The following is a 271,160-nucleotide window of genomic DNA, read 5'->3' on the forward strand; positions in this document are numbered from 1 at the left end:
ATGCAGTTCCCACAGCCCAGAAGGTGTTGGGGAAGCAAGGAGCAGGGGAGCGTGGTTAAGAGAGCGGACACGGTGGTTATAAAAAGCTCACAGACCTTAAAGTTCAGAAAGAGCCACTGCTGAATGTGATCTGCAAACCGTGGACCGGAGAGGCCGAGCCCTCTTAAGTGTGATGGGATAAAGCGACGCGACACGACTAGGGTGAAAGCAGTCGGCGTCTCTTCAGCTGCGATCTGGTGTCAGGGGAGGAGTTCACAGGAGGACCTTGCTGAGCCAGGATGGCTTTGCCTGGCACCACGTGTGGCAGTGCCATGGCCGGGTGACTTGGCAGCAAGTTACTAGCCTGTAACTGCCATGCTGATGCTCCATAATTGAGTCGCTGTGCAAGAAAGGGGGGCATGCAGCCGCTTGCAGTACTTGGGAAGCACTAAAATGAACCTATTAATAACATTATTATTATTACTATTACAGACTCAGGCTGGAGTTGGTGTAAGGGGAAGATCAGCGCTTCTGGGGAAAAGATTCACCCTGGGGAAAAGATTCACCACCCCCATCCCGAATGGCGTGGGGTTTTCTGTGGGAGATGATTGACCAGATCATGTGTGTGGCAATGTGGGATGCTCAGATTGCCGTGACGTAGAAAAGGGCACAAGATGAAGTTGCAACACATTTTCTTCCAGCAGAGTGAAAAACGCTTCCTGTCTTTCTAAGTTTAAGAAAAAAAAAAAAAAATAAAGGAGGAAGGAAAAATCGGATTATTCTCAGCAGTCTGCTGTCCCGCATGTCCTACATGATTCGCCTTTGCTGCTGACTGCTTTTTAGAGACTGATTTATCTTATCTAAGAATAAAATGGGGATTTACGCGCTGGTGCAAACTCTGATTTTCCTTTCAGAGGAACTATCATCATTCAGATAATCTCCTCCTCTCAGCTTATTTTTCCTAGAAAAACAGTATTGGCTGATGTAACCCAGCCTCACCCGTTCATCTTTTTCCATGTGGCACTCGAGGGCTCCAACTCCATTCTCTGTTTCTTCCGACAGAGCATGGCATGCTGTACTTAGGGGAGGTTTTAGGTTCTCAGCAGTCCTGTACTCATTGATTTGGAAGCAGGAAAAGCCACTTTGAAACGTGTTGGCAAATGCTACTCGCGTGCGTTCCCTGAGGTAGAGCAAGTTGGGTTCTAAACCTAAAGGTAGCACTTTAGTTGCTTTTTTTTCCTCCTATATTGGAGCGAGACTGTATCAGGGCTACAAGACAGCTGCACTTACGCTCCATCTCCTGTGGCTGTTGCAGATGGGGAAGCCCACGTCCCAAGCAGCTGATGTGCCTCAGGTCCTTGTGATGAACGCACGAGGAACCTGAGCCTTCTCCAAACTTTTCTTTGAGAAGACTCTTCCTTTTGTCTGCGCAGCCCATGGGCAGTTCTCCTCTGTGCTTGTGCTGCCTGCAACTTCTCTGCCAGAAAAACTGCCCAATTTTTGCCAACTTTTGTCCTACGGCTTCCCCATTTCCTGTTGCCGGACACGGAGGTCATGTTCTCCCAGTCCTTGTCCCGTCTTGGAGCCTCTACCGTTAGGCCTTCTCTGTGGGGACAGAAGAGGAGCTTCCCCATTGCACATTAACTGCCAGCCATGGGTACCCTGGATAGGACTTTGAAATGCTGTTGTCTGATAACTTGCAGTAATTAAGATATCCAGAAACAACCTTTCTCTCTCAATGTTATCACGGAGGTGTGAGACATGTATGTAATGGGGTATGCTCAACACCTGGAGGAAAAGCTGGGCCATCTGCAAGGAGGCAAAGGGCAGGAGATAGGAACCAGCTGAGACACAAGAATATTTACTTAAAAGTTTTTATTGAAATATTAGTGTTCTCCCTCCTGTAGGTAAAAAGGAGAAGAGGCAAAGCTGAACTGTGCAGCATCCACACACAAAGCTCTTGCACAATGAGGGAAATCAGGTGAAACATAATGGAAGAGGCCCTTGGTGGAGGACGTGGACTCATGGTGACAGAACGATAGCGGTTGGAGTGAGCTGCGGAGGAGAGAGGAGAATGTTCTCCCTACGTAGTCATTGCAGGTCGTTCCAGGAGAAACAGGGTTTGCTACTCAGGCAATGGCCAAAGTCAGGCGTGGTAGAAGCCTTAAGATCTGAAGTTGTGCATGTTTTGGTGGTCTCGTGGCTTCTGCCAGTGAAAGGGGGCATAATCAAACCGATGGATCAGCTGCAGCGCCGGCAGAGGCCGCCTCATTCAGACTGGACAGTCATTCTTCCTTTTGAGCAGCCCGTTGTGTGGAAGAGGAAGGATTATGACTGATGCAGTGGGTGGACCTCGCGCTGGAGGAGTAAGACGTGGGACACATGCTGGGACACCATAAATAGTCACCCATGGGTGATGCCTCCAGGAGAGGGCTCATCCAAGGGTGAACGCTGCTGGCTCTGCGTGGCATTGCTCCCAGGTAAGCCGGGAAGGCGGGAGGACGGGTTCCCTGGGCTTTGCTTGCATCCGCTTGCTTCTGGCCATGGCGATGTGCTGGCAGGCAGAGAGTCTGTCTTTCCAGTGTTCTAACAGAGGCTGGTTCAGCTGCACTTTTGCTTTACCTCCCCTGACAGAGGGGTTTGTCTGTCTGTATTGGCTGAGGCAGAAGAAAGCAGCTAATGGAAACTTGCTTCTTGCTTGAGGAGAGCGTTGGGGGGACAGCAAGCCATGGAGAGCTTCCTGGGGGAGGAGATGTCCTGCCTTCCCAGGACAGAGGTGGATGGGAAGGAGAGTCCTTGGGGAGGTTAAGGGCAGACTTGCAGATCACAAAAGCCTCTGGCTGGTGAGAGCAGCCCACACTGTGAGCTCCAGAGGAGCAAGAGCTATACTGGAAGGTCCTCCAAAGCGGGGAGGTGGGACTTGGCACCCCCCTCAGCTCATGGCTCTGAGGGGACAACCACACGCAATCACTGGACTGCAGATGGGACCACAGTGAGGGCGAGAGGCCCTAGAATCTCTATAACCAAGGCAGGGAGGATAGCCAGCAGAGGGGAGGTGGAGCTCCAGGATGGGTGGAGCTGGTGGTCCACCTTGGGCTTCTTGGCTTGCATCCTCTCCACACAGCAGGGTATTGCAGCCCTGTTCCTGCACGCTTAGCCTTCCCTGGCCCCCAGCAGCCTGGTAGGGCTGGTCTCCAGCAGGTCGCAGGGACGCAAAGCCCCATTGGGCTGGTGGCCCCTGTCCCCTCGAGCCGTGCAGGGACTGGAGTCGCTCCTGCCCCATGCCGAGTGTGAGGGGGCTGAGGCAGCTTTTCCCACGGAAACAACCACGCGGCGCCTCTTCGCTTCTACTTCTGCAAATCCAGAGCAGAGTGAGCCCGAAATAAACTGGCCAGCGTGAGACGCAGCCCGATTCAGGGAGCTTCTGCGAAACCAGGCTGCAAGCCACCAGGAAAGGGGAAAATCCACAAAAACACCCTGAAGCAAAAATGAAGGCAGGGCAGGAGGAAGCTGGGAAGCCGGAAGCCGGGACAACAGCAAACCAAGCTGCTTTCAGCGGTCCCAGAGCAACTGCTGCATGTCCCCCTTCTTGCAGATGCAGAAGAGGGATAGCTAATTTTTGACAAGGTGTCACCTGGAGACGGGCAGGCACTTTCTAGGTGAATAAAATATAAATAAATATAATAAATACCAGCAGAGCTGGATGGCTCGCGCAAGGATAGGTGATAACCTTTGCTTTATCAACTTTAATTGGTGTCAGCATATTCAGACCTATGGTAGGACTAGTGAGCGATGGGGATGGAGTTCCTGTTCCCTTTGATTGGAGACTGATGGGCTTTCACAAGTCCTTGTCTGAGGGTTTCTCCCCTTTCCTGGCTCCCTCTGGCTCGTTGTGAGCACTCAAAGTCAAACCGAGCCGTGGCGGTCGGTCTCCTTCCCGCAGTAGGATTTTGGAGGAGCCCACGCTGTGGGTCACAGAGGTTTCAAGGCTCAGTGTGAGACCTGCCGTTGTCCTAAACTCCCTTCCCTGTTTGGCAAAGAAATATTAGCAGGTCTGAAGTTGAGCTTCTCCTTCTATGATAAAATAACCTCAAGAAAACCGTTCAGCGGCAGTAGATCAGTATTAACATTGAATTTATTTTTAATATTAATTAGATGGTGTGGGGAAAAATAGGATTTCAACTGGAAATTGCTCTTGAGTAAGGGCGATGCTGGTGGGGCAGGCTGGGACCCAAAACTGGGAACCAGCAAACTCCCATCCACCCGCGGCTGTGCGATGGGCTCGGGGTGGGGGCGTCGTGGGGCCAAAGGCAGCCCCTTCCTCTCCTCCTCTTCCTCCCCATCCCACGCAGGGCGGCCATGTGCGTGGGGAAGTGCAGCCGCATCGTGGGTCCCTGCCTGCTGGCGCTGGGCACGCTCTCTATGGCAGCCAACATCCTCCTGCTCTTCCCCGGTGGGGCATCCAAGTACCTGGCGGAGGGGCACATCAGCAAACACGCCAAGCTCATGCCGGGTGTCTGGGGAGGCGGCATCACTGTGAGTACCGTGGTTCGCACCGCATCCTCCCTCGCGTGTCTGTGGAGCAGGGGTAAGGGATATGGAGCAGGTGCCTCCCCTTCGTCCCCCAGCTGCTTTTCCCTTCCCGCAGGTGCTGCTGGCAGCGGCCCACATCACGGCGGTGGGGTGGCGATGCGCTGGCTGCTCTGACTGCGGCACCCGTTGCAACGTAAGGCGGGGCGCCGGGACCCCTGTGCCAAAGCAGTCCCAAGCGGCGGGTGGTGGGATGTGGCGGGTGGCCCCACGGGTGGGACGCGGCAGGTTAGCACCTCTCCCACAGCCCCATGGTGGGATGTGTTGGGTGTCCCCTCTTCTGTGGCGGGTTGTGGCGAGTTGTGGCAGGGTGTCCCCTCTCCCATGTTGGCTCATGGCAGGGTTCCACTCTGCCGTGGCCCTGTGGTGGGACATGTCACGGATCCCCCTCTCCCATGGCCCCACGGTGGGATGTGGCAGGGTGTCCCCTCTCCCGTGGCCCCACTGGAGAGGATGGCAGAGCCCTGGCACAGGCTGCCCAGAGAGGTGGTGGAGTCTCCATCTCTGGAGACATTCCAAACCCGCCTGGATGCGTTCCTGTGCAACCTGCGCTGGGTGACCCTGCTGTGGCAGGGGGGTTGGACTGGATTATCTCCAGAGGTCCCTTCCAACCCTATGATTCTATGGTGGGATGCTGCGCGGTGCCGCGTCCCTGGAGGACAGCCCATGTGTTGCTGCATGGGCTCTGCCCCACCGGGCTGTGCGTGGCAGCTCCCTGCCCACTTCCTCCCAGCTCGAAACAACCCAGCACTGGCTCCATCCTCAGCCTCGGCTCCCCAGGGCTGGAGCCCTTTGGGGTGAAGGGGAGGGGAGTTATGCCCCCTTAACCAAACTCCGTTGATAACGCCCAGCGGTGTTTTGGAGCCCGCCTGATGTTCGGTCCCTCCCTGGGTGCTGCCCACAGGCTTTCATCTCTGCTGTGCTCTCCAAGCTGGCGCTCCTGGGCGCAGCCGCCTGCTTCGTCCTTTCTGGGGTGGGTTTGACCAACGGACCCCTCTGCTTCTACAACGCCTCTGAGCATGGCACCCTCTGGGGCTACCCCTTCCTGGATGCCAGGTGAGGCAGTGGGGTTGAGCCGCTAGTGCCGCCTCGTCGTCTTATTGCTAATTAAGTTGGGATTATTTACGGTGGGTGGGCTTGGTGGGCTTGCTGATGGTGATGGAAGAGTCTGGTAGCTCCAGAAGTCCTCACCTTCTACAGCTTTCTATGTGGTGCTTCCCATCACTCTGCTGACCCTTGGAATGAAGGACAGGGTGTCTGGGGCACATCCCCACGGAGGAAAGCAATGCGATTTCTGACCTGCTGCAGGTCATTTTGCATCTCCTCCTCTCCCTGTTGCGCAGGACAGAGAACTACGTGCACAATCGCACCTGGAGCATCTGCCTGGAGCCAGCAGGCATCGTGGCCTGGAACGCCGTCCTCTTCTCCCTCCTGCTGCTCATCAGCGCCGCTGAGATGGTGCTGGCCTCCCTCCAGATCCTCAACGGCTGCCTCGGCTGCCTCTGCGGCTTTTGCGAGGGGAAGTAGGGACCTGCTACTGTGCCAGGAGGCTGGCACTTGGAGGAGGCATCATCCCCGCGTGTACCTTGGCCAGTGGCAAGTGCCGTGGCGGGGATACGGCACAAGCTGTGATACCAGCCCGGTGCAAGACAGATTCCCCCATGGGGGAAAGAGACCCCAGCCCGCACGAGACGTCGAAGCCATGTGTGTGGGGTCAGCGTGCAAAGGGCTGCCTCCGTGCAGAGCCCTATGCCCAGGTGGTATGTCTTCCTCCACCCTGGAGCAGATGCCCCACCTTTGGGCTGGCAGCCACGGGGGGTTGTAAACCAGCCCGGTGAGCGATGGCGGTGGGGACCTGGCTCCTGGCATCCTAGCACTGAGCCCAACGGCTTCCCTGTCCGCTCCTTATTAGCCTCCACCTGCCAAAGTTCAAAACGTGACGTGGTGGTTTTTGTAGAAATAAGAGTTGGACCGTTAACCTATTTTCGTTAATTAATCTGCTTTTATGGCAGCTTGTGGTGGAGTTTGTCTCCTGCGTGGGGCAGGAGCCAGGCCAGGCTCTGGCTGGGAGACTTTGGATAGACTTGAGCTGAGGGAGGTAGTGCTGGAAACGCGGTGTAGTCCTGCACACGCAGGCATGCGGCAGATGTTAGGAGCAGCCGCTCATCCCCACTGGTCCAGGACCCACTGCACTCGCCGGGGGTGATGCCAGGTCCAGCATGTCCGCCATCCCCGCCCCCTCGTCCCCTAAACCTCTCCGGGGACCCCACATGGGTACAGACCTGAACTTGCCTGTGCTGCGAGGATGTTTGCCCCGCAACTGACGAGGTTACGAGGAAAATAGCCATGTCCAAAGTAGTTTAAAAAAAAGGCAGTCAGCCAGATTAAACAGTAACCGGGCGATTTTGGAGAAACCGTTGAGAAAAAGAGGAAGTGGCTCGAACAGGATCGTTAAAAAAGCAGCATAAATATTTATGACCATGGGAGGGAAACTGGTGGAGCAGGGTGGTAGCACCAGGTATGGCACAGCCGGAGCGTCATGTTCCCCCCACCCAGCCCGGGCTGCCCCCAGATGCCTTCTCTCCTGCAGTGCTGTTGCTGCCCCCTCTTATGTATGTCATGGGGTGGCTTGTGTGCTGGGAAAGGAGCCTGGGCCTGGGCTGGTGGCACAAGCCTCCGTGCCCAACCAACTATATAATTAAAAAAATAGCAATAAAAAAAAGAGAGAAAGTCCAGTTTTGAGATGGTAGCGCATGCCTTCTCTGTGGTGTGGCTGTGCTGGCCGGTGGCAGGACCCCAGGCTGTGAGTGTCCCGGCGCCCTGGGGTCCGGCACTGGGTGATCAGGGAGAGCCAACCTGGGGGGAGGCACTAGGAGATGAAGCAGCTACTTCGCCCCCACTTTCTGCGGTGTCGGGGGCCGCTGTCCTGCCGGGACACAGTGGCTGTCAGGGGGATGTTCTGGAGCACATCGTGCAGTGTGAACATGCTAAAAGAGATCTGCTCGTAGGGTGACCGTGTCCCGTTCTCGTAGAGGCAGGCAAAAGCGATGGCTGGGCCACCAGAGATGGTGGCCTCGTTGTAGGGCAGCTCCATGTAAGCCAGGTCTGAGTAAGCACTTGGGCCCTCATAGATGACCCACGGCTCGGTCCAGCTCTCCACGTTCCTGGGGAAGGTGCTCAGGTGAACCCCCATGTTGACCCGTGACATGGAGCTGGTGGGGTGGGAGTAGAGGACCCATGTCGGTGCTTGGAAGAAGGGAACGGGGTTAGTGGGTGCTGCAGGATCCCCTTGGACCAGGGTGCCACTGCGGGCATGGCTGAGACGCCCCGGGGTAAGACAGCCCTCTTTGGGCTCAGCTGGCTCGTGGTGGCTGCTGGTGGCCACTGCAGGCAGCTCATCACTGGCTGCCTGCAAGGTGGACACGGACCGAAGCCCTGGCAGCATCCTAGGGAGCAGCCGGCGAGCTGAGCCCCGGAGGGACAGCACAGAGTCCCAGGGGGCAGCAGGGACATACACGAATGGTGCGGGGAAGCCAACAACGCTGCCGTGACAGCCATGGGGGGGCTCAACCAACCGCTGGACCAGCTGCCCCCTGTGGAAAACAGCCCCATCGTCCGTGCTCAGCGCCTGGACCCTGAAGCCCAAGGGACTGCGTGCGTTGCAGTAGAGGACGTTGGAGCCATCCTCCTCGTCCACTGAGACCAGCTGGCACTCGCCCGTCTGCAGGTTGGGAATGAACTCCCCGAAGCGCCAGCGCTGGCCGTGGTCGTCGCTGTAGAAGGCGAAGGAGTGAGGGGTGGTTTTGCAGAGCTGCCCGAAGCACTCCTTGCAGTCGATGTGGTAGCTGTAGGCGGGCACCAGCAGCCGCCCGGACCGCAGCTGGATCCCGTGCCCGGGGCCCAGCGCGAACGTCGCCCAGTCTGGGAAGCAGAGATGGGATGGAGGTGAAGAGTGGCCTCCATCGTACCCCTGCCGTGCCCAACGTGGAAGGGTGTCCAGAGCATCCCCCCAGCCTAGCCAAGCAAGGTGATGGGGTGGGAGGGCAGCAAGTTGTCCTCACACATGGTCCTACCCATAGCTACACGGCTTCTCCATCGCCTCCACCCCCATGCAAGTGATAGAGATACTCTCCCCATCCCCACTCTCCTTCGCTTGGGGTCCTCTTCCACCCCATCTCTTTGATGCTCGTGGGTGTCCTACCCCCGAGGTCACCTCCGGCCACAGCATGGGTGGCTCCAGGAGGCCAAAACACAAGTGCACCCTCCTGCTGGCTGTCCTCCCCCCTCCTCACCCCTCTCTGGTGGGCTACCTTTGATGGCCCCGCCAATGACCTGCTGCGTCAGGTCTGTGGCCGTGCTCCAGCTCAGGCCCTGGTCGGTGCTGGTGACGCAGCAGAGGCGGGTGACGTTTTGGCCAGTGACGATCTGGTAGGCTTCAGGAGTTCTGCCCAAGACCGTGATGAAGAAAAGGAAGAGGGTGCCGGTGAACTCATCGTAGAGCGGGCAGGGGTTCATCGACCGGTGGTGCTGCAGCGTTGCTGTCTCCAGCACACGCATGTCTTCCCACTGCCCAGGGAGGAGAAGAGGATGGAGGTGGGGGTGAGGACCATCCCACTTCACCCACCCCCTACCTCACCTCCCTGCGCAGGTGCCTCCTGGAGCTCAGCTGTGACACGCACAAGCCATGGAGGACAACTACTTGGCTGTCTCCGTGCCCCCAACCCCAGGTGCATCCCTCGTCCCACCTCCACGTAGCTCCCGTAGACGGTGCCACGGCGCAGCACCAGCAGGTTGGCGTGGGCATCGTCAGCGCTCAGCCGCTCCTCCGCGAAAGCCAGCAGCTTGGCCACGCAGGGCAGGTAAAGCAGGGCGGGCACGCGGTAGGTGACACCATTGGACTCCTTCTCGAAGAGCACGGTCCGGGCAGGGAAATGCCGGGAGCCCATGGCATCTGCAGCAGAAAGATGCAGCCCTTGCCACGGTGGGTTGGTGAAGGGGGAGAACCAGTTGCTGGCCGGGAGCTGGGTTGTCCTGGAGGGGTCTGGGTTTTAACCTGGTGGGCTTGGGTTTGGGGAACATCCCTCCCCCCACCCTGGAGCACAGGCTGGAGGACAGGCAGTGTTGGAGTTGAGAGGGGCTGAATGTGTGACAAGTCACCACTGCTAACACGGGACAGGATTTTGGGTAACACCAAAGAGGCTGACCCGAAATAAAACTACATAAAATTAAATTGATCTTCAAGATGCTCTTCAAAAAGGGTTTCTGGTAAATCACGGCCAGCCGGCAAAGGGCAGGGTGAGACCTGGGGTTCCCTGCTCCCATCACCGACCAAGCACTGGGGGTGGGGGGCAGAGCTCATCTCCTCATGGACAAGACCCTGGGCCCAGCCCAGGGTCCTCAGAGGGGGGTCAGGGACCATTTTGTCCTGCGGTTCTGGTCCCTCCAGTGCAGCGGACCCAGCCGGCTCCTCATTTCATAGACTCATAGAATTGCCCAGGTTGGGGGGGACCTTTCAGATCCTCGAGTCCAACCATCAACCCAACTCTGACAAAACCCATCACTAACCCATATCTCTAAGCACTGTGTCTGCCCGGCTTTTAAATACCTCCAGGGATGGTGCCTCAACCACCTCCCTGGGCAGCCTGTTCCAATGCTTAGTAACCCTTTCAGTGAAGAAATTTTTCCTAATATTCATCCTAAACCTCCCCTGGCGCAACTCGAGGCCGTTTCCTCTTGTCCTATCACCTGTTCTGTGGGAGAAGAGACCGACCCCCCCCGGCTACAACCTCCTTTCAGGGGGCTGTAGGGACCGAGATCTCCCCATGGAAAAAGCAAAGGAACTCACTGGGTCGTGCTCAGCTGGGGGGGGGGGTCCTCGCTGTCCCTCGCCCCCACCATGGGGTAACGCCAGCCCCCGCAGCCACCGTCTTTCTGCAGAGCCCGTCACCTCGCTGCTTCACTGCCACCCCCCGCCCCTCACAGGGTCCCCCCACCGATGGGTCACGGGGCTCCCACAGCGGCGGCGGCTGGGAAAAAGCCCTGAGTCAGCAGTGCTGGGCGGCACAAAGGCAGCGTTACCAGCCCGGGCAGAGCCAGGGGCCCTGCCGATGCCAAGCTGCCGCCTTGGACCCCCCTCAGAGGGGAGGCAAACGGAGCTGGGGGGGGAGGGGGGGTAGTGTTTGCACTCCTGCCTCAGTTTCCCCCCTCCTGCATGCTGGGCGAGGCCAGACCTCCCTGCCCAGGTGCTGTAACCCACGTTCACCATGGTCCATCCCAGCCGTGAGCTCCCCAGCCTGAGGGCTGCAGTCCGGAGGGTCCCAGCCTTCCCAGGACCACCCCCCCCGCACACAAGTCAGCTGTTAAGAAATTGTTTTTACGCTTATATTCCATCCTTGGCACCAATTTAGTTAAAGGGGTGTGACAAAATTCATACGGCAAGTCATGGATCAGAAGCTCCAAGGTGAAAGCCCAGGCTCTGGCTACAGAATTGGCCGGGAAAGGCCCCCGGGGATTGCCCAGGCTGAACATGGGCGGCCGCTGTGGCTAGTTACAAACGCCTCCTCAGCCTGGTTAATTTTAGCCAGGGTTACTGGAGCAGAAAACCATGACGGTGCCGTTAATCTCCGTGTTGCCCATCACATGGAACCATGACGGTGCGGTTAATCTCTCTGTGTTGCCCGTCACATGGGTTGAGGAGCAGCACAGGTTGCAGTGCAGGAGGTTAACCCTTGCCTCGGCTGGCTCCCCTGGCTCCCCGCTGGCTTTAAACGCAGCTGAGGAAAAGCCCAGCTCCGCTGCCCTCTGACAGCACCTCTCCCGCTTCCTGGGCTGGGATGCTGCTGGGCTGCATCACCCCCCAAGGCGAAGCCACGAGCCAAGCGACTCTGGATCCATCATCCCAGTCACACCATTTGGTCCCCGACCAGCGTGAGCAGGGAGACATTGACTAAGCATTGAAATACTGCACCTCTGGGGACGGCCGGTGCAACGGCAACCAGCCATGGGCAATCATTAACAGCAGTGACGCCAAAGACGTTGGGCTTGGCACTGCCGTCCTTCTAACGAACCTTCCCAGCACCGGAGCAGCAGCACGGAGCTGGCAAATGAGCAAAGAAGGACCAGGCAGGTTTAATTACCTCCTTCAATAAAAAGGTTGTGCCCTAAATGAGCAGCGGCTGTGCCTCCCTCCGCCCCTCTCCTAATCAGTGTTGAAGAGTTTGGCCAACGCAGCAAGAAGTGGGGTGCAACAAAGCCTCTACTGAGAGCGGGCTTCAGGGATGCTGAACCCAAGGGACCATCCACGCCTCCAGAATAGGGACCTTCGCCCAAGAGGGAGGGGTGAAACCACAAAACAGGCCGTCCCCAGGGCGCACCAAACGGTCCCAAGTGGTGCAGAGGCCCCCCCACACCTCAACCAACCCAGGTCATGTAGTCCAGCCTCGGTTGGACTAGATGACCTTTCAAGGCCCCTTCCAACCCAACGCATTCTCTGATTCTATGACACACGAGAGGGACATCTCATGTGCCGGTGGGAAAAGGCCGCCAGCCAGCGCGGACGGCTTTGGGTACGATACTTGGGACTCCCACTCAAAAAGCAGCCCTGGCATGGCACAGCACTTAGACATCGTCGAGCGCAGACGCTGCTGGGCGGGAGACCCGACATCTCTCCTCCTCCTCCGAGTGCTGTGTCCCCTCATCGTGGTCTGCTTCTTGTTCCCCTCCTCCTCCTTTCTTTTCCCCTAAATGCTAAAAATCAGGACTTGCTCTAGCGAGCTGTGACGAGCCTGGGCATAAGGACAGCTATTAAATGAAGTCAAATGCAAACAAAATGATTAAGCTCATGATTAATGATTAAGAGGCAGTTAAAAGCCTGCCCAGCACTCAGCAGCAGCAGGCTGTCCCCGCCTGGGAGCGAGGAAGAGGGATCACGCAGGATCCAGCCAACGCAGAGCCTTCGGCTCAAGGTCCCCAAAAAGGGACCCACCACCAGCTTGGTGGCCTTGAACACAGACTCTCCCCCCAGCCCCTCCTGTGCAAGAGTCCTGTGGGCCAGCCACATGCCCGACACGGGGTGACGCAAAGTGGTGGGAAACACCAGTGGGTTGTCACGTGTCCTAGTTGGGAGTTGGGAGCTGCATCTTCTCCTGGAAACTGGTTCAGGCCAAGGGCAAGCCTAACTGCTTCCTCTTCTTGTGCGGGTGTTGAACAGCATAAAGATGGGACATGTACTGGAGCTCTGGCATAACCATCTTCTGGCAGGTTCTCAGAGTCCTGTTGTCCAAGTCTTGTTTGAGGTTGTACCCAAGGATGTTTGCGGCCCCTGACTGGTAAGGCAGGAGAGCTTTGTTGTTGATGTGATCCTTCCCCACTGCCTCCTGGTTCAAAAGACAGATCTCCATGAGCTCCTTCTGTCTCCTTCGCAGGTGATTCACCTCATTCTCCAGCTCCTTGAGTCCTATGGTTTCCTCAATTCTCCTCCAGAAGCTCTGGTTGAAGTGCAGGTAGAGCTCCCAGTCCAGCGAGCACCACGCTTTTACCCGTTCCTTGCTTTCTGGAGTCAAGGTCTGGACAGTGTCCTGGCTTCTGGAATTGAGCTTAAAGTAAATCACATCATCCAGATCCCAGCACAAAGTGTGCTTCAAGAGGATCATGGACTCATCAAAGTAGTCTGCTATTAAGATCAGGTGGAAATTCTGTTCAATCTCCTTCAAGACCGTCTGGATGTACTTTTTGTTGTCCTCTGCGTTGTTATCATAGCCAAAGTCAAACCACATGATATTGCGGGCATAGATGTTTTGCTTGTAATTTGCCGGGTGGTAATACTTCGTGGGTGACGCTAGGTACTCATTCACGTCCTTGGAGAACTTGAAGGCAGGGACATCGTCCTTGTAGTAGACGTAGGAAGACTCCAGCAGAAGAATGGGGTTCCTCAGGATGGAGAAGTAGAAGGTATTCGCTGCCATCACCTTTTGCACCTATTTGCAGGGAGGAAGAAGAGAGGCTGTTAGTCCGGAGGCACTTGCTTGTTCAACCAGGCTTCTCCACAGGTGTCGCGGCTCTTTCTTACCTCCGAAGGGTTAAACCGCAGGTGGTTGCACATGATGTTGTAGTTTTGTCCTATGGTTTGAAATTCCTCCACAAATTGGGCCTGGAAGGTCTCTGGGTAGCCCAGGTGTAAGAGCTCATTGGCTGGGAGGGCGACGGTGAGGTTGTACCTCTCTGCGAACCTGAACATGATGTTCAGGATGGTGCTGCTGGCAGTCTTGTGGGTCTTGAGGAACATGACGTTAGTCTTGGCACGGCATGGCAGCAGCTCCTCGTGGCTCTCCGAGATTCTGCAGGAAGGCAAAAGATGAGGAAAAAAGCCTCTCCAGTGCCGTACCCCATTTCTGAGACCTGGCAAAGCCAAACCTGAGCAGATGTCTCCTAGCAAGGCACCAACCCAACCAAGCCCCATCCCTCAGGCGTAGATGTCGGACAGTTTTCTGCTTCTCCAGGTCCTCAATTACCCAAAGGCTTTGGCTTGATGCCCTTTTTTCTTTTCCCATATGGCTGATTTTGCCCAAAAGAGCTGCACTTTGACTAATTTGATCCCTTGCCTGACCAAATGTGGATCTAGGACCTATCTTTGGGCTGCTGCCCTTCCAGGATTAGCTTAAACCTCATGAGAGTGAAATCAAGTGTCACAGGTCAGCTCCTTGCTGCCCTGGGCAGACGAAGTCATGCAACCTTGATTCTGCTTCACTTACACATTATTTTTGTTCTTCATGTGGAAGAATCCCGACAGGAAGACGAGTCCCAGGCAAAGACTGAAAACAATGAGACATTTGATATTCCTGGAAAGAAAGAGGAGTTTCAGTGGATTTTTACATGATAGTCCTTCCCGGAACGCGAACCACCAAGCTTTGCATGTTGTCCCTGGAAATTTTTACCAGTGGGAGCGCAATTTTGTGGCTCCGTGGTGCCAGCCACGTTTGGCTCCCCCAGCTGGGTCAGGCATTCAAGGCTGGACAGTGAGAAACTGCGCTTTCACTATCACTCTCCTAATTTTGGCCTGTAGCAAGACACAGCCTGGTTCAGACAGAGCCTGTTAAACTCTCCCGACAGCCTTCCGCTCTGCTGCCTTTTATTTTGCTTTTCTTTCAGGTTTCTGGGGGTTTAAAGCTTATTCACTGTTCAAAGTTCTAGTTCATTCACTAGAAAATGAGCCCTTTGTAGGGTTATAAGGAGTCCCTCGGTAAGAAATCTGAGCAGCTCCTGCAATCACATCAATCACATCACTGCAGAAGATAGGGATCTTAAAGAACACTAAACTGCATTTTTTTCAACAGATTTTTCAATACAGAAAACTGATTGATAACCCAATAGCATCCGTAAGGGACTAATTATGCCCTACTTTCAAACAAGAGGACTGCTTCCCCACTGCGACGTCTCCTCCTCCCAGCCCAGCTCTCGTGCTCAGCCTCACCCAGGTCTCCCTTTCATCAGATCATAGAATCATTTAGGTTGGAAAAGACCCTTGGGATCATCGAGTCCAACCATCAACCCCACTCTACAAAGTTCTCCCCTACACCATATCCTCCTCACCTTGGCCAGACTAAACTTCCTGAGCTCAGAGGCAGCTTTTCGGACCATGGAATCATATAATCATCTAGGTTGGAAGGGACCTTTAAGATCACCGAGCCCAACCATTAACCTAACACTACCAAAACCACCACTAAACCACGTCCCTCAGCACCACGCACCTCCTCCACCCGTGTTTCACCTGGATAATGATGAGGGGTGGGTCTTTTAAGCACTAACACGGCAATCAACATTTATCATCACCAGCGCATTCTAGCTGGGACACAGACAGGATCTTTTGAAAGTTTGATGCCCACCAGACAGGACCATTTCATCACCAAGCTTGATCTGACTTCTCTGATCTTAAGAACTTTTTAAACTCTGTGTGAATTCTGAGTTTTCATCTGCCATTTCCAAAATGCAGCAGATCGGGCTTGAGCTTTAAAGTTGTTTTGAGAAGATATGGTCCCATCCCATCTCAGCATGGCATGATCACACTTGTGGTTCCCACTCTCCCAAGGGAGCATGGAAGGCTCCAAACCTGCCCAATCTGAGGGCTGATGGGGGCAAGTGGCTTGCTGCAGGCTGCATCTGGTGGTCCTTCCCACTGCCGTTCTGGCTAAGGGGTCCTCACACCTGATCCTGTTGCACAGGGTGGTGGCTTTCATAGCCTCCAGCTTGTACCATGTGGAAGACACTGAATTGCTCCTTCCAGTTAGCCTTATGAGAGTGCAACCACCAGCTTTACCTGGCATGGGCTACAGCCTCCCACTGACTGACAAACTGAGCTGTGGCAGCCTGGATCCATCCATGGCAAAATGGAGAGAGGATGGGAGCAAAGTCCAAGAGAACATGAAGACCTACCCATAAAAACAAAGCCATCGTGGGGAGCTACAAACTGAATGCAAACGCAGCGGAAGCGTGGAGACAGGCGGCGAAGTTACAACACCATGATGGCACTGCAGAAAACTGTTTGGCTTTGCTCGCCACGCAAACCTGCCCCAAACCACTTTTGCTTCAAGCTTTGCTTGGCACAACAACGCTTTCCTTATCCAACGGCACCCCAGCCAAAGTGGGAAATCCTCAGGAAGGGCAGAAGAGCCCTTCCCAAAGCCGGGGAAGACCCTCAGCCACAGCTGGTACCAACCTCTGATATGAATTTGCAGCACAGCGTCTGCATGAAGAGTTTCAAAGCACAGCTTTGGTCCCAGGCCTGTTAAGGGGGTGGGGGTGAGATAACCAAAGTTCCTTTGATCGCTCAATGTATGTAAGTAGTGATGAGACAGGAGAAGAAATGCAGAGGGACCCACAGGCAGCAAGCAGGCTCACGTCTGTCAAACGCAGCCCCTGCCTATTTTCTTGGTCTCGCATTGGAGAAGTTTGTGGAGGACTGTCTCCCGTGGGAGGGACCCCACTCTGGAGCCAGGGAAGAGTGTGAGGAGTCCTCCCACGAGGAGGAAGGAGCGGCAGAGAACGTGTAATGAACTGACCACAACCCCCATTCCCCATCCCCCTGCACTGCTCGGGGGGAGGAGGGAGAGGATTCGGCAGTGAAGTCAAACCTGGGAAGAAGGAGGGGTGGGGGGGAAGGTGTTTTAAGATTCAGTTTTCATTTTCAGTTTGATTGGTAATAAATTAATTTCCCCAAGTTGAGACTATTTACCCACGACGGTAACGGGTGAGTCATCTCTCCTTGTCTTTATCTCGACCCACCAACCTTTCATTGTATTTTCTCTCCCCATCCAGCTGAGGAGGGGAGCGAGAGAGGCTTTGGTGGGCACCTGACGTCCAGCCAGGGTCAACCCACCACAGCCCAACACCAACCACCACAGCAAGGTTCAAGAGAGAAAGCCACAATTCCAGTGTTGCAGAAAGTTACCTAAGCACACAAGACACACAACCAGCCCGGGAGCCATTTGAGGGAGCACTTGGGAGCTGATCCCTAAGACACAGAATTCTTCTAGAAAGCTAAAAATCTTGTGAAACTGTCAGCAGGGCTGGTGCCGGAGGTTCGACTTTCCCTTCCAACCCGTGCTGTGCCGTGTCCCAGCTGAGAAGAAAACACGGAAAATCCCCTCTCAGGTCGTACTTAGAGGTGCTGCTACAGGATGGTTTAAGGCTTGGGACAACCTTTGTGTTGACTTGGCTTAATCTGAAAATAACAGACCTGTGTGTTGACCTAACAAGGTGCTTTCAAATTAAAAGACCTGGAATACAGGAAAGAAACGCTCACGGCAAAATTAATCTCTACCCTGGAGCAAGCTGTAACTCTATAGGTTATTAACAATTTACAGGGATTACCTGAATCAGGCCTTTCTATAATTCCGTACCCGCAGCCTTCACCTCCCTCCCCCCTTACCTTGACGTGCTCCCAGGGCTTTTCATGCTGCCAGTTCGCAAATATCTCCGTTGCAAATCGACCCCAATACTCCTTCCGTCTACGGGCTCCTCCGGCTCTTAGCGGGCGCATCTCTATTTCTAGCATCCCGTCGTTGCTATAAATGTCTGGGACAGGTGATCACAAAGGGAGTGGCCAGGTGTTCCCAGAAGTGGGTGGAAATTAGTAAGCCATGAAAAGCACTGATACGGCATGGCATTAACACGGGTGAAAGAGCTGCCTCGGGAGACAGGTTTTGCAACAGTTTTGCAGGGAACTAAGGATTTAGCACGGATTCCCTTTCTCTTCTGGCAGTGGGAGGGAGGCCTGGGGGGTTCCCAGCAGGATCCAGGCTGGAGGAAGGCATCATTGGCCCCTTCGTCACCCTGCACATGGTCACATCACTTCTTCAGTGCCCCGTCCCTGCCCACCGCCTGGTGCCATGGTCAGTGCCTGCCGTGCCTTTCCTCCTGCTTCTTGCTTCGTGGTTTTGGACTACAATTCTCTGCCAGACACACTTGGGAATAGGAAATTAGGGACAACGGCAAAACAGGAACGGTGTTCACCTATTGCAAATTGCCCTTAAACAGTTAGACTTCAAACTCTTTTTCCAGTGAAAATGCAATTATTGTAGCTGGAGGTTAAGAGCTCAGAGACTCAGGGCTTTGGGAGAGACTGCTCCTGCCCCTGAATAGATGTTATTTTATGGTTTGTCCACAAAGTGACTTTCTGGTGTTATTAACAATGATGACAACTTGCATCACACCGGGATTTGAGCTTCAGCCAAGGCTCCTGTATGCCAGCACTTCACAAACTGGGTTTGATGGCTGCAAATTGCCTTAGGAGAGCAGGATTTGTCCTGCAGGTCTGGAGGTGGGGTGCTCTCCTGGCTCCCCACGCCAGGGATGAAGTTGATGGTCTCCTCATTTGGGCAACAAAAAGCTTACTCACGTCTCCCAGCCTGGAACAGGGGATTAAGCTGTTGCTTTTGGTCTTTTATGGCCATACCGTGCGCCTCCTGACGTGGTCCCCTTCCCTCCCCACCCACAGCGCCGCCTTTCTAAACCTTCTATGCTGATGGCCCAACCTGCCACACCAAGAGCCAAGTCCTCAGCGTTTTGGTAGCCTTCACCTACGTCACTAAGCCTTCAGAGTGCCCAAATACACTGCATTTCTTTTTAAATCACAGCTTTCTCAGGCCAGCCCCAACTCCAGTGCTTATCAAGATTCAGAGATTAATAAGGTATAGGGTTGCTCTCCTTGAGTTTCTTGGTAGAATGTGAGACAATGTGCTGTTTTATGACGAATTTCTAGGGTTACTCTTGGCACAGTGTCAGTTGCTGCTGGCAGGTGGGTCATGTTTGACAGATTTCTTCCTCCTGTTACATTATACACGTCAGCTGTGCGATTTCTTGCTCAGAAGCTGGTAGAGCCCATGAGTCACAAAAGAACATTTTTTTAAGCTTTTACAATTGATTCATTGCTCTCTCCTGGGGTGTTGTACATGAATCGTCAGGTTTGGTTACGCAGAAAAATATGGTGCCGTGCAGAAATACCTGTCTTCGTATGAGGCTGGACTGCTCTGAGACTGGACGCAATGAAGGTCAGCCAGCTGACGCAGAATTAGTTAGCTGGGCAGGATGCTGAATTAATAGCTGCACAGTAACTCCGCTTCAAGTGCCCACTTGCTTAGGGGAGAGTGTTGTGCGTCAGCCCCCGTGGGCAGCTCGGCCCCAGGCAGCCGCTCGCTCACGCCCCCGCAGCAGGATGGGAGGAGAATCGGAAGGGTAAAAGTGCAAAAAAACTTGCAGGTTGAGATAAAGACAGTTTCATGGGTAAAGCAAAAGCTGCACGCGCCAAGCAAAGCAAAAGGAATTCGATCACTACATCCCATTGCAGGCAGGCGTTCAGCCATCCCCAGGAAAGCAGGGTTCCATCACAAGTAACAGTGACTTGGGAAGACAGATGCTGCAACTCTGAACACCCCCCTTCCTCCTCCTTCCCCCAGCTCTTATTGCTGAGCACAGCGCCATACAGTGTGGGACATCCCTAAGTCAGCTGGGGTCAGTTGTCCCAGCTGCGTCCCCTCCCAGCTTCTTGCATAACCCCAGCCTGCTCACTGGTGAGGCAGGGTGAGAAGCAGAAGTGACCCTGACGCTGTGCAAGCACTGCTCAGCAACAGCTACAACATCCCTGTGCCATCAACACTGCTCACAGATCCAAAACACAGTGCCATACTAGCTACTACGAAGAAATTAACTCTGTCCCACCCAAAACCAGTAGAGAGAGCCAAGTGCTTCCTCACTGTGCCAGAAGACCACTGCTTCAAAGCGTCGAGCTCCACATTGTTCTAATATTTAAGTCTGTCCCAGAAAAAAAATAGTATTTTGGATAAGAAATTCCTAAAATGATTATAAAAATACCACCCCACTCCCCCATATATGTACCCACCCTGTCTCTCCCTTCTATATACAACAGTGAACCAAAATTTGAAAGCATCACTGAGAACGTGGAAGAGAATAATAATACTAGTGTTTAAGGTCTATGAAAGATACTAAAAAAATAACCCTGTGATAACTCCTCCCTTCTATTCCCTTAGGGTAACTGCTCTATTGTTTAGCTGAAATGGTAAACTTACATTGAGCTTAAGGATCTTCATTTGTAAAGATGATGGCTTTAGCTGTGCCAGAAATTCCCTGGCCACAGCACTAGGTTATCTGCCAGCCCCAATTCCCTCCCTAGCACTCACTCCATATGTAGCTGAAAAAAAAAAACAAAACAGTATGGAAGGTTCTGCTTCCCAAAAAGAACCATTCACATGTAAAGCCTGTATTTTAAACAATTATGGTCAGTGGTTTGGGGGGTGGGGGGAAGAGAAAGAACAGCGTAGGAAAAAGGCAGAGAATATAAACAGCCCGATCCGGAAAGAACGTGCTGCATCAGCTTAACTTGGCAAAAAGCAAATCCTGTATATTTCTTCTCTAACAACATCATGGACTTTCCATATTTTTTGCATCACCTGATGCACAAGCAGCAGAGGCTGACTGCGTTTCACATTCTGTCTTCTCTTTAGCCATGGTGGCATTGTTCACTCTGCTTAACCCCAGAAGCCCTCTCTGAGCGATCAGCTCCTCTCTGAGTGATCCTGAGGAACAAAGGGAGAGGTGGGTGGGAAGTGCACTGAGAGCAGAGGGAAAAAGAGCACTGACGGGAAGAGACCAAAGGGCAGGCCTAGATATTGGCACCACAAGTTGCCAAACACATGGAGGTATTTCTGTTAAAAGCATCTGTGCAGCCAAGTTGAGAGTTGTGACCTTAGAATTGTATCGTGAAGGGTGTCGCAACACAGTGTTGAGCATAAGCCGTCATCCTTAGTGTAGAGATGCTGTTCTGAATAAAAACAGAAGAAAAAAAGACTTTATAGGATAATTTTCTTCCAAGAAAAAGGCTCTGGATGGAACATCTATTTCACTGCACTATTTCACTGCAAAGTAGCTAGTGGAGAAGATAGCTACTGCATAAGACAACCACCTCTCCTCATCTCATGGAGTCCAGTGATGCCTCCCAAACCTGTAGACCTGAGGAAAAACCATTGATCACCACCCTCCAAGCACAGCCTGTGAGCCAGTTTCCTACCCCGTCTCGCAGACCGCCCAGCCCGTCTGTGTCCTGCCAGCTGGTCCAGGAGAAGGCTGTGGGAAACAGTGTTGAACACTTTACTGACATCAGGCAAACAACATGCACTGCTCTCCCATGTTGACAGAAAATGTTATTTCGTTGTAAAAGGCAGTCAAGTTAGTGACACGATTTACCTTTGGCACGTCCCTGTTGCCTTTTACCAATCACATGTTTCATTTGGATACATCAGAGCCTGGGTTAACAGTGACACATACTGGTAAATACAGATGTGACTAGCAAACACTGAGCGGACCAGAAGATGACTCATTAGCAGATGGCTTGGTCTGCCCTCTGGTAACAGAAGGGTGACAATGTGTTTTTGTACACCAAACTGTAAATGATAATCCCTCCCATCATCTCAAAACAGACAGACTACAGCAAAAAAACCCCCCATCTTAGAATAGAACAGTCCAGTTGGAAGGGACCTACGATGATCATCCAGTCAAACTGTCTGACCACTTCAGGCCTGATCAGAAGTTAAAGCACACTACCAAGGGCATTGTCCAAATGCCTCTTAAACACTGACAGGCTTGGGGCATGGACCACTTCTCTAGGAAGCCTGTTCCAGTGCCTGACCACCCTCTTGGTAAAGAAATGCTTCCTAATGTCCAGTCTAAACCTCCCCTGGCACAGCTTTGAACCATTCCCACGTGTCCTGTCACTGGATCCCAGGGAGAAGAGAGCAGCACCTCCCTCTCCATATTCCTCTCCTTGGGAAGCTGTAGAGAGCAATGAGGTTTCCCCTCAGCCTCCTTTTCTCCAAGCTAGACAAACCCAAAGTCCTCAGCCGCTCCTCACAGGACATGCCCTCCAGCCCTTCACCAGCTTTGTTGCCCTCCTCTGGGTGTGTTCAAGGACCTTCACATCCTTCTTAAACGGTGGGGCGCAGAGCTGCACACAGCGCTCAAGGTGAGGCCGCACCAACATGGAGCGCGGCGGGATAATCCCCTCTCTTGACCGACAGGTTGTGCTGTGCTTGATGCGCCCCAGGATGCGGTTTGCCCCTCTTGGCTGCCAGGGCACACTGCTGGCTTCTACAGAGCCTGCTGCCCACCAGCACCCCAGGTCCCTTTCTGCAGGGCTGCTCTCCAGCCACTCCTCTCCCAATTTATACTTGTGCCCAGTGTTAATTCTGTCCCAAGTGCAGAAGGCAACACTGGGACTTGTGAAATGTCATGCCATTGGCGACTGCCCAATGCTCCAATCTATCCAGATTCCCCCTGCAAGGCCTCTTGTCCCTCAAGACAGTCAACAGCACTTCTCAGTTTGGTATCGTGAGCAAAACTGCTAATGGTGCATTCAACTGCTGCATCCAGATCACTGACAAAAATACTGAATGGCTCTGTCCCCAGGACTGAGCCCTGAGGAACACCGCTGGTGACCTGTCACCAGCCAGATGTAGCTCCATTCACTACAACCCCTTGAGACCTGCCATCCAGCCAGTTCTCTACCCAGCGTACCACGGACCTGCTCATCTCACAGTTGGACTTGTCCAGCAGGATGCTGTGAGGGACAGTAGCAAAAGCCTTACTAAAATCTTTACTAAAATACACTCAAACTGAAGCAACAGAGACAGTGCCTGGGATTTATGGATGATCAAGCAAGATCCCGAGTCCAAAGGATCGTTCCATAATAATCAGTGACTCCTAAGAAGTATAAAAGAGCCATCCAAACAAGTGTCCCTGGCCAGACCATATGGACATGCAGCACAGGTGACACAAGCTTGAGACAGCAGACAAAAGTGATGAGAGAATGTACATGAGTACATGAATGTACATGAAAATCAGTCTACTTTAAAAATAAGATCACACTCCCCTTCCATTAGGTCTTGCGCTGACTTCTGATACTTTCCTACACGATCATGTTCTTTCTCTCGTCCTCCTGCTTGAGTAAGCCTATTTTTTTTTATGCATCTTTCATCATCGGGGATCCCTCCGAATGCCCAACAGGCTGATTTTATTTTCCTACTTTTATTTTCCCGATTATTGACAGATCTTCCAAGCTGCTTTTGAGTTAACAGCTGCCTTTACTGTTCTGTGGCCTCACCAACTCAGGCAGGGCACTGGATGTGGGCACCAGTCTGCCCACTGGCCAGGGAGCCTCAGAACCACCTCCACCAGGTTAAGGGGGCACCTTGGGAAAATAAATTAGCACTCCTACGCACAGAAATCTCTTTTGCCTTAATGCACCACATGCACAGCCCAGAGAAAACTCTGGGTGATTTTAACATCGTTGTCATTATCTCCACTCAGGCTAATCTAGTTTGCTGGTTGCAATGGATACAGAGTTTACAGAAATCATTAGGATAATGGCTCTTACCCTCTGCAAGAGCAAATCAGGAAGACAAGGAAGACTGGAAGACAAAGAAGCAGGAAATAACTGCCAGACAGATGTCATGAGATCCCCTCCTTCAGCCTGGCTGCTGTTATTTCCCCTCCAGTTGATGCTACTCAGAAGTAGTATCCGGGACTGCAAAGCTGTACCTGCATGATGTAGGTGGGACAACACTGGTGCCTGTGGGAACAGCCTGCAGGTAGCATCACTAAAAAACCCACAACCTGATACTGTTGTGGGCATTTGGACAAGCATATTACATCAAAACACGTGAGGAAGAGCAACGTTTTCACTTGGACGTGGCAGTATAGCCTCCACAGGTTCTTCTCCTGTGCCTCCGACGCTTCACTTGCACACCCCAAGCGAGAAAATGCCTCCTCTGGCTGGTGTCACTTCACTAATAAATCAGAGCAAACCAAGGGGAAAGAGAGCTGGAAAATCCACGCACAGTGTCTGCACACTTGGTTTTATAGGAAATAGGAAACCCACATGGTCAAACTCATCTTCAGAAAGAGCAGGCACCCCTGAAAAGAGGAACCACGTTCCTCTACTTGTTCCATCACACTAAAGAAATAAACCAGAGAGCATTCCCCGTGCTTGCTTGATCCATCAGTTTGTTTATGGCTAAAGTGCAGTTACTGAGCTAGAGATGCCACCCTCACGTGATGGTATCTGTTCACTTCTCAGTGCATGTTGCTCTCAGGAACCGGAGGGCAGCATCTTGTATGGATTGAGGATCCCTTTAGGGTCTAACATGGCTTTGAAACGCTGCATGAGAAAGACTGCCTCACTGGGTTTGCTGTACTGAATGAACTGCTTTTTCTTGAAGCCCAGTCCGTGCTCCGCACTGATACTGCCATGGTATCTTGCAGTCCACTCATACACAAACGGCTCAATGGCATCCAGCAGGGAATGGCTATAGGAGTCCGCTGTGATGTTCAAGTGCAAGTTTCCATCTCCTGGAAGAAAACATTGCAAAGGTGAGTCTGTAAGAAAAACTCAGCGGCGCTACAATAAAGACTTATTACTGTCTCCTCCACATACTCAAACAAAGGTGCCTTTGTTAGTCTCCAAACTGCAAAACAGAACAAGTTCGCTGTCCTTCTACAAACATCAAACCTCTCCATGCACAAATAATTCAAATACGATCTTTGTTCTTCCATCCTTTCAGTCCAATAGTTGAAGAAGTTTTCTGAGTTAAGCTACTTTCAAATTCCCACTCTTGTGATTTTAAAATTCAAACAACTGTGCTGCATTAATTGTCTCACTACCGAGATGGCCTGGCAATGACTTTTCCAATGCTATTTCATAACGATCATAAGATTTTAATATGGCCCTTCATCACTTCATCTCTCCCTATTATGTTTGTGCAACGTTCTAAATGCACTTTGGCACTGTCTCAACAGAAACAAAGCAAGCAGAACATTTTTTCCTTTCGCCACTTGTGTGTGATGGTATTTGATTAAGCACATCTTGCTGGGTATTCAGAAGGCAGAGCGCGTAAACACAAATTACTCATTCTCACTCCAGAACCTCCTCCTGCATCTCAGCAAACTCTCACAGTACACAGTTCAATCCTCAATAATAAGTGCTAACAGAGGCAGCCTTTGTTATGCAGACTCGTCTTTCCATGTCTTTCAAATCAAGCGTGCTGAAGCATGTTCTGTTCTTTTTTTTTTTTTATTATTTTTAAACAGAACAGCTCTGGTAAGCTACCAGTTTACCTGTATGTAAAATCAAATTAGTTTCAAAGCATTCTGACACGTGTACTGGGGCCTTTCTGTGCATTATCTTTATCACTCTCTTTTGGAGGGTTAGTGGCTCAGACACAATTGATTTCCAATATGATCAATCACTTCGGACAAGAGTGTTTATTTATCAAATGTTTCTAAGTACGTTAGTCGAATTGATGGTCCAATTAAACAACCTACATACTTAAAACAGAAATTACAGAGCAAGAAGATATAAATGATGAGTTCAGTGGCTGACTGGCTAGCAACCTGCCATTAATATATGCAATACAGTCTGAAAGCAGTGAAATTCAGACACAAAGAACCTTATGCATTCTCCTCTTCTGACGGCTCTCGGCTATTTAGTCTATGCCTCTCACTACTCTAAAAACAATCTTTAAAACTACTAAGAAGTTGCACAGCAAAACCCAGAGCACAAAAGCGCAATTACCTCCTTTCCCAGCATCTACACTTACCCAAGTGGCCATAGCCCACCACGTTTTTGGCATTGTGGCCCAGCCGAGCCCTGGTGTCAGTCACAAGATCATACAGCTTTCCCACAGGCAGGGAGATGTCATATTTGTAGACATAGCCATCGTGAGTGAGGGCCTCTGTGATCCTCTCCCGCAGGCTCCACAGCATCTGATGAATCAAAGGAAATCAAATAAACCAAGCGTCTCTTGGGTTCCATGCTTTATTGCACAGAGGGAAAAAGAGCCTTGATTCTTTGCATATAACATTAACTTCTGATTTCCCCCGATATCCTCTCCCTCTCGGAAGCTAGTTATAACGCTTTCTTGGTAGCATCGCACAGTAAAGCAATACACCAACTCTTCAAGCTTAACAGTGTCCCAGACAGAAAGAACACAGGCATGGGCATTCTCCCCAAATCTGTTTTGTGTTTCCCAAGAAGTGGGGATGTGCCTCCTCCAGTTTAGTACTGCAAGGCTTGGTTTGGGAACTGGGGTTGGAAGAAACATGGCTCGGTGGAAGAGACTCGTATTCACTGGGCAGACACGAATCACTTTCCTCCTCACTGACACACTGTGTCTGTCTTGTTCCGCGAGACCATAGTCCCTGGCTCTAACACACTGTCACGCTGGCCTACAGGACTTTGCTCACTCCTGGCCTGGCTGACAACTGCGCTTCTGGTTTCGACGGTTTTCAGGCAGTTTGGGTCCTACCCCTGCAACTACTAAAAGATGTAATTCATTATTCTGATCTTCTTATGAGAGAAAACATCCACTGAAACCCCGAATACTCAGGCTTTCTGGGAAGAATCATCAGTGGTAAGTATTCTCTCTTAGCATTCTTACTCAATATGACAAATACGCTACCAGATCACCCAAGGACTTTTATACCAAAGATCAGTCTGAACATATCCCTATTGAAAATACAAATCCAAGTAAAGAATCATGTCAAAGTGATTTGTGCAAGAGCAAACGATGACTTGCCTTTATTTTCTTATCATCCGTTGCCACAGTTCCATCAGTGACCAAACCAGAAGTCATGGCCTGTTCTAAGAAGTTGTTCAATTTTTCTTCATCATGGGTTGAGCTGGAGCCGGAAGTTTCAATTAAAACATAAAAAGGGCTGCCTGAAAGTGAGGGAAAAATGAATAAGCAGATGCTCTGGGGTAAAGGCACAGGAATTTAGTGCAGGTTCTGGAGCTTTTCCCAAGCCTGGCACATTTCATGAGGTTGCTCTACTGCCCAGATTCTCTGGTGCCATGTGGAAGGGCAGCTCAAGTGGCAATCTTTTATCTGTAAGGCACTTCACATACATGCTCTATTCTTTACCTAGCCACCACTTTTCAGAAAACTAGCAGTTCTGCGGGAACAAGTAGAAGTAAAAAGTCTTACCTTTAAAGACTTCCACCAAATGTGTTTGAAATTGAATACTAGGTATAAAAATGATGGAATAAAAATGAGGAATGCCCACACAGAATCACAGAATGGCAGAGGCTGGAAGGGGCCTTTGGAGATCATCTAGTCCAACCCCCTGCCAAAGCAGGGTCACACAAAGCAGGCTGCACAGGAACACATCCAAGCGGGTTTTGAATATCTCCAGAGAAGGAGACTCCACAACCTCTGGGCAGCCTGTTCCAGGGCTCTGGCACCCCCAAAGGAAAGAAGTTTTTCCTCATGTTGAGAGAGAATTTCCTGTGTTCTAGCTTGTGCTCATTGCCCCTCGTGCCGTCACCTGGCACCACTGAAAAGAGTCTGGCCCCATCCTCTTGACACCCACCCTTCAGATTATTTATAAGCATTGATGAGATCCCCTCTCAGTCTTCTCTCCTCCAGGCTAAACAGATCCAGGTCTCTCAGCCTTTCCTCATAAGAGTGATGCTCCAATCCCCTGATCATCTTTGTAGGCTCCGCTGGACTCTCCAGCAGTTCCCGGTCCTTCTTGAACTGGGGTGCCCAGAACTGGACACAGTGCTCCAGCTGCGGCCTCACCAGGGTAGAGTAGAGGGGGAGGATGACCTCCCTCCACCCGCTCGCCACGCTCTTCTTAATGTGCCCCAGGAGACCATGGGCCACCTTGGCCACAAGGGCACATTGCTGGCTCCTGGGCAACTTGTTGTCCACCAGGACTCCCAGGTCTCTCTCTGCAGAGCCGCCTTCCAGCAGGTCAACCCCTAACCTGTACTGGTGTATGGGGTTATTCAGCCTCAAGTGCAGGACCCTACATTTGCTCTTGTTGAACTTCATTACTTCCTCTCCGCTCAACTCTCCAGCCTGTCTAGGTCTCTCTGAATGGCAGCACAGCCTTCTGGTGTGTCAGCCACCCCTCCCAGTTTTGTGTCATCGGCAAACATACTGAGGGTACACTCTGTCCCCTCATCCATCATTGATTAATATATTGAACAAGACCGGACCCGGTACCGACACCTGGGGAACACCGCTAGTTACAGGCCTCCAACTGGACTCTGCGCTGCTGATCACAACCCTCTTAGCTCTGCCATTCAGCCAGTTCTCTATCCACCCCACTGTCCACTCATCCAACCCACGCTGCCTGAGCTTACCTATGAGGATGTTATGGGAGACTGCCAAAAGCCTCACTGAAGTCAAGGTAGACAACATCCACTGCCCTCCCCTGATCCACCCAGCCAGTCATTCCATCATAGAAGGGATCAGATTGGTCAAGCATGATTTCCCCTTGGTGAATAACATGCTGATTGACATGTATATCTACAAAGATATATAGAGTTATAGATAAAACTAGGCTAAAAATCCCTAAGCAGTGCAATGCCTCTTTCTAATGGCACAAATGACGCTGGTACCTGCCACTGGGCTGGACAGCTTGAGATGTTTCTCAACCAATTCCATGCACTTCTCATCCATGAACTCATAGGCAGACAGGATCTCTCCCAGCATGGCTCTGCAGGTTGTAAATGTTTCCAGAACCTTAGTGAAACTCTGACACCCTTCAGAAGGAACACAGAGAGGAATCAGGAACAAAATCCACCCCCAAAAACCTTGTAAAAAGTTTTAAAAAGTCTACCAGGCTTCAAGTCATCTCTCCCATCTCCAGAAAACGTAAACTGCTACCCTGTGTGGATTAGATCAGCAGTTCCTCTAACAGTTTGAGATGGGGAAGGTTTCAGAGCGGAACAGCAGGAGGATATGGCAATTAGTCTTTGCTGTGGCAAGGACCTCTTGAACACTCTAAGAGAGTTCATACCAAAATGTCTACCCCACTCTCAGTTCTCAGCACAGGCAAGAAGGCAACCCAAGAGAAATTTAAAGGCCACTCTGAGAGTCCAGGCAAATTCTGGACTGAACTGCGCATACTCCATAGGTCTGTCGGCACTTGGAGTCTACTCTTCCCCTCCTGACAGTTTAGGTCTCTGCTCTCAAGGCCACCGCTGATACAAGCAAGCTGTCTGAAAAGTCCCTGCTGGCCTTGGAGGGAGAAAAAAAAACAGACTCAGTGAAGGCTCCCCACAAGCAACTCTGCTAAAAAGCAGACTCAGAAACACCTTTCAAGCAGCTGTGCCTGGCCAGGTAGCCTGCTGATCCAGACCCTCACCTGTAGACTTGACTTCCCAGCCTTGCCTTGTCACTACAGACTCACGCAGCGACCACTGGATTGTGGCCGCCTCTGCCTACTGTCACCAGACTCGTCCTGCTCAGCTTTCTCAGGTACTGTCAGACCAGGCCCTCGTCAGTGAGGGCACTGCCCTGCCTGCTTCTTCATCCTCCTATTCCTATTCCTTTCCCAGCCTCTGAATTCAGGTGTGAAATTATTAACTCCTACCTAGGAATGCCAGATTCACAGCCTTAGGTTTCTGAGGACACAGTATGGAGACAGCAGTGATAACTCCCAAGGTCCCCTCAGATCCGATGAAAAGTTGCTTCAAGTCATAGCCAGTGTTATCTTTGCGCAGAGACGCCAAGCAGTCCATAACTGAGCCATCAGCCAGCACCTGTGGAAATACAGAGACCTGGTTAACGCACCTACATGGAAATCTGCTGTCATAAGCTTGTCTACTACCAAGCTGACAAAAAGCTGCCACTAGCCTTGAGTAAAGGACACCAGCTGCAGCCTGTTCCCACAGTTCCTCCATTCCCAGCTCTTCCTGCCCTCTGAATCCTACCTGAGTCTTCCCTCAAACTTTTCTGCCTTTTTTTTTTTTTTTACGGTGCTGTTTGCACATGTTCCAGTAGGACGAGTAATAATGGAAGATGGAGTTTGCTCCACTATTCTTAGCAGTGGTGGAAAACATCAGATGCTCTTTGCAGCCCCAGTTCCCATTATTCAATAGAAACAAGGAAACTATTTGAAACAGTGAACACAGCTAACCAGAATGAAGTAAGCTCTTCACCACTTGAGCCTTAAATCAAGGCTGAATGTCTCTAAGACATGTTATTAAAGGCTGTTTAGATGCTAGAGTCAAAAGCCCTCCTTTCTGGGCCTACACAATAAAACCAAACCAGGCTTTTGTTACCTACCCAATTTATTTCCTGTTAGCTCTCGGCTCCCAAGCCCTGAAATCTTACAGAAACAGCCTCTACATGCAGAGACACAGGCCTGTAGGACAGAAGCAGGCTAAGGAACAGAAAAGACTCTAGGAGAAAGCCAGCAGCCAAATTAACGCAAAGCGGATGGCTCTATTAAAAGTTGAGTGAGCAGCCATGAGATAAGAGTGCTGCAGGATGGGTTCAGCAGAGCGCTCCAGAGACCCACTGCTCCACAGAGGAACCAACCTCATGCAGGTAACTTGGAATCACTAAATCTCTCCCTACCTTCTTTTCACTTCTCTGGATTAGAAAACCACCTAATATCACTTCCGTCAGCAAGGACGGAGGTAGAAGCTGGAAACTACAGTAGCAATAACAGATGCTACATCCACGAAGACATTTGTTGTCCCTTCTCAAAAGGGCCAAACAAGAAAAATTTAAGAGTGGAAGCCTGGAGAGACACTTGTCTGCATAATGGGTAGCTAAGGGCTAGAACAGCAGGAAATGGTAAGAAGCAGAGGGTTAGGTACAGAAGGGAACTGCCAGGTACTCGCCTTACCACTTCCAGTCCTAGCACTGTCCCTCGGAGAGAGCCGTATCTCAAGAGCCGTAAGCCTCCAGCATTTGTGGCCACATTACCGCCGATGTGACAGCTACCTTTCGCTCCCAAGTCAAGTGGCATGATAAACCCCTGCTCCTCCAAGTACTCGTTGAGTTTCTCTAAGATGCAGCCAGCTTGGCACACAAGGATTCCTGAAACATAAATGTCCTGCTACAAGCTGATGCCCACGAAGACGGTGCCTCCTCAAGAGACAGGGTAAGTACAAGCAGACACAACCACCTCTTCCTCCACAACTTTCTGGGATTGAATTTAAATACACAAGCAGTCTGCACATGCTACCGGGCATTGTCCTACACCTCCTCAAGCCAAGGGGAGCTCTACCATTGCCTTAACATCCGGTCATCCACAACTCTGGACAAGTAAAACAGCAAAGTGAAGTATATCTCTGCCTGTCATTCTCCCCGTCTCTGTTTTAAGAGCTGAAATACTCAAACCAGCCTAATTCCTAACTCTCCAAATCCAAACAACCTGTAAGTTTTCCCCATCCCACTACTAGTGTTGTTATCAGGTGCCTTCTTCAACACTCATTCTGCTCCACCTGCTGAGTTTCTCATTTAATTTATGAACAGGTAATAGGATGTCCATGTTTCTCTTATCTCTTTCTTCTTCCTTCTGCCACCAGATGTATTTTTACATCTGCTGCTTTTATAACCTAAGGATTACATCAGCAGCAGGAGCCTGGATGAAACACACCTTTGATGCCCTTTACGATGCTGCTGGGCTGAACCTTACTGATCCCACAGTTATCGCCTCCCGGGAAAATGGCTGGTTTAGGGCCTGGGGCTCATTTCTGTGCCTCACATCTCTACAATATTTACCAGACACCTTGTCAAAGCTGATGATCTGGTTCATGAGAACAGTGGAGAGAATGATCTCATCAAAGACAGGAACGCTGCCTCCAACAAGGCCTGTGTTACCCCCCTGTGGGTTCACTGCCAGGTTCCTCTCATGGCAGTACCTGGAAGAAAAAAGGTTTCTGAAGTCTTATGCATTTTAAGGCAACAATCCATTGCCTTAAATATAATAATCCAATAAGTCTATCTATCTGAAGAGTTTCACCTCCACATGAAAGTCTACTGTTGCAAGAGTGCTCAACAATCCTTAAAATTAAGCAGCATCTAGCCTAAAGATGGAAGTACCTTTCAGCCTTGAAAAATGTCACCTCTCTATGTGAAAACATTCTTAATTGGGAACCTGTAGGCTTTTTTAGATAAGCAACACTGCCTATCTAGTGGCAGATAAGCCACTGCTAGGCACATAGCATACCTCCAGACTAGCAACGACATGCAGTGTCTCCCATCCTGGGAGCAGCTGGAACAAAAGCTACATCAGGAAACACGGACAGTCCAAGGACAGTGGGGATATAAAGAGCAGAAGGGAGAGCTGAAGTCACCAGAGCTCAACCACAAGACATGCAGCCAAGAAGAAAACAGCTTCAGCAATTCCAGTGCTTGAGCAACCAATGCCTGAACACCTAGATGTTCCCTTCATCTGCCGGACCCTGCCAGAATAAACCTGCGTTTCCTCACCACAAAGCCCAGCAGAAAAGGTGCACGTTACCTGAGAACCTGAGACACCTCTACTGTTGTCTGCGGCTTCAACATCAGCTTGCTAGAGCCTGCAATGAAAGCAAGGGACTCTCAAGGCAAGTTGTGGGCTCCACAGAGGTCGGAAAGAAAAAGATGGTAAAGCACGATGTCCAAAATAACACCACTCCCTCCACTCTGAGGCAGAGGCATTTTAACCACTTTTAAACCAAACATTTTTAATACTGGGCTTTCCCTTAATGCACTGGAAAAGCTTTGTCTGTATACATAGACTTGGTTGCCAGTGGGGGCAATGCGAAATGTTTTATATTCTCATGAAATCTTTGACAAAACAGAAAAATCACACCACTTGTTTTCTGAGGTTCAACCAAAACTTCAGGTACTGTTAACTGAAAAAATCTGTTTCAGGAAAAAACTAAGTTAACAGGGATTTGTGGTTTGGGCCCGACTGGCCACTGAGATTAGAGATTTATTTTTTTAATGAAAACCTGAAAGAGTACCAGAAACCAGGTAACTCTCAAACGAATATTTGCTATGAGGAAAACTTATTTTGCCTGGTCTGTAAAGACATGGTCTGCTATAGACAGAGAGATTTTCTGTGGCAGACTTTTCATTCTGGTGCCTTAACGGAAGCAGAGCGGAGGCTTTACCAAAACTGAAAAATAAACAAGCTCACTCACCTCGGACTGATTTAAGCCAGTCCACATTAAATGGTTTCAGTTCCTCTGGATTTGTGATGACTCTACCTGGCATTATGCCCTCAAAGAAAGCCACGTCTCTGTCAGACAGATGGGAGAAGGGCAGGCGCTGCACTCTGTAACGCTCACTAGTCAGCATGACCTCCTGGAAGCTGCAGGAGGCTGCGTGGAACGCTCTCCTCCCCTGAGGCCTCACACCCCGCGGCCTGGAAACCACACTCGTGGGCACACCTGGTGGTTTCCTCTGCTGGAGCGTCCCCGAGGCATAATTCATGCTCTGCTGTGTCAAAGTCCTCCTGTGGAAGCTCGTCAGCCATCTTAGCTGAGCCCAGTGACTCCACACAGAGCGGTGGGGGGCCGCAGAGGAAATCCCCATCCTCACCCTGGAAAGCAGAGGCCTAGCTCATGTGCGAGCTCCCCTCCTCACCACCCCGGCTCTGGGGAGGGGGGGGCCTCTCCCGGAGGACGCAGCTTGTGAGGAGCCGGAATCAAGCCTCTGCCCGTGTGACAGCCACCCGCCAGGCGGTACAGCAAGAGGGCGGGGGGACACCCGTCGCGTAGCGCCTCACACAGACGCTCTCCCTTCCGCCGTGACCAACCACCCGCCAAATCCCAGCCGATCCAAGGCAGCCTCACCCGCCCCTCACGGGAGGGCTAACCCAGCCCGCCCGCCCACGCTTCTGAGCCCTGCAGCCCCACGCCCATCCCGCTGGAGGCAGCAATGGCGGCCGGACCCGCAGGGGGCGGGGGCGCTCTGCCACCGCGCATGCGCGCAGCGCCCGCGGGCAGCAGCGCCGCCTGGCGGCGGGAGGCCGCCGCAGCGCCCCCCCCGCGGCACCGCGCGGGTCCTAGCGCCCGCCCACCCCCACCGGGGGTCAGCCACCCCACCCCCACCCCAAGCGCTCCTGCGCCACAGCAACACGCTCTCCTACATCTTTGTTCCCAAAAATACTTTATTTATAACAATATATCCATTATCTATAACATGATCCAAAAATACAGATATACATTTTTACTTTACATTCCTTTTCTTGTTTTTTTTTTGCAATAAAAAGATTTATATTCTCTTCCATTTACAAAGGGAACATAGCTCTAATTCCTTTAAAAAATAGAAGAATCGGGTTAAAGTCGTTTCCCCTCCAGTTTGGACATGCTGCAGTAAAGCTAAACCCCGCAGGGTCTTTGGACAATCTTTAGTGGAACATTCCTTGGCGTGTGTCACAGTCTTGTTCACCCTTCTCCAGAAAAGCATATTTAACACTGTACATTCAAAATCCAGGAGAAAGATTTAAATCCTTTAGTAAGCAAAAAAATGAAGGCTACTGGTATTTTTGGCTATAAAAGAGTTTAAAAAACCCGATCTCTGAAGCCAGGTGTAAGCGGCCAAGAGATGCTGGGAGCCCCCGGCGCTGGTGTGTCCCAGGGGGGACAGTTTATTGCTGGTATCAGGCGTCAGATGTCCTGAGGCGTTACAGACAATACGTCGTAAATAAGAGGAGTACGTTGTACCTCACAATGCTCACGAGTCCTAGTGAACGATCTTTTCCTTCAGAAGGCTGATGCTAACTTTCAGAGCTAATTTTTCTTTTTGCCTTGCTGGTTAAAATGGAAAACGTCTGCTCTTCCGAGCCCCAGAACGCACCTGCTAACAACAGGCTCCAGAGAGGAGCAGTGGAACTGGGAGACTGTTTCCAATCAAATGCTTAATCTGTGGTGATAACACGAAGAGAGCCTCAGGAAAAGAGGAAAAAAAGGAAAAAGAGAGCGCTGTACATAATACCATTGGATGGAAGGGGAAAATAAACCCTGGAAGGGCATTGTGCTACACTTCAGTTGGCAGCTGCACTCCCACATCACCCCAGCGCAGCAGGTCAGCGAGGTACCTGGTGACCGGGTAACAGGCTGGCTCATGAGGTATCACAAATAGATTTACCCTCAAAGAAAGAGGCTCTATTTCCATGTTCAGGTTTGTGCGACTGTGCTTTTCCTCCCCCTTCCCTCCAGCGATCTGCTTTTAATTTGTCTGCTGTGCTTTGCGGGTGCTATTACAATGGCAACAACGACAAATGCGTATAATCTTGTAAACAGGACTGTGGAAACTTCATATACGACACGCGGAGTGATACAATGGCACGAAGACACGTGCAACATCACACTTTAAATTAAAGGACTCTGGAGAGAGCTTTTTTTTTTTTTTTGCCTTCCCCCATAGCAGACGCAATAAATCAAAACATTCACGGAAAAGCTGAGTATCAAGGTTTCTTCTATGTCAGCCTTGACACACCTGCAGCACCTACAAAGCCAAACTAAGCAAAGTGGGGAAGGAAAATTGGCAAGGGCTGTGTTCTACTTTCTTTCATTGCAAAACATGAGTAAGAGGATCAGCGTAACAGGGGAAAAAAAAGAAAAAAAAAAAAAGACTTTTTTCTTTTGGAAACAGGTGCCAAAATCTGACCGTTAGTAGTTTTGGTTTTTCTTTTTTTTTTTTTTTTTTTTTTTTCTCCTTCTGTGCTGTTTATTCAGATTGCTTTTACAGCAGAACAAAAGCTTATCTGGAAGTCTCTTACTGCCTTCCCAGCAGTCTATACCAAGAGCTCCTGCACAATGGGAATGCAAAGTAGTACCCAGCCCTGCCATCAACACCCACCAGGGATCACAGCCACGGAAGTTCATGAACTCTGGTGCCTGCTGCTGCAGGGGGGGATGGTTTGGGGCTATATTTTTCCCCTCCACCAGCAAAGCCACCTTTCCCCATATCTTTTATTGTAGGTGGGTAAGCCCCATAATACAGGAGATATTAAGACAAGAGTTGTCTCTGCTCTTCCCTCAACTTCTGCATCCACTATACCTCAGAGGAAGGAAAAAACAGGAAGACTTTTCGTTTTCCTGCTCCTGATTTCCTTCTCTTCCTTCCTTCCCTGCAGAAACTGACGCTGTGATGGCAGCAAGGATTCACATTCATAATCTGAAAAGCAGCTTAAAGAGGTCAAGAACATGCAAATTGTGCCCCCACTTAAAAAAGACAAGAAGTCATTTTAAAACATTCCTGCTGAATGGCCTTCTTCAATACCAGTGCTTCAGAGCAAATGCTACACAAACCCATGACAGGAAGGTACACATCATCCTTACTGAGCCTCCTCTTAAAGCTCGTTTTCCTGATTTACCCAGGTGCAACCCAGGCAAACACAAGTAAAAAAAGTCAGGCCTTCATCTTATTTCATGAATAAATCCGACCTTCTATCTCTGTGAGAATACTGTAGGTTTCATCTTCACAGTAATGTGCTTAAAGGATCTTCAGAGAAATGGAAACAGCCAGGAAAGGTAACGACCTCTCCCAATATTACTCTCACTAAGAAACACTGCAGGACAATTCCTTTGCTATTTAAAGGTTTTTCTCCCCAAAGAGACAAACCTTTTCTAGAAGGAGGTGAAAAATCTAATGTTAAGGTTCACGTGAATGGGGGCGAGAGCAAGTAAAATAAAGGCAGTGCAAAGGCAGACAGAAGAAATTCCCCGGAAGAGAAGGCAGGATCATGCCTCTCCCCATCCCCACCCTGTCAGAACTAATCACGGTACTTGGCTTTGAGGATGCAGACACTGGAAACAGGCTTCCCCGTTCCTTTCTGTCCTACAAAACTGCACAACAAATGGTCTTCACACCTAAACAATGGAGCCTAGCAGAGAAAATTCCTTCTCCTCTGCCACACCAAGCTCCAGGCCTAAACTATTTCCATGGTGGCGATGCACCACGCTGAAGATACAGGTATTTCTTTCTCCTGCAATGCCTTTCACAGACTCCTATAAAGTAGCAGAGGCTAAGGCTACTGGCTGCCTTAGCACTTCATAGTAACACCGATTTCAGTGCTGTCCAAGTGTAACATAAATAAAACCCCTGCGGCAAAGGGATTTGGGACTCCCTCCCAAAGTCATTTTGTTATGAAAGCACAGGAATTACAAGTGGCCACTGGACAATTAAATATCACACCAGAAAAAGAAGGAGGGTAGGTGAAACAAAAAAAAAAAAAAATCAAAGATAATATTGCAACATGAATGAATATATTAAATTCTTCTTGCCTCAGAGGATATATTCCCCTCTACTCCTTACTTCTTTTTTTTTCTCTCCTGAACACAACGAGGACAAAACCTACAGGGAAAGAGAGGCAGTAATTAGTTCCTGAAGTACTACCACATAGCCCAAAACCTCTTTGTATTATCTATTATTATCATTTTATTATTTGAGTGGGTGGCAAGGTGGTTTAAAAGCAGCCAATTTAAGTAACTGCGACAGTTTTCATGACACACAGGAAGCCTGGGCAAATAGGAAAGGAACTGTACCAACTGCCGAGAGCACTAGAAGGCTTTCAGGGCTCATCACAGCTGTGATTCACCTTATTTCATTCAACCTAGAAGCTACTCCAAGTAACTCCTCCAAGTTTGCCACACAAGCTTCCTCTACAGGCAAAATAAGAGAGATATGTTCCTCCAATTCATTCCTTCCTCTCCCTCCAATGATTGCAGTTCTCTTTCACTTAAGCCTGTAGGCATCGTGTTAATTAGATGACAGCAGTCCATTAAACAGAAACTAAGCACAGAACAAGCCTGCGATTCTGTCCAAGATGAGCACATACACAAGTAAAACCTAGAGCAGCCTTCAAACTTTGCTTACAGAAGTGAAAAAAATAAATATGGGTCTCTTCTCAATTTTAAAACGCAGCCACAACTACATCTCAGGTTTGCTGTATTGTCGTGTAACATGTACACCTTTTCACAGGCCTCAGATCAAAACCCTGCTGTTTAGCATGCAATTTTGCACATGCCCAGGTCCTTGCTTTGCTCTCATCAGAATCTAAGGCTCCTGTGAAGGCAGACTTCAGGAAGAAGGTTCCCCTTGTACCTCCTACCTCGACACAAACAGTATCCCAAACCCTCTGATGACAAGAGCAAAGCTCCTCTGTCAGGAAGGGTCACAACGAGGTTTTAATTCTTATTGTGATTCTTGTTGAGGCAAATTGTAGCCTGATAAAAGCCAAAAAGCTGGATGTTGTCATACTTACCATTTCCCTTTTGGTTTGGTGGTGAGGTCCACACAAGCAAAGTGGAACCACTCAATTGGGCACTGCAAAACAAGAAAGGAAAAACCCAGAGGAGAAGCTTAGTGCTTCACAAACGTTACTTTCATTTTGTAGGATCTAATTGAGCTCACCCCCTCCTTCTTTTTTCACAGTGTTGTGATGTAGCAAACATCTGAAAATAAACCCTCCCCAGTGCTTACATCTGGATTGTCACAGCCAATCATCTCTCCATAGGACACCTGGTGACACAAGCAGTAGGTAGGTTCGTTGGGGTCCACTGGCATGTCCAGGACATCCGAGGGATGCACTGACAGGATGGTATCAGCAAACTCAGATCTGTAGACAAGGACAGAATACTTTCCAGTTGCGCCAACACCATGTTTCCAAGATCTAAATACCACTTGGGAAAATTAGTTTTTAACAATTATCTTCTCTAAAACACACTGACCCTTCTTTAGATTACAGTATTACACACTATCCAATAATTAAAATAGTAAGGTAGGTTGGATCAAACACGAGCTTGACTATAAAGGATTAAGAGAATGATTTGTACATGCTGTCACTGCAGTAACAAAATTAACGTACAGCTCACTCACTCCTGCTTGTGGACAGAAGAATCTGATTACTCCCCCCCCAACCTATTTCATTATACATTCTTTTCTCCTTGTCACGTGTGAGTGAACCCTGTTGCTCCGACGGGATGTACCGACAAGCCAGTAACAGTCAATGGAAACTGTTTTTATTTTTCTGCCCCTCCATTTAGCCAACTGAAAATATTAGGATTAACAGAGCCCCTTTAATATAAATAATATCACAGAAAGGGGACAGGCTTTCTTCCTTGCTTCACAAAACTAAACTAGAATATTCAGGACTATCTAGGATGCAGTTCTTTGAAAACAACCCTCAAAATTCTCCAAGATTTCTAGAACGGTACAACATCAGTTTTTGTCCTGATGGGCAAGTGTTTCTTTTCACAACCAAACCCACCAGCAACTGCTAAAAATAGCCGCATGACAAAAGTCAGAGCTATTTTTTCCCAGCTTGCCAACAGCAACAGACACTGATCTTGTCCTTCCAGTCAGAGGGCAATTCCAAGCATGCTGAGTTTCCACATGCCAACCAAGGAGTTAATTAACAAAGCTGACTTGTCCTAAGCAGGACACTAATGAAATGGCAGAAGATCAGAACACTCTAACACCGCTCACCATCCAGACAGGAGTCATAAATAGGGTAACATGAGCTTGCGGAAAATTTGCGAAGGGTCAAGCCAAAGTCACTGGAGCTGTGACTGGGTATGCCTTACCCTCCTTTGAGTTTCTTTTTCTTTGGTGTATCTTCTTCAGATGTTCGCCTGCCTCGACCGCGAGAGCCTCTTTTGTCTTTCTGACTTCGTCCCTCTATAAAGGGAAAAACCCCATTGTTTCAACCTATTTGAATACCACAAACATACCTAGATGTTCATCTTTCGATGCATGTTTTGAGATCCTTATTTCATATATAATTGAATACGAATGCTGACTCTTTTTATGCCACAAATACGCCAAACTGGCAAGTAGTACCAGTGAGCACCAAACCCTTGCGTTGGCAGTTCTGGCAATTAAATCATTGCAGTACAACATTAGCCCATATCGTTGCATAAGATATAAACAGCATCACATTTGATTAGACATGCTGTAATGTTTTTGTTTGGTTGGTTTTTTTGGTTTTTTTTTTTTTTTTAAATCTCAGACTATTTTTAAACATTCATCCAGTTAATTGGTTACTCAATAACTAGCATAACTTTTCTCTCCACATCCCTGATCTTACCCCTTATTTCAGAGTTCAAAGGCAGAGAGCCGTGCTGCTGTTAACCATGCTCAAATTTCACCGTAACCCTACCAAATTTCCAGTATACATTACTGGTACCTTCCTCTAACTCCCCATTTTTTCCTGCTGTTCTCAGTTTGATTAGTATTCAAATCCTGGTAAAAGGAGGAAAATAGGCAAATCTCCTCTCCTCAAGAAGAGCTTAGAACTTACTCAGTAACAGATCAAGCCTGAAACTGTTACACGCAAGAGCTGTAACAACATCAGTTCAGTTTTGTCACAGCTAGTTCCCCCTCGCCCAGTGGGAACCAGTAACCATGGGCCACCTCAGGACAATCTGGCAAGCAGAGACAGTATGTTAGATCCCAGCACTAGGGTGGGGTTTTTTATCTGTTTATTGCTCACCAGAACACTGTAACTATTTGAAGAGCATTAAAAACAAATAGAGAAGTACACGATGGTGTACTTCGTCCAGAAATAAGAGCCTACTTTATATTTTAGCCTTTCTAGTTAGATACACTCGGTGCTGGAAAAGGCTGTCAAGCGTGTAAAATTTACGCACTTTTCAGGCTTCGCGATCCAGGGTTTTCAAAGTCACTGCCTTCCAGTTTATCTTTCAGATCTGCTTCAAACCGCGCCAAGTCTGCATCCAGCCGGCGGATATGCTTATCCACCTGCACGGAAGAGGAAACCACAAACTGAATTAAAAAAAAAATATATATAAAAATCCACAAACGAAAACAGGAAGGTCTAATAACTTGGCTGTTATCGGCATGAACAGGGGTATACTACTCCAAAGCAAGGCATGAAAGGGGTACCAAACTGCAAAAAAGGGAAATGGCACACACAAAGGGAATTAAGGCAGAGAGAAAAAGAAAACAGGCAAAAGCGAGACGACCCAGTCCCTCAACAAACAAAGAGAAAGGAAGGAAAAGGGAGGTAGCATAAAGGAGAGTCAAAACAACTCAGATTAACAGTTTGCAGAACAAAACAAGACTGTGAGAGACATTAAAAATGATTGTTTTCTCCCTGTAATTTTCAAAATATGTTTTTCAACTATTGTCCGTGAAATGCATTGAGCAAATCAGTCTATTTTCTCTGGTATTCCACTGGCACACTATTCAAAGAAATTTAGTCATAAATACAGGCTTCTGCTATCTCCACTATCAAGTCTATACATGTGAAATAAGTACCTTGTACTACCCTGGTTTCAATAACGTAGCTTACAGGACAGAGATGCAGCAAAGGTGTTTTAAGCCACCACTCCCAAACTGTGTACTGCAATACCTCGTCCTCAAATTTGTTATCTAGAAACACTTTTCAGTTCCTGAGAAATAATTTCCTTTGCTGCAGTATTTGATGGCAATAAAACATACTGCAGCTGCAGATGTAGCAGAACCCAAAGCATCTCTAGAAACTGGACAAAACACACTAAGTAGAGTCGAAAGGATTTCCCTCACTCAAGTTTTATCTAGGGGATAAAATACGCAGAGCTAAGAATCATTCAAGGGAGAGCTAAATGGACACAGGAGTAGGGGCAAAAGAAGAAAAAAGTGGAAAGCTGCATCTTAAGAAATTATATTTTCCCACCAGGCCCATCGAGGAAAGTTTGATGTCCAATATACAACCAGAACGGTGCGGCTGACGGGTCTGCTTTCTTCTGTCACTTGGAAACCAAGGCAATTGAGCAGATTTCCTACCATTCCTCCAGAATATAGTATTGAAGTTGACTTGAAAAACATTGCTTACAACTAAGACCAGCCCTAAATAAATTATCAGGTGACAGGTGAGCTGCTGGGGAGGAGGAAGCGGGGTAAATTTGCTGGTATTATTATACAAAGGAGAAGTGTACTACCAGTCAAGCAATGTCCAAGCAAGATAAACTCATTTAACTCTTCACTAGAAGAGAAGACAACTTGACACAAAACCCGATAACACAAGAGGAGGCTTTTGGAGGATAACAACAGTAAGAAAAATAAGCTTAAAGATTAATAATTTGTTTCAGTAAGACATTTAAGCAAAAACATAAATACGTCAGGGAAAACAGACCCTGTGGAAATGTATTCCATGTCTACCAGCAGCCCCATTCCAGAGTACGGCTGTTTTTAATAAAAATCTCACCATCTCATACGTCTGCATGGCCAGCTGAACTTTATCATCGCTGTACTCTTTACATTTGCTGTAGGCACTCTGGATTTTCTTCAGGTGTTCCACTCGCTCCTCAGGTAACATGTTCTTCACTGATTCGATGTATTCTGCTGCAAGACTGTCAATTTCTGCTTTCTTATCTGAAAAGCAAAGTACATACGCGTGAGAAAGCTGCCTGCCAAAGCGAGTATTTTCTTTTTCTACCTCTCTACGGTATTTAGAAGATCCCTGCTGACAGTTTTTTGACTTCTACCACTTCCTTAATGTATTTACCTGGTTTAAAAAAAAAAAAAAAAAAGTAAAGGTATTCTCTCTTCAACATTTGTGGTGGGATTCTGATTTTTCGCGTTTTATAGTTAATTCAGAGGGCTCGGGGTTAAGATCAGAAACTGAACCGAGGGGTTCACAAGCTTCAATCTCTTTTTCCACATGCAGAAAATTGCATTTGCTACCGTTTACTGTTCTAACAGTTCAAATCGAACCGGTAATGCGCAACCACATAGCAACACAAGCCTGAAAAAAAGGCAAAAAACGGGTCTTGCAAGACACACAGCAACGGACAACCCCGCAGATGTAGCGACAGGCGGGAGTCGGGCCAGCCGCGGGGCGACCGGGTACAGCGGCCACACAAACCCCCATTAACTGCTGGAAAATCCCCTCACGTCCTGCGAGCTGGAGCCCTCACGGAAAGGAAACAACCGCTGCAGCGGGGTCCGGAGGGGAGACGCCTCCTCCCCGCCGGCCCCAGCCCACCGGGACGACCCCCGCACACCTACACCCACCTTCCGTGCGCTGGTCCAGCTCCCGCATCAGCTGGAAGTTCCGCTGCAGCTCGCAGGGCAGGTTCTCGATGCCTGCAACAGAAAGGCCCAGCCATTCCACCGCCCCTTCTCCTCACGGCGGGGCCCTGCCCGCCGCCCATCGCCTCACCGCTGCCCGTCGCACCCTGATGACGCAAAACGGCGGCGGCGACGCATGATGACGCGCCGCGGCACCGCCCCCCCGCCCAGCCCGTGGCGCAGTTCTAATTCCCGCCGCCGCCGCTGTCCGCCCCGGTGGCCGCAGCCACCGCCTCCCCCCCTCCGCCCCGCCGCCGCCCCCCGCCCCCGCGGGCCCGGCGCTCACTGTCCAGGTAGTGCTCCAGGTACATGGCGGTCGCCATCTTGCGGCCCGCACCCCGCCGCCGCCGCCGCCGCCGCCGCCGCTTCCCGCCGCGTGCCGGGCCCGCATGACAAGGGCCGCGGCCCCGGCTTCATCGCATATTCATGTTCCGCCCTCCGCCCATTGGTCGCCGGGGACGCTCCTGCTGCATATTCATGAGGGGCGAGGGGCGGGGCCTCCCTTCCCGCCTCGCTGCCTGTCCGGAGGACCTCGGCGTCTCGCTGCTCTGCCGCCGCCTAGAGCGGCCGCCTCGGCGCTCGCCGGGATTGGCCGGCCGATGGCGGAAGGGGTGGGGCGGGCGGAGCGCGCGCGGTGATGGCGGGCCGGCGCGGCGCCCTGATCGTGCTGGAGGGGGTGGACCGGGCCGGGAAGAGCACACAGGGCGGGCGGCTGGTGGAGGCGCTGCGGGCCGACGGCCACCGCGCAGACCTCCTGCGCTTCCCGGGTACGGGGCCTGCCGACGCCCGGAGGAGCTGGTTTGGGGTGGGGGGGCGCGTACAGCGGGAGTCCCGCTAGGCCGCGGCCGGGGTGCCGCCGGGGGTGTGGGGGGGCCAACAGGGCTGTGGTGGCACGTCCGGCCCCACACCTCCTCCCGGCCCGTGATAGATAGACAGACCGACCTCCTCCCCCCGGGACAGAGAGATAGACAGATCTCCTCCCACCCGGGACAGACAGACACCCCTAACCCATCGACAGAGCAACCTCCCACCCGTGACAGACAGACCGATCTCCCCCACCTCCGGGACAGAGAGATGGGCCCCTCCCCGGGTGGGCCGACCTCCTCCCAGCCGTGACAGACATACAAACCCCGGACAGATTGATGTCCCCCCGCGGGAGCGGGAGGGTGGACGCGCTTTTGGCGGGAGCGGCTCAGGGCAGTTTTTGCTCCTCCCCCTCTTTCTTACAGAGAGAACAACGGAGATCGGGCGGCTGATCAGCTCCTACCTGCTGAAGGAGAAGAACCTGGAGGACCACACCATTCACCTGCTCTTCTCTGCTAATCGCTGGGAACATGTGTAACGATCATCTTCGTTAAGTTGTAAAAGAAAAATGTGTGGCGTTGCGTTCTCCCTCAGGTTTTAGCTTGCAGTGGTACAGTAGGTATGAGAGTACGATCCTGTTTAGCAAGGGAAATATGGCTGTAAGTAATGTCTTGAGGACTCTTACAGCTTTGGATTTAATCTTGGATCAAATCCCACAGTTTGTTTTTTTTTAAATCATTAGGTACGATATTTCAAACCCCTGCACCGTACTGGATTCAAGAATTAGGGAGCTGAGACTGTAGCAGCCTAGACTGTGAATTTTCTGTCCTGAATGAAGAGACCTTGCTTTGCAAGGAAGTCTGTGTGAGTGACAGAGGGGTTAAGGAATCGTGTACGAACTTCCCCTCTAGCTGAAGGCTGCATTCAGCTGTAAGTTGCTGTCGTTGCTTTTGGCCCAACTGAGTCCTCTGTGTGGAGTTAGGGAAATCAGTGTCAGCTGTTGTTTTTACCTGGAAACCTGTACTGCAAAATGTTTTTCCATTTTTAAAAAACAAAAAAAGCATTGCTGATTCTGCTGTAGTGGTGGTGCCAAGCAAACTGGGAAAGTGGAAGGCAGATGAGTGAGCTGTAATAAGAAATGTCAATGTCGTGAATAAAGGGCACTTTTCTCTTTCCAAGGCAGAGTTTATCACAAGTCTACTGCACCATGTAAAAAGGGAAAAGGACTAAGCTGTTCATGGCTGAATATAGTTCAGTTGTGATCTTGCCTGTAAGCTGTGGAGCTGCCGAGGCAGTGGAGCTGTGCCCGGCACTGGGGCACCTTGAAATTGGGTGTCTTGAAAGCGTATTTGCTTAATGTCTGTTAGAGGACAGAATACAAATAGCTATTTATCCACAATCCACACTGCTAATGATCACTGTTAATAAAGTTAACAGAGAAGTCCCTTGTGAGATGTCTTTTAGATGAACTCCTTTAATTTGTATCACTATAAAGGAGTGTAACTGTTATTTTTTTTATATTTTTTTTCTCCCACGTGGTTTTCAGACCGTTGATGAAAGAGAAACTACATCAAGGGATCACGCTGGTGGTTGACAGATACGCCTTTTCTGGAGCGGCCTTCACAAGTGCCAAAGAGGTGAGTGAGACCTACGGCAGCCCCTGCACTCTCTGTATTTGGAGAAACAGCTCCAATTAGAAGCCCGATACAGATATTGGTGTGCATAGCCCAGGCTTCTCCTCTGGTGAAATGAGGATTGAAACTGAGGGGTGCAAGTTCCAGCCCAGGTATTGACTGGGTCTGTTTGCCCTCCCCAGAGAGAGCAGAGAAAATAATTGGGTTATTTTTTGTAAATCTGGACAGGCTCCTTGCTGCGTGGAAGCTGGCCCATGTGACTCTAGTGAATGATTATGTGACTTTGAGATTCTCCACGCTTGCTCTGGCTGCTGGCCCATAAATTTGCAATGAATAACAGAACCACATATGATGGAAGGGATCTGTGGAAGTCGCGAAGCTTAACCTCCTGCTCAAGAGTAGGTCTAACATCGGGCAGGCTGCTCGGGGTCACATCCAGCTAAGGTCTGGATATATCTGGGGATGTAGAACCACAGCCTTTCTGGGCTCTTCTTTCAGTGTTTGCTTACCCTCATGGTAAAAATTATTTTCTTCATTTAGCCTGAATTTCTCACATTCCCACCTGTGCCTTTTGGCCTGTCTGTTTGCCTTCAAGACAAGTCAGCTCTGTTAGCCTCCTTCTACGTCTTTCATGGTTTAACCCCAGCTGGCAACTAAGCACCATGCAGCTGCTCACTCACTCCTCCCACAGTGGGATGGGGGGAAGACAGAAGAGTAAAAGTGAGAAAACTCGTGGGTTGAGATAAAGACAGTTTAATAAGTAAAGCAAAAGCCATGCGCGCAAGCAAAGCAAAATAAGGAATTCACTCACTGCTTCCCATCAGCAGCAGGTGCTCAGCCATCTCCAGGAAAACAGGGCTCCATCATGTGTAACTGTTACTTGGGAAGACAGAAGGCATCGCTCCAAATGTCCCCACCTTCCTTCTTCCCCCAGCTTTATGTACTGAGCTTGATGTCACATGGCATGGAATACCCCTTTGGTCAGTTGGGGTCAGCTGTCCTGGCTGTGTCCCCTCCCAACTTCTTGTGCTCCCCCAGCCTGCTCGCTGGTGGGGCAGTGTGAGGAGTAGAAAAGGCCTTGACTCTGTCTGAGCACTGCTCAGCCATAATGAAAACATCTCTGCTAGCCACATACTAGCTACTGTGAAGAAAATTAACTCTATTCCATCCAGAATCAACACAGGGTCATTCTACACAGCTATAAGATCCTCTTGAGTCGTGTGCTGTCCTGGAAGATCAGCCAGCTCTTTGCTTTCCATGTGAGTTTCCCAGGGCGTTCTGCTAAGAGCTCCCTAATAAACAAAAATCTGCTCTCCTGAAGTCCACGCTAGCAATTCTGTTTATCTTGTTGACTCCTCTCCAGATTTTAAGCCACCGTCTCATGTTCGCTGCAGCCAGGACTGCACTTGACCTTCACATCTTCATCCAGTTCTTTCTAGCTTGTGAGTAACAAATGCAGCAGGGCTCTTCCCCTCACTGGCTATCCATCACCGTGGTGAGAATTTCTTCAGCATGCTCCAGAAATCTGGATTGCTTGTGCCCAGCAGATGGGCAGGTGGTTGAGATCCTCCATGAGTACCTGGTCCTACAGTTGTGATCCTTCTTCCAGCTGCCTGAAGAAGGTTCATAAACATCCTCTCTTCAACCAGGCAGCCTGTAGCAGGCCCCATCTCAACATCACAGGCACCACTGTGCCCCAGTTGTGCTGCTTTCAGGTAAGCTTCCATTATCCTATCATCCCCCAGACATTTTTTCCTGGGCTCCCATCTTCAGTTTTCTACACGTTGCAAACCTTCCCCTGACCTACCTGGTTTAACACTGTCTTCTCTGATTTATCAAGCCTGTTTGCATAGACACTCTTGTCCCACTTCACCAGATGTATCCCATCCCTGCTCAGTATCCGTTGATCCTCAAAGAGCATCCTGTGGTCATAGAAGCTGAAGTCCTGCCTGCCACACCAGCTGAGGGTTGACCTACAATCATTCCTGCCTAAGCCTTTCCCCCTCTTCCTGGAAGGATTAAGGAGATCCCGGAGCTCTGCCCTGCACTCTCACCTCCAGAGCCCTGCAGTCACTCTTGATACTTTAAGATCACCTTGAAAGTATCACTGGTGGCCACGTGGATGAGCAGTAAGGAGTAATAGAGGGTTGGACAAGCCTCAGTGGTCTTTCCACAACATCGTGGATTCACGTGCCCCGATGGAAGGGTTCAAATCGGTCAACAAGATCCAATAGTTGGAAAGCTTTGTCTCTTGTGTCTGGGCTGAAATTCCTGGGTAGGCTGAGAAAGCGTCGGGTAGGTATTTGAAAAGAGTCTCCATGCGCCCAGAAAGATCCACACTAAAGCTGCGTGGTGTTTGTGTTTGGGAGCAGCTTTTGTTTGGTTGTCTTTTTTTTTTTTGACTGATCACAGTTTTGGTCTGATAACAGTTGTATGGAGACTCAAAATATAGCTTGGTATTTAGCTCTGATGGGCTCTGCAGAAGAGATGTTAAAATCTTTAGCTCTGTCTGACTTAAGTGAGCACGAGAGGAGCCCAGCACCTAACAAAATTACCGGGCCTGAATTCCCACGTGATAAGCTGGGGTATCACCTTTTCAGCCTGTAGCCTGTGCTTAGTGTTTCTGGTTGCATCTCCTCTCTTCTCTGTCTGTTCCTTCCCCACCTGGCTCTCTAGCTGACTTACTTCTACCCCTTCTTCACATTCCTTTCTTTCACCTCAAACTCTGTTGTCTTTGTTTGGGACAGAACTTCTGCCTGGACTGGTGCAAACAGCCTGATGTTGGACTCCCAAAGCCGGATCTGATTCTGTTTCTTCAGTTAAGTCCGGAAGCAGCAGCAGAACGAGGGAACTTTGGAAATGAACGTTATGAGAACAGCTCCTTCCAAGAGAAAGTTCTACAGTCCTTCTATCATCTGATGAAGGACAAGACGTTAAACTGGAAGGTGAGGCAATAACCCTAATGGGCCTGTCACAGACCAGGGTGGGGGTGTCTCATGACAGTGCCCATTGCATCCCTGTGTTCCCCTTTCCTGCTTCTGGTCAGGGGGACACGTTGGTCGTCGGCCAAGCGCACTGTGCCCTGTGGCAGAGAGGACACTGCTCTGTTCTGGGACACCCTACGGGGCCCTGTTGGGGTGAGGGGAAGGTTTTTTTTGTTGGTTGGTTGTCTTTGCAAAAGAGCTTTCTGGAAATCATTCTCTTTCTTAAAGACAAACTGACAAAGCTGGGTAAAGCAGCAGGAGGCACCCATGCTCTTCCCTGCCTCTGTTTGCTTGGAGTCTTGGAGCGTTTGCCAAGGAGTCTGGAATCCCTGAAGATTTTTGGGATCCTCCTGCAGCTTGTGTCTCCCTTAGTGATGGTCACCTTCCTTCTCATGTGGCCAGTTTATGTCAGTGTTTGCTGTCTTACTGTTCGTGCTGCTGTATGGCTTTGCTGCCTTATTCATCCCTTGGAGCTGTTTGCAGAGGGCTGCACAGTCAGCAGCCTTATCCCAGAAGAGGAAGCGTTCCCCATTTATCTGGTGTGTAGATCACCCAGGATGAGGTTTTCTAGTGTGGGCATCCTTCTTAACATATCTTTGACACTGTCCCGCACAACATCCTTTTCTCTAAATTGGAGAGACGTGGGTTTGACTGATGGACCACTCAGTGGAGAAGGAACTGGCTGGATGTTCGCACTCAAAGAGTTGCGGTCAAGGGCTTGATGTCCAAGTGGAGACCAGTGACGAGTGGTGTCCCTCAGGGGTCTGTGCTGGGACCAGTGCTGTTTAACATCTTAGGCGACATGGGCAGCGGGATGGAGTGCACCCTCAGCAAGTTTGCTGGCGACCTGTGTGGAGCAGTTGACACACTGCAGGGATGGGATATGCCATCCAGAGGGACCTGGACAGGCTGGGGAGGAGGGCCCACACAAACCTCATGAAGCTCAACCAGGCCAAGTGCAAGGTCCTGTACGTGGGTCGGGACAATCCCAAGCACAAATCCAGGCTGGGCGGAGAAGGAGAGCAGCCCTGAGGAGAAGGACTTGGGGGTGTTGGTGGATGAGAAGCTCAACATGCGCTGGCAGCCCAGAAAGCCCCCACATCCTGGGCTGCATCCCCAGCAGCGTGGGCAGCAGGGCGAGGGGGGGGATTCTGCCCCTCTGCTCTGCTCGGGGGAGACCCCCCTGCAGTGCTGCCTCTAGCTCTGGGACACCAAGAGCAGAAGGACACGGAGCTGTTGGAGCGGGGCCAGAGGAGGCCCCGGAGATGCTGGGAGGGCTGGAGCCCCTCTGCTGTGAGGACAGGCTGAGAGAGCTGGGGGGGTTCAGCCTGGAGAAGAGAAGGCTCCGGGGAGACCTTCCAGCCCTTTCCAGTCCCTAAAGGGGCTCCAGGAGAGCTGGGGAGGGACTCTGGATCAGGGAGGGGAGCCATGGGACGAGGGGGAACGGTTTTAGACTGGAAGAGGGGAGATTTAGATGAGATGTGAGGAAGCAATTCTTTGCTGTGAGTGTGATGAGCCCCTGGCCCAGGTTGCCCAGAGAAGCTGTGGCTGCCCCATCCCTGGAGGGGTTCCAGGTCAGATTAGAGGGGGCTTGGAGCAACCTGGGCTGGTGGGAGGTGTCCCTGCCCAGGGTGGGGGGGTGGAACTAGATGAGCTTTAAGGTCTTTTCCAACCCAAACTGTTCTGTGCTTCCGTGATCTCCATCACCCTGTCAGTGCCCAATCATAAGATATGGGCAGCATCTTTTGTTTTAATCTGTAGCATTCACACAGACATAGGAAGACACAGATTGTGGGTAAATTACTAATCACCAGAAGCTGAGATGTATGTAGATTTGCCAAATAATCAGACTGCGTTAAGATATACTTAATTCCTCGTAGCCTATTTCAGGTAAACGTGATTCTGTAACATGAAAGAGTTTTTCTGTACTCTGAAGGACCTAAATGTACAACAGTCACCAAACTAGGACTTTTATTCCAGTAAAAGTTATTCTAGAAAATTGCCTTTTCTACCTCACAATGACTGGAAAAAATAGGCTGACAGAAAACACAAACCACAACACAAAACCCAAAAAGAATTAATTTAACAAAAATAAATATGCTGTCATATGAGGCATTATGGAACTCGTGTATAGTCTGTAAAGTACATATTTTTTTTTTCAGTGATTCCATCAGGGGAACATATTTCTCTTATTCCCTGTCTTTTGTTATTTGTTTTCTATGAAAAAAAACTTGAAAGGAGTTTTATTCAACACATCTGTTGAAAATACCCTGAAGTCCACAACTGTCAAACATTGCCTGAAGAACTGCTTAGTCCAGGGCATGAAAGGCAGCTTGGTACCGTCGGTTATGCAGATAAAGGGAACTCAGCAAGCTGCCTGAGACTGTCGCCTGGGCACAAAGGTGGGGCGCTGGCTGTGCTGTAACGAAAAGGCTGCCATTTCATCGTGAAGTCTGTTCATTGCCTGTCCTCACAGCCTGCGCTGTCTCAGCACCGCTGCGTGGGCCAGTCCTGCACAGGTGACTGTGGTAAAGCTGCACCTCTTTACATCTTACCCCCCAACGCCTTTCTTCGCCCTGGTCGCTCCTGCAGCCACCCGGCAGTGATGCTGCTGTTCTTTAAATAGCATCACACCAGCACTGTAAAGCAACACCACCTTTTACTGCAGCGTTTAAAAATACGCCAACAAATCTGAACCTGGAACATCACAGGATGGATTTTTAGAGGTTCCTGTTCATGGGTGGAGTTTATTTTGAAGAACCACCGAAGGATGAATACACTGACGTTTCTGGGACGCTACAGTACAGGATGAAGAACGTTTACCCGCCTTTATGTCTGATGCCCCAAAGACCATCAGCAAACAACATACAGCAGCAGCAGCTTCTTCTGTTTCCCTTGGCCCAGCCCCACATCTATTATGAAATGTCTATTCCTAAATAAAATAGATTTTTCCAATTCCTATCCAGAAGCAGTGCACAGGAGATGTAATTAGCTCGTTTCACTGCTCATGAATAGTAACATTACTGAGTAATGGGGGGAGCAGATATGACAACAAAGTGACTTCTCATTTGGTGGTGTTAATTGAGGAACATGTTTCTGTATTTTTTTCTCTCGGAAACAGACAATGGATGCTTCAAAGAGTGTAGAAGACTTACACAGAGAAATCAAGTCCGTCGCAGAGGAAACCATGCAGGAGGTTCAGAATAAACCTTTGGGAGAACTCTGGAAATAAAACTTCATGCAGGTTATTCTTTTATACCCAAGGGAAAACTCACCTTTTGGACCTTCCTTGCTTGGGCAACTCCCCTACGTCACCTTCCGGTACTACAGCTTAGATCCCGTGTATTGGGATCCGTCAGCATGGTGCTGATGTCCTCATCGTTTTACCTGCTTCTCCCCTGCATAGCCCCTGCTGTATTTTATACATGAACATGCGATGTGCGTGTAACAAGTTCCATATAAAAACCTCCCTAGCTCAAGTAGGAGCTCTAGCCGCAGCCCTGCAGTGCACGGCTCCCCCTGGACTGGGACAGCAGCAACAGGCAGGCAAAGGCATTCCCAGTTTGGGGGAACTGCTGTGTTTTAGATTCTGCTGTCTCTCTAGTGAATGCATCCCCTGTGCCGAAACCAGTTTGTAGAGGACTTGCTAATAAAGTCTTTTAACCGTTTTGCACAGGGCATTTTTTTCTTTATTTGCAGTATGATCACTTATCTTCTAGAAGGATATAAGGGAGGTGAAGGTGCTGCGTTCAGGCGCTAAATCCAGGGAGAGCCGTTTGCTAGAGCTGTGGAATGAAGGGAGAGATGAATTCAAGTCTGCTTCTCAGCTGCTCGGCGAGAACGATAAGGAAACTCCTATGAGCAGGAAAGAGTCTGAAATGGATGTATTAGCTCATAGCAAGGCCAGTTCGAAGGGTGAGTGGCACGCACATTATTTTAGACTGGTCAAGTTACTCCTGTGGCCAAGATCAGAGGAATTGTCACCTGTGACTCCTACCCAGACCTCAGCGCTATTTAAACAGCCCATCGCAGGCTGCCGAAGCAGATCAGCGATGAATTCATCATAAGTCATCATTAATGACCAGTAAACTACAATAAACTGGAATGTTAAATTGAATCGTTTGCAAGGTGCACTGAGATATGGGGATGACCAAGAAGAGCTAATGTCTCTATCTGCTGGACAGTTAAATCACCTTCTAGCAGTATGGACTGGACTGATCTCCAGGCTGGCTAATACAGAGATTAAATCCTGCTCTAACTCGGAGAGAGGTGGATTGAACTGATCCACTAGCAGGGAGAAGGTGGTAAATGTTTAAAACAAAATTGCTCATACAAACATCAGCCGAAATGGAAAAAGCTGCTGCCTTCACTCTGCAGCTGCACAGCTCCTTGGTAGCAGAAACACTCCTCGTGAAGGATGCGAGCACCTGTAACGCTGAATCAGGCCCTGTCAGCAACACTGGAAGACGACAAACAAAAGGAGCCTCAAAGTTCAAGCACGGAGTCCAGCCCTTGCACAGCAAATACAAAAAATGGTCATTGAAATGACTACACTTCTGTAACATTTGCTACTGCAGAGCTGAGGTTTAAAAGGCTAGCTGGAAAGTGATGCTATGAAAAGCTATCGGTTAGCTAGCTAAACAGCAGGCAAACAGTCTTGAAGGAAACAAGTTTCACTTTCCACCTGCCAATGCCAAAAGTTTTGAGCCTCTGCTTGGCTCTTTCCCCGCAACCTCAAAAGCACACATGGCAGAGACTCGCCAAAAAAGCACATCCAGTCTTGCAAGAGCTTACGCTGTTTTAGAAGCGGAGAGAGGCTGTGCTGCCTAAAATTCAAGTAGCAGAATTGTTACGGAAGTGTTTTTAACTTCTCTGCCCCAAGCAGCCAGCCCCTCTTCTCTCGGGTACACCAAAAGGAAGGTAAAGTCACCCTTCCACGTAGTTCGACTTTTGCTCCCATCTGCCTTCGCTGCCCTAACAGGATCAGAACTGCAATCATTTTGACAGCATTCGCAACCGCGCCGCAGGGTTACTCAATACCACCCCCCCCCCCACCTTCACGTGCAAGAACATTAGGCCAGGCAAAGGTTTTAGATCTGTTTATTCAGATACAAATTGAAAGCAGATGAATGGAGCACAGCCCCACTTCCTCTGCTGCCTCTTCCCCTAACTACAAGGGAGAAGAGGAGAAGCAGGCAGAAAGCAGCAAATAATAATTTAGTGACAGAAGCACTGTGGTTCCCAGTTCAAACCTCTGCTTTTGGATAGCCTAGGGACAGTTAGAGCATCAGTAGGTCAGTCACGGGGGAAATAGGTCATTTCTAGCCAGCTGTCACCGTCCTTGGGCATAAAAGCATCAACTGACAGGTTCCAATCCTAAATGTACAAAACAAAGCCTTGTAAACAGGTTTGCAATCTGCAGCATGCACTAAGGAAACTACTTCAGCAACTACTATTGCAGTTTGCATTAAGACCTTTCTCTGAATTCTGTGTGCAGAAGGGCCCTAGGCAGAGCTATCATCTTAAAGTAGCTAAAATTTCCAGTATAATTGGACCTTCTCAAGGCATTCTCTCTTCACTGCCCTCTTGGGGATGATCACACAAAATGGGTTTCTCTGGGTTAGCTCCTACGGTGCCTTTGTGCATACTCTGCAGGGAGAGGGAGCTGGCAGAGGACAAAAGGAAAAAGGAAAGGTGCTGACAGCTGGGAAGCCTACTTGGCCTTCAGGCACCTTTTCTGATTTGGAAAGGGAATGTCTAACAGGAGTAATTGGAGAAACTGCAGAACAACCCACTGAGAATACCTTGAAGACTTTTATAGCTCACGTTTTTGGTACCAACAGGATTAATTCCCTAGCTGCTATGCCAGCACACGGGCCCAGGAACAAGAAGGCACACGACTGGCAGATCTCAGCTGTCCTGTTTTGCCTCTCCCAGCTGTGGACTTCTTTTTTTTTTCCCCAGGGCTGTGGAATCCAATTCTCTGCTTGAAGCAGCTTTCCTGAAGATAACTTGCTGTAGGGGTTAATCTGTTGTAGAAGCACAATGCTTTATCGACTCACCGAGCAAGAACACACACATTTTCTATTCTTCCATTCTTTCTGCTGTTATGTAAACCGAGATTGAGACATTCCTCCCCAGCGTCATGGGTCTGCTCCACTTTCCCAGCGAGCATTTTGCTTACTGAATTACCAGTCACTTTTAAGTTCCCTCAACTCTCTTTTCATAGGATGTGAGCAGGAGAGGGGTACTGCACCTGCGAGGATGTGCTGTGTACTGCAAAGCATAAACAGGAGTTGTATGGTAGGAAGCCCGGCCACCTGCGCTCCCGGGGCTTCACAGCTGTCTCGTTGGGACTCATCTGCTGTTCATTTGCTTTGTGAGCTGCAGTCCAAGTTGGCCAGTGATAAGAGAAGCTGCTAAAGGAATTAACTGTACATTTCACCTGCTAAATGACGGGTGGCTCTATTTAAGCTTCAGAGGGGAGTCCCCATGTAAGGATTTAGCGCTCTAACGATTTCTATGCCTCCCCCAGAAGGCCAACTGACCTGCTGATGTAACAGATAGGCTTTGAACTCCTAAGCACCACTGCATCCACTTCCAGCAACTGTTTTCTGCTGAGAAATTCCGACTCCAGCCAGTAAGGCTGTTAACACCCACTTGGTTCTTCATCCCAACGCAGACAATGCGCGCTCCGCTCAGAGGCTGCACAGAATGCCAGGATGGACAAGAGGCGGGGATGGCAGCAAGCACCTATGAAAACCGGTAGCCCCAGGCTCTCGAAGGAGCTTCCCTCCCCCCCTTCTCCCCACACATAACACAAATTTGCAGAGTCAGTTTCTTATTTGTTTTCAAAGGGATAGGATTTCGAAGTCTTCATCTTCCGAGTCAAAGAACCTTTCCAATCTGTCGGCATCGGAGGAGTCTGCAAGAGAAAGAGAAAGCATGACCTCCGTGGGACGTACTGACTGCTCAGTGTCAGTGAGACCAGCAGCTGGAGGGCAGCAGAACCAGAGTGTCATGGGCCCATAATTTCCAAGATACTCCGTGACACACCTGAGTGAAGGCTCTGAGAAGGGATGAGAAGTAGCACACAGCAGTAGCACAGAAAATGCACTGGAGACAATTAATACGGTGCGCAGAAGGTGCATCACGTTTCACAGACCCCGAACACAGCCCTGGTGCAGAGCAATTCTGTGCTGCGACGTGTTTTGTATGACCTTCCTGGGCTGCAGCTCTGTATTAGCAGAAGACAGTTCTGCTTCAAGAGGCCCAAAATAGGAGAACTGACCGAGGTCTGGGCTAATATCCGTGAAGATTTCTGGCCCAATTAAGCAACACAGGAACATTCCCCCCGCTGTGTATTAGAGACTTGTTTTCTGCTATAGTTGCCTTTGATCCAACGACTGGGGAACGTAATGACACAACATGCACTCTCCCAAAACCAATTAGTACAGTCCCATTTTGTGAGGAAAGATAATGTACTTGATCCCTCCTGTCCATCCTTCCAACTCTGTGATGAGGAGGGAGCACATACCTAAAGGGGAAGCAACTTTACCACAGGGGAAATTCAGGTGAGAACGTATGGGCAAACTGGGGAAGTAAAGGAGAAACCTACATTATCTCAGGCTTCAAGAAAGCATACACTGGACTCGGCAGAGCAGCCAGCCAGAAGCTAAACAGCGATAACTGACGGCTGGGGACAGAGGAGAAGCACATGGACACAAGGCTGCAGGGCCCCCTGAACATTTTGTGACAAGCTTTTAATTCCATAGTAGTGCGTGCAAATGCCTAGTGTCACTGTTCTCGATCAAACCGCAGTGCCCATGGGTCCTGGCAGCACAACTTCCAGAGGTGCTCCTCAGAGGAGCAGCCCCCTTCACTTCCGTAACACAGCAGAGAACCCAACTCCCTGAGGAAAACTGAAAACGAGAGGCTGGACATTGATAAGAGTCTGATTAATCCTTCTTGTGAGGGGTAGGACTGTAAGAGAAACAGAACAGCCACAGCAGATGGGAGAGGCTCTGCAATCTAGGGAAGAGGGAGAAGAACAAGTAGCGCACTACAAAAACATTTTTAAGAGTAAGAAAGGTAGCACTTAGGGACAATTTAATACAGGCCAAGATCAACTGACAGTTTAAGGTAGTCGAGCATTCTTACAGAAAAGGGCAGTGAGATAAGGAAGTCTTTGAAAGCTGATGCTAAGGGAGAGAGAAAGAGATAGCAAGGAAGCACAGGGTGCAGGGCGCAAGTGACGGGACATAGTCCAATGCCTGGCAACAGGATAAGTTTGTCCACGCGTATTCACTCCTCTTGGCAGAAGCTGTCAATGGCTCTTTATCTCCTGCAATGTTTCTGCACATTATTAACGTGATAAGCAGAGCCTGACAGCCAAGATACCGCCCAGCACTTGTTCCTTTTTGCATTGGTAGTGGCATATGCACAGAGAAGGAGTGCCTTACACTGGAACCAAGTTCGAACAGCACTGTCCTTGACCATTTTCATTACCCAGAAACTCAGTTTTCAACCTTTTCAATGGACCCTTTTGATTCCTCCAAGCATCCTTTTACAAGTCATAGATTCACATTGCTGTGATGGCCCACAAACTGGAGTTTCTTCCTCTCAGTCACCACCACCAATCACAGACTCATTCTAAAAAATCATCCTGAGATCACAGAATGTGTTGGGTTGGAAGGGACCTTTAAAGTTCATCTAGTCCAACCCCCCTGCAGTAAGCAGGGACATCTCCAACTAGATCAGGTTGCTCAGAGCCTCATCAAGCCTGGCCTTGAATGTCTCCAGGGATGGGGCCTCCACCACCTCTCTGGGCAACCCGGGCCAGTGTCTCACCACCCTCAGTGTAAAGAACTTCTTCCTAATGTCTCATCTAAACCTGCCCTGCTCTAGTTTAAAACCATTGCCCCTCGTCCTGTCGCTACATGCCCTTGCAAACAGCCCCTCCCCAGCTTTCTTGTAGGCCCCCTTCAGGTACTGGAAGGCCGCTGTAAGGCCTCCCCGGAGCCTTCTCTTCTCCAGGCTGAACAACCCCAACTCTCCCAGTCTGTCCTCACAGCAGAGTGGCTCCAGCCCTCTGATCATCTTTGTGGCCCTCCTCTGGACCCACTGCAACAGGTCCATGTCCTTCTTGTGCTGACGGCTCCAGAGCTGGACGCAGTACTCTGTGTTATGGGATCTGTGAACCACTAGTCGAAAGCCAAAGAACTAGATCAATTGCCCTAAGAGCTCCACATCAAACTGCTGGGGAAAAACGAACATACTAGAAGTCACTGTGCAATTCCACACCATTTCTAGAAAACCAAAGGGACCGGCTCACCCGTTAGCTCTGCCTCCTCCCTGCATGGCCTCACCTGGTGTAAGATTGAGGACATCCGGGTTGGAGAAATGCGACGGCTGGCGTTCGACCAGTTCGAACATCGGCAGCGCTCCTCTTACCAGGGACAGCTGTGGAGCAAGAGTAGAGCCGTGAGAACCAACAACTCTGTACTCATGGTGCTCTGGGTCTTTAAGGGGTGATAACGATCTGTTGAGACTTCATTGCAGTTGAAAAAATGTTTCTCAAATCTTTGACTCGCATCATCAGCAGAATTGCGGAGCTATGCTCTTTTTGGTTTTTTAATAAACTACTTTCATATGCTTTAAAATGAGATCAGGCTGCAGAGAACGTGCTCTCTGTGCAGCAGTTTGAAACAAGACAATACCCTATATTCCTTTCCTGGTGATATAAACACAAACCTTTTTGATTTGCTGGCACCAATCGTTAAAGTCCTCCTCCGTGTTGCAGAAAAAGCCCTGTAAAAAAAGAACTTCTCTTTATGTATTGTAGATTGATCATTTCAGTCTTAAAGCCTTGTATTAATACCAAGCAACAGGACCAGGACTGCGAGCAGTTACACCGCCTAACTGCCTTGCTTTTAAACTGTGTCTTACGCTGCCCTGTTAAACTGAACGCTCCCCATATGTTTGATGTGACCAGACCATCCAAGCGCTGGAAGCATCAATGTAATCGTCTGCTCTACTGCAGAAGGAAAACTGGGCAGAAACCAACCCACATGGAAACAAAGGGCAGGCATCTCAGGCACAACAGAAAACAAGCCACACCGAATCATGCTGTGGATTTGGGAATGGATTCAGATCTGCTCATCAGAAGGCAGGACTCAAAACCCAAGCTAAACCTGAGAGAAGAACGGTGCCCCATGAAGAATGGAATTTAATTGCCATGCATGGCAGATTTCCCTGTACCAAATCGCTTCCTGCACCAAATCGCTTTGGTGCCTGTACCAAATTGCTTCCTGCACGAGGAGCTTCTGTACGAACATTACTGAAACCCACGGCAGCACCTGCCCAGAGCACAGCATGCCCGTAGAGTACCCAACCCATCACCACTGCCCTTGCCCGTTCCCCAGGGAAAAGGAGAGCTGTGAAACAGAGGGCCCACAACACCGCTCCTTCGGGTGATCAGCAACAAGCAGCAGGAACGCACCACCGCAATGGAGGGGTCGAGCTCGGCAATGCTCATTCTGCAGGGCGGGTGCTGGCAGTGGAAGCTTTCATCGGGGAGACAGCCGCTGTCATTGGGCTCCACTGCAGGCTGCGTAGTGTGGGGATCCAGGTAAATGAGTTCCTCACCTGGACAGACAGGCAAGGAGACATGAACAGGAAGAACTGTTCCAAAAAGCTGGCCTTCTCATAAGCAAAGGGTGAGATACAAAGAGGAGGAAGGGCAATGACAGAGCCAACTCTCGTAACCCCACAGAAGAACCCACGTTCTAGGGACAACTTGTTTTCAGTCACTTCCCCAAATGCTTCTCATCCAGGCAAAGAGCCAGCTGCCAGCAGAACCACGGTGCCCGCTCCACAGCAACAGCCTGGGCACAGGCACTATTTGGATACTGTTCCTGCACATGCCTTCCAGGGTCCCATGTAAGCTCAAGTCTGCCCCAGAAATCCAGAGCACAACCAGATTAAGGTCTCAGGCAGAGAGACAAAAATCACAGGGAAGGAGGAGAGTAAACAGACAACAGTTTGTAGAATTTCAGGAAGGGGACAACTAAAGCCCCTGAAGGGAAGTCAGCTCTGAGCCTTGGAGAAGGCCTCTATGTACACCTCTTTAGAGATTTAGGATTTAGACAGGATTTAGCGTTACGCAGTGGAAGTTCACAGCCTGTACCACAGCCACCATTCAAAGCTACACCATTCGGGTCCTCACAAAGATATTCACAGCAGCCTTCCACACTTCCAGCAGGAAAGAGGAACCCTGCAGCACGCACCACAGACCAAAGTGGAGAGCTGTACCGCTCCACAAGCATTTTTTAGCTGGGGGGGAGATGCTTGGAAAGTCTTTGCACTCTGGGCACTCACCTACATAGCCAATGAAGTAGTGAGCACTGTTTGGTTTCCCTCCGATCACTCCCAGGGACTGGGGCATCATGAAGCAGTGCTGGAAAAGCAATACAGAAAACACACAGCTGACAGACAGTGAGACAGCAGGTGGCAACAAAGGCAAACATCCAAAAATGCAGTGGGAAAGAAAGATGGGGACACTGAAAATCAGCAGAAACAGCCATTTCTGGAGAGAAGCTCCACCAGGAAGGCTGAGGGCTGCAACACAAGGCTTTCAAGTAACACAAAAGCAGCTCAAAAACACCTTTAACTGCTGACAGGAACAGACAGATGGACCAAAGAGAAGCAGCAGCACTACTCCAGGACTCAGTCCAGGCAAGTCCTGGCTCTGCTGCAGTCAGCGGCAAGATACTGTGGAACTGTCATCAGGTTGCAACAGTGCTCTTAGGAGGGAACGATCATTCAGGAAATAGTTTAAGTTCCTTATCCAGCTGCAGTATCCAGGCACCATCTACTGAGTTCAGGGCAAGTAACCTCGCATGAATCTGGAGCTCTTACCCATGCAGCTCAGAGCTTGCTAGCTTTAGTACACAAGACAATGTGCACCCTGTCTTGTGCGTGTACTCTGCACACCCTAAATTCAGCAGCCTCCTGATACTCCACACTGCAGCCGTCAGCCAAATTCTAGGCTCAGTCTGCAGTATAAGCTCCAGCATCAGAGCCACAGGGAGTTTGCAGCACTACGTTCATTAACGCTCAGGCTGCCACCAAGCCCAGTACAGTTGTGCTGAACAAATATTTCAGCAGGTTGGTACCATCTAAACACAAAGAGGGACTGAGATTAAGTTGTGAAGTAAGATCCTCAAAAAAAGAAACCCCGAACACCAAAAAACCACAACCCCCCAAAAGCCCCACAGATTTTCCTGACTAAAACCTGCAAGAACCCATATCCTGACCTCTGACAAGGATTGTCTCTAATCACATTTTTCTTTTGAAAATAGGACAATTATTTCTGACTATTTTTACCCCAAAATGAAATTCCAGAAATGACTTCATTCTCATCAGGGTCCTTAAGCATCAGAACACCAAGAATTCAGCTCCACGTCCCCTACCTTTAGTGTCTCAATATAGGCTTCATTGATCTCTGTGAGCCCAAGGCGGAGAGGTATCAGCAGCACCAATGGTTTCCACAGTGAGAGCCTATCTCTAACCCCCGCTTCCTCTGGGTACCCGTTATAGAGTACGTCTGACTCCACAGCAGGGCATGCTGCAGCTCCAGCACACGGGAAGTTGGACTGGCACAACCGCCCTACAGAAAGGGAACATGAGCAGAAAGCATCAGAAATAACCTCTGTTTCTAGACCTTGAGTGATTCTATTCGAGCTCTGATTAACAATTGCTATTTAGTAAATGCCTACAACACTTTAAAAAACAAAAGAAAAGCGTAACGAAGTCCAGTGCTGGGGTCATGCGATGTACGTACTCCCTGCAGGGCTTCTGGTAGGGCTCAGCATTTCATCTAAGCCGACATCAAGATTATGCCAAAGCATGCTGTACTCACAGCCACCATCTGGTGGGCTGTTAAAATGCAAATTCTTCCAGCGGTTGAGCAGCTAAGCAACAACCTGTGCCAACAAGGTTGAACGAGTTGATTAGGAGGTCAGGCAAGAGTCCTGACTTCAGAGAGCATGTAGGCAGAAAAAGAAAAATCTGGAGTACTCCAGAGGAGTTAATGGAGGAGATGAAGACAGTTGAACCAAATGAGGAAAGCATTATGGCTTAACACAGGAAATATTCACCTGTAATTGGCGCTGTAACAAGATACAAACATAGCATCTAGAGCAGTTGTAGTTTTCCTGAAGTTCACTACAGCCTTCAGAAATTTTATTGGGGATCATTCAGAAGCTACTTTAGAGACCTGAAGCAGGATGATCATTAAACTCTACAATTTCAGCATGAGCTTTTGCCTGTAAGATATGGGGCAGTAAAGCTCCTCGGGGCATACGCGTGACATGAGCGCTATGCATCCTCATTCTACAGGTCTGACAAACACACAGCCAGGCTGTAACGCAACCAGGTCATGTAAATTCTGGTACAGAAACATCTCCAAGCCTACCTGTCTCACTGGCCAATTTCATTACTTACTGGGTGTGTGAAGAAAAAACCCAAACCCCAAAGAAACCCACAGCACTTTAATCATAAAGCCAAGACAATTAGACAAAATGCCAGAGGCTAATTTAATTAATTCCTGGCCTCAGCTGAATGCCAGGACACTCTAGCAGGTAGGACATGATGTAAACACCTTCATCACCAGCAATTTCAACAGGGTGTATACTCACTACTAAGAGCTTCAAACCCAGCTGAACCAGGAGAATGTTACACCCAAGGGAGAACAAACAGGACTTTGTTCTAAAGCCTCAGTATGAGAGACAACCTGCGCTGAAGAGTTTGCAGGTGATCCCTACGCCGTCCCTCAAGGAGAAGGTGTATGAGTGCATCTCTCATGCCCAGACATATTACAGTGACCGGAGGTCTTGAGACAATTGAAAGTCATTATTCATAGTGATTTATCCTCTTGGAACAGTCAAGATCATGGCTTTTTTTGTTGGCAGTAGCTTGCCTGTTCCGATGATCTGAAATCAGCTGCCAAGCCAGCGCTGTTGCTGCACGGGGTGTCTCTGCAGGTTTCCTCATCGGGCAAAGCAAGTGGCAGTCCCGCGCTGCAGTATGAACAGGTTTAACCCCGGTTTAAGCAGTGGGGAGCTTGGCAGAGACTAAACTCAGCCAGCCTCTTTGGCAGGCTTTGCAGCACTGTGGTGTCACAGCACAGCGGAACCTGCCTAAAGCTTCCCAGCTGGATCCAAACCATTTACTGCAAATATACTCCAACAGATCTGACACAACATCTCTCCTGCTGCGGCTGCTGTCAGGTACTGGCTTTACTGTCTTGGTTTCTCAACACCTTTCTGATGCACAGGATTCTCCAACACACAGCTAAGAGCCCCTTTCTCGTACAACAAACTGACTCAGAAGGGATAAAGATAGATGTTTTCTTCACTGCTGTAGCGAAAGGTATTTCCTACGCACCTTAGGCTGAACACTGACCAAACTTAACAAATGTGTGAAACAGCGTTAACTTCTGAATGTTTCACTATCGACACATGTTTGGGGCACAAGATATATAACGCATATCTACAGACATATAACACATGCGTCCCACTCATACAGTGACTTTCCGGCCCTGAACGGGCACATCATGATTCACATTTGAGGAAAATAAGCAAACATCCCACACGCACCTCACAAGCTGTACGGACACATTGCTTGAAGCAGTGTCAGTGCTGAACACGAGCCACACGGACAAGAGCCTGCAACGTATCCAAGCCTTGCAGTCAGCATGCTTCAGTTCTAGAAATAACATTTGCAGGCTAAAGATGAGAGATAAATCTAATTTCTGTCCTCACGCTGGCCCTTGTTTAAGCCAAGGGCATCTGCATATACCTTTACAAGACTATGTGTACCTAAGGTTAGACAGGCACTTCTCAATCAGATCCCACGTTTCTCAGCCTCTCAATTGAGACCACCTGATAAGAGATGTGACTTTGTAAAGTGACTGTCCTGCACTCTAGGGACAAATCGTCTGTTAATTGATTTTTGGCTCCGCGGCAGCCAAAGCCAGCCTAAATGGTGCCTGCCACAACCTCATCAGTAACCTTGCACCAGCTCCAGCGCTCACTGGACTGTTCTACGTGCTGTTTCAGAACACTAACCTGGCAGAAAACACTGCGTGGGTTTGTGCTGTGTAAGCACACTGCCTCACGAGTTAGTCTAAAGCAAGCGAGGGGAAGGCTTGTGTGGCCAGGACCAGGCAGGACTGCAGCAACCAGCAACGCAGGCGTTCAGCTTTGGTTACCGCAGCCTGAGCAAGCATGCTAGGGATGAGCAAGCAAGCAAGCATTGCGCAGCTGCTCAGCCTCCAGAGCCATCCTGTTGACAGGATGCACCGAAAAAAAAAAAAAAAAAAAACCAGAAAGAAAAAAAAGAAAAGAAATAACCAGTGAGCACTCCTTAAAATATGAGATTCCCTTCTTCTCTCCGCCTCCCCTGCCAATTTTGTTCATTTTCCTCTTCAGCAATCTGTTCTAGTTTTCTTATTCTGCCTAATAGCAGAGACATTCCTACCCCATTACGTGAGAGAGGAAGCAGCCATTTACTGCTCGCTACCTGTGGCCAGAAACAAGTTTGACACTACCTTCCAAGCAGCTCCCACCTACTGGCTGAAGGTCAGCAGACCTCCTCTCCAGATCCAGAGGCCACAGTGCCAAGTCAGAGGCTTTATCAGATGAAGCCAAAGTCAAACAAGGGACTTCCTTGCCCTAGAACAGCAATTCTCGTCTGGTTTTAGCATGCTGGGACACAGCTTTAATACAGAACATTTACTTCATGCTTGTTGTGTTGTACTAGCACTCTGGCTTCTTGCTGCCAGAGGATATGCCACATTCTACCTCCAGGTGATACTTACGGATTTCTTCCATCACTACTGTGTTGTCCATGGCTATATGGACTGCCAGTGAACTCCATGTATCAAAAGTCGCAAGTTTTCTATAGGAAAATTAAAAAAACAAAAAGTAAGCAAGGATTAGTTACAAGACAAAGATGGTGGTGTACTGAAGAGGAGGAACTGGATTACGAAAGAGATTGGCTTTCATCAATTGTGCTGTAAAGTACGTTTTTATACAAGTATCAGAGTTGTAGATTCTGTTGCCACCGGTTATTATGGCCAGGTTGCAAATGGGACCACACCTGGGAATTTGTCCCTCAGCAGCTACTAAGTACAAGAGCCCTGATAGAATCTCCAACTCAAATCCCATAGCTTCTGGTTACCAGAAAGTGAGACAGCACAAAAAAATTGATAATAATAAATGAAAAAAAATAAATATCACTTTTATTTTCCCTACAGTGTCTCCTGATCGCCTATACCAGATCCGGGGCTAATTCAGCATACAGTATGACCTGGGAATTGCTTTCAGGCAATCCCAGGCTATTCTAGGGAGATCCTTGCTCACCGAATCAAAGTGAGGAAAGAATGGCAACAGGAGGGAGAATGTTTCTCAAAACACAGCGTGTCCCAATTATTAAAGGCAGACCATGCTCCAGCATCGCTCTGATCCTCTGCCCAGGAACCCAGACAGCAAATATTAATGCTTTCATGCTAACGCATTAGTGACTTGATGGCTCGCTGGCAGCTTTTTGATAACAATGACACTGTTGTCAGGTCAGCAGAGGCAACTCTGAGGCTAGCAGAGATCCAAACTACAGCAACCATCATCCGCTCTGACCCTTGCTTCTGGTCTGCTGCAGAGTATTGCACTCGGTTCTAGCGGCAAGCACATTACTTGTGGGATGTGGAGAGAGATTTTTGGGGGTTGTCCTCAACTTGTAGCCTGTCTCCTCTCATGTCTTGCCAGCATCTGAATAACATAAGGGCTCGTTTCAAGCTCCTGCCCAAGCAGGTTGATAAGGTCAAGCAGGTTGCCTGCTAAAAGTGTTAAAACATACAGTTGCACTTCAGTCAATGGGCAGAAACCTGTAAGCTACGAGGTACTGCAAGCAAAATGACCCCGCTGCGGGGTTCAAAAGACATAAAGGAAAAACACAGCACTTACTTGAGCACTTGTGCGACTGTGTTTGGTCCGTACCACTGACCTATGGATTTTCCCTCTCCAACTCCCATCTGGGCTGCATCACAAGAAAAAAACCAAAATAATTTAGCGAATATTTTCACCTACGCCGTGTCCCTTCCTAATCAGAGTTTGTATTTAATAAGGAAGAAATCTCACTTGGAAACACTTTTGAGTCAGCAGAATCTACCCTTTCATGGGTATCTTAGTGTAGATGGACGAGAGAAGCATATCCTCAAGGCCTGTTAAGCAAATCCTTATCCTTTCCCCCAAAGGCAATAACACAGAAGTTCAAAAGGCAACTGCCTACAAAAGCTGTGGCTGCCCCATCTCTGGAGGTGTTCCAAGGCCAGTCTGGATGGGGCTTTGAGCAGCCTGGTCTAGTGGGAGGTGTCCCTGCCCATGGCAGGGGGGTTGGAACTAGATGATCTTTAAGGTTCCTTCCAGTCCAAACCATTCTATGATTCTATGAATGTTACCTCAGAAGAAATTTTACTTAAGAGCGTTTGATTACCAGGACCACCCCTGTAATCTGCAGTTCTGTTTGCTCAAGCTATAGGTGCCTTAACACCCCATAGGAAAAACTGGAACAGGCTGCTTCTCTTTTATTTGCCAGGGAAGTTTGTATCAAAGTGAGACCCTTCCTTAGTCCATTTGCTACTTCTCAGAATTTCTTCGCTCAATCATCTTCTCGTTTTACAAGGTCCTAGTGAGAACAGCAACAACGCGAGTTCCTCTCACCTTAGCTAGCTAGGTTACGGAAAGTGATGCTGAATATAACCTAGAGCATTAGGCAAACCTGACGGCCTTAATGGAGACAAGAAGAAAGATCCATCACAATCCATAATAAAGAGTGGTAGTTTTACATCACGTCAGAAAACAAGTATCACGTACTACCTGACACCTTCGTTGGGGTTTTTCTCTGGCTAAGCCAGTAAAACAAACACGGAGCGATGTTCTACATTCATTGAAAACCCAGAGTATCTCCACGCCTTTCAGCACTGACTCTTACCTATCTGGTGAATGGAGTAGTAGCTGTCTTTTTTGTCAATGAAGGCATTAAGAACATTGAAGTAATTATCCATCTGCCTCTTCCCTTTTATCCACCTCCAGTCTAAGAGAGAAGAGAATATATGAAATAAAACACAATATTTATTAGCAACTAGAGGCTGCAAGCTACAATTCTCTTCCATGTGCATCCATCAACTGACTCGATTTTCATGTTGCTATCTTATTACTAGGGATGTGAGGCATTCCCAACGCCAAAGGATTAATTTTAAAAGAAAACTAAGCAGTCTCAAAGCTGAGGTAAAGGAATATCACTCACAGAAAACGCCAACTGTACCTCTAGCCCACAGATGGGAAATAGTGTTACAATTTCTCATTGACTGGCACGAGCTACATATTCTGGGAAAAAACAGGTGACCTCTGTTGACAGTTATTAGTTGTTTAGCTTAAAGAAGTAAGTTTTAATCAGAATAACTTACTTAAGATTATAATATGATGTGATTTATGCTGTTTGCTTAGCCTTTAGGCCACAATAGAATTAATTTTCATTGTAATTTTTCTAGCAGCTGGTACAGTGCTGTGTTTAGTCTTTTAGTATAAGAAAAATGTTGATAACACACTGATATTTTAGTAGTGTTTTCCCCAAGTCTGGAACTTTTCAGTTCCCCATGTTCTGCCAGATAGCGCAGGTGCACAAGAAGCGTAAACCAGAACATAAGGAGGCTACAAGCCTCGGCAGAGACTGCAAATCAATGAGATAAGAGCAGTCAACAGCCAACCTGCCTGGACACAGAAGAAGAATCCAAGAAGGTTTTAGAAGACTCCAGACCAAAAATCACCACTGGACTATCAGACATGTGAACAGCACGTGAGGGGTGCGTGTAGAGATCCCAAGGGTGTAATTGCCCCTTTTTGGAGGCACCCTGCCTGGGCTGAGCTTGCTGCTGTACCTTTCAATTAAATTACTTATTTTTTTATAAAATCTGAAGCTTGGGACTCTGCTGTGGGAAGCCTAGGGTTGAGCCTGAAGCAGGAGGGAGCACACCCAAGAGTATGTGTGAGTGCGAGGAGTTGAAAGGGGCACCCATCAACTCACTGGGGTTGCCCGCTGCAAAGGGACCCTGGTGTGAGCAGTTAGAGACTCGGGTGACGTGTGCGCGACTCCTTGAACGGTGTGCAAATGCTGGGGCAGCAGCTTCTCCTCTGACAACCTCACTACAAAAATCATCCCCTACAAATTTGAAGGCCATCAACAACTGTCAAAAAACCACTCCACTATAGCTCCTTACAGACCAAGCATGGGCCAAGCACAAGAACAGAAGTATTTAGGGAGAGGAGACTACTCTCAGTAAGTGAGGGCTTTGTGACAAAACCGAACTATAAACAAGAATCAATCTAAGTTGTTTTAAACTTCAGTTATATAAAAAACCCTTAAAGAAAAATCTAGTATGCGGATTTAACCAGCATGTTACAGGGCTCTACTTCATTTTAAGGCTTGGACAACTGTATCTATGCAGAGTTGTAGACAGCGGGGAAAAACCTGCTGGTTTTCCAGTAGACTTTTCTCTCAACAGCCCTGGACTTGAGGAAACTGAAGAAAAAGACACAGAGCCCTCAGCAATTCCCAGCTGAGTTACGTGCTGCCCTTACAAGTACTGCACTTGTGGGAACACGTGGCGCTGGAAGTCAGTATGGGCTGTGCGCTGGTTTACCTCTTCCCAAATGCCTGCAAACCAAGGCCTGAGCAAAGATCATCTGGCCACACCGCAACATACAGCCCCAGCCAGTATCAGATGTGGGACCGGTTCCTCCTGTAAATGAGAACAGAAAATAAATATGTAATAAATAGTAAAACAGTACCAAGAGGGAGAAGAAATGAACGCGCTGTAAGCCTGCAGAGGTAGCAGGTTCACCCGAGAAGTCAGGCAGGGAATAAGGACTACCTTAGCTCACATACCCAAGGCTGAGGAACAAAAATGCAGTTATCAGTGTTTATTAAAAACAAACAAAGAAAGCCCTCTAAGACTGAATGAAAGGAGAAAAAAAAAAAACTTCAAACAGAAATCCAAACAATGCAAGCAGAAAGCAAGCTGAATTTCTCGGGAGCACGACAGCCCTTGAACCTAGTTGCAGGCTCCCAGCCCAATTCAGAGACACATTTCTACAGAGGTGCTTGTTACAGGTGACTCCTTGTAATCCTCATCCTAAGAAGGCAACTCATCATGTAAAACAAACCAGTCCCAAGGAATTCCCACATCATAAGCGGCTACCACTGGATGAGATTCCAGAGCGAACAACATAGTTAGGCCAAAAAAAAAATGCCAACAGTCAAAAAAAATCCACCCCAGCAACAAAAAAACCCACAACCTACATAAAATTGGAGAATAAGCTGGATATTAGCTCATGCTGGAAAGTCTGAGACAAAAGCCTCAAGGCTGGAAGTATTTCCCTGACAGAACTTGAAAAGGAAACTGCTGCTCCTCCACTGAAGCTCTGACTATTATTGCAAGCTTCATAGATAAAATATTTAGTGTGACCGGAGCAAGTGAGCTGTCTTACAAGCACGCAGTCAGCTGCGCCTTAGCACCACTGATAGAAGTAGTTTCTTTGTAATGCTGCTTTTTAATTTCAATCCCATGCAACTACTTTGCATGAAAAGCCCAGGGAGAAAAATCATCAAAGAGAACTATTTAATCACCTTCCGGATGGTCAGCAGCTATCTTCTATAATTTTGCCAGCAATTTATAACATATGCAACATCCAAAATTGGTACTGCTTTACAAAATTAGCATAAGACACTCCCCTTCCTTCTGTGCTTGCCCACTTAAATATTGTGAGCTCTTCAGAGGGTAAGTGGCCAACGATAAAAGGGATGACTGGGAAAAGAAAGACTGAAAAAGGAAAAGGTTTACTGTATGACATGCAAACTGTATCTATACTGTAAATGGGAAATGACTCAGAAAATGGGATTTCTTCCCGCCCCCACCCTCTAATAACTCGCGCAGAAACCCCAATCATAATTGTGAGCCATAGTTAAACACATGCTAACCCTTCAATTTCAAACGCATGTTTAAATATGGCTCACAAACGTGAATTTAAAGGGATTAAACTGCATCAAAGATGTCTCATAGCTTCTTAGGCAAAGGGTTTCCCAGTAGGGAAAGAACAGAACAAGCTAGAAGGACCAGCTACCAAGTCTCTTTTCCAAACCTGAGCCATTTTTCTCATCAACTGCCGGGGATGACATTGACAGCGAGGACATGGATGGGGCTTGGAATCCCATTTACCTGCTCTCAGATCTCTTCTGATATCCCTTCCAGTCAATACAGAAAACCACACCACAGAAGAGACCATGCAGAATATCTTAAGGAACCAAGACATCCTCCTTCGAGGAGGGAAATGTTCCCCATATTACAGTTCCTGTGTGTAACAGCCACTCCAGGCATTTAAAAAAAAAAACAACACACAAACAAACAAAACCCCCCACGTAGTCCAGAGCAGATGCAAAAAGGCAGTAATTTCTGTATCATATCTCTAGCTTTCATGTCTTTAATCCACCTCAAGCCCAAGACCATCATTAAATATTTCACGTTAGACTTATGTAGGACTTAATGAAGTACAAAAATCTTCTCATGTTGCTCAAAGAAAGGATACTTCTAGGTAGGCTTCCCAAACTCATTCTTGTGTCCTTTTTAAAGTCACTGTTATCCCTCATATCCAAGGGGATGAGGAATTCTCATTATCAGTCTATCCTATCAATTAAACGAAATGCATTTCAGATTCCTATAAGCGGAAATGAATTAACGTTATGCTTGTGGGGACTGTTTTATTAGGTAGAGATCACCAGATTATCTTCATTCCCAGGATACACTTAGACTCATCCACAGTACGTACCGATAGCAGGGAAGTTCTTTCTGTAGGTGAACCAAAGCCGAGAGGTCACATCCAACAGGATCTCTTCTTTCTCTGAAAATTTTTCAGTATCAAAAGGCACACATGTGAGGGTAGCACCAAACACAGCTAAATCCATCTCCCACCCACCTCCCCCAGTGACAACAGCAATCTGCTCCTCACTCGGTCTGTGTGCCCAGAGAGGCAAAATCTGGCTGAGGATCAGGGCAGTGCCGCTGTGCAGAAGAAACTTTCTTTTTTCCCCAAAAAATAGCTGCAATCAACCTAAGGAAATCATGGCCATAGGCAAATTATGAAGCAGTAAACCATTTTCCTGCCTTGTTCCCGAGCTATCCCCTTTCCTCAACCATCCTGGCCCCATGACACAAGTCACAATGATAATTTACTGCCCAAAAATATTCCAGAGCCCACAGAGATGGCCGGAGAGAGAGAAGCATGGCACTTGCAGTCTGCATGCTCTGCCAGCAAAGAGACACACACACTCTGCAGTTGCCTTGCTGCTCAGAAAGCAAAGCCCAAAACTAACGATGTCCTCTAGAGCATTAGAGCATGTTGCACCGTGCACGCAAAATACCTGTAAAAACACTGTATTTCCGGCCGAGGATCCAAACGGGTTCTTTGGTCTCAGGGAAGTCTTCATACTCGAACCTGAGAGTGTCATAGGTAAGAGTAGCTAGAAAGAGAAAGAAGAAATTACATACCTTTCGCAGCTTTTCCTTGGGTTTTAAAAAAATCATACAAAACTACAGAATCAGAGCTGCTCTGGGCCAGCACCTTGCACACCCAGAGCACCTGGCTCGAGCTGGCAAGACACGGTACGGCTGCCCCTGCGACCACCGACTCTGGAAGACACAGAGAGCTGACGCAGCCCTGGCTCACCCCCGGCTGCTCCACAAGCAGAGGAAGGCAGAGCTGTGCAGAGGTGTACCTTAGCTGTTCAGAGGCAAACCTTAGGTATATTTTACCGGTTCCCTTCACAGCATGGCATCCATCAGTGCCCAGATATCCACCTCCTCTTACAGGACTGCTACAGAACGACTCAGCAGCACAGGCTGCCCTTGGATCAGGGCAGCCTAAGCTTTCATGCAAGAGACACAGGCAATGAGGAGGGAAAAAAAAAGAAAAGAAAAAAAAAAAAAAAGGAGATTTGCATGAACCATGCTCCACTAGGTCTGTATTTGGAAATAAGGCACTTCAAAATGGTCTTGGAAGCCTGGAAATGAACCGTCTAATTTTGTAGCTGTGAACTCTTTAACAAAAATGCAAAGCAGAACTAAGCCAGACTTTTCTGCAACTCTTAAAGCTATTATTGAAAATCTCTCTCCCAGCAAATGCAATAAAATCTGCAGTAACACGACATGAGTTTAAAACAGGGCAACGGACTAAACGACCATAAGCTCCTCAGCCCCATTTTCTGTGAAAGCTACCACCCTCCACGGTGTACACCTCACTTTTGACTTCCCAGGAGTCACCTGCTGCTTTTCTCTGGTGCTGCCTACACAGCAGACCTCACCCTTCTCACACCTAGAAGACCTTCGTAGATGAGCTTTCCTCCCAATCGTTCCCTGCTTAGCTTTCCAAAGTGTCATCTGGAGCACCAGTAAATAATAACTTGGCCGATTTGCATCAATGATAGCTCTAGGAAGTCACCACAAGGTTCTGCTCCCCCTTCTTTCAGACATCTAGGATACTCCATGTTGTGCTGGGGCAAACAATCTACGCAAGACATTTTGGCCTCCTTTGGCCTTTTGCCCTGGGGCTCTCTAACCTGAAATTCCAATTCCAAATGTCGAACAAAATAAGTAAGTAGCAGCAGCAAGACACCACCCCCGAGACCAACTACTGTTTAAGCAGGAACCCTGGCAGAATAGGGATGAAAACAGGCTTCTAAATGAAATTTTCAATTCGACTCTGGTCCTAACCCTAGCCCAAAAGATTTAAAGCACGTTCCTCGTGCGAATTAGTCTATAGACTGTTTCAGGCACATTTACAATAGTGTGGGCCACTCATTTCCATCCTGTGATGTGACTTCTCAACAGCAAGCTAAAGCAAGGCAATTCTGCTTGCACAGAAAAGTACCAGCAAACTAATGCAGTCTTTTCCTTTAACAAACCTTAGCAGGGAAATTAAAAATTTCTTTACCGTATGCTAGCCAAACTTCACGAATCCCCAGCAGTCCACACCTTCTGCGTCTGTATTTAATAGCTTGGCTTACTTTTATCCCCTTCCTTGCTCAATGTTGGAGATTTCTTTCCAGGGAAGAAAGCAACGTGGTTTCTGCAGATATTTTCAAGTATGCACCACATTTGACTTTCTCCCTTAATTTTCAGAAGTTTCCCTTTGGGATGAGACATTACAAGTTTATTCTGATAGCTCAAAGGGAAGCTAGTAGGTTTTTTTTAATTCAGGGCATTACCAGAAACTATCTTAACATAAAACCTGAAGTTCTCAGGTTTTAAAGCTCCAAGGAATATTTCGTGGGTTTATTTTGTCAGTTCTTAAGCTTGCCATGCATCCAGCTCTCTGCCAAAGGAGCCTCAAATAGCTTAAATAAAATTACTGAAACAAGGATGCTACAGAGAAACTATCAAGCTATCCACCACCCCTCTTTCTCCTTCCTAGCAATGCTTCCTCGCCTTCTCAAATGTTACATCCTCTGTGGCTCCACGTTTCACAGGGCACCAGCTCCTCAGCAAGCACAGGATTTGCAACTGGCAGCTTCACGGCAAGGATCTGCTGGAGTCTTTCCCCTTCAATCAAAGGAAGGGGTCAGCAGGCGGGAGGGATTCCCAGGCTGCCCGCTGGACCAGCTGCGTATTCAGGGAATGCGGCACATGCAAACTGCATGTGCCATGACACTGCACATTCGCGAGGAGAGTCCCAGCCTTATGGTCCTGCAGCTGAATGCCTGACATCTGGGCTCCGCGCAAAGGTCCTGTAGGTTCAGCTGCGCGTCCGAAAAATGGGGTCAGACATTAGTGCGTATGTTGGTTTTATGGAAGAAAATACTTGCCACCATCTGAAAAGGCACAACCGTTAAAGGCAGAAGTTAAAGTTTCACCTTCGCAGGCAGGAAAATTCAAACGATCAATAATTTCATAATGGGAGCAACAAACTCCCCACAAGACTTGAAGCCACCAAGTGTTTCCTTTTCAAACATCTACCTTCCTGACACACTGGCACTTTTTCAAAACTGCATCCATTGTGCTATTGCCCAAGCGAGCTAAATATGAGCCAGTGGGATCCAAACAATTCAGGGAGGGGTACAAAAAGCGTCACAACTTGCCCAGGAGCCTTTCACTCCCTCTTAAAGGCAAAGGGTCTGGAAATAAATTAAACTGGAAATTCACCAAGCAGAAATCTTATCTGAAGATGCTCCCTTCGGAGCTGCAAAAGATCAGCAAATTTCTCAGGCAGCACTCCAAAACTTCACCTTCAAGAAGCCCTCAATCTATTTTAAATACTGACCTCTGAGCATCCAGGACAGCAGAGCAGCAGCCTCCGCAGAAAATCTGAGCACACATCACATACAACAGTTCAACTTCTTTCCATGCACAGCGGATTTACAGTTAAGAAGCCAAGAGTTTCAGCCCTGCAAAGCACACTCTCAGAAAGGCAGCCTCGCTTTCCAGGAGCCTTGGGCATGTGGTGAATGATGTGAGGTTAGCTGGATCTCTGCCCCATGGGCACACCTTCCACAGGGTCTGCCGTAGTGTCCCGCGCCACCTTCTCATCCCACACACTCCCTAGAAAGCTCTGATGGAAAAGACAAAGCTTTGTATGCGCCACTACAGAAAACATCTATATTATAGAACCTAGGTAAAGGTAATTCAAACTAAACCCGCATTAAATACCAGCATTAAGCCTGAGTGTTTGAATTCTCTTCCACTTCTGTACGTGTGGTTAGATTTGCTCAGTTATAAGATAACAGGCCACACCAGAAAAGCCTGCTTTGTATGAAGCGCAAGGAACCGACCCTTGACGCACCCAGCATGCGCCTGCGGTACCAGTGACTTTCAATACCAGCGTACTAAATGTGAGTACATGCAGGGTTACTGAAAAGCTCTATAGCATCATCTTGACATAGACCAAGAAAAACTGCCTCAATACACAGAATTAGGGTAAAGGGTGAAATCTTGCCTCTCTTCCTATATTCTTAAGCTGCCCAACAAAAAGTTGAGCTAAAAACATTAGCCCAACCTTTAATAAGCTCCCACATAAACAAACACAGAAGCGCAGCCAGGCATCACAGAGCAGACCCTGACCGGTGATGCCAGTTTGCAGACGTGCTGAAGGCAAGATACGTGCTCACGGCAAGTATGAAGTCCTTGACAGCCACTAACTTTACCTGCTTTACCAAAACCAAAGCCATGTGGTTTTCTATCAGCTTTGGTAAGCAAATAACAACAAGTCAAAACTTTGATGACTCGAACGGATGTATGGCATGTGATTTTCCCTGCCATTTGCACAGCAAAACAGCTGATTTTCGCTCCAGCATCAATCATCTTTCATTACAGTTTGCCTGAGCAGCTTAGATGTTTTGTTGAAAAACTTTATACAAAATACTGAAGCAGAGGTTTGGAGCATCATATGAAGGAAAACCAGGCTTTGCAATAACTCACTTCCCAAACTGCTTCTTGGGCTTCCCCCAGTCTCTAGAGAGGCCTCTCTCTCCGATACTGTAATGTTTCTCAGGGAGTGCCTGCAAGGGCTGAGACACATTTTCCCTGACTCCTTCAGCCTCCACAAAAGAATGAGAAATGCGACGGACAATCACCTCCCTCAGCTGACAGAGGGACATCACCCAGGGCAGAGCAGAAAGGAGGAAAGCTACTGGCTGTAGAATGTTTCAAAAGAGAGTCAAGAAGAGAAGGTAACTTCACTGTGTAGTAAAGCTCATTGCTGAAAAACGCCCAGAAAGCAGATAACCAAAAAACAGCCTAAAGCCTTATTTCTGGCCTTTGCAAAAGAAAGATTAAGTCTCTTCTTTCTCCTAAGCTCTTTCAAACAAAACAAAACCCGATTATCTAAGCAACAACAAGGAATTAAGAGACAGACGGGGAGGAAAGTCAGTCTACTGTAGAATGGTGCTTTTTCTTGGAGGCCCAGAGCAAACAGTTCAAAGTCTGCCCATCAGGCCCCTGACTGTCTCAGGAGCAGGGCTGGATGCCAAGGGGCTTGAGCTCTCATTGCTCCAAAGCCCAGAGAGCCCCCTCCTCTTTGCGTAGAGAAGATCCAGCCCTACTGTCTGTCACAGCGAGGTTCTCCTTCCCTTGATAAGCCTCATAACGCTTACAAAAAGGGAAAGCAAACATATCTCCCAGCTCAGGTTGTGTAAGTTCACGTGCTGGAATGCGTTTTGTTGCCAGGCACTAGAGACTGGATGCAACGATGTGCAAGGATGCACCAGGCAGAAAGTCGGGACGCTACCAACACTGATAACAGCAGCAGCTGCACCGAGAGGGCAAACAAGCCAAACAGCAGTCTGGAGGGACAGGAGCTACGGATTCCCCCCACAGACACACGCTCCCACAGCGCGGAGGAGGAACCCACACGGCACAGGAAGATGTTCGTTATTATGGAACAACACTTATCTCTGCAGAGGGTGGATGAAAGCTGTTACTACGCAAAGGCTGGGAGGAAGCAAGTCCCAGCCCAAGTGTCAACACACTCCTTTCTTTCCTCCCCCTGTACCAAAGCAAAACCTCTATCGCAAACCTCAGTAAAGGTGACGAGTGGCCACGGTGCCCTCACCCCCAGCGCGGCGAAGGCAGTGGCAGCGCCTGGGGAGCAGAACCCAGGGACACCTGCCCTGCCACCGCTTTCGTCCTCCGGGTCGCTCCCCGGACAGCCGCCAAACAGCACCGAAGAGCTTTCTTGGACGGACGGCGAGAGCCAGGCGGAGAAGGACGGGAGGGATCCCCCTCCCTACTGACAGGGCTCCGGCCTGCACCGGCGGCAACAGAGCCCCGGCTGGGCTGCCCCGACCCACTACCTTTCCCCGCTAAGGTAGGCAGCCGGGCCCCGCCGGGCCCCTCAAGGCCGGGGAGCGGTGACCGCCGGCCGGGCGGGGGCCGCACTTCACGGTGCCGGGGGAGGCCGCGCCGCTCCGGGCCGCCCGGGCCTGGGCCGCCCCGGGAAACTGTAGGCCTCCGAGGGCCGACAGGCCGGGCCACGGGCTCCTAAGGCGGCAAACAGCCACCGTGCCCCGGCCGCGGCACGGGAAGGGGCCGCCCCCGCCACCCACCTGCGTCCATGGCGGCGGCCCCGCCGAGGGCTGCGGCCGCTGCCGTCCTCGCCGACACATACGGCCCGGCGCGGCTTCAGGCGCGAGCGCGGCGCCCACCCAATGGGAGCGCCGCTAGCCGCCGGGCTCCGCGGCGGTTGGCTGCCAGCGGCGCTCATCACCGTGCGCCACGCCGCGCGGCTTCCTCCGCGCACTGGGGGCCGCCATTTTTCCGTACGGAGAGGCGGCGCAGGGAGGGGGAGAGGTACCGGGTGGGCAGCGGGGCCGGGGCTGGGGGAGGCGGCGTGGCCGAGCGTAAGGGCCCCGCTCGTTCCGCACGATGCTGGCGGGAGCGGCCCATAACACGTACGCCCGGGGAAGTTTCGACAGAAGGGCGCGACCATCGTGTCGTACGGAGCCGGCTGAGCCCCGCCCCCCTTTCCCGGGGGGGGTAACCCCCCCTGCCCCTCTCGGAGGTGCCTTTGGCGGCTCGGCTGCGGCGGACCGGGCGGCTCGTCGGGAGGCGGACGCCCTGCAGCACCCAGAAGGCAAGCGAGCGGCACCGGGAGCGATCCCCTTCCCTTCCCCACCCGCCCCACAGCATCGGCGCTGTACGGCGGCGCCTCGGTCAAAATGGCGGCGGCCGTATGGCGGCCGCCATCTTGGTTGATGGCAGCGCCGTACAGAAACCCCTTCCCCAGCGGTGGAGGGGCGGCCGGGGTGACCTGGCTCCGCCATCTTGCTGTACGGCTGGCGGCGGCCCGGGCCGGCGGGCGGGGGCCGGGGCGGGCCCGGCCGGCGGCGGCGGCGGCGGGCGGAGATGGTGATCTGCTGCGCCGCCGCCAACTGCTCCAACCGGCAGGGGAAGACGGACCAGGGCGCCGTCTCTTTCCACAGGTGAGAGCGGCCGCCCGGCCCGCTTCAGCCCCGCCGCCCCCGGCCCCCCGCAGGTGCCGCGGCCGGTCCTCCCTCATCCCCCGGCTCCGCTCCGGCCGGGCAGGGGACGGCCGCCCGCCCCCGCGGCGCTTTCCCTGCCGGGCCCCGAGCGGCAGCGGCCGCCCTTTGTTTCCCTTCGGCGCCTGCGACCGGCTCCGGGCTCCCCAACGCCCGCGGAGCTTGGCTTGGCAGCGGGGGGAGCCCCCGGCCGCCGCGGGGCCTGGGGCCCCGGCCGAGCGTGAGGCCTGGCCCCCTCCCTCCGCCGCGCCGGGGGGGGTGCTGCCATGGGGGAGCCCCCAGGACAAGGTGTCCTCATCGCCGAGGATTTGGGAGAGGCACCTCGTTCATCCCCTCTGGCTCTTCCTTCAGCCCGGGCGGTTTTACACCTTATGAAATGCACCCAGTGTTAAACATCAGCAGGGCTCCGGAGGTGGGCGACGCGCTGGCCCAGGCGGGTGTTGCGGTGCCTGTCACATCCTCATTCTTCCCCCGGGCTGCTACATTTGTCCTGGGATGGATGAGTGGCTGGATAATGGGTCGGTTGCCGATGAAAAGGGAAACGGCGCTTTTTGGTTGGGCGCTGTTGGTGAAGTGGGGCTGTGGATGGCAGGAATGAATATCGAGTGTTTCGAACCAAAGTGAAATAATTCTCAAATGAGCATAACCTGTTAAAATATAGCTTTTGTGAGAATTCCCTAAACCGAAAAGTACTAACCCTTCTGATTTCCAAAATGCGACTTATATTTTTTCATGTCTTTTTGTCTGTTTGTTTTTCAGATTCCCTCTGAAGGATTCAAAGCGTCTGATTCAGTGGCTAAAAGCTGTTCAGAGAGACAACTGGACTCCCACCAAGTATTCGTTTCTCTGCAGCGAGCATTTCACCAAAGACAGTTTTTCTAAGCGGCTGGAAGACCAGCACCGGTTGCTGAAGCCCACTGCTGTCCCTACCATCTTCCAGCTTGCAGAGGAAAAACACGACAACCTGGATTATGTCAGAAGCATAAGAAAAATAGCGAGCAAGGTGCCGCAGCAGGATGGAGAAGACCCAAGGGAAGGAGGCTGTGAGGTAGTTCAGAGGACCTCGTCTTCTGGCCAGGACTTCATGGTGATTCAAGGGACGACAGAGATGGAGGAGGTGACTTTGCAAGCGGAAATTGGATCAATGTCCGAAGAGGAAGAGAACGTCCGCAGCCAGCTAGACAGCCCTCGGAGAAGGATGTTAGGTGATAATTTGGTTGCAAAGCCTGGACCTCAGAAAAAGTCTGAGAGATCTTCTGTGGAAGACTGTCCCAAAACCACGTGGACGGGGAGTTGGGTAGCAGACAGAAGTGGCGTGTCAGTCGATGACTTCACACCTCCTGCCTCTGGTGCTTGCAAGTTCATTGGCTCCCTTCATTCTTACAGCTTCTCCTCTAAGCATGCCAGAGAGAGGCCGTCGTTCCCAAAAGAGCAGCTAGAAAGGAAAAGGCCAAAGAGAGACGTGGAACCAAGCTGCAGCAACCATCCTATGGGACACGATAAGGCCGTAGCTGAAGGCTCCCCTACTTCATCCCTCACTGCGACTCCTCAGAAACCTTCCCAGGGTTTGTCGGCATCCCCAGCAGACCTTACCCCTCAGCCTGCTGCTGAGGCTGTGGTGGGACGAAAGGGTGACACGGATGCCAACCCCATGTCAATCAACGAGGTCATCATGTCGGCCTCAGGAGCTTGCAAACTCATCGACTCCCTCCACTCGTACTGTTTCTCCTCCAGGCAGAGCAAAAGTCAGGTGTGCTGCTTGCGTGAGCAGGTAGAAAAGAAGAACGGAGAGTTGAAACTTTTGAGGCAGAGGATCAGCCGCTCTGACAGTCAAGTCAGGAAGCTGAAGGAGAAGCTAGATGAGCTGAAGAGGATCAGTTTCCCTTACTTGAACAGCCTGCTATCCCAGGACTGTGGTCAGTATCCCCAGTGGCTTTGCATTGAGGCAGAAGTCACCGTTTTCTTAGCAATAAGAGGCTGTTTAAGTTAGAGGTTGTAAAGATGTGATGGGTAAAAGGTATGAGAACGGTACGTTTTTGGAAGCAGAAGTAGTAGCTTGTGTTAGACCAACAGAGGTGACAGAATGAGGTTTTTGGGCCCATGAGCTCTTTCTGACATCCCCAGTTTCCAAGGCAATTCCTGGTGCAGAATGGGAAGTTAGGTCGTGGTGTTGCAGATAACTCTCTTGATTAATTTTTTTTTTATTTTTTTTTTCTTCCTGGATTATTTCAACTTGTTTGTTTGTGACCCAATAGCACTTGTTATGATTTACGTTCCTTTGGAGCTTGCCTGTGAATTTTTTCGGTGTGTTAATGAGCTGTCATGGGCAGCAGGTATCTGGGAAAGCTGTCGTAGTCTTCTCCAGTGATGTAAAAAGTAATTCTGATCTTAGATTTCATATAAAGCACTCATTACTTGGGATATGTGAAATCTAAGTGAGGTGGTAGCTATCAAATATGACAATGTCATGATACACCGTGAGGTCACTTTTTGTGACTGAGTGCCTGTGTTTGGTTTGATCATTTCCTCCCTCAGAAGGCAGAAGTCATCAGGAAACAGATAATAAAGTGGGAAGAGATGGAGAATGACTTATCTGTTAATTAAAAAAAAATAAATCGAGACACCTGAAAACATAGGGGAACTGGGTGAGGGATGTGGTCGGGTATAAAGGTTGTTGAATTGGGCCGTAGCCCTTTCTATTGCAAGAAAAAGAGTGCTGTAATATACAGCTGATAAAACTTTTGCACAATAACTCTAGTTGAAAAGTACAATTTGGGGGAAGAGTTTAGGAGCATCTGATGATGTTTGATGCTGAGAAAACATAGGGTTGCTTTGTGAAGGATGCGTGACTTGGGACTTTCTTGAAGAAGCCACCCGTGCGTGATTAGGTATCACGTCATGGTAATTCTCACACCCATTATGAGGTTTCTTCTCCTGAAGAAGAAAACCTCATGACTTCTTCTGAAGCCATGTAGTATTAGACGTGGTCAGAAATGTGATGCTGGCATAGAAAGACGTGTTCTTCAGACATATAGCATGGCTTACTTCCTTGCTCAAGTGCAAGAAAATAAATCCCAACAAAATTCTTGAAGGTTGATACCCAACGCGACTTTTTCCCTGTGTTTTTAATTTTCTGGAGTGTGGGAAAACTCACACTTTGATTTGGGTACAGAGGGGAAAAGAATTTTTTTTGCCCATGGGAAATGAGCATAGTCTTATTTGTACCTTCTGGTCTGTATTTTCGTATTATTTTGGTGTCAAACTAAACAAAATAACTGTCGTGGTTTGGGCTGGACTGGCCACTGGAATGACAGATGCTTTCTAACATCAGGTCGGGACAATAACTAAATACAATTTTAGAGTTCTATTCTGTCATTCATACATATATATATATATATATGTATATGAAAAAGGGGTGTCTAGCTTTGTTGGAATACCTTCAATGAGATACTAATTGCAAAAAGAGTGTCCTGAAGAATGTTTTTCTTTATTCCAGTAAGCGCTATGATTTTTCTTTTCTTTCATGAGATGGATGTTCTTATATATACGTCTTTGAGATTATGAGAATTATATATTAAGAATATCTTCAATAAGAACATAATTACATATTCTATTTTCTAAGGGAAAATGTCTTTTTTTTTTTTTTTTTAATGAATTGACTAACTTGTTACCTGCTCTGCTCTCTGGAGATCAATATGTGAAAATGAATCATTTCGGTGTTTTTAACTTGGTGCGATGAGAAGTTCTTAGGGAACCTTTTGGCTGCTGACTTTTTTTAAAGGGTTTGTTGGTGGCTGGCTGGATTTTTTTTGTTTGTTTTTCCTTTTTAGCTTAATCTTGGTGCTCTTCTGCCTTGCACTGCTTTTTCTGTGCTCATAGTAACAGTTCGTGGCGGTCAAAATACCTGATTAAGTGCAGCTGACTGCTGCTGGGAGGAATCTGGTACATGCCTAAACGCTAAGTTTTACTGTAATACAAAGCTGAATTGAAGAAAGACTTTTTGGTATTCATAAAAATACAGTCAGGTAACATATTAGGTTAATAATACTTATAGTCTTTGTTAGTAGCTACGTTTTAGCTGTCATAAATCATCTGCTGCGTAGTTGAGGCGATGTTATTAGCTGTAAACCTGAGCCTGCATATTTTTTTCTTCTAAAGGCAGTGCCTTGGGGATGGGGAGCGTAAGTAAAGTAACCGACTGGACTGACCGTGCAGGTTGTTACGTGTCTGCATCCCAACTCCACACGCTGTGGGACCTCTCTTTGCCGCTGCCTGACGTTCAGCCGCTTCCAGAAAACAGCGAGCAGAAAAATGAGTTTAGGCCCGCACCCATTAAGCAGATCTTCGTTTTGCTACTAGTTCTCAACTGATCTTTTCCTCCACTGAGACAAATAAATTTCTGCTGGCTGTACCCAAACTACAACCAGCTGGAAAGAGCAGGTTTCTGCAGAACTGCTGCACAAGCAGTCCTTGCCAGCCACACTTGAGGATTGGTGACTCAGTCTGGGTGAGTTTGGCTCACAGCGTGCTCGAACTGTCACGGTGCGCTCAAGCGGTGTTTCTCAACCTGTCTTAACAGGGGCATCGACTAACTGGTTTCAGGAGGAGCTCTAGGCTGCTTCCTGCACAGCTGCCACAGTGACCTTTTCCATGCTAAACTTTTGAATTTGCTCACTTGTTTGGTAGGAAGATGTTCCCTTCTGTTTTGTGGGCCGCTTCTGAGGTCCGTGGACCAAAGGTTGAGGAATACTTCCAGCAGAGGAGCACAGTTAGGCATGGTGTACCAGGCGGAAGGAGGTTAGAAGCATCTTCTGGAGAACAACAGGATGAACTGGGAGAAATGTACTGGGAACAGCCTTGAGTTGCGCCAGGGGAGGTTTAGATTGGTTATTAGGAAAAATTTCTTCACCAAAAGGGTTATTAAGCGTTGGAACAGGCTGCCCAGGGAAGTGGTTGAGGCACCATCCCTGGAGGTATCTAAAAGATGGGTGGACATAGTGCTTAGAGATATAGTTTAGTGATGGTTTTTGTCAGAGTTAGGTTGATGGTTGGACTATAGATGATCTGAAAGCTCCCTTCCAACCTAGGCGATTCTATGACATGGTTAGTAGTGGTTTTGGCAGTGTTGAGTTGATGGTTGGACTCAATAATCTTAAAGGTCCCTTCCAACCTAGACGATTCTATGATATTATGGAGAGCCAGCAAGCAAATATGGATCCAGCGCCCTGAGGAAGGGGAGACTATCCTGACAGTGCTTTCCTATGACACACAAGTTACTATCTGACCATGTTGTTCTGCCTGAAGGTTTCTCAGCTCTGCTGCATCGTACTCCCCCAGTGCTAGCGCAGAGAGGAGATCTGAGATGCTCCTTTCACAAGATCACCTCATCGTAACAGGCTCCAGTTTGCTCCTTTTATAAAACTACATCTCCCAGCAGGCACTGGGATAACTCTCTTACCTAATCATGAGATCACTTCCCTTATAGCCATCTTATCAACCCTGCGCAAAACGCTTTCTGGTGAGCAAAGGTGGTTAGAGAGCTAGACCAAGCAATAGAAAAATAACTGCAAACTATGGCCGGCAGTGGAGCAAATGCAGGTATGATTCAATGTGATTGAAGTATCTGTATTTATTAGAGAGGTAAAGCTGTTAAAATTCAGCCACTGGAGCATGTGTGGAGCCTCTTCCAAACTCCATGTCTGTTCCCATGAAGGTCATCTTAAAGGCAGGAGAGTTTGCAAAGTGGGTCCAGGTGGAAAATGATTAGAGTTTTGCTAAGAATCTGTAGGAAATCGTATTTCCTTCCAGCATAGATTTGTTTTTCAATATTTGTACAAAGCCAGCGTAGAAGTGCCATTGTTTATAATACTTTTTATGTGCAGATGAAACACAGTTGATGAATTTTGGGGACAAGCAGGAGGACTCAGAACATTAAATGTCTGGTTTTGTGCTGAGATGGAGTCCTGATGCCTGATCTGTGAGGCCTGAGGTGGTGTTTCCCATCAGGGTGACAACAGGTTTGTGTTGTAGCAAAATCGTATTCCTCAGTGGCAGTGAGAAGAGAAGTGGGGCTGTGCGAGGATGCGAGATGCTGTACTTTCATCTGTCCGAGCAGGACTTGAACAGCAACGTGTCCCTGTCTGGTTTAGCTTCAAAATGAAACGCCTAGAATGGGTCACAGAGATATTTTGTCAGAAAAAATGCCTCTACCAGGGCAGGCACCGCTGTCCTAGCAGCTGCACGTTAACTGGGAGCTAGGGATGCGTCCATTGAAGACAATTGCTAGAATTTCTTTTGCAGAGGTAGCTTCCTACAGGCACTCTCTTAAGAAAATAATGCCTGTGTTTCCAAAGTAGAATAAGGATTTTGGAAGAAAAATGCTTTTATTCTGGAATGGCAGGTGTTGCCTGTGATTGGTTTGTTTTTTACCCGGTCTTGTCTGGGGTGTGAACGGCCGGGGTCAATAAAGTGGGTGTTACAAAGAACGAGGGAGCTATAAAGTAAGGTAGAGGTGAGATAAGGTGTAGGAATATGTGTGCATAGGTTAAGAGCGGCGCTGGATCTGTGGCAGAATGCATCACAAGAGAGGCCAGGCGAGGCTTCGCAGCGCCTGCGGCCCGAGCACGTGCTGCCCTGCGGCAGGTGGGGTGTCACCTGCCTTCTGCTCCGCATGGGAGCCTGCACCGGCTGGATATGCAGCGAGTTCGGGATGTGGTTGATCAGGGAGATGGTTCTTTCACTGCCCCCACGGAGAAAAAGGCGGTTGGAAAGGGAGTAAACAAGACTTCTTGCTCTGCTGTTGCTTTTTTATTTTTCGGTCTTGTTTTTTTTGTAAGAGCCTACACAGCTTGTGCATTAAGCATTTAATTCTGCAGTGAGTCGGCAATGACTCACAATAAAAACTAGCTTGCAACTAGGAAGTGATGAAAACGCTAACTAAGGTAAACTTGAGAGAAAGTAAAACACATTGAGGTAAGCTCAGGTAGGATGGTTGGGTTTCTCATAATAGTGTATAATTTTAAAAATGCTTTATCTGTATTTTGTAGTGCAGGAGAGCTCTGGCAGTGACTGCAGACGCTGGAGCGTTTTGAAACAGAGTCAGTAACACATTGGTGCTTTGTCATGAAATTAATTACTAAGATAGGCCATAAGATGAGAATTTGTGAATATAACCGCATTCCCAGCTTTTTGGAGCAGAGATGGAGCTAGAGCATGCCAGTGCTAGGAACGCTTTACTGGTTTACTGGGGGGAGCATCAGCAAAGTGCATAAAGGGGTGTAAAACTCAGGGATGGGCAGCAGAGTACAAAGCCACCTTCTGTACTTAAATGTGGAAAAGTGCACTGAACAAGGCTGCTCCTTAATTACCAGAACTTTGATGATGATGATTTTAAATCCAGTAAGTGACTCAGCTGAAGAAAGGACTGCAGGAGGCTGCCCAGCTGTTGCTGTAGACCCTGCACTTCGAACACTGAGAAGATGTTGTGTGAGTCGGTTTGTTTTTCGTTTTGCTGATAAAGCTGTGTAGGAATTTGTGCCAGCGTAGCTTTCTGTGCCAGGGTTCCCACTTGAGAGCCATGCTGGCTGAGGCCTGTGTAGACATGGCCCGAGGGGGTTGTCCAGCCACTTTGTCTGGTTTGTCTCATGGCAGGGAGAGCGTGCCGGCTCTTGCTGCAGAGCGTGGACAGCCAATTACAGTCTGATTTTTGTTACAGTGCAGGGAGGGATTTGACTTCTAACCCCTCTGTGAATGAGAAAGATGTGGAAACAGTCCATCCACTAGTTCAGAGGCATGAAGTGGGGTGAGATAATGAAACAGAGCTGACTCGTGTGCCCAGGACACAGCAGTTTTGGCCTGAGTGGCTTCCTGAAGAAAAGAGTTGTAAATGATCAGGTTGCTTACACGCCTGTGGCTTTTGTCTCCCAAGCTGTTGCAACTTGTGAGCGTCGTGGCTGATTTCAGCTGGATTTTGTAGAGAAACAGAGGTCTTGAAGATGCTGGTCCCTAACGGCTTCAAGAAACTATCATCTGGTAGGGAAAAGAGACTCCAGGAATGCCCTTGTTAAGAAAGAGTCTGTAGTGTCAGCTTCTGTGATGCTAGATAAAAGAGAAACTCTGCGTGTGGATGCAAGAGAACCAGGATTAAGAGGATCCCATCTGAGTCTGAAGCTTTAAACATGCGGAAGGGTGGCCAGTGTCTCTTGTGCTGCAAGTTCTCAGACATGGTTTGTATTCTTGATATCATCACCCACTTACTTTTTAAGCCATAGTAGCAGGTTGTTTGTAAAAGTGATATGCGAAGAGTTTATTTAGATCTTTAAATAGGGAAGTACACGCTCCTTCATTGGTGAAATTCCTATTGACGGTGACTGCATCTATAAAACTGTTTGAAATAAAGCAGCTTTGCAGACAAAGATATTTTCTTCTTTAGACTCTTGCTTTTTATTGCCTCAATAGTCTTTCATTTACCCACGCCAACCACAACATAAGAAGTAAATTTCTTTTCAAATCACCACTTTTTCTCTGATGGACTCAATCAGGCTCTCTCCTGTCTGTCTCCTCACTCTTGCTTTTCCAGTCTTTCAGCTCAGCCCTCTGGCACAGAAGGCTGCCAGGGAAAAAATAAAGGACTTAGTCCACTAGTCAGAGACCAGTACCGAAGAAGAGCACTGCATAGGATGTGATCACTGTTCTGCGTTTCACTGAGTCTCTGGTCCTTGTTCCCACCAGCGTTTCTGTTGCTCTTGGCTTTTCCAAGCGACATAAGAACTAAAAAAAACTCATGTTGGTTTTGCTGCCATCCAGGTAGTTTAGAAAAATAATAATGGTCGCTTGGCCATATTCTTTACCCGAATGCTGTAGACGTCAGGATATACAGTTACATCTTTACTTTTCAGCTAGCTAAAAGTCCAGCTCTTTGGATGTGAGACTAGCTTGCCCGGTCAGGCATCTCCGGCCAGGCTGGACGCTGCACGGCAAGGCAGTGGGGTCAAGCTGTGGGTGCTGGAAACAATTGGTTGGCTTCTCTTGGTTTATAACCGAGTCTAAAGAATGGAAATGGCTAAAGCCATTTTCTCCCATCTGTCACTTTGATGTTTTTCCCCGAAATGCTGCAAGGTTTGTAAGCAGAAAAAAAAAATAATGAAGTGTGCTATTACAAGCACTCTGGTGACAGAAAGCATCCTGCTCCTAGGCTTTGTTGCCACCTCCTGACCCAGGAGAGGGCAGCAGCAGCCGAGGCTGCAGTCTCTTCCAGCCTTTCCAAAGCTTTGCTCTTCCCTTCCACGGTGGGAGTTTGAGCCTGCAAAAAGCTTGGAAAGAAATGCAGTAGCAAGTAAAAGGCAAATACCAGTTGGATGGGGTAGCAATACTCTCCTTACTCGCAAAACCACATGCTCTCAACATGAAAGCAAAAAAGGGAAACTAGTTCTAAACAAGCAATGTAGAAGTATGGGGGTTCGTGTAGCAATAATTTTGGACTTTTGTTACTGGTCATCACTGTGTTAAGGTCTTTGCCGCACCAGAAAATAACGTTCTGTTGCTTTTGTTACTCACGGTACCGGTGGAAGGTAAGTACAATGAAATACTGTCTGGTACGCTAACACTGCTCCATGGATCGTAGGAACCTCTTAACGCTTTGGTGTGCTGGTGGTGAATGCGCAGGCTGGCTGGACAGTCTGCAAAGCCTGGCTCTGATGCTGTAGATGTTTATCACCTATTTCATAGCGAGCTCTCATGTTCTCTCCTGTTGCTTCACTTGCAAAGTAGTTCGGGATAAAGAAGAGTAATTAGCAGCATCTTGCTGACATGCAGGCTGGCTTTCTAAACCTGCTATGTGTGGGAGAATAAATAACAAAGGTGGCAATCCTTTTTTATCCGTGAAAGTTTCTGTTCCCCCTGCTTTGGTATTCCAGGTGCTTTGGCATTCCAGGTCCGTTCTTCCTCCTTGCTCAGTCTTCCTAGCCTGGTGTTTGGGACTGAGCACAGTGAAACTCGGACAGATCAAGCAAATTTTTACCCACAGCATCGCCTTTTTAGGTCATAATTTCCCCCTGTCTCTGAGTCTGTACCTTTTAGACCATCTGGACAGGTAGCTTGTTCTTGTATTAGGCGATATCAGTAGGTGTGGAAAACAACCCCCTTCAGCTCCCACCCTGCCAGTATGCGTCATTTATCCCGTGAGTGTGAGGAGGACATGCTTGAAGTATACTTGAGATATACTTGTCTGCATAACAGCTGACCTAGAGCAGTGGGCACCTCATTTCTATTGGTACTGGTCTTCCCTGAGACCACGTGGCTGCTGCGTCGCTTTCCCTGCTTACGCCTTAGGAATGGATCTGCTTTGCTGTTCATGTGGCTTTCAATTGTCTGTCTCCATTTCTCTGATTTATTTGGTTTTTTTTCAGGTCACACGCTCTGAAATCACAGCAAAATGTAAAACTGCTGTTTATCAAAGCTCTTCTAAAATGATTCGTTAAAGAAGTTTTAACTTTGTGAAACAGACCTTTGTGCTTCTTAATAAATGCAATGACAAAGGGAAGTAGCTTTCTCTTCCATTTACACTTTAATTTGCAGTTGCCCTAGTCTTTTAAAAACGTTTTACTTAGGCCAGAGCCTAAGCAGAACAGCTTCTGAACAATGCCTGTCTCTTTGTACAAGTGCAGGTCGTTGTTAACCTCTTCAAAAAAGTTACAGCCAGACTTTGATCTTGAATATGTATGCAGCCTCATTTGCTTTTTCCTCTGAAGTGAGGACTCATTTCCTTGGTCTCTGAAACAAACAGGAATGGTACATACTCAGTGCTTGAGAAAAATCAGGCCAGAGCATTAGAGATTTAGTTGGCATTTAGTGATAATTCTTTATGCTGAGATGTCGGTCTTCTCCTTCCTTGCATGCAGACGGGAGGGGGCTTTCTCTTCAGATCAGGCTACAGAGACAGGTCAGAAATGGACCACCCGGAAGAATGTTCTATGTAAGGCCAAGAGCAGGTTTGAAAACAGACTTGCTTTCTGTGACTGTTCATCGTTCCCCATCTCCCCTTGCACCTTGGAGCTGACACTGCTCTAGAGAAAGGCGTTGCTGCTGTGTTGGACCATTTCTGAGGTGTTTTGTGGTCATCTTCACCCAGCTGTAAGCAGCTCACAGCAAGCTGCAGAGCACAGATCGCTGAATTTTCTTTCTTTATTCTTCTATCTTCGTCCACAGAGACTCCCCAGCTGAATCCTGTAATGGAGCCCCTGTCCTGGATGCTGGGCACTTGGCTCTCAGACCCGCCAGGAGACGGCACCTTCCCTACAATGAAGCCCTTCCAGTACCTGGAAGAAGTGCACATCTCTCACGTGGGGCAGCCCATGCTCAACTTCTCGTAAGTCTGGGGGTTTATCGATGTTGGCAGCAGCTTTCAGATCGGAGCAGGCATGGCTTCAGTGAGATTTATTGGTTGTGTTTCTTTTCCAGTGGCAAAGTAAACAAGTTTTCACTTGCCACATGAGGCGATGTAACAATATGCGACTGCATGGTCTGACTTTTGTTTGCCTTTAAACCCTGTGATTAATTGGCATGCTCTTGCAGCATACCCAGGGCTGCACACCTGCAATCACTGCAGATTCACTAGCCCAGGAGTACAGTGCACTACTACAGAGCTTTTCACAAGTGAGTTCACACCTGTGAATTTGTGCGGTAGCACACAAGTACAGGATCAGGACTGTGGCCGTGGTGCAGCGTACACTTCTTGTGGCCCACCAGTCTTGAGGGCTATGTAATGAGAAGTAACTCAAGGTGCTGTGAATGTGACTCTAACTTGGAATAGTGAGAGTAACGTATGGTACCAAGAATGGCCTCAGCATGGACATCGCTATTGTTTGTGCAAATTCCATTCCTGCCTTTGAAAGACGAGCGATCCTTCCGCTTTAACGTGATGCGCCTTGGGTGCGTATGTTGGCCAAAAGATGTACTGTCCTCACGGCCAGAAAAAATCCCCACCGTTCTTGCTGGTGGTAGCTGTCTGATTAGAAATGAATCTTCAAGTAATAGCATAATAACTGCTATCATTCTCTGTTGTGAAACTCCCTCTTACAGATACAATAAATGAAGGAGCTATGGCATGGCTGTAAAGCTTAACCATATTAAACTGTCGTCCTCAGTCTTCACCACTGAAAAACTGAGAAAAGTTAAAGTGTTTATTTAACAAACTATATGGGGAAGGAGGCAGATACTTGCAGCCAAAGCAGTTAAGCTAATTGTTCTAAGAGAAATCAAAAAGGAATCTGGAGGAAGAGAAATGACAGGTTAGCCAGCTGATCAGTGCTGCTCCAATACCCGTTTGGGAGGGGTGAGTTGGGAAGTTGGTTGCTTTGAAAACCAGAGAAAAGAATAATTACAAGATGGCAACGCTGTGTGAAAGATGCCCTGTGTTCCTGGTGTATGCCGTTCGTGGTGACAGAGCTGCCAGCTCAGCATGTGCCATTTTTAGTCCCGTTTCCAAAAGAAACAAAGCTCTGACAGTCATGCTCTGTCTACATTCTCCCTCTTTGACTTTTGAACAGTTGCTGATTTGAGTTGCTTTTTCATTTTTTTCCTTTTTTTTTTTTTTTTTGTGCCAAGGAGGTTTACAGCTCAGAGCTGTTAAGCTCTTGGAAGCATCAGGAAAACAGGCAGTAGGCTTGAAGGACAGAGACCCTGTGCCTCCCTGGCTCCTGGAGCAGTGCCACTTGCCTGTTCGAAGGCAGTCCATGTGTCTCTTGAATACTCCAAACACTGAAAAAAGCCTGATTTAAGTTCATTCCTCCTTTGATTCTAGATAATCCCACCATGAGCCACGACTCTGTAGGGTGCCTGGCTTTACTAGCTGCACAGCACAGAGGCTGAGATGCTAGACAGTCCTTCGCAGGGATGCAGCCCTGCATCACCGATAGAAAGTCATTCCTGGTTCTTCCTATAACCATATGGTTAAACAGAGACATGCTTTATATAGAGACGGAGCCAACAGGAGGAGTAATTTGTGTATTTGTACCCAGAGGTACAAATGGCTCCCCCGTTAGGGAGCCAGAAGCAGCTGCAAGGCACCAACTGCATGCCTTAGCTGTGTGCCCCCTTCCTTGTCTCCACTCCTTTGAAGCCCACAGGTTTCTTGTGCCACGTGCTGCACTTTGTGCAGCTGGTCGTCTAGGAAATGTTGACTCTGTGTATTTCCTTATATTTTACTTCCCATAGGAGACGCTTGCTTGGGGCTTTTCAGCTCTCAGTGCTTCTTTAATAAGTGCTCCATCTTGCCACATGCGAGCGCCTGGACAAACCCCTTGGTCAAGCTCTTGAACATTTATCCCATTACGGTTGGGGTGGCAGGTGACGATACAGCACGTTCCCAGTCCCAGGACAGGTCACGGTGGCCAAGGGGACTGGTGTTGGGCACCGTTTGCAGTAGGCACATCCCAGTTGCACGACAGAGGCGCGTATAGAAACTGCTGTCGCGTGAGGAAGTTCTGGGTGCAGATTTAGCAGCAGCAGCTCCGAGGTTGCCTCTGTCTCCTTTCTTGTAGAAGGCTGCAGAGTGGGAAATTCTATGAAAAACATCATGAATAAAAAGGGATTAGTCTAGAATAAAGAAACACCAATAGGATAGTTCACTGCATTATGTAAATACCTAGCTTGTTGTTGTGTTTAAACTGCTGTTTAATTCAGTTACCTGTGTAGGCTCGTGTCGTGCTTTGGCCTCGAGATGGCAACGAAGAACCACGTGCCGCTCTCTCGAGCTTTCCCAATATGGGAAAGAATCGGAAGAAAAAGGCAAAACTCGTGGGTTGAGACAAAGGCAATGTAACAGAACAGCAAAAGGAATGAGAAAACAACAACAATAACATGGACAGAGGAATATACAAACACGGTTACGGAACCACCACTCACTGACCAGAGCCAGGATGCCCCAGCCTGCTCCAAGCAAGACTTCCTGCCCCCGCCAGCTTGGAGTGGGCTTGGCTCACATGGGATGGAATACCTGTGGCCCTGCCGGAGCCTGGAGAGAATTAACCCTATCCCCACCGGAACCAGGACAACTTGGGAATGCTGCAGCACTAGCATAATATATGAACATGTGTGATGTATATAATCAGCCACATCATGGGTGATCCAACATAAAACTCTAAGGCCTCATGAAGAATAAATAAGAATCTGCACGGGTTTTTTTTCCTTTTTGAAGAGGGTGGTGGGAGAAATAAGTCTGTTCTGTTACTGCCTGCAGCAGGTAATATAGAAAAAACCCAAACTTGCCAGGTTTAAAACATAATAAAGATAATATTGTAATGCCAGGTATTTATTTGAGACAAGGAAGTATTTGAAACAAAGTATGGCTTCAACATCTGTGAAATGTCTGACTTCCCGAGGGAGTTTCTGAGCTAGGTCTTAGAAAGACCCAGGAGCTGTGAAAACTATGAATCTCGAACTTAAATAACTAACTCCAGCTCTAAGAAATAGCTGTGCCTGTGAAGTAACCATATTTTTACACGTTTATGTCTCCAACCATGAAGCGTTGTCAGTCTTTTACTCTTCAAATAACATTGTAGGCATTCATGTGGTTAAATAAAATACCATGTCCTCTGAGATGAAAGCAGGCCAAACACTGTATTTTCAGTGCAACAAACAGCAGCTTTTGTGTTCTGATTTCCCCTCAGGTTCAACGCCTTCCATCCGGACACCAGGAAGCCCATGCACCGAGAATGTGGATTCATCCGCCTCAAACCTGACACTAATAAGGTGGCCTTCATCAGTGCCCAGAACACAGGTACACACCTGATACCCACACTGGGGAAGAGAAGAGGTCCTTCCCCTGCTGTGCTATTTCATCACTTCTCCAGAAAACTATTGCATCTCTCACAGTTTCATTTAATTTATTTTCGCTGTCCAGCAGTGCCTCTCTTTGGCGCTGAACCCACAGTGAAAACGAATTAATAAATGAGCTTGTGTCAAAAGCAAAAGTTTCTAGGACTGGCTATGTGGCTTTGCACAGACAGTGTGGCTTTTTAGCTTTCTGCGACAGGAAAGGACTGCAAGTCAAAATACCACTCATGCAGGAGACTCCAGGGGTATCCTTTCCTCAGATGATATGTTGGTATTTACAGATGTAGCTTTGTAAATCAGAAGAACCCCTGCCTCTGTAACAAGAATTGCAGTCTGAGCCTTAATGATGGCAGGTGACATTCTTGATGCCTTCATAGCATCCTAGGGGTCTTTTTTTGTGGGGAGATAAGGGGAGCCTGTACAGATAAGATGCTTCTTTCTCACTGCTCCGCTGAGTTGGCCACAGTTGACTCTGTGGCAGAAATAAAGAGGTGCATGCCTTGGTTCATGAGCTCCTGGCTCTAGAGTCCTCCTTCTCTTGCTGTTGTCATATTTGGCCAGCTGCTCCTCCTAAGCAGGGTCACGTTTAACATCCCACTTCAGCTGTTGTTACCGATGTCAACACTTGCTGTATTTGATTCCGTGGGGCAGCACAGAGCTTGTGGGGCTGTGGTGGTTTTAAACCCCCTTTGCAGCCTCTCCATCCAGGAGTGTTTGGTGTGACCCATACAGCGGGTTCCCTGTTAGAGGAACACAGGCTGTGGCACTACTGAGAGCATCCGCAGCACTGTAGCAGGGGAGCTTCTCTCCTACTGTTCCCTTAACAGCCTTGGAGCACAATCTTGGTGCAGTCTTTTTTCTTAGCTCCTAAACCAGGAGAATCTCCCTGCTGTCTGGATGTAGTGCCTTGGCACTTGTTACACACCTTGCAGGGACTGAGCGAGGGAGAACCACATCTAAATTGTTATAAGTGAAAGAGTGTTAAAACCCCGTTAATGCTTAAATTTGCATCTAAAACTCCAGAGCAGGTGCTGAAGGGAGAACTGCCAGTTGCAACGCGATACTCATCCCACACGGTATGAGTGAGTCTATCTGGCTAGATTTTTCTAAGCAGCATTACGTGCCTGAGGTTGCGTGGATTTGCAGTTGTTGATATGTGCTAAGTCAAATCAAACCATTCTTCAGGGAGAGTGGTGGTGTATTACATAGCCTAATAACTGTGACATCGTTAAGTAACCTTTGTAGCCTGATTATATATGACCTTGCTTCCCACTAGGTCTGGTGGAGGTGGAGGAAGGGGAGGTGAATGGACAAGAACTGTCTATAGCTTCTCACTCCATAGCCAGGATCTCCTTTGCCAAGAAGCCCCATGTAGAGCAGGTGAGTGCACACGCTGTGAGCAATTCATATAGTATTGCTAGCCCCAGAAGGTGTCTAGTTGAGAGGATAGGTTGATTAACATGCTTTAATTACAGATTGCCATCAGGAGTTATTGGAAATATTGCGTGGCATCGTAGCTTATCCTTTCCGTAACAACCTTCAGAAGATATTTCATACATTACAAGACCCAGAGAGATCATTAAGATAGGAACTGATGTGCCGAATCAGACCAGCCAACCCAGAATCCTGTCTCCAGCAGTGGCCAGTAGCAGGTCCTTGGGAAAGAGAGTAGGAAAGTCTTGTCCAAATACCCTTGTACAGCAGTGTTGTTACTTCTTAATGCTGGTCTTCTGGATTAATTACAGTATGAGGGTGCACACATAAGGTATGTCCAGTGTTGGGCCTCATCGGGATATTTTAGGAATGAGCTCGAGCTCCACCTCATTTTTGCAGATCTTGCTTACTTTTCATGACGTTCACAAGTTGCTACGGGCTCTGTTGCCATCTGTGGCTGCTTGGCAGGGCTGGCGCTTGCTGTCAGCACCACTCTTGGTTGCCTGCTTCTAGGGTTTTGACCTTTTTTGGGGTGGTGGCAGTTTGTTGTTGACACAGCTGGATGGGGTACAGCCAGCTGTAAGTAAGATGGCACTGCTGGAGTTAGTGTGGCATACTGAGGTCACTGCTGGAATCCTAGCTGTCACAGAGGAAGTTGTTTTGGCTGACTAGCAGCTGAGAAAAGACAGCAAGGTTGGACAAGCTCTCACAAGGAGTAGGTGCTGGCATGTTCTTGTGCCTGTTTTGTTTTCACATGTGAACCAAGTGAGTGACCGCAGTTTTTGAAAGGTGGCAAGTGAGGTGTGGCTCTTGGGAGAGAAGACACTGCTTTGATTGCAGCAAATACAGCATTGTCTTATTTTGGACTTCAAGGCTTGGATTTTTGCAACCTAGTTTTTATGTGCTATAAAACCGACCCATAGATAACTGAGAGCGCAAGCTTGTGGAGGTGCAGCCGGTGTCATAAGTGTGCTCCCTAAATTCACTAACGTGCCAAAAAATTGTATGTGCCTACACAGTGTCCTAACTCTGGAAAGGCAGTCCTAACTCCCCTGCCTTCAGCTGCATGTTTTAAGTTGTTGGGTTTCTCCTTTCCCAGGAGCAATTGTATTGCCTCCTTGCTGTATCAGGAGAAATAAAGCGATTAAGTGCTATGGATATTGCCAAGGCAGTGGAGCTCTTAATTAAAAGCATTTAAATAAAATGGACCACCATCTCAGAGTCACTGCCTGAAATGTGAGCAGATAGACTGGTGGGAGGAGAGGGGGAAAGCAACAGAAAGCCAGTGAACATCTTACTGGTTGAGGGCTCCAAGGCTGGCTTTGGCTGGAGGCTGGAAGAGGGAAGCTCCTGAGCTGAATGTCCGTGGTCACCTGGCAGCTGAGGGCAGTTCAGGCCCAGGTACTGGTCACAGTATGTGGGAGGTCCTTGCTGGTGAAGGAACATGTGGAAAGAGAGGGTATGGCAGGTAACCAGCTCCCAACGCGTTTTCTCCTTCACCAAGAACAGTGTAAATTACCCATGGAAATTAAGAGACTACAAGTGTCGTGAGAAGGGCACGTGTGCTGCTGCTTTAGTTGCTTATTTTGAGAAAACTTCACCACAATGTTGTGTTCCCGCCAAAAAGTGCTTCGGGATGGCTGTGGCTCAGCTGAGCCATAATTCAGGCAGGAGGACCTATTCCCTGGGCCAGGGCTGTGTGGCAGGCGCTCGCTGGCATGGCCGTGCTGCGGTGTGGGGAGCTCCTTGCGCGGACAGAGAGGAGCAGTCCCTGGGGGTCTGTCCCTGCTAGAGGCGATGCTGACGCGACGTAAGGCACAACTGCAGCCTGGACTCTTCCTCCCTCACTGAGGAGCGAGTGGCTCTCGGCTTCCGCCCTGCGTGTATACATAAGAGATGCTCTGCAGGGAGCGGAGGAGCACTCTTAGACCGGCTTTGTTTCCAAACACCCTGCTCACGTTCCCCTGTGAGAGTCTGGAGAACAGGCACGTTTTCAAGTATTTTTAGACCTCAGGACTGTTCTGGCAGTGTGTGGGTACTGAGGGAACTGGCTGATAAGCCTGCAAGGCTGCTGTGTTACCTTTGAAAGGTGATGGGAGATCAGCGGAGTTTCCTGATGGCTGGAGAAACATGGCACGTGGGTCACCCATCTTCAGAAAGTGTCTGAATGCCAACCTGGAGTCCTACAAGCCGGTCAGCGTCCCTTCAGCCCCTGGAGATTTCTGCACGTGTAAAGAAGGTGGTTGGGCACAGGCAGTATGGTTTTACCATGGGTAAATGGCATCTGGCTGACCTGTTTATCTTCTGTGATAAAATGACTAGGTTCGTGGATGAGGGGAGAGCAGTGGATGCCTCTTACGTTGAATTCAGCAATTTCCCATGGCCCTTTCCCAGTGCTTCGCGTTTCCTCTCCTGTGTGGGAAGTCACAATCTCCCTGTGCATCTCGGGTTTACACAGAGCTTTCCCTCCCACGGTACCATCAGCCAGCCTTTGACTGAAGCTGGCTTTTAAGAGAAAATCACCTTCTTCTTTTTTAGCCCAGTTCACTTAATTTCCTCCTTTTGGCAGGAGGACCTACCGTGGCCCAGTCCAAAAAAAATGAACCGTTCAGAAACCCTGAGCAAAGATCAGACATCGTGAGATAATTTCTTGTTAAAGACGAGTGTCTCTTGTATTCCTTTTAATTGCCTTTTCCTGCTTGGAGTATTTGAGGAACGCTGTCGTGCATTACAAAGAAAGCCCCATCTGATCATTAATCTAAATGTTGTTTGTGTATGACCCTGTTCCTGCTGTTGCCCCCATGAAGGTCAGAGCAGCGGCATATCCTCCCCAGCCCTGGGTAGCTTCGCTCTTGGGTGGCAATAACCTGAAAGGAGGACGTGTTGGATGTTGGCATTAAGGGCACACTGCTGGTGGGGGAACGGATGTGGGAACGGAGAGGACGCTGTCTCGGAGCACGCAGACTGGAGATAGCTCATGGACATGACCTTCACTGGAAATCAATGCATTTGTAAAAGCCTCTGCGTTTTAGGAATTTCTAAATGGGGCTGGTTTAAGTGACTGCAAATTACTCGTGCTTGCAGGTTATCCTGCTGCCCCAGGACTTTGTTTCTGTTCACCCTTGGGATTGTGTTCGGTACGGGAAGCAGCAAGTGGCCACCGGGCAGTATAAGGAGCTCTTCTGGATGACTTGGAGCCAATCTGTGCTGAAATGACACCAAGGGCCGAAGTGCTGGGTTCGTGGGTCCGTGCCAAGCTGCCTCCTTACAGCAGCGCTCACCGGGGAGCTGCCGTGCCCTGGTGTCATCCACAAGGTTACGTCGCCCTTTCCCTGCTGGGCCGGGCAGCTGGAGTGCCACCCTCCAGAGCGTTATTCTGGGACAGGAGCTGAGGTTCAAAAAGGATGGTCCCACTTCTCTCCTTTATTTCGGTGAACAGCTAGGAGCAGGCCAACAGCCTGGGGTGGACACTGGACACTGAGCCACTCCCTCCTCTGGTTTGGAAGCTGCTGAAGCCTGGGTTCAGGCGTCTGCTTGCATGGGTCCCAAGTGGTTCAGCTCCACAGGGCAACCCCAAATTGCCTCTCCTGAGGTTTGGTGCAGCACAGGCAGTCTTGCAGCCTGCCCGGGTGGAGAGATGGGGACAGTGTCGCCTGTTGAGCCCTCTCGATGGATGGCGTTGCTCTTCCCCTGCGCTGAAGCCCCGCCTGGCTGCAGGTACAAGCCAGGGCTCGGCAGGCTCCAGTATGCCCGTGTAGTGTGAGCACCGCCTTAGTCTGGCGCGGCGTGGTGACCTGCTGAAGGCTGCCTTGGGGGCATCATCCAGCGCAGAGCATCTCCCTGAGCCACCAGCCAGGAGCTGCTCTTCTGGTGGAGGGATGTCAGTAGTGCCAGGATGCTGCGTTGCTCTGTGGATAACGGTCTTGGGGCATGGAAGTGGTATTTTGGGAAGGGCTACCTTCTTTAGGAGAGAAAAGTTCTCCTTGTTTACTCTGATGGCTGTAGTGAGCGTATCCTTCCATCTGTGGCGTGTTGACAGCAAACACAAGGATGGCAAAGGGAAAGTAGAAGGCGCAGGTAAGGAATTTAACCTGTGGATGCTGTCTGCTTGATTTCTTTATTTCTTTTCTCCCCCTCTTTTTAGATTACCAGAAAATTCAGGCTCAATTCCGATGGGAAACTCGAACAAACTGTCTCGATGGCAACCACTACGCAGCCCATGACTCAGCACCTCCACATTACCTACAAAAAGGTGACACCCTGACGCCAGGAGGGCCGGGTCTCCCCGCCGAGGGCGAGGAGCAGGGCGTCCTGCACCGAGAGCAGCTCGGGAGTATGGCATGGCAGACCCCGAAGCTGGCTGCCTGCACTTGCCCCAAGGGCCAGGGGGCTGCCCGTCCTGTTGAGAATGTTACTCAGATGTTTCTGTAATGGTATATTAAAAAAAAAAAAAAATAAAAAGCTTTTATTTTTATGGCTGTGTCTTTGGGCATGATTGCGGAGTGGTCCGCGCGTCCCTCTGCTTTGGCAGTGGTTACAGAGGGGGTTTTTTATGCCTGTTCCTCAGTAAGATGTTGGGTTGTGGATCCGACCTCCTGGACCCTTCTCTGCAACTTGACTAATGCCGTGGAAGCAGCAGGATCTCAGGGATGGATTTGCACTGCAGGGACAGACCCTGAGGACTCCCGCTCCTGCCTAATGAAACTTGGCTTAAATATTTGGAGAGAGTGCCTACATCTTGCTGTGGGAGGGAGAGAACTGTCGCAGGACCCGATCCTGATGGTGCCATCCAGCTGACTCAAAAGGACTTGGGGCAGTTCTGGGTGTCAGGACCAGACCTGCAGAATATCACAAGAGTTTGGGTGACAACTTGAGCCAACAGGCAGCAAGAGAAACCATGAACGGTAGGAATCAATTTCAGCAGTTTGTTTTTCTAACTCTTCCTTCGTAGAGAATGGGGCCATTCTCCGCAGGCCCAAGGCGTGGGACAAGGCTTGGAACCGAGCCACCATTTCCAGGACCGGTGCTGGGGATGCGCGGGAAGCACCTGGTTTCTTCTGCACTGGTTTGCTCACCCCTGTGGAGATACGCCCCTGGCCCTGCCCGGGGAAAGGGCTGGTGGCCACGGTGCCTCCACCACAGCTGCCCAGTGCTGGACTGTCTCCACTGAGCAAGAAGCATCGCTTCAGGAAAGGCCCTTGGAAGGGAGGAGTCCTTCACCGGAACTCCTTAGAGAAACTGGCCCAAACCATGCCTTTGGGGCGTGGGGAGAGGACTCGGGAAGGACCCTCTTCTCCCAGCAGACCAGGGTATGTGTCCTCCCTTGCTCTGCAGCGAGCTTCCTCCTTAGCTTGGGACAACTTCCAGCACCCACAGCAGCAGTGGCCACACCAGGACAGCACAAGGATGGCTTCTGGGAAGACCAAACCCCGGCAGGAGAGGGATCTCCCACGGAGTCACAGAATCACAGCGTGGCTGGGGTTGGAAGGGCCCTCTGGAGATCATCTAGTCCAACACCCTGCCAGAGCAGGGTCACCCACAGCAGGTTGCACAGGAACGCGTCCAGGCGGGTTTGGAATGTCTCCAGAGATGGAGACTCCACTACCTCTGGGCAGCCTGTGCCAGGGCTCTGCCACCCTCAAAGGAAAGAAGTTTTTCCTCATGTTGAGATGGAACGTGTTCAGATGGGCACTGCTGGGAGAGACCCAGAGCAAGGAGCTGATCCCGGCGGAGGCTCCATGGCCCTGGCAGGAGGTTTGCTGCTCTTGGCAGGAAAAAGCTTTCTGGTTCAGAGACATCAGTCTGGCTGAATTCAACCTGGGGCGTGGGACGTGTGTGCGGGCATGGCCCCCGGAGAGCGGCCGTCGTCCTTCGTGCTCTTCCCTCCTTCCTCCCGCTGTCTCAAATGGATGTTCACTTGCCTGGGTTTGCTCTGCATTTTAGCCGGGCTTTTCGGAGGCGCAGCGGGAAGCGCCCCAGCACGCTGGCTCCACGTGGCTCCCGCCGGGCCACCGTGGTTTTGGCGTATGCAAAAGCGAAATAAAAGCCCCGGTCTCCAGAGAGCTAGCCAGCCGAGAGCGGATGAACGTTCACATTAATGTGTAATTAATGTGCCATGCTGGCTTCAGTTCTTTTGGCAGCGCGGAGTTAATTACAACTGAACTGTAAAGCATTGCACATGGATTTTATTTGCTGCCATATTAGTGGCATCTGTTCTCCTGGCAAAATGTCTCAGCTGTTTGCTCTTGTTCAAGGAAACGAGAAGAACTCGTTGCATCGGTGGCCCATGTTGAGTTACATGCTCGGGCTGGAAAAGCGAGCTAAAGGCCGTGATCGCGCCACCGCGTTGCCCTTTGGACCCTAGTTGTTGGTTTGATGCAGCATGGTGCGGGGCACAGGGCTTCACCTGGAGGACACGCCTGCTCTTGAGAACCAGCATCTCCCTTCCAGCCATCTCCCGGCACTGCCCCCTGACCCTTTACAGTCTTCTCTAGCAAGACCGATCGGGGATGGCCGGAGCCCGGTGCTGCAGGACCCTCGGCTCGCGCCAGGCTGCCCTCCCTGGGACTGCCCACTGTGCTGGCCACTAAGCCACATCGCTCGCCGCTGCAGCGTCTCCTGCCTTGGCTGCCTTCCTGGCCTGGCTTTGCTGCTCAGCGCATTTCCCCAGGAAAAGGAACGCTGGTTTTGTTGAGCGAATTTTGCGGCAAATACAAGTTAAGCGGCTGCGAATCCGGTGGAGAAGCCGCTTCATTCAGGGCATAGAGCATAACGGGAAGGAGGAGCATCCGAAAGGGGGAGGTGGGAAGCACCAGCTGAAAGGTGTGACGTTGAGGTTCCTCGCCAGGGGCTTGTGTCACAAAAATTCGCGCCTGGCCCGTGCTGACCAAGGCGAGAGGCTGGGGTGCAAAGCAGGGAATTACAGGGGGTAAATATTTATTCGTGTGCATGAGGTGTCCCAGCCAAATCGGGGCACCGGAATGTGGTTTTACATGAGGTTCTCACACCCTTCAAACAGTCAGGTACAACATAACTCGACTAATCGCTAACGCCCCCGCTACCAATTGCGGATCACAGTAAAACTTCGCAAAGCTCCTCTATTTCCGCAGTGTTTCTGCCACTTGGCTATTGACCCGGGCGTCCCTGGAGTCAAGTCTTGCTCGAGTTACCGATCTGTGATGCCAGACAACGCTGGGAGGGTTTCAAAGACATGTCAGAAGGGCCGGGATGCTGGTGTTATGATTGTCCCCGCGATAAAGCTGTGCTTTATCCTTCATAAGATAAACGATATCCTTCATAAGACAGCTCTAAGCTTCCCAGAAGTAAGAAGTCCTTCTTTCCAGGGCCGGGCTGTCCTTTAGCTTGTGTTATTTAAGCCTGAACAATACCAAAGTCTCCAGTAAAATTCCACTACCTCATCGCATCACAGCGATATATAACTAATCCATATATTTTCTATATGTGTAAATAAAGTTAATACACTTTCAGACTTTATAGCCTTTATAGACTGATGGAAATTGATAGTTAGGGAAGAGATTTTTCATCACGCTTTGCCAAGCCTCCACCAAGAGCCGCTGGGCTGCCTTTCCTCTCCGGCAGCATCCGTGTGCTGGGCTCCGGCTGTCCCCCGAGCATCCCCCGCTCGTGACACCCGCCCGGAGGGGCTGTCCCCGCGTGGGGCTGGCGGCAGCGGGAGGCCGGGGGCTGCGGGTGGAAATCGGGAGCGTGACTCAGCCAACTCGAGCAAACTCGGGGCTTTGCCTGGGCGCTGCGGTGTCTCGGCAGGCACCGCTTCCGCAGCCTGATTTGCTGGGAGGCAGCCAGCCGCCCTGCCATCTCCTCCTCTCTGCAGGCAGCTTGCAGGCGCCTCTGCCCGATTCTCCGCTCATCGCCTGTGTCCCCAGCGACAAAATGACCCGCCGGAGGAGAAGGACACGGGGCTGAATCCCTATGACGGGCACGGAGCAGAGGAGCTGGTGATGCGGCTGGAGGATGCTGCGGGGAAGGTACGGGCAGCCTCGCCGGGGGTCGTGCTGGTGGAGGGGCAGGGGGTGGGCACGGGTCACCCCTGTCCCAACCTGCACAGCCGAGGTGACCTGAGCCCCGGGGCGAGGGTCCTTGTGCTGTAGCCCCCCCTCCTGCGGTGCCTGCTGCCGGAGCAGCTCTGCCCTTGGCTCCGGAGCCCTTAAGGACGGATATTCTGGGTGTTTGATCAGCTCTTCACCCCGGGGTGCCCATGGAGGACCCGGTGTGAGAGCCCTTCCTGCATGGGCTGCATACCCCCACCAGCCTGCCTGCCCAGGGGGGCCAGGGACAAGAATCAAGGCTGTGTTTGACCTTATTTAGCCAGCTCTTTCTCAAGCAGTTAGATCCGCCGTGGGTTGCGCTGATGCAGACAGTTGGCCTGTCAAAAATCTGCCTCCTAAGGTCAGGTCGGTGGGGCTGCATACGGCCCAGAGGGAGCCCGGCAAGGATGATCTTAAAGGTCTTTTCCAACCTAAACGATTCTATGAGACTGCCCGAAAGGCTTTTCCTCGCTGCTCCCTGCCTGCAGCAGCGCTGAGCCGGGCGGAAGGAGCTGTGAAGGTGATACAGTGGTAGCCATGATCTTGCTTGTCCCCCCTCCAAGGGCTCCCCACCCTTGGGTGCGATGCAGAGTTTGGCTTGCACAAAGGCAGCCAAAATCCTCCTTAAACGCATCCCTGCTGACCCCACCGGCGCCTTACCTGGGTTCTTCCTCTGTCACCTAATCACCGCTCCCCTGGGAGGACACCGGTCCCCCTGGGGCTCCTTTTCCACCCCTGCTCCAGCAGCAATCCCGGCTCAGCAGTTCAGGAGTTCAGCAACGGGGGCTGTAAGCGTTTGGGAGGGCTCGGGAGTTTTGCAGCCCCCGCTCTGCAGAGTGCTGGGGTGCACCTCGCTTCTAGCGCTGGGATCTCCGGGGACCTTCGCAGGGGGCACAAGACCCCCCCTGCAGGGGAGTGCCCCGTCTCCGCAGCCGGCGCGTTGGTTGCAGGGCCGTGCTTGGGAGACCTGGTTTCTGCTCTGCCTGCTGCCAGAAATATCCCGGGTGCCTGCGGCAGAAGCAAGCCAGGATTGCTGCGGGCTGGTGGACGGCCAGGCAGCGGAGCAGGTGGGCCAGCAGCTGTGCTGGCGCGCGGTGGGGTCAATTTTCGGAGGCTGACAGGCTCCCTGGGGCACACTGGGATGGTTCACCACCCGTGTGGCCCCTGTGTCAGGACCATGGCGAGGGTCCGGCAGGTTTCCTGTGGACCTCTCTCCATCCAGGGAATGATGGACAGGACAGCTTTACATCCATGGGTATCCTTCTTCTTTTCTGCTGTGCTCAGGATGGAGATGTTCAGGACCTCCCAGCCTAGGAACAGGAGAGAGGAGGCCAAGCGGGGCAAGACGCAGCAGCCATGGCCGGCGTACCAAGGTGCTACCCTCTGAAGTGATCAAAGTGTGCCCCGAGAGAGGAGACGATCCCACCACGCACCCCAAGAAGATGAGCGACTTCGAGGTGGTCCCCAACCTCCAGCAGAGCAGCAGCAGCGTCTCGAAGAGCAGGCGGAAGGCACATTTCCCCGCTGGCAGCAATGAAAAGGCAAGTTCAGGAGGTGCTGGAAGAGGGGGCAGTTGGCCACACATGACGGAAGAGCATTAATGAGTTATCCAGTGACTCATTGACAGGACCGTTGATAACAGATCACTTTAGGCTTAGGGATAGACAGAAAACCCCCAGACATCTGAGGTACCTGTCCAGCATTCCTATCTCCTCTCCTTGGAGTACACCTGGCTTTGTCTTTGCAGATAGTGATGGAGCTTTCTTCCTTCTCATCAAGAGAAGCACATAGATATGCTCCAAGCACTGGGGGGTTCTGGCCCCTGGCATAACTTCTGGCCTTTTGCAGAAACCCTGACCCATTGCTGCTTTTTCTGCTCCCTCAGGAAAATCTCATCTCGTGGATTCCTGAAAACATCCGGAAGAAAGAGTGCACCTACTTTGTTGAAAGCTCCCGGACATCAGATTCTGGGTAAGTCAGTCCGTCCCTCATTCCCCTCCCCTGCCAGGAAAGCAGAAGGGGTGTTTGGTGACAAAGCTACAGCACCAGAAAATCCCGCCTTTCTGTCAAGGGGGCTGGTGCCAATGGGATTCACAAATTCCTTTTGGACTCGTTCTTCACCCTGCTGCGTGTCACCGCATGGCTGATAGCCCGTGTCCCAGGGAGGAACCTTTCCCATGCTTTTGCATGCAGTCATTTCCATCCAGGCCTTATCCAGAGCAACCGAATTTGCTAAATTTGGCTAAATTTCCCCCCAGGCGGTGCCTTTGTTTCTGCACAAGTTCTGAGCTGGAGGACAAGCTGGGTGGGCGATGCTGGTGCCTGTCTTAAGGAGAACGCCAACACCTCCTGCCTGGGCTGAGGCAGGAGGGCCAGCTGGGCCTTTGCCTCTTGGGTTTCGATTGTTTGGGGCAAAGTTGGTGGCGTGTGTTTCAGGAGGATTGTGTGCGAGTGCGGCTACCTCAGGGAACAGCACCTGGAGGATGCTGCCAAACCTCCCATCTTCCTGGGGAAGGAGTGGGACCCCAGCAGGCACATCCAGGAAATGCCGACAGATGCCTTCGGTGACATCCACTTCACGGGCCTGGGGCAGAAGACGGGGAAGGTGATCCGTTTTTCCCACCTGTGGTGCATGGGGAGCCAGTGTTCAGGTCCTGCTGTGGCAGATGAAATGGGAGTATTTCCCTCCCGAATGAGAGGAGGTTAGGAAAGCATGGAAATGCCCCAAAGGCAACACTGACCCAAGTAGAGAAGGGGAGGTGGGACAGGATCCCTCGTCTCTCCCAGCCCTGTACCTAGTCCCTTTCTGAAACCACAAACATGATCTTCATGCTGCGAGGCCCACGCTTCAAGGAGTGGCTGTTCCCTGTCCTCATCCTTAGGTTCGTCTCGGGAATGCTTGGTCCCAGGGAAGCGAATGGGAGGAGGCTCATGCCCAAAGACTTGGGGAGGACTCTGTTGCGAAATGGCGTGGGAAGACCCTGGGTCTTTGCTGGGACAGGAGAAATTGTGGCGGAGATGCCTTGTTACCCTGACCCTGTTGTTTTTACCCAATACTCCCTATTTTGCAGTATGTGCGCGTCTCCTCAGATACCCCTCCACGGGTCATCTACCACCTCATGACACAGTACTGGGGCCTCGATGCACCCAACCTGCTCATCTCAGTCACCGGAGGAGCCAAAAACTTCATCATGAAGCCAAGACTGAAGAACATCTTCCGGCAAGGGCTTGTCAAAGTGGCCCAGACCACTGGTAAGAGATGCAGAGGCTCTCCCTGCGATTGCAGCGGGAGAGGGGCTTATCATCTGGCCATGCCAGGTTCAGTCAGTTGGGCTGCAGTGGAGATGCCAAGCTGGCCCAGGAGGCCTGTAGGTCCGTGTCTGGACTACCACCACCAGGGATGAACTGCTGTTGCTCAATTGCACCAAACAGTTTCATAGGGAGCTGGACTGAGAGGTGCAACGCTGTGCTGAAAAAGGCACCTCCTGTGCTACCAGGGCTTGATGTAGTTCCCAGGGAAGACATCTTCTGGGTGATGGAGCATCTCCGAGGACCCGGAGTTCCTGTAGCCAGATAGGGGGATGCTAGGAGACTGCTGGGAGCAGAACCTCTCCCTTCACAAGCCCCTCTCTGACCGCCAGGGGCCTGGATCATCACAGGGGGGTCCCACGCTGGTGTGATGAAACAGGTGGGAGAAGCAGTGCGAGACTTCATCCTGAGCGGCAGCCACAAGGAGGGCAAGATTGTCACCATTGGCATAGCCACCTGGGGGACCGTGTACAACCGAGAGAGCCTCATCTGCCCCATGGTGAGCCAGGCAGAGTTGGAGATGCGTTTGCTTTGCCTACGCCTGGACTGCTGGGGAAGTCGTGCCAAGGACCGTGGTGGGAACGGGTCCTTCAAAACGTGTTTGTGGCTGGCAGCCCTGGTAAAACCCAGCTGCACCAGGAGTGATGGTCCCGGGCTGATGTTTGCTGAGAAGCCTCTCTACCCTACCCAGTGTCTTGCGTAGGTGCTGCGCTTCTCCTGGGAGGACCCTTGTGGGTGTGAGGGCAGGTGGAGCAGAGACAGAGGAGCATGGGGCAAGGCTGACGTGAGGACTGCAGGGGGCAAGGGACAGCTGTTTGGCCAGACTGTCCCCACGTGCTAGCCTGTTCCTGTCCCACATGCTGGTTGCTCTGGGCATCTGGTGCTCCTCTCCAGCCCTGCCAGGCTTTTCCCAGAGTCTCTCCTCCTGCACCTTACAGGGTGGCTTTCCAGCTGAGTACGTATTGGATGAGGAGAACCAAGGCAGCCTGTCATGCCTGGACAGCAATCACTCCCACTTCATCCTGGTGGACGATGGCACCCACGGGAGGTACGGGGTGGAAATCACCCTGAGGACCAGACTGGAGAAGTTCATTTCAGAGCAGACCAAGGTGAAAGGAGGTAATGGCAATGCATAGCCAGGCCTGAGGCAGGGGAGGGCACAAAGTGGGATGGGACATCCCTTGGTAAGGGGTGCCCATCTGGCCTCTGGTGAGAGGGGAGGCTGTGTGGCTTCCCTGGAGGATCCAAGCAAGGTGTTTGAGAGGACTCTCATGATAAATGTGGAACCTGGTTCCTCAGTGACACAAATCAAAGAACCTTTCTCTGCCAGCTGCTTGGCTTATGGGGTCACCAAAGGGGCCCCCAAACCCTGTGATGCTGAGCTGATCAGGGAGGGTCATTTCTCCCAAAGGGCCAGACCTCCAAGGGGGCTTCCAGGTGGTGTCTTCTCGCTGTGCAAATGATCTTCTATTCCAACACATGTACACACGTGCTCCAGCAGCATGACTGCCAGGAGATCATCTCCCATCTCTCCTGGAGCCTGGCATGTCAGGGGCAGTGCTCCCACTTTGCCTTTCACACCCCACCGCTCAGAGAGGACCGCATTCAGCTGCATGGGAGGGGACTGCCCCACAGGGAGGTGACCCTGGGCTCTGCTTCCCCGCAGGCGTCGCCATCAAGATCCCCATCGTGTGCGTGGTGCTGGAAGGAGGCCCCGGGACACTCGACGTAAGGAGCTGCTCCTGCTCGCTCCCAGCAGAGCTGAGAGGAGGTGGTGGTGGGAGGGAGCAGCTCCTTGCCCGGGGTGCTGCTCTTCGGTGTTGGTGCGAGCGTGGTGCCGCACTAGGTGAAATGCAGCCGGACTGGATGGCTGCGGAGCAGCAGGGAGTGCTGGGGAGCTGCCTGGGTCTCAGGCTCGGAGAGGGTCTGCTGGCCTCTGGGTGGGCTTAGGACCAGCCTCTCTGCTCTGTTGCAGACCATCTACAACGCCATCACCAACGGGACCCCCTGTGTGATTGTGGAAGGGTCTGGGCGTGTGGCCGATGTCATCGCGCAGGTGGCCAACCTGCCTGTGTCCAAGATAACCATTGCATTGATCCAGAAGAAGCTGAGTGTGTTCTTCCACGACACCTATGAGCTCTTCACTGAGAGCAAGCTGGTGGAGTGGACCAAGAAGGTGAGCCTTGTACAGGCAGACAGCTCCACTCACAGAGCTTGTGGAGATCAAAGGGGTCCCCAGGGGTCCTTGCGTGAAGGCAAGGCTCCCAGCGTGAAGTTTAAAGCTCATCTTCCACCAACCATCCATCACCCCCAACCATGTTCTGCATTGTCCTGGTGGCACCCCAAGGGCTCAAGCTCTGCTCCTCCACTGCCCGCTCCCTTTGGGCAGAGAGGTACCATTTGGGACCAGCCCCACCTGGGCTGGGACACACAGTGCAGGGAGTCTGCAGGCAACCCAAGAGGAGAGAGCAATTGCCCCACGCAGGACAGGAGTCTGCAGGAAGCGGCAGGGAGGAGATGCTGCTGCTGATTCCTTGCCCATGGCTCTCCTTGTAGATCCAAGACATAGTGCGGAGCCGTCAGCTCCTGACCATTTTCAGAGAGGGCAAATATGGCCAGCAGGACGTGGATGTGGCCATCCTCCAGGCCTTGTTCAAAGGTGAGGGGTGCGGAGCTGCTTGGGAGGATGGGGCAAGGCGAATGGGGTGGGGGTCACAAGTCACCTCCTGCAGCTGCTTGACTTATGGGGTCACCAAAGGAGTCCCCAGACCTTGTGATGCTGAACTAACTGTGGAGAGATGTTTCTCCCAAAGGGTCAGACCTCCAGGGAGGCTTCCAGGTGGTATCTTCTTGTGCGTAACAGACCCTCTATTCTAACACATGCACTTTGCATGCAGCATCCCGAAACCAGGACCATTTTGGCCATGAGAACTGGGACCATCAGCTGAAGTTAGCTGTGGCCTGGAACAGGGTGGATATTGCTCGCAGTGAGATCTTCACGGACGACCATGAGTGGAAGGTAAGGGACTACCTGTGCTTCTTGTCCGGTCAGGCTTACAGCTTGTCAGGTCCCACTTGAGGGCTGCGGGTATTGAGGGCACTGTTCACCTTGGCTGGGCCTAGGCAGAGTTTTTGAGGACATTTCTCCTGGACCCTAAACTCCTACCACATTCCCAGGGGCTCTTAGTCTGTCCTGCCTTCCAAAAGCGCACTCAAACATCCAAAGCAGAGGTGAGCACACCCTGCAATTCGTTGCTTGTTAAGGTCCTATTTGGCTTATAGTTGTTTACAAAGGTGATCGATTGCTATTTTGTTCAAAACTGGTGTCTTTTAAAGACAATCCACCAACCTAGGGCCAAAAATACTCCTTGCCAGTTCTGCCTTGTGGTTGCTGCTCATGCCATCGTGTCAAATGGCAAGTTGTCCCTAAACTCATCTCACCCAGTCTGGTACTTCCCTGCTCAAACTTTACTACGGAGTGGGGCAGAGGGCAGCACAAGCCAGCTCTGCCATCCCACGCCCGATCCAAGTGTCGAAAAGTCGAAGCTGAGCCGGGTTCTCTGTCCTTCCTGCTGGGGCTGTGGGACTTAAAAGGGATTTTTCCTATTTCGTTCGACAGTTTGGATTCCCCCAGCTCACATGCCTTTTGCGAGGCCAGGGAGGGGCTGGTGGGAACAAGGATGCCAAAGAGGAAATATTTGGTGGTGTGAAAATGCACAGCCTGAACAAGTTCTACACTTTTGTAGGGAAGGGAGGATGAGGCAGGCTCTCAGATTAGCTGATGCCGGGCAGGGCTGTTACAAGGCGCTGCAGCCCTGGACCAATGTGTCAGAAGGTCAGCAGGCACCTTCCTGCCGGGACAGACACGTAGCCCCTTGCCCACAGGCTTTGTTTTAATTTCTGAGCACACGTAAAGGTTGCCTTAGAAAGGAAAACCCCACAACAGCTGACCTGGGCGACCATCGGGAGCAGCCAGTCTCCCCATGGCTGAGATCCAGGTGGCAGCACCATGATCCTTCAGCTGAAGAGCTGTGCACAGAGAACAAGCCTATGAGGTCCTGTTCATTTGTATGGTGCATCCTCGTGAGCTGGGGAAAGAGGGTCTACCCTCTACCCTACCCCATCCCTCCACCCAGCAGCCAAGGCAGCGGAGGGCTTCACTGCCAGAGGAGAGGGCATACTAACCCAGAAGTGTGTCCTGGGGGAATGTCCCACAAGTACCAGTACCTCCCAGCTGCTCTGTCACACCCAGAAACTCCTTGTGTGCTCAGGGATAAAATCTTTCCCCCATCTGAGTGAGGAGCATGGTGGCGCCCTGCTCCGAGGCCATGGAGCCCCTTACCTCTGCCTCTGGCCTGCCAGCCCACAGATCTCCACCCCATGATGGCAGCTGCCCTGATCTCCAACAAGCCAGAGTTTGTGAAGCTGTTCCTGGAGCAGGGAGTGCGTCTCAAGGAGTTTGTCACCTGGGACACCCTGGTTTACCTCTACGACAACATGGCCCCATCCTGCCTCTTCCACAGCAAGCTGCAGAAGGTCCTTCTGGAGGAGAGAGAGCACACAGCTGGCTCTAAAATGCCAAGAATCCAACTGCATCATGTCTCCCAGGTGCTGCGGGAGCTGCTGGGCTGCTCCACGCAGCCTCTCTACCCCAAGCCCAAGCACACGGAGCGGCCCCGGCTCTCCATCCCCGTCCCACACATCAAGCTGAATGTACGCATCTCCAGGTTATGTGGTGGCAAGGTTGCATTAGGAAGGGGGACGCTGGCTCAGGGAACCATCCTGGAGGTTGCAGCTGGGCCTCTGTTCTCTTGCCTGCTCAAGAATCCCACTTAAACTCCCTTAAAGCCATGTCCGAGTCATCTGCCTCACATTCAAGGTGCAGCTCCCACCCTCCTACACCCACAACACCACGTGGCTGCGTGACTCCAGTGGGCAGGACCCAGTGGGGTGGGTGCACTGGGCAGAATGGGCATGTGGGGCTGAGGGACATGGTTTAGTGGTGGTTTTGGCAGTGTGAGGTTGATGGTTGGACTCGATGATCTGAAAGGTCCCTTCCAACCTAGACGATTCTATGATTCTATGATCCTGGCCCTATAAAAAGTGGTGTTTCCAGGATGAGTCCAGTCTTGGTCACCCCAATATCTGCAGCAGAGGCCCTTCTGTGGGTGGTGGAAGCAGGCACCCAGGGTTCAGGGGTGGCTTTGTGCTGAGGGGCTGTCTGCCTTCTGCAGCCTCTTGGCAGGGGGGAACAGCTCTGACCATTGCACGCCTTGCAGGTTCAGGGGTCAAGTCTCCGGTCCCTCTACAAGCGCTCTGCCGGCCGAGTCATCTTCACCATGGACCCAGTCCGCGACCTGCTTATCTGGGCTGTGGTCCAGAACCGCAAGGAGCTGGCAGAAATCATCTGGGCCCAGGTATCACAGCCCAGAGCTGTCGGTCCCGGCTGAGAGGCTCAGATGGAGCCAAACCTCCCAGCCCCAAGAGGAAAGATTGCACCTGCTGGCATTTGGGACAGCAGGCGAGTTGGCGCGTGGCGGCACCTGAGCCTGACCCCCAGCCAAAAGGGAGCCAGGTAGTGAGCCTGGGTGAACCTGATGGTCATCCCCAGACACACACTACGATGCCAGATCCCTCCCTTCCCAGCCAAAACGAACGCTGCGGGCAGAGGTGACATGCTGGGCCAGAAGTCTGCTCTTCCTTGCAAAGGCTGAGAGAGGGCTCAGCACACCGCGGGCGGGACACAGGGGCACGGCAGCTGGGGTGGAGAAGGCTTCCACCCATAAACAGCATCCCCAGGCCAAGAGGCAGGGTGGCTGGCGGCACGGTGAGCGTGCCGTGCAGAGCCATGGAGTCACACTGTCCCATCACCCATGGCTTCCCATGGGGAGCAGGGGTGTCCCCGGATTCCCCGTGGCGGTGTGTCACCCAGCGGGGAGCACAGCTCGGCCCTTGTCATGGCAAGCTGTTCGTCCTGAGCAGCGGTCTCCTCGGGGCAGACTCCCTCCTTCCCTCTCTCCCATGGGAGCTGTGGAGGGCCTGGCAGGACTGCTGGGACTTGCAGGACAGGGCGCAGAGCCCCACGCTCTCTCTGGCCTCTTCTGCTCCAGAGCCAGGACTGCATGGTGACCGCGCTGGCCTGCAGCAAAATCCTGAAGGAGCTTGCCAAGGAGGAGGAAGACACTGACACCACCGATGACATGCTGGCCCTGGCCGAGCAGTACGAGCAGAAGGCGATCGGTGAGCAGGAGTGGGACCAGCAACTCAGCACTGCTCTGACGCCCTGTGGGGCCGGGTGGCTTTGTCCTGGAGGTGTCTGGGGGTGCTGGGTGGCATGGATGGTACCAAACGGGGATCCCCTCCTCACAGTCGGGGTCGTGGTGCGGCGGGGACTGTGCCTGGGTGGTGGTGGGAGCGCAGAGGGTGCCGCTGCGTGGTGTGATGTCCAGCTCCTGCTGCGAAGGGTGATCCTGCGGGCACCTTGCTGAGCACCCCAGAGCTCAGCCTGGAATGCCTGGTCCCTGCCTGGCCAGGTGTGTTCACAGACTGCTACCGCAAGGATGAAGAGAGAGCCCAGAAGCTCCTCACCCGTGTCTCTGAGGCCTGGGGGAAGACAACCTGTCTGCAGTTGGCATTGGAGGCCAAGAACATGAATTTTGTGTCCCATGGAGGTGTCCAGGTGGGCTCCCAGCAGTGGTGCTTGGAGGGGAAGAACCCAAATGTCCCGTGCCCCAGATCCAGGGTTCCTTGTTGGCAGCGGTGGGGCACTGCCCTGCAGGCCCATTCTGATGGAGGGCGCTTCTGTAACCACTGCTCCTCTTCCTCCCTCCTCACAGGCCTTTCTAACCAAAGTCTGGTGGGGGAAGATGTGCGTGGACAATGGGCTTTGGCGGGTGATTGCCTGCATGCTCTTCTTCCCACTTCTCTACACCAGCCTCATCACCTTCAGGTACTTCTTGCAGCTGGGGCATGCGTACACCAAGGCTGGCTGGGAGAAGCTGCCGTGGCATTTTCCTGAGCATCTGAGCCCCACTTCCACCCCTGCTCCCCACAGGGAGAAGAGGCTGCAGCCCGCAGGCTGCCTGACGCGCCTCCGAGCCTTCTTCACGGCACCTGTTGTCATCTTCCTTATGAACATCCTCTCTTACTTCACCTTCCTCCTGCTCTTCGCCTATGTCCTAATGGTTGACTTCCAGCCGTCGCCGTCCTGGCGGGAGTACCTTGTCTACTTCTGGCTCTTCTCTCTGGTGTGCGAGGAGACCCGCCAGGTACGGGGCAGGCAGAGCAGAGGCTGGGAGAAGGTGAGAGCAGGGAGAGACACCCCTCCAGGTGTTCCTGGAAGGTCCTGTGTAGCTCACATTCCTATGCTGCTTCTCATGTCACCATCCATTCGGAGAGGTCCCAGCACAAGGGACTGCCAGATCCCCCTGTCTCTGAGGCCGGAGAATGTCCTCGGCTGCATCTGGCCTGGCCCTGGGTTCTTGCAGAAAGACATGCTGTTTTGAGCCAAAACCATCAGGAGATGGAGGGACCGCCTCCTTCCTTGGGCATTTATTCCCAGAAGCATTCCCAGGCTTTGCTTGACACCTGCTTTTTTTCACCTTTTGCTTCAACATCTCAGTGCCTTTCTCCACCCGACTAAAGACCCCCATGCCTCAGGTACCTCTCCCCATGCTCCTGCCCTGTAGAAAACCCTGTAGGCTCAGGTTAACTTGGGGTAAGCAAGAGGGTCCAGTAATGGCCAGCAGGTTCGTGTGGTCCCTGCCCTCTACAAGGCACGTGAGTATCTTACAAGGCTTTTACTGAAACACCAACCCCTCTTCTCTTCCCAACAGCTCTTGTACGATCCAGATGGGTTTGGGGTTGTGAAAATGGCTTCCCTGTACTTCAAGGACTTCTGGAATAAGCTGGATGTCTGCGCCATCCTAGTCTTTATCACAGGGCTGGCTTGCAGGTGAGTTGCAGAGTCACTTGCCATGCGCACGCTCAAGCCACTGCTGTAGGCGACAAAATTAGTGTGAGAACCGTGCAGGTTTCTTAATTGCAATTTCTTCTTCCAAAGGCCAGTGAAAATTTTTGTGGCCACGTGATTGTTTCTGACCAATTTGCCTCTGCTTTCAGCTGCTTTTAGGAGAGATGTTTTTCACGCCGCGACTCTCAGCCAGCATTCGGGGCAGCTCACCGATATTGTAGAAATGTAATGCTGTGAGATCAGAAAAAACCCCACACTGGTGGCGCTGAGATGTTTCCTTTCCTCTTTTCTGTGCCCAGGCTGATCCCGTCAACTTTATATCCCGGGCGCATCATACTGTCCCTGGCTTTTATCATTTTCTGCCTGCGACTGATGCACATTTTCACAGTCAGTAAAACGCTGGGGCCCAAGATCATCATTGTGAAGCGCATGGTGAGAGCTCCCCTCTGTCCTGCCGGGGTGATCAGCTGGAGCAGCTGGATGCCTGCATGGGGTGGATGTGCCACCCGTGTTATCCTAACCTGAAGTGGGGTTTGCTCCAGGACACAGTTTTGCTTCCCCTCTGTCTTTGCAGCTGAAGGATGTCTTCTTCTTCCTCTTCCTGCTAGCAGTGTGGGTGGTGTCCTTTGGGGTTGCCAAACAGGCCATCCTGATCCACAACGAGGAACGCGTGGAGTGGCTTTTCCGTGGGGTGGTCTACCACTCCTACCTGACCATCTTTGGCCAGATTCCCTCCTACATTGATGGTAAGGGACACCGGCCCGTGACAGCACGTGGCATGAGCAGGGTGGCTGTGACAAGGCTGAGGGGTACCAAGCTCCTGCCGCAGCCTGCCTAGCTCCTGCCTGTTGGCCCATGGAATTCCTGCACAGGGCTCCTCTCCGAGCGCAACATAAGGCTGGGAGGGAGCAATGGTGGGGCATGGGATTGGAGCCCTGCTCCGGCACGCTGGGAGCGGTGCCACCAATGCAAACCCAGGGACTGCACCTGCCCAAGCGGTCAAGAGAGCACGCTAGCAAAGGCACAGGAGGAGTCGATCCAGCTCAGTGCCACAGCTGCAAAGCTGGTGGCAGTGAGCAGAGCACCTGGGATAATCAGATGGAGGTCAAATCCCTGTCCGGTGCTACAGTCCCTTGACACTGGCCGCTTTCAGAGAGCACAACGTGGGACACCGTGAGGTTTGGCGGCAGTGGGGTCATTGCCGTGCTCTTTTGCAGGGGTCAACTTCAACATTGACCAGTGCAGCCCCAACGGGACCGACCCCTACAAGCCCAAGTGCCCAGAGACAAATGAGGACAGCAAGAAACCTATCTTCCCAGAGTGGCTGACGGTCATCTTACTGTGCCTGTACCTGCTCTTCACCAACATCCTCCTCCTCAACCTCCTCATCGCCATGTTCAAGTGAGTTTGACCTGGCCCCATGGTCCTGACAGTGAATGGAGCTGGCTTTGCTTGCAGGCTTGGCCATGGCCAGGGCACCGTACGCTGAGAAAGCGCAAGCAGGGTCCTGGGGCACATGCTGACCAGAGCACAGGGGTGCTTTGGGGGGGTTTTAGATATGGTGGAAGTAGTAGCAAGTAGTGGCCAGGGCTGATCAGGGAGCCGGGTAGGAGCCGGGGCACCATACAGACATGATGTGCTCCCTCATCCCCATGACACTGCTGACGCCTGGGCTCTGCCCCAGCTACACCTTCCAGCAGGTCCAGGAGCACACGGACCAGATCTGGAAGTTCCAGCGGCACGATCTGATTGAGGAGTACCATGGCCGCCCGCCCGCACCTCCACCCTTCATCCTCCTCAACCACCTGCAGATCCTGGTCCGGCGATGCTTGCTCCGCAGGCCATCCACCCACCACAAACAGCTCAGTGAGGACCAGCATCTTCCCTCCTGCCCATTTCCCCCTCCCCGGGGCATGGCACCGTGCACCAAGGCAGAGGATTGGTGTCTGGGCCGCGGTACTGGGCTTTGAGATGCCCAGGGATCTGACAGCATTGCCGTCCCCTTCCTCTGGCAGAAGAGAAGCTGGAGAAGAACGAAGAAGCTGCCCTCCTCTCTTGGGAGATGTACCTGAAGGAGAACTACCTGCAGCACCAGCAGTGCCAGGAGAAGCAGAACACGGAGCAGAAGATTCGAGACATTGCAGAGAGGTACCAGCACTCCTGAGACAGGGACATCCTTCTGTCCTCCAGTGTCCTGGGCAGGGAAGAGTTGGGATTAGTGCAGGGCTGGCTGCTGAGGGGGTTCCTCTCTGCACTGTCAACTAGGGTGGACGTACTGGCAGAGCTGCTGGACTTGGACCGGGTGAAGAGGACGGGGCTGGTGGAGCAGAGACTGGTCTCTCTAGAAGACCAGGTGAGGCAAAAGCTGAGCAACTGCCTAAGAAAGGTGGGGTTTTCCAGGGGCTGAGTCAACTGAACCAGAGCACAACAGAAAGCCCCTCTGAATCAATCCCCCTTCAAAGAGTTTGAGTTTCCTTGCCAAAGCAATAGCATCCAAGAGGAAAGGGCTTATGGGAAATGATCTGTTTGACTCTAAAGTGAAGAGGATGAAGGTGGGAAGTGGTGGGATGAAGCCCTGCCTCCACTGGTCACCCCAAGCAGTTAGATCTGACCTTGCTCTTCTCCTTGGCCTGAGAGGACCCTCCAGACCTTCTGGAGATGGAGGACTCTCCACCCCCTCCCCGTAAAGCACGAGCAGTGGGGTGCCCGGGAGCAGGACCAGGCCCTGGCATCCCCTCTCTGAGATGGCCGCAGCATGGCTGCCGTTTTCCACTTCCATTTCCACCTGCTTTGAGAAAATGCCTCCCTGGAGGTGGTTTTCCAAGCCGAACATCAGGGCACAGCGAGGATGGCTGCCGCCCTGGGGATGAACAGCCAGGAGCCCAGGGCAGCAGTGCCTCCTGCCAGGGCCGTATCCTGCCGTACTTGAGGAATGGAGCCCGGGGGGAGGCGGGGGTCCGGGAGGGTCCTCTCTCCTCTCCTCTCCTCTCCTCTCCTCTCCTCTCCTCCCCTCCCCTCCCCTCCCCTCCCCTCCTCTCCTCTCCTCTCCTCTCCTCTCCTCTCCTCTCCTCTCCTCTCCTCTCCTCTCCTCTCCTCTCCTCTCCTCTCCTCTCCTCTCCTCTCCTCTCCTCTCCTCTCCTCTCCTCTCCTCTCCTCTCCTCTCCTCCTCTCCCACACAGGTCCATCAGACTGCCCAGGCCCTGAGGTGGATAATGCAGGCGCTGCAGGACAATGGCTTTAGCTCGAGCGAGGACGTGCCACCTGTGGGTAAGCGGAGCCCGTCCCCACCCCAGCAGCACCAGGGAAACCCGGGGCGCCATGCTGGCATGGGCAGCCCTTTGCACCCCTCTGTCAAGCAGCAAGGCAGAGGGTCCTTTGGCCCGGGGACGTCTGGGGGCCCTGCAAGGCCGTCCAGCCCCACCTGCGGCCATTCCCACCCTCCACTCCAGAGCCCTCCCTGCAGCATAGCTGAAGCTTTCCACTGCAGCATCCCCGGGGGACAAGTCCTGTCCCTCTGGGGTCTGTCAGAAGGGATGCTGGGGGCCGGGTCCTCAGGGGACATCGTCATCCCCATGGAGAGACCCAGCCAGCACCCTCAGCAGAGCCCTGGTCTGCAGCACCGGGCTCAAGATCCTGCTTTGCGGGGCCTCGCTGTCCGTGTCTGCCTCACAGGCTCCAGCAAAGCCTCGGAGACGAAGGAGGTTGACCTGGAGGGGAAAGCCGAGGAGAGCCGGCCCCCGTACCACGTGCTTGCCCGAAACCTCCTGTACCCAGGGTCTCACACCCTCCGCTTCCCTGTGCCGGATGAGAAGGTGCCCTGGGAGGTAGGAGCTGCAACCCTGGGCAGCAGGGCTGGGAGGCGGGGGCATGGGGCAGACCCACCAGTGGTGGGAAGAGGAACAGACCCATCCTTGCACCCATGTCACACTTGAGAGCTCCTGTTCTCCCCAGCCCTGGGACAAGTGGCTTCCTGGAGCAGCTGCTCCGAGGCCATCCCAGGGACAAGCAGAGGTGAATGGGCATCATTCCTGCTGGGATCTGCAGCGCTAGGGATGCCTGGGGGTGCTCAGTTGGGAGACAGAGGGTACAACCACCTGCCTCTGCATTTCCTGAATTGCGGCTGGCTCAGGGGCAGGGACAGGTCCTGGCACTGGCACTGGCTTCCACTGGAGCAGGAATGAGAGGCACCAGCCCCCCAGCTCTGCCCCAGAGCAGAGCCCGGAACCCTACGTGCCTTGCAGGATGATGCCACGAGCCGGGCAGAGGAAGGGACTGGGGTAGAAAAAGTCCCCAGGGGTCCCAGTCCCTGCCTGCCACGAGAGCAGGGACGCAAGGGTGACCTGACATGGCCACGTGCTCTGCAGGTGGACTTCCCGCTCTATGATCCTCCTGCCTACTCGGCCGACCACAAGGACATGGCTGTGCAGGACCCGTTCAGCCCGTGAGTGTCCCCCCCGCGGCTCCCCGTTCCCCTGCCCCTTCCCCTGGGCGGCACAGCCAGCCCTCCCTGCCGGGCTGCCTCCCGCCCCCAGCTCCTTGGAGTCTCTCCTGAAGATCAACTACAACACCATGGATGGGCTGATCGACCGGCAGAGCTTCCACGGCCTCTATGCCGTGCAGGATGGGCTGCCGCTGTGAGTGCATCCGCCATGGGGGCGGACGGGCTCTGTGGGAGCTGGGGCGCCCGGCTGTAGGCAAAGCACGGGGGAGGTGGAGAATCCGGGGGAGCCTGGGTGCATCCATCCTCTTCCCGCTTCCCTAGGGCTAATGGTGGGGCAGGGATAATGGGATAATCCTCAGGGCTGTTCCCCCCCGGCAAAAAAAACCCTGCACCCCAGAAGAGGTGCAGTGCAGTGGTGGGAGATTTGGGGAAGTGGTATAGGGCTTTGATAGGCGTGACAGGGTGCACAGAGGGACCCTGGTGCCATCCCAGCCCGCTCGCTCTCTCCCCATCAGGAACCCCATGGGCAGGACGGGGCTGCGAGGCCGTGGGAGGCTGCACTGCTTTGGGCCCAACCATGCCCTGCACCCCATTGTGACCCGGTGAGCGCGAGGGGACAGAGAGGTGTCCTTGCTCCAGGACAGGGCTAGGGAAGCGGAATGGAAAAGTGGGCACGAAGCCATCTCAGAGACACTGGGACCTGGCAAAACCCACTGCTGCCCATTCAACCGCTGCTGGGCCGGTGTGGGGGGGGCTGAGTCCAGCTGCAGCGTAACAGGGGCCTCTCTCACAGCTGGAGGAGGAATTTGGATGGGTCCATCATAAGGAAGAGCCTGAAGAAGATGCTGGAAGTCCTAGTGGCCCAGTACCCGCTGTCAGATGTCTGGGCTCTGCCTGGGGTAAGAGCCGGTGGAAACAGCTGGCGCTGAAGGGTCTGGGGAGGTGGGGACCAGCTGATGGCTGGATGCCCTGCAGAAAAGGGAGAAACACAAGATGGGTGCCACAGCCTTGTCCAAGGAGGTACCTCTGCTCCTCCTGCAGAGCATTCGAGTGTGGGGCTGTGCTGCCAGGAGTGCTGGGGTGGTCCCATCACATACCCCCACCCACCCTGACCGCCGCTTCTCCCTCCTCCTCCTCCATGGCTTCAGTTCTCACACATCCTTCATGACATAAGCTGTTGGCATAGCCTCCTTCAACAGAGCTCCAGATGTTGAATCAGGCAAACTCAGACACGTGCTTGGGGCACAGCTGAGGCCTTCTGGGAGAAGAGGGAGGGCTTGCTCCCCCCCCCAGAGCTTGTGGCGTGTTCTGCAGTGGTGGCAACCACCCGATGGCCAAGCTGGTGGCAGCGAGGGAGGCTGGGCTGATGGCAGGCCCCACGGCTGACATCTGCTTTGGCGCAGGGGTCACTGGAGCCGGGTGAGACACTGCCACTGAAGCTCAAGTGGATCCTGCGCCGGGAGTTCTGGCCCCAGTTCCAGAACTTGCTGAAACAAGGCACTGAGGTGGGGGACATGCGGGTGTCACAGCGGTACAGGGGTGTGGGGGCATCACCCCAGTACAGGGGCATGTAGGCGTCACAGCAGTACAGCTACACGGGGGCATCGCCACAGTACCTGTGGACATCACGGCAGCATAGGGGCAGGTGGGTGTCCCCAGTGCACAGGGGCAGGCTGCATCACCGCCCCCACTGGGGAGGAATGGCTGGGGGAGGTGGAGACATGGCCTCGCACCGCACAGGGGTCTGTGGGGCAGCCCGGGGACCCCGGGGGTGGGCTGCACACACCGGCGTCTGTGCCTGCTGCGATTGCTCTCCAGGCAGCAGTGGGAACAGGGTGCTGGTCTCCAGGGGGGCAGAGGAGCTGTGGGGTGATGTCCTACCACCCCCAGGGCCTCTCGGTGCCCACAAGGAGGTGGTGAGGGCTCTGCCGATGTGGCATTTCTTCACTCTGCACAGGTACACAAGGGGTACCTTGATGACCCCCGCAACACGGATAATGCCTGGGTCGAGACGGTGGCCGTCAGTGTCCACTTCGACAACCAGAACGATGTGGAGATGAAGCGGCTGAATTCGGTATGGGCCCCTCGCCTCCACAGCTCCCTGACCCGGCTCTCAGCGGGCGTGGGGCAGGGGAGCCAGTTCTCCAGACCCAGATCTCATCCTCATCAAGAAGTAGGCTCCTCCAGCTTCATGCACTGGAGGAAGAACATGGGGTGGCATGCAACGGGGGCTCCAGAAAGAAAGGGCAGGAGGCTGGGGACTGGAGGTGCTGTTGAGCATGGCTGGCACGTCCCCACGCCAGCAGCATGTACGTGATGTCTCTGGTCCCCTTCCAGTTCCTCCAAGGCTGCGACCCGGAGCTGTGCGTCCGCTGGCAGGTGCTGGACAAGAGGATCCCCCTGCACGCCAACCACAAGGAGCTCCTGCGCAAGGTCTCAACTCTCCTCGGCGCCTATTACTGAGTCCTCAAGCACAGGCCAAGGGCTCCTGCTGCCCCAGACCAGGTTCGGGTTGGGACCTGCAGCTCTACCACAGCTCACCTGTGAGACCATGGGGAGCTACTGGAGACTAGGTACTGTGGTTGCCTCTGTGAATGTACATTGCAGGTCTCTGGGAGGAAAACTGTCCCCTCTCCAGCAGCCGGGGGCAGGGGCTGCCTGGGCAGTGCCTATGTGGCATCCTGGTCACCTGAGCCACCAAGCTCAGCCCCAGCTTCTCCCTCGGTGCTTCCACATCAGCCACAGCACTTGAAATTGGGGCAAGCAGAGCCCCAGGGCTGCTCCTGCAAGTTGTTCCTTCTCTCAGCTCCCACCTGCTCTTTGCTTTGGTGTGGGCACTGGGGACTTGCCAACCCCAGCTACCCCTCCACCCAGCGCATCCACTGGGCACCTCTGCTTCCCTGCTCCCACTGCCACAGCTCCCAGAGGATTGCTCTGGAGAAGGCTTGGGCTCTTTTGCACCTAAAGCTCCTGACCGCCCTGCAAGTCGCTCCTGTGGCAGCTGTTCCCATATCTCTGGTTGCCTCCAAGCCAACAACATGGTCCTGAGCTGTGATCCAGCACTTTGGAAGGTGTGAGCAGCTCTTGGCTTGTGTACCTATGGTTTCATAGGTCCGCACTGGTCCACGCCCCACGTCCCGTACTGATATGTGATCCTGCGTGTGTATGCTGAGCACCATCTTGTAGCCGAACCCCTTCCCGCTGTCTGAGCCAAGTCACCGGCTAAGTGTCACCTGCCTGTCCCATCCCCTTGTGCACATGGACGGAAAGGGGCAGCTTGCTGGGACCCAGGTGATCCGTGCTCTGTGGTCCCTTGGGCAGGTAGGGACAGGAAAGAGGACATCAGCATGGCCATCCCAGACATTTCTACTCTTAAGGGGTCCTTCACTCCCCTTTTCTGTTGCCTGCCATGGGGAGAACAATGGAGACATTTCCATTATTCCTGGGACTGCTCAGGGAGGGATGTTGGTTCCCTCACCCTCTCCCGATGGATCCGACACTGGCCAGCCAGGGCTGTTCTTCCCACACCCGTGGCCATCACAGCACAACTGCAGTTTCACCAGTGATGCACTGGGGGCTTGGTGACGGGGCCGGGGGGGGGGGGTTGGGGGGGTGGGGGTATTCCCACTGGCAATTTAGTCAACCCAGCTCAATAAACTACGTATTCAATAACCAAAAGCTGGTGGTCTGTCGCGGCTGTTTCACCAGGGGCCGTTCCTGGAGGCCATGCTTGGCGCGCACTTCCAGGATGAGCCCTGTTTGAGCGTTCCCACCCCCAAACTCACTTTGCTTGCAGACTCACCCCACCCCCCCCCAACCCCCCCCCACCCCCCCCCACCCAGTGCTGCCTGCAGAGATGATTTGACGCGTTCGGAGTCGATGTCAGGAGCTGCTGGAAAGCAAGGCGGTGGCACGGTACCTCCTCCCACCGCTCTTGGCCTGCTGGGCGGCTGCTCGTGGTCTCCCATCGCTGCCGGGAGCCAGGCGGGGGGGGGGGGGGGGGCACGGCTTGAGGGGGTGGTGGGGGGGTGGGGGAAGGGGTTGATCCTGCCTTACGCCAGCTTCTAGACCCGCAGCCCCGCACCGGCGAGCAGCAACCGCCGCCCGAGAAGAATTGCTGAAACCCGATTAGCATCCCTCAACCACGGCACAAAAGGGGCTCGCCCGCAGCCCCCGCGGCTCTGCTGCCCGGCCCTCCCCGGCCGCCTCCTTGTCCGGACAAACCCCCCCCCCCCCCGCCCCGGCGCTGCCACAGCCCCGGTCCCGCCCCGGCCACCCCCGCCCCCGCCCCGCCCGGTGCCTCCGAGGCGGATCCCGCCCGTCCCGGCTTCCCGGCGGCAGCAACAGGTGGGGACGGCGCCGGGGCCGCGGCGGAGCCCTGTCGCGGCCGAGCCGAACCGCAGCGCAGCCGGTAAGGGACCCCCCCCGGGACGGCGTGGCGGTTGGTGGTGGTGGTGGGGGGCGGTTCTGCGGCCGGAGCCCCCGCTTCCCCAAGCCCCTCGCCCGGGAAGGTCCGGCTCCCCGGCTCCCCGGCAGGGTGTGAGGGCGGGTCGGGGGTGGGCATCACCCCCCGCCCCCGGGGCTGCGGCCCCTCGGAGCCCTTCCAGGGGCGGGAGCAGGCTCGGGCAAGCGGTGGGAACCAGCACCGCAAAGTACATCCTTCCTCCCCCCGGAGAGACTGGGCTGGCAGACCCCGGGCAGCATTTGGAGGGCGAAAGGGATTCCCCGGCAGCATGACTTCATCTCTCCTGGAAGAGTCCCACACCCCTGGGCAGGTCCATTGGCAGCATCCCTCAGGTAGGAGCATCCCCTGGGTGGTACTCCGAGGATGCTCCTGCCTGAGAGATGCTGGTACTTAAAGGATGGTATTAGCAGGGGGAGGCCATTATCAGAAGGATGCTGATATCAGAGGGATAATGACTCGATGCCCAGCTGGTCTCCTAATGAGATCACCGTGGACAATTTCGCTGCCAGGGTCCCAACCCCCAACTTTTCCCTCCATGGGGATCTCTTCCCCCCAGCCTGACCAGGGCAGCAGGAGAGGAGTGAGTAGTACCACGGGGCAGAGGAAAGAAGGTCCACCTGTTTCACCTCCTGCCTCATCCCCAGCAGGGCTGGGGTGGCCCTTGGAGTTCCCAGATCACCCCCTCTACTGTGATAGTCGGTGGCTCCTCTCTTAAGCTCCAGCTCCTGGAGTCAGGCTATTAAACCATACTCTTTGCTTACTTTAAAAAAAGAAGTCACCTCCAAACCCCTGCTTTGGCAAAACCCTTGGAAACGTGACTTGTACCAGCTCGTGGACCAGATGGGGAAAGCAAAAGAACCCCACATCTTGTTATTTAAAAACCCGGTGGTGATTAAGCCAGTCTGATGATCCGGGGAGTCTGAATCATCATTTTTTTTTTTTTTTTCCACGCTTAAGGTTGGTGAGATAGGAATTTGCTGCTGCTGTTTTCCAGCAGCAAATCACTGCATCCCTCGTGGAAATTGGCAGCAGGCTGGGGCAGAGGCTCCCGGGCCGCGCATGTCTTGGCACCCCCATCCTGCAGCACCCTTTGCCTGCCTGGGTGGGCTGTGCCGAGACTGGGACGGTGGGGGGAGGACGGGATTTTAATCTCTGCAGCTCTATGTCCAGGTATAATTTATCTTAAGCCAAATTAAGATGCCCTGGAAAAGATGGTAACCAGTATCATTCCATCCTTTTTGCTGGGCTCCTGAGCCCAGCCTCTCACCGCTTTGCCAGGGCACGTTACATGTGAGCGGCGTTCCGGGAAATAATGCCGTGTCATATCCCCTCCACCCACCGCCTTCCTCCAGCAATGGGAGAGGCATCGCAGGAGCACAGAGGAGCCACCCTGCTGCCCAGGAGCTGCTGCGGCCACCGGGGAATCGCCAGCAGCCATGCCGAGCTGGCTGGGTGCAAGATGAGCCTCACGACCACGCCGGCAGCCAGCGTCGCCCAGGCTTTCTTCTGCCTCTTGCTGTGCATCCCCTGGGGCAGCTCCTGCCCCCCGAGCTGCCAGTGCACGGAGCGGGCAGGGGCGAAGGCTGTCCTCTGCAGCTCCCGGCACTTGGAGGAGATCCCCAAGGACATCCCCAAAGACGCGGTGTTCCTCAAGCTGGACACTAACAGCATCACCAGGATCCCCAGCAATGCTTTCAGGCACCTCTCCCACCTGGAGGAACTCGATCTCTCCAGGAATGCCATTGAGAAGATCGACAGGGCGGCTTTCAAAGGAGTGGCTGCCGGGCTGCGTACCCTTGACCTCTCCAGCAACCGCATCCGCAGCATCCCCAAGGAGGCCTTGCTGGCGCTCAATGCCAAGCTCCGGCTGGCCAACAACCCCTGGCACTGCGAGTGCGCCTTGCAGGAGGTGCTGTGGGAGGCGCGGCTGGACCCTGACTCCGTCCAGGACATCACCTGCCACACAGCCCCACGCGAGGAGTACGTGGGCAAGCCGCTGCTGCAGGTCCTGGATGCCGGTGTCAACTTCTGCAGCGTGCGCCAGAGGACCACGGATGTGGCCATGTTCATCACCATGTTCGGCTGGTTCACCATGGTCATTGTCTACGTGATCTGCTACGTCCGGCACAACCGCGAGGACACCTGCAAGCACGTGGATTACCTGAAGTCACTGCCGAGCACCCAGGGCCACGCAGAGACCACCAGCACTGCCCTGTAGCACAGGATTCCGGTGCCCTGTTCCCAGATGTTTTGCAGGGAGCCGGTGGCAACCTGATGGGCTTCAAAGCTTCTCTGTGGGATTTTCCAGTGCTTGCTCTGGTCCTGCAAATGAGTGCCACTGACTTGGTCCCTCCCCAGCAATGCTGGACTGGATGTGAGCAAACAACATGGGGGAGGGAGGCCGGGGACACCTCACGCAGCCCTGCTTATGGAGCCAAGGTTCCTGGGGAGGAACCCCCCCCACGCAGACCCCTTCTCCCCTGCCAGGGCTGGGTTTGCAGGGAAAGAAGCCCCAACCATATGCTCGCAGCCCACGTGGTTTGGAGAGAACGAGCCCCTGGGGAGGCAGATGAAGGTGGGGGCTCTGGTGGGGACGAGAGGTCCCTGGAGCTTGGGGTGCAGAGGGATGGGTCGCTCTGTGCAGCGGGGTCACCTCGTCCGGGCTCCACTGAGGGACATCGGCCCCAGCCCCTGCGCAGCATCTCGGTGGCCTGCGCCTGCCACCAGCAACCCGGGGGTGATCTCCCAAACTTTGGATTTCTCAATAAATCCCCGCATGTAGGAAAAAGCCCTCAGGGTTTGCACTGCTCTGGGAGCCAGCCGGGCATCCAGGGAGGGCGGTGGTGCTCGAGGGGGCTGCGCTTGTCCTAATTCAATCTCTCCCAAAGCAGACAAGCCTAAATTCAATGTACCAGCTTGACTCCCATTAGATTACACCTCCTCCATCCTGACCCCAGCCTGCCTCGAGCAGGGGCCAGCTGGCCAAATGGTGCCTCTGCGTCTTTGTCTGGTGTATCTCGCTTCACCTTGCCCTTCCTCAGGGCATAATTAGAGATGCTGCTCATGGCTCGGCACGATGGAAGCAAATCGAGTTCTGCCGCCTTTCGCAAGCAAGAAATGGTCCTTCCCGGCAGAGCCAGCTGCAGCCGTGGCTGGGCTGGGGGAGAAGGGAGGTCTGCAGGGGCTGCCTGCGGTGGCTCTCACAGTCCTGGGCCCCGGGTGGCTCAGGCCATGCCCCCCCTCCACTCCCCCCAGCCCCTTCTTGGGGGGCTGGCACCTCCTGTGGGCTCCCCAGTGCCAGGGGAAACCCAGCAGGAAACCTGGGGCCGGGGAAGGCTGAGCGATGCTCTGGGGCAGTGGGGAGAGGCAGAGGGTCCTGGGCACCCTCACCCCAGCACCCCGCTATGCTCAGGACCACCTCATCCTCACAGGCCACCTATGACCAAGGCCACAGCCTCATCTCGCTTGGGGGTGGCTTGTTGAGTGGAGGGAGGCATCTGCCACGGCAGAGCAGCTCAGGCACCCGCAGCTCGCACGTGGGACGAAGGCTGGGTGCACACAGTTTATTAGAGCTCTGGTTAAGCAAAAGAGTCCCCCAGACAAAGGCGAGGAAAAGAAAAGAGGCCCCAGTTTCACCTGGAGAAGCCTGGAGTATTTCCCATGCCCATGGTAGCTGGATTGGTCCCAATGCACAGCAGGTTTGCTTGGGAGTTGCTAACCTCATGCGAAGGGGTGCAAGGACCCGCATCACTGCGTTTACACATCTATGGGTTTGTATAATATACACACGTCACTCGGCAAGGACAACCACAACTGGCCACGGCGGAGTGGGAGGGTAGGCAGGCAGGCACCTGCGGCAGCGGGATGGGGTGGCGAGGCCACCAACGATGGACACGAAGCACGGCATGCAATGTCGAACCAGGTGGCTCCTCAACAGCATCACAGCCCCAGGCGCCGGGCAGCCAGAGCCAAGCCCAAAGCCCCCCTTTTCCCCAATTTCTCACATGCCATTTTCTCCCTGCTGCGACGCACCCACCCTGGCAGCACACACTCCGCTCAGTCTCTTTCTTCCCTGGCTTTACACAAGATCTGGATGCAACCAACAGCATGTCTGGGTCCCTCCAGCTGGAGTCTGCCAAGCGCTGGGGTCCCAGTGAGCCTGGGGAAGCACCTGGGCACCAGGTAGGACATGGCTCTGGAGCATGGCAGGAGAGCTTGCCCAGGAGAAACAGCACAAAAGCAGGGTTGCAGCTCCTTTGCCAGCCCCCAGACAAGGCTGTAGAGAGCCCCGGAGCTCCCCTCCTCCTCCTCCTCCTCCTCCTCCCCAGCCAGAGGAGCACACCACCAGCTGGCCGCGGGGCTGATGCTGCGGCCATCCCTGGGCGCTATGGTCCATCTTCACCTCAATGCCCAGCTCACCCCGATCGTGGCGATGAACTGAGTGTGTCTCAGCCGCCTCAAGTGGTTTTCAGCTTGAGCACCTTGGAAAGAGGTTCCTTGGCACTGGAGTAGAGGAGGTAGGAGCCCTCGGCGGTGTGAAATGCCTCCCAGTCTCTACAGCCGACAGTGGGGAGGTGGTGAGCTGCTACGAAGCCTTCATAGCCTTGCCACCTGCACAGGGAGGGCAGTTAGCTCTTGGGGGACAAGCTGGGCACCCGAAAGGGGGCGGGAAAGCTGAGCCGTGGGGCTGGCATCTCCCATCTCCCCGCCGCAGGATGTCCCTCACTGGGGCTTCTCATTCCTGTCTATCCTCCCTGGTCAGGTGCGCCAGCATCCGCAGAGGTTGCCCCCATGCGGGGCTCCTGGCAGGGTTGTTCCTGCTGGGAACAACCACCCAACCCCCCAGCCCTGCCCTCCGCCCGCAGCAGTACCTGTAGATAATACTGTTAACGGAGAAGGTGAAGCCATCGAAGGAGTTTGCTACCACCAGAAAAGAGTCGTCTCCCACCGAGAAGAACTCCCAGTCCAGGGCGCTGGGGATGAAGCAAGCAGAGGGGCAGGTGAGGTGGCCTCCCTGCAGCCAGCCGAGGAAGGGGCTGCGTGTCCACGGGGCTGAGCCCACCCCACACCAATCTCTGCCACCCTGATGATACACAGAAAACCCTGCACTTCCCAGGCTCTTCCTGAAAGGAAATCCCGCCTTGTTCCCAAATCCAGGGCCTTCTCCTAGCTCCCACTGGGATTCGGTGCCAAGGACCTATGACCCATCACCCTCCCCACCAGTCTTGGTCGCTGGCAGCATGCAAGCCTGCACGGGCTCTCCAGGAGATCTCCAGGTTGCCCAGTGGAAGCACATGGACTGAGGAGCACCCTGCCTCTTTGCACAGGTACCTGTAGGTGAGGAGGTCCTGGAATTTGACAAACATCTGGGCAGTGACGTTCAGCTCATAGATGGAGGAGTTGATGGCGTAAAAGTTGGAAGGTGCTGGCATCCCACTGTCATAGCTGTGGCTGTTCGCAACAGCCAGGAAGACTCTGTCCCCGATACGAAAGACCTCCCAGTCAGCAGCACCAAACGTCTGTGGGAAGGAAGACACACGAGAAGCTGGATGTGGACATGCCTTTGCAAGCCAAGAAGGAGGCACAGCAGGGAAGTTACCCACTCCTAAAACTGTCCAAGTGAAAAAAACAAACCTCACTTGGTCAATCGCTATGGGAGAATCAATGGGAAACTATCACTACCTTTCCAGAGGACTGAGGAGCATCTGGCTCTGTCATTATTCCCTGGCTTGTCTAAACCCAGAGCAGGGGACCGAGGAGTAGAGTTTGATCAGTGGCCAAGTCTTACCAGGATAGACTGGAAGAGCTGGAAAGAGCCACTGAGCCAGATGTAGATGTGCGAGTAGATCTTAGTGGATGTGCCATTGAACGTGTTAGCCACAGCCAGGAAGGAATACGGCCCAATGGTGAAGAATTCCCAGTCATAGGCTCCAGAGGTAGGGATGGTCTGGTTGGTTTCAAACAACCCTGTCCTGGGGTTCCACCTGTATATCACACTGTCTATGTTGTGGTTATTCCCTGGAGGAGACAGACAGACAGACAGACGTGCAGGGTGAGGAAAAGGAATACCTGGCTCATGTGAGAAACAAGACCCAGAAAGAGGTTCAGCTCCCTAAATATTTGCTGGGAGGTTGCAAGGCTGTTTGCTAGTGACCCGTTGCTCCCCAAGAGGTAGCCAAAGAGACACTAGAGCCTCCATCCCTACCTAGAGCCTCCATCCCCATCGAACACACTGGCAGCTTGTTCCCGAGCACGCGGTGATGGCTTTGTGGCAGCCCCTGGCAGAGGAGGGACGGGAGGGTGCTGTGTCCCCACACCAGCAGCACCACGCTGGAGTCCTGGGGTGGCCAAGCTCTGCCCAGTCGAGTCCCAGCTCGACTGGGACTGGGTGAGTCCCATCCCACTCCCTAAGCTACCATCATCAAGGGCCCCTGTCACCCTTTGCACACAAGCTTGCACATCTGGGAGGGGGCCACAGCTGGAACGGCACCGCACCGGTGTTTTTCAGCCCTCCTTCGCTAAGTCCCCCTGCTCAGCTCCGGGCCGCTGGAGCTGGCTGAGGACCTCCCCATGCCGATCCCCACTGACGGCACAAACTCCAGTCCGAGGGAGGGGATGCCGTAGCCCACAGCCCGCTCCCTGCTGAGCACTCGGGCTGAGCCCACCAGCACCAAAGCACATGCTCCATCCAGCTCCTGGCCTCTCGTCAAGCATCTCGACTTCATGCCCACGTGGGATCCCACTGACTTTAAAGCTAAAAACTTTCCTGCACCTTCAGCTGACTTCTCCAGCCAGAGCCATCCTTCTAATAAAAACCTGGCTTCTTCAGGATGGGGGGCGAGCACCACCAGCCCCTCTCCACCCCATGCTCACCAAGCGTTGCTGCGCTCGGCTTGGCCCCGCTGGTGTTTCTGGTGGCTGAGCAGCAGCAGCAGGACCAGGTGTTAACGGGTTTACGGGCAATCTTCATTGCACCGGGAGAGACTTTGGCTGGAAGGGCTGCAGGGAGACCGGGCCGTGCGGGAAATGGCCACATGGATAAGTCCACCACCTGCTAAGGGGAATACCCCCAGTTTGGCTTGGCTGGGATGATCTTAACCCCTGCATGATGTGCCCCTCTCTGCTGACACTGCCATCAGAATAGGTCTCGCTTAAACTGGCTGTGATGGCATCCAACAGGCGAGGTGGGGAGTTTCTAGCCCAGCTCACAGGCAGTTGGTGACCAAGCAACCTGCCACCAGCTTTGAGCCTGGTGCCAGAGGACCCAATGCGCCCCCAGGAGCCAGCCCTGATGGCAGGGAAGGAACCCACTGTCCCAGTGTCCGAACCCGGCTGGGAGCACCTTGGAGAGCCAGAGCTGTGGTATCAACCCGTTCATCCCCCGTGCTGAGGGACGCAAGCCCCAACCCAGAACGTCTGGAGGGTACCCAGGGAGGGCGGGACGCCAGCCAGCTGTCTCCGCTTCCCTTGGTTTCCTACATGCCCACAAGGCCAACCCTTTGGCTTCTCAAAAGGCTCAGCCCCTGCAAACCCCGGCAGCTGCCGCCCTCAGTGCCCCGCCATGTTATGTAGCACTGGGGAAACAAATAAAAAGAAGCAGAGAAATTCAGCAATGACCATCCCCACTCCTGTCCTTGTCCCCTGCCGTCAGAAACCCAGAGGGGAACAATGTCAGCCACTTCCCCGAGTGCTTTTCTCTCCTAAAATGAGAGGGTCTGCAAGGGGTTCGGGCTTCCTGAGGGACACGGCGCCCCGAGCTGTGAGCACTGACTCCCCGGCTTCACCCTGCACTCCGGCAGAGGATGCACAGGGAGCTGCAGTGTTGCCACGGCAACGGGAGGATGCTCTGCCGGGGCGCCGTGGTCCCTGGTGTCAACCTGCCCCAGCTGAGCCGGGCCAGTAGGGAATATAAGGGCTGGGTACCTTCTCTGTGGTTGACCACTGCGAGGAAAGCCTCTCCCTCAATGACAAATGCCTCCCAGTCCCTAGCGCTGTGCGTGATGATCCTCTGGTACGTGATGAATTTCTCTTTCCTGCGGCTCCACTTGTATATTACAGAGAACTCCTGACCCCTGTCATTCTGCTCAAAATTAGCCACTGCTAGGAAGATCTGAAAAATAACAAGCCAGGACATCTTGGTTGTCTCCTCTCAAAGAGGCACGGACAAGCACGGGCGGGGTGAAGATGGGATGGGTGGGGGCAGGCACCCATGGGATGCGGGGCCAGGGACCAAGGTGGGCGGTGTGGGGCAGGACAACCCTGACTGGCAGAGACCCCCCAGGCAGCACAGTGCACCCGAAGCGGGGACAGGGACCTGGTGGGTCTCTGGGCATGGCAGCAGCGCTGGGGCAGGGACGAGGCCCCGCCAGCCCCGGGGATGGCAGCACAGCCGTGACAGTGAAACGGGCTGGGAGAGAGGGGGATCCAAGCTACCAAACCCTCCCTGTAAGGAAAGGTTGTTCAGAAGAAAAATCGCAGATATGATCACAATAAGAACGATGATAAGAATTCCCTGAGACAAAACATTTTCCAGACCAAGAACCCCCCCGCCCCTCCACAAGCGTTGGGGACAGGCGTGCAGCTGCAGAGGTGGCCTGGCACTGGGGGGAAGCATGTCCGAGCTCGCGGGAGCGCGCGGTTGTGACATGCTGGCTCCACCACCCCGGTGTTTCGTATGGAGCAGCAGGGGTTATGCCCAGGTTTGGGCCACAAAGAAGCACAGGGACGCATCCCACAAGCAGAAAAGAGTCAGAGGGGGGATCTCCTGCCTCCTGCCCAGCGCAGGACCCCTGCCAGCACCAGCCTCGGGCTTGGTCCAGACGAGGCTCAGCCACCCCCAAGGATGGAGACCTCTCCCCCTCCACGGTGGCCTGTGCTGGGTGCACACATCTCTCCAGGGAAGGTGCATTCCCAGCGCTGGGCAGCTCTCCCTGCGAGCCCCAGTCCAGGGACTCCTTTCAGGGCATCTCCAGAAACACAGCTTCAGAGGGAAGAGGAAGTCCTGGATCCAACCCAGCAACTCAGGAGCCTTGACCTCCATTGACAGGAGCCACCAGGAGACCCCAGCCCTGTCCTCTGGGGCTCTTCCCCCCATCCCAGCAGACCATCGGCAGGTCCCGGTGCAGTAATGATGTACTGACACCTACAGAGGTGCTTCACACCTGCAACGTGTGTGAGGAACCTGGGCTAATGGGAGAGGTCTGTACTGCTGCTGTTGCAACCCCTATCAGGTCATCATCTCCAGGCAGAAACACACCAAGCACAGGCAGCTGCTGTCCCCAACCGTTCTGGAGCACCCAGCTAACCCCAACCTGTCCCAAGCTGGGCAGGAGAGGTGCCATCCTGCATAGAAAGTCTGAGAAAGTTTTTCTGGATGAAGACCTGAAGGCAAACCTGGAGCAAGTGAGCCTTGGTGAGCACCAACACGGGCTCTTCGCTGTGCAGGGGCCGCAGGGAGTTGGGACTCCCCAGCCCCGTGGTTTCTGGCCTGGCAGCCATCACTGCAAGGGGGTGTAGAGGGTCCAGACTAACACTGGGGAATCTCAGGGTGGTTCTCATCAGTGGATAAATCCAGCCTGCAACCTTCCCATCTCCTGCCCACGAGGGAGCAGCCGGAGCCTTGCAGGTGCAGCGCTGGAGGTGGCAGGCGTGTTCCCAGCCCAAAGCCAGCTTTACAGCACAGCTGCATTTTCGGGACTTGACCAGGTTTTCTGCAGGACCCCACCGCCAGGCAGGTAACAGGGGATGTGGCCCATTTGTATCCAAACAGCAGGGCTGTCGGTGCCATCAAGCTGGGAGGCAGGACTTCTGCCCGTCCAGAGCCACCCTGGAGCACGTGGCTCTGCAGCCACCCTGCGCAGCCTCTTGTGACAAAGCCAGAAGGGCTCATGCTGGAGGGGGAACGATCCCAGCTGCCCTGGGAGCTCTGCACAGAGCCGGGTCTCAGCAGACGTTCGCTGGCTGGACCGCGACTCCTTGCAAAGTGACAAGTAGCTCTCCAGGGAGAGGAACCAGGCAGACACCCTGCAGAAGTCCCATGGCAGATGCTCAGGGGAGGAGAGAGGGCTCCAAAGTTCTGGAGTGATTGTAAAGCGAGAGGGCTTAAAAATGCAGAAGGTTGGACTCAGTGGGTCCCTGGGAGGGAGCTACGGGCTCCGATGGCTCTGTGAGGCCACAGGTAGATCTCCGAGACCAGAGTGGACCTTAAGCATGGCAGGACGCCTGCCACAGTCAGAGCTTACGGAGGGCTTCGCTTTCTGTGCTCCCGTGTCAGGAGCTGCATGTCTCTTGAGAGCAACGCCACAGCCCCTGCCTGGGGTGACGCCTGCCTGCATGGTGCCTTCTGGGAACCCCAGCAAAACCTGCTTCCCAGGGGGGCAGCCTTTGGCCAGGGTGGAGGCTGTGCTACGAGCACGCCAAGACCAGGCTGGACCATAGTTCTGCACGATGCGTGTCCACACACGAAGGACATTGTGACACTGGCCCTTGCTCCATCTGAGGCAAGAACAGGCAGAGCCTGCTGGAAATGAACCTGAACGCATGGGGGAATCCAGCTCCAACAGCTGGCTTTGGAGGCTGACCTTGCAGACACCCTGGACATCCCCGGGGAAGAGATCTGAGCACTCCAGACAGGCAATTACCTACGCTGTGAGCATCGGTTGATGAAAATGGCCTGGATGGATGTAACTGTGTCTCAGCAAAAAGAGCAAAACACAGAGGGCAGCCTACAGATCAGCCAGCAGTCCCTAGGACAGACCCTTACTGGCTGAGTACGTGTATCAGCGTGACCCCATCAAAGACAGAAGAGAGAAAGATTCGTCTCCTAAACCACACCCGAGACTCAGGTTTAGCTAAAGAGAAGCCAGCATTGGGCAATTGCAGCGTAATATACTGAAATATTAAGGCTCTGAAATAACCTTCCAGGCAGACTTACCTTCTTTCCTATGGTGAAATACTTCCAGGACTGAGCTTGGTAGGTGGGGATGTTCTGGTAGGGCACAAACTTCCCATCGGTCCACTTATAGATGGCCGATCCCGGGGGAGTGTATCGGTTGGCAGTGGCTGCGAACAGTCCCACCTTTGGGATGGTGAAGACTTCAACCCCCATCGTCTCAGAGTTGGTCACCAGGCTCTGGTACTCCTCCACATAGTCCAGCCTTTGTTTGACTAGGAGAACCACAAAAAAAGAGGGGTGAGGTTAAAACCAGACGACCCTGCCCAGAGAGGTGCCCCACGTTGCGTAGCAGAGCTGGCTCGGCGGCGCTTGCTGCCCTGTGGGGGGAAAATGAAGGTTATAGTGCCGCTGGTGGTGAAGGGCCAAAACCCGAGGGGGTGGTAAAAGGCTTGACTTGGTGTCATCGCGCAGCACATCCAGCCCCATCCACCCCTGGCTGTTCTCCGTCAGAGGGCAGGGCTGCAAAGCGCTCTGCCAGGCAGGCTCCTCTAGGAGAGGGGAAGAACGACATGCCATGGATTTTGATAGCTTCTTACGAAGTGGGTTGATATATTTGTCCTACAGAGAACAAGGAGGAGAGGAAGAGACCTACAGCGAAAGGGCCCGGGCTGCTGAGACCAGCTGGGTTACCGCGTACCCACCTGCAGCAGCCCTGCACCAGATGTTTTCTCTGGCTGGAGTCAGCATGAGCTCTGGAAGTTAGAGAAGACTTAGACAGAATTAACACCAGAAATCAGAATAGAAAGGCTAAGACTGGTCCCAATGGCAGATGGGTGGGCACTGGAAGGGACAAATGTCAGGACAAGGGCTACAAAAAGGCCCAGCGTTGGTGGCACCGAGGGGCACAGGTCAGCAAGACCCCACCATGAAGTCTCCTTGGGAAAACAAGGACACGGTGCCAATCCGGATGACTTCCGGAGATAGGGAAGTCGGGGGAGAAAAGACAGCTGCTGTGGGGAGCAAACGGCTCATCCAAACCCCCCACGTGGGCACCAGCATGACAAAAACCCCGTGATGGGGGGAAGGACGGCTCGGTTGTGGGTACGCCTCATCCTCCATGTCTCACCAGGGATCCTGGGCAGACTGCCTGGAGGGAGTGGGAGAGTGCCAGTGGGCACAATCCATTTTGTTATTGAATAACGTCCATCCCCCCGGGCTCTGGTTGTTTTGCCACCTTGTTGCTCCAATGTTGCCCCACGAAGGCCACCTGAGCTGGGATGACATGGGCGCCTGCCTCCGCCACCTTCCTATCCCTCCTCCAGGTGTCTCTGGCAGCTGATGAGTTTTTCTGCTCTGTCTTGCCCACCCTGCAAGCGCTTTGGCACTGGGAGCACCGGCGCCGTTGGGACCCCGCGGCAGGGAACGCCCCAGGATCCCAGGCATGGCTCTCTGTGGGGTCAGCTGTCCTGCTTGGACAGACCCGGGGCTAGTTCCTGGTCGAGAAGCCCTAGGAGGGACGGACAACATGGATGGACAACGCAGGCACTGTGTGAGCGACTGGGGAGCTGGCTCACAGAGCTGCGCTGGAAGTGCCGCCATGGGCACCAAGAGCAAAGCGAAGCACAGCCAGGCAGGGGGAAGGCAGGGGGACACCCCAGCCCCATCATTCTGCTGTTGCCCGATTTAGTTCCTGCCCCAAGCTGCTGGCAAGGGCAAATCTCTGCTCCTCCTCCACTGCAAGAGCTTCCCTCCGTCCCCGAGAGCACTTCGCACACCAGTACCTTCCAGCAAGGAAATCCAGGCGCTGCCGTTGCAGAGGTACAGCCCTCGCCGGGAGGCGTTGAACCAGAACTGTGCCTTCTCCTGCTTGGTGCAGGGTGGACGGGACCCCAGGGTCACCTTCGTGTCAGTCTCTGGGCATGGAGAGGAGCAAGGCAGGCGCCTCTTAGGGCACACGATGGAGGAGCAGTGAGGCTCATCCACGTGCCCATGGAGGGTTGGACATCCCGGTCCCATCCTGATGATGGGCACTAGGGAAGAGGGGAAACGGCATCCCAGCCCTGAGCTGGGAAGTCATCAGCTGAGAAAACCCTGGGGGCTGGCATCCATGGGGCTACGGGCGTGAGCGCAGCACTGCCAAGGCAGCACCCCGGCTCTCCGGGGGAGTTTGGACAGGGATCCCACCCCACACAGACACTGAGAAATGGAGGGTGCTGGGGACACCCGCTGCCCCCCTGCTCCTGCTCCGTGCCCAGCCCCACGCAAAGACCTGTCTTCAACAAAAGCAGGAGGTGGCTGACCGAGCCTGCACCGCGGGGAGTTACTGACCGTAGGGGTATTTTAGCACCTCGTTGCTCGCTGGCTTCGTGGGGACATCCTGGAGGACGGTGGGAACAGAGAGCATCGCTTCTTTGAAGTTCATGGCGGTGCATACCCGAGGGGTGGCATCGGCTCCGGGCAGCAGGACAAGCTGTCTCAGCAAGCCCTGGGAAAGTGGGAGCAGCAGGATGGAGAGCAACTCCAGCAAGACCAAGAAATGGAAACTGCGGCTGATTTATGCCCTGGATTTCCCTCCCGACTCTTGCTTGTTGCCCTCCCTCCTGGGCCTTGGAAGCCTCCATGGGATTCACACATATTTATCAGATCCTTGTTAGATGCCCAGCCTGCCAAAATCTTCATCCCGGGCAATTTAACAGCTGGTGTGAGGGATGCACTGGCAAGGGACTCGTTGGCCCCAGATGGCTTTCACCACCTCTGCTTTTCATTACTGGTCAGGATCAGGCACTGCCTTAACATTTATATCAACAAAACTGTGCCATCAGCCCTCCTTCTGGCAATGTCGTCTTAAAAACACATTTGTCCCACAAAGTGCCAATCGCCGGCACTGCCCCTTGCACATCCACAGCTGGCCGGGCACCGAGCAGCGGGACCCCTGGCCACCTCCGCTGCCCGCGCCGCGGCCCAAGCCCTGCCAGCGCAGGGGGCTGCGAGGAGGCTGCAGCTTGCCCGGGGCACACCGTGGGGCACCTACCGTGAACACGCCTTTCCTTCTTCTCCTGTTGCCCAGGTAGAAGCTGGCTCTCTTCACCGACAGAGATGCTGGAAATGGTGTCTCCACCAGCCTGTGGACGAGCAGATAAGTCAGGGGAGGATTTCATGGCGTCTGCTGGTGGCTGGAGAAGATGCCGGTGGAGGAATGTCACTCTGCCGGCCCTTCCGAGCCCCCCGCCACCGCCCCCAACCTACAGGTCCTTGGGGACGCTGCAGTCCACCGTCAGGGAGAAGGACTGGCCGGAGACGGCCAGGACGAGCGTGTGCCACTGGTTGTCAGAGAGGGAGACGTTGTGGAAGGTGACGCGGGTCTGCCAGCCGCCGGCGCGCTCCTGGCTCCAGAAGAGGAAGTGGAGCTTGTCGGGGGCGTAGCGCAGCCCCACCAGCACGCTGGGGCTCTCCTCCGCCATCAGCGTGAAGATGTACTCGTTTCTCTGCGGGAGGGCACGGACTCAAATCTGCCTGCCGCGAGCTGCGGGGCCGGGCTGCGCCCGCTCTGTGCCCAGCCAGCGGCACTTACCTTGGCAGGAACGCCCAGGACCCTCAGCGTGACGATGATGGAGAACTCCTCAGGGAAGCGGTCACAGTGGATGAAGAGGCGGGAGGCAGGGAAGCCCAGGGCGCGGGGCCGCGAGGCGGCGAGCTGGAAACCACGCACCCCCTGCACTTGAAACACCCTCATGCCGCGGGCGAGCCCGCCGGCGGGGACCACCTCCGAGAGGATGTCCAGCGGGCGCAGGTCTGTGCCGAGAGACAGCGGAGCATGTCATGACGGTGGCAGCCATCCCATCCTGTCCTGCCGTGGGATGGGGTCCTGCCGCCCAGCTTGCTCAAGGCAGCCAGCCCATCTCCAGCGCCGGCCGGGGCGGGGGGACTATGGCAGCAGGAGGGTCCGGCGTACCCCAGTAGCCTGCTGTCCCCTGCCCACGGTCTGCGTTGAGCAGACGCAGGGAAGGTTTGCCCCTCAGGGACCGAGGCTGAGCTCTCCGTCCCCACAGCAGGGATGCCAAAGTGTGCGGGCTCACCCACCTGAACCATCCCATGGATTCAGCTCCGAGTGCTGACCCCAGGGCTGGGAGCCGCCAGTCGGGCAGCCCTGGCTGCCACCAGCTTCCTTGGGATCCACCGGCACCAGCAACTGCAACCAGAGCTAGGAGAGCAGGCAGGGACCCGGCGCCCGCAGGCTCGCTTGCGGGGCGGCCACCCGTCCCAGGGTGGTTGGGTGCACGGCGCTTCCCCTCCAGTCCCGCTCCGGGCTCTCCCAACCCAGCCCTAATTGCGCACACGCATGTACTCCCCTGGCAGGCACCAAAACCGCTCATTAAATAATTATCCTCTCCCCAGAGGAGAAAACGACGTGCCCAGCCCCAGGGTGAAGAACAGCACTGTGCACCGGCGCTGCAAGGCCGTCCCCGTGTAACATCGCTCCGATGGCTCGGCGAGCCCCGGGGAGGGCTGTACCCACGCTGGGTGCTTCTCCCACCTTCCCTGCCATGGCACCCTCACGGCTTTTATCTTTGAGCCCTTTCCTGGCAGGATTGCGGTGTCCGTAGCCAAGGGCAGAGGGGCTCGGTGGTGGTGCCCAGAGGATGAAGCAGCAACTGGGCTAGACTGAAAAAATCCCTGACTCCGTCCCATCCCCAGTGAGACCGGGCTTTTTTCTCCTATTTGTGCTAATAAATCTCGGCTGCTGGGGCACAGAGGGAGAGCCAGGCGGGAAGGGGGGCTGTGAGTGTGGCTGGACGGGCGGCTGTCTGAATCCAAACCAGCTGGAGAGGGGAAGCGTTTCCCCCCCCCCGGCCCCAGCCCCGGCCCCCCCCCCCAGCCAGCATGGGCAGAGCAAGGGGGAATCTGCTCGTGCGGCTCCATCCAGCCCAGAGCAGGGATACCGGTGAGTCCCCTCCACCCTGCCAGCTCCGCGTCCCCCCTGCCTACCCCCCGACCTGTTTAAGCTGCTCCTAAAGCAAAACCTTGGTGGGGGAGGTTTAACTCGAATTATTTCGGAAATGCATGACTCGGGGAATGACCAGTTCCCGTTTTTCTCAGCAAAAAAGCACAAGCGGAATTCAGGTTTTGGTTCGCAGAGGGGTTTCGGAGCCCTCGAGTGCCCTGGGGGCGGCTGGGATGAGCTGGGGGCAGCTCAGCCCCGGGCCGGAGGCTGTGGACTGGGAGGGGACCAAGTCCTAAAACCAAACCCAAAGTCCCTAAACCCAAAGATGCGTGTCCCAATCTGCCTCCCGCTGAGGATCAGAGCGGAGCCAGCGGGTAACGGCGGGGGGAGCAGCCGGGGTGTTTGGGGGTGTCTGGGGCAGCACACGCGGCCGCAGCTGCCCACTGCCTGGGGTGGCTTGCCCGCAGACGGACGGCGCCAGGGCTGCGCCGGGAGCCGGGGCCCGGCGCCAGCAGGAGGGACGTAGGGGTGGTGAAACGTGCTGATGCTGGGGCCTCGACACCCCCAGCACCCCTCCAGCTGAGGTTGCTTGGGGACAGCAGGGATGTCCCCGGGGAGACGGGAACACCTGGGAGAAGAGGCGGTGGGCAGAAACTCTCTGATCTCTCCCAGCTTTCCTTCTCACTGCCGGCCGGGCTCTAATAAAATATAAATACAGGTGCCACCAAACCGAGACAAGCCCCAAGCACACGGAGCCTGGGCCTGAACAGCCCCCAAACTGGGCTGAAGTTTCCCTGCCCACGGCAGGGATGGGGCGCAGGGACGGGAATGGGAAGGCAGAGCCAGGGGACAGGGACCCTCTTTGGCTCAGGCTGCTCTCAGCACTTCCCTGTGGGAATTGCCGTGGGAGCTGCCAGTTCCTCAGCTGGGGGCGGCAGGATGGAAACTTTGCGGGAGGTTTTGCTGCCGGGAGGGCGTAGGTTGTGCCTGGCAGAGCGCAGGGAGCCCCGGAGAGTCTGGGGCAGGAGGGACTTTCCGGAGGGACTTCATGGCTTCCCTCTACTTCTCCTTTCACCCCTTCTCCTCCCGACATGTTGGTCCCCAGTGGCCAGACCTTGGGACAATGCTCATGCCACAGGGACGGGCACACACCGAGGAGGGCTGGTGGCCCTGTGCCACGCCAGGGGGCTGCAGGCGCAGGGGTGACCCTACTACCCGCTGCGCCTGGGTGCAGGCAGGGTGCTGGCAGCGGCAGCACCTGAGGCATCGCGCCGTGTTGTCACCCTGAGACTCAGTCCGCCGGCACCCGGGCACCGAAACCCCAGGGCTGGGCTGCCAGGGAGAGTCTGTAGTGGCCACGTGTCCCCCAGAACACAGCGCTCCTTCTAGGGTCTGCCCTGGCAGTGTGGGGAACACCCCATCAGTGGGAGGACACGGGTCCCGGCGTGTTTCCCGGCACGGCCATCGCCTGTCTCAATGCCTCCCGCCCCGGCACAGCTCCACCCCCCAGGCCCTCGCTCCTACCTGTGCAGTGCTGCCAGGTCCTGCCACCCCGGACGAAGTCCCCGCTGGTGGCCCAGTGGAGGAGGACAACCCAGATCAGCAGCGGAGCCGACATCGGGGGGCTGACCTCAGGTGGTCCATCCACCGGGACCCCCCTGCCGTCCACTTCTGCGCGTCCGGGCAGGCGCCGCTCGGCTCAGCCCCCCCCGGGGGTTCTCGCATAGTCTGCCGGTGGGGCCACCGCCTTGGGGACCTGCCACGCTGGGCTGCTTCGTCCTGGCTTCTGGGGCGCTAAGCTCTGCTGTCCCCTGGCGTGGGCATGGCCGGCGGGGGCACGGCGGGGGGGACAGGCGGGGGGCCAGTGGGAGCTCCCCAGTGCCGGCTGCAGCCTGCGCGCAGACATTTAAATGAGAAGTCGGTGGTGGGAGAGGAGGAGTCCCGGCTCCTTGGAGAGCTTTTATCTTTTGCCCAACCCTCTGGAAGGCAGCTTTGGGGAGGGATTTTTTAATATTTTTTTTCTTCTTCTTTTTTTTTTTTTTTCTTTGCTTCCTTTCAGTTTTGGTGATTCATTTTTCCAGGGTCACGTGGGAGTAGGTGAGGGATTTGCCCCTGCCCCGAGAGACCAAGGTGGGAACCTTCCTGCCTCTAAAAGCCTTGAGCTTTCGGCAGCACAATCCCAGCCTGTACTGGGGGGATCCTCTGTCCCCTCTGGTCCACTCTCCCCTGCCCAAAACCACTCAGACCCCACAAGGGGCATATTTTTCCCCAAAAAAGGCCTCGTGCAGGTGATGCACAGCCGGTGCCACAGGCAACGCTACACCCACCCAGGGCCGGCCACCAGACCCGGCCCTGCCATGAGGCGGGCGGCAGCGTGCCGAGCATCAGTTCGGAAACCCTCGAGGTTTCGCTGTTCAAATGGGAACGACAGCAGTGGAAAAACTCCCTGCACACAGCAAGCTCCGCTGGGTTTCTCCAGCCGCAAAACGAGTTACTTCCATTCCCCGAACAATTGAAATGGGCTCCCACGCCCCCCCGTCCCCAAAGCCTTCCCGCAAGGCGAGAGCCAGAATAGAAAGCGGCCGGCCAGGACGAAACGCCAAAAAATTGTGTTGCAAACTGGAGGTTTCGTCAGCAAGGAACAGCCGGAGCCGGACCCACAGATGAGCCTCGTCGCCAGTCTGTCCGCACCCCTTGCCGGCCCGAAACCCGCCGTGCTGGGACCGGGAGGGTGCAGCCCATGGGGTGCGTGGTGGAGCGGAGCACCCTGCACCGCGGTCCCAAATCCCGGGAGGAGCTGCCACCGGCGCCCGGAGACATCCGAACGCCATCAGTGCCTCCATCTCACAGTCAAACAGCCCCTGAAACCTGGGCAGCTGCTGCGCGCGTGTCTGGGGATGCTCTGCACCGAGCGGGGCTGCCAGAGCTCCCCCTCCCCACAAAGCCTCTCGTGGGGCAGCCCCCAAATTAGGGCTCTACCAGGATCACAACTAAGTGGAGCTTAATCTCTCTCTAGAGAGCACTGCAGAGGCGAGGCACCACTGGCTCTCCATCCCTCCTCATCCCTCCGCTGGGGACGGCACCCACCGGCATGGCCATCACCCAAATCCAGGGGTCCTGAACGGTCCCGCGAGGGATGCGGGAGGTGCAAACCATCCCATCTCCCCTGCCGGGCTCAGCCCCTCCTGCTGCTCCCACGGCCTCGGGGACACCCGCCAGCGTCGGGGCTGGGAGCAGCCATCTCACCGGGACCCCACGCCGTGTCTGCGGCATCCCGGGCCCGTCCGGAGGAGAGGTGGGCGTGCTGGAAGGGACGCTGGCACGGAGCGGAGCGTGGCTGCTGGCAGGGCCCTGCCTCCCGGCAGGTTGGCGCAGGGTAAGGCGGCCCAAATGAGAATCAGAGCCGCCACATTTCCCAGGGCCGCACACATGTGTCAAGTTAAGCGTGGCTTTGGGAGCTGGCAGCGCTGCCCCGAGCAGGGGACTCGCGCAAGCGGCCAGATTTTGGGAAGTCTCCCGCCGACGCCAGCCTCGGTGCTGCGAGGGTCCGGGCAGCCCACGTGACCCCTCCTGGGGAGGGAAGGAAAGTCCTGCCGGGGATGCCGGGACGACTGGTTTTTCCAAAGGGGACGCAGCCCCTTTGAGCGCTTCCTTGGCCAAAAAGCTGGTCGGTAGGGCTATCTCCAGACTTAAGGACACAGCCGTGGGTGTCCCCTCCAGAAGCAGAGGGATCTGGGGACTTCCAGGCAGGAGGTGGAGGAATCAATGCCCCCGTCGATGAGCATGGAGGACATGCCAGACCCGTGGGCTCGGGCTGTTTTTCAGCCACATGCTGTTAATGAATGGTCTCCTGGTGAGGACAGGGATGTTGATGGTCCTCAAGGATTTTCTCCACCTTTGCTCTGAGGAGGGAGCCTGGCATGGCAGAAGATGGTGGAGAGGCTTGGGCAGTGCCCGGTGCTTTTCTCCCTCCCCAGCAGGACCTGCCCAGGGAACCGAGCTGGGATGGGAAACAAGGACAGGGGCCCATCACTGCCCGCTGTCACGTTGGGTCCGGGACCTGCTCTGTGTCCCAACGACAGTCGGAAGTGGTCTGCAAAATTGTTCCTAAGCGCACAGGCACACATTCCTATGCGCACAAGCAAGCGCGAGAGGATGAAATAAAAGAGACAAACAGCGAGACGTTTGCCTAATTCACATGGGTCGTAAATAAAACCATGTGTAGGCTCCAAACAAAACGATCCTTGGATTTCCACCAAAAAGGTTTGGCCGTCCCTGGGTTAGAAAAGGTTGAGAAACCCATCTGTAGACAATACATTTCAAGCAGAGCTTCCATGCAGAGGACAGTGCGAAGAGGGCACCTAATCAACGCCAGGGACAGCCTGGACCCTGCACACAGGGTAATGTTCCTGCTCTTCCCAGACTGTAACTCATTCCTTATTATTTGCAGACACAAAGACATGTTTCAGGGCTTGTTATGCCCTATTCATTTCAGTCTTTATTCCTGACATCTGCAAAGGCTTTCGCCCTTGAAACGCAGTGCGCACACAGGCACCGGCCGTGGCCAAGCTTTGAGGGACCCTATAACATAATGCACAGACAACGGCAGCGCTGCCCATCTCACGGGTGTCCCCAGCCCGGGCTCCGGTCATGTCCATCCTCCCGCCTGCGCCGGCAGGGCCAGAGGAGCCGGCCGAAGCCAGCTGGCCACCAGGCAGGTGTGGCCACAAACATCCACGGGGATGGAGGCGGCGTGAACGATGAGCGCACGGAGGCAGTTCACCTGCATGAGCAGCAGGGTCAGGTCAGCCCTTTGGGGTCAGCTATGAAGAGGACGGGGGAAAACTGTTCTCAGAGCAACACCCCAGATCCCAGTTCAGGTTGGACACCGGGAACACCACCTTCCCCGGGATGGTGGGATGGGGAGGGACAGGGTCTCCATCCTCAGCCATTTCCGAGGCACCTCTGTCATCAGCTCTGCCCTTTCTCCTGGGCTGAAAATCTTCCCCATCTTTCCTGGAGCAACTTCAGCTCCCTGAGCCCAAGCCACCGACATAAACTGGAGTTCCCACAAGAAATCTCCGCACCAGGAAACCTGTCAGCGTCGTACAAGAAGGGTAAACGTCTTTAACCCCATCGCCTTTCTAAAACTTAATTCCCAGAAATTTTTGAGTGGTTCTGCCAGGAAAAGTTCTGTCGAAGGACTGGGAGGATTGCAAAAGGCACCATTTTTAGGAAAGCCACCAAAAAAAAGCACAAAGCCGCCCCCAACGCTGCAAATCCTGCTGCCAGTTACCAGGCGCGGAGCTGCCTTCGGGAGCAATCCCTGCCGGGCGGCGGTGAACCACCAGCATCGCTCCCATCCTCTGTGGCCACGCACCCGCACGCCTCCCCCGGCGCTACCAGCCCCACGGCCCCGCGGAATGAAGGAGCCGGGAGCAGCTGGCCCGGCAGGGCTTCCCCGGCCTTGGTCACGGGCAGCCAGCAGGGTTGGTGACCTGCAGCCCAGGTCCCTTTCCCAGGCAGCCGGGAGCGAGCCGAGCATCCTGCCCCGCATTTGGAGGACACATGGCAGGCGGGCTAGCAGGCTTTGAAAGGGCTCCAAAAAGGAATCACTAAACTTTCGCCAGCACAAGCAAAAAGACAGGCTTTAAGACAACGCTTCTGCACCAGAGCTCCTCAGGACGGGGTTAGGCAGCGCCCAGCAGCTACATCGCCCCGGCACGTGACAAACAGTCCTTTACTGCTGCCTGTCCCACAGTGACAATGGCTTTTTTCTTTTTGGCACCTCTCCTCAGCATGCCCAAACCTCTTGCAAGGGGTCGAGCCGCCTCCCCACACCCGCAGGACAGCCAGACTTTCTCTGCGATCACCCCTTTCCAGCATGGTTTCTCCATACGGATGGAGGGCATCAAACCCAAGCAACCACGCTGGAAGTTGCCACACTGGAAGAAAGGGATGACATCCAGAGGGACCTGGACAGGCTGGGGAGGAGGGCCCACACAAACCTCATGAAGTTCAACCAGGCCAAGTGCAAGGTCCTGTACGTGGGTTGGGACAATCCCAAGCACAAATCCAGGCTGGGCGGAGAATGGACTGAGAGCAGCCCTGAGGAGAAGGACTTGTGGGTGTTGGTGGATGAGAAGCTCAACACGAGCCGGCAACGTGCGCTGGCAGCCCAGACCCCCCCCCTCCACAGCCTGGGCTGCATCCGCAGCAGCGTGGGCAGCAGGGCGAGGGGGGGGATTCTGCCCCTCTGCTCCGCTCGGGGGAGACCCCCCTGCAGTGCTGCCTCCAGCGCTGGGGCACCAACAGCAGAAGGACACGGAGCTGTTGGAGCGGGGCCAGAGGAGGCCCCGGAGATGCTGGGAGGGCTGGAGCCCCTCTGCTGGGAGGACAGGCTGAGAGAGCTGGGGGGGTTCAGCCTGGAGAAGAGAAGGCTCCGGGGAGACCTTCCAGCCCCTTCCAGTCCCTAAAGGGGCACCAGGAGAGCTGGGGAGGGACTCTGGATCAGGGAGGGGAGCCATGGGACGAGGGGGAACAGTTTTACACTGAAGGAGGGGAGATTTAGATGAGATGTGAGGATGCAATTCTTTGCTGTGAGTGTGATGAGCCCCTGGCCCAGGCTGCCCAGAGAAGCTGTGGCTGCCCCATCCCTGGAGGGGTTCAAGGTCAGGTTGGACGGGGCTGGGAGCAACCTGGGCTGGTGGGAGGTGTCCCTGCCCAGGGCAGGAGGTGGCACTGGATTATCTTTAAGGTCCCTTCCAACTCTAACCATTCTGTGATTCTATAATTCTATAACCACGAGCATGAAAATCATGGAAATGGTGCTCCGGGTATTTTCTGTAGGTCTTAGACGGAGGCAAAAGCCTATCAGGGGGGCTAACGTGTTGAGTGACACTGGGACTCCCTGCTCCACCTGCCACGTGAAAGCCCCACTCGCCTTCGAGCTCAGCTAAGATCTCTCTGCAAAGGGAATAAACAGAGCCCCTAAGGCCAAGAGGAAGGAGGCGACGTTCCCATTTCACGCTTACTGCTGGAAAGCCCCCGGGGGCCCGTGCCCACCCCAGCCTGCTCCCAGCTCTCTGCTTCTTCAGCGCCGGCACTCGCCCCAAGATGCCGGGGGTTTGCAGAGCACGTGCTTACAAGAGGAGAGGGGAGAAAGGGAAGGGGTTTGCAAATGTCTGAGCCCTCCTCTGCTGGGAGTAGCAGTTCACCAGGCTGAATATGCAAACCTGAGGGCTCTCGGGGGGGAACTGTAAGCGTGGCCGCCCACACCCTGTGCCAAGTGCCACATCTCTCTGAGCAGCCTGAGCCCCGGGGTTGGCTCTGGGCCGGGGGCAGCCACTCCCCATGCGGCAGAATCTCCCTTGGCAGCTCTGCGGGAAACCCTCCGCCTTTGCCTCCCAGCCCTTTGATCCAGGCAGTGACCGCACGCTCCAGCTCACAGCAGACGGATGGTGGTAAACGGCAGAAAAAGCCACGGCAGGGAAGCCTGGGGACCTACCCCCACACGCCTGGGCCCGTCAAGGATAGAAAAGGGGACACACGACGCTGCTTGGACCAGAAATGATCCTGTGGCTTCCTGGCTAGGACCCGGCCAGCACCTTCTCTCCCAGCTGCAGCCCACCTCAGGCCGCCTGGGGCAGCAGGAAAAGGTGTGGGCATCACCAGCCCTCTCTGCCCCCAGCGCGGGCAGCGAATCCCTTGCCTGCCGTCAGGGCTGGGGTCAGGTCCTGCCTCCTGCCAGGCTGCGCTGCCCGGAGCACGGGCAGGCTGAGCGCCCCGCAGCCAGAAAACCTCTTGTCCCACGACAAAGAGAATCACGGGCCAATTTTATCGCTCACCCGCATGACAACGTAGAGCTCTCATTATTGTATTAGCTATGATTCGGGCTCTGGAGGAGCCGGCGGGAGCGGGAGGGCGGCAGAGCGGGCAGCGGGCTCCCCAGGCTCCCCGGGCACCAAGGCGGGAGCGCAGGCAGCCACACTCGCTCTGCCCACCCGCCGCCGGCAGCCGAGCGGCTCCATCTCCTCCGACATCCGGGGAGGGAAAGCAACAAAGGCAGAGAACAATTGCTATTGTTTTCCAAGACTTACTTTCGGGCCAGTCTCTCCAGCGCGGTGCTGCTGCCCAGCCACTCCGGCTGCGGCACGGCCGCCCCGCTGCGCTCGGAGCTGTGCAGACGCCGGTGGGGACACGGCCCCCCGTCCCCAGATGCCTGCCACCCAACCATCAGAGCGCACTCCCCGCTAACACGGAGAGGGATGGAGCCGGTGTGGTTACCCCACGCACCACAGCTCTGCTCCCACTCTGCTCTCCCCCTCCACCCAGCACTGTCGGGCATCCCCGAGACACTCAGGCACACCGACAGCCATCTTCCCGTAACCCACAGCAGGGAAAGGGCAATCCCAGCCCACGGCGCAAAGCGTTAGGGAAGGAGAAGAAGGGAGCAGGCTGTCTCAGGGAACCTGGCTCGCCCTCCCCTTCGCCAGTCCCCTGCAGTCCACGGGATTAGAGCTAGCAGGGGACAGGCGGGGGTGGCATCGCCCTGGGCTGATCGGCCTCCTTGGGTCCCGCTGGGGGAGCGGAAGGGTATCTACAGGAGAAGGTGGGTGTCTACAGAAGAAGGTATCTAACACAAGTCTTGTTTGATGGGAATTGTAATTAATTGGTAAAATAAATCAGATGGCCCCTGGTTACTGACTGGGTGTTAAAAGGACGGATGTTGAAGAGCATCAAACACAAGCGAGGATGGTTTGGACAAGCGGCTTCAGCATCAGTACTGATGTTTTCATAAAACCATGTTTCATACAGAGCCCAAAGACCTTAATAAGGCACTCAAACACAAGCACTCCCGCCAAGGCCTGGGCTCCACGGGAGAAGATCTTGAGTCAAAGCAGAATCTGGCCAAGGACATAACAACCTCTAATTGCCGCTCCAGCCAAAGTGGATTTGAAGACACCTGCCCTTCGGGCATCCCTCCTTCATTGCAAGAAGGGCTGCCGTTAACCAAGCTCAGAGGGATTGATGCGCCGACTGTCCCGGCAGAGGAAGATGAAGATCCTGGTGAAGCAGCACCCCGGGAGAGGAGCCCGGGCAAACGCGTCGCAGGCAGGCTCAGCAAAGAAACCCCGATTCACCTAACATCATCGTGCCTGCCCAAATCTGGGTTCAATTTGCCAAATCGTTTTGGCATGGGAAAACCTGTTTTGGGTCAAAACTCCCAACCCACCCGTGGGCGGTGAGCCTCCCCGTGCTGGGCCCAGCACCCAAGCGCGTGGGTGTCCCCCACCCCCCAGCATGTTGCATCCTGCGTCTCTGCCACTTTGAACCCACCTCCGGCATCACCCTGCCGCCCCCAAAGGGGGTGCGCGCTCGCCTTTGCTCCGCAGCCCTGTCCCAGGGCACCTCCCCCCTGTGGGCCACCCTGGCACCCCCGCTGGCCAGGGCAACAGCAGCACGGAGCCACAGCCTCTCCCCCCCACCATCCTGACTCCTGCCCACACCCCCCAGTGAAAGGTAGCGAAGTGCCCCCGGAGAGCCCTGCCCCGGGGAGCCGGGGCCAGCTGGTGCCCCACGCGCGGTGGAAGGGGACTCGGCCCAGGACTTGGCTCCTCTCCCCCCACGCCCTTCAGGAAGGACATGACTAGACAGACCTGCTCCAAGTCGCTCCCCGAGAGCTCACGCACATGCCGCTAACACCAGCGGCTGCCCTGTAATAACCCACCCTCCGTATCATTACCATTAATTATATATTAACATACCCCATAATCTTAACCGTGGCTAAGTCGCATCGCGGGGTGGTGCGAGCCGCTTTAAAAAGCCACCTGGCTGGTTCTCCTCTGGCTCCCCCACCACCCGCCTGGGAGAGGGGCTGGCAGCCGAGGATCCAGCTGCCTTTGCTGGACGGGCAGAAGATCACCAGGGGATCAGACCAGTGCCTTCCCCCGTGACCAGAGTCACAGGGAAGGCACTGGTCTCCCAGCCGTGCTCCTGGGGGACCACGAGAGCATCAAGCACACAATGCAGGACCACCAAGCGTTAAGTGGCTTGAGCAATTCCATCCGCAGTGCCGGGCTTCATCGCTGCAGCACCAGGGAAGCCTCGCACAGCTGTTGCTGTCTGAGTGACACCAACGGTGCTTTTGGCGCACGTGGGACCTGGCTGCACAAGAGGCGACACCGGGAGCCCTCGCTGGGGCTGGTGCAGGGGCTCGGCCACCTTGTTGTTCAGGCAGCACATGCGGAGGGCAGCTCAGCCAAACCGGACCATCAGGTGCCAGAGGAATTCTCCAGATTCCTGCACCTTCCCCTTCCCTCTGCCACCCCCAAACCACCCCGCCAGCTGGCAGCAAGACCCTCAGCATCCCTCACCTCAAACTCCTCCCAGCCCCTCAGCTTTGCTGAAGGGCAGTGAGATTTTCTTCTTCCACCAAGTCAGGGCAATTTGGGAGAGACGCAACATGGGGCAGGTAACCAGCGCCACGTCTCGCCCGGGGACGTTCCACGCTCATACCTCCAGGCCCCGCCACCACACACAGCCCTCACCCCACGCCACGGGGCAGGGGAGGACGTTGCTTTGAGCCCCTTTCTGGAGCTACCTCCTACCAGCTGCACCGATCCCACATCCCAGAGGATCCCAGTACCAGCAGCGCAACCGGCACTGGGGACAGACATTTGGGGTCTTGTGCTGAGAGAGGGGGCGTTTCTCCTTTCGATTCTCACGGGGGAAAACATACACAGCATCCTCACCAAGACTTCAGGAGGAAAACAAGGATCTTCCAAGAGACGCAGAGCTTTCACCGTTCCATCTCGAAAGAAACACAGCACCTTCCAGTCACAATAAAAAAAAAAAAAAGAAAAGCTGGAAAGAAGCCTGGGGCTGGCTCTGCCCCGAAGCTGCAGCCCTTTCATGTGGCTCCAAGGCCTCTCGCCCGGCAGCTCGCACTTTCAAAGAACCGCTTGCATGCACACAGGCACACCAAACACAATTAATGAATGGCTTGCATCCCACTGTGTGTGTTCTGACACAGCCCCGCTTGCCAAGAAGAAGAAGAAAAAAAAAAAAAAAAAAAGTGTGCGAGTATGTATGTATGTATGTATATACAAAGGCTTTAAAGACGACGTTGCTTGCATTTTTACAGCTTTGTTGAAGGGGTTTGGGTGGTGTTTTTTTTTTTTTGTTTTTGTTTTTTTTTTTTTTGTTTTTTTTTTTTTTTTTAGTATGAAAGGCTAAAGCAAATATAATCCAGAGAAAGGTTGGGTTTTTTTTAAATCTTCAATACTTTACCTGTTTTACAGCAACTGTTTCAGACTGAAAAAAGGCAACTGCTCAGAAAAACATCGCTACTGGCTAGTATTACACACGCTGCCAGTATTATTTCCCAAAGGGAGAGGATTAATCCTTTCAGGGAAGTCCATCACGGGATTGACACAGCAGCTTTATGAGCTTTAACCCTCAGGTGTTCCCCAGCTGTAAAAAGCTCCCTGCGCGCTCAAACCCTCTCGGGGCAAGCGGGGGCATGGCAGGAGCCCGCCCGCCTCCGCAGGGGTATGGAGCTGGGCGAGAGGAACCCTCGCACTGCGCGCAAGGATTCCGTTTGTTACGCAATAACAATGAAGAAGTTTTAGTTCTTTCCCTGTAAAACAACCAGGGAATCTAACACGCCCACCGCGGTGCCGCGTTTAAGCCTTTCAATGAACACGAACGCTCACCGCCGGGTTCAGGGGCGCAGGCAGAGCGAAGCTAACAGCCACCCTCAGGATGGTTCTTCCCACACCAGCAAGGCAAGTTTCAGTCCCCTGAGGTGGCCTTCTGCTTACATTTTGTCACCTGCAAGACTGTCTGGTATATATGTTCACTGGGTGGCTTAGAACACCCGAGTTAGCAAGCCTGCTGCATGTCAGTCACCTAAAATTATTTTATTTCTAAGCAACAGAGATTTGTGGACGATTGAAATTCTCAGTAGGAACCGGACATCTAATTGTTCTTCTCAAATCCAAGAGCTAACATCAGCAGATTTTGAATGATCTATTAAAACTCACAATTCACCTATTGCCATAAGAAGACCTTCCTAGGCCAGACACGTGGATCGCAACAAGACCTTTGCAGGAAGCAAAGTGCATCACATCTGCCAGATTTTCATCGTTTTCCTTGAATTATCAAGTTATTGCCATCATTAGAGAGAAGATACTTGCCTGGAAAGCCCAAGCAACTGTGTCAACTCTTCCATTCCTACAAAGCACCCCGTGTTTTAACCGCATTAGAATAAACCACTCCACTTCTTTGGACCAAGTCAGAATTGGACTCTCTTGACCAGTTGGTTACCCATAAAAAACACCCACTGCAACACATTTGCGTACATCTACGAAAGGAGAAAATATAATCACTTTATTTTCAGTATACAGACTAAATTCCACCATAAAATAATGAGTGAGCACACATGAATAAAATACTCTGCACTTAAAAAACGCCCATTTTTGCCACGTCTGTGAAGCCATCGTTTGTCACGTGGCGCGCACAGCTCTCCAGCGTTGTTTCCATGAGCGGCTGCAGTACTCCCGGGAGCAACGCTCCATCTACTACAACTCAAAAAACACTCTCAGTTTGCATATAAGTGCTACATTTTCCTGTATGCCTTGAAATACTACGTAGGTACAACAACACTATTTCATCATCTCTGCCCCCAAACTGTCAGGCCCCCCCTCCCGCCTTTACACCAAAGCAAGAAGAATTACTTCTACAAGGAGGTAAAAATCAGCAAGTTCTAGCAATACAAACTCTTCAGAGGCGCAGAACGATGGCATACTGCGATCTGCAGCACGGACAGCAAGACATAAATACTGACGAGTTGTACACACGCGCATGCACACGATCACCTCTGTAAAGCTTTCTCCAGGGTGTGACTCCTTCCATGTCACATGCTTTTCATAGGAGAAAAAAAAAAAAAAAAAGCCCTTCCAAACTGAGTCAATTTAAAGCTGCCAACAAAATTTGATTCCATGTGCTATCAATGGGCATGTTATTGCTTGTAGTAAATTGGAGAAGATTTGGACCTACACAAGAGATTCGCTTGCAAAGCACAAAGGTCACCAGTGGCCCCTAAGCAGTTTTACAAGCTGAGCGTTGCAGCTGCTATCTCCTCCACCCTCCGCACCAGCGGTCGGCTACAATACTCTGCAGTTCTAAACATGCGTCGTACCATCCTCTAGAAAACACGTTCGGTGTCTTCTCTGACTCACTCATATTTAAATACACAAGAGCAGCCAAGCATAAAGAAGTGTTACAGTTAATTTTACAAAATCCACCACGTTCATCTTTGCTCGTTCACCTGAAAAAACGGGTGACCGAAGGCCAGCAGTGCCTAATCCTCTCAATACCCAAGAGAAGCTGACATTATTGCAGAGATATTTCACATGCCCAGGGGAGCAGACGCATTCTCACTGGATTTTCAAGCTGCCAGTGACCTACCTCGCCCACGGTGAACCTGACCAAAGTGTTTAAGAATCCAGTCTTTACATCTTGCACCTCTAATTGAACGCGAAGTTTACAACTGAGTGTCTTTAAGGAGTAATAAAGCAGCTCTTGTGATTTCTTCCAAGCAAACACTGACTCAAAGGCTCAATACAAACTCACAGTGTTACACGGGAACACCAGCCCACTCTAAACCCCCAGCCAACCACTGACAACAACCCCCTAGATCTTCCCTTGAAGTTACATGCTGCACAATCGCTTTCTTTGCCAATGCATCCTACCTATAACCTTGTTTTATAGCTTCTCCTGCTAACGATACTCTTCAAATCAGTTCTGACTGCAAATGCTGTCCTTACCTTAGCGAGTACCATAAAAATCGATCGATTATTTCCTGTCTACTGGTGCTCCAGATGCAATGCTACCTATAAAAACATACAACTAATTCTTCCAGCAGGTGATGCAAGCCAGCTCTGGTCTCAGACAGCAGATTGGCAAAGGCAGGCTGCAGACTGCAAAGTCTCCAAGCTTTCCATACCATGAAGTGAGGTAGCAACAGGCAGCCTTTGAAACGGCATTGTCTCCATATTTTTCCCTACTATTAAATCCCTTTTCCACACAATTTAGTGAGTGAACTAGAGGCTTCTCTGGAGCAGCGGAAGAAGAAAAGACATGGTAAATAAATAACAAATGATAAAAAGAACTAGGCCAATAGTTTTGCAAAGTTTTCCTTTTTGGTACCAGCACTGAGCACTGCTCGTTTTCAGGTGGAGAGAAATACAAAACACTTCAGTCTCTTTGTGAGCTTAAAGTCCAAGTGACTTCTGCACAATCTGCTTGGCAATTTTGTTAAACTGTTCTCTGTCTTCCCGCCACATCTTGGAGGCGTCTACATTGGCTCCGCTTTCATCATTTGGCTCTGAAATGAGAAAGATGGAAAGATAGGTGGGCAGGCAGGTAAGGGAGCAAGACTCTCTCGCTTTTTCAATAATGCCTCTGTACCGCCACTTCCCTGGGGCTTTGATCCGCTTCCCCTCCTCGGGACTACAGAAACACCACTGAAGAAAATCCAGTGACAGCTGCTGGATTCTCAAATGGTTCTGATTTAACTGATCACAAGAGAATATCACCGCAAGGTCAAATTTAGGTAAGAAACAAGTGGCAGAGGAGCAAGACCTTCTTTTGCTTATGCTCTCAACAATTGAGCCCCGGCATGCACATGGAACAACGCAACGCAGCACCACCAGTGCTATCAAGCGTTTTTACAACTGCACGCCGCTCCCTGCAAAATGTTTTTTTCTGGTTCTGCGGCTTCACAGACACAAAGCCCTCCCGACCAGGCCACCCAAACAGGCTCTGTCACTCTTTGGGATGGCTTGTTCTATTAAAAACCAACAAAACAAACCAAGAAAACCCATAGAATGCTTTCATTTCTGCAACATCTTTCATCCGAGGATTCCAGAGCGCTTTAGAAAGTACATTAAGCCCCTGTGACTCAAAACACTTAATTTTGTACAGAGGTAAGCTGAGGCACGGGACTTATCAGGTTCGTGGTCAGCATACAGAAGGACAACAGATTACACAACTCACTATGACATACTCTACCCATTCTGTTTCACACACTAGTCCAAATCCACCCCAGCCCAGCTCAGGACAGACATCCTGGGCTCATGTCTTTCTTGACACAATGCTGACGGTTGGCCCTTAAAAGCCTGTAGTGGGGATAGGAGATGTGCAGGTCACCCCGTCTGGTCAGCTTGGGCTTACCCTACCTGCGGAGCCTGGGAGAAGCTGACCATCGATGGTTTAGACTAATTCCTCCAAAAGCCATGGGAAAACAGAACGCACAGACAGAGAACAAGAGAGATCAGGTGACTCCTACACTAACCAGTCAAGGCAAGGCTGCACCACAAACCAAGTTCTCAGAGGTCACAGGAAGCCCAGCCAGGGACTGTTAGCACAGCTCCCCAATAGTAACCTACTGTTCTGAAGCTGGAACGGTCACACGTAAGAATCTGTTGCTTGCCCTTTGATCAACCTTGCTGCTCTAAACCTCCTAAAATCTTTCATCGTTCAAACCTGCTTCTAAGGGACACAGCTCTGCCCTTTTCAGGCAGTTCAGTGGCTCCGTCCACTGTGTGGAAAAGGATCCACCTTTCAGGGAGCTGGACACGACAGAGCTGATCCATAGCCCTTGCTGGATTTAGGGAAAGGCATTTAAATGACCGCACAAAAGGTTTTTCAGTCCACCCCTCTTCTCAAGAAGCCTTTCTCTGAATCTGAGGTGGCAGAATGGGGTACATTCCCAGGCCGGCAAATAACAGAAATGGAAGGTGCCGATTTGTGACTTAAGAGGCCACAGACTCCAGTTTATCATACTGGTTAGATCTGGCCAATAACGCTTCAGCTGCTAAAATCCAACACAGGCTGTAATCAATAGCTCTAAGACCTGCAAAAGTTGAACAAACGTCCTCGCAAATACAAAGATGGAGCACAGGTTTTGTGCAGGAGCAGGGAACCAGCTGAGCCTCAGGACCCACCCGACCATCAGTACCTGCTTGGCTGCTGCTGACCTGGGAGGAAAGCAGTGCAGTTGCTCGCAAAGCTGGAAACACCTATTTAATAATTCAGTCTTTCCCCGCCCCCCCCCCAGTTATTTTCAGAGACCTGTTTTATTAAATAAGTAAGTATTGGGGCTTTAAGAACTGTGGTTGCTGCCAAGCAGTTTTAAATATCCTTTGCTCACTTAAATCAAACAGCAAGAAGCAGCTCTAGCTAACTCAGTAACTGCTACCTGAGCTACCGCTAATAAAACAGCAGTCCTTACCTGCCAGCATGCTAACGACTGATAAGAGGATCTTTTCCACGCTCTGCACGGGACTCCACCGCTCAGCGCTGCTCTCATATCCCATGGGATCATCCCCAGGAGCATGAAGAATAGAGATGCAAACTCTTCCATCCGGGTAAACTGCACAAGAAGTAGAGGGGATGGACTGTTACTCAGAGGAAACACTTTGCGTCTCCAGTTCTTTAGCATAGATGAATGTTTATACTTGGCCTTTATACGACTGACACTAAACTCAGTTTTAAATTCCCTCTTCCAAAGGCAAGTGGACACAAAATCTGAAAGACAAGCATCTAGCAAAAAAATTCTAACAAACTTGGGTCACCCTGCCCCAACAGAAGCCTGCTGGGAGCAGTCGTATCATTAAATAACAAGTGACAGGCTCCATGGAAAAAATAAGAGAAGCAGTCTGGTGGAACAAGGCAAGTATTTATGCACAGACACTGCTCCAAGTAGGTAACTAGTCCTACGTTAATCAAAGGGTAACAGTCACACAACACTGAATGCACCTTGGAGTCCTCCACTGGACCGTGACCGTAAAAAGAATTAAGCAAACTTGCTCTGGTGCAGCAAGGAAGGAAAAGTGGTATATGTTATCAAGCGTATAATTGACCTTATTAAACAAAGCTTCTGCAACATTACAAGTTGTCTTCACAGACTGAACTCCACTGACTTGATAATGAGGCCAAAGAAAGGCTGAAGAGGCAACACAACGAGAATGGAGTTCTGCTTTAGCAACGCGACCTAATTCTGCAGGCGCCCAAGAAATGACAACTGGAACCCAGTACTTCCAGCGCTGCTGTTCTTCGGGTGACCAAATCTGTGCTATTGCCAGGAAAACAAGACAAAACAAAACGGGGGAATGACCGCTGGAAGTGGTTGTGCTCATTTCCAGTTCCTTCTATTCACCCAGCTAATGTCTGCACAACCCTGCAACACATAAGCGCTTTGGAAGACTTTTATTTACATCCCCTCCTGCAGCACCCCCCCGGGGACTGGAGCTGGTCTAGCCCGTAGCTGGAAGAGATGAAAACAGCCCATGCTGAAACAGCACTTCTCCTTGCAAGTTCGGAACACACTGGTAGAAGGTATTTCACCTGGAAGTTACTCTGATGTCTTTATGCAGTGTGCCTCGTTTAAAACAGCTGGATCACAGTGGCACAGTCCAGACATCAAAGGCTGATTCCAGGAAGATGTATGCATCTTCCTGCTTTGTCACTAGGTGCTAATGCAAGATGTGTCATTAATCGCTACTTTGAAGTTATCTTCATCAGAGCATCCAGGAACGTCATTTTATTTTAACAGAATATAGTTCTGTGGTGTCTCGATTCCCCCCTGTACATAACACAAGCTGCAAAGATAAGGGAACACAGCAGAGTTTTTAAACATTTTCCTTTGCAATTCCACACAGGTGGAGGGATAAGCACTTAAGGAACAGAAAGAGCACAGCATGGCTACCCACTTCTACAGCCTTTCCGGGTTACAACCAGACCATCACAATGCCGCCTAAGAAAGATTCAAGTGTCCGCTTTAGGTGATCTCAACTTTAGATCAAGGTGACCCAGAGTCACAGGACTTTAAAGAGCTGAGCTGACCAGTCAGTATGTTCCAGTTAACCCCAAAAGGGAAGCGCCCACGTGTAGAGCCACTCTGTAACACAAGACAGTCAGGCAGTTTGTGCTTCTCCGCACCCCACTCCTCCTGGCTATGCTGCCGACAAAGCAGCTGTGAGCAGTGAACCTCATGCCACGGCCACAACTGGAGATGCAAAGTATTGTGCGGACAAGGATTTGCTCACGGAGACCAGCCCTGACAAGAAGTTTGGGTGAATTAGTCCAGCTGGAGCAAGGTGCCGGTGCAGCCACACTGCTTCCAGGTGCCAAACGCTGCAGTCATCAGAGCTTCAGAGGTGATGCTACATGGTCTTGGGCGCCTCCGCACAGTTCTACGCTGTGATGTGCAGGTGTGTCCTCCACAGGAGGACAGGAAGATGTGGATTAAACACACAAGAATCTGCATTCACTGGTGTTTTGAGAAGGGAAGAACTTCAAGAAATTTCAAAATTCCTTGGAATGGGATGAAATAAATCGATTCACAACCGAGATTAAGATTTGCATTATGCAAGTGCAGGAATGTCAGCTGGGAAGAAAACACCAGGCAGGAGGGCAGGATTTTCCTTTTATTGCTCTCAAGTGGCCGAGACCTAATAGCCTAGAATACGGATCCAGCCCATCAAATCTGGGTGATGCTGAACAATCTTTACACGATCCATGCTGATTTAGCAGATGTTGTAAAGAACAATTTCACACAGAATGCCAAGGCTGACTCCAGAAAGTAGCTCTCCAGGCCGTGAAAGAAGGCTTCAAGGTTTTTACCTGTCCATGGCTCAAACACGTTAGCGGTACATGTTACTTCAATTGCTTCCACTGAAAAGTCCTAAGATAATATTGTCACCACCAGAATCGCAGAGAAAAAGGCCAGCAAGGTCTTAATATTAAATGCCCGCATACGTGTCATCTGCTTGGACAGAGCACTCTGTATTTCAGAAAGATCACATCAGAAACATTACTAAACCCATGACTTAATGGGAAAAAAGCCATGCTGCTTAGTAAAGCTGCATCCATACTTTAGTGAATACATTGTCACTCACGAAAGTAACACCAAACTACAAGTCACAGAACAAGACAGGAAAGAGTCTGTATTAATTCACTACATCTCACATCATGTACAGAAGATTTATCTTTAGACTATTTATATAACAGTAACAAGCATTCCTGGGATGATCTTAAAGGCAGTGAAAGTGTTAGAAACTTTATTGGGCTGTTTATGACCAACAGGTATATGAGGAATAATGTGATAGAGAAAGTGACCCTAAGACAGAGCAAAATTGCCGGACAGCTGAAGACTCCTACTGCATACTCAAGGCTGGAAAGGGAGAGCACAACCCTTGGTAAAGATGTCAGCTCTCCTGCCACAGAGTTTGTTTTTAAGGTGCACAAGCAACCCACTCCCCCGTACGTCCTGCTGCATCAGACTCACTGTTTGGATGGAACATCTCGCACGTGAACCTCATCTTCGGAGGACTTAGTGGGTAGTCGAGTGGAAAGCTCAGAATAGCAGGGAAAACCCCATATTCGAAACAGGTGTCTTCAGGACCCCTAGAAACAGATAAAAAGCTATTCACCGGAGTTTTAAATCGTTCTTTCACCCAGGTTCTTGTCTAATGAGACATCTGAGGTTTGGGTTCTATCATCTTCTCCAGAAAACAAAGCGTTAATGCACTCGTACCCCACACCTCATAGACTTAAATCCAAATACGGGGCTTGGGAGGGAAGGGGGAAATCAAAGCTCGCACACTAAATTACTAGGAAGGTCACAACACTGCTTAATTAGCAGGGTGTGTCTGGATATAATTGGAGTATCTGGCTCCAAGGCATGTTCCAGGATTTGGGCGTCTGCACGTCAAGAGAAAGCAGAGGCAGGTGTGGGACTCCTGTGCCTTTGAAGATACTGTTATGCTGCACAAGACAGAGATGTCAAATGCTGTAGCTTAAAAATAATTTATAAAACCTATGGAGATCCAAACTGCCAGCGTCGAGCATAACCACACATAAACACTTATCGCTATCTGATGCAAAAAAACACAGCGAAGTTTTGTAAAAACAAAAACACAGCTCAGGGACTTTAATTGGTAAAGGCAGGAGAACATTTCTTTACAGACTTAAGGTATTTAGTTTGCGCTCCCTAAGTGCACGCGGAGAACGAATGGCTTCATCAGGGTTCTTGTAGAAACATTTCCTTATTGTGTTCATCATCTAGTTCAAAGTGCGATCAAGCTGAGAATATACAGACAACTATTTCACCCTCCCTACATAAAGCATTTCTGGAAGGTGAGCAAAAAAGTTTCCCAGACATGATTTATTCAAACTTGATGAACCATCTGGAAGTTGTAACACAAACATGATCTCCCCTGATTGGAAAGATCGCGGAACAAACTTCATCACTGAAAATCTTAGCCAAGGAAGCCTCCTGTATTTAGCAAAAAGCTCTTCAACAAGGGCTACAGAAAATAAGGTTTAGCAATATATTCATGCCTCCTCCTCCTCCCAATCCACATTTTCAATGATAGAAAGAACATAAAAGTTCAACAAGGACTCCTAACAGTTAAGGCTGCAATTGGTAACCTACAGAAAAAGAAAACTGAGGCCAGCAAAACCTAAAGCCCTCGGAGGCTCACTCTCCTAAACCTTGGGATTCCAAAGACTTGGCTGGTAGATAAACACAAGAACTACGTGATTTAAACCTGAATATTGACGCTGGCGGGTAAGATTAGAGAAATGCATCAACATACTGCAAGAATGAAAGCTAAACCATCTCAACCGTTTTGTTCCCTTTCTGGCCTTTTCCCTAAATTTAGTCGGCATTCAATTCACATCTGAGAGTAAACGGAATGCATTTTGTCATTAACATTTTAATTCCAGCTGCATTTTAAAGGCTTATTGTTGAACTTCTAAGAGTATGTACATACACGCATTGAAAAGCTGGTGGGTGTCTTATGTTCTGTTTTGAGAGCAAACACACAGCCTTAAGGGCTCTTCTGTCAAATATGTTAACCCAACATGCTCCATTTTAGGCCCTGTATTATGTGAGCAAAATGCTTTTGTTTTAGCCATTCATTGCTGCCAGGATCAGCTTCAAAGAAATTACTAAAGTTAATCCAAGACAGCATTTGCAACTACAAAACACTCAGGAGGCCGCAACATTTAAGGTTGACAGCATCATGTTCAGTCCAAAAAGGACATCGGCGGGGCCAGGGATGGAGCACTGCACCTTGTGCAATCACACCATCTGCTCTGCAAAGATTTCCAAGTCCACCACCTTCAAAGCCTCCGTGCCTTACGCTGTGATCTCGTCTGAGCTGCTAGCTAGTTGAAGTCCAGACAACGCAGCACTTGCTTAGGGTTCCTCCAAGAAACACCCAGACCACGCGGTGGTGACACCCGTCCCACCGAGCAAAGAGCACCGAGCCACCAGGCCGGTCGCCTTAAGCGGCTCCTGCACCCCGGGAAAGACAAAGCACTTGCCATCGCTAACGGCATGCACCGGGAAGGCCCTCATCCTGCACAAGCTGGACACACGTAACTTTAATAAAAACCTTGTCCTAACCCTGCTCCATCTAAGACTCTCTACAGCCTGCAGAGCAGGTACTCTCTGCATTTTTTTCTGCACATGATGCTATTCTACAATCTTCCCTAAAGCACTGAGGAGTGGACATCAGTTCTCCTCCAGCCATTATATGGCATTAAATCATAGAATAACAGAATTGCCTAGGTTGGAAGGGACCTTTCAGATCATCTAGTCTAACCATCGACCTAACTCTGACAAAAACCATCACTGAACTGTACCTCTAAGCACTGTGTCTACCCGTCTTTTAAATACCTCCAGGGATGGTGCCTCAACCACTTCCCTGGGCAGCCTGTTCCAATGCTTAATAACCCTTTCAGTGTAAAAATTTTTCCTAATATCTAGTCTAAACCTCCCCATGCACAACTTGAGGCCATTTCCTCTTGTCCTATCGCCTGTTACATGGGAGAAGAGACAGACCCCCCTCGGCTACAACCTCCTTTCAGGGAGTCGTAGAGAGTGAGAAGGTCTCCCTCAGCCGCCTCTTCTCCAGGCTGAACACCCCCAGCTCCCTCAGATGCTCCTCACAAGACTCGTGCTCCAGAACCCTCACCAGCTCCATTGCCCTTCTCTGGACACGCTCCAGCACCTCAATGTCTTTCCTGTAGTGAGGGGCCCAAACCTGGACTCAGCACTCGAGGTGGGGCCTCACCAGTGCAGGTGACAGGGGGATAGTCACTTCCCCAGTCCTGCTGGTCACACTATTGCTGATACAGACCAGGATGCTGTTGGCCTTCTTGGCCACCTGGGCACACTGCTGGCTCATATTCAGATGGCTGTCGACCGACACCCCCAGGTCCTTTTCCACCAAGCAGCTCTCCAGCCACTCTGCCCCAAGCTTGTAACACTGCCTGGGGTTTGTGACCCAAGAGCAGGACCCGGCACTTGCCTTTTCGAACTTCATACCATTGGCCTGGGCCCATCAATCCAGCCTGTCCAGACCCCTCTGCAAAGCCTTTCTACCCTCAAGCAGGTCAACACTCCCACCCAACTTGGTGTCCTCTGCAAACTTACTGCAGCTGCACTCAATCCCCTCGTCCAGATCATTGATAAAGACATTAAACAGAACCGGCCCCAGTACCGAGCCCTGGGGAACACCACTCGTGACTGGCCGCCAACTGGATTTAACTCCATTCACCACCACTCTCTGGGCCTGACCCTCAAACTGGTTTTTAACCCAGCGAAGCCATGGGCAGCCAGTTTCTCCAGGAGGATGCTGTGGGAAACTATATCAAAGGCCTTACTAAAGTCCAGGTAAACAACATCCACAGCCTTTCCCTCATCCACCAAACAGGTCACTTTGTCATAGAAGGAGATGCGGTTTGTCAAGCAGGACCTGCCTTTCATGAACCCATGCTGACTGGGCCTGATCATCTGGTTGTCCTTCATGTGCCCCTATAATGGCACCCAGGATGATCTGTTCCCTGACCTTCCCAGGCACCGAGGTCAGGCTGACAGGCCTGTAGTTCCCTGGATCACCCTTCCGGCCCTTCTTGGCCCTTGGATGGGCGTCACACTTGCTAGACACCAGTCAACTGGGACCTCCCCAGTTTGCCAGGACTGCTGGTAAATGATGGGAAGTGGCTCAGTGTCCACTTCCACCAGCTCCCTCAGTACCCTCGGGTGGATCCCATCTGGCCCCATAGACTTGTGTATATCCAGGTGTTGGAGCAGGTCTTTCACCATCTCCCCTTGGATTACGGGGGCTTCATTCTGCTCCCCGCCCCTATCTGCTAGCACAGGGGTCTGGGTACTCAGGGAACAACCGAGTCTTTAGTAGTAGACTGAGGCAAAGAAGGCATTAAGTACCTCAGCCTTCTCCTCATCCTTTGTCACTACATTACCCCCTTTATCCAATAAAGGCTGGAGATTCTCCCGAGTCCTCCTTTTGTTACTAATCTATTTATAGAAACTCTTTTTATTGTTCTTAACATCCAAAGCCAGGTTAAGTTCTAGGCGGGCTTCGGCCTTTCTAATTTTCTCCCTAAATAGCCTTACAACATCTTTGTAGCCGTCCTGAGTGGCCCGCCCCTTCTTCCAAAGGCCATAAACTCTCCTTTTTCCCCTTGAGTTGTATCCAACAACCAGCTAGACAACCAGACTGTTTAGTTGTGTAAGAGATGTTATGAACAACTCTGTTGACATAAGCTATAACATGAAAATAAGAAACGCTGAACTCCATGAGCTGGCTATTACTTGGGCAAGGGCAAGAAAAGGATGGCAGGTATCTGCCAAAACGGGAGGGGAAAAGCGCATTGACAAGGACAATTAATTCTATATTCATAGCTTCACGTACATTTGTAAATGGTTTCTTATTTGGAAAAAGATGCTGGAAAAAGACCAAACCCCAGAGTCATTAGATGCCAAAAAGGGGAATTCCATGCTAAACAGAAGTCCTAAGCCTAATTATAGTTCTAATTACCTTTCTAGACAGGTTTTTGATAAGTTGACTTCAATTTATACTGTTTTATTTTTCAAGCAATCTTTACGCTAATAAAGCTCTTATTACATGGTTTTGTGTCTTTTGGGGATAAACTTCAATAGCAACACACACTTATATATGCCAACCAAAGGCAGCAAAACTTGGTCTTGAAACATTAAATTCAAGAATTTCCACAACACAGAGCAGTCTGTCGGACCTCACGCAGCGCTAAGGAATCGAGCAGCATTATGGCAAACTCTCTCAACATGCTGGGACTATTTATCATCACGAATAAGTCGCCCTGTTGCAAAGATTTGTCTTTCATAAATACTCTAATTCAGCTATTGTTTGATGTCTTATCAAAAGGGTGAATTTTACACCAGGCTCCAAAGCTTTACAGTTCAGAAAGATTACCACATTGTATTTTCAGTTCTGGATCTATTACACTTGCTTTGGGAGCACAAGAACTGTTCTATCATTCAGACATGTCAATACAACCTTAACATTTCTATGTTTAACATTTATCCAGAACTGCTGCTGCAGGCAAGAACACCGGAAATACAAATTATGATTGCCATTATTTTAAAAGGCATTATTTTATCTCCAAGCCAAGCTCTTACATCAATCTGTGTAAGATTACCCAGCCCACCTCTGAACTGATATATGAGCAATGTCTTTTTTCTCTTGGGTCTCTCTTTTTTTGGTATATTTGCCATTACACGTGCTCTAACTTTATATAAATTGGGTGAAGGAAAAAAAAATAAAAATAAAGTATTCTGTTCTCTTCTTTGTTAATATGCTACATACTTACCTTTTACACTTCGTCTATCTAAAAAATTGAAGCCAACTTTATTTTAAATTACTCATCTGCACTTCTTTCATTCCCATAATCTCACACAGCACATTTGAGATTACAAAACATTTGAGAAGATTATCACAGACAAATATAAACAAGTCATTTAGATTGCTTTCCAAATGTACACAAACACTTCTACTAATAAGAGTTTCGTAAAGAGATGAAAGTAACCGAACGTGTTTAGGGCAAACACGTTTCTATTGTACCACAGCTTCAGAATTTAGCAGATCTTAAAAATATAATTTTACTATGACACACACACAATACAGAAACCAAAATTAAAGCTCCTCCGCCTCTCATTTTGTGCTGACAAAGACCTGAAGCTCAACACTCAGCACTTTAAAGGGCTTTCAAGTCTGCAAGCGGCTCCTCTGTTGTTTAAGAATTTGTTATGGGAAACATCAGAAAAGGTATTTTCTAGGTGATGAATCAAATCCAAAAGTACTTCTGTGTGTCCCCCATGGAAGTTCTATTCAACCACGCAATCTCTGCTACGAGACAGTACCAACAGACAGGAATTTCCTTCCATATTCCAAGAAGTGCATTACCTCCTCTGGGATTTCTACGCTCCCAAGCAATGCACAGCTGTCTGAACTGAAATTGGGTACGTTACAAAGCCCAAGTTTCGAAGAGTGATAATTATTCCACTGGCAGAAAGAGAAAGTCTAAGACATCACAGCCCAAATCTTTGGTGTCAGGCAACAAACTACCTATTTCCATGCAAAGTGTTTGTTTTCAGGGGACGGAGCTACCAGGAAGTACAACCTGTTCATCACAGGATAAATTGCTGCAGATAAGCAGAGGCATTTACCAACTCTTCATATCAATCAGCAAACAAGCAGAGGTAATCCAAATCTCCATTTATCAAGGCCTAAAATAACTCGAAGGCTCACGCTTGCCATAAAGCAGGATCACCCACGCAGCCAGCTTGTGTGGAATAGGCGATGTGCTACAGCTTGCGATGCTTTTGTATTGGTTGCGTGCCTGGTCCCAAGAGACAGAACTCTTGGTTTTCATCCCTAGACAACACACTCCAAGCAAATCGAGCTAAGGAGAATTCTGCCAGCCACGCTAGTTGAGGATCTGGTAAGTCAGCAGTGGTGTTTGCAGTGAAGACCGGCAAAGAGCACCGCAGGCACGCTGCGAGCGAGGCCATGGCCACTGCCCGCTGCCCCTGGCGTCCTCCAGGAGCCCCTGGCCCTGGCTGAAGGAAAGGAAATCGCCAACTCTTATTAAAGGAATCTTGAACTACAGGGCCTGCATCTACCCTAACAGACCACCACTTCAGGACTTAGCTGTTAGGATCTTCTTCATCTTTTAATTCTGTAGCGTTTGCCTAAATTGTCAGACCTGAGTAACAAACGTCTCTTTTCCTCTCCCCTACTGTTTTAGAACTTTATTTTGTAGAAATCACCAGTTATTCCGTGCACACAGAGATCCCAAAGAAGGGTACAGCGTAAGTGAGTATAAACAAAAGAGAAAACAACTTGTAAGATGCTCGGCAAAAAGATTTTGTCTTTCCATTGCAAGTTTTGCTATGAACAACCATACCCACTTGTTTGAGAGTGGGAGGGGGACGATGCAGCTTTGTCTTTGTCACCCCCAAAAACAGGTAGCAATCAGAGCTATTCACCAACAGAAGAGCTTTCTGCATGGAGCCATTGCGCCCAATGCCTTTACAACACCAGCAGATTCATGAAGTGTAAAGAATTTCAAAACAATTTGAATACTTTCTCAGATCAATCCCCTTCCATTTTTCTAGAAAAAAAAATTGAAAAGTAAACTGATTTTAGATATTAATTGTTTTCTCCTATTACTGATAATCTGTGTACCTTGCTCAATTAAAACATGAGAAAAACCTGTCCCGTATTTGCAGTTGAGTAATGTTCCCAACAGGTTTGTGCAATCTACAAGCAATTCATTGTTCCCTACAGTGTTTGTATACGCAACACATACCCAAGGGAGCCCAAATGAGGATTCCTGTCAAATTTGCAAGTTACTTGTACTTAACATTGCTTATTATATGACACCTGTGCAACAAATGATCACTTAAGTCCCAATCCTGCCTCTGTCACACTGTTTAAATTCCAAATATAATTCGCTGTTTGGGTCAGAACAGAAGTTCCCAACCAAAGGTAGGCCAAGGTTGGTATTTTGCAGAACCGATATTATTTTTTTTACATTCTCGTTCTCCTAGAAGCCAATCACAGTGTGCAAGTGCTGATTTCAGATACAAAACAGTATTAACTCACATAATCAGAGCTTCCCATTCAAAGAAGTTCTCTTCATTCATGGGACCTATTAAGAAAAAACAAAACAACGCTTAGCACTACCCGAATGCAATTTCACCGCGCACAAACCCCGTTCAGCTCCTCACCTGCTACTATCCCTTCCGGGGGGTTCAGGGTCAGCTCTGTGAAAACAAAAACAGAGGGAAGGTTAACAAGACCTGCAAACCCGAGCATTTCAGCTAGCATTTGGGCGGCCACAGCTCACAACAGAGGCCCCACCAGCAAACACCCTTGGAGAAAAGCTTGAGGACACCATGGGAGGAACCTTCTGACCATGCTTTACTGGGCAAAAATCCACACCCAAAAGGCCCAGTGTCTCACTGCTGACAATTTAACTTTTTCATGCAAGACAATTTTCTAGACAAAATTATTCGGCATTTTGTACTTTTTCAGGCTCCCAAAACTAGACTTCCCTGGGGCAACAATTTAAAACTGAGAAGGAAGGAAAAAACCTTTTTCCACAAAGCACTGGAAACACTCTCCTCTTGGAGCATCGGGGTATCTGCAGATACAAACTCAACAGCCCAAAGAGAAAATGGGCTGTATTCCTGTAACCACTCTGCACCAATTCAGATTTGACAGCATCTCAATGCAAAACCCAAAATGACGCAAAAAGGTGGGGAAGCAGAAGCAAAAGATATTTCACAAGCGACTCTGTTGCTTGAATTCAATCCAACTCCCCCTGTGTGGCCTGGAAAACGCAAGTGAAAAAAGAAACAGCACTGAAGCAGTCATGCTTGTTTGGATCCACCAATGCTCACTCATCAGTAAGAAACTGGTACAATCCCCAGTTCATACAATAACCTCAATTTCAAGCCTGCTGAAACCCAGCACTCTGTGCGCTCATAAAATAATAACCAGTTTTTCTACCATCTAGTGCAACGACCATCAATTCCAAAGTCCTGAGGGGTGGTAGCAGCTGGTGAGGCAAAGTTCAGCCCTGCACAGGCAACCAGTGGCCCTGCAGACCCTGGGGGGCTGAACGCCAGCCCCCCAGCTCTGAGCGAGACGTGGGGCAGCCAGCGGGACCGGCAGCAGGAGGTGACACTCCGAGGGTGTCAGACCAGAGGAGGTAACAGTAATTGGGCCAACTTAAGTAAGCGCTGTGAGCTGCTTATCTAGAACAGTGTTTCCTAACCTATGGCCCACGGACTACTAGCGGCCGATCACACACAGAACACAGACGCAGGAAAGGCCACACACATTCCCATGCACAAAAACAGGACACCTAGAGAATACAGGGAGTCACAAACCAATAAACCAGACACTTGACCTAATTTCTGTTAGGCTATATGTGAAAATTGTGGGTAGGGCTGCACGTAACAGCACACGGATTTTTGCCTTAAAACAGCTCAGTTACTGTTGGATTAAAAAACGTGCCAATATACGCCAACAGGAAAGATAGCGAAACTCTTCAGTTCACTCAGATTGCCATTAACTTTGGCACAGACCTCTGCCACTGAAGTTCAAAAGCACAGCAACAGATTGATACTCAGCATTACGGTTTACCACGACACTTGACATTATGGAGCAGGTTTTTCCAGCTCAGTAGTGGGTCTCTAACAGCTTTTCTTGTTGATGTTTTTAGACAGGAAGAGGGAGATGTCAAACCCAGGAGCTCCTGGAATCATTTTGCTCCATCTTGTGGCTCTCTCTAAGAAGAAAATCTCTCTGATATTTCCCACGATTTCCCATGAAAAGCCCAGTGGCAGCATCTGCGCGTTCCTTGCAGTGGGCAGCCACGCAGAGGTATGCCGTACAGGTCTCCACCCCCAAGGAAAACCGGGGCAACCAGGAAGCAAGAGCCAAACCCCACTGAGTAAAGGGTCCTTATGAGGATGGAGGTTCAATTCTCCACTTCACCTTGCTCAGCTCCCCCCTCGGAGATAGGCGAAAGAGGCTTCCATTCTTAAGGATCCGGCAAAGCGCAGGGACACACGAGATTTGATTTTGAGCTGCTGCTGCTACACCTGGTCATTGAGGAAGGAAAAAGCCCTTTTCCACATGAATGGTCACATCTTACCCTGTGATTTCTCTAGAGCCATTCAAAGGAAAATTGGGGGCACAGCTTTTGGGAGCTACACAGCATGAATTGCCAGTAGCTGACACAGCATCGGCTGCTTCAGTCTTACCAGAACCTCCAAAATAGGGTCACTTTAATGGAATATCAGGGGGGATTTTTTCCAATTATTTTTAAGCGAGCAGCAAGAAGCATGCGATCAGAGCATTTGTTTTAACCTTTCACTGCAGAACGACTTTGACAAGTCAGCTAGGCCAAAGAGTCTCCCACCCAGCTCTCCTCTGCCACGCTGTCCCTCTGCAGCTGCCCTCCCGAGCAAGATGTGTGGCACAACGGGAGCTTGTCAGCAGACGGAAGAGCCCACCCTCTGCTCTCCATGGCATCCAGCCTGGGGGGAACTTCTGGCTAGCCTGAGTTTGGCCTCCTGATCTGCAAGACTCACACACACACAAGCACAGTTTCACACTTTCCCAGGGAAAGCTCTTCCCCTCTGCGAGTGCCACACCATACAGTCCTCTCGCCTGTCCAGCCACGACAGCAGCGTGCCAGCGCACGCCCACACGCCAGCCACCATCACCCAACGACTCAAACACTGATGTGCCATTTCTGCTCCTGCGCGCTCTGTTTTCCAGTGACAGCAAGGAGCTGAGCCCTCTGCCCATGCTGAGCATGGACAGCATCCAACACCAGGCACTGACAAGGGAAACGTGGATCCTGAAGCTACACCAGCTGCTTGAAAGAGGCAGATTGAACAAACTGAGAGCCACCTCCCCCACTCCCCTTTCTCCAAGGGGCAAGATCAGCAGAAAGACTTTGCAGGAGCCCTTGATGTGTCAGCTCCTTGCTGACTGGTGATTGTACATCCAGGAAGAAACCTCCAAGGAGCGGAACCTTACGATCTGTGGGACAACCAAGGTAGAAGTGGAGCCATCAGACACAGAGGAGCCCTCCTGCCGCACTGGCCACAGCTCTGTCACCCTCACCTGGAGCTCTGGGACCCCACGCCTGTGCTGGAGCACAGGCCTCGTTCCGCAGAGCATCATGGCCTCCCCTCTGCTACCAGGGGGCAGATAACCCTCTTTGGTGCACGCAGAGCGAGGCCACCACCTGCCTGGGCTGGTATTTTACATGGTGTGAACTACCAGAGCTGCCATCAGCAGGAATCATGGGATAAAGCAGCCTCCTGATGCACCCATGGAATACCGTACTGACGGGAAAGCCTTCAGGGTTCCTATGGAGCAAAGGCACAAGCAGTAATGTCCTATTAAGGGACTCTGAGAGCCAGAAGCATGAGAAGTCAACGTGGAACAAAAGGATAAAACAGAAAACCAGAAAAGGATTAGTTTTGAAAGAGGTAAAGGGCAAGGCCAAAAGTCTCTGTGGAAAACAAGAGTTACAAGGAAAAGCTGAGGCTGGCAGCTGCTGCTGGAAGGGAAGGCAGATAAGGCACCAGGTCACTTATACGTCACCACAGCCACTTCAGGGTGCCCCAGGGTCTGAGGTTTGTGGAGAGCTCTCTGCTCACACACGTGTTGTTGGGTGCACGTTGGAGGAGCCCATGGTGACGCAGCCCACCAGCTGATTCAGAGCGATATCTCTCTTAAGGACTGTAGAGCATTTGGAGTAGTGTCCGTCTTTGCATCCTTCATGAGGCATCCTGTTTGGTTTACAGGGTGGTTTTGCTGCACGCAATCTAGGGGACTGGCTTCCAAATTGAAATGCAGCGAAGTCCCAGCTTGTAGCATGATAGCTAAACCTTACTTTATAGCTTTGCTTGTAAGCTGAGACTGAACAAAACGCAGCTGACACTAGTGAAGTGCAACGCTTCTATCAGAAACTTGGGGCAGATTTGGCTGCGCACACCATCAATGCCTCCCTTTTCATTTCACTGCTGTTTACGGAGTCAATATAGACCAATTACACCTCGGCCAAAAGGAGGAGAACTGAAAACAGACCTCCCTGTTAAAGAGGTTAACAGAAAGACTGATCACATTCTTAAAAAAGAAGTTCTGTTGAACGGAAAACTGCAACAATTTATCTTATCTCCCAGGTGATTAAATGCACAAGACCCAGGAAATATTAAGGGCACATGCTCACTTCAGTAGCTGACAGCATCTGGACTGACACGCTTGAAACCAGAATCTTGTTCTTTCTACTCTGCCAAAAATTCTGTTTTCTTCTCTCTTCTCTGACATAGCATCCGATCGGCATAAGGCAGTCTGAGCTCACGCGGACACACAGCACAGCGTGTGTCTGAGATACTTCCTAAGCATAACAATTAGGAAAGAGCATTTTCAAAGCAGGTTTAACACAGACAGCCGCAGAGGCCTACCACAAATGTTCATCCTCCTCTTCCCCCGGAGAGAGCAGCTCATCACAACCCAGCCCACCGCAGCGGGAGTTTTCTTCCAGCTCACACAAACTCTCTCCAAGCAATAAGGACAGGAAGCATCGATTGAAGTGCTGCCAGATTTTGTTCTGTATGATGAAGGTGTATTTTTTCTGTGAATTCTGAATTCTCAGAATTCACTTAAATCTCATATTTTTTAACCCAACAGCACTCCCAATGATACCAGCTGGCATTACAATCCACTGCTCTGTTATCTGTTTGTAACAGAAAGGAAATACAATGCATACAACTAGGCACTACAACACTTGTATCTCCACAGATTTGACTTAATACTTTCAAAGTAACCCGTTTTAGATTTAAAAAGTCGAGTCAATGATACCTTCAAGATCACACAGACAGGAAACAGAAAACATAGAAACAGAAGTCTTCCATCTCTTAACTCTCACAAGCGTAAACTGCTATTGAGAGACTAATTTCAGGCTTTACTATTACTAAATATTGTAAATCTAGAACTAACAAAAAACATATACTCTTAACAGAAACGACACTCTTTTTTATATCTGATTTTTTTGAAAGCTTTATCTAAATTAGTTCTGGCAGAGTAGAAAAATACTTGAATAAATATGAGACACCAAAAAGTCATCACACTCCAAACAAAGATCTAAATGAGGACAAAAAATAAATCCATCTCACCTGGCTGCCCACAGCCACCTTCCCTTCCTTCCCCACAAGGGAAAACACTGCAATTTCACAGTCTCTCCCAAAATGGAATAATGTATTTGGGCTCCAACAGGTAGAAACTCCTTACAACATCAAGCATTTTTCACATACGGTAACAAAAAACCTTTATTTAAAGACTTAAACACGTGTGCACATACGCAGAGAAAAATCAAAGACCAAAACTGAAAAAAAAAAAGCAACTAAGGGAAGAATTAGAAATCTGGTAAACAAAATACACCCACCAGCAAGGCCCGGACTGCCAAACCTCTCCGCCACGACTAGAAGCAACTAAATGGAAGAGACAGTGAAGAAGAAAGAGGAAAATTAAAGAAAAAAAACATTGTGCGCCACAAATATACACGAGATTTCACCCGAAGTGGGCGGACAGGAGGAAGAGGTCATTTAAAGTCTTCTCACCATTCCCATTCACCCAGGGCCACGCAATGCTTACACCCGCTCTGGGAATATGAACCAGCAACACACATTGGCAGGAGGGAGCTGAAAGGTCACACAAAACTGAACCTCAGCCTACAGCCCTGTCCCCACACAGGATTTTCTCTTTTTCTGAAAAAAAGAGGCAGCAGAACTACCTATGACTAGGAACTATTTTTATTTTTCAAAGTAACTTTTACTGAAAATTTCTACAGGACAAAACAGCTTCTGACGAGCTACAACTAACTGCCCAGTCTTTTGTGAAACACTAGAGGAAGGTCATAATTCAGGCTTGATTATGGATTTTGTAGCAAAGTTTGATGACAGCACTCACTAAAGGAAAGTAACGACCCTGGAAATGCACATACAGCGCAGGGCAATCCAGGCGGCCACAGAAACCAAAAAGTCTGGCTTACTCTAATTCTGTAACTCAGGTCTCTGGAAGACAAAGCATTGTACACTTAAGTCATTGCAGATTACACTTGTTTTTTTACAACACTATGCTTTATTACAGTTGGGAAAGTATTGACAAAGGAAGATCACAAACAAGATGCTATCTCAGTTCATGGTAAGTGTTACCCTGGGAAACTATGTGGAAGAAGATTCATGTAACGTCTGCCTGTAGCATTAAGTCAAATTCTTTTTGATGTTATCTAATACCACTTTTTCCCTACAGAATTTGTTCATACAAGACATTCAAGTAAGATCTCAGAGCTTCTCAACAACAAAGGATCAAAAATGCTTTTTGGGACTAAGAGGATTTATGTAAGAGAACAGATAGAAGCAGAGTCATGTCATTTTGCAGCTGCCTTTCAGGTCAATACTTCTGGATTACAACAGAAAAATGCAGGTTTCTAGGACACACCATCAGCACAAGCTTTACCTGAACACAGGGCCAGCGGGACTCGCTCACCACCCCGAGTGGCTACTGCAGCAGGCCAGCACCTGCAGACACCTGCATGATGGTTCTGCTTGGAGACCTGTGTGCCCAGCAGAGCGGCCTGAGAATAAACATGGTATTGGCAGGAAACACGCGTCTATAAATATTTTATACAGGCTGGAGTCTTCCACTAAATGATGGTAAAGGGAGAAACAACTCCTCATCCCTGGACAACCTCGGGAGCTCTGTAAATGACCCTCACTGGAGCAGGAGAACAGTTCTTACAGCCTAATGCCTTCACCTACCAAAGACCTTTTTTTTTTTTAACCCATTCTACATTCCAACCTTAAATAAAAGCCAGAATACCAGAGGCCAAAAGGAACTAGGTAAACAACAACAACAAAGTATGTCTTGCCATAAAAAGGCACCTTCAGATGCCTGGCATGCGCAGCGGTGAGCAGATCACCCACCCCAGGAGGAACAGGACACCCCAGAGGGATCCAGACCACTGCAGCAGGTCCCTGCTCCATGGTGGGGCTGGCAAAGATCACCACTCAACACCCCTTGCAAAGTCACATCTCACATAGATTTTTAAACAAACAAGTCTATGTCCTTGATCACTACCTTCTAGATCAAATGCTTTTACTAACCACCAGGAAGGTCTTGATAAACACATCTAATTATCCTTCAAGTAACAAAGCTCTGCGACAGAGGCTTCTGTGGCTGTAAGTTGTTCCACCTGCAAAATTTACCTGGGCAAAAATAAAAAGAACTGGCCACTTGCCCAGGATTGCCAGCCCTCCCCCATGACTAAGCTCCCCGTGCCAGGGAATCCCAACGGCTCACAAACCGCCCCTCGGTGTCCCAGCCCAAACAGCCGGGCTCGGTGCGCAGGACGGTCTCCCTGCGGCGAGGGAGAAGGGAGAACATCCCGGTGGAGGGAGGCGGCGCCATCCGTGACTCCCCGCTTCCACAGCCGCGCTTCAGAGAACGCGCTGCCCCTAAACCCCCGCCCCGGGTGCCTCTGTGGGGACGCAGCGAGAGCTCTGCAGGCCCGGCGGGGACAGGTAAACCGTGGCCAGCGGGGCACAGGGAGGCGGCCCGGCCGCCGGGAGGGAGGGAGGGAGGCCCGCGGCCTGCCCCGCCGCCGGTCACCGCCCCAGCCCGGCCCGCCGCCTCCGCCCCCCCCGGGCTTTCAGAAGGCTGCCGTCAGGAGGGGCATCCCGGGAGAAGCCCAAGGAGCGCCCAGCCCACCCCGACTCACGCTTGTACTCGGCCATGAGCCGTTTGAGCGCCGTCCCCGCCATGGCGCGGCTTCGCCGCTCCGGCCGCCGCTTCCGGGCGGGCGGCTAGAGAGGACGGCGGCCTGCCGCTCCGCCGCCTCCGCCTCTATGGTGCCCGGCCAGGCCTCCCAGCCCCGCGCATGCGCAGAGCGGCGCCGGCCGTGCGGAGCGCCGGGCACACACACCCCCTCCCCCCCACCCCGGGCGGGAAAACTCAATTAGGGTCGAAACACTCAATTAGGGCAGCGGGAAACAGACGGTCCCGGTGGCCATCCTTTAGGAAGGCGGCTGCAGGAGCGGAGGATGAAGCTAGAGCTTCAGGGAGAGGGAGAAAAGAGGGCCAGAAGTTGGATCGTGCGGGGAAAATTAGCTGCGAATGAGGGATGCAGGACGTTCCCCGGGATTTATATGGCAGCAGGTACTTCTGCTACCTCGGGAGTCCCCGAGGGGGACAGCGGAAGAGCAGCTGTGGCATCCAGCTCCCCACCGGGCAAGGGAGCAGGGGCTAAGGCAAGGGGAGCACAGGTGGAGGAAGGGGCAAGCAGGAGACCAGGTACCAAACTAGATTTACTGTATACAACAGGAAAGGACAACAAATAAATGAAATGTACAAATCAGTGACTATATGAGAGATGTCGGACCTCCCACCCCAGCCCATGGGCAAGGAAATGAAAAAAGAAAATAAGGGCCTTTCCGGGAAGATTTCCAGCAAGCAGGAGGCGATCCAAGGTGGCCAAAGGGAGCCCAGGGTGCAGCAGCTGGGACAAGAGGGTGGCCTCAGCAAAACCACTCCTGGAACAGACTCCAGGGCCTGCAGAGCTCTCGCTGCGTCCCCACAGAAACACACCGCGTGTGAAGCTCACCCACCACACAAATGCCTTTAAGATCCTGAAAATTCTGGGGAGGCGGTAGAGCAGGTTATTATTTTTTGAACACGCATACACCTCCTTGCTCCTCAGGGTCTTGACAGCTCTTCTGCACATACAGCTCGGGGACATTAGAACGCCTTTTTTTTTTTTTCTTTTTTCTTTTTTTTTAATCCTCATTTATAGATGAAGTTTATCTACCAAAACCAAGTATTAAAAAGAAACCTGAGGCCGCACGCTTCTAGTACCAACTGAGAGAGAGAGAGACATGCTAAAGGGAGAGGAGAGCAGTGACAGGGTTTGCCCATCGCTTGCGCAAACGCTGCTGAGGTCGCAGGGACGGGCTGCTCTTTTTATAAACTTGCACAACAAAAACCCACCACTGCTGCTCTATCACGAGCATGAGGTGTTGGACCAGCCGCTCCGCTAACTCCGATTCTGACAATAACTCAGGACAAATCTAATTTCTGCATTAAAAAAGTATATTTCAGACGACTTCATCATAGTATGACAAAGCACATGTAAATCTGCAATATTTTAAACTCCGACGCTATACTAAGCATTGTATCTGCATGTACCAGCCTTGTGTCATAGGCTAAACGCTTCTGAAGTAACTGTGTTTGCAACACACGCTAAAAACTTCAAATCCGCATCTCTTTTCCTTCCCGTAGGCATATCTTAAAAGGAAACTTTTATGCTCACGATTGGCATGAAAATATATTGAATTATTTACATGATTAGAATTAAACAGAGGGGCAAGACCGACAAGAGCCAGCAATGAACACTCCATGTCCTAACACATGGATGAATATTTAGGCCACAGGTTTAGAGGAAAAAAAAAAAAAAAGAAAAAAAAAAGAAAAAAAAGGGAAAAAATACAACAGCAGAGAGACAATGCATATTACTTAATCTGAACTTAAATCAAATTGGCCCAATTTAAGATATAGATTAATCCCTGCAGATACTGTTTTGACTTGCACACGCAGTACGTCAAAGACAACAAGCAATTTTGGTAAATGTCCTCTAAAGTTTAGAAGAATCCCATGTGATTGGCATGTTCATTTGTTTACTATTTAATAGCAAATCCAAGGACAGATGAGAAAGTGAGGTGTGATGAGGATCCTTAAACTCCTCTTCTCAAAAGGACGGCACGTCTTAGCACGCTCCACCCGTCTGCTGTTGGAACACATCGATAGTGTCTTCATCTTCCATCTCCAGCTGTTAGAGTAATAGATACAGAAAATACAAGATTTGAAATACACAGTCTCAGCATTACACTTAGCTCTCTACTCCTAACCGGTACCAATAATAGTGCACTTGAGGTGCAATTTTAATTATTTAACACTTTCCATCAATCACTCCACAGCAAGCACTCCGTCATCTCTCCGATCGGACTATCACCAGCACTGAAATGGGTTTCAGAGGCAAAAAAACCCAAAATGGTTTCAGAGGCATGCCTGTCACTCAGACCAAACGCAGCATTTTAGCATCTTCTACAAAACTCCCCAGTCAAGCATCTCCTCCCTTCCCTGCCTCAGGCCTTGCCAGCCCAAGAAATTCCCCGTGTTCTCAGCACCGCCAGCGCCCATGGCAGCTACGGCTTCAGCGCTGGCCCTGAACAGGCTGAGGCAGGAGTAGGACAGAGCCGAAAACACGAGCACTTGCCAGGTATCCCCTTCCACACCAGCACTCCAGCCCTGGCTTGTTCAGCACCTACCCATTTTCCTTCATTCAAGGAATAAAAAAAAATAATCCCACCCCATGCTAAACTTACAGCAACTATTTCAGAATCATTTTGATTTTAAACCCCTTTGATCTGCATGCTGACATCAAAATTTCTGTACAGCAATTTGCAGGAAAAGTATTTTTCATACCTGTGCAGGTGTGTCTGCTTCATTAATTGGTTGTCCATCAAATCTGAATCTAATCTGCCTCATCGACAAGCCCTGCAAGTTTAAAAAGTAATTAATATGAGAAACCACGCTTTCATTTTTGAAGCCAAACAAAACACTAATGGATTTACTGTCAGAACAAATATTAACAAACTAACTGGACAGGAAACTCACTGCACCTAGCTTGCTATATCAATTGAGGAAGTGACATTTGAGCGACATCCTGCTGCGCTGCTGGCACAGCAAGGACTCTATATGGACACACAGGTGCGATTTTGGCACCTGGTTCTGATCCTACTTTGCAAGGCACAAGTATCAAAAGTTAATTTACAAAGGTAATTTAAGAAGAGATCCATCGATACACCATTCTATAAAGCCTCAGAGGACATGTCAGGAAGGAGCAGCAATTGTTTCTCATGCAGACAGAGAAGTAACAGTACATTAAGTTGATTCAAAGCAAAACATTTTAAAAAAAGCTGAAAAAAAAAATTTTTTGTGTAACTAGCTATCAGCACTGACTATCGACAGTTAAGGCAAGTTTTCACTCCTGCCAGGTATCTGCTCCCAGTTCTAGTTCTTTATCTTCTGATGAGAAAAGGAACCATGAAGACGACTGTCTGAGGAAAAAAGAACTTGCAGAACTTGAGGCACATTTTTACTTGCAAGGTTTATTAGAAAAATGCTAGCGTCTAATGTTAAGAAGTTAATATTGCCCTTAAAACTGGAGTTGAATTCACGATTGAATCCTGTTCTGACAGCGTTTAATCACATGAGACAGTCTTTACTTCCTGCCTCAGGGATCTAAGTCTTTGCTTTGCCCTCTAAAATCCTTCAAAATCCCCATGTGATTCACACCTCCAGTCATACACAGAGCCACACACCCCCCCAAAACTCCCCACACCCTTCCGAAGATCCCACGTATTCAGTTCTCCTTCTCAACCTGAGACGTGTTGAGAACAAGCGCGGGACAGGGCAGAACATAAGGTTCAGGTAAGCAAAGAAAGGAGCCCACGAGTAACAGACAAGGGGAAATGCCAGCACCAAAAGCCATTCGCATCCCCAGCCTCTGCTCTGCACCACCTCACAGGGGGCTACGGGCTCAGGACCTGGGCCGTGGGGAGAAAGCCCTCTCCTGTTCAGCTCAGGGTGACAGCGAGGCACAGCCACCGACACAGCACAGCCAGCCACCACCTGCAGAGTGCAGCAGGACAAACTGCACGGTGGGCAACGGGAGAGACAGGTGAAGGGAGGAGAAAAAACCCCCACGGTGGAAGCTGCAGCATAGGAGAATTTGCTCCGTGCCATCTTCCAAACAGGAAACATGCACTGTATAAAGCTGCTGAAGTTCTAAGATGACAGAAGTGAGGGTTACTAGGCTAAAAATTCAGAGTAAACTGGCCTCAGAACTGAAGAAATTTCGGTAACGCTGTGGAGGGACATTTTGAGAGCTCCCTGAGGACGATGAGGCAGCGTCCACCAACTGAAGGGACCTCAGAACTGACAGTGCCCGGAGCCCCGGCTCTGCTGCCCGCCCGGCCACAGCCGCCCACCGGTGTTCCCAGCGTCCCGGGGGGAGCCGCAGGGGAGCCCCCGCCACCCCGAGGGCCCTTTCCGGCGGCGGCCCTACCTGCCGCTCGCAGTAGGCCTTCATCAGCTTGCTGAGCGGGGTGTGCCGCTTGATCTTGAACTGCACCACCGAGCCGTCCTGCCCCGCCACTTTCAGGTTGATGTGGTCGTTCTCCGTTTTCACGCCTTCCTGGATGAAATACGGCGCGGGGGAGAGGAGGGGCAGAAGCGGGTTCAGAACCCAGTTCGGGTCTCCGCGGAGCCTCCCCCTCCTGCTCTTCCCACCGCCCCGGCCCGGCCCACCCCGCCATCTTGGCCGCCGCACGCCGCCGGGCGGGGCGGGGCCCCACCGGCAGCCCTGCCCCAAGGCCCGGCGGAGAGGCCTCTCTCTCCCTGCTCCCCCCCCGTGCCGCCCCGGGCCCCGCCACCGCCCAGGGTCCCGCCGGCCCCGGCCCCGCGGCCCCTCACCTCACCTTGGGCTTCTCCTCCGACATGGCGGCGGGGAGGGGAGGGCGCGCGCGCCCGCGCGCTGAGGGAGCGGCCCGCGCGCTCGGCTCCCGCCGCCGCCTGCCGCCCGCGAGAGCGCGCGCCTCGGCCCCGCCCCCAGCCTGCCGCGCCAGCCGCCCCGCGCGCCCATTGGCCGGCCCCGGCCCAGTCACGTGCAACTGGGGGCCCCGCCCTCGGCAGCTGGGGAAAGTGCGTCACGGGGCGGGAGCAAGGGGCGGGGTCATGGGGCGGAGCCAAGGGGGCGGGCCAACCCTGGCCCCGCCCAGCCGCAGGGGGGCGCTGTGTGCCGCTGCGCCTAGAGCGGCCGGTGGGGGGGGAGCGGCCGGTGGGGGGGGGCGGCCGGGAGGGCAGTGGGATGGCGGCGCTGGGGGGGAGCGGGGGCCGTCCGGGCCTCCCTGGAGAAGAGACTCCCGAAGTAGTGGCTCTTTCTGCCCGGCAGAAACGGAGCTGGGGGTGTTGGTCGGCAGTCGGCTGAATATGAGCCAGCAGTGTGCCCAGGTGGCCAAGAAGACCGACAGCATCCTGGCCTGTATCAGCAATAGTGTGGCCAGCAGGACCGGGGCAGTGATTGTCCCCCTGTATTTGGCACTGGTGAGGCTGCATCTCAAATACCGTGTCCAGTTTTGGGCCCCTCACCACAAGAAAGACATTGAGGTGCTGGAGCGTGTCCAGAGAAGGGCAACGGAGCTGGTGAGGGGTCTGGAGCACAAGTCTTGTGAGGAGCATCTGAGGGAGCTGGGGGTGTTCAGCCTGGAGAAGAGGCGGCTGAGGGGAGACCTTCTCCCTCTCTACGACTCCCTGAAAGGAGGGGGTAGCCAGGGGGGGTCGGTCTCTTCTCCCAAGGAACAGGCAATAGGAGGGGAGGAAACGGCTTCAAGTTGCGCCAGGGGAGGTTTAGGATGGGTATTAGGAAAAATTTCTTTACTGAAAGGGTTGTCAAACACTGGAACAGGCTGCCCAGGTGTGGTTTCGGCCAGGCTGGCCACTGAAACAAATGACAGAGTCCTCCTCGGATGCCGGCCGTTGAAGGAAGAGCTGACCCTTTGATCCCTCAGCTTTTATACTGAACACGATGCCCAGGGGATGGAATATCCCACTGGTCAGTTTTGGGTCCCCTGTCCTGTCCGCTCCTCCCTGCAGGTGCCACCACTCTCCGCTCTTCCGACCCTCCAACGGGGCAAATAACAGAGTTAGCTGGCCTTGGTTGTTATAGCAATAAGGATAAGCAAGAGCCTCTGTGCAAACCATCCCTTGGCATTCACTATAATCATAGCTCTTATCTCTCTGGGAGCGAACAGTGTCTGGACAATATGTTGTTAATTTCAGAGAGTTCAGTTAGTTACAAGAGGCTTGGCTGCAGTACCCTGCAAATTACTGAACAGAAAATTGGTTCTGTTTTCCCTCAAACCAGGACAGCAGGGAAGTGGTGGAATCGCCATCCCTGGAGGCATGTAAACACTGCGTAGACATGATGCTGAGGAACATGGTTTAGTAGTGGTTTGTGCAGTGTTTGGACTTGATGATCTTAAAAGTCCCTTCCAACCTAGACAATTCTACGATTCTGTGATTCTATGAAATAACGAGGCACACCCTGGCTGGGGCCGCTTCTCCCGTGGGCGGCTCACGTAGCTGCTCTTTGGCAGGTGGCTGTGCCAGGGCTGCTTCCCCCCAGCCTGGAGAGCCTCCCCATGGGATAGCAGCCATCTGCAGTATGAGGGTGTGTGGGACTGGGAGAGGAGAGGAGGGTCTCTGGTCTCAGCCTCTTCCCTCGCCCTGGGCTTCAGGAGAGCAGACACTGGCCCCCTCGGGGATCTGCTTGGAAGAGTCCCAGGGGACTCTGCCTTTCCCTTTCCCTTCCTGGAGTGCATCCCCGCAGGGACAGGGAGGGAAGAAACCAGTAATGGCCCCTCTCCTCCAGTTCCAACATCCACATTCCTCCCTCTCTACCAGTTCTTGAGCCATACCCCACCCTCTCCCCAGGTTCCCACAGCCACATCCCTCCCTCTCCCCCAGTTTCAGGGCCATATCCCTCCCACTCCCCCAGTTTTGCAGCACTGAGCAAACCGCCAGGGAGGGAACCAGACGCGGCCCCTCTCAGCATCCCCAGTGTTTTTATTTCAGAGGGACCCCGGGAGCCCGGCTTCCCTGCTGAGAAGTGGAACCAGGGGAGGCAGCGCACGCGATCCCCTGAGCCTGGCTCTTCCTCCCGGGCCCTCCGCAGCCATGATGGGTCTTCGGTGGTCTCTGGTGGGTAGCAGAGCTGGCTGCGTCCGTCACTGTCCCGCTGCTCGGACAGGCTCTGGACTCACTGGCAGGGCACGGGCGGGCTGCGCTCCCCACACTCAGCAGAGAATCTCCGGCGCTGGGGACTTCTGGGGCCCTGCTGCTGCTGCCACCACGGCCACAGGAGTGGCAGGCCACCCTAGCACAGTCATCCTCCACCTTCAGGCGGGGAGCCCCTGCTCACAGCTCAGCCTTTACCCAGGGATTTCACCTTCCTCAGGGCATCAGCTCTTTGTCCCACCTTTCCTATTGCCGGGCAGAGTGGCCGAGCCCTGCCCGGGGAATCAGCCCAGCGCCAGCTTTGTCTGGCCTTTTCGTGCAGGGCTGTCCCACAGTTACGACACCCTTATATGTGCAACCGTCCTGTGGCTCAAAGCCAGACTCCCTCTTACACCCTTCTTTCCAAGTGCCCTCATCCATCCTCCGAGTGCCCGTCGTCCTCGGCCGTGCACCCCGCGGGCGGTGGGGCACACTGTCGCACCCCTCAGCCGTGCCGTCCCCATCGCCATCTGCTCCCCCGTCCTGAGCAGGGCAGCCTTCACAGCACAGCAGCCTCGCAAATGACTAATTAATCCTCATGAAGGATCTTTTTAGATGCCAGGCTCAGCTCTTGATTACAGTGTGGATGTACTTCTTCCCGCACCTGGGCAGGCATCTCAGCCACCGAAGGAGCCAGCTTCACCTCCCTGCCGTGGGCCAACCAAGCCAAAGGGATCGCCAGCTTTGCAGTGCATCAGCCACACAGTACCTGCCCACAGCAACCTTGGCAGGATTAATTAGAAAAATTAGCAGGAGCTCCATCACAGGCTATGGAAGGCAGCCCTGGGACCGGGGATGCTGGAGCCCAGGATGCGAGCAGAGGACACAGCGTTTCTGCCCAGCGGTAACTGCTGCTGCCCTGGCAGCACGCCGTGCCCTCTGCTTGTCCCCAGGGCACAGTTATGCTCCATCCAGGCAGGGACCTGGTTCCCCAAGTGGAGCAGGTCCCTCTGTTGCCCTGGTTCAGCAGAGGAGCTCAGAGCCTGGAACGAGTTGGGTCCCAACAAGGGGACCCTGCTTGCAGGGGTCCCCTGCTTGCAGGGGTCCCCCATCCCTGCTGGTTTTTGAGGCACCACTCCTTAGTGCTGATTGTGGGGCCAGTGGAAGCGCTCAGGTAGCTCAAAGGGATTATACTGGTCCCAGTCCCCAGGGCTGGATGGGACCCGGAGCCTATCGCAGCCTGCGAGGGGTAAAGCCAGCTCTAACGACTTTGCAGTTTAGCACCAGCTGCCCCCATACATTGCTTGTTCTTAAACAAAGCTCCCATAGTGTCCCCCCCATCTTTGTCTGGCAGGGGGACCACAGCCCCTCCAGGTCACTGTACCCAGTAAAGCACAGGGCACAACCATGGTCTTTATCGGCATTTTCACTTCACCTTGCAGGGCACCATGCTTTGTTTTCCATGTGCACAGGGCAGTTTGCGCACGGAGCTCCAAACCAAACGCAGGGCATCGAGGATTTCTTTAAAGCATCATCTCCCAGCCCCGCAAGGGGAGGCGGAACCAAATAAGATGCTGTCACCACTTCCCACTGCTCTTGACCAGCAGCACAAGGGATGCAGCCCCTCTCCAGCCAGCCCAACGGACTAGGACAGAAGATGGGAGAGCACCCACGAGAGCTTGTCACTGCAGCCTAGTTCACACTATCAGGAGCCCAGGTTACAGACCAGGTGCTTATTCAGCAGTTCACTTTGTTCCTACCACCTGAAGCAGAGTATCTTCTGGCAGCGGCCAGAGAGGGCCCAGATTAAAATTCACCTGCAAGTCTTGCATCTCTGGCCATCCTGGCAAAAACCAGCCAGATTCTAGCAGCCAGCGCACAGCTCAGCCAGCAGCAGTAAGGTTTCACAGTTGGTTTAGCTTCAGAAGCTCAGCTCAAGCAGTTTGCATCCGAGGGCCATAAGCCTGGCAATGCAAACAGAGCACTTCATACAAACCTACAGAAATGCTCCCATCTGCGGCCTGGAGCGAGTCACCCCACCTGGCAGAAGACAATAGTCAGCTTTTCTTAGACAAACCTATCAAGGGAGGCGTATTGCTTGCATGCAAGTCTTCTTCATACTGCAAAACCAATTTTGGTCAAGTATAGGACCACGTAAGAGCAGTCAGGTCCCGTCCTCCTTTCCCCACCCCTGGGTCCCTTACCCAGGTAGCACAGCACAGAGTTTATTTGGTGCCCAATGCTGCCAGGAGCCCCCCCGGCCACCCTACTTAGACAAGGGCTCTCAGGGGTGCTAGAGGACACAGGCCAGCTCTTGCAGAGACACAGCTCCTTTCCTAGAGAGCAGCATTACTCCCAACATCCAGCTTTTCCTAACACCTGAACATAGAATGGTTTGGGTGGGAAGGGATCTTTAAAGATCACCTAGTCCAACCCCCCTGCCACGAGCAGGGACTTCTTCAACTGGATCACGTTGCTCAGAGCCCCACCCAGCCTGACCCAGGATGTTTCCAGGGACGGGACATCAACCATATCTCTGGGTAACCTGGGCAAGTGTTTTACCACCCTCAGCGTAAAAAATTTCTTCCATATATCCAGTCTAGATCTCCCCTCTTTTAGCTTAAAGCCATTTACCCATCTCCACGAACAGACTCTTCCTTTCAAGCCCAGCAAGAGTTCAAGGCAGCCTTGCTTCTGCCTCCCTCAGCGGCCCCATCAGGGCCACATAACGGTGTCAACTCCATCGGCCATCGCTGCCAACCTGCACCTGGTGTGGAAGCAGAATTAAACTCTTTCAGACTAGGATAGTAATCAAATCAGTTTAATATGTAGTCAACATATTGTAAATGCATCTGAATTCTACAGTATTGCTATCGGCCATGGCCATCAAGCCCAGGAGACCACCCTTCTAGAAAGGCACAGAGAGGTAGGAGAGTTGGGGCATTTCCCCAGATTAGTTGCAAGTGAGAACGTGCATGTGGGACCTTCCTCCTGGAGGCCCGAAATAACCGGAAACTTGTGCTTTTTGAAAGGAATGCTAATGTGCTGGGAGAAGTACAGGCATCTGGAGTAACAGCCAAGGCCTCCTGCTGACCGACACATCAAGAAAATCTTGTTGGCTTTTGCCTATACTAAAAGAAAAAAAAAAAGAAAAAGAAAAAGAAAAGGGGAGTGACAAAAGAGCCTGTGTCTGTGTGCGTGAAGGGCATTTGGTGAGGCAGGAGCAAGAAAGATGCGTAAAGTTGGGTTTGCCCTTGGCCAGGGACAAGGGCTGTTATTTGCATTGCTTTGGACTCCATTACCACCCCAGGGGTGAGTGAGAAGAAATGTGTCATCCTCTGGTATTGCCACCACGTTTTCTTGCACCAGCAGAGCAAGAGCAAAGCTCTGGACCAAACCCAGCATCTGGGAGTGGGGACAGTGGTGTCACCAAGGCTTCTGTGGCAGCTGAAGTGGGAAGTGGCACCACGGTGGTCTCCTCGTGGCAGGGGGAGTGTGGAGTCCTGCGGCTCTGCAGGAAGGCACTGTTCACCAGGGTGGGCAAGTTCAGAGATGCTAATTCTCAAATTTTGCATAAGGGTTCTCTTCCTTGAACAGGCCTAGAGGAGAAGAGACAGCAGTTCAGACAGCAGCCATGCCAGCCACAGCCAGCCAGAAACCTAGTTCTTGGCAACAACTCTGCCATTTGTGCTTCATCCAGTCTCCTGTCCCGCAGTCCTTCCGAAAGACGTGCTCTTATTCGAGCTGTGCATGCCATCAGCGCTATTTCACTCTCTTCCTCCGCACAAGAGGAGAGATCCATTAAGAAGCTTGACCTGATGGCAAGCTCCTCTCCCAGATAAAGCAGCACAACGGCTCTTCCAGAGCACTCCTTCTGCAAGTTCCTTCTGTTGGACTGGACTTGGAAGCAGAGAGCCCAGACCCAAATTTGTCATGGTTTAGCCCCAGCCAGCAATTAAAACTGTTCTTAGACTTGCTCCCCTACTCCTACATCCCCAGGCTGGAAGACAGCAAGGCAAGGCATGGGGCTGCCTGGATTCCTGGGCCAGTGACAAGCCCCCGTGCCACTCTGTTGGCTGCTTTCCCACCCCCAGCCCAACACTGGCCCAACAGCCGGAAAGGACAAGATTGCAAACTCTGCGGTCAGGCTGCAGCAGGACAGAGCCCTGGCACGGCAAGACAGTCCTGGAGCACAGCTCCTCCATCTCCACAAGCAGGTGCTTCCCCCACCAAGGGCTCCTTCAGGCACAGCGTTGCCTGCTCTTCCTCCCCCAGAGGAGCCAGCCCAGCCAGACGCCCCTGGATCTCCTGCCCAACCTGGACCTGCAGCAGGCAGCAGCTGCAGGCAGAAGGGTCTCCAGCTTATCCTACAGCCCCACCAAAGACAGAGACCACCACGGTCAACGTGCCTGAGTCTGACTGCTCCCTGCTCCATGGCCACCCTGGGAGAGCCCCCAGCAGCCCCAACAGGCAGGCAGAAGAGACCCCTCATCGGCTCCCAGCGACTGGCTGCTCCCCTCTTCCTTCCAGGCTGCTGCTCCCTCAGGCAGATCCTCACCCGGGGCTGTGGGACTCCCCTGAAGGACAGTCCAGCCCCAGGAGGGAGCACTCCCAGCACCAGGGGACGGAGCCACCTCCCAGGGAATGGCTGCCGGCACAGAGGACCGGCTCTGCGGTCGGGCTGGTGCCTGCTCTCTGCTCCTGCAGCTGTGGACACCCAGGCTCCCGCCTGGCCCCCCACCCCAGGGTTCTGGAGCAGCCACAGGGCTGCCTGAGGGCCATGCCTGAAGGGCAGAAGCATTACGGCCAGTGCTGTGTCTACCACCTTCTGCTTCTCCCCTCCACTCAAGCCCCGGCAGTTTTTCCCACATGGTGAGTTCGGAGGACGTGGGTCCCAGGGAGTGTTAAACACTCCCTCTTCCCTGCCCAAGAGGAGCAACACTTGTGTGGGGTCACTCAAGAGACTCAAGCATCTCTACACTTGCTCCCAGAGGGCAAGAGAGAAATTCACTGAGACAGGGAAAGCAGAGACTGTTTTCCCTGCTGGCCAGGTCTCCTCTGCAGCTGTAACCATAGCAAGGAACACAGTTACTGCGGCTGCTTGATCCAAAACCTAGTCTGAATCGCGCACATCAGCACTGTACCGTATTTTCTTCGTATTTCATCATGCCGTGATTTCATCTCTGCTCTCCTGCAAGAAGCAAACAGAAAACCCAGGAGTCAGTGACTGGCGATACAAAACCAAGCAAGAGGAACTACAGCTCCTTGCTTCTTCCCAACCCAGGGAGCTCCAGGCTGCCGGGTTTGCTCAGCCCCCCGCCGCCCACCTCCCAGAGGCACTGGGGACCACCAGAGCCCACGCGCATCAGCAGCCCTCGGGGAGTCGGATACGCAGCACTGTTGTGATGCTGCATCCATGAGTCATCCCAGAAAGACGTTGCTCATGAGGTTTACATCTGAGCTAGGGTTGAAACAGCCACTGACTGCATGTGTCAAGCCCCACGTGCCTCCTGGCATCACGTTTGACAGTACAGGCAGGAGCCAAATTGTCCTGCAGCCTGAGGCAGCGTGGCTCGCTCACAGGGGAGCAGGGGCTGTGGGGCAACCTCACCTCTCCTCCTGCCGCACCCGCCTCTTCTCCCGCTCCCTGGCCGCTCTCTCCTCATCCTTGTCTGGCCTGACAGACAGAAGAGCCCGTTAGCAGCGCCTGGCACTCAGTTCTGCAACAGCATGTGGTTGCATCTGAGCTACTCCGAGAAAACAGGGAAACCCTGCGATACTTGCTTTTTGCTCTTTTTCTTACAACAGCAGCAGCAGCAGCAGACCCCCAACGCGATAAGGATCGTTCCTCCCACCACAGACATCGCAATGATCAGGGCTTCAAAGTTCACTAAAGGATTTGACAAAAGACATTTAGCACACAAATACACGGCTGCCTGCAGCTACAGTATTTACAAGCATACAGCCACTGCCACCAGCAGCGTCAGTCACCGGGCTGGAGACATGTGTATCAGCCTGAGAAAGCAAGATGGACATCCTTATGTATAGGTAAACCAAGTGTTGGCACAGCACGTACGCGCCAACAGAGTATGTGTAGGTGCTAACTATAGCACTCAGCTACTGGCTATGAAGAAAGGCAAGAACAGACGCACTCAGGTCAAACTCCTCTGGCAGAAACAGGAGCAAAGCTGTCTTAATCACTAATCCAGCTGAACAGTAACCCATCAAGGGAAAAAACCTGGAGGCTCGAGTGCTGAGGAGCAACTTCCAACAGAGAGGCCACAGCTGGCACTGGAGTTACTACCCACAGGAACCAGCCTCAGAAGTCACTTAAGATGAGATGACAGCGGACTGGAGGCACTTATGGGGTGTCTGGAGGCCTTGGGTGAGAGAAAGTGAGACAAAATCCATTGGGATTCATCGGCTCGGGGCCAGCAGCGCAGCTGAAGGTGGAAGGCTGCTTCCTGCACCCCACCGCCATCTGTCCCCAGGGCTTGGGGGATCTGCTCGCCCACGCGCAGTGCAAAACCCGCTGGGACGTGGTGGTGAAGCAGCAGCCTCCAGCCCCGGCCCCAGGGAGGCAGGCAGTCATCCTACTCAGCTCCTGCGGTAACAGCAGCAGAGACACCAGCCAAAACGGACATATCTAGACATCACCTGAAATCCTTTGAAACAAAGAGGGGTTTCTTCCAAGTATGATTCAGACTGTTCTGAGACATTTTGCCTGTGGAAATATTTATTTAGGAAGCAGTTCACACACTGCAGCCAGGTTGTGGAAATCCTAGTGCACCTGCGCCTGCTCAGAGCACTTCTCATCCCTCTTTTCCACGCGGCTCGGATCCTGAACCCAGCACAAAGCCCAAGCACCGCATGTGGCGCCTTCCAGGGTGTTTCAGGAGATGCCCGCCTGTCCCCTTGCTGCAGGGGCTCAGCAGCCTTATTGGAGTGCTCCAGGCTGAGCTGACTCCACCACTGAAGTTGCTTTCCAAGCCTCCAGCTCCTGCTTCAATGAGAGCTTCACATCAGCTCAAATGGGAATTTCTCCACCGCCACACGTCTGTATTAATGCTTCTGAAACCTTGGCTTTCAGGGTGAGCCCAGGGTTCAGATCACACCTTCCCACAGAGAGAGGTCCATGACAGAGCACCGGGCACTCCTCCACCTGATGATGAAGGCTTAAGTCACACACACACAGAGACTAAAAATGCAGACTCATTTTAGAGCTAATCTCCCGCAGGACTAATCTCCTCTAAAGCGAGTTTTACAAGCTAAGGAATGCGTTCTTCTATAATGAAACCTTTTGTGAAGCCACGCACATAAAAACTAGTATTTCAAGGTCTTACACAAGTGTCAGAAAAGCATACTGTAGTGCTCACAAAGAGGAGATTCTTCCTCCACAAGGTATGGGAGTGGTTTTAGCTCTCCTGTGGGTAGAGAAGAGAGCCCAGCCCCAAGCACAATAGATGTCAGGCAACTACAATTCAGCTCCACATTCCCCATCAAGGGGAAGGTGAGCGAAATCAAGCCCCATCTTGCTTCCTAGTTGCCCCAGCCCCCAAAAGCTGGGTCCTGTCTGAGCATGAGCATGCTTGGCCTAACCAAGACACTAATCTCTCCAGAAACCCACCAGGAAACAGAGCACCAAGGAGGAAAGGCAGTCAGAAAAAGCTCCCGGAGGTGACCTGGTTGCAGGCAGCCAGCTGCAGCACAGCTTATGCCTGGCTGGTTTTGGAAGAGGGTATTTTCTCAGGTGGACAAGAGCTGAGCAGGACTGCAGCACGCTCAGCACCAGAAGAAGCCCATGTGGGCTTCCAGAGAAGTCATCTCATTTCTGGTCGCAAGAGTCCCCATGAATTTTAAGAGCCCGCCTAGGACAGCGGCAGCACTGCTAAAGGTGAAGAGCCAGACGCCGTGCAGGGAACGACGCACGGGGTGCGGAGGAGAGACCTGCTGAAGAGTCAGCCTCTGGTGTCCATGCGTTGAGCGCCGGGAAGGGTTGCGCAGGCAGCTGCCTGCAGAGCGCCTTTGACTCCTGTTCCTAGGCGCTGGCCGCATGCGGAAGCCTCCATCACACCAAAGCAGGAGGAACGTATTTAGAGTAGCTAAAACCCCACGGGTCCTTCTTGCCAGAAGGCAGGGAACTGCTCACACTCCGCTTTCTCGCCCACGCTTCAGGAAGTTCGCAGAACCCCGATAGACTTCAGCCTGTCATTGCTACACCAGCAGTGAGAAAGGGAGGCAAGGGAAACCTCCCATTAGCACTAGCGCGAGTGGCAGTCGGTGCCGTTTAGCAGCACGCACGGAAGGCAGTCGTCACTCGAGCCCAATCCACTTACCCCAGCAGACTCCCCAGCGCGCAGAGCGGAGCTCACAGAGGTCAGCCTGGGGAAGGACTCTTCGGACGGGGTACTCCACGCACCTCCCGCTGCTGGCACACCACAGGCACTGGGACAGAGGAGCAGCACAGCGTTACTGGTGTGTGGCAGTGCTGCTAGCCATGGCAACACAGGGCCACCACCGCCTGCTCCCGAGAGCCAGGTAACACCCAGCAGCAATGGGATGCCTGGGAGTAACACTTGCGTTTGCTCAGCACAGGCTGCATCAGGGTTGCCGGCACCAGGAGAGGCAGGTGAAGGGAGTGCAGATTTCTAGGGCAAGTAAAGATGCCGAGAACCCTTCTCCTGGCTTGCGTGATGGTATTAATCACCGAATTCTTCATATTTACTACACATGGCATTTTGGGGATAATAAGAAAGCCTTTGAGAAAAGCCACTCAGCACAGAGCAGATGAGCAGGAGAGGTTTGTGTGTGCCCTCCCTGGTCCTTCCCAGCCAGACTACCTGCAGCAACTTTGCACCTTCCTCTCCTGGTGGCTCCAACCCCCAACGCCAGCGTTTGGTTGGGTTCGGTCAAACTGGTTCTGGCGAAGTCAGTTATGAGATGTGACTCAAGTTCACGTTTGCTGATATCGGAGATAAGGCGGTGGAGGAGGTTGGCAGGACACAGATACGCATCCCGCACCCACCCAGCGCCACAGACACTGGTGGAGGGGCAGCTTGACCAGCCAGCCCAGCCCACTCAGCTCCTTCACCACTGTCCCCCCGGCAGAGTCTCCCATCCATGAGAAGGAGCTCAGCAATTCCATTACTCCACTTGAAAAAGCATACAACAAAACCCAAGCAGTTTCTGGCAACCTCTTCCCAGAGCACCGAGGAGGGCTTGCCCTCTCACCATCATGGGTGGGTGCCATTTGCAGCGTGCTCAGGACAAGGGCAGGGGAGCAGCCCCCCGTCCAAGAGGGAAATGGCTCCGTTACAGCCCACAAAGCCCACGCCACCTTTTGAGGCATCACAAGAGGTTGGGAGTTTTACTGCTGCTACTTACGGTGACATTTTTCAGACACTCCTCACAGCTCTTGTTCGTATACTGGCCACACTCTACGGAAACGAAAAAAAGACACCTCAGTACTTTGAAGAGCTTCTCAGTGGTTTAAAACTCCAGGCTCCTCAGAGCCTGCTCCTGTCCATGGCTTTGCCCGCTCTGGGAGGCGTTCACTCCCATCGGATCAGCGTAATGCTGCTGCAGGAGCTTCAAAACACACTCGGTGTCACAGTGGGAGGCCCAAATGCAAATGGAAGTCATCTGCCTTGCCCACACTGACCCAAAGCTGCAAGTTCCTTTCCCTGGGTCTTATTTCCCTAAAAGCCCGAGCACCTGCTGTGGCCGGCGGGCAGTGGGACAGCTGGGGGACACAGCTGGGGTCACTCTGGAGGGACCCTGCAAGGACAAGGACAAGCACTGGGCAGGCGGTGCAGTCCCAATCATCAGACGACAGAGCAGCTCAAGCAAACAAGCCCCAGACAAGGAAGTTACTACCAGGAAAAGCAGAGGAGCACAAGGGAGGACAAGCATCTGCGTTCCCCATGGGAACCCATACCCTCCCTTGGCACCAGTGCCATCATGGATGACCACCCCCAGGGGAGACAGGTCAGCTGTGCGGGGGGAATGGACCAGATCTGAACACAGGAGAAGGTGGCCCAGTCCAGTCACCTTCCTGGGCTTGCCTGCAGCTCCCAGCAGCAGGAAAGTCTTCCTACATGACAGTCGCCTGCCATTTCACTTCTATGCTTCCCCAGATCCTCAGGAAGGGTGATCTGCCAGCCTTTGAGGATCAGCCAGTTAAACCTCACCCCTGCCTAAAGCGTCCAAGCATCAGCCTGTTTGACTATGGCTTAAAAAAAAAAAAATAAAAAAAATCACCAAAACACAAACCAATTTGCCTGACTACTCAGTAACTGGTGGAAGAAGGATCACTGCTTCACAGCACCTTAATCAGGAAAAAAAAAAAATAGTAAAAATCAGTTCCCGAGGTGCTTGTTTTCCACACTCCCAAGCAGCAAAGCTGCATTTTCTCTCTCCAGCTGGCAGGAGCCCTCAGCTGTGACCCACTGTCAACAGTCACATGCTCTGCACGGCCCTCCAAACAACTGGGCAATTTATTAACAGCTCAGATAAGGGTGTTTACACACCGCCCAGAGAGGCCGAGATTGCAGATTTTAAACACTCTAGGAAGCTGCATCTTCCCTGTTTCTGCAGCTGAGGCCGGAAAAGCATCACAGCGCCTGTGCTGCCGCGAGACTCTCTGCTTACAAGGAGTCACGAAACAGCCCTCTCGCACCCCAGGAGGTCATTGGCAGGCAAAAGGAGAGCCTGAGGTTTTGACCAGGCTTCCTATTGACACTCTGCTTCCTCCCAGGGTGTCCCCTCTTCTGGCACCCATGGGTTTCACCCTTATAGCTGTTAAGTCAAAGCCACCCTCTCACAGCTGTATGGGAACGGGCCATTTCCAAGACTTTGCAGCCCTTCAGGATTGGGGTTTTGTCCAAATGCCCAATCTCAGGGGACCAGCCCACTTGCAGAGGACGGCACGGGAAGCACTGCAGTCCTCGGGGACAGGGGTGGGAGGGTGGCTCTTGCTGTGCTAGAAGCCTTCTGGACAATGCTTTTGCCACTTGGCTACAAGAGAATTGAAGTGAGTGGCTTGGGGTGGAAGGAAGACAGCAAAACACATGCTGGTCCTCACTCTCCTCCCAACTGGAGCCACCACGCAGCCATCAGAGGGCTGGTCATCAGGCAGAGAACAGTTCCTTGCTTGGACGAGTGGGCAGACTTCTCGGGACACCCCTGAAGGGGGCTGTCCCCACTCTTTGCTAGAGCTTCTCTACCTGGCATGGCACCCATGGGGCTATGCTACACCCTCCACCCAGCAAGGAGCAGCAGTTGGCCACCCGCTGCTCCTCACCCGGATCTGACTGCACCCATCTTCTTCTTGGTCTGACGCTCTCAGCCTGAGGTGCCCCCAGCCAGTCTCCCCTGTCCTCGAGGGGGATCTCCTCCGAAGGGCCATCAGTGGGAGCCTGGCTGCCCAGCGAGTGCCCCCTGCCCAGGGCAGGAACCCAACTCCCACCTGAGACCTGGCTAAGCCATTAGCATCACTAAATGCAGGGTGACATTGCCGTGGCAGCTGGGAAAGCAACAAGTAAAGCCCTTCTTCCAGCACCCCATCTTCCAGAGCTCAGAGGGCCCTGCCTGCGCAGGATCACACCCTGCGGAGCTCCCACCAAGGACGGGACCTGCCCTCCCGGCTCCCACTGCCCATCCCCATCCTGAGTGGCCACAGGGCCCTGGTCAGTGGCCACCCAGTGCACGCCTGGAGCGTGGCCCGAGAGGCGACACGCCTGCTTCCCGCACGGGACGTCCTGCAAAACCCCTGGTTTTTGGGAGCGCTTGCTGCCAGGACCTGCTCCCCATCCCCATCCCCATCGGCGCGGCGGCGGTGGGGGGGGGCGGGGAGCGCACCTCAGGGCTCCGGGCCCCCGGTCCCAACGGGGAGGGAGCGCCGGGGGTGTGTCAGGGTGCCGGGGGAGGGGGGGGGGGTCACCCACCCCGTCGGGGCCGCGCTTACCTCCCGCCACGTCCAGCGCGGCGGCGGCGGGCAGCAGGGCCAGGGCCAGGGCGGCGCAGAGCCGGAGCGCCGGGGCCATGGCGGAGCCGGGCGGGCCGGGGCCGGGGCGGGCACCGCCGCCGTCTATGTAGGGCCGAGCGCGGGGGCGGGCCGGGGGCGGCCCCTCTGTGTCGGGACCCGGGGCCGGGCCGAGCACGGGCGGGAGGGGAAGGGAGAACGGTGGGGCGGGGGCTGGAGGCGCTGCCTGCCCGGTTGGCCCTTCCCGGTGAGCTCCCGAGCCGGGGCGGGGGGGCGATACGGACCGCCCGCCGCCCCCCCGCGCAGCCCCGGGACCGGCCGCAGGAGGGGGCCAGACCACCGCGGGAGGAGGGGGGCTGCGGGGGACCTGCCTTCCCGGGAAACCCCGCCGGTCTGGGGAGTGCCAGCCCCGAACGGAGACCCTGACCCTGACCCCTGCGCCAGCCCACCCCCGAGGGTCCCCAGAGGGTCCCCAGAGCCCCTTCCCTCACCGCTACATCAGCCCTCACAGCGTGAAAGTGCAGTTAACTCTGTTCAGGTATTAATTCACATGATAACGCCGCGGCGTAATAAGGCAGTGGAATTTTCCTGGAGGCTCTGGTATTGTTCATGCTTAAGGAAAACCCTTGGACCTGTTGGAGCGGGGCCAGAGGAGGCCCCGGAGATGCTGGGAGGGTTGGAGCCCCTCTGCTGGATGGACAGGTTCAGAGAGCTGGGGGGGTTCAGCCTGGGGAAGAGAAGGTTCCGGGGAGACCTTCCAGCCCCTTCCAGCCCCTAAAGGGGCTCCAGGAGAGCTGGGGACAGACTCTGGATCAGGGAGGGGAGCCACGGGATGAGTGGGAACAGTTTTACACTGAAGGAGGGGAGATTTAGATGAGATCTGAGGAAGCAGTTCTTTACTGTGAGGGTGATGAGCCCCTGGCCCAGGTTGCCCAGAGAAGCTGTGGCTGCCCCATCCCTGGAGGGGTTCAAGGCCAGGTTGGCCGGGGCTTGGAGCAACCTGGTCTAGTGGGAGGTGTCCCTGCCCAGGGCAGGGGGTGGCACTGGATGATCTTTAAGGTCCCTTCCAACCCAAACCATTCTATGGTTCTGTGATTCTAGGATAAAACAAACTAAAGGACAACCTGGCCCTGGTAAGAAGGACTCTGTCTTCTGGGAAGCCTAGAGCTGTCCATGAAGGATAAAAGATAACCCAGGACAGACATGGTAACACCAACATCCCAGCCCCTTTGATACTTCTTTGAAACCCTGACTGACTCAAGACTGACTCCAGGGACACCCGGGTCAATAGCCAAGCGGCAGGAATGCTGCAGAAGTATAGTGGCTTTGCAAAGTTTTACTGTGATCAGCAATTGGTAGCAGGGCTGTTAGCAATTAGTGGAGTCGTGTTGTACCCGACTGCTTGAAGGGTGTGAGAACCCCCTGCAACACCACATTCGGGTGCCCCGATTTGGCTGGGACACCTCATGTGCACGAATAAATATTTACCCTTGTAATTCTATGCTTTGCATCCCAGCCTCTCACCTCAGCTGATACGGACCAGGCGTGAATTTTTGTGACACACAGGGTGCTGGGATCTCCCTCCTGGGCAAAGCAAGAGCCGTGCTGGCCGCAAGCCCACACGTTCGGGGTTTGAGATGTGAGAAGCTCCATCGATATAAACGGGGATTTTCACATGCTGAGTGCTTTCCTGTGCTGGAGCCAAAGAGCTCCGCACTGCCTGATTTGTGCCCAGCGACACAGACAGCCCAAAAGAAATGAGTTTCTGACTGTCACTGCGAGGAGGATGCTGCCTGCGTGGGGCTGCTCTTGGGGTTTGCCCCAGATCCCTTGGGAAAGGGATAAGAGTATCGCTACGTGTACATGGGCTTCTTGGCAGCAGCAGGGCAAAACTGCTGTTCCCATGGGTGCACACAGCCCAGCTTGCCACGCAGCGCCCGTGCCCCTGTGGGTACCACAGGGTGGTCTGTGCCCGCTGGCTGCCGCTTCCCTGCTCTGCAGTGATGGCTGAAGCCACCCTCCCTTGAAGCTCCGTCTTAAAGGCACGCTCAGGCCAGGCTGATTCAGAACAAACCCACTGTTTTTCGGGCAGACGCGTGGCTGCAAATCCTCAGAGCGCTCTGACACTGTCCGCCCATCCCTATCGTGCCCCCAAAACGCACCTTCTCCCACCTCGGGTGGGTGCAGGCAGGAGCAGGGATGGGAAGACACAAGCTCCCCCTGCACCAGCGCCGCGGCCGGGCTCACCCTTGGGATCCCGTGAAGGGACTAAGCACCGCATGGCTGTTTGTCTGTGGGAAAACTGGCCGAGTTGCCCGTGGTTGACTGATTTTGGCCATGGGGCCGGCGTGGGGCAGCATGAAGGAGCTGGTGGGTGGGAGGCAGCCGGCAGCGCTGGAGATGCACTGCAGAGCTGAGCATGGGTGCCGGGAGCAGAGCTCCGGCTTGGTGAATAACTGGGAGAAAATGTATTTTGGATTGCCCTAAACTAAATTAAGATGGGGACTAATATTTTTCAGCAAAATGGAGAGCAAAACCAGAAGAAAGTGATCCCATAACTTGAGCAGGCAGCGTTGCTGGCCGCCTCTGCTGCCACCAGCTTCATCGTGGAGCTCATCGTCCATCTGCTCTGAAAACTTTGCTTTCCCTGCCATGTTCCGGGTGTCCTTGAGAGCCAGATGGGCTGGCCGCTGGTGACAGAGCTCCTGCGGGCTGGGAGAGTAAACGGCCGATAGCGTTAGTTCGGCCGAACCGTGGGATGTGGGGGCTGAGCCGTGGGAGACGCGTGATGCGGAGGAGGGAAGGGGCCTCTCTGGATTTTGCCACCGCAGGTGAGCGCTCTGACACCAGCAGCCGCTTCTTGCAGGTGGTTCAGATTTTGGCAGCTCCTCAGGAGAAACGCGGGGCTTGTTGCATTTAAGGGGGACTCTGGGGCTGCCGAAAAGACACGGGACCTGGGGGTTTGTTCCTCCGAAAGCAGCTGGTGCTGGAGGCTGGGCGGGCACTGGCATCACTCTGGCGTCAGTGGGCCCAGGGGGTGTCCCCGAAGCCACCTCCTGGGCTGGAGGCAGCTCTCGTGCTCGCTGAGCAATGCCCTGGCAGCTTCGGGAGGCCGGAGGAAGCGCTCACTGAAGCATTTCTGTTTGCAAAGTGCCTCGTTCGTTTGTCCCGGGTTCATTCACAAAGCAACACTCGGGCTACGGAGCATCCCGTATGGGCGGCACGAGCAGGGACCCAGAGCACCACCCGCGGGTGGGCAGCGGGGCAGCGAGGGTTGGCAAAGTGCCGACGGGCAAGCCGGGGGAGACCAAAATGCTGCTCTAATCCCGCCGGCCTTTCCGCTCCCGCTCCTTATTTGTCTCTGAAGGGTATTTTCAAACCCTTCAAGATGGCCTCAAGTGGTTTCCAAGGCGACGGTGCTAAAGTCATCACTGCCATGGAAACCCTCTCTTTGGCATAATATAAATATTTCCCTTGAAGGAGGCTGGATGAGTGGGCGATGTGCTATTTTCTAGCACTCCCTGGCTGCAATAGGACAATCTCCAGGAGATGGGGGGGGGGGGCCCAGGGAAGATAAAATTAGCTTGCCACCCCAGCCAGTGATGGAAAGGGGCAATTGCTAGCATTTTGGTGCAAAACTTGTGTCAGCAGGGTCCAGATGAAAAAAGATTTACCCTGTAGGAGAAAAAGAGAAAAAAAAAAAAAGAGCGGAGAAAAAAAAAAAGTAAGGTTGGAAACAGTGGCTTTTTCTTGCCCTTCTACTTTTCCCTTTAGTCCCGACCCCGCGTCCCCTCTCGTCAGTGCAGGCAGATGGGGGTCCAGGAGCCCCCCCCCGGAGCACACACATGGCCGAGGTGCTTCGTTTGGCTTTTAATTGCCTCCTTTTCGTCTCATCAAGGCGCCAACAACTTCACTGGAGCTGGGGGCGAGGTGCCTGCCTGCAGCCCCGAGTGCTGGCGGTGAAGCAGGAACCCCCGAAACCCCATCCGTGCTGGGGTGTCCCCCAAACCGGGGCTGCCCCAGGGGGCGGAGGCTCTGCCGTGGCCATCGACCCCTCCAGCCCTTGCTCACTGCACAGTGCTCAGCACCGGGCACGTCTCCGGAGAGGGGCTGCCGGTGTGCCCGGTGCTCCGCATGGCAGGGACACCCTGCAGACCCCAGTCCCCCGGCAGACGGCTGTCCCCGATGCCACCACGCCGCACTCGCTCTCATCAGCCGCCGGCTGGGGGGATATTTCCAAGTTGCTGTGGGAGATCCCGGCGCAGCAGAGCGGGTGTTTTCCTAAACAGAGATGGCTGCATTCATCACCGGGGCCGAGCGGGGTGACGGGAGCTGGGGCCCAGGCGTCCGCAGAGCCCCGTCTCTGGCGCGGAGGCATAAACACCGCCTGTCCCCGAGCAGATGGCTCCTCTCATCCACGCTCCAGGCAGACACCAAAGGGCTTTCCTAACAAATAAAACCCCCACTGAACACAGGCACGTTCCCAGGCCTGGAGCAGCGCTTCTCACTTTCCTGGAAGAAGGGGATGCTCTCTCCACGCTGGATGGCCCAGGCTATTTTTAAATCGCCGTAGCAACCCAAGGATGGGGAGACGCGGTGCGTGCTGAAGTCTGTGCGTCCCTCCCCACCCCGTGCTCTCACACGCTGATCGCTGCCCTTTGTCAGGGACTGGGGATGGATGCGGGGTCCTGGCCAGGCTGGAGGACAGGGTTCGCCCTGGGAAACCCCCCAGCACCGTCCCAGAAGGTCCCTCGGGAGGCAGAGAGCCACCCCAAGGCCCGTTTTCCCTCCCTGCCCCGGGGGGGATGCTGCCAAGAGTGTCGGGAGGCCGGTAGGGTCAGACCCCGGCACCTGCTTTCCTTTTGCTCCGTTTGGCAAAAAAAACCTAAAACCAGAGCAAACAATTAAAATGTTCCAGCTGCTGGCTTGGAGCAGTGATCCCAGATAAAACCCCAAGGATCTGCCAGCTAAATATAGCCTGAGCCCCATAAATTAAACAAAAGCTTTTCGCTGGGCTCTCAGAAAGCTGGTTCCAGTGGCGGTTTTATCTATGTAAGGTATAACTCCGGCGGTATTTGTTATTATTAGCCGTACCTCCCCCATGTCACCGACCTCCCCAACACTGTTGTTTAGGAACATGAATTTTGCAGGCATGGACTTCTCCCTCCCGGCAGCTCCGTTGCTGCGGCAGGATCGCACCTCGGGCCGCTTTCCTGCCTTGTCATAAGAATTTACAAACCCAGGGTTTGTTTTTTTTTTCTTTTGGACAACTTCTGATTATTCAATACTGGCCCATCTCAGACGTCCCGTGTTTTCTAGGGCTGCCCTCATTTAAGGCCCGTCTCAGGCATCTGTTTAATTTATATTCCCATCAGCTGTCCCAGGAGCTATGAACCCATAAATAAAATACTGCCTGCAACGCAAAGGTGTTGGAGAGCTCTTGCAGATGCTGTGCAAGCCAATGCACACGTAGGTGCTTATCTCTTAGGCTTATCTTAGGCCTTTTTCACATCAAGCTTATTAACAGTATCTTATTATATATATTACATTATATGCATGATAGTATATAGCCAATGACTTATGGCTTTCTGGGAGTTATTTCCCCCAGCCCTTTAAAGAGATTTCAGCATCCTTGAGTGCACGTGGCCAGCTACTGTGCCGGAGCGATGCTGCTGGTGTTGCCGAGGATGAGTTAGCTCCACTTTCTCTCCAACGCATCCTCCTGACGCGCCGTGCTCGCCATGAGGAGCACAACTGACACCTGCCTTCCCGTCCCAATATTTAGAATTTTTTGGCTTTTTCTATGGGCTTTTGCAAAACTGTTTCACTTATTGCACCCAGAGCTGCTCCATGCCAACTCCGAGGGCAGGCTCGGCCGGCGTGCAGCGCCGCTGAAATCCCAGCCCCTTGCTCCATCCCAGTGCTGGGCTTTGATTTCGTTTCTGCGTTTGCTGGTGGGTCTGCGGCTGAGTAATCCAGCCCACGTCTCAGACAGGCATGGCATGAGCAGGGCTGGCAGCCCAGAAAATCCAAATCGCCTTTTTCAAGTGAAAACACCGTCTCCTCGACAAGTTTTTCTCAGCCTCCCATCGCTCCCGGCAGCACAACCAGCTCTGCCGAAACCACCCGCCGAAGTTCCTTCTTGCTGAGCTTCATGTGAGGGAGCCCCTGCAGGTGCCCAGCCTTTCTCCAGGGCCACCCGCTTGTCTCTTGTCCCCCGTGCCATCATGGGCCCCCTCCAGCTTTTTGGTCTTGTGCAACGGTTTTTAGGCAGATAGCCCTTTCCTGGGCAGGGTGGGAGGAAGAGGAGGCTGGAGCTGCCTCCCCTGGTTCCTCCTCCTCCTCTGAGGGGCTGGAGGCAGCCCCGGAGCTTTGTGCCCGCATCCCCTCCATCCCCCAGGGGCATCCCAGGGCAGGCGGAAGGATGGGTGACCTTCCCCCTCCCACCTTCTCTTTGGGTTTGTACCTCTGTTTGTAAACATGCCTCTACCTGCCCCCTTGACAGGGCACCAAAAAAAAACAAACCCAGGCTATTTTAAGAGAACTCAACCCCAAAAAAAAAAAAAAAAAAAAAAAAAAAGAAGTCGTCAACTCTGAGGCTGTCATGGCTATATTTAGTTGGAACTTTTCTGTCCAGGATTCAGACTCTATTTGGAAACCCTGTACCTTGGCGTGCAGCCAAGCATCTCGGTTTTATACAGTAATCCCTCAGCATATGGCAAATGTTTCTCATCTCCCGGTGGCTGCGGCACTGGCCCCGGCAGCCCGGCAGCGGCGGGTTTTAAGCTGAAACCGAGACAAGCTGGCTGGCTGCGGCTGTGCATTCACATCTTAGACCCAGAAGGTCTTTTAACGGAAACATCTTCTTGGCATAGCTTTAAAAAAAAACAAACACCCCCACAAGCGGCGGTGGCGGAGCTGCCCCCAGCCCCCGATGCCTGGTGGGTGTTTTCGGGGTGCAGACCATCTCTACCAGCTGCTGGCCTGGGATGATGCCTGGGAGCGGGGCGATGAGGAGGAAGACATGGGACACCCTGAACCATGCCCCCAGGCCCCCCCGGCTGGTCCAGCTGTCAAGGTGGGAAACAGGTTCTGGCTTATTTTGCCCTTCTCTCCCGTGAAAATGTCACAAAAATTCCCATTTGCCACTCTGGGAGTTCTGGGGTTGACACAACGATTGCCCAGAGCGTGGTGTAGTTCCCAGTGATGTGACAGCATTTCAGTGACAACAATTTTATCTTGACAGTCTGCAGGTGTCTGAGTGATGCTCGGGGAAGCAGCAGCCTCGCATGTCCTGGTCCTCTCCTCTCCTCTCTTCTACTTCGGATGAAACAAGGCTTTTGACAGCATCTCTCATGGAAACACAGAAAGTAACCGAAAGTAAAAACGCATGTTCCCGAGTGCCACACGTGTTTCCCTGCTCCATGGCAGCTGTGAGATAGAGGGAAGCAGGAGCCAGCAGAGAAAAGGTGATCAAACGGCTATTTATACAGGCCTTCCAAATATTTTAGACTCGTGACAGGCATGATGATGTATAACAAAAATATCTGCTTCAAACCCTTCCAACTTAAATCCCACATCCTTATTTTAATTCTGGAGTTCAAGGGATTTAAGGAAATATATGCTTAGAGTCATTCTTATCGCTCAGAGCGAGGAGCGCTCCAGCCAGCCCTTGGGGACGGGCTTTGGGGAGAGATCTACGACCCAGCATCACGACCCTGGGGAAGCGCAGCCACAGCAGGGACACGGTCTGGACCAGCTGCGGGAGGAATGGGAAGGGCACCTGCAGGGATGCCCGGGATCAGCGCCTTCGAGGTGGTTTGGTTCAGGGACCCCCCTGTCCCTGCGGGCAGCCTGCCATGGGGAGACGTGGTGTCCCCCGCCGCCTGGAGCTCCGGACTCCTCAGCCTGAAAAGGGTTTCTAACGAGGCTAAATTAATCCTGCGCACTTCGAGTGGCAGAAATTGTAGGTTGTTTGGTTGGACTCGATGATCTCAAAGGTCCTTTCCAACCATGAAGGTTCTCTGATTCTATTCTATGATTCTAAGAGAGGGCAAAGCACCCAAGGGACCATTCAGGGCTCTGCAGGGCCCCGGACCTGGGGGTGGCTGAGCCCTCAGCCGGGTGCGGGCAGGAGCAGAGGGGGTTCCTTGGGGTGTCGGGGTGCCTTGGGATGCCAGTGTCTTGCACCACCCCAGCCTCTCTGCTCCTCATCTTCCTCCTGCCATAAGTGCTGCCACAGCGTGCCGGGGCTGGAGGTCCGGCAGGCACAGCTGGGAGCAGAAAACACAGCAGCAAGCAAAGAACCGCCAGCTCCTGCCGACCCCGTGCAGCAACAGCCATCTCCTCCGTGCTTCCCCAGCGGCTCTGTGGCCCCTGGGGCCGGGCTGGCCCGGCAAAGCGCGGCTCACGCCAGCACGTCGCCCTGGGACCACGTGCTTTGGTGCTCCGGCCCAAGACATCCGTCCGCCGGCCCCTTCCCCTGCCTCAGGGATGGCAGCGTGTGGGTCCCCCATGGGCACCGCAGCCTTCGGTTCCCCTCTCTGCTCCATGCCGTTTACCCGGTTCGTGTGGGAGAAGCCGGGAATGGGCGGCAGAGCCCATTCCTGCGACGCCCAAACGTCTGCCAGAACTGAGCCAAGCTTTGCAGAGTAGTTTAAACACCCGCTAGTGTGTTCCCTAAAGCCCTGTGATTCATCGACAGCCACTCCGTTCAGCTCTACCCTTTCATCATCCCCAAATGTGGCATTTCCCTAAATCACACGGGCTTTTTCTGCCGCTATTACACACCTACGGGTCCAGCTGTTCCCTCCCAGACACCTTCTATACAGTGCCATCCTGCTTTAAAAGTGCCCACTGCCTGCAGGACACAAGCCCACTGCTGAGACGCAGGTTTGTCACAGCGGGTTTGATCCCCGCAGTCTCCCCGCGGTCCCTCTTCCCGGAGGACAGGGAGTTCCAATGCCATGATTATCGCCCCACGCAGCCACTCATGTCCCTTGTGGTGCAGTGACGCAGGACGAGAAGGATGGAGATTCGGATAAGGGTCTGGGGGCTCTTCGGGGATGAAAGGCAGGTGGAAAACGTGGGCAGCCCAGCCAGTCCTTTGGTTAAGGATGCAGGATCCATGCACAGACTCCCAGCGAGATGGGGCATCCGTAGGAACCAGCTACCCCCCCCCAGAATTGCCCCGCAACCAGGTGGGTGTTTGCAGGCTGTGCGGGATCCACACATCCCAGAAGGTGGAATGAGTTGCCCGGGAGCTCTGCTGTGCAGCAAGGATTTTTGCTGTAATTCTGGTTTTTCTCAGTCTCAGCCGGGGAAGTTTGAGCTCACGGTGCCAAACGCCGCCCCGGCGTGTTTATTAATGCTGATTGTAAAACCTTGGCAAAAGCATTCACCATCAGGCCTGCAGAAATCCTGCCGGATCCGCTGCCTTCCAACCAGATGGGCCTTATTAAGAGATGTCACACCGCTAACAACACCTGACAGCTCTTTGACTTCCTTCCCTGCTCCGCTCCGAGCAAGGCAGCAGCCTGAGAGCCGAGAGCCGAGGGGAGGCGAGGGCCCGCTCTTCCCACGCCCGCCCCGAGGACACGGAGCCGGGGCTCTGCCTCGCCATGGGCTCCTGCACCCCAGATTTGCTTGGTGTTCCTCACCTGCCCTCCTCCTCCCACCTCCCTTTTCCTGCTGGAGGCACCCAGCTGCGCAGCGAACTGTCACCCACAGCGTGGGCCGCTTCGGGTTGCAGATGATACATTGGTATCTCTGTACAAGAGGGTTTTTCCATGTATTTCATTGAATGTGTGATTTTTCCACTATGCTATTTACTGGAGTTAAAAGAACCACTGGGAGCACAGATATGGCAGTCTACAGCACACGTTTCTACGTGTTTTATTAACACAATATCACACCAACACAGGCAGAGCACCTCCTGCACGGCTGGGCTGAAGCATCCCTCGCGTCTTTGCTCTGGCAAGTTGTAGTTTTGGGGAGCAACACGGTTGGGACGTGGGTGGGAAGGTGCGGCGTTGCACCCTGCGTTTCGGATGTGTGGCCATCCCTGCTGACAGCTTCTGGTGCCGTGATGCTGTGATGCTGTCCCTTTCTGAGCCGTTGCATTGTCACTGTCATCATCTTCCGCAGACTCAAGATCACTCAAGGGGAAACAGGGCAGGCCTAGTGTTTAGCAGAGCACCCATGGGTGCTATGATTCAGCCCCTAGCACTGCTCTTGGTCGCCCGGCTCCCTCCCACCTGGGTTTCCCCAGCCTGTGCTGAGCGGAGGTTCGCAGGGTCCATGCCGCCGGTCGCCATCTCAGCGTGGGTCCTCCTCCAGCCTCGGGAGAACGCCGCTTCGCCCAAATCCCTGACTCACTCGCACCATCCTTCCCCGACAGCGGGCTGGCTCCGCGCAGGAGCCGGGCTTGGGCGGGTGAGAGCTGCGCAGCCTTGGAGAGCTGCTGCTGGCGCTGCTGCACGTCCTCCCTCTGACTGCATCGCTGCAGCTCCCGCTTGCTGCCTGCCAGCGCTCCCCCATGACGCCAGCCCCATAGATTCCACAATTAGAAATATTTCACCCTCCAGAATGTCATCCCACTTAAAAATCACGCGGCGGGGGAGAGACGAGCCGTTTGCTCTCCGGGCGCGGGAGGCAGGGATAGAGTCAGCCGGCAGCCAGCAGCGGAGGTGCTCTTGTTTCCCCCACGACGCGCAGAACCTCCAGGCAGGAGCCTGAGAAAGACCCGCTGAGGTGACACCAAGTTCTTTGGGAAAGCACACAGCAGTGAAAGCGGCGGCGTGGCCGGCTCTCCTGCCCGCCGCGGGCTCGGCTCGCTGGGTGCGGGAACCCCAGCATGATGCCCCAGGAACACCCTGCATCGCCATGACCGGCAGCTGGGAAGGGAACAGTTCGGCCACGCTGGCATCTCCCAGCTCTGCGGCTGAGTCCCTCGCAAGGAATGTCCCATCCCCGCCGCGTTTTCTAATTTCCAGCCTAATCTGCGGCTCTCCAGGCTTACTGCGACTTAATATAGCACTGGTGACCACCCATGGGCAGGAGCGGGAGAGCTCGTCCTTCTCCCTGCCCGTCCCCGGGGCACTGCCGCCGAGCAGAACAAAAGCTGAAAAAAAAAAAAATAAAATCAGCCTGGAAATTTCTCAAGTGTTTTTTGTTTTTTGGTTTTTTTCCCCCCTTTGAAATCATCTTTCCTCTGGTCACTGAGGGCGGGTGGGAGGGTGAAGGCTTTCCGAGCAGCCCGCTTGTGTTTGGAGCAAGAGCTGGGGCCAGGGGAGCCTGGGCTCGTTTTAATTGTATCTTGACTGCAGTGCTCATTACTCAGAGCCCTAACGGGCTCTGCGGTTCCCATTTGTAATCGCACGTTCAGTAAAATAATCAAGTTATAATTGCTAGGGATTCCTTCTCCCCTACGTAACAGAGCCCAGGCAGGGGAGGTGCCACTACAACTGAGTTAGCGGCAAACCTCGGCGTCGCCTTGGGTCAACGTTTCGAGAGCAAATTAACGAGAGTTAAAGCAAGAAGAGAGCTGATTAAAATTCCCTGAGTCTGCCCAGGTGACGAAGAGACATTTTTAATCTCTCCTTCACTTGTTGCACTGAGAAAGGCATCCTCTTCCCTTTGGGTGGCTCCAAAATAAGGTTTGCCCTGCTTCTGTGCCCACCCTGGACGAAGCAGCCACCTCCTTGGGAGCCCGGATGCCCGAATCCTGTGGGTGCTGGGCAGAGGGGACAGGGACGGGATTTCACCCCCAAGGCCGCAGGGACCTGAGCTTTCTGCCTATGGCTTTGCCTGCTGTTCCCCACTGGGGTTTGGGCCCTGCCAGGGGGAACCAGGGAAAAAGAAGAAATTACTGAGCATCAGAATAAGGGACTTCGTTTAAGAAGGGCAATATTTTTTCAGGCAAAATGTGATGGCTTTTTTGGACAGGGCTGGAAAATGGAGCTGCAGCTCTAATCAATCCAGCTTTCAGCACATCACTCGCATTAATCTGGAGAGAGAGGCTTGGCCAGCCCGGCCTGGAGGCACAGGGCTTGGCAGCAGGTGGTGATGAGGTGGCCCCGGGCAGCCCCGGCCACTGGGTCTCTGGCGGGTGGTGGGTCATCACTGACGGCAGGGAGCCATTGGCACGGCAGGGAGGGTGTAGGTAAACTGCTGGTGACCACGGAGAAATTAAGAATCCCCAGAGGGGGAGATTGTGAAACGGGGCAGTGTCCCCGTGTGGATGCAGTTTTCATCCCACTTCTCCAGACCTGGGGTTTTCACCTCCAGCTTGCACGGGGGCAGCGCCCAGAGGCTTCGCAGCTGCTGCCAGCACCCCCAGCAAAGGCAGCCTCCTTCTGTGGGTGCAGAGCACTTCAGGCCCCACGGTCAGGGCTTTTGGGCCTGGGGATCGGTGTTTAAGGCACCCATAGGTAGCTGTTGTCCACCCAAACCACACCTCCGGGGTCTTTCCCACTAAGGGAATCAATCCAGGGGGTGAATCCGCTGCCCGCAGCCCTTCGAGGGAGGCAGGAATGTGCAGGGACAGAGCATGCAGATCTGCAGGAGAGAGACATCATCACTGAGGCTTATGCCCAATCATAATAATTTTGTCTTTCTACCATTTTAATTTACTAATTAATCCCTGGAAGGAATACCTACTTGGATGTGGAGAAAGAATAAAAGTCTCTCATCTGGGTGTGCTGGGAGTGTTTCACCAACAGCCTGGGCAAAGCATTAGCAAACCCAATGCAGAGTCGGGGAGTGCAGCATCTCGGCTTGGCCATCGGCTTCTCGTGGTGGGGCTGGACTCCCCTCCCGAAAACGATATTCTTGCACCACTCATGCAGGACCATTTCCAACCCCTGGCAAAAGCTGCGGGAGCTCCCAGCCATCTGGAAAGCCCCGGGGAGGGGAGGAGGGCTGCTGCCGGCCAGAGAGCATTGCTGGAGGTAAGAGCACATGCCGAGTGCATCGCTCCCGCAGGGGCCGGCGTCAGCCCTGAGCTGGGCAAGGTTTCTCTCTGTGAAACAGACTCTGTGTCTGCCAGCTGAGCCTTTGCAGGAGGCATTTCACCAGATCTGGTTGGGTCTCTCCCTGCCCAGCCCGGAGTCGATCTGCCCCGGTAGCCTGGGCGAAGGTAATAGTGGGTGTCCAGCCATGAGCCTTCCCCGTTCTCTTCCTCCTCCTCCTCTCACCCACAGGTTTGGCAAACCTCCACCTCCCTGCGGAGAGACCTTCCCAGGATGGAGGGGAAGTGACCTGGAGCCATCAGACAGGACAAGGACAGGGCTGGGATATTCATCTCGGGGGTCTGGTGTGGACTTCGTGTAGGTGTGGACACAGGTTACAACTCCTGAGGGAGACAGTCAGCGTGGATGGGAGCTGGGGAGCTCAGGGCCCTCTTTCCACTGCTCGGCAAGGTGAGACTCCTCTGTGCTTCACTACAGCCCATCACCAGGGGCCAGCGGGTGCTTTGAAGGGATGCTCCTTTTGCCCAGGCACAGATGACATGAGTGCCACCATGTCCCCTTAAACTGGCATGACTTTGGGGTCTCTGTCATCCTCGGCATCCCAGCCAGGAGCCCCGACGCATCTCTCTGGGGTCCCAACCAGGAGGGAAGGAGGGAAAGTGGGGCTGGGACTGGAGCCATCCCAGGTGTAGAGCAGGAATGTCATACGGGACCAGCACTCAGAGTGGAGCTATAGCTGTGTATTCTGTTCCTCTCTGCCTGTTTCTCTCGAGAAAGTTCAGTTTCAGCTGTCAGTCTGCTTCTGTTGCTTTTTTTTGAAGCTGGAGAACTACGTACATGGATGGCGTCTCTAATTAATATAAATATAGTGAAACATAAATAATAGACATGCCTGAAATAGTGTCACCCCCGAGCAGGCAGGCATACGCGTCATGGAAAGAAAATAAAAATGCTTTTTATCTGTTTTGGCAATTTTTGTTTGTTTGTTTTCAGTGGTTTGTTCCGTTCCTTAGGAAAGAGCAACCTTTGCCATGGGTGAATCTGTTCAAAAGCGGGAGAGGCCAAGGTGCAGGGGGGCAAAAAGCCCCAGGGAAGAGAGCGGGACGGGGATGAGGATGGGGATGGAGAGACAGGGATGGAGATGGGAATGGGGATGGGGACGGGGAGCGGTGGGGCTGCGGGGCACGGTGCGAGGCCGGTGGGAAATGGGGAAAGTCCTGCCGCTATAGGGGGGGTGTGGGGGTGTGGGAATTCGTAATAAATGAATTTTATGATGGAAAGGCGGCTCCCGGTCCTCCTCGCAGGTCGGCTGCTCCCCGCCACGGCGCTTCCCGGCGCTGCCCCGGGCCCGGGGAGGGGCGGGGGCGCGGTCGGGGCCGCCGGGCTCTTCCCCCCAACTCCTCCTTCTCCTCCTCTTCCTCCTCCTCCTCCTCCCCCCAGCCCTCCCGGCCGCCCGCCGGTGCCGGTAGAGGCGGGCGGAGCGGAGCGGAGCGGGCTGGGCCCGCTCGCATCCCCCTGCATCCCCCCGCCGGGCTCCGGCTCCGCCTCGCCGAGGGAGCGGGGAGCTGCCGGGCTGCCCAGCCAGGCCGGTAACCGGCAGCCCCGGAGCCGCCGCCGCCGCCGCCGCCGCCGCCGGAGCGACCTGGCCGGTCCCGCCGCCCGCCACCGATGGCACCGTGCTGCCGCCTCCAAGTAAGGGGACAGAGGCGGCGGGACGCGGGGCTGCAGCAAGGGGTGGAGGGGGGGGGACTGGGGACCCGCCGTGAGCTCGCCCCTTTCCAGCCGTGGGAAAATCCGGCGACCCAGGCGGGACAGCCGCTCGCCCAGCCGCCACCTCCTGCCCCGGCCGGGACCGACTTGGTGGCCTTCGCCGCCCCCCCGCCCTCGGAGCCCGCGACCTCGGAGCCCCTCACCGAGCCGGTCCCGGCCCCGTCCCGAGGGCTTTGGGCCGGGTTTGAAGCGGTTTGGGCAGCGGGGACAGGCGCCGAAGGAGCGGGACTGTGCTGGGGCACGGGAGCTGGGGTCCCTGGATGGCTGGGTGGGGGACTCGGATACTGAGAAAAGGGACCTTAAGGGTCGGGAAGGACAGGGCAGCATCCCCTTGTCCCCCAGGGTGGAGAAGATGGCTGCCACCAAGCCTTTAACACAGCCTGGGGGAGGCTACGCACTTCACTGGTGTCTCAACGTGTGTCGGTTCTCAGCTTTGTTCTAAAACCACACACCCTTTCGATGGGCAGAGAAACGGTCCGAGTCAGCCATTCCTTCATGTTGCCAGGCCAGATAAGCTCGTTAGTGTCTTTCTCATTAAGTAAAAATTGCTGGGGCCTTTTGCTTTGGAAGGCAGGAGGACCGTGGAGGTGTTCAGCACACCTGGCCAGTGGAAAGAGGCTGTCTGCAACTCGTTCTTCAGGTTGTTTCAGGGGATGAAAGGGGAGAAGAAGGTATTTCAAAGCTACTGGAAAGCAGCACTGTCCCACGCAAGGTGCAGTTAACCCCTGGGACTCGCTGCTGCAGGATTCCCTGTGCCGGCAGCGGGAAGCCCTGGGTTTGGAGATGTGAGCTGATGGAACTGGGGGGCCGGGGAGGATCCCAGAGAGGATCCCAGTCCCCAGGCTGCAGGGACAGCCACGGACTGCCTCCCCATCTGCTGTGGGAAGGGGCTTTTCTGGGACACAAGCTCCGGTCTGGCTGGGACCTGCAGGGGAGGTGGCGAGGGGACGGGTCTCGCTCAAAAGGCATCCAAGCTCGGATTCAGTCTGCTCCAAACTCAGACAGCAAAATTATTCTCTAAAAAGGCAACGGTAGTAAGTTGGGAAGTTGTTGGTGTCCCCAGGGTGTGAGCCGAGCTGCCCTGGGCCCGGCGGGCTGATGACGGGACGGGGGGGAGTGAGCTCCAGGAGGGCCGTGCTGTGTCCCTGCTGTCCCCACGCAGCTGGGCTGAGCCGAGCTCTCCCAGTTCCCGGTTGGGAGTCAGTACCTCTGCAGCCTGATCCCAGGGCTGGAGGGCCAGCCACAGCCACCCTCCCCTTCCCGTGTCACTCTCCGGCTGTGCAGAAGAGAGCACCCGCTGGTGACAGTGGCAGCAGACAGATGTCTCTCCCCCCCAGGCTTTGCCAGTCTCTAACGCAGCGGTCAGGGAGAGGGGAGCATCTCTTAGCGAAACGCTGCTCCGCTTGCTTAAAAGCTGCCAGGGGAGGATGCCCTGCAGCCGGGAACGGGCATGGGCAAGGTGCTCCTGGCAGAGGTGTGTGTGCAGGGTTTGGGGTCGTGCACCAACCGCCGCCTCTCTGTTTGCTGGACCACTGCCGATGGCAGGGGAGCGGGCAGCCAGCACGACACACCGAAACGCAGCTATTCCAGGTGGGAAGCTCGGGGATGGCAGGCAGAAGCTCACAGGCAGCTGCCTGCCCGGGTGCTCCAGGCACCCCTGCCAGCACGTTTCATTGCTCCGGTGCCATGAGGGTGCTCGGCACCCAGAGCAAAGGTGGTGCAAGGGCTGCGGTAGAGAGCAACAGGTGGGGAGAATGGAAAAAGCAGATCCCGAGTGTCCTCTCAGGCTGGTAAAATGCAGAAAAGTGCGTTCTCCTGTCATTGCAGAAAATAGTTTGAGCGTGACTTGGTTGGGGTTTGTTTGCTGCAAGTGGGACAGGAGGGATTTACACTCCACCCACCGCCTCAGGGGCTTCTCCCCAGCCCAACACAAAAATAGGCTGATCTTTCCAAAAGATGGGGGGGGGCGGACTGGAAAATGCTGTTCCTGCAGGGACCCACCGTGCTTCTGCCCCTGGAGAAGGTGTTGGGAGTGACTGTGGGTTTCAGCGGGCGCAGCCAGGGATGGATGCAGGGAAGAGCCCGGCTGCAGGCCGTGCCGTACCCCACTGCTGTCGGAGAGCTACAGCCTCTGCACGTGCCAGTGTGCATATGCGCAGCAGGAGCTTTCCCTCCTCGCCCTGTCTCCTGAAGCTTGAGAAGCTGATGTTTTTCCTTCCCAAAGGGCATCTGAAGCAGAAATCTCCAGCGGGCAGGGCATGCCCTTGCAGCCCCGTCTGCACGCCCCTGCGGAGCCGGTCAAAGGCTGGAGGCTCTGCCAGAGCAGCCACTCTTCTGCCATGACCTGAAGGCTGCCGTCCCACCGCTTGAGGTTGTTCTGCCCCAGTTTGGGCAGAATCAGGTCTCCGTCACTAACTTCGGTCCCGGAGACGGCAGGCAGGAGCTGGTGGAACAAGCTCTCCCGTGGCACTGTGCTGTGTGCCCGGGGAGCAGCCCAGGAGCTGGGTCCCTCGTCCTCGGCAGCACTGGGTGGCCAGGGGATGGCCGGGAGGCTCATGGGCAGGGGTGGCTGGTTGGGAACACGGCTCCTCTGTCCTCCCATCACTGCTCCCAGAAGCCCCCCAGCCCCAGACACTGGGGATGCCCATGGGCAGCCCTTTCTCGTGGATACCGAGACGTGCCCACGGACCGTGGCTTGGCCCTGACACTGCCTGCCCGGGCCCCGCTTGCTGGCGGGGAATGGCCCATCGCCAGCTTCAGCCTGGCATCTTCTTTGTTGATGTGAGTGTTTCAGGCCCTACATGGCCGGGCCCTGGCTCCCACCGAGCTGCGACTCTGCCCGCACCCGGCGATGCTCCCTGCGGTGGGCATTTCCTTCATCACCCCTCTTCCGGCCCCGGGGCCAGCAGGATGCTCCGTGCGGGGTCTTCCTTAGGGCTTCGGCACCAGCCAATCCCCTGGGAGGGTTTGGAAGGCACTTGGAGCCCTCCCGCCTTCCTCCTCTCCATCCTCCCCCGGCCACTCCAGCCGCCCTGAGTCACGCTGGTGCTGGCAGAGCCCACGCGCGCGGCTGGCGGGCACGGAGCGAGGAGGGGGAGAGGGGCCGCGTCCCGGTAAGCGCTTTCAGGCAGGGTAATCCGGTGTTATTTGTAACACTAGTAGGGGAGCTATTTTTAGAGGGAGGCAAATTTGATTTAATAGAACATAATTTGCCGCTGACAATTCAGAGGGCGGCCAAACGAGCAGCAGCTGGATTCCTAAGGAGGCTTTTTCCTGCCCTTCCTGAAATCCAAGGCTGACGTGCCAGAAGTGGCATTTGTTATTCCAGCAATTGCTGGGGGAAAGCCCCTTGGGATGGCCCAATTAGCTCCACTTTGCTTTCCTTCCATTGCTTCGTGCCGCCCCGTAACCCACTGTTAAAAGAAGCGAGGGATTTTTTTGCTGCCGTCCGTCGCGGGAGGGCTCAGTGCACCCGAACTCCTTGGGGCAGCTGGAGCCAGCCACGTCCCCTGCTTCGCCTTTTCTTCTGCAGGCTGAGCTAGCTCTGCTCTCTCAGCCTCTCCTTGTATAAATTGATGATAAAAAATATAGGTTCTGATCAAACAAAATAGCTAATTTGCCAGGAATCAGAAAGCCTTTGTGCACTCCTGGAGGGTTTCTTACAGACTCAGTTCTGGACCAGCCTCAGAGATACCTCGGAACAAACCTGTCATCCTGGAAAGGTGCAAACACCATATTCCAGTTTGTTGTTTCTCCAAGCTGAAGATCCCCAGAAAACCAATGGCAAGACATCGGGTAGTAGTTTTTTTTCTAGCCCTAAAACCATTGTGTCCAGCCTGTCCCCACTTGGTGACATGGGGCCAAAGAGCCGCTGGGATGAGCTGGAATGGCCACAGGGCCGAGGCGAGTTGTCACAGGGGGGCATTTCCCTTGGAGATATGTGTTGTCCCCACATGGGTGCCCCAAGGGCAGAGGAGTGTGGGCATGTGGCATCATCCCCCCCAGCCCTGGGGCAGCTGCCCCCCCCCCCCCCCGCCCCGGGCAGGAGCAGCAGAAGCATCTCGGGGGGTCCCCAAGCCCCTGCCAGCTCAGCCCCCGGCTGTGCTGCTGGCAGCCTTGGAGCCACGTTTCACTGCAGCCAAGAAGTCCCAGGCCATGGGATGGGACTACTGAGGACAAGAGCCCCCGCGGCTGTGCCCCCCAGGGCTGTCCCTGCTGGCAAAGGGAAGGGAGAAGGGCAGGAGCTTTTCCAGGCAGCGGCATCTGCCCAGCTCTGAGAACATCCTCGGGCAGCAGCGTTCCCAGCGGGACACGGCTCCATACCCAGCAATATCCAGCGGGCCGGAGCAGCTCCCGGCAGCGAAGCAGGGTGTGCTCCGAGCTGTGGCTCTCAGGAGCAAAGGGCCGAGCAGGACTAAGCACAGCTCTGTCGTTGAGCTCCAGCAAACGCATGCCCGGAGTTTGGTGGGCTTCTCTCCAGATGTGCTGTCGCTGCCCGCAGCTGGAAAACTCCTCGGCAGCCATCTGGGTGGGTGCTCAGCCCTCTGCTGCTCGCTCGGGGGTCACCGTCCTCCCCGTAGCCCCCGTGGAGGGGTTTGCAGCTCCCCCTCCTCTGCCAACACAGGGCTTTGCCCTTGGGCTGTGCCTCACTCTGGAGCACTTGCAGCGGCTGGACTTAAAGCCAAAATAACATTAGGAAAGAAAATTGGTTTTGCTGGGGACCAAGCAGCAATGCTCCCCTGACTGCATCCCAAAAGCCCCTAGAAGATGGTCGCATCTCCTTGCTGACACCAGGGCTGCCCTAGGCGGCTGGGGTGAAGGAGAAGGTCCATCCCAGAGACAGTTCTGGGGGAAAATCCTGAAGATGAGAGGGTTACGTGCCTGCCCCTGCTGTACCCCATGTGTGACCGTCCCTGGGGACACTGGCTGGGGGTGATGTGGCACATGGGATCTGGAAACTCCCCAAAATGACTTGCTCGCCTTAATCAAATGCCTTTTCCCATGAATGGAAAGGCGCCATGGGCAACCCAGCCATCCACAGGGGCTGCGGGTGCTCCCCGAGCATCACCCCAAGTCACGTGGCCCTTGCCAGCTCATCCGTGCTCCGCTTCCTCCAGTCCATCAGCTCAGGCTGGTGGAAACTGGGAGCCAACGCTTAGCAGGGAGACAGCCCTAAAATGGAGATCAAATTGCTCTCCTCCGCTCCGTGAAGAACAGCCGCATCCTCGGGATGCTGCCCTTTCCCCTGTGACCGATTCGGTTAAGTGGAAAAGCTAATAAATTGTGAAGCCTGCAAATGGATGGGCTGGAGAGGGCCGCTTGCTTGGAGGCCCTCTGACACTTCCTCTGCAGCGCAGGTTTTTCCCTCACCCAATTTTGAACGTGGATTTTCATTTACAATGATTCTCGGCAGCGGAGCCAGATAAAGGTCACCACCAGCTTCGGAGACGGAGGCGCGAGCTGGGAGTTTCCACTCCTTCAGATCCCCTGCCTCCGGGCACTGCGTCTCCTCTAATTAATTGTGTCCTTCCTTCTGCTCCTATCACGCTGGGTTCCCCTGGAAAATGCTGGGGGTAAATAAGGCGACAAGCTCCTTTCCCTGTCCACGGTGTTTGCCTTGCCTCTGTCGAGCTGTGGCCGGTGTGGGTGGCACCGCGCTGGCTTCATGGCAGAGGGCTCCCCTGGGGACACCAAGCCCTGGGGACGGTCACACAGCGAGGTGGTCTGTGTTCCTCCTTGCGCTCCCACCCCAGGCTTTCTGCCAGCCCCCTGCTGCGGCCAGCGCGCTCCCCTCTCCCTTCCCGTGGGGCGCCTGGATTCAGGGGTCCCCCACATCCGTGGCGGGGACGCTCCCCAGCGGGGAAGGCACCCTGGCACCCCATTTCCAACCTCACACACCCCCTGCACCACCCCCACTGTCCCCCCCCGCTGCCACATGCGACTTGTCCCCCCCGTGGCAGGGCAGCCTGCGCAGGCAGGAGCCAGCTGGGCACCGCTGACCCCCTCCTCTCTTTCTGTCCCTGCTCCAGGGAGGAAGGTGCTGACCCGCTGCTCTGAAGCTCCAGGTTTTGCTGCCCACAGGCTCGGTGGGATGGTGCCCGCTGGCCGAGAGCCCCCCGTGCCCCTCGTGGTGCCAACGTGACCACGCAGCTGGCCAGGACGTGTGGCACCGAGCCTGGCACGGGAGAGCGCAGCAGCTCGTGGCCCCCCTCCATTTGGGGCCCGCCGCCCCAAGATGAGCGATGGCGGGTGGATCTCGCTCAGCCCCACTGAGTTTGCCCAGCTGCAGCAGTACACGGACTGTGAGTACCACGTGCCCGTCCCCCCCGCACATCCCCTGGGACAGGGAGAGGGGTTTTAGAAAGTCCTGTTGGTCTGTGCCGGATCGGTGTCCTACACATCCTTGGTGTCCTCCTGGAGAACTACATGACTTCTTGGGTTTTTGGATGGGGAGGCTGGGAAGGTCCCTGACCCCCATCACCAGCTGGGTGGGGGACAGCAGAGGAGTCCCCGTGCCTGCGCACCCGGGAGGATTTAGCTGACACAAGCCCCCCCCTGCTTTCGGGGATGCACACGTGAGCACGGCTCGGTCCCTCTGAAGGCGGCCGGCTCCCACGTTCGTTAGCGAAGCGAAATGCCAACAGGGAAAGCAGACTGGCTTTTCCTAAACACGCGGAGCTGCTCCACGGCTCACCTCAAGTTGCCAACCCTCTGCGGTAATTTCACTTAGTGCTTTTGCAGAGGAACACTTTCCTGCAGCTCCTGCCAAGGAGAAAAGGTTGGCGGCAGTGCCGTGGGGTCCTGGGGCTGGGAGCAGCTGGGGAGGGAGCCTGGGCAAAGCCCAGGGGTCCGAAACCGGGTCCTCAAGGTCCTGCCTGCCAGAGAGCCGACGTGCGGGTGTGCTCACAGCGGCGGGCGATGGAGAAGCGGTGCAGCCTGGGGAGTCACTGAGAGCAGGGCAGGATGGGCAGGAAAGCCCAGCCGGGACCACGGGACGAAGGGAGAAGGGGTGTAAAATCTCAGGGGCATCGCTTTGCAGGGGTGGCACGACCCCAGGGTGAGCAGACTCCTGCGGCTGCGCAGGAGAGGAGGCAAAGGGGACCCCATGAGCCCCCCGGGGCTGTCCTTGGGGGCTGCTGTGCATCGTAGGGGTGAGGTGAGCCGGGTCAGGGCTGGCAGTGCGGGGAGGTAGGGTCTCCCAATCCAAACCACCAGTGCAAATCCAGTGCAAGCTGCCCCGGCCCCCTGCCTGCCTGCCTGCCAGACGCCCCAGGCAGGGCTGCGGGCAGAGGTGTGTGTGCAGCATCGCTGTCTGCATCTCCTCCTGCCTCACCGGAGAACGGGCTCTGCTTGCTTGAATCACAGGCCGTAAAATGCCATCTGTAATGCTGAGCTCAGAACACATACAGCATCTTCGTTTCATTAATGAAAGTTTGGCGAGCAAGGCTGCAGTGCGGGGGGCTACCTCCTGCCTGGGAAGGTGGCCCGGTACTGGGCCGGGTAGCAGGGCTGGGGTGTCTCCCCAGCTGGGCTCTGCGACCCCCAGACCTGTCCTAAGTATCCTGGACAGTCGTGGTCCAGCACCGAGCTCCATCCCCAGTGTCCCCAGCTGGGGGGAGTAGAAGCCAGCACAGCCCCCTACTTGGAGAGAGGATTTCACAGTAATTAACAGGGCTGGCGTGTCCAAGAGCCTTTTAAACAGACATGCCTGGAGATACGTGTGTGAAGGTTAGGGCTCAATGCTCCCTTCCCTTGATCTTTTTTTCCATTTTTCCCTTATTTCTCCATTTTGGAAGGACCGATGTCCCTCTAGCCAATCCATCCCTGAGCACACCCAGCCAGGGAAACTCACGGGCCATTTACTATTTGTGTGGAAGTTTGCATGGGACAATACTGTTCTATTTCCTGAGCCGGTTCACCTCGCCCCTATGATGCACAGCAGCCCCGAGGACAGCCCTGGGGGGCTCATGGGGTCCCCTTTCCCTCCCAGTCCTCTCCCTCCTGGCACCTCCTGGAGATGCTGATGGGCAGCCCAGGGCAGGCTCCAGGGATGGCTCGGGCTGTCGAGGGGGTGCCAGCAGGTTCTCAGTGCGGGGGCAGCCCCCCGAAGCCCGTGCGGAGGGGCTGGGGCAGGGACGGCCAGGCTTTGCGCTCGGCATCCCCCCAGGGAGTATTCTGGGCTGTCCTTGCCCAGTGCTGCGGCTTCGCTCTGGGTCTGCATTTATTTACATACAGGTAGGAGGAAGAGGACCCATCTCTGCCAGCCAGCTTTACATATATGCCCTGCCCTTCAAAGATGGGGCTGGGGCTGGGGCGGGAGGGGAAGCAGAGCACAGGTGGCCCCTTCCCAGGCACGGAGGGAACCAGAGATTGTATATCCAGCAGATAAACTCGTCTCCACTGTCCTACTGGTGGTCTAATGGTGAAGGGGGCTCGCCGGCACCCTGCTCAGTGCAATGCCTTTGTTTCCCCAGACTCCACCAAGAAGCTCAAGGATGTCCTGGAGGAGTTCCACGGGGATGGCGTCCTCTCGAGGTACAACCCCGAACAGGTATGGCCCTGTCCCCTCCAGCCTCCCCCCATGCTGCTGGCCGCTCCCGGCCCCCCGCCAGCTCCCCCAGCCCAGCTCCCGCAGGCAAAAGCAGCCGGGAGAAGGCAGGTCTGTCTGCCTGTCTGCCCCCTGTCTCTCCCCATGGCCCTGCTCCCAGGACTGGGAAAGATGTTCCCACAGATGGGGAGCATCTTTCCCAGCCCCTGGCCATCCCGGGGACCAGGCTTGTAGCACGGCCATCCCACCCCGTCCCACCGATGCTGCTGGGACCCCACAGCCACGCTGCCATCCCGTGCTGGCTGCAGGCTGCCCTGCTGAGAGCCATTTGGGGCATCTCCTTGGAGGCAGAAGCCGGGAGGGATTTACTCTCTCTTCCCCCAAAAGCAACTGATTTTGCTGTTGCCAGTGCGGGGACAGGGGAAGGCCCTGTGCCTTCTTGCTCTCACCTGGGGAAGGCTGGGGTTATTTTTTCCAAGCGGTGCTTTCAGAGAGACCTATTAGTGTGCCAGCAGGACAGAGCCTTTCACGGGGGCTGTAATCACTAGAAACAAGGCGAAACACAAAAAAAATCAGTGGGCTGAACGTGGAGAGGAGGGGCAGCAAAATCACCCCGCTATTCAAGGGCATCACGGGACCTTCGCTCCAGCTGCGGCCACAAAAGCCATCGGGAAGGCAATGTCACGATGCGATGGGGACGCCCAGTGGGGAAGGAGGAGGCGAAGAGACCTTGGGAGGATGATAGTCCCCAGGGGCTGGGGGTGGGCCGGAGGGTCCCGCTGCTCTGTGCCCTGCCCGGGGGGAGCGGGAGGCTTTCAGAGCACAGCTCGTAACACCCCTCTACCTCCAACACCCCCAGCCTCCTTTGGCTTTGCCAGAAGGTCTGTATTTACTTCCTCAGTTGTTTGCCAGGAGCTGAGCAGCCGGCTCCATCAGAGCCTCCTGCTCCTCCAGCGAGCTGCCCACCATCTGCGGGGTCCGCTGGCTGCAGACCCCCGGGCAGGCGAGCTGGCTGCTGCCCTACTGCCCGCAAATGCAGTCCCACCGTGGCTCTGCCCTTCCCTGCTGCTGCCCCAGCTCCTGCCCCGGCTGCCGGGGCTCCCGTCCCTTCTCCCAGCGCTGCCGGCCCGGCTCAGCCCCGGCAGCCAGCTGGCACCGGGGATTTCTGGCCCGGTCACCACTGCTGGGATTTGGGAAGCCGGCAGTTTTGGGAAGGGCTCTGCAGCTGATTTGCCCAGTGAGGGGGACCACGGCACAGGACACCCCCGCACCCCGCCACTGGAAGCTCTGCATCCCCTTGGAGTGCCCAGGGCACCTCCATCCTCCTCCTCTGTCCCTTCCCCAGCCCATCGACTACGAGGGCTTTCGCCTCTTCATGAAGACCTACCTGGAGGCGGACGTGCCCGAAGAACTTTGCCAACACCTCTTCACCTCCTTCAAGCGTAAGATATGCCAAGCCTCCCCTGAGACCCAGCGCCAGAGCCCCGGCGTCTCGCAGCTCAACACCCTCGGTGAGCCAGCCCTGCCCCTGCCACCGTGGCACCGCCGCACGTGGGGCTCGCTCCCACACCGCCCCACGGGGACGAAGGTTGTGGGGTGCCACCCACAGCGGGTGGCAAAAGGGCCAGCACACAGCCCGGCTTTGTCCCATCTGATGGACGGGCTCCTAGGGCCCCCACACTGCTCCAGGGAGGAGAGGGCTTTCCCCAGGGTGGGGGACCCACAGGGCGCCATTGCACTGATTCCCCCCTTTCCTTCGCACGTTCAGAGCCCAAGTCACTCGATGCTGGCATCTCCATCCAGACCGAGGTGGCCTGCGCCCCTGTCACAGGTACTGGCACGGGTGGCCACGTAGCGTGCGGCTGCCCCCGGAGCAGGGGAGGTGTGCCGGGCACCCAGCTCCTGCCGGCCCCGGCCCCTGCCCGGCTGGATTCGCAGCGTGTGGAGACATCTGCTGAAAGGACTACAAACTGCAAAAGAACAGGGAGAACCCTCCCTGGGCGCTCAGCTGCCACATGGAGGCATGGTGGTGGGGGGCCACGTCCTCCCTGCCTGGTACCAAGCACTGCGGTGGCCGGCACCCAGGGATGAGAGCGCTGCTGGGAGCCACTGGGCCAGGCAGGAGGGTGAGGGGCAAGCAGCGATGCCCCTCGGAGAGCCCTGGGGTTGGGATGCTAGCTGGCTTTTAGGGGCTAGCAAAGAAGACCCAGGGCAAGCGACCAGCACGCAGGCAGGGTCCCTGCAGGAAGGGGTTTGCCAGGCACAGGCAACCCTGGCATCACACTGCCCACGAGCGTCTGTCTGCTTTGCAGGGATCAATGGGAAAACGCTCCTAAGTGCCCTGGGACGACACACTCCTGAGCCCAAGAGCTGCCACAGCAACACGGCTGAGCCACAGCCGGCGTCCCTCACCCCGGCATCAATCCCCAACGCCTCCCCCAGCTGGTCCAGGTCATCCTCCCAGAAGTCCACCACCGGCACCCCTTCTGCTCACAACTCTTCAGGCTCTTCGAAGATCTCCTCCGGGTCCCTGCTCAGCCCTCAGTCACCAGGTGAGCTGGCTGGGCCTCCACGGGGGACACCGGCAGTGACAAGCCCTCCCCGGTTTCCCAAGCCGCAGAGCCACATTTTGCTGGTCGGGTCCCTGGCATGGTGACGGTGACCTTCCAAACTCAGCAGGTTTGACATCTTGACACCTTTGCTTTGCAAACTTAAGTTGCTGATCCCACCCCACAGAGCCGGGCAATGTCTTAATTACCTGGCAGCAGCTTCTAGCAAGGGGGGATCGGAGCGGTGAGTCACGGCTGCCTCCAGCCCAGCTCCTGCCAGCCACTGACGAGGGAGAGCTGGGAAGGGCCCCTCTGCCAGGAGCAGCCATCTGCTGAAGGCTGCCGCCGGCAGCGTGGGTTGTCCCAACGCCCCGGCGAGCCGCCCCGCCGCCAGCCGAGCTTCTCCCTCCTTCTGGCTGGGTGCTTGGCCCCGGCAGGGCACGTCCCTGTGGGCTCCTACCGCTCACTCATCCCACCCGCATCCACAGTGCTGGAGATCACAGGATCACAGAATCGTAGGGGCTGGAAGGGGCCTCTGGAGATCATCTAGTCCAACCCCCCTGCCGGAGCAGGGTCACCCAGAGCAGGCTGCACAGGAACGTGTCCAGGCGGATTTTGAATGTCTCCAGAGATGGAGACTCCACCACCTCTCTGGGCACCCCTGGGTGCCAGGGCTCTGCCACCCTCAAAGGAAAGAAGTTCCTTCTCATGTTTAGGTGGAACTTCCTATGGTCAAGTTTGTGCCCATTATCCCTTGTCCTGTCCCTGGGCACCACTGAAAAGAGCCTGGCCCCATCCTCCTGACACCCACCCTTTCAGTATTTATAAGCATTGATAAGATCCCCCCTCAGTCATCTTCTTTCCAGACTGAAGAGACCCAAATCCTTCAGTCTTTCTTCATAAGAGAGATGTTCTAGTCCCCTCATCATCTTGGTAGCCCTTTGCTGTCCCCTCTCCAGCAGTTCCCTGTCCTTCTTGAACCAGGGAGCCCAGAACTGGACGCAGCACTCCAGGTGTGGCCTCACCAAGGCAGAATAGAGGGGGAGGATGACCTCCCTCCACCTGCTGGCCACACTCTTCTTGATGCAGCCCAGGATGCCATTGGCCTTCTTGGTGGCGGTCTGCACCCCAGGGACCAACTGGCAGTGCCCAGGCCTGCTCCTGCCATGGCACCCAGCCCCGTGTTCTCCACACCTTGCCCGCCCCACACTGAATGGGTCCCTGCCCTGGAGTTCACAAGTGCTGCCAGCCCCGTGTCCCAGCTGGGGACGGCTCCTTGTCCCCCTGTGCATGGCCTTCATCCCTTGCCCCCTGCCCGCAGGCACGCGGAATGTGGAGAAGAGGTTGCCCTTCAGCCTGCGGAAGAGCCATAGCTCCCTGAAAGCCACCCCTCCGCCACCCCCCACCCCCCTGGCCCAGGTGGTCCATCTGAAGGACATCGTCTGCTATCTGTCCCTGCTGGAGAGGGGACGGGCGGAGGACAAGCTGGAGTGTAAGTGGGACCCCGGGGCCATGGGCTCCCACCCTGCAGCCCCGGCACCGAGCGCTGGCTGCCCAGGGTGCCCCGGGGCTGGGCTCTAACCGGCCACCGGCGTCTCTTCTCCCTCCAGTTATGTTTCGCCTCTATGATACTGATGGAAACGGCCTCCTGGACAGCTCGGTAAGCTTTGCCTCCGAGAGAAAGCCGGGGCCACTTGGGGGGCCAGGGACACGCAGTGCCCGCTCTCCAGTTTGGGGGCTTTGGGCTGGACACCCTGCTCGTGCCCGAACTGTCCCTAAGTGCCAGGCACCGTCATCTTTCTGTGCTCAGGAGCTGGATCGTATCATCAACCAGATGGTGCATGTGGCCGAGTACCTGGAGTGGGACTCCACCGAGCTGAAGCCCGTGAGTGCTGGGGCTGGGGCTGCCGGGGGGTCTCTCGTCAGCCGGGGTTCACAGGCGGCATCACCGTGTCACTGCGTCTCCTCCCTCCTCCAGATCTTGAAGGCGATGATGGAGGAGATTGACTACGACCATGACGGGACCGTGACGCTGGAGGAGTGGATCCGGGGTGGCATGACCACCATCCCCTTACTGGTCCTCCTGGGGATGGAGACGGTGAGTGCCGGCGGGGGGACCTGCTTCGGCCGCATCCAGCTGCCCTGCCCGCTCCCGGAGGAAAGCCCGGGGCTGGCAGTGATGGAGGATGCGCAGGGACCACGGGAGGGCACCCTACCCCCGGCAACGCGCCACACGCCCGTCCGGCACCATACGCCCGTCTGACACCGCATGCCCGACCGGCATCGCACAGCCTCTCGCCGGCCCCCAGCCCCCCCCAGGCACCCCCACCCTGCCTCTGCTGACCGGCCTCCGCCCCTAAATCTTCACAAGCTCAGTTTTGAGCTGCCATCGTTGCCAGCTGCCATGCACAAGCAGGCTGGGCTCGCTCCTTGGTACCGTGACATCCCGCGGTTTGATGAATATTTAGCCAAAAAATAAGATGAGCACCTAAAATGCCAGCTCCTCTCCTGGGGTGAGCTTCAAAGAGCAGAGCTGAGGTGGTTTGGGACACCCCCTTATTTCCCCATGTTGTTTTTTTATCCTTTTGGGCTTCAATTCATCGAGGTCCATTCCAGGCCATCAGATGATGGGGAAATCTGGGAATTGCAGGGAAAATCTGGGTTTTTGCTCCCCTGGTGTTTTGCCCAGCCTGGTGTTTGCTTCCCACGGAGAGGCGGTGGGGGGACAGGTTTTCTGGCAGGAAGATTCAAGAAAACAGGGAATTTTAAATGCCTTGTGCCTGGACCCAGATGCAAGAGGCTTGCTTTGGTCACCCTCTGGTGGCAATGGCCTGGCCCCAGATGTGGAGTCATCCTTCCCGTCAGCCACTGGCAGAGCATTCCTGCAGCCAGGCTGTGCTGAGGGACCATGGGCAGCCAGAGCTCGGTGCCCGGAGCTGGACATGCCCAGAGAGCAGGAGGACGCGGTGGCAGGGATGCTCAGGAGAACACCAGGGAGAAGGGGAGCAGGGGGAGCCCGTGGTCCTGCTGGGAGTGAACTCCCGCAGACATGTTGGGGGCTTTTATGGGATGAAAAGCTGATAAAAGTGGTGGGTTAGGACCCCTGGCAGGGGAGTGACGCCCCTGGCCCTCCTCTCTCCTGCCCTACAGAACGTGAAGGACGATGGGCAGCACGCCTGGAGGCTGAAGCACTTCAAGAAACCCGCCTACTGTAACTTCTGCCGCACAATGCTGCTGGGGGTCCGCAAGCAGGGCCTCTGCTGCTCCTGTGAGTCGTGGACCCTTGCCGGACTCTTGCACTCCCAAACCATCAGCTCCCACCCCATCCCAGCACCCCGGGGAGGACGGACTGGTCCCTGTCATTGTGGGTGCCTGGGGTGAGCGGGGAGGGGGCAGTGCCCGTGCCGGGGGGGTGATGCTCACCACCTTCTTCTCTCCTGCCCAGTCTGCAAGTACACTGTCCATGAGAGGTGCGTGTCCAAAGATATCGCCTCCTGCATCAGCACTTACGTGAAATCCAAGAGAAACACAAGCGTGAGTAGGCAACTGGCACATTTCTGAGCTGGAGGGTCTCCCGCAGAGCCCTCCTGGAGGCAGCACTGCAGGCAGCAGCTGCCCCCTCGGCCTCCTGCCCTCATCCCCCATGACTTTTTCCTGTGGGATTTGCCCCTCAAGTCCTGGGTAGCAGCTCGTGAACATTCTCAGCATCCAGAACCTGGCAGAGTGTTCCCTGTCCCCAGCCCCCAGGATTCGCAGGACCCCCAGCCCTGAAGTTGCCCAAAAAGGGTGACCCAGATGTGCTGCATGGAGCAGCAGGGAAGGAAGGCAGCTGTGCGAGGGGCTGGTCAGTGTGCCTGCACAATGGACCACCCTCCAAAATCACAGCGGCAGCTCTTAGCAGAGAGGAGACGCTGGTGGGTCGGTGTGTGCTGCGCCCGCAGTGCCTCCCGCCCCCCGTGCCTTGCAGGTGATGCAGCACACCTGGATCGAAGGCAATTCCCCCGTCAAGTGCGACAGATGCCACAAGAGCATCAAGTGCTACCAGGGCATCACCGGCCTGCACTGCGTCTGGTGCCAAGTCACTGTGAGTACGTGGGTGCGGGGAGCCCGGGGTGTCCCCACACGGCCGGCCCCGGGGAAGGAGAGGCTCCCAAACGCGATATGGCCCAGTGTCCCCTGCCCGACGTCCCTTCCTCCCGTGCCCTCCAGCTCCACAACAAATGTGCCTCCCACGTGAAGCCAGAGTGCGACGGGGGCCCACTGCGGGACCACATCTTGCTGCCTTCCTACATCTGCCCTGTCGTCCTGGTAAGTGCCCCCTCCTTGCAGCCGGGCGGCAGGGACCCAGCAGGGCATCACCACAGCCAACCTGCCTCCCCCTGCGCTGCCTTCCCGGGACGGCGGGCGCATCCGCACCTCTGTTCCCCAAAGGACAGGCAGTCCCACTGCCGGAGATCGGAGAGCGACTCCCCTGCTAGCACCAGCCCCGAGGACAACCAGGGCTTCAAGTTCAACTCCACCACAGTGGACGGGCAAGGTCTGCAGGTAGGCTCATGCCAGGCTGCTGGGAAGCTCTGCTGGGGGTGCGCACTGAGCCCCGCGGCGGCTGGGTATTCACAGCCGCCCTTTGTGCCCTCCAGATCAGCCCCCGGCCCGGGACACATCCCCTCCTGGTGCTTGTGAACCCGAAGAGTGGAGGAAGGCAAGGGGAGCGGTAGGTGGGGCCCTGCCCAGGGAGAGCATCTTCCTGGGGTCAGGGGCTGCCGGTCCCTCCGGCTGCCCCGGCGCCACTCCGGGAGCGCGACTCGCCTCCGCTGCATCCCTCACTCCTCTTTCCCTAGGGTCCTCCGGAAATTTCACTACCTGCTCAACCCACGCCAAGTGTACAACCTGGACCGCGGCGGGCCCGCCCCAGGGTATGGAGATGCTGCGGTCGATCCTCTGCCCCCTCCCACCGGTCCCTGCTCCCCCACGTCATCTCTTGTCTCTCCTGGCTTTCTGCAGGCTGAGCTTCTTTCGGGACACTCCGGATTTCCGTGTCCTGGCCTGTGGAGGGGATGGCACAGTGGGCTGGATCCTGGACTGCATAGGTGAGCGAGGAGCAGCCGTGCTCCCACAGAGCATCGTCTGCCCACGTCCTCGGCAATCCGCCATGGGTTCCCAGTATTCCCCCAATGAGAGCAGGGCCAAGAGCATCGCCCCTGGACTCCCCCTGCCTGGGGTGCCAGCCAAGAAGGGACCTGGAGAGGAGGGAATGAGCCCTTTCAGCCCCAAACCTCTCTCTCCCCTTGACTTGCAGACAAGGCGAACTTGGTGAAGCACCCACCGGTGGCTGTCCTGCCCCTGGGAACGGGCAATGACCTGGCCCGATGCCTGCGCTGGGGAGGAGGTGAGGCCGGGCGAGCATCACCCCGGGGGCAGCCGGCCCACGGGGACCATCCGGTGCGGCTGGGTGGGTGCTGTCTTGGGGGAGGCCCTGGGCTTCTGGGACTGCATCTCAGCCCTGGTGCCTCCTGATGGTGCCTCTAACCCCTTCTAAAAAAAGCAGCTCCCGCTTTCTAAACCCCCATCGGCCAGGTCCTGCCCAACAACCTTTTTCATCTGGGAGGGCCAGGCCGTTAGCTGAAATCGCTGCTGCCGCTGAAAGGACGAGCCGGCCATCTCACTGGAGCTGTAGCAGCAGCCCCAGGCTGCCCTGGGTGCTCAGCACCCAACTGCCTCCAGCCCCACGGGACATGGCTGCGCTCCTCTTCGTCCTCCTTCACCCTCCTCAGGGACCCACCTTCTTTCCCTTACAGGCTATGAAGGAGGCAACCTGATGAAGGTCCTGAAAGACATCGAGCACAGCACGGAGGTGATGCTGGACCGCTGGCAAATAGACGTCATTCCCAACGACAGAGAGACCAACGGAGACCCTGTCCCATCCACCATCATCAACAACTACTTCTCCATCGGGGTGGTGAGTACCACAGGACAGGGGTGGGTCCAGAGGGCAGCCCAGAGCACGTCACACACGCGTTTTAGCTGGAGAGAGAGGCACAGCGCAGGGCTAGTAATTGGTGCCCAGACCGTGCCATGCCCACTGGAGTTGCCTGGCCACGGCAAAGCGGAGGGAAGAGCTCCAGAGGCCAGCGGAGCATGGGAGCTGTCGCCCCAGCACAGCCACAGCCTCAAACCCACCCAGATCAGCAGATTCCCAGGGGCATTTCCCACCAGCTGAGTGGGAAATGCCTTGGCTGCCATGAAGTCACTGGAACGATCCAGCCCGGTGGGTGCACTTGAAGGACGCCAGCCCCCATGCTACCCTCCCTGCCTCCTCCTAGACTCATCCTTAGCCCCCTTCCGAGCCAGACCCGAGTTAATTCCCAGGAGCAGGGGCTGGTTCCTGGTGACATTCCTCAGAGACCACAAAAGCCTTTCTAAGTGTTTGGTGAAACTTGGCATTTGAGCTTGAGTCTCCCAAGTCAGGGACTCTCCCTCCCTGCTCCTGCTTGCTCATGTTCCCAACCTCCCTTCGCCTCCTGACATTGCTCTTCTGGTTTTATTCTTATTTGTAATGGCAGCGCTTAAATGCATAAACAGGCATGGAATCACTCTCTTCCCAGCTGGGAACGTTGCAAGAGCAAGTGTGTGAGGAGCTTAAATGAGGTTCAGGGAAGTCTGGGGTCCCGGGGATGGGTTGAGATCTGCTGGCCTCCCCACCTGAAGCGTTTGCCGAGATGGCACCCGTGGGCAAAGCCCTGCTTTGGTGCTCGGACCTGCTTGCCCCATGTTTTCCTAAGCCAGGGAGGTTAGGGAGCCCGGGGAGGATGGCAGCTCCTTGCCACGGGGGCTCTCGCCAGCCCTGGGGGTCAATCCTGGGAGCAGCAGGGTTTTGGGGGAGTGGCAGAGTGGAAGGTGCTTCTCTCCCCAGGGCCTTGCAGTGTTTCTGTCCTGGGCCATGGGTGCCCGAGCGGTGTGCCCGGTGCGGGTCACCCGCGTGGCGGTGCTGCGGGATGCTTCTAGTTTCACATCAGCTCAGGGGATGTCGCTGCAGGTCGCATTTGGTGACAGCTTCTGAGTCAGGCCTAAACGCCCCCCACCCTGCGCAGGAGAGGTTGTGATGAGTTTCAGGAGAGCTGCCACCCTGCCAGGGCAGCCGCCAGGGTGCAGGGTCCTGGCGTGTCCCCAGAGCCCCACTGCCCCACCAGTAGCTCCCTCCCTCAGCGTCACCTCCCTGCAGAGCCCCCGTGATGAGGGAAGGAGGACAAGTGCACTAATTATGTCTCACTTAAACGAGCCCGTTCGATGCTTTGCAAACAGCCCAGCTGAGGGTCCCTCTATCATCTCGGCATGGCCCCTGCACTGCACCCCTGTGCCACGGGGGCTGGCGGCGAGGATGAAGACCGGAGCCCCCATATGCTGGCATGTGCTGGTGGGGGGGCAGAGCCGGGGTGGGGGTGTTTCCATTTCCCTGCTGCGACGCCGACGTCTCTGCGCTCCCTCTCCCCGCAGGACGCCTCCATCGCCCACCGCTTCCATGTCATGCGAGAAAAGCATCCTGAGAAATTCAACAGCAGGTAAGGGCCGCCCGTGGTCCCCACCACCTCTGCGGGGCTGTCTGGCGTCCCCAAAAGCTGGGTGCAGGGGGACACCCCGCCGCTGCCATACATCGTGCCGAGGGGACATGCCAGAGCCTGTTCCACTCTCCCCATGGGACTGGCAGCACCCCGAGGAGATGGCACGGTGTTTGGCCAACCTTAGGGGGACGGGCAGGGGACACGCCAGGCATGGTGGGTTCCAGGGTGCTCCTTCAGGCCCCGTGCAGCATGGTAGGCTGTTCAAACTTGGCCGTGCACCCAATTACGTTCATTCGTGCTTTATAATTAGCACTGAATTCCAAGACCGGCAGAAGCAGGCCAGGCAGCAAGGGCAGGGCAGGCAGCAGGTCGCAGCTCGCTCCCGCTGTGCTCCGGGTGCCTGGAAATGGCCTGATGGCAGCAGGAGATGTGGCTTGCAACCCCTGTCCCCATCTTCAGAAATACCTGCTCGAAAAACCCCAAATGGACCAAAGCGTCCGGCTCTGCTCTGAAATTCAGCTCCCCTCGGCTTACAGCTCACCCTCGAAGCCCCGCACAGCATTGACGCAGGGGATGAGCAGTGGTCAGGGGGCTGCCTGGTAGGGTGCCGGGAGGGTGCGAGGTGGGGGGGACATCCCCTCTGTGGGGTACCCCGTCCCTGGCAGCCCCTTCGAGAGACGACGGCCCACGCTCGGCTGTGCTGCAAGCCGGTGGTGGCACCCCATCCTGTGCTGAGGGACCACCCAGCACCCACGTCCTTCCCCTCCGCAGGGTGTCAGAGCCAGGTCCACCTGAGCCACCCCCATCCCACAGCACAGCTCCCTGGGGCTGTGCTGCCGGCGGTCCCTCCCCACGATGGCTCATGTCCCCATCGATCACTTGTGTCCCTATCACAACAGTTCCAGAACGGTTCTGGCAGCCCACCCTGCTGCCGGCATCCTCCCAAGTGGGATGCTGATGCCACTCCCGAGCAGGATGCTGACGCTGCTCTGTGCCCCAGGATGAAGAACAAACTCTGGTACTTTGAATTCGGGACATCGGAGACATTTGCGGCCACCTGCAAGAAGCTCCACGACTACGTTGAGGTGGAGGTGGGTTTTCCGGGATAGTCCCTGGCTCCAGCCACGGCACAAAAGCTTTTGGGTGGATGTCGCCCATGGGTCCCTCGGGCAGGGCTTTTGACTGTTCCGGGAGAGAGTGCAGTGGCAGCTTTGACCCTGTGCGATGGCAGGAGGATGCGGTGGCTGGCAGGACCCTCTCTTCCACCGCGCGGTGCTTGCTGCAAAGCCGGCCAGCTGCAGGCAGAAGAATAGCCCTGTATTTTTCCCCCCTTTCCAGCTGTATTTGAAAGCGTGCCTGGAATATTCTCTCTGTAAACTCCGCGTCTGCTCCCAGCCCTCCTTGGATGACATGGAAACAGCCTTTAATTAGAGCGGGGAGGAGGGCCCGCGGTTGCTAAGAGCGCTGTCACTTCTCCACTCACGCTGGGGGGTTTGGGCTGTGCTTTGCTGTAAACTTCCGCCTCTCCTGATTTCTGGATAAACGACCCTTTTATAACTTAGCCTTGAGGGAGGGGGGCGGGGGGGGTGGAAAACCCATGGCCTGCTGCAAAGGGTTGGAGTGAGTCGGATGGGGCGGTGGGCGCGGGGTCGCTGGCAGCGGGCAGAGAGCAGGCAGAGCTGGCAGCGGCTGGTGCGGCCGTGGGCAGAGGGACTTTGAAGCCCGTTTCTACACAGGGAGTTTCATCCCTTCTCAAAGCCTGGAGGGGGTGGCTGCATCCTCGGCAGCTGGTGGGAAGGGGCAGGAGCAGGGGCACAGCCATCTCACCCCCTTCCCCGGCCATGCAAGCAGCGTCCCGGGGTGGATAAAGTCCGTGTCCGTGGGGTTCGATGCTGCCAGAGATGGACGCGAGGTGCCCCAGGTCCTTGTGAGGTGCCCCGCACAGTGTGTGTCAGACCCGGCTGCCCCACGCTGGCCAGGAAAGCGTTAATCCCGCAGTATTTGAAGTTGAAAGCGGCAGCCTGTCCTCCCTCCGGCTCCCAGGCAACTGTCAGCCTTGCAGAGAAATGGCAGTTTTGTTTTGGAAATTGGCAATCCTTCCCCTACAGCCCCTGGAAATGAATTTGCTTTTTCCCCAGCTGCAAATTTGTACTTCCAGCATCGCTGCCAGCGCGCCGTCAGCTGCCCCTGCTCAAAGAGCCCATTGTAGCTCGCTGGCACATTAACAGGGGAGCGCCACACAGGGAGAAATCGCTCCCTTGCACGCCCTTGTGCGTGGGCAGGCGTGGGCGACGTGGTCCTGCACGCCCCCCACGGCCCCGGGCAGCAACGGGCTCCCACAGTATCCCTGGAAATCCGGCAGCCCGGGCAGCCCCGGGGCAGCCAACTCGCTCCCATCCCACTGCGGCCAAGTCGGTACCCGCCACCTCGCAGGCAGGCAGGAAAGATGCCTGCAGTCGGGGGCGATGCTCGGCTCGGCCGGGCATGGGATGCTTTGTCCATCCTGCGAGGAACTGGAGCCCTCTCGCTCGGTATCCACCGCTCAGAGCATTAGAGTCTGCTCTTGCAAATTGTAACGGCATTAAAATACACTAAGAACGAGAGGATTTACATCCTTTACAAGCCTCAGAGGGACAGCTTTTCACTCCCAAATCAGAAGATTCCTGCCTTTTTCTTTCAACGCGAGGCTAAAAATAAGATTGTGGAGCATCAGGGGAGGCAGGGCAGATGTGAACATACAGAGAGGCTCGCTTGTGCGTGCACCCAGCTCCGCGGCCGTGCGGCGGCCGTGCTCAGCGCTTACCGACAGCGTATTAAAGATGAGCTCGAGACCTTCACTCTTTGCTAGAGGAAAACAACTGGAGTCAAAGCAGCAGCAAGGGTTCATCGGCCCGTTCGCGTTCCTCTCGGCAAAGCAAGAGAGGGCAGGAATGCCCTCGCATCACCAAAATGCAAGGAAATAACATGCTGGTATTTGCTGAAGTGTAGCGTGGCAGGTAGAGAGCAGGTGCATAAAGGGAAATACAGAGGCTCTAGAGAAAATACAGTGGAATGGGAAAGCAGGGCTGCTTCCTCCAGACGTATCTAGAAAGAGGATCCAGCATCATCTGGGTATCGTGAGAGCGAGAAGACATGAAGTTAAAAAATGCATTTCCATGACTGCTCCTTCCAGTCCTGTGGGAAAGCTGCAGGCAACGGATATTTTACCTTTTACAGGGGATTTTCAACTGGGGGAGTCCTGCTGTACGACAGCAGACCCCGGGACACCAGTTCTGTGTGCTGGCTTGTGGTTTTCTCTCCCAAACTAACATCTTTCCTTTGACACCTTTTCTATCATTTCCTTCCAGCCTCATTTCTCGTTTCCAACTTGCACTTGAAGGCAAACTGCTTTGAGTTAGTTTTTGGGTAGCCAAACTTTCTGATTCTTTTGGGTCGATTTGAACAAGGGGAGGCGGGGAAGCACGTGCGGGGTGTGCTTGGATGGAGGTCGCTCCAGGGCCAAGGTGGTATTGCCTCCCCGTTTTGAGTCACGGCATCAAGACTAGCCAAGGTTTTATGCGCTCCCGTAGGAATTTGCTTTTTTAAACTGCCATCTTGGACATGTAGTAAAATTTGTATCGAAACAGAGGGGAAAGCGGCACAAGGAAGGGAAGGGGGGTTGTTGTCAGCCCTAGAAAAACAAAGCTGGGGTGGGTATTTGTTTGCGCCTCCAGCCCTGGCTTCCCCGGCGCTGCCCGTGCCACCCTGGGGCAGGTTTGCTCTGGGGACCGTCTGGTGGCACGCCACACTTGGCGTCCCAGCTTGGCAGGCAGGTGGGGACAGGAGGCTGGGCTCCACGGCGCCAGGCACCAGCTCCCCCTGACCCTGTGGCCTGACGCTGCCCGTGTGCCCCGCAGTGCGACGGGACCCTGTTAGACCTGAGCAACGCGTCCCTGGAGGGCATCGCTGTCCTCAACATCCCCAGCATGTACGGCGGCTCCAACCTCTGGGGCGAGACCAAGAGGCAGCGCGGTTACAACCGGCTGGGCAAGAAAGCGCCGGAGAAGCTGCACGCCACGGTGGTCACCGACGCCAAGGAGCTCAAGTTCTGCGTGCAGGGTGAGCGGCGGGACGGCGGCTGGGGGGGCGAGCGGGGTTTGCGGGGCGCATGGTGTTAGCACGGGGGAGCGGGGCGGCCGCCGGTTCCGGCCGTAGCTCAGTGTACGTGGTGCTGGGGCAAGAGCACCCGAGGGGCTGCTCTCAGATCGCTGTCTTTTGGGGTGCCGGGGTGACCCCAACAACCATCTGGCCAAGCTGGCAAAGAAAGGTGTCTCTGCCCGCCCCTTGCCCGTGGTGGCCGGAGAGGATGTGGCTCCCGCACCCTGCTAGCCCCTTCAACCCCCACCCTCTGGGGGTCACGGCTCAGGGGGTGCCTGGATGGGACCCCTCACCTACGGGCATGAGGCTGGGTGGTCCCCGTGCCCCGCGGGGCTGGCAGGCAGCCGCTGCAGGGCCAGGCGCCCGCTGCTGCAGAGGAGGAGCTGGAAGCGGAGCTGCAGAGCTGGCACGGAGGGCTTTCGTAAGCATCCTCCCAGGCTGCGCTGCAGCGCTGCCAGCCTGGCCGTGGGCTTCGGGAACAGCACGGTACCTGTGCTGTGCCCCGATTGGCACCTCGTACCCACAGCTACGGCCACCGGAGCCGTCCCCGAGGGCACAGGCAGGGCACAGGCAGCCCAAAGGGCTGGCAGGGCTCCCCGACAGTGAGCGAGGGGGTTAGAAAGCAGACAGCAAAATAAACACAGTGCCCATATTTTCTACCCACCAGCTCCCACAGCCCAGGGCTGGGGTGGGAAACAGCCCCCCTGCCGCGTGGCTGCCAAGACGGTGGTGTCAGCAGCCATCCCACATTGTCACGGCTGTCCCTTGCGGGGCGAGCCCACGGGAACAGGCAGCGGGGAGTAGGGCAGAGCAAGGGTTCCAAAGGGTGGCGAGAGGCAGCGGGGTCCGTCCCCTGGGCACGTGCAGGTGGGCAGGAGGGCATGGGGGACGGCGGGAGATTGGGGTATTTCTCCTGTGGGGAGGGTGTTCACCGGGGGTGAAACAGGACCCTGAAGAGAATGAGAGACGGAGCGAGTTGCCCCGGTGTTGGGCACCTTTGCTGGAAGAGCAGGAGGAGCTGGAAAAAGGGGCGATTCCCTGGTATTTGAGCAGATCCCTCCCAGGGAGGATTTCCCCATACATCCCAGCTCCCGGTGGGGACCACGGCACCCCAGGGCACCCGGGGGTGCGGGGGTTCTGCCATCATTTCATACAACACTGCAAACAAGCAGTCGAGGGGCTGGTGGGGATCCAGGCTGCCACCCTGCAGCCACGCAGGACCGGGTGCTGTTTCAGCCCAAGAGTATTTTTGCTCCGGGGATTTTGGACAGCAGCGTTGCCCAGTGCTGCAAACGTCCTGCTCGGTGGTCTCAGGGCACAGGGGACAGTGGGATGCATCCCCACAGTGCCACCAGCCCCGCTGCCCTCTGAGGCAGCCAGCGGCCCCGCTGTGCTGGCCCTAATGTTTCGGATGCCAGCAGAAGGCAGGGGATCCCCAGGGATGGGGCGAGGGGGCCAACTCGGATCCCTCTCTTTTGCAGATCTCAGCGACCACCTCCTGGAGGTGGTGGGGCTGGAGGGCGCGATGGAGATGGGGCAGATCTACACGGGGCTGAAGAGTGCCGGGAAGAGACTGGCCCAGTGTTCATCCGTCACCATCAGGTATTTGTCCCCATCCCAGCTGAGCACCTGACCGATGGCCAAAGCTGGCACCTCTGTCACCCTGCGTTTCCTCTCTTTGTGCCTTGCAGGACGTCCAAGCTGCTGCCCATGCAGGTGGATGGGGAGCCCTGGATGCAGCCGTCCTGCACCGTGAGTCCCCGTGGGCAGTAGGGTGGGCAGGGGCTGGCACTACCCTGGGCAGCTTTGGCTTCCCGTGCAGCGTGGCAAAGCCTCTGGAGTTGGAGGGAGGCTCCTGCGCTTGCTGGTGGGGTGGCTGCAGAGCCTGGCCACCTGTGACTTCTGTCTCCGCCCATACTGGCCCTGGACTCATGGCAAGCCATCACAAGAGCCTTGGGGACAGGGACATGCTCATCCCTTGCCGGGCGGGTTGGTACAGCAGCAGCCTTTCCCAGGGTGGAGGGGATTGCAGTGGGGTCCCCCACCATCCAGCACACAGCTTGCCCAGAGGAGAAATCTGGACGTGATTCTGGAGCTCGTACTCCTGTGCAGCATCTCCTCGCCCCGGTGCTGGGTGCTGAGCTGCGCCGGGCTTCCTTGGGTCGCTGCGTGGAGTCCCCAGGCTAGGGGTGGCCTAGGCGGACTCAGATCCTGGGAGCCCCTCACTGAGCTGGGTTCTGCACTTCTTTTCAGGTAAAAATTACACATAAAAGCCAAGTGCCGATGCTGCTGGGCCCTCCCCAGAAGAGCAGCTTCTTCTTCCTGAAGAGGAGAAACCGAACTCGAGATTAAGCAGGGCGCAAGGAGCCGCGGCGCAGAGGCACCCGGCGTCCTGGACACCCGCCTGCTGTGGGGGTCCCCAAATCCACGTTCAACGTGCGGGGAGAGAAAACACACACCCCACCCCACCCCAAGCCCAGCGGGGATGATTTGTTGTAGGAAGGTGCTGGAGGCTCCTTCCCAAAAACCACAAGCGTCTTCTCCAGGGGGGGATGGAAGCGGTGGGCAAAGGCAGGCCGACGCACGGGGAGCGCGTTTGCCAGCGCTAGGACTGGGTTTTTTTCCCTTTATTTAAATAACACCCTCCCCTCTTCCGCCCGCCCCGGCAGAGCTGCAAACGAGCGCGCTCCTGAGAAAACGCCAAGCTTCACTTATTTATTTTTAATCCTCTTGAAGGACACTCAATGTTTTGCTGCACTGGCTTTCTGTCCACCAACCCTTGCACATTGGAGAAGTTATTTATTTTCTTAGCCTAGAGGAGATGGTCTTTGCCATGCCTTCGGCTAGTGCTTCTGGGACAGGTTTTAAGCCTTCGCTGCCAGCCCTGGGAGCCACGAGGCATGGGACAGTCTGGGGACAGGCAGTGCCTGGGCTGTGGGGACAAGTGCAGGGTAGATGGGAAGAGACCATCTTTGGACATGGAAACGGCAAAAATGGGATTTTGGGAGGAGCTGCCGACCCTGGGAAACTCCCGCATCCTGGCTCTGGGCCTCGTAGTCATATTTATGTATTTATTTAGTGAACTTGGGGGGGGGTGTCACCTTCTTTTTATGAGCCCAGGTTGGACGCGAACGCCTCCTCCCTTCTCTGCTGGCCGTCCCCCACGGCATCTCCTTCCATGTGGACTTTCCTCTCTCCTAAAGCCTGCCAGCCTGTGCCCAGGGGCTGGGGACACACGTCCAGAAACTCTTCTCACCTGGAAGTGTCCCCCTTGCCTTTTCACACGTCTCCTCATGTGCTTTGCCAGGCTCATGCTCTCCCAGTGGCATCTAGTGCTGCCTCCGATATGCACGGGCAGGTTTCGGTGGCATCACCCACGTGTCCCCCACCAGAGCATGGGATGCAGCTTCTCCCCGGGATGCAACCAGAAAACGGACGAATGCTTGGAGGAGACGGTTGTCTCAATGTGTGCCCCGCTTCACGGCATTCCCAGGAGCCGGCAGCTGGCAGAACTGGCCCACAGGAAGGGCTGCTGGTTACTTCTGCAGGCACCCACTGCCTCCTCTGGTGGCCCTGTGTGGTGGGACGCTGGCTCCAGAATCAGCCCCCGCTCCCCAGGCAGCTCCCTCAGGTCTGGCGGAGGCCCCCATGGTGCTGGCAGGAAGCCGGGAGTGGTGTGTGCCCCATGGATGTTGCTGCAGGCAGGAAAACTGTTGCTTGTCCCTGCTATGCCCATGCCACAGGACAGGGACCCCTGGCTGTGAGAAGCCACCCTGTCATCCCCGGTGACCCAGCACCCAGTCCCTCCTCATGCTGCGGGTCCCCATTCAATAGCATCCACCCTGGCAGTGCAGAGGGTGCTGCCATCATTACGTTTCAGAGTGAACAGTGAGCTGAACAGTGTCCCTCCCCAGCGGAGAGGGACAGTGCTGTTGTGTGCCCATTCGAGCTTGAGCTCAGGGCCATTTCTGGTAGCAGCCAGAAATGTGGGGCTCTGCTGGCATGCGAGGAGGTGGCGGTGCCCCAAGGGAGCCCCAGCCGGGCTCCAGCCCACTTGTCCCTCTCCGCTGGGGCACAGGAGGGGGCTCTGGGGGGCTGCTGCAGCTCCTTGTCCTCCTGCCCTTGGTGCCAGCACTGGGCAGGGTGAGAGTGAACTGGGAAAGTGCCAGCAGCAGCCCAGAAGCCATGAGGAAGTGGACCCTGTGCCACGGAGCAAGCAGGAGCAAGCACAGGCCCGGCCAGCTGGCACTGAGGTTGCCACAGCTTGCCGAAGCCGTGACCTGCGTACAGGGGCACACTCCACCTGCGGTGCACAGATCCACCCTCCTCCTCCTCATCACCCCGGGCACCCGTTAATGAGTAGCCAGGTGAAAGCGTACGGGAGCTACGCCAAATAAACCCCAGGTCCCATGGACCAGTGGCCTCCGTTTCCCCAGTCCTCCCTGGTGGCCTCTGTGCCCTGCAGCCCCCGCACCTGGGGAGAGGGAAAGAAAAAAAAAACCTCAACCGTCTCCAGAGCTTTGCCGGCAGGTGCGGCGATGGGTTTGATATCAACACACAAGGTCAGTGGTGTTTACAGCAGCAGGTTTGGCTCCATTTCCCTGCCCGCTCGGCCTTGGTCCAGTGTTTTATCCCAGGGCTCTGGTCAGAAAGCGCCTGTATGGAATTAGCAATGGTTTGGTTTTCACCACAGACCTGCTCCTTGCACCCGGTCACGGTTTGCTGGGCTCCGGGCAAAGAGCAGTGCTCGGGTCTCTGCTGTGGTTTGCTGCTGGTGCCGGTGGAGCTGAAGAAAGCAAGCGGGTGCCCGTGCCCATGCCCGTGCCCATGCCCACCCCGCCAGCAGAGCCACCAGCCCCACGTTTGAGCCCAAAGCCGGGCGAGGTCTGGGAGGAGCACGCAGACGCGTGTCTTGTAGGGCATGGAAAGCCCAGGGCCACCACCCCGGGCTGGCAGGGCAATGACACGCCATCACTGCTCTGCCAAGAGTGACGGGCTCCAATGGAGCCATCCCCTTGTGATGATCAGTGAGATGGTCCCTGCCATCCCCCCGCCGGGGGACACAGCTTCAGTCTGCTCCCCCCATGCCAAAGCCATGGTTCGATGGGCCTGGCAGCTAACGACCTCCTTAGTCCAATGGTGCAAAGGTCTTCAGCCCAGGAGGGGACCCACAGGGGCTGGGGTGCCAGCCCGGTTGTCCCCTGCTCCAGGGAGGAACACGCCATGCAGCCGAGGGGCATGCAAGGCTCTGAACCCCCCTGCCCCACCCCGCCTCGGTGTCTCCCCGCTCAGCCCTGTTTGTCCCCCAAAGGCCGTGGGATGGAGCGGGAGCCCCCCAAACACTCCCCAGGCACCGGGGCCAGTGTGCCAGTGCCCCACCGAGCCGGCGCCATGCTGGGGGACCCCCAAGAGCTGGGACACCCTATTCCCGTGGGATCCCCAGCCTGCCACCAGCCCCCTCCTCCCACTGTGTGCGTCGCCGTGGTTGCCTGCATGGAAATGGCGTCCGTAGCGTAGCGCGTGTTGCCGTGTACACCTGGACTGCTGTGGGCTTGCCTCAAATAAAGATGGTGATGAAATACTCAGCTGGTCCTGGGGTGCGCTGGGGTTCCCCAATTCCTGGCCAGGCGCAGTGTCCCCATCTCTGGGGACTCCAACGAGAGGTGCCCGATTCGGGGCACTGGGACTGAAGGGGTGTTGTCAGCAGCAGAGCGATGGAGCAGGAGCTGCAACCAGCTAAATTTGGAGCCTGCAATTTTTTTTTCATTTTTTTTTTCCTGAGCGGGCTCTAAATTTAGCAGGTGCCGGTTGCCATCCCCCCTCCCAGCCCTGGCTCTCCAGGGGCTTCGGCTCTTCCCAGCTCACCCCTGCAGCCGCCCACCCGCCAGCCCCATGACTGTGCTCGGCCCCCATCGCTTCTCCCTGTGACGGGTGGCAGCAAGAGGCCCAGGGGTGCTGAGAAGCCCCCAGCCGGTGCGGGCCCACGGATACCTTGGGTTGCTGGTTGTGCCCAGCTCTGCGATGACCCGGCTTGTCCCCAGCAGTCCGCCTTGCTCCCCGGCCCAGGTTTTGCCGCCCACCCATTCGTGTGTCATCTGCTAATTTTACCAGCGGTGATTTAATCGTAATGGCAGAGGGGAAGTGAGAGTTGCCAGCGCTTGCAGAGCCCCCCAGGAGTGCTCCCTAGACAGCAAGGACACCCCGTGCCCTCTGCGTGCTTCCTCTCCCAGCACGCAGGCACCTGGTGGGCAGTGTATCCTGGCAGCCCCCCTGCCATTTCACCCAGGATACAATGGGAGACAAGCTACCTGCCATTACCAGCGCCAGACCTGGGGGATGGTGGTGGCCCTGGAAGACTCTGGAAACTCATCAGTCCCCCAAAATCAACAAATTCCCACCAGCAGCCCAGAGACATGCTGGGCAGCTCTCCCAGGATACCCGCAAGCCCATGACCTGAGGCTAAGCATTTCAAAATGGTGAGGACAACCCCATCCCAACAGGTTTCCTAACCCCTGGGCGTCTTCCCAAGGTCTGAGCAGAAGTCTCCTCTCCTTCCCAAGCTGAGAAGGGCAACATTTAACTGAGCACAGTCCCTTGTTTTCCCCTTTTCCAGAAATAATTTCCGAGCCTCACTCCACAACAACGTGAGACCTCCACACATTTCATGTAACCTGTGCAACCTGCAACCTGCTGCGTCCTCCATGAGTGGCCAGCGGGCAGGTCTCTGTGGTGGGTCTCCCCACCTTCAGTTACAGATGGAGAAACTGAGGCACTTGCAAGAGCACTGCCGGGGTGGGGGCTTGGCAGGCCCCCAGCAGCATGGCTTTGTCCTAAGCTCATTCCCGATCCTCTGAGCTATTTGCAGTCCTGCAAGGGCTTGTGAGCATGAACCCGCCTGGGGGGATCCGTGGCCAGGGCAGCCCCAAAGCTCCCCCCACACGGGAACTATATTCCCTCTGACCTCCTCCAAAGAGCCCTTCCCAAAGGCAAACAAGCCTCCAGGGTGCCTGCAGGGGACAGGCTGCCAAAGCCAGCACTCAGGCGTGGGTTATCCCCGGGCTGGCAGGGGGACCCGTGTGACACCGCCCCGCTGGTGCAAAGCCACCTCCGAGAAAGCAGGGGGGACCCCCACGGCCTGTGCAGTGAGGACCCCATGGCATGCAAGGCCCAAAGTCCATCCCGTCTGCAGAGCTTGCTCTGCGGCAGGTTCTTGGGCACGGCATGCAGGGAGCAGGTGTGTGTCCCCCCGATCCCGATCCGGCCCCCCGGGCAGTCCTCCCAACTCCCCAAGGCCTCCCGTTAACTCCCCCAGCCCCCCTCCTGGAGGAGGCCGCGGCCCCTTTAAATCCTGCGCTGCCCCAGCCCCACCCGCCAGCCTCTTCCCCCTTCTATTTTTTTATGAATGAAAAACGCTCTGGGCGGAGGCATGCAAATATAGCCGAGCCCATTGGCTGCTGCCGCCCCCGCCCACCCAGCCGGCCTCAATGGTGCTCGGCGGAGCGGCGCGCGGGCGGGCGCGCCGCGGCGCCGCAGCCAATCAGACGGCGCGGACGGCCGAGCGGCGGCTCGCCATTGGGCGGCGCGGAGGGTAAACAAGCGGCGCGGGGCGGGGCGCGCGGAGGCCGCTGGCTGGGGGCTGCGGGCGCTGGGAGGGTGCGGAGCGGCAGCGCGGAGTCCCGGCGCGGAGCGGCGCCTTCCCCGGCTCCCCCTCACGGCTCCCCCCGCGGCGGCTCAGCCCGCGGCGCCCCGGCCGGGTACACGGGGGCCTGGCGGCGGGGCGGCGCGGGGCGGGGGCGGTGTTTATGAATGGCGCGGGCCGCGCGGCGTGAATGGCGGGGCGGGGGGGGGGGGGGCAGCAGGGAGAGCGCGGGAGCGCGCGCGCGGGAGGAGGAGTTTATGAATGGGGCGCGCGGGGCGGCGTGGGAACGGGCCCGGCGGCGGCGCGGCTCTGCAGCGCCGAGCACCGGCAGGGGCGGAGGGAGGCGAGGTGAAGCGAAGCGAAGGGAGGCGGGGGGGCGAGGCGAGGCGTGCGTGGCGCCGGCCCGGCCTGCCGTTCTCCCTCCTCCCGCTCCCACGGCACGTGATGTCACGGCCGTTTCTATAGAAATTGGGTGACATCACGAGCCGGGGGGCTGCGACCCGCCACGGCAGGAGCGGCAGGGGCCAGGGCCTGATCCTGACACCCCCTCCCCCCTGCACCCTCCAGCCGCGCACCTGCCGGAGCCCAGGCGGGGACCCCCCTTCCCCGGCCGGCGTCGATGCTGAGCGGGCCGGGGGCACTGCCCGCCTCCCCCGCACCATGGACGGCTTCTACGACCAGCAGGTTCCCTTCATGGGCCCCGGGGTAAGTTTGCCCTGCCCCCTCCCCCTCTCCCTGTCCTTGGGGGTCGCCCCATCCTTGGGGACACCCCGTCCTTGGGGGCTGCCACCCTCCCGACAGGCTCTCGCCCCGCTCCTTGCAGAAGTCCTGCACAGAGGAGGGCCGAGGCAGGCCGGGGTCCGATAGGAAAAGGAAATTTTTGGAGACCGACCTGGCCCACGACTCGGAAGGTAGGCAGGGCTCGCCCAGGCGGCCGTGCCCTTGCTGCGGCCCCGCGAGACCGCTCTCCTCACGTTCGTCGGTTTAGAAATAATCCTGCAAATAATGGCAGTTTTATTTATTCTTCTGTGGAGTGCATGAGTCTTTCACTCTGTTCCAGAGCTCTTCCAGGATCTCAGCCAGCTCCAAGAGGCCTGGCTAGCTGAAGGCAAGTCTTTACCTCCGCCTTTTTCTGTGTAAAATCTCTCTGTGAGTGTTTTATTTTTGAGAACTGAAAACGCCATAAAACCACTTTTTTTTTTTTGGTTTTGTTTTGTTTTTTTAGCTCAGGTCCCCGATGATGAACAATTTGTCCCAGATTTCCAGTCTGACAACTGTAAGTGATTGTTCTGGGTTTTGTTCTCCAGGGGGAAAGTGTTTGGGTGCCTGTGCAAAACCTGGCGCTGGGTGTGAAGCCGCTTCCTTGGCACGGCAGTTGTTGCTGGGGCTGAAACTGTGAAATCACGGACTTTTGGGAGAAAGCACGTGTGGTTTGGGCTCATCGAGATGAGACTTGCAATGCCCTGTCTTTTGTAAACGGGGAAAATTATAACCAAACGCATGGAAATAGCTCTAACTGATCTCTGGGCTCCTCTGAGACTCGCTGCTTGTTCATAGTAACGTTGATTTGGTCATAAATGTTCCTTTTCCTTTTCAAGTGGATGCGAGAGCCCGTGCTGGGCTCCTGGGTTAGCCACAATCTCTGCAGTTTCTAGAGCTTTTTACAGTCCTGGCCCAGCGCTGTTGGCAAGAGCGGACCTGAGCGGTGAAACTTGAGCCGCTTTAAGCAGCATTAATTACTGGCAAGCAAGCATGTTTAAAAGGAGGCCAGTGAAAATGCAGTCCCTCTTGAATTGCATAAGAGCGAGAGTTGGTTCTGAGCCGCGGTTCGTTGCCGGAACGGGTTAGCGGCGAGGGCAGGGGCTGGTTAATGGCGTGTGGTGGTTGCACGGCGATCCGGGCGCTGGCTCTCCTGGCGTTGAAGGCTCGGTTGGAGGGGAAGCAGGGGGGGGGCGGGGGAGTGGGGGGTGGGGATCAGGATGTTTTGAGTCGTTACCTGGCAAACAGAAGTAGTAGCTTAGTGTTGGTGGCTGGGTTTTGCTGCTGAGCCAGACAGCTATAGAACTTAAAGGAAATCAAATTTAGCCTGCAGTCGAACAGATTTTTTCATTCCAGCTTTGTCACAGCATGCAGCAAGGGTATCTTCTCCTACAGTAAACGCATGTTAATTATTGCTCTTTGATTACTTCTGAGTGGGAAGCTTGCCATTAAACTGTTCCAGACAGCCCGAGTTTCAGATGCACTTTTTTCCCTTGTCTCCCCTGAGATAAAAGGCGAGCCCAGAGTCAGAAACACAACTGGCTGTTGACATCCTAGCGCAGCCCGGCAGCTCTTGCTTGGAGCGGTAGAAACTGCAGCGTGCGTGGGAGGGTGGCTCTTAGAGCTGAAGCTGTTTCCAGTGCCTTTTGGCAGTCTCTTGTTTCCTTGTAACCTGAAGAGCTCAAAGAGACGAACTTTTTCAGGGCGAAGTAGGGAAAGAAAGAAAGAAAGGAAGAAGAAAATAAAAAAGGCATTTGGTCAAGACTTTTAAATTTTCTCCTGACCTGCTCGGCCTCTGCAGACCTGGTGTTGAACCAACTTTGTCACTTGGAAGGAGATCTCCCTGTGTGACTCCCCGCTATAATAACTTTCCTTAACTTTGCCGGGGAGGGAAAGCAAAGGTTTCCCTCGCTGGCGTGCAGAGGGCTGTGCTGGCTGGGGGGCTCGGACCGGGTGGAGGGAGATGGGGAGCCCGGCTCTTCCGCACCAGTACTGGAAAGCATTTAAAGAGACGAGAGTCTCTAGCTTACAAGCTTTCTGGCCCCGTCTTCTCATGTCACTCTCGTTTTGAAGCACGTGGTGTAGGAAAGAAGAGAGGGACGAATCTGGTGCAGCCTCCCCCCTGCGCCCGGGTTTTGCTAGGTGTTCCTTTCCCGGGCTGGGGGTCCCATTGGGGTTCGGTGTCTGTTAGCTCCTGGGGGAAGGTAAATCCTTCCCTAGTCTGTATGGATGTTTGCGGGCATGCCTTAGACTTGGTTGCTGCAGTTGTGTAGCTCCTTGCCTTTTCTCTGAGGAAGCTGCTGCTCTCTCTTATCCCCAGCGAACCAGCTCTGTCTCCTGCTGCGTGGCCTTGGTGTTCCCAGGGCCAAGCTTTCTCGGCACAGCAGCGAAAAAGGGACAAACCGGGCTCAGTTTTGACCCTGTTGCTGTGGGGAACGCTCCCACGTGTGCCATCTTGAGTCTCGGAGATGCTCAAAACTGCAGCGTCGTTCTTGCCTTGCCGAAAAACCCTCATCGCGCGGCAGCTGCCAGCAGCTCGGCTGCTGCCTGTTTGCTGTTCCTGATTTTGTAGCCGAGGTCCCTGGCAGACACAGGCTTAAATAAAGTTGGGGTTTGGCAGCAAAGTGCCGTAAGGTGCTGGAGGGCAGCAGGTCGCTGCGCTGGGGAGGAAATCCCACCGTGGGGATGGGGAAAGCAGGGTTCCCCCGAATAAGGGATGCGTTTTTTCTCAGCACCCTGCACCAAGCAGCAAGAGGCCGGATTCAGTGCTTTTAAGCTACCCGGAGAAGCGGCAGATCCTCCCGGGAAGGCGAGGAGGCCGTGGGTGACTCCCGCAGAGCTCAGCCCACTGGCCTTCGCACCGCGTCCCTGGCCTGGCGTAGATGCAGGCTCGCTGGTGGCACGGTCCTGGGCTAGAGGGTATACGTACAACGTTATATCATGATTGGTCATTTAAATAACTGGGGAGCGATGGGGTCGTGCTGGGGAGATCAGGCACCGCGAGAGGCTTTGTCTTTTGCAGGGGTTTGCTCCCTGGGAACTTGTGGGCCCCTGGATGGGCGGCACGTGGCTAAAGCCACGGGCAGGGTGCAGAGCGGGTTTTCTTACACACCAAAATGAAAGCAGGAGGTTTGTTTCTGAGGAAGGGTTGTTTAAACAAAGGAAAGCAAGAGCCTGGCTTCTATTTCTGGCTCCTCTCCTGGTGTGACCTTGGGTGCGTCCTGTAACGCCGGGGGATGGAAGGGTAGGCATGGAGCTCGGCTCCCAGGTGACGGCTTGAGTGGGTGCCAAGGTCCCAAGCCAGTGGCCGGGCTGGAAATGGTGGTTTGGTCACCTTCCTCATGGCTCGGACAGTGGGTGCCACAGGGAAAGCCAGCATCCTTCAGGCTCAGCCTCTTAGAAGTCCCCTCATGCTGATGGTTGGGAACAACCTGCCCTGTCCCCCCACCAAGGGATTCAAGGCCCCGAATGGCTTTGGGGTGTCACCTTTCCCACAGGGGATGTCTTGGCTGAAGGTTGACGTTTGGGGCATCTCCGGCTTGGCTGGCGGTACGGCACTGGGGGAGGAGGGGTGTGTGTACACCTGAGACCCCCCATCTTCCCCTCCCGGTTGGGCTGCCTTGCCAGCCGGGCACAGCAGTGGCACACGTGGCTGGTCCCCTTGCTGGCCTCCCCAGGGTCCATCCATCCCCAGGCGCTAACGCTGCCCAGAGAGGGGCTGTCGGGCACCCATGGGTGCTCTCGCCGCTCCCGTGGCTCAGTCCCAGCGCGGGTGTGCTGAGGCGTGTTCACTGGCCCCATCTATAGTTAAGCTGCTTCCTCTGCCTATTTTTATATTTTTTTTTAGCTTATAATTACAGTTCCGAGCGCAGGACCGGAAAGGTTAGAAGCGCTCACGCACCCAATGTGCCTTTGAGGCATTTGGGCGCCGGGACAGAGCATCCCCTTCCCTGGGAACCCTCCTGCAGCCTTCCCCTCTCCCTGCCCGGCCGTTCGCTCCCGGGGACCCAAAACCCCCGAGAGCCCACCACCGGCCTCTGTGGCCCCCTCAGCCCCCACTGCCGGGTGCTCCGGCCTCGCCGCCCCGGCCAGCCATGAGCTTGGCAGCGCTTGCCGAGCAGCGCCGGCCGGCCCCGTGGTGTTTGTGTAAGGAATTCAAACGTTGCACAAAGTCCGGGCTTGGCCAGCTGGTCTCTGTTAGGATCTTATGGCTTGTTTCCCTTTTCTTGAATGGCAGAGCTAAGCTCAGGGGAAATTTTTCTTTTCCTTTTTTTTTTTTTTTTTTTCTCCCTCTTCTCTCTTCCCCCGACCGCATGAATGGAGCGCTCCGAATTGTTTGTGAATGGAGGGTGGTGCCTGCTTGAAGACTTTTTTTTTTCTTTTTTTTTTTTTTTCTTCTTCCCCCCCGCCCCTCCCCTTCAATGAATAACCAGACCCCATTGTACGGGCTGGCGGAAAAACAACCCGCTTCAACAACACGGAGCCTGTTAGGGAGAAACATGCCCGCGATAGGCAGCTGGAGCCCTTCCAAAGCCCGTTCCTCTTTGCGTTCCCGTGGCTCGTGGGGCGCCCGGGCTTTGCCGCCGCCGCGCCGGCCCCCCGTTAAGGCCAGAAATGCTGAGAGCGGCAAAACCTCACCCCGGGGCGGGGGGAGAAGGAGGAGGGGGCTAAATCCGGCTGGGGAGCGGGTGGAAGGCGGGCGGGAGGCTGTGCTGCCTCAGCGCTGGGCTTCGTGTTTCAAATCCTCCTTTCGGGGTGGGGGGGAGGTTTATGCCCTTGGTACCAGCTGTGCTGGGCTGTTTCGGGAGGGGGTAGAGGGAGGGGGGGAGTCAGCAGCTCTTTAAAGGTTTTGACAAATTAGGGGAGCAGCTAATTACCTGGCAAGCTGTGAACAGTTGTCCTGGAGCTATTTGCTCCTCTCTGCTGTAGCTGGGCTGTGTTTAGGCTTTGCATGAAGCTAATACTCCACTTCCGATTAGTCTTGGCTTTCCTCCGCAGGCACTATTTAGGTAAAGATCTCTGAGGCGCTTTCCCTTTCCTAGAGCGCCTGCTTTTAGTAATGAATTAGGTTAAGCATATATTATTCGGTTTAAAATTATATATAGCAAGCGGGCTTGGGGGGCTGGGAAGGATTTGGGTTTAATGGGACGTTTGCCACTTGAGCTGATAAAATTGCTGGACCCTGGGACTGAACCCCCTTGGAACTGGGGGAAGGTGGATCCCATTTAGCTGCTTGCTGGCTAATTGGGAGCTGGGTATGTCCCTGCGAGGGTGAGCGGGTTGCTGTGTCCCGCTTACAAGCTCTTGGAGCTCCAGGCTGCCAAGCCCCGCGGTTCCTCGCCCTGCGGCTCAGGGAGGTGGCTGCTGCCTGCGGCGCCCAGTCTCGTCTCCCCTCGCCAAGCGGCTTTTGGCCTGGTCGGGGCACGCGTCTCATCCGTGGCTATTGTCAAGCTGATGGTTCCCTTCTCACAGCCCTTGCTCTGCCCCCCCTTGCCCTGCGCCGTTCCCCTCCTGGATACCAGTGGGAACGACTCCCGTTCCATGAGCGATGTCCTGGGCCAGAGGGACTGTTCCCAGCCCTGGGAGCTCTGCTCTCCCCTGCAGAAGTCAGCCCTGCCACCCCAGCTCTGTCTGCTGGGGCATCCTCCTGCCACGGTTTGGTTGCCTGATGCTCCTGGCGGGGCGGGGGGGGTTTTTGACACCTGGTTCCCAAGCAAAGAGCACCCAAGGGGATGTTCCCAGGGGTGATGTCCCCCATCGCCTTCTTCCGCGCGGGTGAGCCTGTATCCTCCCCGGTCTCGTTGCAGTGGTCCTGCATGCCCCACCTCCAGCAAAGATCAAGCGGGAGCTGCACAGCCCTTCCTCGGAGCTGTCGTCCTGCAGCCACGAGCAGGCTCTCTGCACCGGCTATGGGGACAAGTGCCTCTACAACTGCTGGTAGGTAGCGGGAGGGTGGATGCTGCCCGCAGACCCCTTGGCTCGTGGCGTGGGGACTCATTGTGTTTGTCAGCCTGCGCTGCCCGGCGTCTTCGTTAGCATCGCCGTCAGTCCCGGGCCCCTCTCCTCTCTGCAGTGCCTACGACAGGAAGCCCCCCGCCGGGTTCAAGCCATTAACGCCGCCCGCCACGCCGGTGTCTCCTGCGCACCAGGGATCGGCCCTGCCGCCGCCGGCCCCGGCCGTGCAGGCAGCTGCCCATGGGGCGGCCCCAGCCCCACACCCGCTGCAGGAGCAGAGGCAGCAGACCTTCGCCGTGCCGCGGCCGCCTCACCCGCCCATGCACATGCCAAAGATGATGTCTGAAAACCAATACCCCGCAGAGCACAGGTAAGGCTTCCCCCCCCTCCCTTAAGCGAGTGCTGGCATCTTCTAGGTGTTTTGGGGGACTTTGGCCCTCGTGGGATGGATGGGTGGTCTCAGAGCGTGAGGAGGGCAGGGGGATGCCTCTCCCCTTGCTGCAGTTGCAGACCATGGGCCAGACATTGCTGCCTGGGGGCCCATGGAAGCCAGCGCGGCAAAACTTGCCGCTTCCCACTGGGATCTCGTGTCTCTTTCTCCCCACAAGGCAGCTCCCTGCGGACGGGGACCTGCTCCTTCCAGCCCTGGGGACACAGCGCAGACCCTTCGCCTCCCCCCTGGGGAAAGGCGAGGGCGGCAGAGGCCGCTGGCTGCGTCCGTCCCTGCGGTGGCGGGTGATGGTGCTGAGTCAGGGCTCTCGCTCTCCTCTCTCCCACCCGCTGCAGCTTTCTGCCGTCTGAGCTGAGCCCTGCCGGGCTGGGGAGCTGTGGGCATCCCTGTCCTGCCCCGGAGCACCCCTAGGCCGAGGGTCAGTCCTTAGCTCCCCCGTGCATCTCACAGCATCCCCGTGATTTTTTGGGGCTGTGGAGGGAGAGACCCTGCTCCCCGCTTCCTCTCCAAGCCGCGGCTTTGTCCCTTGTCACCCCCACATCCCTGGAGGCTTTGCTGGTCCCCTCCCTTGCCCCGGCTTTGCTCGTGCTATCAGTAGGCAGCGTGGCAAGGTCACAGTCGACTCTGGCTTTGCTTGTGGCCTCCTGGGTGCCCTTTGCTGTGTCACTGGTAGCGAGGTGTCCCCTATGGGCACAGGGCTGGACGTGGCAGCCTAGCAAAGGCCCCGCAGTGGGACCATGGAAACCCGGGGGATGCGCTCGCAGCAGGCGAGCATCCCTCCCCACCGAAGCAGGGCTCTGCTCTGGGCGACCTTCGAGCTATGCGCGGGGCTGGCTGCGACCCCTCGGGAAGCGCCATGCCAGCGCAGGGTTTGGGTTTCATTCAGGAAGGGCAGAGGGACACGGCTCGGAAATGGAGTAATCCCAGCCCGGCAGCTGGGAGGGCTCCGGTTACCAAGCCAAATGGCGCACGGCCGGCCAAGAGGAGCCGGGCGCTGAGATCACCTTTCAAGGTGCCGGAGGGCGAGGGGATGCAGCAGCACCCCCTCGAGATGGTCCCCGATCCTCCACAGCCAGGATGGACTCTGCTGGGGCTCGAGCTGGCAGCGGCAGCACCCTGGAGCTGAAAATAGTGCTCCCTGCCGCCGAGTTCAAGGTTTAATCCCAGCGGCGCAGGCGGATTAGCGGCCAGCTGGGGCTGCTGGGTGGATTTGCCTTTGCGTAAGCACCGGCCTGGGTGCAGCATCCCACGAGCTCCACGGCTCTGCCCCCCACCCTGGGGGGGCATTGTACTGCTTCACAGAGACTTCCCTGTTGTGGGGTGGTTCAGGTTTGTTTGTTGTTTTGGGTTTTTTTTTGGTTTTTTTTTGTTTCCCTCTCTCGCTGTTACCCAGACATCCCCACTGCAGCTCAGGGCTGCCATCATGCTTTGCAGTGATGGCCCACACGCTGTCCCACTCCCCCGGTGGGGTGCCCCCAGTGCTTGGAGAAGGGGATGGGGCTCCCCAGCACCCCACCGGGTCCCCCACCTGGTGGCTGTGCTGAGGAATTGTCCCAGCCCGCTGCGGGTGGGACACAACACCACCCAAACCACCCCAGGAGCACCCGGGGCTGAGGGCACTGAGAGCCTGCACAGGGTCCCGGTGTGGGGTGGGAGCCGGTGGCGTGCCTGACCCCGACACCCCTCCATCACGCCATGTCCCTCTTCCCCCCCCAACCCCCTCCCAGGTTTCAGAGGCAGCTGTCTGAGCCCTGCCACCCCTTCCCGCCGCAGCCCGGGGTCTCGGGGGAGAGCCGCCCCGTCTACCACCGGCAGCTTTCGGAGCCCCTCGGCCCCACCGCCCCCCGCCCCCCTCAGGGATTCAAGCAGGAATACCACGACCCGCTCTACGAGCATGGCGGCCCCAACCTGCCCGGCCCCCCCGGCCATGGCTTCCAGCCCCCTATGGGCATCAAGCAGGAGCCCCGGGACTACTGCATCGACTCAGGTGGGTGTGAGTCGGGGGGGCAGCCGGGTGCTGACGCCCGGGGTGGGGGTGGGTCACAGCAGCGGCTCACAGGCAGCAGCATGGTGGGCGCAGGGCTGAGTCCCGGGGCTCTGGTGGTCCCAAGGCTGCTGCCTTGCCTGGTAGGTGATATCTTTTCTTCCCCCCTCTCTTTCCTTTCCGAAGCCGGGGTGTGTGGGGGGGCGGGGAGGGATAGAGCACACGTTCACCAGGTGGCAGGCGGCGTGGTCTGTGCCATAGCCACGGGCTGGGGTGCCCTGCAGCACCCAACGGTTCCCCCGACAGCCCTGGCCTGAGGCCAGCTGTGATTTCTGGCTGCTGGACCCCACCAGCATCATGGAAAAAAAATCCTCTAATCGCCTTAGGACCTAAAAATACCCCGACCTCGGGATAGAGGGTGGCACGGCTGAGCAGATGGCAGGGGAGGTGCAGTGATGCCTCCCTTCCCGCGGGCCCCAAATAATGTGATGAAAACCCAAGCTGACTTAAACCTTGCTCCCTGCACGCGTTCAATGTCACTGCCTCCCCGTAAATCGTACTGGTTTTCCCCCAAAACGTGGGGGAGGAGGGGGGATGCTGGGGAGGGGTGCGGTGGCCCAGGGTGTGCTGTGGGGGGAGATGCCCAGGTTTGGCTGCGTGACGTGCTCGGGCGAGGATTGTGCCGCTGAGCGCCCGGTGGGCCCCGCGGGCTGTACACCCGTAACGCTGCCTTCATCTCCCTCGCAGAAGTGCCTAACTGCCAGTCCTCGTACCTGCGGGGGAGCGTCTTCCCCAGCAGCCATGACGGTGAGTGCTCACCAGTGTCCCCGCCACGTCCCGTCCCATCCCTCCCTCGGGGCAGGCAGAGCTGCTGGGCACCCCAAAACCCCCCCATGAGAGCACGGCGGTGCACGTGAGAGCCTGCATGCCAGCGGCACCGGCACCGCTGCTAGAAATAAGGCCTGTGCCGCGCAGCCGCTGGCCCCTGTGAGCATGCCATGAGGGCACGGCAGCGCCACGTAATCCGGGATAACGTACCTGATATAGCTGCTAAGAGGGTTTTGGTTCTCCCAGCTCCCTGGGGCGAGGCGGGGGACAGAGCTGCGTGCCGCTGAGCCGGCAAGCCAGCGTGGCGTCACCAAAATAACTGGAGATAGGGCCATTCCTGCTGCTGGGAGATGGGGTCTTGGTGCTGGAATGGGCCAAATTTGGGTTTTTATGGGTCTGGTCAGGGTTGTGGAGGTGCCCTGTGCTCACGGAGGGTCTTTTTCCCCTAGGATTTTCCTATGAAAAGGACACAAGATTGTATTTTGATGACACGTGCGTGGTACCGGAGAGGCTGGAGGGTAAGAGTGCGGCCCCAGAGGAGGGCTGGGGGGTGACCAGGACTCACGGAGGGAGACTCGGGGCTGGGCTGCAGCCCGTTAAGGCCAACCTGTGCTGGTGCGGTGCTGTTGAGAGCTGCCGAGCATCGTCCCGCACGGCCGCTTGGCATCACTGCCGTGCCTTGTCCCCGTCCCTACCACCACCCCACACCTCACCCCGCCTGCAGCGCCGTCGCCAGCACCTCTCCCCTCTCCGTCCCTGTGGCCTGATCCTGCGCAGGAGGTTCCCGGCACAGGGCGAGCTCAGTGTCACTGTACGTGTCCCCTGCTGGGGGGCACAGCCCAGAGAGGGGCAGAGCTGGGGTGTTTAACCAGATGTGTCTCGGTGGGGGCAGGTAAAGTGAAGCAGGAGCCCACCCTGTATCGCGAGGGTCCTCCCTACCAGCGCCGTGGGTCCCTGCAGCTCTGGCAGTTCCTGGTCACCCTCCTGGACGACCCTGCCAACGCACACTTCATCGCCTGGACCGGCCGGGGCATGGAGTTCAAGCTGATTGAGCCCGAGGAGGTACTTGGGCGGGGGTGGGTGGGGGGTGTCCTGCCCTGGATCCGGGGCTGCAGCCTGGGAGCAGCCTGGGGATGCGGGATGGGGCGGGCAGATCCTTCCCATGCAACACAGCAGTTCAGTCTGACACTTGGAACAAGACACGTGTCTTGCTCTCCGCTCCTGGAGCCGCCAGCCGTCGCCAGCCGCGGTGGCCTTGCCCCTGCGCCGCACCTTGGGTGCCTTGCCGAGACCCTCCACTCAGCCCCGGCTCCCTCCCTCCCAAACCACTCCAATTCTTCACCCTGGGTCCCCGGCGGCGGCACGGTGCTGTGCTGGAGCCGTGCCGCTCTGCAGGAGGGTGACACAGAGGAAGAAGCTGTTTGGGGAGTAATTGAAAGCAGCTGTAGCACCGAGCTGCGCATTGTGGGTAATTACCCATAATATCTCTTATGCCGTGCATGGAAATTGTGGTTTTTTGAAGCAGCTTTTTTGGCAGGCTCCCCTAATCAAACGTCTTTGAATTCGGCCCCCGGTTTGGCGGCGGCGGTGGTGGTGGTGTGGCAGCCGGCGCTTGGAGCTGGAGCATTTCTCACAGCAGGCGGGGAACTGCTGCGGGACCGCGGTGACGCTTTCACCCCCGGCTGCTCCAACCCCCAGGAATGAGCCCCTGCCCCACATTTCGGTTGCGATTTCCTTTGAGGATGCAGCTCCAGGCCCTGGCTGGAGCCTTGACGGCTGCTACCTCTCTCCCCACAGGTAGCGCGGCGCTGGGGCATCCAGAAGAACCGGCCGGCCATGAACTACGACAAGCTCAGCCGCTCCCTGCGCTACTACTACGAGAAGGGCATCATGCAGAAGGCGAGTGACGCGCTGTCACAGGGGGGTGGGTGGAGGGTTTGACTGTCCCCCACTGTCACCCCGCCATCCTGGGGCACGGCAGGAGCACAGCTAGGTCTAGTGTGGGTTGCGCCGGGCACCTCTCATCCCTCCTCCTCCTCGCCGCAGGTGGCCGGCGAGCGGTACGTCTATAAGTTTGTCTGCGACCCCGACGCCCTCTTTTCCATGGCCTACCCCGACAACCAGCGTCCCTTCCTGAAGACGGAGCCCGACTGCCCGGTGCCCGAGGAGGAGACAGTGCCGCTGACACACTTTGAGGACAGCCCGGCGTACCTCCTGGAGATGGATCCCTGCGGCAGCCTTCCCTACGCGGAGGGCTTCGCTTACTGACTCGGCCAGCCGGCAGAGCCACGAGCACTAGCGCATCCACTTTGGGCAAATACGGTTTTGTAAAGAATATTTTTTTTGCTGTTCTTAAGGAGGAAAAAAAAAAACCAAACACACAAAACAAACAAGAAACCGCATGTGCGCACGCACACAAATTGGAGGAATCTAAAATGCCCGGTGTGTGTCGCTGCCGAATTCCCACCCTTACTGTCCAAGGGCTAGTGCGTAGGACTGCCCGTGGCTGGCACCTTGCGCCGAGCATTGGCGCGATGTTTTGGGGCTCCGGGAGCTAAAGACACAGTCTCTGACCCTGGCCCCGTTCCTTGCCGGGGTGGCGGGGGTGCACGGCTCCAGCAGTGCCCCGGGACTGGGCTGAGCCGCCGTGGCCCCCTGGCCAATTGTCATGACAATCCGCTTTGCATCGAGCGCGATCCGCGTAGCTGCCTTGTGTGGTGGAAAGGGCTTTGATTTGCACAGAGGAGGGATGCGGGGGGTGGCTGCCTGGGCCAGCACCCCGGGGCTGATGTGCGCAGCATCCTACCCCAACCCCGAGGAGCCTTCTGCCTTCTTTCCCGACTGCCCCTCCCCCGTGATTTAACCTGATATAACAGTTTCCCAGCCCCGCCGCCATGTCCTCTCCCTGCCCCTCAAGCCTCCCCAGCTCTGGCTGTGTGCCATGGGTTGCATTTCAGGGGAGGAGACCCTGACACTATCCCCCCCCCCCCTTTTTTTTTTTTTTTTTGGATGTTTTAGGAAAAAAAAAAAAGTTTCTAAACTGATTTTTGTAGATTTTTTTGTATTTTAAGGCAAAGCTATTTTTTGCAGCCTGGCTGCTGTTCCCGGAGCCCCCTGGGGCTGCCCCCCTGGCTTTCCCAGTGGCACGTTTGCAGCGGGGAGCCCTTGGTGCCCACGGCTCACCAGGACAGCTGCTGAAGTATCTGGTCCACTCCATTTCACCGCTCGATTTCTCTTTCCCCGGGGAGCCAGGGCTGAACCCCGGCGCCTGCTGGCTCAGCTGCGCTCCCCCTGCTTGGCATGGCCTGGGAGCTGGGCTGTAAGGCTGCGGTGGGGAGGGACAGTGGGGTCCCCCACCCCGCTTCCCTCCAGCTCCCCCTCCCCGCTGCACCTCCTAACACTCCTCCACCACTCATATATCCATACCTGCCTATCCTCCCCCCCCGACCGGCTACATGTTTTTGTTGTAAATGCTGTATAGGAAATTTTTTTCTCTTCCTTAGTTAGCTTTGGTTGGATTTTATTTTTTTTTTTGGTTGGTTTTGACTGATTCATTCTTGTTTTGGGGAAGTATGAAGATTAACTCTGGGTAGACGCGGTTGCTCTCCCCACGGTGTCTGCAGTGGCCTGTACCCGTGGGGAGCGTTTGGTCGTGGGAACCCCACCTTGGGGACAGGGTTTTAACCATGTGCTCAGTGTGGCAGGTCTAGGGGTTAATCTGAGGACTGATTTGAAATAATCTTTACTCAGCAGGGCTATGTATCTCCTGCAAAGCTGCATTACATTCTGTACTATGTACAATAAAGGATCTTGCTTTCCGTTCCTCCCTGGCTGCCCGGGTCCCTGCTTTCCCTGGGATGCTGCCTGGGCTGGGGGGGATGTGCTGGTGGGAACAGGAGTGGTACAAGGTATGGCCCATTGCTCAGGGCATGCAGGGCCATGTGCCCTTCACGGGAGCTGGGACTAGGTGGGGGCTGCCCTCTCCCCAGCCCCACTGCCCTTATGCCAGCCCTGGGGCTGTTGCTCCCAGGGCTGGATGCTGCCGTGGCTTTCACAAAGCCACGTCCAGCATGGGGATCCACTTGAAATGGGGGTGGCTTCTCCCCGGCAAGGTGCAATTTAATATTGCCTCTTCCCAAGAGTTTCTCAGCCAGTGGGTCCGGCTGCCTCCGTCCCCTTCTCTCTCCCCTGCCACCAAGCGGGGCTAAAGCTGGTGAGGACCGCTCAGTGTTCGCACCGTGAGGAAAGCCCCTCCAGGAGCTCCTGGCAGTGGTCCCCCACTGCTTAACTGGCCCCATTTCTAGGCTGGGAAAAATCCCCAGGGAGCAGCAGGGTCTGCAAAAGGCTGCAGGATGGGGGTGGAGGGCAAGGGCTGCTCCACAAGGATTCGACTCTGTCAGAGGGTCTGTGTTTCCCCTGACGGGCTGGAGAAAAGCTCAAACACCCTAGGACTGCCTGGTCGCGTTGGCCTCTATTTTAGTTGGTCAAAGCAGGCTGAGCTGGGGTGGCCCCCGGCTCCCAGCCCCATCCCTGTGCGGGGTGGCGGGGCCATGCTGCTGAGGGCTCTTCTCTTTGCAGGCTGTTTTCACAGCCCAACCAAACTCCGTCCCTAGATGTGGCAGTGGAGAGATGGATGGTCCTTATGTGCCGCGATGCTCTTCGCATACTGGACCTCGCCTCAATCCACACCTGGCCACCAGCCACGTTGCTAACAGGTCCTTGAGCTGCTCTTTTTCTTTTTTGACCACGAAAATCAAGTTAAACAAGAGGGCATGCGGAAAACCTCGCTGGCAGTCTGAGCTCCAGACGACGGTGCCCAGTAATCCCACCATGACGGGGATTGCAGCAGACCGAGGCCGGGTGCTCAGGCCGGAGCAAAGGGGGAACCGAGGCCACCGGCAGCGGTGCCGGCAGGCAGATGGCCCGTGGTGGTGAGGCCTCAACCCGGCGGCCCCGAGCGTGTGGGGCCAGTTATGGGCGGCAAGGATGAGCAGATAAGGCAAAGCTTTTCAAAGCCTTCATCGAGCAGCTTGTCACGCCACAAGCCAGCCGGCCCTGCAAATCCTGCTGCACGCAGGGCTGGGGCCCCAAAAGAGCGTCCCATGCGCTGCTCTTGCCAAAGGGCGAGGATAGAAAGAGGCGTTTTCCTATTCGAGCCCAGCAGTGCGGTACAAAAGGGTTCAGGCCCCAGAGGGTTTGATACCATGCTGGCTTTTAAGCACTCAGGGCATCAAGAATTTGCTCCTCATTTGATCCTGCTGCACATCGCACCTCCCTCTGCTGCACGCAAGGAGCTTTTGCTCCGTGCAGAGGGGACGGAGCTGCCTTGGGTGTGCAGTCTCACTCATCCCCTCCCAAGGGCGAGGGACAAGCCGCAGCTGCTCAACGTCACGCCTGCAGTCCCTGGGAAAGGGGACAAGCACTTCCAGGCAGCCCAGAGCCTGGGCTAGCATTTGCCAGGAGTGGCGGACATGGAAGGGAAGCAGGTGGAAAAGCTTCCCTGCTCCCTGCACACCTCCTGCCCCTAGGGCATGGGGACAAGCCCTCCTGGGCCACACTCTGGCATGCAGTGGGATGGGGAGCCAGGCCAGGGAGCACCGCTGCAGCCACTGCCGCTTCCCTCCAGGACAAGGAATGCCCAGGGCCACCACCGCTCCATCCCCAGGACCAGCCACCTCAGTCCCCTCCTTGCACACCCCAGCACCGCCTTCCTCCTGCTCCCCACCGGCTGCTGGGGAGGATGAAAAGGAGTGAGCAGAGGAGGACGGGAAGGACGAAGCAGCATTTTGGGGAGGAGTCAGCCATCCAGGCTGGGCAAAACCTTGGTGCTGGTGTCGGCCTCCCCAACCCTCCACACAACAGCTTCCACCTCCCACTCAGGCCGTGGGGTAGCAAGCGTGAGTCACGGTGACCAACACTTTGTGACACTGTGTGAGCAGATAATAAAATGGCAGCAGGTATTGAATGGCAACATATGTGTCTTTCCTATTTTCTTCTCTTTATACTCATAGTGTGCGCTAAGCTATTCCCTGCCTTGAATAAGAGCTCGGCTTTACCAGCTAGTCCAAAAGCTGTTCAAATCAGAGGCGCGTGTTAAAAATGATTGGGAAAAGAGGAGGCCGTAAAAAGGAAAACACCATTATGGCTCTCTACACATCCATAATTCACTGAGTGCATTTCTGCTCTCCCCGTCTCAGAAGGATATCGCCGGACTGGAAAACGTTCAAAAAGCAATAGAGATAGCCAAAGGTCTGCAGCAGCTCTTATACAGGAGTGTATAAATAGTCTAGCACTTCTGTCTGGGGCAGGATTTGTGACTCAGGGACTTCATATTTAATAGCCCGTGATGGACTTTTCCATCCCTGACTGGAAGAGCATTTGTGGGAAGTGTTCCTGCCCATACAGCTTGTTCTTACGGCAGCCGGCAGGATGGGCAAGCCCAGCATGGCTGCCCAGGCCAGAGGTGCCGCCTGGTCAGCTGCGGCTCCACATGAGCAGCGAGACACAGCTCCCACCTGGCCAACGTCCCTTTGGCCCTCATGGTGGCCTCACGCCTGGGCTTTGAAGCTTGTGGTGTGGCTGGTGGCTGTCCTGGCCGGGGAGGAAGCTCACATCACAGCAACTACTCTCTTCCCTGGCTCTTCAAACACTCAGGGTTTTTTTGCCCGGTGAGTTCGTTTGGCTTTTAAATACCTGGAGCGACAGGAGTGGCTGCATGTGTGAAGCCAGCTTCAATATGGGTGAGCTCCAGAAAGAAAAGCAAAAATTTGGGCTGGGGAGTAATTAAAAGGTGAGGCTCATCCACCCCCCCACCCCCCAAAGGGGTGCGCAGGGCATGCAGCTCCCTCAGCATCGGTCTGGCACCACCTCGTGGGTATCCACCTTCTGCTCCTGGCCACCATGGGCTTTTGTGGCACAACGTGATAGCAGAGCTGGAAAGATCTTTGGTCTCCAAAATGGGGGTTGTGTTTATACCTACAGGCTGAAGCACTCGCCTTGCAGGGAGGACTTCAGCTCCAGCCTTTGTCCTGGGGCTTTATCCTGCTTTCGGCTACAGGCGGGCTGACTGTCATGGGAGATGGATCACCGAGTCCAGGCCTCCCACTCCTGGGCAGGCTGTTGGTATAGGGAGACCCCTGAAACCACCTTCTCCCATGCTCCCACTGAAAACAAAGCACGAATACCTCGGAGTGTCTGAGTCCTCCAGCGCTGAGTTTCCAGCCACTCTCAAGGCAATAATACCGTAATAAGCCACTAAGTGGCTTTTGAAAGCATTAGCCAATTGCTGCATTAAATGCTCTTGGTGCCACGGGGGAGGCTCCGTCATTCCTTGGCCCCTTTTCGGAGCAGCATCAACGAGAAGCTCCCCAGAGGCTCAGGCTGGGAAGGCGGGGGGGTGCCCCCACCTCGTTACAACAGGAGAAGCTGGGCTGAGGCCCCTCCTGCACCGGCGGGCTGGGTGCTCAGTCCTCCAGCCACAGTGGGGTCCTGGGTGGGCAAGAGTGAGCAAAAGGGGCAAGTGGGAGGTTTTGTGTCAGCTGGCAATGAAATCAGGGCGAGGGACCCGACGAGGGAGCCAGGGACTTCTCTGGCATACGAGCGATCAGCTGTAGCATCTTATTTTGAAGGCTTTTTAGTTCAATACAAGTAAAACCATGCTGGAGAGAAGAGGTAGCATCTGAGGCCAGACACCATGAACACCCACAATATTGCTGTTACCCTTGCAAGGGCTAGGCAAGCTGATGATCCATCTTCCTGTCGTAAACTCTGCTGGGAGTTGTGAGGGGATCCAGGGAAAGAAGGTCTTCAAATGGCACAGCCAGACCAACCTGGGTACCAGCCCGGGCAGCATCCCCGGGCCTGGCGCCTTCAGAGAGCCGGTGCCCTCCTGCTGCCCCAAGGCTTTTCCCTGCAAGGCTGCAAGAAGATGCGCACCCAGGTTTGCAGGAATCTCGTTAAAAAAAAAACAAAAAAAAAAACAAAAAAAAAAAAAAAAACAAACAAAAAACAAAAAGCTAGCTCTTGGCTTTTTGGCTGCTTCGGACCCAGGAGAGGGCAGCAGCAGCCCAGGCTGCAGCCTCAGCTACCCTTTCCGAAGCTCGTCTTCAACTCCTAAGCTGCTCGGCGAAGGTTGAGAAAGAAATGCAATGTATGGAGGGAGCAAGCAAAAAGCAAAAACCCGGTGGGTAGGTTACTCGGTACTCTCTTGGGTCTCAAAATGGCTTGCTTTCAAGGTGGAAGTGGAAAGAAAATGGTCTTTCTTTGAAACAAACTGGAGTGCCAGGGCTTTCCATGGCAGTCTTTCATTCTTTTGATGTCGGTGATCGCTGTACGGATGCTTTTTACAGCACCAGAAAACAAGGTGGCAATGCTGGGGATGTGTCCGGTGGAGGCGGAAGGTAAGCACAGGCAATGACATGCAGCACTTCATGCTGCTGCGGAGAGGCTAAAAGCCCAGGAGATCCAGCTCTGGAGCTTCAATCGAAGCACTTCAGGATAATGAAACACGATTACCAGCGCTTCGCGGGCACGCCGGCTGCCTTTTCCTTGCTGAGCTTGCCGAGCTTGCCGCCCCTGAAAGGGAAGGTTGGAAACAGGGGAAGTTTCTACTGCTCCACCTTGGTACCCCAAACACGGGCTCCCTCCCAGCCCGGTCTGAGGTCCACAACCAAATGCTGTGGAACTCGTACTGCCCACCTTCCCTCGCAGCATCACCTTTTTAGGTCGGCATCTCCCTGTGCGGCTGTGGCCCCGCCTTTTGGCCCAGCCAGCCTGGTAGCACCCTCCCGGTTTTACTGCCTGAGCTCACCAGGATGAGTCACGAGCAGGTGAGTGGGAGGAGGACATCCCAACCGCCACACTGAAATCCTAGCCACCGCTTTGACAACACGTTATGGAGCCAACCTGGCTTTTGCTGCAGGCACTTCCATTTCTGCGTGTGTTGGTCTTCCCTGTGGCACACAGGCAGCAGCGTGTCCCTCTCTCGGCTTGCAGCATAAGGCTGAGCCCACAGCCATGTCCTCATGTTCTCAGTTGGGCTCAATTGATTCTTTCGATTTTTTTTTTTTTTTTTTTTTAGTTCACACCCTCTGAAATCACAGCAAAGCGCAAAAATTGTTGCTTACCAAAGCTGTTCTTCTGAAATGAGTCATTACAGCGGGAGCCTTGTCACTGCCAGACACAGCCTGCTTGTTTCTCTAAACGTAACGACACAAGAGAACATCTTGCTGCTCCGTTTGGGCTTCAACCTGTCTGCACCCCGGGTGTTACCCAGCATCCATGCAGAGCCTGGACGGAGTAACTCCCGCATTATTCCCATCTCTTTGGATGACCAGCCCTTTTCACCCCATTTGGGGGTGAAGGCCCCACACACCTGTAAACTGGCTCTGACTCCATCCCGTTCCTTTATGTCTTGAAGCATGGAGGGTGCTCATCATGGGGACTTGCTAAAGAGATCCTCAGCTCAGCTTCTCCCATGAAGGATGTGGTTTAGTGGAGATTTTGGCAGCGTTAGGTTAATGGTTGGACTTCATGATCTTAAAGCTGCCTTGCAACCTCGGCGATTCTGTGATTCTATATCCCGTTGCGTGTGCCGGGAAAGCCTCTGTGAGCTACTGAACTTAAAGCTGTTGGGCTGATGAATGCAATGGTCCTCAACGCTTGTAGGTGTGGCAACATTCTGGTGATGCCGTGCTTTGTACTAGACTAGCAGCTTGTTTGGGGAGCTACAACGGTGTCCAGCACTCCTGCAAGATAGATCTTTTATTTATTTATACAAAAAAACACTCAGCCAACTCAGTGTTGCCTCTTCCAGTCATCACTCCCTCCCTGCTGGCACCGGGGTAGAGGAGAGGCTGCGGAAGGAAGGAGCAGCAATAACACCTTCACGGCTGATGCTGCGTCCACACCAGCTATTGGGAGACATTACAAAAATCACAGCCAAACTTTTGAACCTGTGAAGGCCCCCAGATTTATGCACTACTTACAGCCCGACTTTCTTTTCCCCCCGAGATGATGTCTTATGTTCTAAGCCTGCAAAGTCAATGGGAACGGTGTATTCCTGCTGCTTGAAAAAAGCCAGCCCACAATATTACATTTCTTACTGCAGTTTGGAGTTTAGTTCCTTACCTTGAGATTTTGGACTTCTCCTCCCCAACACGCATGAGCTTTTCTTCTTAAAAGAGTACCAGAGACAGGAGTCAGATACAGGTTTTTTGTAAGCTTGCCTCATGTGCCTAGTGTGAGACCAAGGGCACTTGTGAAGCTAGACCTACTTTCCATGACTGCTCTTAGCTCCCTATCTCCCTTTGTAATCTGGAGCTGACGTGGCCCCAAAAAAGCATTTCTGAGGTGTCTCTTGTTCACCTCCACCCAGCTGTAAGCAGCTCACAGCAAGCTGCAGAGCACAGATCCCTGAATTTTCTTCCTTTCTTTCCTCTCCTCCAGACTCCCCTGGTGAACGCTGTGATGGAGCCCCTGGCCGGGATGCTGGGCACCTGGCTCTCAGACCTTCCCTACAACAAAGCTCTCTAGCACATGGAAGAAGTGCACATCTCTTACGTGGAGCAGCCTACACTCAAGTAAGTCCAGAGGTGTGCTCTTTTATATTTTTTTTAAAGCAATAAAGGAAACAGATTTCATCTACCAGGTGAGAGGATTTGACAAGAACTGGCCTGATAAGTTAATTTTTCTTTAAAACTGTTGATTGCTTGCAGCAGTGTTGAAACATGTCCTAGGCTGCACACCTGCAGGCAGCTAGCCTAAAAGCATGCCCACATATCTGAGCATTTAAAAACGACTTCATACCTTTGTCATGGAAGAGGCAGACATGGACATGAACAGCAAGGTGATCAAATTTGAAGCCTGGGGCTTTATATGCCGAAAAGTAGTACGGGACAAGCAACAGAGCTGTCGGAAGGGGGCTGAGAAGTGGAGCTCTGTGGGTACCACATGTATCTTACAGCAGTCCCAAAGCTGCCAGAATGGCATGGCCACTGAGACGGGAACCACCACAAAGAATGGCATGGCCACTGAGACGGGAACCACCACAAAGAACGGCATCACCACCAAGAATGGCATCACCATTAGTGATCACCATCACTTTCTTAGTGCAAACATCAGGCTCCAAGCATCAGAGCACGGACTTGGCTATTGCTTGAACAAATACAGTCAGCAACAGTCTGAAAGATCAGATGGGTCAGGACAATCCCAAGCACAAATCCAGGCTGGGCGGAGAACGGACTGAGAGCAGCCCTGAGGAGAAGGACTTGGGGGTGTTGGGGGACAAGAAGCTCAACACGAGCCGGCAACGTGCGCTGGCAGCCCAGAAACCCCCCGCACCCTGGGCTGCATCCCCAGCAGCGTGGGCAGCAGGGCGAGGGGGGGGATTCTGCCCCTCTGCTCCGCTCGGGGGAGACCCCCCCGCAGTGCTGCCTCCAGCTCTGGGGCACCAACAGCAGAAGGACACGGAGCTGTTGGAGCGGGGCCAGAGGAGGCCCCGGAGATGCTGGGAGGGCTGGAGCCCCTCTGCTGGGAGGACAGGCTGAGAGAGCTGGGGGGGTTCAGCCTGGAGAAGAGAAGGCTCCGGGGAGACCTTCCAGCCCCTTCCAGTCCCTAAAGGGGCTCCAGGAGAGCTGGGGAGGGACTCTGGATCAGGGAGGGGAGCCATAGGATGAGGGGGAATGGTTTTAAACTGAAAGAGGGGAGATTTAGATTACATATCAGGAAGAAATTTTTCACTGTGAGGGTGGCGGGATGCTGGAACAGGTTGCCCAGAGAAGCTGTGGCTGCCCCATCCCTGGAGGGGTTCAAGGCCAGGTTGGACGGGGCTTGGAGCAACCTGGTGTAGTGGGAGGTGTCCCTGCCCAGGGTAGGGGGTGGCACTGGATGATCTTTAAGGTCCCTTCCAACGCTAACCATTCTGTGATTCTGATTCTTCAGCTGCAATCTGGTGTGCGCTGTTGCACAGATTAGCCAAAAGACAGGCTGCAGAGGAGATGCCCTGCATTCCGGCTGCACGCTGCTGCTTGTGACAGAGCTGTCAGCCAGGAATGGGATATTTTTAGCCTGGTTTCCAAAGGAAACAAAGCTCCAGCAACCATGCTCCATCTGTCAGTTTCCCTCTGCAACTTTTGAATGGTGGCTACTTTTAAAGACCTTTTCTTTCACTTGCTGGGGAGATACAGCTCCAAAACATCAAATGCCTTTAAGCATCAGGAAAACAGGCAACTGCGTAGAGGTAGAAACCCCTGTCCTCCCAAAGTCACGGAGGTGCTTCCGCCTCACTGCCAGGCGCTGCTGGCCTTCAAATACCCCACGCACTGAAGAAGCCTTATGGACCTTCATCCCATGCTGGACTCGGGACAGTCCCACCACAAGGCAAGGAGGCCTGGCTTCACCAGCCGCAGAGCTCACGGGCTGGGATGGATTCTCCCCAGCATGGCTGCAGTTCTGCACCACTGGCACGGCTCCTTCCCCTCCCTTGGCACAACTGGGTGGCCGCGGTTAGAAGGAGACATCCTTCATGTATGGGCAAAGCCAAACAGGAGTAACTTGGGTATTTGCCCCCCAGGGAACCTGCGGGGCCTGCAGCAGCTGCAGGCACCCAAATTCCTCCTCAAAGGCATGTCTTCATGGTGCTTTTCCCCACCTTGCTTCCAGTTTCCCAAGCGAATAAATTGCTTGCAGAAGCGCTCTGTGCCAGACCTGAGCTGTCAGCCTTTAGAAGACATTGATTTTGCAAGATTATTATATCTTAGTTCACATAGAAAACATATTATTTACACCTTTGAGCTCTGGACATTTCAGTAATGGGTAATTTCACCCACTTTACCACACGGCAGCGCCTGGACAAGCCCCTTGGTCAAGCTCTTCTTGAGTCTGTTGCATGTTTATCCTGTTACCGTTGGGGTGGCAGCTGATGATACAGCATATCCCCAGTCCTGGGACAGGTCACAGTGGCCAAGGGGACTGGTGTCAGCTGTCTCCAGTGGGCACATCCCAGTCGCGCAGCAGAGACACATATATAGCAACTGCTGTTGCGTGAGGGAGTCCTGGGCACAGATTTAGCAGGAGCAGCTCCGAGGTTGCCTCTGCCTCCTTTCCCGCAGAAGGACACAGAGATGGAAATGCTAAGAGGAAGAAGATGAAAGAGCGAAAATATTCTTGAATAAGCAAGTAATAGCTATATAGGAGTAGAGTAAGCCCAGGCCAGTAGGGTATGGGGGCATCCAGCCCCCATACATCTAAGCCTTGCCCTCATTAGCAGAGATCTGGGCGGACGCAGCAGTGCTGTAGCACTATAATGTCATTTTTACTCACACGTAACATTTATCAGCCACGGCAGGGGTGACCCAGCCGTAAGGGCTGCTGGGGAATGGTCAAGTATCTGAGCCAAGACCCTTTGTTTTTGAGGGGAAAGAAAGAAATCTGTTCTGCTCTTGCCTCCAGCAAGTGACAGATGAAAAAGGCCAGCCTTGCCACTGAAAAAAAAAAAATAAGGCATTGAGAAAAGGGAGTATTTGGGACAGAGTGCAGCCCCTGTGTCAGTGAAAGCTCGGGCTGCCCAAGGGAGGTCCTCAGCCAGCTGCTCAAGAGACTCAAGAGCTACGGAGACTCTCGAGCCTGAACATTAATGACTAAGGCTGGCTACGAGCAGTAGCTGTGCAAAAAAGTGGACTTCTTTTTTGCACGTTTATATCTTCCATCCTTTAAATATTATTCTCCCCTCGCCTAAAGCACTGGTGTATCCAGACATGGAGATTTTTCTTTTAATCCTGCATTCATTATCTAAGTACTGTGAATGATCATGTGTTTAAATGAAATAGCATTTCCTCTCAGGCAAGACCAGGCTAAGCACTGTGGGGTTTTTGCAGCACTACAGCATTTTTTTGGTAACCTCATTCCACGCTTCCAGCCAGCCACAAGCAAAGCAAAGCACCAAAAGCGTAGATTCATCCACGTCAAACCTGACACGAGTAAGGCAGCCAGCACCCAGGGAGCAGCCTGGCGTCCTCCTGACCCATCGGTGCAGCAGGAAAAGCAGTGCCCCGGGAGGAGCAGTGTAATCATTGTTCTCTAGCGTTGTTTTCAACACGATCTGCAAAATTCCTGGGCCGCTCTAAAGGGTTCGTCCGTGTATCTCGTCAGTGGGTTCAGCATGCCCTTTCTGGCACTAACAACCTCCTGTCCAAAGCCCCACGTTTCCAAGAGTGCCTGCATGCCTTTGCCCAGAGCGTTTGGCTCAGTATTTCTCTGGTCACAATAAATCAGAATATCACTCGTGGGAGACACGAGGTGGGGGGGTTTCCTCTCCTGAAATGATAGGTTGGTATTTCCAGAACTAGTTTGTAAACCGAAAAAATACTGAGTGTCTAGCAGGAAGTGCAGTCAAATAGAGGGTGGAGTCTTTGAGATAGCAAACGGTTGGTGACGTGCACATCACCTTCGTTGTACCCTACTCTGTTTTCCTGGGAGGGACACAGACGGAGCGAGCAGTGCATCTTCCCACTGCTCCCCTGAGTTGGCCACGGCTGACCCTGTGGCAGAAATAGAGAGGTGCACACCTTGGTTCACGAGCTCCTGGGTCTAGAGTCCTTCTACTGCTAAGGTCTTATTTGGCCAGCCGCTCCTTCTAAGCAGGGTCAGACTTAACATCCCACTTCAACTGTTGTCAACACTCGTCATATTTGATTCTGCGGTGCAGGGTAGAGCTTCTGGCCCTGGCAACGTGGGGCTGTGGTGGTTTTAAACCCCCTTTGAAACCTCTCCACCTGGAAGTATTTGGTGTGACCTGTATAGCAGGTTCCCCTGCCCAGGCTGCGGCACTGCCAAGAGCCTCCACACTGCTGTGGTGGGTGGTTTTCTCTGCTGCAGCCTTGGCAAGATTGAAGAGCAACCTAACCCCAGCGCGGTCCTCTTTTTTGTCTCCTAAACTAGGAAATGTCCCACTGTCTGGAAGTGGTACCTTGAATGAGGGTAAGGATTTCACCTGAGCTAGTTTCAGGCCCAGCTGGTGCCCAAGTTTGGATCTAATTACATGTTGCCTTCAGGAGCTCTTGGAAATATCTTGGAAATATCTTGCTTATCTTGTCTGTACCAGTCTTCAGAAGCTATTTTGTGAATTACAAAATGAGGAGGGATCATTAAAGCAAGGCTCGCCATGCTGAGCCAGGCCAAACAGCTGTCCAGCCCAGAGCCCATCTCCAGCAGTGGTCAGCGGCAGGTCCCTAGGGAAGAGAACAGGAGAATAGGTCTTGCCTCAATACCCTCATAGAGCAGCCAAGCGCATTTGTCAGTGCTGGTCTTCTGGAAGGACTCAAAGTTGAGGGAGGGTGGGGGTGTCCAGCAACATCTCTCCCTGGGACGCGTTCGTGCTCTCCTGCCTGTGTACCACGAGGTTTAGCTGCTTGGTTTGCAGGAGACCCGGACTTCCTTGTGTCACGTGTTGCTCTCTTCATTTGGAACTCCAGCTGTCTCCCAGGCCTTCTACTTCTGTTCTGCAAACAAGCCCTTCCACTTAAAAATCAACTTTTTAGGGGCACTGTTGTATTTTTTGAATAAGCCGTGTCTCTGGAAAAATGAAAACAGCAAAATTCCCTGCAGATGGCTTTCCTGTAGGACATACGGGAGCTGCACAAGCCTAAGAACAAGCTCCAGCCCCTGGTCCGATCTCATAGCTATAGGAATGTAGTCACACTTTTATGGGTATGTATTTTAATTTTTTATTATTTGGTACGGATTTTTAAATTCTGTTTAGCTTTTTACTGGACTTTGGATCTGGCCTTCAAAGGCAATCACAGCCATTACTGAGCAACTCTGGCACACCTTAAAAGAAAAACTTTCCAAATTTCAGAGATTCTCAAACTTTTCTTGCCGTTTCCCATGGCTGATCAGCAGGATTATCTTGTGCTTTCCTCCTGCTCGCTCCCCTCACACAGAGGTCCCTGAGCCTTTGAAAACTTTGGCAGCTGGTTGGCTTTCCAGGGCATTCACATGTTGCTCCTGGCCCTAGTCCCACCGGTGGCGGCTGGTCCAGGCTGGCAGCACTGATCTTGCTACCAGCTCTGATCCTGTGCTGGCTGTCCCTGTTATTTCTTCTTATGCAAAAGCGGCTCAGGGTGACACAGCAAAACCAGTTCTGAGGCATTGCAGACACCTCTTCGCCTCAAATTGTACCTGCGCCTGAAGAAAGATCTGGCGAACAAGGGGTGTCAGAGCCAGCCTGATAAGATCAGCAGCTCCTTGAGGCTTAAAGCTCTGCTAGCTTCGAATTGAGGGTCCTAAATTCCCTTTGCATCATCTGGGTTGAGAAATGTTCCAGCCCGGTCAGAGCCAAAGACAATAAAATAAGTTATGTCTTTTAATTATGGGGTTTTGGTTCTTTACAAATGAAGCGTATTAAAGAAACTATGCCAGTTGTGTCTTGTTTATGAGCAAAACTGCTGTGGAGAAGGTTTCTCTGGGGTTGCACTGTTGGTTTTAAATGAATCGCACTACAGAGGGCAGCTTCAGGGCAGCTGGAATCTGCCTGGACGGCCCTACTCCTCAAGGGAGGTTGCCCCAGGTCTTGCCTCTGGTGGCTTCTCTCCTCTTGAAATGAAGCCACCAAGGGATCTGTCAGAAAGGCAGGAGGAGCAGCCCTCCTACGGCTTGCATAAGCCCGCACAGCAGGAGCAAATCTGCCCTCAGGATTCCTCTCCCTCATCTAATCACCGGGATGAGTCATATCAAGCCTCTTTGGAGCAAGAGCTGCATGTTTTTGTAGCCTGTAGCTTGCCTGGATTTCCGACAGCAAGGGTCACGGGTGAAGGGTCCCAAAGTTCTGCTCTTCTCTTCCACAGACTGGCCATGCTGCACCACCATGGGGATTTTCCAGGCAAATTTAAGGGAGACTAAGGAAGAGGAAGGAGCAAGCAGACAAGCAGTTCTGGACCTATTTCTTCAGCCAATATGGAGTCATGCCTACTGAAGGCATACTGTTTGTGCAGCTAATGTCAGGGTGGTAACTCCGCTCCACGGCTTCAATTGCATTCACAAATGCATCAGGAGAAGCGTGGCCAGCAGGTCGAGGGAGGTGATTCTGCCCCTCTACTCCACTCTTGTGAGACCCCACCTGGAGTACTGCACCCAATTCTGGAGCCCCTACTACAAGAGAGATGTGGACATGCTGGAATGTGTCCAGAGAAGGGCCACGAGGATGATCAGAGGGCTGGAGTACCTCTCCTATGAGGACAGACTGAGAGAGTTGGGGCTGTTCAGCCTGGAGAAAAGAAGGCTCCGAGGAGACCTTATAGTGGCCTACCAGTATCTTAAGGGGCCCTACAAGAAAGCTGGGGAGGGACTTTTTAGGATGTCGGGTAATGGTAGGACTAGAGGGAATGGATTAAAACTAGAGATGGGACGATTCGGACTGGACATTACGAAGAAGTTCTTTACCATGAGGGTGGTGAGACACTGGAACAAGTTGCCCAGAGAGGTGGACTTCCCTGGAAGTTTTTAAGGCCAGGCTGGATCAGGCTCTGAGCAACCCGATTTAGTGGGAGGTGTCCCTGTCCATGGCAGGGGGGTCAGAACTAGATGAACTAGATGATCTTTAAGGTCCCTTCCAACCCTAACAATTCTATAATTCTATGATTCTGTACATGCATGCCCATAAACGCTTGCCTCTGCAGAAGCAGCATCCCGAGCCTGGAAAGGCAGCCCAAACTCTGCTTCCATCTTGTGCACAGGCTTTTTTCTGCATTGTTTTGCTTTTCAAGAGTGGTGATGGTGCCTCCTTCATTTAATGGCTTTATTTTTAATGCTTTATAGGACGCACATCGCCAGGGAACCGGAGCCCTTAACTACAAACTTTGTAGAAGAAAATGGACCATCTCGCTGTGGGTGGATCTATTCAGCATCACTGCTGCTGCCTGGGAATTGGAGACAGACAACTCCCTGCCTTCCTGCCTGCAGGCTTTAGGACTGGCTCGGAGACACTGGAGCTGCACAGATGATGGCAATGTTTAGGTTCCGAGACTGCTTTTTAAGTCAAATAACATATTTTCAGCAGGTTGAGCCGTTACTAAATGAGGAGAGGAAGGTGCCGGGGTTTTTTCCAAACACTCTGTTTATGTTCTCCCAGGAGTGCCTGGAGAACAGGCACGTTTTCAAATGTTTTCACTCTTTCGAGCTGTTTTTCTCAGTCTTCTGTGCACTCTTGACACTCCTGCTCCTGGAAAGTAAGGCCAGGAAGCCGGCGCCTGTAAATCCCATTTGTCTGTGCCATGTATATACACCTCTGTCAAGGACCGAGCGCTCCCCCAACACGCACTGATGCTGCTGCCTTCCCCAGCGCAACAGCAGCAAGACGGCAGCGTGTGCGAGAGGTCTGCAGGGACATGGCTCCCAGCACTTCCCCAGCTCCTCCAGTGGAGCTGCATCTCCCCAGGAGAGGCTCCTGCTCTTTATCACACCAGGCTTTTAGGGCAGGGGCAGGCAGGTAGTACTGCCCCTTTAAACCTGTCCATTTTACGGGGGCAGGTTAAACCCTGCTCTACTCTCCCCCTCTGCCTCTCCTGCTCCAGCAAAATCCATGCTCAGGAGCTGTCAGCCCGGCAAAATGTGATTAACGACCCCTCGTGTCGCGGGAGAGGCTGCTTGTTCTCATCCCGTTCAAAACCCAACACTGATTTGGTTGATCTAACAGCACAGGTGATTATACCCAACGTCCCCATCCCTCATCCCAGAGCCTTTTGTTTGCCTTCAAGTTCAAGGCACTTGTCAAACCCGGCGTGCGGCGCTGGGCAGGAGGAAGACAGAAGAGCTGGTTTTTCAGCAGCACCCAGAAGCGTAAGGCAGCCCTGTCCCCACAGCACATCCCACCTTCTCATCAGCCCCGTGCCTCCTCTGCATGGCAAGCGGTGGTGGAGCAAGCAGGTCCCTCAAAGCACACAGGGGAGATGGTTTTCATCGAAGGCAGGGACAGTAAATCAGCGTGGAAGAGCCAACACACTTTTATACCCACGATGAAGCTGAAAGGTTGTTTTGTGCTATCATTGCTTTATGGGATTGCTGCACCGGTGTCTTGCGTGATGCTCCCCTGCATTTTAAAGTTTGTGTGTGGCGCCGCTGCTGAACCCTGACACCTCCGCACAGCTCTGTGCCTGCCACCGACTCACTGCAGCTGCAACTTTGTCTGGTCTTCATCACGCTGCAGAACTGTAGGGTTAGGACAGTTTCTCTGCTTAGAAAGTGTCCCCTGGTTGCTGTGAAATTCCTGAGATTTTTATTTATTTTTAGCCAGCTTTGGCTCAGTTGTCTTTTGGTTGTCTCCCAGTGAGTGACAGCATCTTCTTGTTCTCCTCTGAGCAGCTTCACCACGTGCCTGGTCCAACCCCATCATTCTGAGGCTCCTGGCCACCCAAGGAACATGCAAAGGCAAATGGACCCATGCAGCCTGGACCTGAGAGCCTAGGGTGGATATTCATAATTTTTTTCCCAAGCGTTTAAATCCAGTGTTGTGTTCCATAAATTAAACTTTAAGTTAGATAAGGCGGGGGAGACACAAAGCAACTGCTCACGCTTAGAGGCTGTTGCCCCCCATTGGCATCCACATGGCAGCCAGCAACTGCCGCGGCTCGGGCGTTCTTTTTAACGTGCCTTTTCCTGCATAGCTAGTTCATCGCCAGTCACTGAAAACACCAAGAAATGCCGCAGAAAACAGCATTTGCGTGCAGTCCTGCTCCTCTTGCTGCTGCCCCCTTCAGCTATCCCTACGCCCACACAGCCTGGGCTGCCCCTACGGCCACCGGCACCAGGCACCCCGCTGCCTCGCAGCCCTGCAGAGACACCAGCCCACCGCAGCCAGGGCAGACTGGGGGAAAGACTGCAAGCACGGGAAGCCTCCTCCTGTTCTCCAGCTGACCACAGCTACCTCTCAAAATGTTTCCTCGAGACCCAGTATTTCACTCCTTCAAAGCCTGGGGCCATCACTGTCCTCGGAGAAGTTGCTGAAGTAAACTGGAGGCGCTTCGCTAAATCTTTTAAGTGAAATACAGTGGGATTAGATTCCACTTTTGATATAATCCTCAACCCCATCTTCAAGGGAAGTGCGGCGTTGCCTCCAGCCCTGGCTGGTGCCTCCGTGCTGAATCACTCTGATCCTAACGTAAATAAAGCTCTTTGAAAAAGGGCAAATGTTTTCTCAGCTGCTCTTCTTCTCTTCAAAAGAGGGGCTGATTGAAATTTTTATGTCTGCAGACATAAATATCTGCAGTCAACAAATGCTTCTTAGTAAGAAGCTATCTCCACAAGATAACTGGATTTTGGAAAGTACATTCTGAATCCATGGAACACTCCTGGACCACATTGCTCTCCTTCCAGCTTTTCGTTCTCCTTTCCTTCAGTGCTTCTAAACAGCCTGATTTAAGTCACTGCAAATTAATCTCAGCACATCGTCAGTTCAGGCTCCTGGTGTCCCCAGAACTTTGTTTCTGTTCAGCCCTGGTGCTGTGTTTGCCCCAGGAGACAACAAATGCAAACAGCCCCTTGGCACAACACGCAGCAACGACCCGAAGGGCTAAAGCCCTGAGGTGGGTGCCAAGCTGCCTTCTCCCCACAGCGGCCGCTCAGGGAGCTGCTGTGCCCTTACCCATCACCCGCATGGTTGTACGTTCCTTCTCCTCCAGCTCCAGAACTGGAGCTGAAGCCTAAAACTGACAGGGCAACCTTTCTGCCAGCTCTGACAGCAGGCTAAGGGCAGACTTACATGTGCTAAGCTCGGGACTGAACTCTATGAACCCCAGCCCAGCTCTCCTCCACTTTGGAAACTGTTAGAAACTAGACTTGAGCATTCACTCACACAGGTTCAGCGTTTTCCAACCTCAGAGGGCAAGTTCACACCACCCTGAGTCCTTGTGCACAGGCAATCATGCATCCCGCCTGGGTGGAGGGACGGGGACAATGTCACCCGTCGAGCCCTCTCGATGGAGGGCAGCACTCGGGGCTGAACCTCGCCTGGCTGCAGGCACAACCTCAGGCTCAAGCCCGCTCTTGCCAGATGCTCTTACCACAACACCTGACCCTGGCGCTGCTCAGCAGCTTGCAGAGAGCCTGCCTGGTTTTGAAGGCTGCCTCGAAAATGTCTTCTAGTACAGAGCATCTCCCTGAGCCTCCAGCCAGCCCTGAGCCGGTCCCTTCGGATGCCAGGCTGTCCCGTCCAGCTTTGACACTGGCCTGACGACTGCGGCAGCAATATTACCCTGTTTTTTACCTCCCCTTACACGGCCTTCACAGCACCAGACACGTAACTGTTTCAAAGCAGTTCACTGTAGCAGAAATTAATGTGCTTAACATAGAGACGTCCCACTCAGCTACCCCACGCAGCTTCACTCACTCCACCCAGTCATCACCCCTACAGAAAACCTCGAATCTGTGAATGCAGTGTCAAAATAACTCAGGGCATTCTACTATTTTATTTCTTTTTTTAATTTAAATTGCTCAGATTTAAGCAAAGCTGCTGCGCAATTTTTCCACCAATGTGCTGCAGGGTTTGGGAAGTGTCTCTCCTAATTTAGATCCACCTAGGTACAGGCTCCAGTAGGTTTATTGCTTGTAATAATATACAGCCTTGGCTTCGCTCTGTGAATCCTTTGCTCTCCCTCAGAGACAAAATGGCAGATTGAACGCGTATTTTTAGTAGTGCTGTTCTCCAGTTACACCATGAAAACCAAGGGCACAGACATTCAAAGCATCTTTTCCCAGCTTCGAGTAACCTACCATCACCCACGAATCGCAGGCTCGCAGCACGCATCAGCCCAGTGAGCACTAACGGGAACCAACGGCACTTACCCAAAGCCTTTCAGCGGGCAGGAGAGGTTCTGAACACAACCCAACGCTTCTGGGGTTGTTTGTTCCCTTTCAAATGCCAGTTGCGCTTTCTCCTTTTCCACGCTGCCATCTTCAATACGACGGGGCAACGGGGCCATCACTGGGGGTTCGATGCTGTTCAGGGCAGCGCCCAACTCTGCCATAGCACCAGGCGTTTTGGAAAGGGTTGCCTTCTCTGGGAGAGAAAACAACCTTCTGGGTCAGCTGGACATGCGGGTCAGACACCTTTCCCCTGGAGCTCTGGCAGCAAACCTACACTTACAGCATCGAGAGGGAAAGCCTGCCAGCACAGGCAAGGGGTTTTGCCGGCAGCAGCTCACCAGGCTTCGGAAGGGCAGTCTGGTCCTCTCCTGGCTGAGGAACTGGGAGTAAAGTATGTTCTAGCAGCTAACTGGCAATATAATTTTTCTTTTGAAGTACCAAGGAGATCAAAATAAAAGGCTTAGGTTTTTTGGTTTTGTTTTGTTGTTGTTTTGTTGTTTTTTTTTTCCAATCCCTTTCTTAGATTATCAGAAAATCCACGTGCAATTCTGGTGGGAAACAGGAAAAATCTGTCCCCGTGGCAGCCACTGTGCAGCTCCACGCCTCCACGTTAGGAGCAAAGAGTTTACACTCCAACGCCGAGAGGGCTTCAAGTTCAATCTTCAGGTTGCTTCGTGTTACCTGGATGGTGTCACAGAGCATCGGGAGAATGGTTCTGCATCACAGGGACCGGCTGCAGGAACTCCAGCCTAATGCTGCCTAATGAAAGTCAGGCAAGATACTGTGAGGGAGGACCTTGTGCTGGGGGACAGAGCATGCTAGTGGGGGGCCTGATCCTGCCAAGGGGCCAGTCCTCTTGGCTCCCATCAGATTAGTGACAATGAAGGTACTCGGTACTGCCCATCATCCTCCAAAGCCCAAACCAGTTGCCCTTCAGTTGACTGAAGCCCAGTGCAACTCGTGTTCCAGGAGGCGATGGGTGTGCTCCGGAGGTAGAAAACCCACCTTGCTTAAATGCAGAGCTTAACAAAAGTATGAGTGAAGGTCATGAGACAGGGCCAGAAGTGGAAATTTTAAACAACAGGGGATTGATCTCTTCAGTGCTTTTTTTCTAAGCTTAGCCTCACAATTCAGTATTTGACGTAAGTAGAGAGATGTATCATCAAGTCTTCCTGCAGGGATGGAGAAGACAAGCTCTAGTCTAAGCTGGTCTATGGGCAGAGAAAAGCAATGAAGTTTCTTCTGAGCTAAAGCTCTGAAATATGCTTCTAAGGAAGCTGGAAATTCCCTTCCCAACGCTTTCTTTTTTTTTTTTTTTTAATTTTTTTTTGTGTGTCTTCTCTGTAAGAGGGGAAGCTTTTTTCCATCTGACCTTGCCTGGACGTGGACGGCATGTCGCGTGATTGACCCAGGAGCACTCTATTTCCCACAGACTCTGCTTGAACGTGCAATGCACTTCCAGGTCCTGGGTGACGGTGTAAAGTTCAACCAAGGATCAGTCTGTTTAGCTATGCTAGGGGCTTGTAATCCCAGTGGGTCAAAATGTTTAGAGTTAAAGAGGTTACAGACTTTTCTGAGGGACTATTTAAACTCTATCTGTCAAACCACTTGAAGAAGAAGAAATTTATAGACTCTGCCAGCAGTACATTAAACTGCTGTTTTCTTGTCTTTAATTTAGTAGCATGCATTGTTTTCATGTTGCCCTAAGAGAACAATTAATCTGTGGCAAATTTATGCCTATAAAAATTATAAATACAAGATTTAAAAAAACCAACAGCAGTAACGAAATTCAAGGAGCCACATGTTGATGAGAGCCACATCAAGAAGGCTCTTGGCAAAGCCATCGGAATGCCTTAGGGGCCTGTTCTTTTCAGCAAGCCATGTAAGGGTCTTGAAACCTGCTTCATATTCAGTTTAATTGTGCACAAAATAACCACGTGCAGACTTTGCACATTAAAAGGAGAATAAAAAAAATAATAGGCAGAGCTTTCTCTTGAGGTCTAAACAAGTCTGCAAATGAGGAAGTTTAGTATTGTAATTTTCCAGGTAACCTCAACATCGCTCCCTGACGCTATTGTTCCATGCTTCAGTATACAATACAGGTGCAAGTCTGATAAATTAAGGGCTTCACAAATTGTTTTCTTTCCATTTACAGGAGAAAAGGCAGTGCAGGAACACAAATGACATCTGCTGCAAGACTGAGAACACTTCAGTTTCTCTAGTTGCTTTGAAGAAGGTGAACCTACTGCCAACGTTTGACAAGGGAGAAGTATAAGTAAGGCTGTGGTTAAAGCAATGTCAGGTCTAGGACACGATAAGCATTGCTCAAATGCCCGTCATTGAAATACCTAACCTGAGACAGCTTTTCTGCTCCTTACCTTTTTGGTAAAGCAAATATTTCCATTGACTGAATGTAGGTCTATTACAGAGAAACAGAGAATGAAGACAGCGCCGGGG

At 53.9% G+C, this 271,160-nt stretch overlaps 16 protein-coding genes across 38 annotated transcripts; 7 read left to right on the forward strand and 9 right to left on the reverse strand.

The window, feature by feature from the left end:
* The first annotated feature begins 2,324 nt into the window (after positions 1 to 2,324).
* TM4SF19 (transmembrane 4 L six family member 19) lies at positions 2,325 to 6,580 on the forward strand. 3 transcript variants are annotated; one of them, XM_074590674.1, is made up of 5 exons: positions 2,325 to 2,459; positions 4,332 to 4,515; positions 4,628 to 4,705; positions 5,474 to 5,625; positions 5,913 to 6,580. In XM_074590674.1, exons 2-5 carry the CDS (start codon positions 4,339 to 4,341, stop codon positions 6,094 to 6,096), a joined length of 591 nt encoding a protein of 196 aa, XP_074446775.1. In that variant the 5' UTR covers positions 2,325 to 2,459; positions 4,332 to 4,338; the 3' UTR covers positions 6,097 to 6,580. The 3 variants fall into 3 exon arrangements, with proteins under 3 accessions (XP_074446775.1, XP_074446776.1, XP_074446777.1); XM_074590675.1 differs by lacking the exon at positions 2,325 to 2,459 and adding an exon at positions 3,509 to 3,638; XM_074590676.1 differs by lacking the exons at positions 2,325 to 2,459; positions 5,474 to 5,625 and having other exon boundaries at positions 3,659 to 4,515.
* Positions 6,581 to 7,438: 858 nt separating this feature from the next.
* NEU4 (neuraminidase 4) lies at positions 7,439 to 9,803 on the reverse strand. Its single transcript, XM_074590677.1, has 3 exons — positions 9,315 to 9,803; positions 8,880 to 9,135; positions 7,439 to 8,490 (listed from the first exon to the last, which is right to left on the reverse strand). Exons 1-3 carry the CDS (start codon positions 9,513 to 9,515, stop codon positions 7,439 to 7,441), a joined length of 1,509 nt encoding a protein of 502 aa, XP_074446778.1. The 5' UTR covers positions 9,516 to 9,803.
* A 1,152-nt stretch (positions 9,804 to 10,955) lies between these two features.
* Positions 10,956 to 19,695, reverse strand: GAL3ST2 (galactose-3-O-sulfotransferase 2). Its single transcript, XM_074590293.1, has 4 exons — positions 17,492 to 19,695; positions 14,319 to 14,405; positions 13,637 to 13,904; positions 10,956 to 13,544 (listed from the first exon to the last, which is right to left on the reverse strand). Exons 1-4 carry the CDS (start codon positions 17,515 to 17,517, stop codon positions 12,726 to 12,728), a joined length of 1,200 nt encoding a protein of 399 aa, XP_074446394.1. The 5' UTR covers positions 17,518 to 19,695; the 3' UTR covers positions 10,956 to 12,725.
* Positions 19,696 to 24,025: 4,330 nt separating this feature from the next.
* On the reverse strand, positions 24,026 to 33,824 carry D2HGDH (D-2-hydroxyglutarate dehydrogenase). Of its 4 annotated transcripts, XM_074590290.1 has the most exons (10): positions 33,722 to 33,824; positions 33,068 to 33,468; positions 32,401 to 32,458; positions 31,659 to 31,798; positions 30,778 to 30,971; positions 29,515 to 29,683; positions 28,538 to 28,681; positions 26,706 to 26,848; positions 25,728 to 25,893; positions 24,026 to 24,480 (listed from the first exon to the last, which is right to left on the reverse strand). In XM_074590290.1, the coding sequence occupies exons 2-10, from the start codon at positions 33,459 to 33,461 to the stop codon at positions 24,221 to 24,223; spliced, it is 1,668 nt and encodes a 555-aa protein (XP_074446391.1). In that variant the 5' UTR covers positions 33,462 to 33,468; positions 33,722 to 33,824; the 3' UTR covers positions 24,026 to 24,220. The 4 variants fall into 4 exon arrangements, with proteins under 4 accessions (XP_074446391.1, XP_074446393.1, XP_074446390.1 ...); XM_074590292.1 differs by lacking the exon at positions 30,778 to 30,971 and having other exon boundaries at positions 31,666 to 31,798; XM_074590289.1 differs by lacking the exon at positions 33,722 to 33,824 and having other exon boundaries at positions 33,068 to 33,708.
* A 194-nt stretch (positions 33,825 to 34,018) lies between these two features.
* Positions 34,019 to 43,531, reverse strand: ING5 (inhibitor of growth family member 5). Its single transcript, XM_074590302.1, has 8 exons — positions 43,237 to 43,531; positions 42,894 to 42,965; positions 42,085 to 42,251; positions 40,526 to 40,637; positions 39,461 to 39,554; positions 38,358 to 38,493; positions 38,140 to 38,201; positions 34,019 to 37,229 (listed from the first exon to the last, which is right to left on the reverse strand). The coding sequence occupies exons 1-8, from the start codon at positions 43,271 to 43,273 to the stop codon at positions 37,187 to 37,189; spliced, it is 723 nt and encodes a 240-aa protein (XP_074446403.1). The 5' UTR covers positions 43,274 to 43,531; the 3' UTR covers positions 34,019 to 37,186.
* DTYMK (deoxythymidylate kinase) lies at positions 43,524 to 52,050 on the forward strand. Of its 2 annotated transcripts, none has more exons than XM_074590304.1 (5): positions 43,524 to 43,717; positions 44,180 to 44,288; positions 45,301 to 45,391; positions 48,136 to 48,333; positions 50,535 to 52,050. In XM_074590304.1, the coding sequence occupies exons 1-5, from the start codon at positions 43,588 to 43,590 to the stop codon at positions 50,535 to 50,537; spliced, it is 531 nt and encodes a 176-aa protein (XP_074446405.1). In that variant the 5' UTR covers positions 43,524 to 43,587; the 3' UTR covers positions 50,538 to 52,050. The 2 variants fall into 2 exon arrangements, with proteins under 2 accessions (XP_074446405.1, XP_074446404.1); XM_074590303.1 differs by having other exon boundaries at positions 43,543 to 43,717; positions 51,494 to 52,050.
* Positions 52,051 to 53,456: 1,406 nt separating this feature from the next.
* Positions 53,457 to 76,798, reverse strand: ATG4B (autophagy related 4B cysteine peptidase). Its single transcript, XM_074590300.1, has 13 exons — positions 76,582 to 76,798; positions 70,909 to 71,007; positions 70,317 to 70,388; positions 68,135 to 68,233; positions 66,427 to 66,528; positions 65,400 to 65,472; positions 64,256 to 64,335; positions 60,846 to 61,042; positions 59,752 to 59,830; positions 58,874 to 59,019; positions 58,126 to 58,182; positions 57,741 to 57,834; positions 53,457 to 55,297 (listed from the first exon to the last, which is right to left on the reverse strand). The coding sequence occupies exons 1-13, from the start codon at positions 76,589 to 76,591 to the stop codon at positions 55,224 to 55,226; spliced, it is 1,182 nt and encodes a 393-aa protein (XP_074446401.1). The 5' UTR covers positions 76,592 to 76,798; the 3' UTR covers positions 53,457 to 55,223.
* On the forward strand, positions 76,065 to 98,254 carry THAP4 (THAP domain containing 4). Of its 7 annotated transcripts, XR_012587444.1 has the most exons (7): positions 77,291 to 77,457; positions 78,274 to 79,430; positions 88,720 to 88,879; positions 92,181 to 92,290; positions 93,623 to 93,726; positions 96,865 to 97,095; positions 97,925 to 98,059. XR_012587444.1 is itself a non-coding variant. In XM_074590298.1 (6 exons), the coding sequence occupies exons 2-6, from the start codon at positions 78,599 to 78,601 to the stop codon at positions 98,042 to 98,044; spliced, it is 1,326 nt and encodes a 441-aa protein (XP_074446399.1). In that variant the 5' UTR covers positions 76,065 to 76,343; positions 78,274 to 78,598; the 3' UTR covers positions 98,045 to 98,254. The 7 variants fall into 7 exon arrangements, 6 of the variants coding, with proteins under 6 accessions (XP_074446399.1, XP_074446398.1, XP_074446397.1 ...); XM_074590298.1 differs by lacking the exons at positions 77,291 to 77,457; positions 96,865 to 97,095 and adding an exon at positions 76,065 to 76,343 and having other exon boundaries at positions 97,925 to 98,254; XM_074590297.1 differs by lacking the exons at positions 77,291 to 77,457; positions 96,865 to 97,095 and adding an exon at positions 76,797 to 77,108 and having other exon boundaries at positions 97,925 to 98,254.
* Positions 98,255 to 103,146: 4,892 nt separating this feature from the next.
* On the forward strand, positions 103,147 to 121,242 carry TRPM2 (transient receptor potential cation channel subfamily M member 2). 2 transcript variants are annotated; one of them, XM_074590305.1, is made up of 32 exons: positions 103,147 to 103,387; positions 103,732 to 103,817; positions 104,283 to 104,451; positions 104,918 to 105,098; positions 105,488 to 105,654; positions 106,094 to 106,274; positions 106,822 to 106,883; positions 107,131 to 107,331; positions 107,712 to 107,814; positions 108,053 to 108,174; positions 109,518 to 109,868; positions 110,435 to 110,572; positions 111,266 to 111,395; positions 111,689 to 111,834; positions 111,992 to 112,104; positions 112,210 to 112,423; positions 112,991 to 113,109; positions 113,427 to 113,559; positions 113,702 to 113,873; positions 114,345 to 114,528; positions 114,812 to 114,993; positions 115,143 to 115,275; positions 115,393 to 115,480; positions 116,307 to 116,394; positions 116,800 to 116,951; positions 117,492 to 117,568; positions 117,660 to 117,761; positions 118,084 to 118,170; positions 118,362 to 118,467; positions 118,972 to 119,073; positions 119,526 to 119,642; positions 119,906 to 121,242. In XM_074590305.1, the coding sequence occupies exons 1-32, from the start codon at positions 103,289 to 103,291 to the stop codon at positions 120,029 to 120,031; spliced, it is 4,431 nt and encodes a 1,476-aa protein (XP_074446406.1). In that variant the 5' UTR covers positions 103,147 to 103,288; the 3' UTR covers positions 120,032 to 121,242. The 2 variants fall into 2 exon arrangements, with proteins under 2 accessions (XP_074446406.1, XP_074446407.1); XM_074590306.1 differs by lacking the exon at positions 118,084 to 118,170.
* Positions 121,243 to 121,411: 169 nt separating this feature from the next.
* Positions 121,412 to 125,017, forward strand: LOC141744729 (leucine-rich repeat-containing protein 3-like). Of its 5 annotated transcripts, none has more exons than XM_074591327.1 (2): positions 121,412 to 121,483; positions 123,312 to 125,017. In XM_074591327.1, exon 2 carries the CDS (start codon positions 123,346 to 123,348, stop codon positions 124,249 to 124,251), a length of 906 nt encoding a protein of 301 aa, XP_074447428.1. In that variant the 5' UTR covers positions 121,412 to 121,483; positions 123,312 to 123,345; the 3' UTR covers positions 124,252 to 125,017. The 5 variants fall into 5 exon arrangements, with proteins under 5 accessions (XP_074447428.1, XP_074447429.1, XP_074447430.1 ...); XM_074591328.1 differs by having other exon boundaries at positions 123,386 to 125,011; XM_074591329.1 differs by lacking the exon at positions 121,412 to 121,483 and adding an exon at positions 121,726 to 121,979 and having other exon boundaries at positions 123,386 to 125,017.
* Positions 125,018 to 126,264: 1,247 nt separating this feature from the next.
* TSPEAR (thrombospondin type laminin G domain and EAR repeats) lies at positions 126,265 to 140,488 on the reverse strand. Its single transcript, XM_074591350.1, has 12 exons — positions 139,394 to 140,488; positions 136,499 to 136,719; positions 136,174 to 136,412; positions 135,959 to 136,049; positions 135,256 to 135,412; positions 134,709 to 134,840; positions 132,967 to 133,199; positions 129,957 to 130,143; positions 127,822 to 128,051; positions 127,365 to 127,552; positions 126,905 to 127,006; positions 126,265 to 126,644 (listed from the first exon to the last, which is right to left on the reverse strand). The coding sequence occupies exons 1-12, from the start codon at positions 139,485 to 139,487 to the stop codon at positions 126,491 to 126,493; spliced, it is 2,028 nt and encodes a 675-aa protein (XP_074447451.1). The 5' UTR covers positions 139,488 to 140,488; the 3' UTR covers positions 126,265 to 126,490.
* A 9,743-nt stretch (positions 140,489 to 150,231) lies between these two features.
* UBE2G2 (ubiquitin conjugating enzyme E2 G2) lies at positions 150,232 to 172,771 on the reverse strand. 4 transcript variants are annotated; one of them, XM_074591561.1, is made up of 8 exons: positions 172,607 to 172,678; positions 171,346 to 171,463; positions 170,273 to 170,318; positions 165,027 to 165,062; positions 164,902 to 164,947; positions 157,227 to 157,345; positions 154,170 to 154,310; positions 150,232 to 152,261 (listed from the first exon to the last, which is right to left on the reverse strand). In XM_074591561.1, the coding sequence occupies exons 5-8, from the start codon at positions 164,940 to 164,942 to the stop codon at positions 152,149 to 152,151; spliced, it is 414 nt and encodes a 137-aa protein (XP_074447662.1). In that variant the 5' UTR covers positions 164,943 to 164,947; positions 165,027 to 165,062; positions 170,273 to 170,318; positions 171,346 to 171,463; positions 172,607 to 172,678; the 3' UTR covers positions 150,232 to 152,148. The 4 variants fall into 4 exon arrangements, with proteins under 4 accessions (XP_074447662.1, XP_074447661.1, XP_074447663.1 ...); XM_074591560.1 differs by lacking the exon at positions 171,346 to 171,463 and having other exon boundaries at positions 172,607 to 172,748; XM_074591562.1 differs by lacking the exon at positions 170,273 to 170,318 and having other exon boundaries at positions 172,607 to 172,702.
* A 408-nt stretch (positions 172,772 to 173,179) lies between these two features.
* SUMO3 (small ubiquitin like modifier 3) lies at positions 173,180 to 177,576 on the reverse strand. 2 transcript variants are annotated; one of them, XM_074592072.1, is made up of 4 exons: positions 177,423 to 177,576; positions 176,783 to 177,139; positions 175,366 to 175,437; positions 173,180 to 174,709 (listed from the first exon to the last, which is right to left on the reverse strand). In XM_074592072.1, exons 1-4 carry the CDS (start codon positions 177,441 to 177,443, stop codon positions 174,647 to 174,649), a joined length of 513 nt encoding a protein of 170 aa, XP_074448173.1. In that variant the 5' UTR covers positions 177,444 to 177,576; the 3' UTR covers positions 173,180 to 174,646. The 2 variants fall into 2 exon arrangements, with proteins under 2 accessions (XP_074448173.1, XP_074448174.1); XM_074592073.1 differs by having other exon boundaries at positions 177,011 to 177,139; positions 177,423 to 177,575.
* Positions 177,577 to 182,523: 4,947 nt separating this feature from the next.
* Positions 182,524 to 192,003, reverse strand: PTTG1IP (PTTG1 interacting protein). Its single transcript, XM_074592462.1, has 7 exons — positions 191,684 to 192,003; positions 189,103 to 189,155; positions 188,055 to 188,163; positions 185,503 to 185,608; positions 185,330 to 185,395; positions 184,863 to 184,909; positions 182,524 to 183,317 (listed from the first exon to the last, which is right to left on the reverse strand). Exons 1-7 carry the CDS (start codon positions 191,760 to 191,762, stop codon positions 183,274 to 183,276), a joined length of 504 nt encoding a protein of 167 aa, XP_074448563.1. The 5' UTR covers positions 191,763 to 192,003; the 3' UTR covers positions 182,524 to 183,273.
* Positions 192,004 to 206,119: 14,116 nt separating this feature from the next.
* On the forward strand, positions 206,120 to 234,816 carry LOC141744719 (diacylglycerol kinase beta-like). 2 transcript variants are annotated; one of them, XM_074591272.1, is made up of 25 exons: positions 206,120 to 206,364; positions 212,472 to 212,744; positions 214,917 to 214,993; positions 216,336 to 216,501; positions 217,303 to 217,542; positions 218,861 to 219,031; positions 219,150 to 219,199; positions 219,350 to 219,424; positions 219,518 to 219,637; positions 220,690 to 220,807; positions 220,985 to 221,073; positions 221,507 to 221,623; positions 221,749 to 221,847; positions 221,971 to 222,084; positions 222,180 to 222,253; positions 222,381 to 222,455; positions 222,544 to 222,629; positions 222,839 to 222,928; positions 223,338 to 223,498; positions 225,034 to 225,098; positions 226,099 to 226,189; positions 228,995 to 229,196; positions 230,717 to 230,837; positions 230,927 to 230,987; positions 231,489 to 234,816. In XM_074591272.1, the coding sequence occupies exons 2-25, from the start codon at positions 212,678 to 212,680 to the stop codon at positions 231,585 to 231,587; spliced, it is 2,628 nt and encodes an 875-aa protein (XP_074447373.1). In that variant the 5' UTR covers positions 206,120 to 206,364; positions 212,472 to 212,677; the 3' UTR covers positions 231,588 to 234,816. The 2 variants fall into 2 exon arrangements, with proteins under 2 accessions (XP_074447373.1, XP_074447375.1); XM_074591274.1 differs by lacking the exon at positions 206,120 to 206,364 and having other exon boundaries at positions 212,701 to 212,744; positions 214,917 to 214,977.
* Positions 234,817 to 236,840: 2,024 nt separating this feature from the next.
* ETV5 (ETS variant transcription factor 5) lies at positions 236,841 to 250,676 on the forward strand. Its single transcript, XM_074592042.1, has 13 exons — positions 236,841 to 236,989; positions 237,442 to 237,579; positions 237,698 to 237,785; positions 237,935 to 237,982; positions 238,100 to 238,150; positions 243,441 to 243,570; positions 243,707 to 243,958; positions 245,767 to 246,026; positions 246,771 to 246,830; positions 247,301 to 247,369; positions 247,744 to 247,913; positions 248,649 to 248,750; positions 248,898 to 250,676. Exons 2-13 carry the CDS (start codon positions 237,535 to 237,537, stop codon positions 249,117 to 249,119), a joined length of 1,497 nt encoding a protein of 498 aa, XP_074448143.1. The 5' UTR covers positions 236,841 to 236,989; positions 237,442 to 237,534; the 3' UTR covers positions 249,120 to 250,676.
* The last annotated feature ends 20,484 nt before the right edge of the window (positions 250,677 to 271,160 follow it).

This window comes from Larus michahellis, chromosome 6 (assembly GCF_964199755.1).
Source record: "Larus michahellis chromosome 6, bLarMic1.1, whole genome shotgun sequence".
NCBI lineage: Eukaryota > Metazoa > Chordata > Aves > Charadriiformes > Laridae > Larus > Larus michahellis.

Excerpts from the sequence above, each read along its gene's own strand:
- TM4SF19 (XM_074590674.1), top strand. The coding sequence starts at position 4,339 with ATGTGCGTGGGGAAGTGCAGCCGCATCGTGGGTCCCTGCCTGCTGGCG. Across the intron at positions 4,516-4,627 it reads TCTGGGGAGGCGGCATCACT|GTGCTGCTGGCAGCGGCCCA; the intron begins GTGAGTACCGTG and ends CCCTTCCCGCAG. Across the intron at positions 4,706-5,473 it reads ACTGCGGCACCCGTTGCAAC|GCTTTCATCTCTGCTGTGCT; the intron begins GTAAGGCGGGGC and ends TGCTGCCCACAG.
- NEU4 (XM_074590677.1), bottom strand. The coding sequence starts at position 9,515 with ATGGGCTCCCGGCATTTCCCTGCCCGGACCGTGCTCTTCGAGAAGGAG. Across the intron at positions 9,136-9,314 it reads TCTACGGGAGCTACGTGGAG|TGGGAAGACATGCGTGTGCT; the intron begins GTGGGACGAGGG and ends CTCCCTGGGCAG. Across the intron at positions 8,491-8,879 it reads CATTGGCGGGGCCATCAAAG|ACTGGGCGACGTTCGCGCTG; the intron begins GTAGCCCACCAG and ends TCTGCTTCCCAG.
- GAL3ST2 (XM_074590293.1), bottom strand. The coding sequence starts at position 17,517 with ATGAAAAGCCCTGGGAGCACGTCAAG. Across the intron at positions 14,406-17,491 it reads AGCCCTGGGAGCACGTCAAG|GAATATCAAATGTCTCATTG; the intron begins GTAAGGGGGGAG and ends CTTTCTTTCCAG. Across the intron at positions 13,545-13,636 it reads TGCGGTTTAACCCTTCGGAG|GTGCAAAAGGTGATGGCAGC; the intron begins GTAAGAAAGAGC and ends CCCTGCAAATAG.
- D2HGDH (XM_074590290.1), bottom strand. The coding sequence starts at position 33,461 with ATGGGGATTTCCTCTGCGGCCCCCCACCGCTCTGTGTGGAGTCACTGG. Across the intron at positions 29,684-30,777 it reads CAGTGCTAGGACTGGAAGTG|GTGCTGGCTGATGGCTCAGT; the intron begins GTAAGGCGAGTA and ends GTATTTCCACAG. Across the intron at positions 24,481-25,727 it reads GGTGGGCTATGGCCACTTGG|GAGATGGAAACTTGCACTTG; the intron begins GTAAGTGTAGAT and ends GTTTTCTTCCAG.
- ING5 (XM_074590302.1), bottom strand. The coding sequence starts at position 43,273 with ATGGCGACCGCCATGTACCTGGAGCACTACCTGGACA. Across the intron at positions 42,966-43,236 it reads CCTGGAGCACTACCTGGACA|GCATCGAGAACCTGCCCTGC; the intron begins GTGAGCGCCGGG and ends TTTCTGTTGCAG. Across the intron at positions 42,252-42,893 it reads GCTGGACCAGCGCACGGAAG|ATAAGAAAGCAGAAATTGAC; the intron begins GTGGGTGTAGGT and ends TTTGCTTTTCAG.
- DTYMK (XM_074590303.1), top strand. The coding sequence starts at position 43,588 with ATGGCGGGCCGGCGCGGCGCCCTGATCGTGCTGGAGGGGGTGGACCGG. Across the intron at positions 43,718-44,179 it reads AGACCTCCTGCGCTTCCCGG|AGAGAACAACGGAGATCGGG; the intron begins GTACGGGGCCTG and ends TCTTTCTTACAG. Across the intron at positions 45,392-48,135 it reads CCTTCACAAGTGCCAAAGAG|AACTTCTGCCTGGACTGGTG; the intron begins GTGAGTGAGACC and ends TGTTTGGGACAG.
- ATG4B (XM_074590300.1), bottom strand. Across the intron at positions 58,183-58,873 it reads TCGACCCCTCCATTGCGGTG|GGCTTTTTCTGCAACACGGA; the intron begins GTGCGTTCCTGC and ends CTTTTTTTACAG. Across the intron at positions 55,298-57,740 it reads TGTCCTCAATCTTACACCAG|ACTCCTCCGATGCCGACAGA; the intron begins GTGAGGCCATGC and ends TTTCTCTTGCAG.
- THAP4 (XM_074590294.1), top strand. The coding sequence starts at position 77,381 with ATGGTGATCTGCTGCGCCGCCGCCAACTGCTCCAACCGGCAGGGGAAG. Across the intron at positions 88,880-92,180 it reads CAGCCCATGCTCAACTTCTC|GTTCAACGCCTTCCATCCGG; the intron begins GTAAGTCTGGGG and ends ATTTCCCCTCAG. Across the intron at positions 93,727-97,924 it reads AGAAGCCCCATGTAGAGCAG|ATTACCAGAAAATTCAGGCT; the intron begins GTGAGTGCACAC and ends CCCTCTTTTTAG.
- TRPM2 (XM_074590305.1), top strand. The coding sequence starts at position 103,289 with ATGAGCGACTTCGAGGTGGTCCCCAACCTCCAGCAGAGCAGCAGCAGC. Across the intron at positions 107,332-107,711 it reads TGGTGGAGTGGACCAAGAAG|ATCCAAGACATAGTGCGGAG; the intron begins GTGAGCCTTGTA and ends CTCTCCTTGTAG. Across the intron at positions 110,573-111,265 it reads CAGAAATCATCTGGGCCCAG|AGCCAGGACTGCATGGTGAC; the intron begins GTATCACAGCCC and ends CTTCTGCTCCAG.
- LOC141744729 (XM_074591327.1), top strand. The coding sequence starts at position 123,346 with ATGCCGTGTCATATCCCCTCCACCCACCGCCTTCCTCCAGCAATGGGA.
- TSPEAR (XM_074591350.1), bottom strand. The coding sequence starts at position 139,487 with ATGTCGGCTCCGCTGCTGATCTGGGTTGTCCTCCTCCACTGGGCCACC. Across the intron at positions 134,841-135,255 it reads GGTGCTAAAATACCCCTACG|AGACTGACACGAAGGTGACC; the intron begins GTCAGTAACTCC and ends CTCCATGCCCAG. Across the intron at positions 130,144-132,966 it reads ATTTCACCATAGGAAAGAAG|ATCTTCCTAGCAGTGGCTAA; the intron begins GTAAGTCTGCCT and ends GTTATTTTTCAG.
- UBE2G2 (XM_074591559.1), bottom strand. The coding sequence starts at position 172,649 with ATGGCGGGGACGGCGCTCAAACGGCTCATGGCCGAGTACAAGC. Across the intron at positions 165,063-172,606 it reads GCTCATGGCCGAGTACAAGC|AGCTGACCCTGAACCCCCCG; the intron begins GTGAGTCGGGGT and ends TTGTTTTCACAG. Across the intron at positions 154,311-157,226 it reads CGAGATGTTCCATCCAAACA|TTTACCCGGATGGAAGAGTT; the intron begins GTGAGTCTGATG and ends CTTCTTGTGCAG.
- SUMO3 (XM_074592072.1), bottom strand. The coding sequence starts at position 177,443 with ATGTCGGAGGAGAAGCCCAAG. Across the intron at positions 175,438-176,782 it reads GAAATTTCTTCAGTTCTGAG|GGCTTGTCGATGAGGCAGAT; the intron begins GCCAGTTTACTC and ends TTAAACTTGCAG. Across the intron at positions 174,710-175,365 it reads AAGCAGACACACCTGCACAG|CTGGAGATGGAAGATGAAGA; the intron begins GTATGAAAAATA and ends TTACTCTAACAG.
- PTTG1IP (XM_074592462.1), bottom strand. The coding sequence starts at position 191,762 with ATGGCCCCGGCGCTCCGGCTCTGCGCCGCCCTGGCCCTGGCCCTGCTG. Across the intron at positions 185,396-185,502 it reads TGTAAGAAAAAGAGCAAAAA|GCCAGACAAGGATGAGGAGA; the intron begins GCAAGTATCGCA and ends TCTGTCTGTCAG. Across the intron at positions 183,318-184,862 it reads TGAAATACGAAGAAAATACG|GCCTGTTCAAGGAAGAGAAC; the intron begins GTACAGTGCTGA and ends CTTCTCCTCTAG.
- LOC141744719 (XM_074591272.1), top strand. The coding sequence starts at position 212,678 with ATGAGCGATGGCGGGTGGATCTCGCTCAGCCCCACTGAGTTTGCCCAG. Across the intron at positions 222,254-222,380 it reads GGAGGAAGGCAAGGGGAGCG|GGTCCTCCGGAAATTTCACT; the intron begins GTAGGTGGGGCC and ends CTCTTTCCCTAG. Across the intron at positions 225,099-226,098 it reads CCTGAGAAATTCAACAGCAG|GATGAAGAACAAACTCTGGT; the intron begins GTAAGGGCCGCC and ends TCTGTGCCCCAG.
- ETV5 (XM_074592042.1), top strand. The coding sequence starts at position 237,535 with ATGGACGGCTTCTACGACCAGCAGGTTCCCTTCATGGGCCCCGGG. Across the intron at positions 243,959-245,766 it reads CAATACCCCGCAGAGCACAG|GTTTCAGAGGCAGCTGTCTG; the intron begins GTAAGGCTTCCC and ends ACCCCCTCCCAG. Across the intron at positions 248,751-248,897 it reads AGAAGGGCATCATGCAGAAG|GTGGCCGGCGAGCGGTACGT; the intron begins GCGAGTGACGCG and ends TCCTCGCCGCAG.